Source organism: Sorex fumeus, unplaced genomic scaffold (assembly GCF_029834395.1).
Source record: "Sorex fumeus unplaced genomic scaffold, SorFum_2.1 ptg000010l, whole genome shotgun sequence".
Classification (NCBI taxonomy): Eukaryota; Metazoa; Chordata; class Mammalia; order Eulipotyphla; family Soricidae; genus Sorex; species Sorex fumeus.
In genome coordinates this window covers 4,448,862-4,737,219 of record NW_026606067.1, presented here as the reverse complement: position 1 = coordinate 4,737,219, position 288,358 = coordinate 4,448,862, and the positions used below count along the sequence as shown (strand labels likewise).

The 288,358-nt window shown below is 38.3% G+C and overlaps 1 protein-coding gene across 4 annotated transcripts; it reads left to right on the top strand.

The window, feature by feature from the left end:
• The first annotated feature begins 82,794 nt into the window (after nucleotides 1-82,794).
• PTPRC (protein tyrosine phosphatase receptor type C) lies at nucleotides 82,795-212,434 on the top strand. 4 transcript variants are annotated; one of them, XM_056110690.1, is made up of 30 exons: nucleotides 82,795-82,864; nucleotides 82,950-83,065; nucleotides 137,163-137,186; nucleotides 148,364-148,435; nucleotides 149,526-149,570; nucleotides 159,310-159,519; nucleotides 161,053-161,178; nucleotides 162,914-163,057; nucleotides 165,533-165,649; nucleotides 168,356-168,505; nucleotides 171,319-171,527; nucleotides 172,808-172,868; nucleotides 177,497-177,605; nucleotides 178,489-178,523; nucleotides 181,418-181,521; nucleotides 181,861-181,951; nucleotides 182,035-182,111; nucleotides 185,785-185,821; nucleotides 185,915-186,012; nucleotides 187,086-187,211; nucleotides 189,764-189,921; nucleotides 190,115-190,250; nucleotides 193,901-194,050; nucleotides 198,634-198,724; nucleotides 200,652-200,785; nucleotides 201,689-201,823; nucleotides 203,182-203,304; nucleotides 203,511-203,686; nucleotides 205,619-205,754; nucleotides 211,280-212,434. In XM_056110690.1, the coding sequence occupies exons 2-30, from the start codon at nucleotides 82,993-82,995 to the stop codon at nucleotides 211,553-211,555; spliced, it is 3,423 nt and encodes a 1,140-aa protein (XP_055966665.1). In that variant the 5' UTR covers nucleotides 82,795-82,864; nucleotides 82,950-82,992; the 3' UTR covers nucleotides 211,556-212,434. The 4 variants fall into 4 exon arrangements, 3 of the variants coding, with proteins under 3 accessions (XP_055966665.1, XP_055966662.1, XP_055966666.1); XM_056110687.1 differs by having other exon boundaries at nucleotides 203,508-203,686; XR_008791950.1 differs by lacking the exon at nucleotides 203,511-203,686 and having other exon boundaries at nucleotides 211,280-211,397.
• Nucleotides 212,435-288,358: the final 75,924 nt, after the last annotated feature.

Sequence of the window (288,358 nt, the reverse complement as noted above, 5' to 3'; positions counted from 1 at the left end):
CAGCAGCCGCCATACTCCAGGACGCTTTCCAGACCCGCGCGACCACTCCGGCCAAGACTCACACACGACTGAAGCCCCACAGAACAAGATAGAACAAGATAGTGGAACTCTCTGAGACCTTGGACTCAAGGCTCAACGGACCCAGGGACGGAGATTCTCTGCTTGCTCCCACCAACCACAGGTGAGGAAGGGATTATTATCAGGAACCCCAACCTACACTGCCCTGTCTGCTACCACCAACCACCAGAGACCCAGGGATTGGAATGCGCACAGAAAACACACCCTACCCCTACCAGGACAAGATAAATACCTCATTGGCAGACCTCCACTACTGACACTACCTCCACTACCCAGCCGCCGCCACACCCCAGGACATTTTCTATATCCACGCGGCCGCGAAGCGGCCATGTAACACATTATAAGACACTAAATATACATCTTCCGGAATTATCGTATGGTATTTGATGGAATTCAATTATGGTAACACCTACAAGGGTGATTAGAGGTCACCCCAAAAGCCTCTATCCCTCTCGGAAAGTCTGGCAAGCTACCGAAAGTATTCCACCCGCACGACAGAGCCTTGCAAGCTATCTGTTGTGTATTCGATATGCCAAAACCAGTAATTACAATGGGTCTTATTAACCTGACCCTGAAGGCTTCACCAATATGGCAGCATTGAGAAGGATGAGAAAGAAGAGACCGATAAAAATCTCAAGGCCGAACTAGGCTGCCACAATGAAGGAAGACAAAAATGATCATCTGGACTTTCAAAGCATGTACGCTAGCATCAGATGCATCCATCGAGGACCTGATGGTACAAGCGCGAATGACCAAGTATGACATCATTGGTCTAACCGAGACAAGAAGGCACCAATCTCACCATGCCGTTTTCGACACTGGAGAAGAATTGTTCCTCAGAATATGAGATAAAAGAGGTGTTGGAGGCGTCGGTGTCCTTGTTAACACAAACTTGGCCATGAGCGTTGATTCATTCAAATGCCTAACAATCCGAATTGGACGTTTACATTTGAATAGATGTGGCTCACTGCCTGCAGTTTCTATCTTCGTTCTCTACGCACCAACATCTAATTATGATAAAGTAGAAATCAAGAAGTTCTACATGGAGCTGGAGAAGTTCTATAAAGAAGACCACACCTTCTACAAGATCATTGTGGGTGATTTTAATGCCAAGATAGGACCGAGAAGATCAGCTGAAGAACTTCACATCGGGACCCATGGCCTAGAATGGAATGAACAGGGTGAGAGACTGTCTGAGTTCATCATGTCAACCAAGACCCTCCATGGTAACTCACAGTTCCAGAAGGACGAATCTAAACGTTGGACATGGGAGTCTCCCAGTGGACGATTCCACAACAAAATAGACCACATCATATTCAATAGATGGTTTTGCCTGACCGATGTCGTTGTTGTCCCAAAATTCCGAATGGGACTGGACCACCGTCTCCTTTGTGCAAAATTCTACTTCACAGTGCGGGGAGAAAGGGCTGCAAAGTTTAAAAAAGAGAACTCCCAGAATGACCACCAACTGGGAGCTCTTTGGTACTATTGCGGCAACATTGGAAGATGCCACTGTTGACAACATTGACGAGGAATACGATCGACTGGTTCAGCAACTCCATGATTGTGCGAGGAATGCCAAGAGAGAGATAGCCACAAAAAACCACCTGTCTTCGAAAACTCTTGAGCTAATTCGCCAGGTGGTTTGGCGCATGCCTCAGGCAACCAAAAGCTAACATCGGAGCTTGCAAAGCAGTGCAGAGATGCGATCAAGGAAGACCTCAAAGAGAGAAGAGCAGAAGTACTGGTAGATGCGGCAGAAGCTGGGAAAAGTATTCATAACGCCTGCCTGTCCTTCGCCAACTACAAGACCAAGATGACTGCCCTCCGACGTCCTGATGGATCCATCACATCCTCCAGAACGGCAATGGAGAAGATTATCCATGACTTCTACTCAAATCTCTTTGATAGCCATGTCCACTTGCCGACATGACAAATTCCACAGGATGGATATGTCGTTCCCAACGTTCTCCCTTCTGAAATCTGACATGCCATTTTGTCTGTAAAGAAACAAACAGCACCCGGCCCAGACAAGGTCAGACCTGAACACCTGAAGAATCTACCATCAGTACTCATAAGTACGCTGGCTCGGTTCTTCACACGCTACCTGTCTGAATGCAAGATTCCGTCCCAATGGAAAACCAGCAGGAATGTACTACTGTTCAAGAAGGGAGACATCCATGACATTGGTAACTATTGCCCGAACTGCCTATTGTCTGTCATCTAGAAGTTGTTCACTCGAGTCATCCTAAATAGGATTGTCAGAACACCAGATGAAGAACAACCATGCGAGCAAGCTGGGTTCCGCAAAGGATTCAGCACCACCGACCATATCCACACGATAACCAAGCTCATTGATGTTTCTTGGGAGTTCAAGATGCCACTCTGTCTAATGTTCATTTATTTAAAGAAGGCCTTTGATTCTCTTGAGACGGAGCGGTCATGAATGCCCTAGTCAATCAGGGCGTTCAAACTCAATACATCTGGATCCTCCATGAGTGTATTGCGGATTCACTACCAGGATCTCACCATTCTACAAAGAAGTGATCGTCAATGTCAAGAGAGGGGTTTGGCAGGGTGATACCATTTCATCGAAACTCTTCAGCGCCACCCTCGAGAACATCATGCGACGACTGGAATGGGAAGGAATGGGAGTGAAAATAGATGGTCGGCAACTACACCACCTCCGCTTTGCTGATGGCATTGTTTTAATAACACCAAACATCATCCAAGCGGCACAAATGCTGGCGACTTTGACCGTGAGTGTGGAAAGGTAGGACTATAGCTGAATCTTCTGAAGACAATGTTTATGAGAAACAGCCTCATTCCTGATGCCCCACTTGCTCTCAATGGAACGACCATCTCCAAATGCAACAGCTATGTGTACCTAGGTCAAGAAGTCAACGTGACAAATGAACTGGCACCCGAGCTGCGCAGGAGGAAGAGAACAGCTTGGAACGCCTTTATGAGCGTCGAAGATATAGCTAAGAGGATGAAGAACCTCCGGCTCCGGGCACATCTCTTTGATTCCACTGTTCTTCCTGCATTGAGATATGCCTCAGAGACCTGGGCCCTACGCAAACAGGATGAGAACGCTATTCAGGTCTCCCAAAGAAGAATAGAAAGAGCTATGCTTGGAATATCACATTTCACTCAAATGAGAGAAAGAATCCGGAGTTCTGACATCCATCGATGATCAAGAATCAGGGACACTGTCTCATTTACCAAGGTGTCAAAAATCAGATGGGCTGGTCACATAATGAGATTTAAATATGACCGCTGGACTAGAGCTGTTACTGACTGGATTCCATGGGATGTCAAAAGACCGCATGGCCACCCACCTATCTGATGGTCAGACTTCTTCATCAAGATCATGAACGAATGGTATGAGGCTCTTCGTGTTCCTAGAGTGAACAGATGCCATTGGGCTACACTAGCACGTGACAGGGACAAATGGTGATATTACTGGCACCCGCTTGAGCAAACCGACGATTAATGGGAAGTCAAGTGATCAAGTGATCAAGTGAACTATTCATTTTAAAGAATCTTAAAAATAAAAAGCAGATTAAATTCCCTAACAGTAAATAGTATGTTTAAAAAATCGGGGGAAAAGTACTAAAAAAAAGTTGAGTAAAAGTACTACAGAATAAATGTTATTTCTATAAGGCATATAAAATGGGTAAATTCATGTTGAATAAAAATTGAAAATATAAAAATAACATATTCCGACAGAAAAAGGAGTCTCACTACAGATATTTATTTCAGATATCCATTTATACTCAAAGGGTAGGATTAAATAACATATGAATGAAAATTCAAATAATAATATTGCACACCTATATTGAATATCTTGGATGCTTTTACAAGAGACAACAAATGAAACAAACTACCAAAGAAATCTTTTTCAGATGGATGAGCATCAGGTGCTAGAAATAAGGTCTTTAATTATAAATTTAAAACCAAATGAAATTTGCCTGTGAGAAAGAATTTGGATGATCCTGGAAAAGAGGCCTATGATCACAAAAAGAACATGGAAAATAAGGCGTCTCTTCATATATTCCTCTTGGGTATTTACTTATTACCTCTTTCTCTTTTTCTGCTTATTTCTTAGTTGGTTTTGGCAACCACAAACTTGGTGACAATTTGCAACTAACTCATATTTTAAATATAGCATGCCATAGAGTCTCACCATAAAATGAAACTGCACAAAGCCACAATGTCACTTGAGTATTCAGGTCCACGACCTGGGTACTTGCATAATCTTTCTTTGACTTAATCACACTTAATCACTTAACTTCCCATTAGTCGTCGATTTGCTCGAGCGGGTGCCAATAACATCTCTATTTGTCCCTGTCGCGTGCTAGTGTAGCCCAATGGCATCTGTTCGATCCGGGAACATGAAGGGCCTCAAACCGATTGTTCATGATCTTGACGAAGAAGTCTGACCATCTGGTAGGTGGGCGGCCACGTGGTCTTTTGACATCCCATGGAATCCAGTCAGTAACAGCTCTGGTCCAGCGGTCATCTTTAAATCTCATTACGTGACCAGCCCATCTGATTTTCAACACCTTGGCAAATGAGACAGCGTCCCTGATTCTTGATCGTCGACGGATGTCAGAACTCCGGATTCTTTCTCTCATTTGAGTGAAACGTGATATTCCAAGCATAGCTCTTTCTATTCTTCTTTGGGAGACCTGAATAGCGTTCTCATCCTGTTTGCGTAGGGCCCAGGTCTCTGAGGCATATCTCAATGCAGGAAGAACAGTGGAATCAAAGAGATGTGCCCGGAGCCGGAGGTTCTTCATCCTCTTAGCTATTTCTTCGACGTTCTTGAAGGCGTTCCAAGCCGCTCTCTTCCTCCTGCGAGGCTCGGGTGCCAGGTCATTTGTCATGTTGACCTCTCGACCTAGGTACACATAGCAGTTGCATTCGGAGTTGGTCGTTCCGTTGATAGCGAATGGGGCGTCAGGAATGAGGCTGTTTCTCATAAACATTGTCTTCGTAAAATTCAGCTATAGTCCTACCTTTCCACACTCACGGTCAAAGTCAGCCAGTATTTGTGCCGCTTGGCTGATGTTTGGTGTTATTAAAACAATGCCATCAGCAAAGCGAAGGTGGTGTAGTTGCCGACCATCTATTTTCACTCCCATTCCTTCCCATTCCAGTCGTCGCATGATGTTCTCGAGGGTGGCACTGAAGAGTTTCGGTGAAATGCTGCACCCCTCTCTTGACATCAACGATCACTTCTTTGTAGAATGGTGAGATCCTGGTAGTGAATCCGCAATACAGCTCACGGAGGATCCTGATGTATTGGGCTTGAATGCCCTGATTGGCTAGGGCTTCAATGACTGCTTCCATCTCAACAGAATCAAAGGCCTTCTTTAAATCAATGAACGTTAAACAGAGCGGCATCTTGAACTCCCGAGAAACCTCAATGAGCTTGGTTATCGTGTGGATATGGTCGATGTGCGGAACCTTTGCAGAACCCGGCTTGCTCGCATGGTTGTCCTTCATCTAGTGTTCTGCCAATCCTATTTAGGATGACTCGAGTGAACAACTTCTAGATGACAGACAACAGGCAGATCAGGCGATAGTTGCCAATGTCATGGATGTCTCCCTTCTTGAACAGTAGTACGGTCCTGCTGGTTTTCCATTGGGACGGAACCTTGCATTCAGACAGGTAGCGAGTGAAGAGCTGAGCCAGTGTATTGATGAGTACTGACGGCAGGTTCTTTAGGTGTTCAAGTCTGCCCTTGTCTGGGCCGGGTGCTGTTTGTTTCTTTACTGACGAAATGGCGTGTCGGATTTCAGAAGGGAGAACTTTGGGAACGACATATCCATCCTGTGGAATTTGGTATGTCGGCAAGTGGACATGGCTATTAAAGAGATTTGAGTAGAAGTCATGGATAATCTTCTCCATTGCCGTTCTGGAGGATGTGATGGCTCCATCAGGACGTCGGGGGGCAGTCATCTTGGTCTTGTAGTTGGCGAAGGACAGGTGGGCATTACGAATACTTTTCCCAGCTTCTGCCGCATCTACCAGTACTTCTGCTCTTCTCTCTTTGAGGTCTTCCTTGATCGCATCTCTGCACTGCTTTGCAAGCTCCGATGTTAGCTTTTGGTTGCCTGAGCATGCGCCAAACCACGCTGGTGAATTAGCTCAAGAGTTTTCAAAGATAGGTGATTTTTTGTGGCTATCTCTCTCTTGGTGTTCCTCGCCCATTCATGGAGGTGCTGAACCAGTCGATCGTATTCCTCGTCAATGTTGTCAACAATGGCATCTTCCCATGTTGCCGCAATAGTACCAAAGAGTTCCCAGTTGGTGGTCATTCTGGGAGTTCTCTTTTGAACTTTGTAGCCCTTTTTCCCCGCTCCGTGAAGTAGAATTTTGCACGAAGGAGACAGTGGTCCGATCCCGTTAGAAATTTTGGGACAACAGCGACATCAGTCAGGCAAAACCATCGATTGAATATGATGTGGTCTATTTTGTTGTGGAATCGTCCACTGGGAGACTCCCATGTCCATCATTTAGATTCTGCCTTCTGGAACTGTGAATTACCATGAATGGTCTTGGTTGACATGATGAACTCGACACTACTTCCACTACCCAGCCGTCGCCACACTCCAGGAAGCTTTCCGGACCCGCATGGCAGCTCTGACTGAGACTCACGCATGACTGAAGACCCACAAGAACAAGATAAGCAGAACTCTCTGAGACCTTGGACTCCAGGCTCGGCGGACCCAGGGACAGAGCTTCTCTGCTTGCTCCCACCAACCACAGGTGACAAAGGGATTCTAATCAGGAGCCCCACCCTACCCTGCCCTTTCTGCTTCCATCAACCACCCAGGGATCGAATTGCGCACAGGAGACCCACCCTACCCAGATAAATACCCCACTGGCAGACTTCCACTATCGACACTACTTCCATTACCCAGCCGTTGCCACACTCCAGGACACTTTCCGGACCCGCGCGGCCGATTTGCGGCTGCGCGACACATCATAAGACACTAAATACCCATCTTCCAGAATTGTCGTACCATATTTGATAGGATTCAAATATGGTAACACCTACAAGGGTGATTAGAGGTCACCCCAAAAGCCTCTATCCCTCTTGGAAAGACTGGCAAGCTACCGAGAGTATTCCGCCCGCACGGAAGAGCCTGGCAAGCTATTCGTTGTGTATTCGATATGCCAAAACCAGTAACTACAACTGGTCTCATTCACCTGACCCTGAAGGCTTCACCAACATGGCAGCACTGAGAAGGATGAGAAAGGAGAGGCCGACAAAATCTCAAGGCCGACCTAGGCTGCCACAACGAAGGAAGACAAAAATGATCGTCTGTACTTTCAATGCACGTACTCTAGGATCAGATGCATCCATCGAGGACCTGATGGTACAAGCGCGAATGATCAAGTACGACATCATTGGTCTAACCGAGACAAGAAGGCACCAATCTCACCATGCCGTTTTCGACACTGGAGAAGAATTGTTCCTCGGAACATGCGATAAAAGAGGTGTTGGAGGCGTCGGTGTCCTTGTCAACACAAACTTGGCCAAGAGCATTGATTCATTTGAATGCCTAACAATCCGAATCGGACGTTTACATTTGAATAGATGTGGCTCACTGCCTGCAGTTTCTATCTTCATTGTCTACGCACCAACATCTCATTATGATGAAAGAGAAATCGAGAAGTTCTACATGGAGCTGGAGAAGTTCTATAAAGAAGACCACACCTTCTACAAGATCATTGTGGGTGATTTTAATGCCAAGATAGGACCGAGAAGATCAGCTGAAGAACTTCACATCGGGACCCATGGCCTAGAATGGAACGAACAGGGTGAGAGACTTTCTTTCTTTGACATAAGTAATTATATGTGCTCTTTTAAAACTCTCCCTTTCTTCACTTAGCTAGGGACCTTTGTCAACCAAGCACTACAGTATTAATGATAGTAGCTGTTGTGAAAAAAGCTCCATTTTGTGTCAGGTTAAAAAAACAAGCAGGAGATGGAGCAATAGTACAGTGGGTAGGACGTTTGCCTTGCATATGGCTGAAATTGGGTTTGATTCCCAGCATCCATATGGTTCCCTGAGTACCACCAGGAGTAATTTCTGAGTGTAAAGCCAGGAATAACCTCTGTGCATCGCTGGGTGTGACCCAAAAAGAAAAAAAAAACGACAACAGCAATAACAACAAAAAAACAGTATATGAGTTTTGGTATGGATGTATAATTTCTACTGCATATCTCCTAGGTATAAAAATAGCTTCAAATGATAAATTTAAGTTATTAAATATCTTACTTACTCTTGATTGGCCTATACTTGTACCTGAGTGAAAATATTGGGGATATTTCTCACTTGTCACACCTTTGTTCATCTTTATCTTTCTGAGCTGAAAGACTTGTATATTTACTTATTTACACTACCTCTATTAATGGATGTCTCATTGATTCACATAGTTAATCTCCAGTATCATGTCACTTCTAATCCAATTTATTTTTTCGTAGGTGTTCAAGACTGCACAGATATGAAGGGAACTTAGTTATCCCTTTTTCATTTTGCACCATTTATGTTATTTCTAGTTAACTTTATTTTTATTTTTTAAAATTAAAAAAATTTTATTAGTGGAACACCATGAGGTACACTTGTAGATTTACAAATTTTTGTGCTTGAGTGTCGATTATACAAAGATCAAGTACCCATCCCTCCACCAGTGCCCATTTTCCACCACCATGGATACCAGTATCCCTCCCACACCCATCCCCCCATCCCACCCTGACTCTATGGCAGGACATTCCCTTTTGTTCTCTCTCTCCTTTTGGCTGTTGTGGTCTGCAAAAGAGGCATTGAGTGGCAATCATGTTCAGTCCATAGTCTACTTTCAATATGTATCTCCCCTCCTGGGAGGATCCTCCAAACACCCTTTATTTGGTGCTCCCTTCTCTATCTGAGCTGCCCTTTCCCCTAGAGTGCCCACCTGGCCTCTAAGCCATGGAGTAATCCTCCTGGTGCTGATCTCAGCTATTCTTGGGTATTAATCTCCTATTTTGTTACTTTATGTCCCCCAGATGAATGCAATATCTTTATGTCTCTTCCTCTCTTTCTGACTCATTTCGCTTAGCATGATACTTTCCATGTGGTACCACTTGTATGTAAAATTCATGACTTCATCTTTTCTAACAGCTACATAGTACTCCATTATGTAGACGTACCAAAGTTTCTCCAACCAGTCATATGTTCTTTGGCACTCAGGTTTTTTCCAGATTCTGGCTATTGTAAAGAGTGCTGCAATGAAAAAACAAGTTCAGATGTCACTTCGACCATACATCTTTGCCTCTCTGGGATATATTCCCAAGAGTGGTATTGCTGGGCCAAATGGGAGCTCAATTTCTAATTTCTTGAGAACGGTCCGTACTGTTTTCCAAAAGGGCTGAACCAGTTGGCATTCCCACCAACAGTGGAGTGTCTCTTTCTCATCACATTCGCGCCAGCATGGTTGCTTTTGTTCTTTTGGATGTGGGCCAGTCTCTGAGGTGTGAGATGCTATCTCATTGTGGTTTTGATCTGCATCTCCCTGATAATTAATGATGTAGAGCATTTTCTCATGTGCTTTTTTGCCATTCAGATTTCTTCTTTGAGAAAGTTTCTGTTCATTTCGTTGCCCCATTTTTATGGGGTTGGATGTTTTCTTGTGGGGTTCAACCAGTACTTTATATATCCTTGATATCAACCCTTTGTCGGATGTGTATTTGGAGAATACCCTTTCCCATTCTGTAGACTGTCTTTGTATTTTGGTCACTGTTTCTTTGGAGTTGGGGGACGTAGCGGCCAACATGGCCGACCCGAGTTCGATTCCTCCGCCCCTCTCGGAGAGCCCGGCAAGCTACCGAGAGTATTGGATATGCCAGACACAGTAACAACAAAGTCTCCAATGGTGACGTTACTGGGCCCGCTCGAGCTAATCGACGATCAACGGGAGGGCCTTTACTTTACTTTACTTTTCTTTGGAGGTGCAGAAGCTTCTTAGTTTAAGATAGTCACATTTATCTCTGTTTTCACTTGCTCGGCCAGTGGCGTGACATCTTTGAAGATACCATTAGCTTCAACGTCATGGAGGGTTTTGCCAACTTTGTATTCAATGTACCTTATGGTTTCTGGTCTGATGTTGAGGTCTTTAATCCATTTTGATCTTACTTTTGTACATGGTGTTAGGTAGAGTTCTGAGCCCATTTTTTTGCATGTAGCCGCCCAGTTTTACCAGCACCATTTGTTAAAGAGGATTTCGTTACTCCACTTCACATTTCTTGCAACTTTATCAAAGATTAGATGATCATATAATTGAGGGGAGATGTCAGTGTATTCAACCCTGTTCCATTGGCCTGCAACTCTGCCTTTGTTCCAGTACCATGCTGTTTTTTTTCCCCTTTATTTTATTTTATTTTATTTTTTTTTACAGTTGTAAATTTATAATTTTTTGTGCTTTGGTTTCAATTATACAATGATCAGATAGCCGTCCCTCCACCAGTGCCCATTTTCCACCACCATGGATAATATCCCTCCCACCCCCATCCCCCCATCCCCCCTGTCTCTGTGGCAGGGCAATCCCCTGTGTTCTCTCTCTCCTTTTGGGTGTTGTGGTCTGCAAAAGAGGCATTGACTGGCAAACATGTTCAGTCCATAGTCTACTTTCGACATGCATCTCCCCTTCTGGGAGGATCCTCCAAACACCCTTTATTTGGTGCTCCCTTCTTTATCTGAACTGCCCTTTCCTCTAGGATACCCGGCTGGCCTCTAAGTTATGGAGTAATCCTCCTGGTGCTGATCTCAGCTATTCTTGGGTATTAATCTCATACTTTGTTACTTTATATCCTCCAGATGAATGCAATCTTTCTATGTCTATCCCTCTCTTTCTGACTCATTTCGCTTAGCATGATACTTTCCATATTGTACCACTTGTATGTAAATTTCATGACTTCATCTTTTCTAACAGCTACATAGTACTCCATTGTGTAGATGTACCAAAGTTTCTTTAACCAGTCATCTGTTCTTGGGCATTCAGGTTTCTTCCAGTTTCTGGCTATTGTAAAGAGTGCTGCAATGAACAAACAAGTGCAGATGTCACTTCGACTATACATTTTTGCCTCTCTGGGATATATTCCCAGGAGTGGTATTGCTGGGTCAAATGGGAGCTCAATTTCTAATTTTTTGAGAATCGTCCATACTGTTTTCCAGAAGGGCTGAACCAGTGGACATTCCCACTAACAGTGAAGGAGTGTCCTTTTCTCGCCACATCCACGCCAGCATCGGTTGCTTTTGTTCTTTTGAATGTGGGCCAGTCTCTGAGGTGTGAGATGGTATCTCATTGTGGTTTTGATCTGCATCTCCCTGATGATTAATGATGTAGAGCATTTTCTCATGTGCTTTTTTGCCATTCGGATTTCTTCTTTGAGAAAATTTCTGTTCATTTCATTGCCCCATTTTTGGATGGGGTTGGATGTTTTCTTCTTGTGGAGTTTAACCAGTATTTTGTATATCCTGGATATCAACCCCTTGTCAGATGTGTATTCGGTGAATATCCTTTCCCATTCTGTAGACTGTCTTTGTATTTTGGTCACTGTTTCTTTGGAGGTGCAGAAGCTTCTTAGTTTAAGATAGTCCCATTTATCTATCTCTGTTTTCACTTGCTCAGTCAGTGGCGTGGCATCTTTGAAGATACCATTAGCTTCAATGTCATGGAGGGTTTTGCCAACTTTGTCTTCAATGTACCTTATGGTTTCTGGTCTGATGTTGAGGTCTTTAATCCATTTTGATCTTACTTTTGTACATGGTGTTAGGCAGAGTTCTGAGCCTATTTTTTTGCATGTAGCCGTCCAGTGATGCCAACACAATTTATTAAAGAGGCTTTCCTTACTCCACTTCACATTACTTGCACCTTTATCAAAGATTAGATGAGCATATGATTGAGGGGAGATGTCAGTGTATTCAACCCTGTTCCATTGGTCTGCAGTTCTGCCTTTGTTCCAGTACCATGCTATTTTAATTATTACTGCTTTGTAGTACAGTTTGAAGTTCGGGAGGTTGATTCCTCCCATTTTCTTTTTCCCAAGAATTGCTTTAGCTGTTCGTAGGGGCTTATTGTTCCATATGAATTTCAGAAGTGTTTGCTCCATTTCTTTGAAGAATGTCATGGGTATCCTTATAGGGATTGCATTGAATTTGTACAATGCTTTGGGATGTATTGCCATTTTGACAATGTTAAGTCCCCCCAACCCCTGAACAGGGGATATCTTTCCATTTCCTCATGTCATCTTTTATTTCCTGAAGTAGCATTTTGTATTTTTCTGTGTATAGGTCCTTTACTTCCTTAGTTAAACTGATTCCTAGGTACTTGATTTTCTGGGGAACAATTGTGAATGGGATTTTTTTTTCATGTCATTTTCTTCTCTCTCACTGTTCGCGTATAGAAAAGCCATGGAATTTTGGGTATTGATTTTATAGCTAGCAACTTTACTATACAAGTCTATTGTTTCTAGGAATTTCTTGGTGGAGGTTATAGGATTCTCTAAGTATGGTATCATATCATCTGTGAATAGTGAGAGCTTGATTTCTTCCTTTCCTACCTGAATGCCCTTAATATCTTTTTCTTGCCTAATCGCTATTGCAAGTACTTACAGTACTATATTGAACAGCAGTGGAGAGAGTGAACATCCTTGTCTCATCCATGATCTTAGAGGGAAGGCTCTCAGTTTTTCCCCATTGAGGATGATGCTTGCTGTAGGGTTGTGGTAGATTGCTTTAACTATGTTGAGGAAATTCCCCTCTATGCCCATTTTGGCTAGGGTTTTCATCATAAATGGATATTGCATCTTGTCAAATGCTTTCTCTGCATCTGTTGATATGATCATATGGTTTTTATCTTCTCTTTTGTTGATATGATGGATTATGTTGATTGATTTCCGAACGTTAAACCATCCTTGCATCCCTGGGATGAATCCTACTTGGTCATGGTGTATGATCTTTTTCATGAGTACTTGGATTCTATTTGCTAGTATTTTGTTGAGAATCTTTGCATCTGTGTTCATCAGGGATATCGGCCTGTAATTCTCTTTCTTTGTGGTATCTCTGTCTGCTTTTGGTATCAGGGTAATATTTGCTTCGTAGAAACTTTTTGGAAGTGTTTTTGATATTTCAATTTCATGGAAAAGCTTAAAGAGGATTGGGAGTAAGTCCTCTTTAAAGATTTAGAAGAAGTCACTGGTGAATCCATCCGGGCCAGGACTTTTGTGCTTGGGGAGACTTTTTATTACCATTTCAATTTCCTTGATGGTGATAGGTCTGTTCAGGTATTCCAGTTCTTCTTGGTTCAGCCTTGGGAGTCTGTAGTCATCTAGAAATTTATCCATTTCCTTGAGGTTTTGATGTTCCGTGGCATAAAGTTTCTCAAAGTACTCCCTGAGGATCCTTTGAATTTCTGTAATTTCTGTTGTAATGACCCCATTTTCATTTCTGATTCTGTTTATTAAGGTTTTCTCTCTCCCTTTCTTTGTGAGTTTTGCTAGAAGCTTATCAATCTTGTTAATTTTTTTGATGAACCAGCTCTTGGTTTCATTGATTTTCTGGATTGTTTTTTGGGTTTCCATCTCTTTAATTTCTGCTCTGAGTTTTATTATTTCCTTCCTCCTGTTCGGGTTGTGCTCCTTTTGTTGGTCCTTCTCCAAGCTCTTAAGCTATGAGGTTATGTTATTTAAGTGTGCTCGCTCCTCCTTCCTGAGGAATGCTTGTAGAGCTATAAACGTTCCCTGTAACACAGCTTTCGCTGTGTCCCATAAGTTTTGGTAACTCGTGTCCTCAGTTTCATTCGTTTCTAGGAATCTTTTGATTTCCTCTTTGATTTCCTTTCTAAGCCAGTTGTTGTGCAGTAGTGCACTGTTTAATTTCCAGGTGTTTGATTTAGTTTTCTGTTTTTGCGTGTGATTTACTTCTAATTTCAGTGCAGTGTGGTCTGAGAAGATTGTTGATACAATCTCTAACTTCTTAATTTTATGGAGATATGTTTTGTGGCTCAGCATGTGGTCTATCTTAGAAAATGTTCCGTGTATGCTTGAGAAGAATGTGTATTCAGCTTTTTCAGGATGAAGTGTCCTGTATATATCTACTAAGTCCCTTTCTTTCATTGTTTCCCTAAGATGAAGTATGTCCTTATTTATCTTGAGTCTGGTTGATCTATCAAGAAGTGATAAAGCGGTGTTGAAGTCTCCCACTAGTATTGTGTTGCTATTGATGTCTTTCTCCAAATCTATGAGTAGTTGTTTTAAGTACTTTGCTGGTCCCTCATTAGGTACATATACATTTAGTATTTTAACTTCTTCCTGTTGTACAGAACATTTGATCAGTAAGAAATGGCCTTCACTGTCTCTTGTGACCTTCTTCACTCTGAAATCGATGTGATCTGATATTAGGATGGCTACCCCAGCTTTTTTATGGGAGCTGTTTATCTGTAGAATTGTTTTCCAGCCTTTGACTCTGAGTCTGTGTTTACTTTGACTATTGATATGTGTTTCTTGCAGGCAGCAGAATGTTGGGTTCAATTTTCTAATCCATTGTGCCACTCTGTGTCTTTTAATTGGTGCATTTAGCCCATTGACATTGAGAGATTATTGTTATGGGGTTTTGTCCCATTGTTCTGTTGAAATTTGGTGTATTTGAGGGGCCTGTCTTGTCTTAAAGTAGCCCATTTAGTTGTTCTTGTAAGCATATTTTTGAGTCTATGAAGTTCTTGAGCTGTTGTTTGTCTGTGAAACTGTGTGTTGTTCCTTCTGTTATGAAGGAGAGTCTCGCTGGGTGAAGTATTTTTGGGGAGGCATTTATTTCATTGAGTTTTTTCACTATATCTCACCACTGTTTTCGGGCCATGAGGGTTTCATCAGAAAAATCAGCTGTGAATTTTAAGGATGCTCCTTTGTAAGAGATTTCTTTCTTCGATCTTGCTGCTTTTAGAATTTTGTCTCTATCTAAGGTTTTGGTCATTTTAATCAGGATGTGTCTTGGGGTATTTTTAGTCGGATTTCTTCTAGCTGCTACCCTTCCCGCCTCCTGAATGTGGTCACAAGTTTTCTTCCAGCAGTACCTTGAAACGTTTTAGCAATGATGTCTTTGACAGTTTCTTCTTCATCAAGGTTTTCTTCCTGTCCCTCTGGGACTCCAGTAATTCTTATGTTACCCCTCTTGTCTTCATCACGATCTTCTCTTGCCATCTGTTCTCGAATTGTGAGTCTCTTTTCCATTTTCTGCTCTTTTCTGGAGAGTCTCTGAACTTCATCTTTGAACTCATTGATTCTGTTCTCGGTAGTTGTTATTCTGCTGCTGAGGCCTTCCATTGAGTTTTTCAATTTGCCTACCTGGTTTTTCAGGTCTGACATTTTCGTTTGCATTTTCCTCATTTCTGCCTTCAAATTCTCTTGTCTTTTATTGGCTTTGCTTTCCATTGTTTCTTTTAGTTCCCTAAGCATCCTAAGTAGCTCCCTTCTGAATTCCTTGTCAGAGAGGTTGCCTAACATTACAGTACTGTTGGTTTCTTCTGGGCTAGCCTCTTCAATAAGAAAGTTTGGTGGGCTTTTGCGTTGCTTTACCATTGTGACCAGTATGCTTGTGACCAGTGTGGTTTTGTCCTTCACGTTCACTGTTATATTCTGCTTAATATGCAGAGTGAGTTGAGATTGGATTAACGAGTTATTGGCTAATGTGTAGTTAACCTAGGGAAGGTTCCATCTAAGAGGGTAACTTATGGTTCCTATGGGATATGTCGTGGAAGAATAATTCGCGGCTGCTAATGCGACTGCAGCTCCGGAAAGGGCCCCTGGCTCTGGGCACCGGGCAGTACCTGTTTGAATGAGGAGAGTGCCCGGAGCTGTACAGTTTTGTTTCCATGAGATGGGCCTCGATTCCCCGTCCCGCGCAGAACCAGGGGGGAAAAACGACTGTTCTAGGGGATCATGCTAGCTGCGCATGCCGAGAATGAGTCCCTGGCGCTGGGCTCCAGCAGTACCTGTTCAAATGAGGAGAGTGTCTGGAGCCATTCAGCTTCGTTTCCCCGAGATGCGCCTCGGTTCCCCATCCCGCACAGATCCAGGGGGAAAATCCGCTGTTCTAGGGGATCAAGATAGCTGTGCATGCCCAGAAAGAGTCCCTGGCGCTGGGCACCAGCAGTACCTGTTGGAATGAGCAGAGTGCCCAGAGCCGTTCAGCTTTGTTTCCGCGAGATGGGCCTCGGTTCCCCATCCCGCACAGATCCAGGGGGAAAATCTTTTAACTTTATTTTTAGATGTAAACTAATACTAATATTTTATTTGATTGCATTAAAAATTAAGTTTCCCCTTCTTTTGCTTTTACTATTGTTAATTTGAAAGACCAAGAGTTGTGCACAGTTGTTTGCAATGCTCACACACTTGATTGTTGTACATTGACCATTGCACCCTTTTGTCATGGAGCTGGATTTCACAAAGAGCAAATAGGATCACACTTGGCAGATGTTTTGGTGCTGGAATTGAACTCAGGGCATCCCTCATGTCTGCCAAGAGAAGAGCTCTACCACTGAGCCACAGTGGAGGTGGGGGCGGGGAGAGGGAGGAACTTCACTTTTTTAAAATTTTTATTTATTTATTATTTTCTTTAGACTTACAATTTGTTTTCAGTCATTTTATTTATTTATTTTTTCATTTATTTTTAATTTTTTAATTTTTTTAAATTTTTATTAGTTAGACATCATGAGGTACAGTTGCAGACTTACACGTTTTTGTGCTTGGGTTTCAATTACACAATGATCAAATACCCATCCCTCCACCAGTGCCCATTTCCCACCACCACGGATCCCAGTATCCCTCCTACCGCCCACCGCCACCCCCATCCCTCTATGCCTCTGTGGCAGGGCATTCCCTTTTATTCTCTCTCTCTTATTGGGTGTTGTGGTTTGCAAAAGAGGCAATGGGTGACAATCATGTTTGGTCTATAGTCTACTTTCAGCATGCTTCTCCCATCCTGGAAGGATCCTCCCGACACCTTTATTTGGAGTTCCCTTCTGTATCTGAGCTCTCTTTTCCCCTAGCATGTGTGGTTGGCCTCCAAGCCATGAAGTAAAATTCCTGGTACTAGTCCCGGCCATTCGTGGGTGTTAGTCTCCTATTTTGTTACTTTATGTTCCCCCAGATGAATGCAATCTTTCTATGTCTATCCCTTTCTTTCTGAATCATTTCGCTTAACATGATATTTTCCATGTAGTACCACTTTTATGTAAATTTCATGACATCATCTTTTCTAATAGCTACATAGTACTCCATTGCGTAAATGTACCAAAGTTTCTTTAACCAGTCATCTGTTCTCGGGCACTCAGGTTTTTTCCAGATTCTAGCTATTGTGAAGAGTGCTGCAAAGAACAAACAATTGCAGATGTCACTTCGACTATACTTTATTGCCTTGCTGGGATATATTCCCAGGAGTGTTATTGCTGGATTAAATGGGAGCTCAATTTCTAATTTTTGGAGAATCGTCCATACTGTTTTCTATAAGGGCTGAACCAGTCGGCATTCCCACCAGCAGTGAAGGAGGGTTCCTTTCTCACCACATCTGCGCCAGCACTGGTTGCTTTTGTTCTTGTGGATATGGAACAGTCTCTGTGGTGTGAAGTGATATCTCATTGTGGTTTTGATCTGCATCTCCCTGATGATTAATGATGTGGAGCATTTTCTCATGTGCCTTTTAGCCATTCTGATTTCTTCTTTGTCAAAGTTTCTATTCATTTCATCTCCCCATTTTTGATGGGGTTGGATGTTTTCTTTTTGTGGAGTTCAACCATTACTTTGTATATCCTTGATATCAACCCCTTATTGGATTTGTATTTGGCGAATATCCTTTTCCATTCTGTAGACTGTCTTTGTATTTTGGTAACTGTTTCTTTTGAGGGTCAGAAGCTTCTTAGTTTAAGATAGTTCCATTTGTCAATCTCTGTTTTCACTTGCTTGGCCAGCAGTGTGACATCTTTGAAGACACTATTAGCTTCTATGTCATGGAGGGTTTTGCCAACTTTTCCCTCAATGTACCTTATGGATTCCAGTCTGATGTTGAGGTCTTTAATCCATTTTGATCTTACTTTTGTACATGGAGTTAGGCAGAGATCTGAGCCCACTTTTTAACATGTAGCCATCCAGTTTTGCCAGCCCAATTTGTTAAAGAGGCTTTCCCTGCTACACTTCACTTTTCTTGCCCCCTTATCGAAGATTAGATGCTCATATGCTTGGGGGGAGATGTCAGTATATTCAACCCTGTTCCATTGGGCTACAGCTCTGTCTTTGTTCCAGTACCATGCTGTTTTAATTATTACTGCTTTGTAGTTTGATGTTAGGGAGGTTGATTCCTCCTATTTTCTCTTTCTCCAGAATTGCTTTAGCTATTCTTGGGGGCTTATTGTTCCGTATAAGTTTCAGGAGTGTTTGCTCCATTTATTTGAAGAATGTCATGGGTATTCTAATAGGGATCGTGTTGAATTTGTACAGTGCTTTGTGAAGTATTGCCATTTTGACAATGTGAATTCTCCCAATCCATGAACAGGGGATATTTTTCCATTTCCTCGTATCCTCTTTTATTTCCTGAAGTAGCGTTTTGTACTTTTCTTTGTACAGGTTCTTTACTTCCTTAGTTAAGGTGATTCCTAGGTACTTGATTTTCTGGGGCACAATTGTAAACGGGATTGTTTTCTTCATATTACTTTCTTCTCTTTCACTATTGGCATATAGGAAAGCCATGGACTTTTGGGTCTTGATTTTATAGCCTTCAACTTTACTATACAAGCCTATTGTTTCTAGGTAGAGGTTTTACGGTTCTGAAAGTATAGTATCATATTATCTGCGAATAGTGAGATATTGATTTCTTTCTTTCCTACCTGGATGCCCTTAATATCTTTTTCTTGCTAATCGCTATTGCAAGTACTTCCAGTACTATATTGAACAGCAGTGGAGAGAGTGGACATCCTTGTCTCGTCCCTGATCTTAGAGGAAAGGCTCTCAGTGTTTCCCGATTGAGGCTGATGCTTGCTGTAGGCTTGCGGTAGATTGCTTTAACTATATTGAGGAAAGTCCCCTCTATCCCCATTTTGGCTAGGCTTTTCATCATAAATGGGTGCTGGATCTTGTCAAATGCTTTCTCTGTATCTACTGATATGATCATATGATTTTTATCTTTTCTTTTGTTGATATGGTGAATTATGTTGATTGATTTCCGAGTGTTAAACCAGCCTTGCATCCCCGGGATGAATACTACTTGGTCATGGTGTATGATCTTTTTGATGAGTAGTTGAATTCTATTTGCTAGTATTTTGTTGAGAATCTTTGCATCCGTGTCATCAGGGATATCGGCCTGTAGTTTTCTTTTTTCCTGGTGTCTTTGTTTCCTTTAGGTATTAGAGAGATATGCGCTTCACAGAAACTGTTTGGGAGAGTTTCCGTTTTTTCAATTTCCTGGAAAAGCTTGAGAAGGACTGGCAGTAGGTCCTCTTTAAATGTTTGGAAAAATTCGCTAGTGAATCCATCTGGACCTGGACTTTTGTTTTTGAGAAGACTTTTGATTACAGTTTCGATTTCCTTTTCTATTCAGATACTCCAGATCTTCTTGATTCAGCTTTGGCACATTATAGGAGTCCAGAAATTTATCCATTTCTTCTAGGTTCTCTTGTTTCGTGGCATACAGACTTTCAAAGTAGTCTCTGATGATCTTTTGGATTTCTTCGGTTTCTGTTTTGATATCCCCCTTCTCATTTCTGATTTGTTTAATTAGGGTTCTCACTCTCTCTCTGTTTCTTTGTGAGTGTTACTAGTGGTTTATCTATCTTGTTTATTTTCTCGAAGAACCAACTCTTGGTTTCATTGATCTTTCGGATTGTTTCTTTGGTTTCCATGTTATTGATTTCTGGTCTAAGTTTTATGATCTCTTTCCTACTGCCTGATTTAGGCTCTTTCTGTAGATCTTTTTCTAAGGTCTTGAGCTGTGAGGTTAAGTTGTTTATGTGCAACCGTTATACAGGCCTAAGATATGCTTGCAGAGCTATAAATTTTCCCCTTAATACGGCTTTAGCTGCATCCCATAGGTTCCAGTAGCTCATGTCTTCATTCTCATTCGTTTCCAGCTATCTTTTGATTTCGTCCTTGACTTCGTTCCTGACTCACTCTTTGTTCAGCATTGAGTTGTTTAATTTCCAGGTGTTTGTTTTGGTTCTCCGTATCTGTGTGTGATTCACTTCTATCCTCAGTGCATCATGGTCTGAAAAGATGGTTGATACTATTTCTATCTTCCTGATTCTCTTGAGGTATATTTTGTGTCCTAGCACATGGTCTATTTTGGAAAATGTTCCGTGTGCACTTGAGAAGAATGTGTATCCTTTCTTTTGGGGGTGTAAAGCCCTGTATAGGTCTATAAGCCCTCTCTCTTCTACTTCTTCTTTCAAAGCCAATGACTCCTTGCTGGGTTTTGTTCTTGTTGATTTATCCAGAGGTGATAAGGCGATGTTGAAGTCTCCAAGTACTATTGTGTTGCTAGCAATGTCCTCCTAAAAATCTGTTAGCAGTTGTTTTATATATTTAGCTGTTCCTTCATTAGGTGCGTATACATTTAAGAGTCTGATTTCTTCCTGTTTTACGTATCCCTTGGTGAAGACAAAATAGCCTTCACTGTCCCTTCTAATCCTTTATAACGTGAAATTAATGTTGTAGCATACTAGTATGGCCACCCCAGCTTTTTTGAAGGAGTTGTTTGCTTGCAGGATTGTGACTTTGAGTCTGTGTTTGCTCTGACTGTTGAGATGAGTTTCTTGTAGGCAGTAAAATGCTGGGTTCTATCTCTGTATCCATTTTGCCACACTGTGTCTCTTCAATGGTGAATTTAGACCGTTGACATTGAGAGAGATTATTGTTATGGGGTTTTGTGTCATCTTTCTGTAAGGGTTTGTTGTGGTTGTATGGTTTGCTTGTTTTATAGTAGCCCCTTTGGCTCTTGTTTTAGGTTTGGTTTTGAGTCTATGTAGTTCCTGAGCTGCTGTTTCTCTAGAAAATAGTGTACCGTTCCTTCGATTTTGAGTGAGAGTTTAGCTGGATAGAGTGTTCTTGGTGAAGTATTCATTTTAGTGAGTTTTTTCACTATATCTCGCCACTGCCTTCAGGCTTGGAGGGTTTCCTCTGACAGATCTGCTGTGAATCCAATCGGTGCTCCTTTGTATGTGATTTCCTTCTTTGTCCTTGCTGCTTGAAGGATTGTGTCTCAATCGGCAGCATTGATCATTCTAATTATTATATGTCTTGGAGTGTTTTTGTTTGGGTCTCTTTTAGCTGGCACCTTTCGGGCTTCTTGAATCTGAATGGCTGCATTGTGGAGCTCTGGGAATTTTTCGGCGATGATTTGTTTAACCATGCGTTTTTCATTGGGATTGTTTCCCTGAGCTTCTGGTAGTCCAATGATTCTAATGTTGTTTCTTTTGGAATCGTCTCCTAGGACTCTGATTCTCTGTAGAGCTATTTTGAGATCCTTTGCCACTGTTTGTTGTTGTGTGTTGGCTTGGTGCAGCTGATCTTCCAGCTCACTGATTCTTTCCTCAGCTGTGGTCATTCTATTTTTGAGGGCACAGAGTGAGTTTTTGATTTCATCTATGGAATCTTTGATCCATGCCATTTCTGTGCGAAGCTTTCCAATTTCTGCTCTCATTTCTTCCTGTATTTTGTCGATTGTGCGATCAATTGTTTCTTTCATGTCCTCTTTCAATTTACTGTATATCTGTCTGACTGTTTCATTGAGTTGATTAAACATCTTGATTACTTCATATCTGAATTCTTTGTCAGAGAGGTCCCTTAGGTGTCTAGCACCTACTGAGGCTTCTGAACTTGTTTCCTCGTCCTCTCCCTGTGGCAGGGATTTGTGTTGTTTCTTCATGTTGGCATGTAGGTGTATGGCTTAGATTTCTTGGTATGAGTAAACTACTTGTGGCTGCATGATCGGCCACCCACTAAAAATTAGGCCACGCCCACTTTTTAAAAAAACCACGCCCATTTCTAAAGTGGTCACACCAGCACGGGTACCTGGTGTGTGCCGGGTGAGTAAAGACTGGGTGGGGAGAAGAGACCAGCTCAGCTTGAGAGACAAAAAGGGAGAGGCAGAGATGCTCAGAGCTGCTTTGTCTCCTGGCATCTGGAAGATGCCTGGGAGCTTGCAGGGTGAAATCCAAATCCTGGGTTCGAGAAGCAGCGGAAAAACTGACCTGGGTGAGGAGTAGAGACCAGCTCAGCTTGGGCGACAGAAAGGGTGGACCTTCACTTTTAGAAAGTGGACAGATCAGTAAATTATAAGGGAATGGACCTTGGAGGGTATGTCCCTTTAATGAATTAAAAATAACAGGCTTTTAAAAAGATAACTAGTCAAGCGTTCACAAGGTCAGAGTTACCGTTATTTTAGATAATTACAATAGGAGAAAACTGGTTTAACGTGTAGTAGAAACTATTAGGTTATATGTCTTGATAAGCACTGCTGAAGTGCATCCTACAGAAAAAAAGATGATGGGCACATTCCAGTTTTTAAAGAGTTAAACAATAGTTTCAGCCTAGATCTCCAAATAAACATGTTTTCTTTTCCAGATAGAGGGTTCACACCTCTCCATAAGAAAGAGAAGTCTTACCTGGGTAATAAAGAACTTGGGGGCTGGGGCTTGAGGAAAGGTCAAGGGGCGGACAACATCCTGAGGTGCTCAGAGGCTATTCCTGGCTTTTTGCTCAGGAGTGACCCCTACAAGTGATCAGCCACATGAGCTGAACTGGGGGGTGGGGGGATTCTTGGCTGACAGAGTTGCATGAAAGACAGTTAAGTGCCTTACTGCCTGTAGCACAGTAGCACTGTCCTCCTCTTGTTCAATCGATCTGCTCGAGCAGGCAACAGTAACATCTCCATTGTGAGACTTGTTGTTACTGTTTTTGGCATATGTAATATGCCACAGGGTGCTTGCCAGGCTCTGCTGTGTGGGCGCGATACTCTCCTTAGCTGGCTGGGCTCTCTGAGAGGGGCAGAGGAATCAAACCGTGTCGGCTGCATGCAAGGCAAAAGCCCTACTTGCTGTGCTATCATTCCTATTACAAAAATTTTTTTTATTTTGCTTTTTGGGTCACACCCAGTGGTTCTCGGGGTTTACTCCTGACTCTGTGCTCAGGGATTCCTGGAGGAGCTCAGAGGGGTGAGGTGGGGGTGGTGGTGCTGGGGATTGAACCTGGGATGACTGCATGCAAAGCAAGCTATCTACCCACCCACCAGTCCCCTACTGGTTTTCTTTGTTTGTTTGTCTGCTTTTTTTTAGCAAACATTTTTTATTCATTTAAATAGATAAGTGAAATAGTAAAGAAAATGTATATGGGTTTCTCTAGTTACCCTGTATTTTGTGAAACTGCCACCTTCTCCTCAGAATACCACCAACTCCTGAAAGAAACAAAAGGTCTGGGTCAATTTTTTTCATTAAGTAGGAATAAAATATTGCTTTTATGTTTAAAAATGGAGGAGATGGGGGGGGGTGTTGTTTCTTGGTGGAAGAGGGCCTGTACCAAATAGGTGAGATCCTGAAATCAGTCCTCAAAACCAGTAAATAATAAACATTCTCATTCGAAGTTATGACCCCAGTTAAAATTTCTCATGGTTGTGGGCATGATAAAACAAATCCACAACAGGAAAGTATTCTCGAAAACTAGTATATAAGAGGAGTATGACTATGGATTCAATCTTGTCACAGTAGCAGGCATATGGGATTACAGAAGATAATTCCAATAGCCTGTTATTCACTAGCCTCTTTGCTTTGCCAATGCCTTCTTTGCCTGTTTCATTTGTAAATTTCTAAGATTTTGCATTCCTGCTGTATATAATATTGTAATACAGTGCATTTCCTCTTTCTTGCTGAATAGTATTTCACTGTATGGTGATATTAAGATATATTTGGGGGCAAGGGTGGTGCTCAGAACCTACTCCTAACCTTGTGCTCAAGTGTCACTCTTGTCCATGCTTGGGAAACATGTTGTATATTGGGGATTAAAATTGGGTTGGAATAACACAAGGCAAGTGCCTGAATCCTTGTCCTATCTCTCTGGCTTCAAGATGTATTTATCTATCAACCTGTCATAAGCATTTGCATTGTTTCCAGTTGGAACTCTCATTAAAATAGTTTCTATGAGTTTCAAGTTTTGGTATAAAATAGACTGATTAGAACACATAATAAATATTTTTTATTATTTTATTGGGTGGGGAGTCACAACTGGTTAAGTCCAGAGCTTACTTCTGATTCCATGCTCAGGGATCTCTTCTGGTGGAGTTTGAGGAGCCACAGATTGAACTGGGCATGCAAGACAAATGCCCTACCCACTGTACTATTGCTCTGCTCCTTTAACATTTAAATTTATTGATCACGATCACGATCATCCTGTTGTTCATCGATTTCCTCAAGCAGGCACCAGTAACATCTCCTTCTTCCTAGCCCTGTGATTTTAAAAGAGTCATTTCAATGCCCTTTCAGGATTAGGAGAATGAGACCCATCATTGTTACTTGTATTTGGCATATTGACGGGAAGTTTGCCATATTCTGTCGTGTGGGCAGGATACTTATGGTAGCCTACCAGGTTCTCCAAAGAAAAAATAAGATAATAAGATGTCGCGCATGCGGCCGCACGCTTCCAGAAGCTTGGTTTTATAGTCTCTGCGTCTTGGCCGTTGATGGGACCAACCTGGCGCTGGTGGCAGCTGGTGGGTGTGACACCTACCTACTGGAAAATGGAGGGTCTAGGTGGAGAAGGCCCAGTCCCAATCCAAGTAGGCTTGGAGACAGCCCCAGGACCCGCATGCCTGGGTTCCTCTGCCAGTTCTTTCATCATAAGGCCCATCTGGGCGTGTGGAGAGTGGTCCCAGCATGGCCATGGCTGGCTCCAGAGGTCCTCAGCTGCTGGGGCTCTGCTCCAGGGAGGTGGGGGAGAGAAACTCAACCCTTCCCCCTCCAAGGGGCCCCAGTGAGGACAGCCAGGCATGGGAGCAGGAGACTCTGATTTATTGATAATATTTTGAAATATAGTTTTCTTGTACACAAACACATGAAGAAATGTTTGATCTGTTGTTTTTGTATAGATCAATTTGGTTGACAATATAGTACCAAGTTTTCTATATAACAATTTCTATTTGTTCTAGCAGTATTTATGGAGAAGCACTGAAATGTTTCATTATAACTAGATTTGTCTTATTATTGCAATTTTGCCTTATTTTTTCTGTACTGAAACTCTATAATCAGATGCATGAATATTTAAAATTGCTATGTTCCTTTGTATAATTTACCCCTTAAGAATTACAAAATGATCATTTTTAGCTTCTGAAATAAATTTATCCGATCTTACTAATCATTCATCTTTCTTTCAATAAGAATTATTATATATTTTTCAATTCATTAGTGTAATTATAATGTGTCTTTTACCATTCCATTACTTTAAGAATGTGTCTATTTGCATAGAATTTTTGCACTCATTTGTGGGGCATAAAAAAACTTAGTATGAGACTAATAACCAAATACAGTAGAAACACAGGTTAGGAGGATTGGTCCATAATTGGAAGCCTGTCTCAGGTGCTGGAGGAGAAGGCAGTTGGGATAGAGAAGGAATCACTATGGCAACTATGGCAATGATCACACTGGATAAGAACTGCCTGCTGAAGTAGGTAAAGGAACAAATATGATAACTTCTCAGTATCTGCTCAGGATCTGTATGGCAATCCATATGCCTAAATGGGAGAAGGGATGAGAGAGAGAGAGAGAGAGAGAGAGAGAGAGAGAGAGAGAGAGAGAGAGAGAGAAGTGCCTGAAGTGCCTGACACAGATGACACAGAGGCAGACTGGGGTGGGGTGTGGTGGGAGGAAAGCTAGAGACATTGGTGGTGGAAAATGTGCACTGGTGAAAGGATGGGTGTTGGAACATTGTATGACTGAAACCCAATCATGAACATCTTTGTAGCTGTGTATCTCACAGCAATTAAATCTTTAAAAATAAATAAATCATGTATTCTAAATAAAAAAGAATGTGTCTATTTGTTTTCTTATAGGCAGTTTATAGTTAGGTCTTATTTTTATAGCCATGATAACAGTCTTTGCCCATTAAATGGTGTGTTTCAATCTCTTACAGTTGCTAATATGGTTGTTAAATTCATAAGATTCAAATGTTTGACTTTGGTTCTTTCTGTCTGGGTCATGGATTCTTTGTGCGTTCTCATTCTTCTGCCTTTCTTCTTTCAGAGTAATTGAGTATCATTTTGTTTTGTTATATTTTCTTTTTTAGACTATTAACTATTATACTTTTATTATGTGTTTCTTAGGTTTTATAATATATTCATTTAATTATTCAATTAACTTTCAAATAATATAATCTAATATGCAGTATAAGAGTCCTATATAATGTAAGACTCATATATTTTAAGACTCTAAACTTTATTGTTTTGAGATCACATTTGGTGGTACTCCTGGATTACTCCTGGCTCAGTGCTCTAGGGTTTTTGCTGGTGGAGCTTGGAGGACCACAAAGTGCCAAAGATGGAAATTGAGTTTCATACATGCAAAGCACATTGCTTTTTGTTCAGGTAGTCAATTATATTCTATATAAATTAAGACCACTCTCCACATGCTCGGACGAGACTCACACATGAAGGAACGGCAGAGGAACCCAGTTGTGCGGGACCGGGGGCTGAAATCTCCAAGGCTGCTCAGATCAGGACTGGGCCTCCTCTCAACCCAGATCCCCCATCTTCCAGTAGCTAGACAGTTACACCTCCCAACTGCCTCCGCGCCAGGTAATCCCATCAACGGCCAAGATCCAGAGACTATAAAACCAAGCTCCCGGAAGAGAATAACGCAGAGTCTCCTGTCTCTGTGCCTGACCTCTTATTGTATAGTCCTTGCTCTCAGAGAACCCAGCAGGCTACTGGGAGTATCCTGCCTGCTTAGCAGAGTCTGGCAAGCTCTCTGTGGAGTTTTCGATATGTCAAAACCCAGTAACAATGATGGGTCTCATTCCACTGACTCTATATAATGAAAAAACCTCCAATGAGGCACTTGCTAAAATCTCAGGGGTAGGACGAAAGGAGATGATACTGGCGCCTGCTCGAGGAAATTGATGAACAACAGGATGACAGAGATACAGTGAAACAGTGATAAATTACAGTGCAGATGGAAAAACTGATACATTTAACCACATATTTTCCGTTGTTTGGGATATTTATTCCTTTGTGAAGATAATTTATTTTATGAATTATATTGTTTTTCTCTCCGCCTGAACGATTTCCTTTAAAAATCTTTTTAGGAGTACTTGCATAAGAAATGAATGCAGGTGATAAATTCCTTAGCTTTCAATTTCTGAAAAAAAATTATCTCTACTTTTGAACATTATTTTCACTAAGGAGTATATTCTATATTTCCCCCCTTATTTTCAATTTCAGCACCTCAACGTTGTTTTTTCCTATTATTTCCCATGAGAAATGCATTGTAATCCATAATAAACTTTCTGTTCATGAAGGTATTTTTCTCACTTCTGATTGTTTTCATTCCTTTCAAAATTAGTTGCATTGAGTGATTTGAATACGACAAACATTGATACAGTTTTCTGCATGTGTGATGTTGGGGGTGCTGATGTTGGGGGTGGGGGGTATGAGGCTGGGGTACTAGACAAGTGCTCTAACACTTGAGCTTTATCCCTTTCTCCTGAGTGTCTAACCCCTGTACTCTTCCCACACTCTGAACTTCATGTATGTTTATAATTTTCATTACATTTAGTATGCTTTACTAGAGTTTCTTCAAATCCACTCTTCTCCCCTTTCTGGGGCTATAATTAAAAGCACATTTCAGAGTGAAATCACCCAAATGGCAGAGTAGGAGGCCCCCCCTCCGCCCCCCGAACAAAGATCAACAGTTAGTTACCCATGAAAAACCTAAACAAAACAAAACCTTTCAAAGCCCAGGAGTCCATTTAAGAAACTTCGCCAACACCGTGAAACAAAAAGTTTGGGAATACCCATGCAAAAAGGGAAGGAAGAAAATGTTTATCTCACTTGTATTAAATGTTTTCCCCTGGGATAAAACTGTTTTGTGCAGAAGAGGGAACACCCAGTCTCAGAAGAGTTCCCCTTGCCAGGGAGAGGAGAGAAGCTGAATCATCAGCTAACCTAGTCTTTGGAATCACTGCATAAAGAGTCCACTTTGGTTTCACCCAATCAAGAGGCCAGTAAAGCTGAGATGCAAAGCTTGAACCAAGGCAAATGCATGGGACAACCAGTATTACTGTGGCATCTCATGGTCTGGTCACAGAGTAGGAATGACCATGACTCTTAGTCGTCTTCTCTAATAAGAATCCCAGCAATTTTGGTAGCAGAATAAACCAAAGGCAACAAAGCCACTATGAGCATCATGCAGGTTTCACCACTGCTGTTGTGGATCTACTCCTGTATCTTTTCACTTTTGAAATGTGAGCAGTCGACTCCCTTCCTACTCCCATTCTTTCATCCCCATAAGAACTCAACATCTGTATTTGGGCCCCTGCCTCAAGCTCTACAACTCTCCGAGTTCAAGGTGCCAGACTAGAACATTGTGCCTGACCACACCTACTGGCCACTTCCTTCTAGCTAACACATCTTTCAGTGCTCCCTGCTTACTGGACTTCCTACCTTGCCCTCCATGGTTACTCGTCTGTGCACTTGTGGCAAAATTCCGTAGCTGTAATAGTTCATGCCCATAGACAAGGTCCCCATAACTGTTTGTGATTCTAGTTTCAGCCCTTGATGCTGTCCCCACATCACTACAACTAGACTATCAAACTGTGCTTGAATACCCCTGACCTGATGCTGTTACTGATTTCATTGTTTTGTTTTTGTTTTGTGGGGGTCACACCCAGCATTGCAGGTGCCAAAATTTTTTTCCTGTCTCCAGACTCAGGGATCTCTCCTGGAAGACTTGGGGAACTCTAAGGGATATTGGGTATCAAACCTGGGTTGACTGCATGCAAGTCAAGGGCATTTCCTCCTGTGCTATCTCTCTGGCCCAGACAGCATTGCCTTGTGTTCATGGCACTGCTCTTGCCCGTGTCCTGACAGGTTCCTCACATCTTGGTGAGTACAGAGTTGCCCATGGTTTTTGATGTTGGCTGAGGTCCCTGTTACTATGTGTATGTGTAACCAGCTCCCACTGCTACACAAACAGCTGCACCCAGACTATTGAGTGTCCACACAGCTCAACGTGAGCCACTGCCACTGCCTGTCCTGATCCCTAGTTAATGGACACATTGATCATTATTTCCTATGACTTGGCAGGTCGCTATAGTCCTTCCAATTGCCATTTTCTTCCTTTCTGTAAACTCTAGCTGTTGAGTTAGAGTTTATTGGGTAAGAGCTGTTGAGTTAGTATGTACCTGTGCGTACATACTTTGCTGCAACTCTTGAATTTAAGAAATTCTCCAGACTCCACTTGACTTCCTTCTCTCTGATCCATCCACTCAATAAACAGACAGTTGCAGAGTTGACCTTAGTTATTTCTGGTCTCTCAGAAAATAGTCATATTTCTGCAGACTATCCATAAACTTAAAGAACATAAACTGAGATAGTATTCAAGAACACTTAATTTCTGCTAATTATGTAGAAATATACAGTGGAGGAGAGAGATTAGAGTAGAATAGAGTATAGACTGAAACAGGTTGCTCAGGACCTTCTGTGAGGGACTGATTTGAAGAGAAATGGAAAAAATGAAAGAAATGAGCCACAAATACTCTTTGGAAAGACCACTTGATGCAAAAAATGTCAGTAAATCTTAGAAATAGTTATGTCTTGCTGAAGACACTGCATGCAAGTCAAGGGCATTTCCTCCTGTGCTATCTCTCTGGCCCAGACTGCATTGCCTTGTGTTCATGGCACTGCTCTTGCCCGTGTCCTGACAGGTTCCTCACATCGTGGTGAGTACAGAGTTGCCCATGGTTTTTGATGTTGGCTTTCAACAGTTTCAACAGTTACTGTGTTGGGATGATACAGAAGAGACTCAGGTCCTCAAGTGATACAGGCCTTTGGGTAAGAAGGACTTTGTACTTTATTCTAAGTGTAAAAGGATTGTCATAATTTTAAGCAAAGGTTGTATATGAAAAAGATATAGGTTTAGCACTGGAAAGGTTAAAGCTTGCTGCTTTGTAGGAATATTTACTCTAAGGGATCAGGAGTGAAATCTAACTTGGATAAAGGTGGTAACATTTGAAATGAAAATAAATAAATTATCCAAATATGATATATTTAAAAGATTTGATAAGAACTGATGGATTGAATGTGGAGTATGAGAAAAAGAAGTGGTATACATAAATTCTTGAGTATTAGGTCTAAGTAGCAGTCTCATTTATTAACATGGACAGGAGAATTTTGGATGGAAAATTTGCTTAATATATATAAATATATATTTAAATTTTATTAGTGAAACACCATGAGGTACAGTTGTAGACTTACAAATTTTTGTGCTTGGGTTTCAGTTATACAATGATCGAGTACCCATCCCTCCACCAGTGCCCATTCTCCACCACCATGAATCCCAGTATCCCTCCTATCCCCATCCCACATCCCACCCTGCCTCTGTGACAGGGCACTGACTTTTGTACCCTCTCTCCTTTTGGGTGCTGTGGTTTGCAAAAGAGAAATTGAGTGGCAATCATGTTCGGTCTATAGACTACTTCAGCATGCATCTCCCATTCTGGGCGGATCTTCCCAACACCCTTTATTCGGTGCTTCCTTCTTTATCAAAGCTGCCTTTACCCCTAGAGTGTGTGGCTGGCTTCCAAGCCATGTAGTAAACCTCCTGGTATTTATCTCGGCTATTCTTGGGTGTTAGTCTCCTATTTTGTAACTTTATGTTCCCCAGATAAATGCAATCATTCTATGTCTGTCTCTCTCTTTCTGACTCATTTTGCTTAGCATGATACTTTCCATGTACTACCACTTGCATGTAAATTTTATGACTTCATCCTTTCTGACAGCTACATAGTACTCCATTGTGTAGATGTGCCAAAGTTTCTTTAACCAGTCATCTGTTCTCGGGCACTAAGGTTTTTTCCAGATTCTAGCTATTGTGAAGAGTGCTGCAATGAACAAACAGGTGCAGACGTCACTTCGACTATACTTTTTTGCCTCGCTGGGATATATTCCCAGGAGTGTTATTGCTGGGTCAAATGAGAGCTCAATTTCTAATTTTTGGAGAATCATCCATACTGTTTTCCAAAAGGGCTGAACCAGTCGGAATTCCCACTAGCAGTGAAGGAGGGTCCCTTTCTCGCCACATCTGCGCCAGCACCAGTTGCTTCTGTTCTTTTGGATGTGGGCCAGTGTCTGTGGTGTGAAATGATAACTCATTGTTTTGATCTGCATTTCCTTGATTATTAATAATGTAGAGCATTTTCTCATCTGCCTTTTAGCCATTCGGATTTCTTCTTTGAGAAAGTTTCTGTTCATTTCTTTGGCCCATTTTTTGATGGGGTTGGATGTTTTCTTCTTGTGGAGTTCAACCAGTACTTTGTATATCCTTGATATCAACACCTTGTTGGATGTGTATTTGGAGAATATCCTTTCCCATTCTGTAGACTGTCTTTGTATTTGGTCACTGTTTCTTTGGAAGTGCAGAAGCTTCTTAGTTTAATATAGTTCCATTTGCCTATCTGTTTTCACTTGCTTGGCCAGTCTCGCCAGAAACTCTTAACTACTCCCATTGTTTTTAAATTTTATTCACACTTTTACAATTTTTGGTGGGAAGCACATCCTGAGATTCTCAGAGTTTATTTCTGGCTCTTCCCTCGGGGATCTCTCCTGGCAGGCTCTGGGAACCAAATCTGAAGCTTGATTCTCTTTTCATATTTGAATACAGTTTTCACTTTGAAATCAATCCCCACTGTGCTGACAAATGCAGATGTAAAGGAGTCATCTGTATAACGGAACAGAAAGGATGTTTCCCCACTCTGCTATTGCCGATGATGAGCAATTTGAACATGTAGTCAAATTTCTGATCAGAGGAGTCTTTCTGGCCATACCTGGCATCTTGAGAAGAAGCCATCTGCATGGGAGCTTCGTGTCTCATTGTCGGTAAAATGTTCTTTTTCGCTGGCTAGGACAATGCTGACCCGGGCGCCCAGTCAAGCATGCACAGTCTGAGTGCTCCATGCTCAGCACACTTGGGGCTCGCTCAAATTTTCTTAATATTAAGTTTAACATATTTTAGCCTGTATTTGACAGAATCATTAAGACATACTCTAAAGTCACCACACATACATGTGATGATTTATAAAGATCACTAGGAAGTATGAGGTTTCAACAAGTCAAAAGACTGAATTCTACTGGATTTTAAATTTTAGAGGCAGGATATATCATGCCAAATGATTAGGAAACGGATGAAAAGCAGCCAGTGACCTGTCAGTTTGAAAAACAGTCAATATCTAGTATTCTTTTATGCACAAGCATAAAATGTGAACCTTACAAAGTTATCAAGATATGTCACAAGATGAATAGTGAGAACTGACATGAGCTATTCAATGAACAGAACATTAGAGATTTTAGATAATGTTCATATCCTACAAGGTCTCAGATATTGACAGTATTGCATTTATTATGTAAATTCAGTTGAAAGCTGAGATGCAGGTGTTGCTAACATCTTTTATCTTGGAGTTGGAATACAAATTTTGCTTTTTTTTCTTTGCGCATTTTTCAATCAAGAGACTGATACGTAGAACGGTAATAATATATAAATAATAAAATAAATATAAATATAATAATAATAGTAATAATAATAAGTAGAGTGATAAGTAGAGTAGAATCAACCCAGACCTTGTTTCTCTGGTTATGCTTGGATGTTAGCATACTGTATATGTTCTCCAAATATACCAAGACACGATAAAAACTCAGTAAAGGTAAAGGTAAAGGGCCTCCCGTTGATCGTCGATTTGCTCGAGCGGGCCCAGTAACGTCTCCATTGGAGATTTTGTTGTTACTGTGTCTGGCATATCGAATACTCTCGGTAGCTTGCCGGGCTCTCCGAGAGGGGCGGAGGAATCGAACTCGGGGTCGGCCATGTTGGCCGCTTGTAAGGCGAACGCCCTACCGCTGTGAAAACTCAGTATCATGAAAAAATTTTCACTTTTCAACTTATTGGAATCATTTGTTTCATCTGTACTTTACAAAAAGTAATGGACAATTTCAAACTTAATAACTAACTATAAAACAAATTATGTCTTGTTTTAGTATTTTATTTAAATTTTATTTTTAAATTTTTAAACCTTGCACAAAGGGCTAGATATAGGACTCAGTGAGAGAGCCTTGCATGCATGAGACTAGGTTCAATTCCCAGCACCATATACACAAGAAATAATACACACACGCACACTCACAAATACATACACAACTTTTAAAAGTATTAAGAGGTTCATTAATCTTCCCACTATATTATGTGCAAAAATTAACATGCTGGTTTAATTTGAACCTCACGAATGCTGCTGAGTTGTAACTAGTATGTTTCTTGAATTTGCTTTACACAAAACATATCACATACTTCTTTATCTAGATGCCAAGAATAATGCAATTTGAAAGTAGTACACTCCATTAGACATGGTGATAGCCTTGGAGAGAAAGCACTGAGAGTTGTCATGATTTTGAAGATCTAGAAGAGGAAGTAGGTGTAAATGTGCACTCTACCTACCTACAGCAACAAGGGCGGCGGGTGCAGTCTCCACCCAGGAAAGCAGATGCTCTTTCCTGAGCAAAATTCTCTCTGTCTGCAGCATCTACTTAGTCCCTTTATGGCCCTTTCCTCACCTGGACGGATGAAACTCTCCATTTTCTTCCTGCAGAGTGATTAAAGGAAGAAAATGAAGATAAAAATATCTGTCTCTTTTCAAGCATACAGTTTCAGACATTTGAAGACCAGAGTACTGAATGTGATTTGACCCAGTGTTTTAAAACTGTGGTTTCCAGCTGCCATTCAAAGGACTGGTTGGTCAGTCCATGGAAATGCATAGCTTGGTCTTGCAAAGTTATTGGTGCTTAATATGTGGTACACCTGGATCACACACCTTTATCAATATGAGTATATAAATATTCTTATAATAATAATTTTTAATTTCTTTCTTAGACAGCTGTGAAATATTTTTCCTGTTACTACTGGTTTTGAAAGATAGTTACACAGTTTATCCTACATAAGGGAGAAGGGAGTAATTCTTATTCTCTCCCCTAATTTGTCAGTATCCTGATTCTCAGAATTTTTTACTATTACTCTTTTAGTGTTTAATAAAAATGTGTTAAACTCAGAGAGAGTCTCCAGATAAAGATTATATCTGAGTGTATCTGTGAAGGTAATTCCAACTAGGATTAGTATTTGAACTGGTGGATTTTGTAAAGCAGCTAATTTTCTCAGCAATGCATGTTCTAATCAATGAACATTATGGACAGACCAGGAATTCATCCCCTTTAGCTTCACTGAGGAACAGGATCATTTGACCTCGTCTTCTGTCTTCAAAGTGGGATTTTCATGATTCAATTCCTTTATTTTCAGGCCTTCAGACTCAATCTGAATTATACCACCTCTTTTCTGAAACTGTAGGCTGCAGGCAACAAAAGTTTGGAATTTTCAGTCTCCTCGCTGTTTGAGTCAGGTCCTCATGAAATCAAATAATATGAAAAATACCTCATGAAAAATCTCTGCCTGCCTACTTTTATCTATGACTATATTTTAATCTCCGTATTGGTTATATCTTATTTGTATATAACATTACAGTTCTTATTTAACTTTAGAGATTTAAAATTCCCTTCATGTTTTCTTTAACCTTAATATCAAATAATAAAACTAAAACACAGCTCCAACTTTTGAGTCTTCAAAAACATGCTTTGCTATTAGACATCTTGTGTCAAGTAGGGAATTTTTAGAAACACTCTCAAGACAGCTCAGTTTGTCCTGGTGTAGAATTGAGTTCTTTACTTTTGAGGAAAGAACTGTCTCTAATGAAGGTGTTGTTAGAGTAGGTAGTACAGAGAAACCAACATCCTTAGTACCTCAAGCACTTACAAGAAAGTTTTATTTGTGCACACCCAAGTGGAGTGGCAGGAAATCTTCTCTTTGTGTTCATTGTAGTCACTCAGTCAACTCAGCAGTCAGCTAGAGACCTGTCTCCCAGATCACATGACAGGGAGAAGGCAACTTGGTGACTCATAGCTGGCTCTGAATGCTGCCACCCAGAAGTCACACATCATTTCCAATCACATTTTATTGGACTAAGCAAGTATGATGGTGGAAGTAGTCAGCTTTGAGCACAACAAAACCACATCTTTAAAGCAAATGGTGGTTCTCAGGGATCATGGCTGCGTCACAGGCCACACTTAGAAATACAGCTGCCAAGATTTGGGGCTATAACAGCTGTAGATTTAATGACTCAAGACCAGAAACCCATTTTCTTAAAATTTTTATTAGTGAGACACCATGAGGTACAGTTGTAGACTTACAAATTTTTGTGCTTGGGTTTCAATTATACAATGATCAAATACCCATCCCTCCACCAGTGCCCATTTCCCACCACCACAGATCCCAGTATCCCTCCCACTCCCCACCCCCTCATCCCACTTTGCCTCTGTGGCAGGGCACTCCCTTTTATTCTCTCTCTCCTATTGGGTGTTGTGGTTTGCAAAAGAGGCAATGGGTGGCAATCATGTTTGGTCTATAGTCTACTTTCAGCATGCTTCTCTCATCCTGGGAGGATCCTCCCAACACCATTTATTTGGTGCTCCCTTCTCTATCTAAGCTCCCTTTTCCCCTAGCATGTGTGGCTGGCCTCCGAGCCAACTGAATCTTCCCTGGGATAAGGTTAAACTTCCAAGCTGTAACTAGACAAAAGAAGTCAGGAGCAGAGCTTCTCCAGAGTATCTAGAATAAATATCTGCAAGCTAGTTTTGCTCATCTTTCTCCTGATCCTTATTCAAATAACATAAAGAATACCTGATTCTTTATACTTTCTTTATATATAGGTTGATTTTCTGACCTCAAAGAACTGAAAGCTAAGTAGAATCTGACACTTTGCAAATATTTCAGTATATTGTAAAAATGGGTATTTTCTTTAATTTTGTTCTTTATCACCACCAGAATCTATGAAAACCCATGCTTTCTAAGCACCTAATAAATATTCTGTGGTTATTATTCTGGATGTGAAGTGATAAACATTTGAGTTCTCTCTGCTAGACTTTTGATTGCATTTGATTCTCTCATCAAGTCTGTGAATTTGTTATAAAGAAAGAATTTGATGCTCAGAGACTGTTTCCCAACTGTTTACCATTTCCTGGCCCTGAGTATCACATAGTTCGGATGCAGGAGAGCATTTAATTCTCACAGCCTTAGCTAGCTAGCTGACTTCTCACAGATAAGAAAATAGAGACACAAAAAGGCTGGATGACTTTACCTAAAGACACAAAGAGATAAAATGGAAAAGTGAAATTTTGGATTGTTTGTCCACTTCATCAAGCTGCCTTGTTTATTGAGAACATATTCTAAATGAAAAAAAAATCCAACCTATCCCATTTCATGAAAAACAACTTTCAATTTAGTTGCTTCCAAAATCATATCCCTAACTTACCTGCTCATGCCTTACTTTTCTGCCCTAGTTTTCACTCGAATATCCTCTATCAGCAAGAATTAATTTATAATAGACAATTATTAGTTTCTAAATTTTAGTGTTTTTGGTACCCAGCCATAGCCATGCTCGGGACCACTCTCCACATCCTGGAAGAGCCTCACACATGAAGGAACTGACAGAGAAAGTCAGGTGCGTAATCCCCAGGGCTGAGATCTCCAAGTCTGCTTGGGTCTCCTCCACCCAGATCCCCCATTTTCTCCCATTTTCAAGTAGCTAGGAAGTTACACCCACAAACTGCCCCGGGCACCATCAAATCCCATCAACAGCCAAGATCCAGAGACCATAAAACAAATCTCTCTGAAGCATGCAGCTGCATCCATGGCCTCACAACCTCTTATAGTCTAGTTCTCCTTCTTTGAGAACTCAGCAAGCTACCAGAGTTTCCTGCCCGCATGGCAGAACCTGGAAAGCTCTCGGGACATATTTGATGCGTCAAAAAACAGTAACAATGATGTGTCTCATTTTTCTGACCCTGAAAGAGCCTCCAATGGGACACTATTGGGAAAAATGAGTAAGGAGAGGCTGCTAAAATCTTAGGTCTAGGACAAATGCAGATATTACTAGTGCCTGCTCGAGCAAATCGATAAATAACGGGATGACAGTGATACAGTTACAGTGATTTTGGAGGGTCTCCCAAGCAGACCTAGCGTTTAGTGTGAGGGCCTACAGATGCAGTACTACTCTAGTATGTAATAGGGGCAAACTCAGAGGTGTCCAGGAGCCTGCATGTGCGCAGAATCTCCCAGAGCTGCCCTGGTGATGTTTGGATAATTAATCAAGTGTCATAACCCCCTCCCTCTCTTTCTCTCTTTCTCTCTCTCTCTCCCTCTGGCCCCAGATCATGATTGTTTTTGGAATAAGTCTGAAGTTGCTTCATGTTGAACCATAAAAATCTTAGGTAGGTGTTCTGTGGCAACCTAGAAATGGTACTTTTTGACTTGCATTTTGCTAATCTGACTTGTTTTTTGTTAATCCAAGCAAGGAGAATACTTTGGGTCAAAACAATCAAAGCATGTTTTAAACCAGATGAGTGACTCATAGTTAGAAGGCACAAAGAAAGCAAAAAGATATCTGGGCAAGAACAAAGAAAAGAGGAAGGGAGTGAAAATGGGAAGAAAGTTTTTCTGTTCATACATTGAAGCATTGCCGTTTCTCATTTTATGTATTATATTAACATTCAAGTAGATTGTTTTCCACTTAGAGCATTTTTTTCCTATAGTACATTCTCTGTAGAGTAGTTGAGTAAGTCAGATTATGTCACTCCTGGTTTAAAACTCTTAATGACCTTCCCATTGTGCAATTCTGAAATTCTTTAACATGAAACATCCCCCTTGGCCAAGAACTTCTTGAGAAGAGGGACTGTAGATAAATGTTTCTCACTTCCTATTTTTAGCAAATAGGACAGTGCTAATTATATATGCATGTGTATTGGTATGCACATTAGATAAAACAACAGATTATATGTTACTAGCAATTAAATATTTATAGTAGGGATTTTTTTTGGAGGGTTGTTGGGCCACACACAGCAATGCTCAGGGGCTACTCCTGCTCTATGTTCAAGGGTCACACCTATCTTTGCTCAGATGGCACCAGGGACCAACCTGGGTTCAGTTGGATGAAAATAAAACCAAGCTTCTTAGCCCCTGCACTCTCTCTTTATCTCTTATAATAGGAATCTTTCTTTACGTAATTTATACCCTTTCATAGAAATGATATTGCACAGGTTCCTTTGAGTTGCCGTTTGAATAACGGGGTCATAGAGATGTTAGGACACAAAAGAAATCTTCTGGACCCCTGTGGGTTTGTCAGAAGTTGTACAAAGAAATAATCAAAGAAGCATGAGACAGAGAAGAGAAAACAAAAATATAAATTTATGCATAGTATGTATAATAGACCTCCTGTATACATGGAAATAACTGAACAAAGCTGAGAAGTCATTCACATGATCTTAGATGCAATTTTAAAATTTGAGCCAATGCAAAGATCATTAGGAGGAAGAAAGGGAAGGTTATCAAAAATAGACATAATAAAACAGTTGAAATTATAGAGTTTGGGGAAAGGAGAGATCTTAAGAAAGTTATTTATGTGTTACATATGTTTAAAGATAAATGACATTCTGCTTTCCAAGAAATTAACAAGCATTTACCAAAGACATATTTTGGGGAATGGGAAATTTTTGCTCACCTGTATAGACCATCAGACAAAATAGTAGTGACTGACATACCACATTAACTCTAAGATAAAGCATATTGAAACAGGCATTTTCAAATATTGTACAGTATCTTTTTACTCTAAACATCAAAATTTCATCTAAAATATTAATTTGGTACAACATTTTATCATATAAATTGATATTTTAGAGACTATGAGTTGCCCCCTTTTGAGCAGCTCTCTGGCATGGCTATGGCACCAGAGGCACATGGAACTAATCCAGAGCCCAGCAGCTTGCGGCAGAAATGTGAATGGACTATGTGTTAAACTCCTGTGCCATGCGCCCCTGGGAGGGAAAGGCTGTCTGTGTTTTCCGCCTTCCCCCACCTCCCCCGCAGCAGCACGGTGGCTGGAGCTCAGAGCTCAGAGCCACTGCCTCAGAGCTTATTTGAAAGCCAGGTATGAGCCAGCAGTGACGGAGCAACTGCAGCCTCATGAGAAGGGGGGCAGGACTGGCTTGTCCTTCATGCCCAACTGAGGCCATGAGTTGCCCCCCACTAGTGGTTCTCTGGCAAGGCCATGGCACCAGACACACAGAAACCAATCTCTTAATTATCCGGCTCTTGGCAGAAATCCCTCCAGACTTAATTAATAAAGTATCAGAAATCCAAAATCTACATTATATGGTTTTTATAACCAGCAATAGAAAACAAATTATTTCACAATGCCTTTTTAGCAGTTCTAATTGTTGGGGAGAAATTCCAAACAATAATGGTGCATCTTTTGTTGAAATAATGAATGTATTCAAAGTAGAGAGAGAGAGATAAGTAGAAATCATCTGCCTCACAGGCATTGAGAGGGCTGGGAGGGGGGGTATATTGGGTTCTTGGTGGTTAAAAATAATTACTGGGGAGGGGAGGGGTGTTTTATCATTGTATGACTGAGACTTAAACCTGAAATCTTCGTAAGTTTTCCCACCGTGATTCAATAAATAAATTTTTTAAATGATATTTTAGAATTCAATTCCATATAAAATTAATAAAATAGAAATAAACATCCATTGTGAAATATCACATTGAGTTTATGAAGTGGTTTAGATGAATCATAAAACTATTCACTATCTATAAAGTAAATTTCAAAAAGAAAAGAGGGTGCAGTGGGCCCATGCAGGTGGAACACTTGAGCATTCGATGACCAAGAGTCACCTTCTCAGGCTGGTCCACCGTGGCAGCAGATAATGGGAGGACCAGAGGAATGGAGAAACAGAAACCGGAATGGAGAATGGTCGGTAGTCGGTTTCTTTCTCTCTCCTCCCTGGCATAGTCCAATCTCTCCCCTAAAAACACAACTGTAGTCATCGTTTTGGTCATTGTCATGATCATCATACTTCCATCATTCTAGTCTCCTCGTAGACATCAAAGTCCTCTCCTTCATTATACCTTCTTCCTCATCTCCTCGTAGTCTCATAGTCCTCTACTTCTAGTCATCATTGTCATCTGGTTCTCCTTCCAGTCCTCGCAGACTTCAAAGTCCCAAATCTCACTTCTCCTCCTTGTCTTCAACATCCCATCATCAACGTTCTAGTCCCCAACGTTTAGTCTTCAGCACAAGTCTTTAGCATCTAGTTCCCAACATCTTGTCTTGACTTTCTTGTCCCCAACATCTAGTCTTCAACATCTTCAACAACTCCTTCCCTCTTACCCCTTGCAACATAGTTATATAGAAATCATGAAGAGTGCAGATATAAAGGTGATGTTGGACATAACAAGGAAGACTTGTAAAACCTCTCCTTCAGGATATTATCTAATCTGAGGATTCAGCACTCCAGATTACTAGGAGATATGCTCAAGCGCAGGATTCCATCCAGGGTTTGTTGTATTCTCCTTTCCTCAGCTTGTATTCCATTTAAACAGTTATAGTAAATTCACTTCTTATAATATTTCTAGCAATATCATTTTGTATGAACACAGTAAGAGATATTAAGCTTAAAGTTTGGCTCTTCCTGGGGACATCTTACTATATAGTCCAGACCATAGTCCCCAGATCAGTTTAGTTTCTCCTAATCCCAGAGGGAAGCTTATTCACTTACTTTTGTCTGGGTCATGGCATGATTTATCTATGGCTGTGTTCTTAACTTAAAGTTAAATATTATGATGCTTTGTCTGGCCCATTTCAATGCCAGGGCAGGTCACAATTTTCCTAGGTCAATCCAGTCCCTCAACAGGACCCTGCTCTTGGAGTGCTAGGAACTAAGGGCAACTGAGGCTTAAGTCAAGTAAATATGGATGCCCAGGAGTAAATATTATTTTGGAGTCAATTAACTCCCATGTTACATAGTATAGCATCAACTGTCTTCCTGTGTCTATACAAAAAGGACCTTTTTAAATAAAATGACATAAAGGAAATGCAAATGACATAAAGGAAAGAGAAAAGCAGTATAGGATTATTAGTGTCCGATGGAATTGGCTGTGCCTCAGTTGCACTGTTGTGGGAGTGGCTCAATAAACCTTAAGCTTTCTTCAGGAGGAGCAAGAACAACCCAAAGTTATCCAGCACTATAGTTACTATAAAAAAATTGGCAGAAGAGTTTTCTGTTCTGTTTTCCATTTAGTCTCATTAGAATATTAATGGGAATCTGTCAGAAGCAAACAATGCCATTTTTCTGTTCCCACTATATGATGTTTTTCTTCTTTTGATATCTCTTTTTATCTTTTGTGCTTGTTCTAATCTACGTTCAAAATAAGCTAAAGCAATTCGCAGAAATAACAATTTATCTTAGAGTCAATATACTAATTAAAGAAGATCTTTTGTTTCTCTTTATTTACTCCCATGACAGTAATTTTTTAAAAAACGACATCTTACTATGGCTTCTGTGCATGTTTATTATCTCACAGATCAGTGCTGGGATTCCTAACATTGCTGCTGCCAGTTACATAATGCCCATATGTAAGACTGCTTCCTCTTTTAAATCAGTATAGTAAGAGGGTTTTTTAGAGGCTAATTTCATTTATAATACAAACTGGAAGAACTTTTCCTCTATTATTCAGAAGTCCCATTTCAATTCCATATCACTTGATCACTTGACATCCTGTTACTCATCAATTTGCTCAAGCTGGCACCTGTAACATCTCTATTCATCCCTGTTGTGTGCTAATGTAGCCCACTGGCATCTGTTTGTTCTAGGAACATGAAGAGCCTCAAACCGATCGTTCAGGGTCTTGATGAAGAAGTCTGACCAACTAGTAGGTGGGCAGCCATGCAGTAATTTGATGTCCCATGCAGTCCAGTCGGTAATGGCTCTAGTCCAGCAGTCATCTTCAAATCTCATTATGTGTCCAGCCCATCTGATTTTTGATGCCTTGGCAAACGAGACAGGGTCCCTAATTCTTGACCATCGACAGAGGTCGGAACTCCAGATTCTTTCTCTCATTTGAGGGAAATATGATGCTCCAAGCATAGCTCTTTTGATTCCTCTTTGGGAAAACAGAATAGAGTTTCGGGTCCGAATAGAGTTCTCATCCTGTTTTCGTAGGTCCAGGTCTCTGAGGCATATGTTAATGCAGGAATAACAGTGGAATCGAAGAGATATGCCTGGAGTCGGAGGTTCTTCATGCTCTTAACTATTTCATCAATGCTCTTGACGGCGTTCCAAGCTGCTCTCTTCTTCCTGCGCAACTCAGGTGCTAGGTCATTTGCCATGTTGACTTCTCAACCTAGGTACACATAACTGTTACATTCGGAGATGGTCATTCCATTGAGAGCGAATGGAACGTCAGGAATGAGACCATTTCTCATAAACATTGTCTTCGTGAGATTCAGCCCTAGTCAACCTTTCCACACTCACGGTTGAAGTCGGCCAGCATTTGTGCCTCTTGGCTAATGTTTGGTGTTATTAGAATAATATCATCAGCAAAGCAGAGGTTGTGTAGTTGTCAACCATCTATCTTCACTCCCATTCCTTCCCATTCCAGTTGCCACATGACGTTCTCGAGGGTGGCACTGAAGAGTTTCGATGAAATGGTATCACCCTGCTGAACCCCTCTCTTGACATCGATGATCACTTCTTTGTAGAATGGTGAGATCCCGGTATTGAATCCGTAATACACTCATGGAGGATCCTGATGTATTGAGTTTGAACGCCCTGATTGGCTAGGGCTTTCATGACCTCCTCCGTCTCAACAGAATCAAAGGCCTTCTTTAAATCAATGAACGTTAGACAAAGCGTCATCTTGAACTCCCAAGAAACCTCAGTGAGCTTGGGTATCATGTGGATATGGTCGATGGTGCTGATCCTTTGCGGAACCCGCCTTGCTCGCATGGTTGTCCTTCATCTAGTGTTCTGCCAATACTATTCAGGATGACTCGAGTGAACAGCTTGTAGACGACAGACAACAGGCAGATCGGGCAATAGTTGCCAATGTTGTGCATGTCTCCCTTCTTGTACAGTAGTACAGTCTTGCTGGTTTTCCATTGGGACGGAACCTTGCATTCAGACAGGTAGCATGTGAAGAGCCGAGCCAGTGTACTGATGAGTACTGATAGCGAGTTCTTCAGGTGTTCAAATCTGACCTTGTCTGGGCCAGGTGCTGTTTGTTTCTTTACCAACAAAATGGCATGTTGGATTTCAGAAGTGAGAACGTTGCGAAAGACATATCCATCCTGCAGAATTCCACATTTCAATTCCATATCAAAATGTGTATTCTAGTCCCCAACTCTGTTCCTAAGAATAGGAACAATCATAAAATCTTTTTGCTTCTTTTGTTTATTGGATCTTACTTTTTATACTTTATTGTTTAATAACAAAAGAAACTCTAAAATGCAAAACTCTTGAATGGGAAACATTCTTGTGTTTTTCAGTGTGAATTCTTCAGCTTCTTTTCACCTGTGTTAGGAAAATAATTATTTCACTTTCATAATTTCTATTCTCTCCACTATACTTTTTCTTTTAAGGTAAAAGACAAAGTTTAAAATATTATTTTAAAAAGCTTCATTTATTTCAGTATTTTATCCAAGGATAATATGCAGCAAGTGATAACTATTTTATTTTTGTCTGGTGAGGTCAAAAATGACTCACTTGCACTGACAGTGACACCATTTTGTAAAAAATCTTAGCTAAAATATGTATTTATTCGTGAACCTTTTTGCATTGCACTTTCACATTTTTAAATTGTAGTTTAGATAAGAGGGTTAGAATACTGTTAACTTTTACAGTTTTGATGTACAAAATTATTCCACCTTCATCTCTTCTGAAATGACAAAGTGCTCCAATGCTTATATTGCTCTCAGTTTGCTTAAAAGATGTTTTCAAATGTACATGCTATATTAGTGATATAGAGAATATTAATTTATTTTATTAAAAATAATCTTATTTAGCATGTATAATTTGTCAGCTGCTGTCTTCCTTATTAAAATCCTAAAGTCCTAAGTTTCCCATAGTTTAATTACAAATGAAACAGGTTCACCATATCTCATGGCTCAACTTTCCTTGAACACTGCCACACAAAGCTTCTGAACCAGACTAAATTCATAGTAGGGAGGGCTAAGGAGCATCAATTTCTAACAGTTCAGAAGACTTAGCCTCGTCCCTTTCACTGGGACAAAGCCTACTTACTGTCTTCCTCAGACCACTCGCAAATGTGGCAACCCAAGGCAAATTTTAAAAGATTATTTTAAAAAAGCTTCATTTATTTCAGTATTTGTTTCAAGGATAATGTTTTTTACTGCAGTAACTGATAACTATTTTAGTTTTCTCTGGTGAGGTCAAAAATCACTCACTTGCATTGACAGTGACACCATTTAGTAAAAATTGAAGTACACTTAGTTAAAATATGTATTTACTCTTGAGCTTTTTTGCAAGACGATTTTCTCAGCATTTTATATCTATCACAATTGGTTAAAAAATTAATTGTCTTAGAAATAAAAGCAAGTCCCAGCAAGATTTTATTCCTCATCCTGTTGTGATTTCAGTCTCTCCCCAAAGTGGAAAGTGCATCCAATCGTCTGGACTTTCTAGGTTAGCATCAGTAAGGTGATCTGTGTGACAGGAGCTCCCAACCTTCTCCCAGCAGACAACAGTTTTTTCCTGATGCCTCCTTCTTTCCTTTCTCAGAGGCAGTGCCCCACTCTCTTTCTGACTGTGAGAATGTCAACAGTCCATGCACCTACTCCCAGAGCCTTTCCACTTGCTGGATGGCATGCTGCCCAAATCCTGGGTCGAGTCGATTAAGAAAGTCAATTATATCTTTCAATTCAACTCAGTAAGATTATGAAATGTTTAAAAAATTTAATAAACCTATAAGAGTTTTCTTCTGAGACATAAGAAAGACCTTCTGATTTTGTTTCTATAATTGTTTCTAGTAGTAATCATATAACAACCTGAAAATCCCAACACATCATTAAATGGCTAGTACTTGGTGCTTCATTAGAAGAAATATTCCCCTCTGGGACTATTTCACAAATCTGGAAATGCTTTTCATTGTCATGATAGGGCTGATAGGAGTGGAGTGCTACTGAGGAATGAAAGGCCCTGTAAGACTCTTGTTGATTGGTAGAAACTTACTAAGAGGGTATGGAAACACCTCATATTCTTGCAGTGACAAGATACTAATAGTAAGGGGGTTCAGAGAAACTCATTCCAATCAATTAAGCTACATCTCCAACTATGAAAACTCTGACCAAATCAAGTAATAACTCCCCTACTTCTCATGGAATAATAAGATGCTAATGATAGTATATGAATAAACAGGTAATCCCACCTCAGAGTTCCTAGCCCCACCTAACTTTCATGAATATTTCACACCTTAGTTAAAACCCAGCAGGGGCTGAGGAGTTTACTTGATTAATGCTTTTATTGTCTCATAGTTGAATTCTTTCTTGCACAAAGACAAAGAACTTGATGACAGTTTGGGTTGCTTTTCTTGCTCACCTTTAACCCCAAGAAGTCAAATCTTGTTCCAACTCCAGGATTCCCCTGCATCCAAAACTTCCAGGGTGGTAAGAACAGAACAGAGCAAGGGACTTGGGTGGATCTTGGCAGAGTAGTTATCGGAGCCCATCTTTCCTAGGGGCTCTTTAGTTCCAGTGGCTAGACACTACCTGTCAGCTGCACTCCTGACATCTATTGACAATGGCCAGAGGTACTGCCTAGCCTCTCTCATGCCCAGAAAAGACCCAAGAAAACATTAAATTCAATGGTATGTAAGAGCTAATCTTTTAGGACCTTGAACAAAACCTGCCATTTTTAGTTACCAGAATGTGACATTCTGTGGAAAAAGTTAATAATCATAATTATTAACATAATATTTTGTTATTATATATCATAAAATAATCATAACACAACACAAAAATAACAATAACATAATAATAACATAACATAATAACTTAATTAACATAACATAATAACATAATTCACTGTATCACTGTCATCCCGTTGTTCGTCAATTCACTTGAGCAGGCACCAGTAATGTCTCTATTTATCCCAGCCTGAGATTTTAGCAGCCTCTCCTTACTCATCTTTCCCAATGATTGGAGGCTCTTTCAGGGTCAGCGGAATGAGACCCATTATAGTTACTGGTTTTGGCATATTGAATACGCCACAGGGAGCTTGCCTGGCTCTGCCTGTGTGGGCGGGATACTTTCGGTAGCTAATCAGGCACTCAAGGAGGCATATAATATTGATATAATATGATCTGTTGCCTACTGTCTGAACTCCATCAAACATGATATGGTAATTATGGACAATGGGTAGGAAGTGTCCCATGATGTGTTGCAAAGCAGCCGCACCATCTGGAAAGTGGCCTGGAGTATGGCAGCAGTTGGGTAGTGGAGGTTGACCGCCAGGGCTGTGTCCCTTGGGGTGGAGAGGGCTCTTGCCCGCCCCCCCCCCCCCCAGGACTCCGCGAGTGGAAACAGCCTGGTGTGGAGTCCCAACATAACATAACTATTAACTTTTTCTCTTTTTTATGTAGGAGTAGCACTGTAGTAGCACTGTCCTTCCGTTGTCCTTCGATTTGCTTGAGCAGGCCTAGTAAGGTCTCCATTGCAGGGCTTGTTGTTACTGTGTTTGGCATATTGAATTCGTCATGGGTAGCTTGCCATGCTTTGCCGTGCGGGCGAGTTATTCTCAGTAGCTTGCCAGGCACTTCGAGAGGGGTCAGTGGTAGAATTCACTATGTAGGAGTATTGCTATTTATTCAGCCATTGATTAGGCTGATTGAATTGGGCATGAACTACACCTTACTTTTTTTTTTCTCTTTTATAATTTTATTTATTGAATCACTGTGAAAGCAGTTACAATGCTTTCGGTTTTAAGTCTTGGTCATACCATGAAATACACATCCCTTCACCAGTGCCCATTTTCCACCACCAAAATCCCCAGTATATCCGCCATCCCACACCCTCCCCCTACCTGTGGGGCAGATGTTTTCCACATTACTCTCTACTTTGATTACATTCAATATTTTGACATCAGACCACCATTATTATTTGGGATTTTACCCCAACACTGAGATCTGCCAAAAAGCCAACAGTAGACAATTTGTTTTCTATTGCTGGTTATGAATAACATATGATGTCACGCAGCCTCAGTAGTGGCTGCACGATTTTGGAATTCGAAATTTTAACAATTAAATCTGGAGGGATTTCTATCAAAACCTGCTGGGTCCCGAGATTTGTTCCTGAGTCTCTTGGATCATGGCCGTTAAGCAGCTTGATCAGGAGCCAGAGAGGCCGTTCGTGGGTGGTGACTTGGGATCTCGTTGGGGTGAGGAGGAAAAGGCCTGCTCCACCCCCATCCCGCGAGGCCCAGTGTGTCTCATCACTGCGGGCCCAATCCTGACTGTCCAATGACCTCTGGAGGATGGTGACCACTGAGTCATCAAGGGGAACAGGTGGAGGAACAGCACCCTTCCCCCATTAGGGTGTCCTGGCGCCGGTAACTTATTGCTGGGACCAGATGCATCTCTGCCAAAAGCCACTGGGTTCTGAGATTTGTTTCTGAGTCTCTTGAATCATGGTCATTAGGCAGCTTGATCAGGAGCCAGAGAGGCCGTTTGTGGGCGGTGACTCAGGATCTCATTGGGGTGGGGAGGAAAGGCTGGCTGCATCACCATCCCATGAGGCCCTGTGTGTCTCGTCACTACAGGCCCAAACCTGACTGTCCAATGGCCTCTGGAGGATGGTGGCCATTGAGCCACCACAGGGAACACGCCAAGGCATGAAACCTATTCCCACCTGGGGTGGCCCAGAGCTGGTAACCTACTGCAGGGACTGGACGTATCTCTGCCAAAAGCTGCTGAGTTCCGAGATTTGTCTCAGTCTCTGGGATCATGGCCATTAAGCAGTTTGATCAGGAACCAGAGAGGCCTTGCCTCCAATTATATAGCTGGCCTGGATGTGGTTTGTTGGTGTGTCTCCCACATACCTAACTTTTGGCCATTTACTTTCTTTGTAAACTTTGCCCCAATTTTTTGGGGTCTGGCCAAAGGCACAGCAGCAATTTTGGGATATCTGAAAGTCTGAAGGCGCTATCTGGCTGCTGATGCACTCGACTCACAGATACAGATTGACCTGCTGGCAGCACCATACCCCCTATTAACATAATATCAACAAAAATAAAACATCTAAGTCATAATCTTTTTTTGTTTGTTTTTTCAGTCAGTGGCATCAAACATTCTCATGGTCAAAATCCAGATTCCAATGATTCGAGTGACCAACTTTGAGAAAGAGGAAATATAGAGGGCCAGAAGCTGGTGAGGACTCAGGGTGCACATAAACACAAAGCAGCCCCACCATGGTATCTCAAGCAGAGTGGAGCTCATTAGCTACCTAACCGGACTCCTTTCTGTTCTTTACAAGAAGCACTTCCTTTGGGGGTAAGGACAGGGGTGAGGGGGCTCTCTAAGAAACAGTGGGGGAGGACAGTCTGCAAGTCTAAGGAATACCAATAAATGAGAAACATGCTATGGAGCTATAAACTCGCCCTAATCTCTGGCCTCTGGTCATTCTCCCTGTAGGAGCTCTGGTTCTTTAAGACCTTGGCTTGTTAACATTTTCTGGAAGGAGCAGCCCAGGGCTAAATCAGCTCCAAGCAAGAATCTGCAAGCCCACATCAAGAATGACAATAGATGGGCCTGTGTGGGGAGACAGAGGAGGGAAGCTCACCCTTCTCCCTCATATCACACCCCAGAACAGGGGCAGGGGCAAAGGAAAATGTTCAGTTTTATTGAAAATGGCTTTGAATTCTGTGAAGCCTATTCTTTTCCATTGAAAAGCGACCCATTTCTGCATTCATACATGTGAGCGATTGTCAATGGACTATGAAACAATCCAGTGACAATTCCTGCCGTGTTTTCTCCACACAATTCTGTTACTGGGGTGCATTTCCCTTGCCCCTGACCATCAGGCACCTTCCTTTCCCTTGGGACTATACTTCAAAGCTATGGAAAGGAAAGGGAGTAGGAAATACCATAATCACCCAGTGCTCTTTGAATTTAATTTTAAACCAATGCATCATGGTGAAAGATATTGCCCTGGTTCTGCTTATTTTATTTATTTGTAAAAATTCCTGATGTCCCCAGTTCAGTATTTTCAAACAGGGATCATTTTAATCTCTCATTCCTTCGGAGCTTTTGACAGTATCTGTAGACATTTGGGGAGCTATTGCCCTGGGAAGTCCCAGGTCAGAGGAGGCCAGAATGGAGAAAAATATGCTAGAATACTCAGCATATGCTCCCGACAAAAAATAATTTGCACAGTTTGAGCTGCTGCCAAATTCAATTATATATTGAACTTCTGAAAAAGTCTGGTAAGCATTTAATCAACTTTAGGAATCTGTTGATAACACTGAGAGTCAAGAGTCTTCCTATCAAAAACTTTTAATGATAGAAATCTTGTTTATAAACTCAAACAGTATTTCTGACTCACACTTACCAGATACAGCATTTTAGAAACACATGTCTCAAAAATGGAAATTTAGTTTGATTATATAATATTTTACACATATAAGTCATACGAAGCCATTATTAATTCTCACAAAAGATTGATTTGGCTTCTATTAGGTGGATATTGGTTCTTGTCTGTGTCACCTTACCACCACCAAACTGTCCAAGACCCTTCACCTTCACCAAGGTCCTTATGATTCTCCCAGTGCACTTTATCACCACCACCCCCGCCACCAACACACACATAAACACACACACACACACACACACACACACACACACACACACACACACATACAGACTTCCCTCCTTGCTTGGTATTTTAAGTTCTGTGATACAGGTCCAAGAACTTATCATTTAACACTGTTCCCTTGTTTAGTTTCTCTGTCTTTCACAGATGAATAAAACCATCACTTACTTTTTCTTTTCCCCCTCTGATTTACTCATGTCACCTGATACCCTTCAGTTCCATCTAAGTTGCAGCAAACTACAAGGTTTTATCTAAAAGTTCCAAATATTATAAACAAATTAGAGCATTATAATTCACTATAATGAACTTGAATCTTAAGAGAATACATGCAAATGTGAAAAACAAAGTGAGTTGGGACCAGAGAGAATACAGAAGGTATTCTCTATATTCCTTGCATGCAACTGACCACAATTGGATCCCTATCATTACACATGCTTCCCTTAAAACTGCCAGTAGTGAATCCTGATCACAGAGTCAGGAGTAAACCCTGAGCACTGTTGGGTGTGGGCCCCTCCTCCAAAGAGATGTTTCATTTTAGTTGTATTCCTTAGCATTTCCTTTTAAAATTATCTGTCTAGATTTTCATTTTGTAAAATTGAGTATAGGAAAACAAGTGGCTTGAAATAAAAGTAATTATATGGGAAAATAGATAACCATAAATAATTGTAAGCTAAGGTTTGTGGACTTTTTTTTCTAACATGTGGATCTTCATCCTATAAAATACCAAAGCTTTCATTCATGGCTGGGTTCATTATAAACTATGTAAAGCACTAAGTTGCTGCTCTCATGTGGGTGATGTGGGAGGTCACTATATTTACTTGATGTAGTGGTCAAAATGTGCAATGGCATTTTCTTATCCTTAAATGCTGGCATTGTTTTTATACCTAAATAGTAAAATAAAGACATGCTATTTTGGTCATATTTAGAAAGTTTCCAAATATATATGCTTTTACATTATGTAAATGAAGTTTTAATAATGAAAAATGTACTGGACACTTTTATTTTTTATGTTTCTATACACAGTGTACATTGATTTTTTTAAAAATAAGAACTTTTGATTTCATAAATATATATCTATCTCAAACAAGCCAAACTATGTTGGTATTCTCTTTTGTTTTATTCTTAATTGTTGTGTCTCATGTTTCTGAAACCATTATGAATATTGTTGAAATTATTGATATTTATTCCTTTCACCTTCATTTCTGGAACCTAGCCTGCATACATACATTGATTTTTTGATATGTAAGATCCTCACATCTATTGAAGCAATGTGAGCCATGCCATGTAAAATACCTACAACAATTGCTGTGAAAATTGAATGATTATTTTAGATTTTATTCTTACTAGTAGATGTTGTTTTAAAAGACTTTGAAGCTCCACTGCTGTATAAGAAAGAATTTTTTTGAGCAGCCAATGAGCTGTGATAATCAACTGTCTCTGTCAGATATCTGTGTCAGATATCTGTCTCCATTTGACTGCTAAGTCAAAACTGTAACACTACCACATGCTCTTATCATTACTGAAGGGAGATGGCCCACCAGGTACACTTGCTTAGAATTACATTTTAAAAAATCTAATATTTTATTCTATATAATTTCTGGAAATGATAATCAGAAATGTCATTCATGGTTTGGATCTTGTGAAAAAGAAGAGCCCTGAGTCGACATGCTTCGAGGCAAGACCTTCATCAACTTAAGGAAAGGGTTGCCCGCCTTTGTTACTTGTCTCCAAAAGTAAAGCACTGTCTTCCTGTTGTTCATCGATTTGCTTGAGGGGGCACCAGTAACATTTCCATTGTGAGACTTGTTATTGTTTTTGGCATATCAATATGCCACCAAGAGCTTTCTAGGCTCTGCCGTGCAGGTGGGATACTCTTGGTAGCTTGCCAGGCTCTCTGAGAGGGGTGGGGAAATTGAACCCAGGTTGGCTGCATGCAAGGCAAATGCCCTACCCACTGTGCTATCACTATATTCCTCAAAGTTTTTGCCCTCTGAAACTGAGCTTGATAATCAACTACTGAACTAGGAGTGGTCTTTGAATATTACAGACTGGTCCAAATATTAAAAACTGAACAAAACAAAATGATTTGAGTATTTGAGAGAGTTTTTTTTAAATGTGCAATTGTCATTAGTGTCTAATGGATAAACACAAGACTTAAGGCTCTTCAAATGGTCTGATAATTTTTAAAACAATACCACGATTTAATATTTTAGAGTTCTTCAGATTCTTTAAAGATGAATGATGTTATTTTTAGATGCATCATGTAAACATTATTTGCACTCACTTTTGAAAGAAGAATTGCATTGATTTCATTACTCATAAAATGTAAGCAACTGATTTGTGAGTCCTTGATATTCAAACTTGGACTGTGCAGAATGACTTATTAATTGTGAGCAGTGTGAAAACTTTCTCTCTGTGTTATCAAACCATTGTCATTGTGATTAGTGTCATATAGTTCTTTGTTTATAATGAATTGCCAGTATTAATTATCAAATGCAGCTTGGGCATCCTGGCTGCTATAATAAAGAGAGAACAAGAACAATGCCCCCCCACCACTCCCCCACACACACAAAAAGGAAAGGCTTTAACATCTGGTTGGGAAGTGTTCCTATAACATAAATAATTGAATTTGTTTAATCATATAGTTTTTACTTATAGAAGGGTATAAAATTCAATCACATTATTTATTGAGGTCTTTTTCTCAGTCACCTATTGTCCTGAACCTGTCTCCATCAAACATGTGCTCTAGGAGAAGAGTTGGCAAATCTGTTTACTGTTCACTTACACACATCCTGAACACAGCCTGTTCCTGCCAGGACAGCCAGGCTCTTACTGCAGAAATCACCACTAACCAACATTATAGGCAGAGGGGGAAACCAAAGCTTTTAAACCAGAGTTTGAAAGGAGAGTTGAAAGAGATCTTCCTTCTCCTTTTGTTTTTCTTTTTCTTGAGGAGGGCAGATTTTGGGCCATATCTGGGGGTGCTGAGGACTCACTTTTGGCTCTCTTTGGGAATGATTCTTAGCTGGGGCATGTGGAACCACATGCAGTACCAGGGATAGAACCAGGGTGCAAGGCAAGCTTCTTAATCCCTGTAATACTTTCTGGGCTTCTGTATTTTATTTGGTTTTCTATCTCAGTTTCTATAACACATTTAGTCAGTGAAAAACTAGGAAAATCTCAGAGGGAAATCCATGAAGGAATGACAGAAGTTCCAGTTCTAGCCAACTTGAGAAATTTCTTTAGTCTCATAGTAAGTCTTTGAAAAGCTGAATTACTGCAGAAAGGCAAGAAGCCTTAGAAAGTGAGCCCAGGTCACTCTTCTCTTCATGTCTGTGCACCCCAACCTTAATGATTTTGTAGCTTCTGAATGTAAGTGCCACTCATTCTTTCAACTTCACTCAAGTCTTCTTCCTTCACAAAAGAAAGAATCCTTTGTTGCTTGTATCTTCACTGGAAGCTTGAGCATATTACAAAGAATCTCATTTAGCTTAAAGCAGGTAAGCAGGCTGCTTTTTTTTTTTTTGCTTTTTGGGTCACACCCAGTGATGCTCAGGGGTTACTCCTGACTCTGCACTCAAGAATTACTCCTGGAGGTGCTGGGGGACCATATCAGATGCTGAGAATGGAACCTGGGTCGACCACATGCAAGGCAAACACCCTACCTGCTCTACTATTGCTCCGTCCCAAGCAGGCTGCTCTTTCCTAAGTCCTCATCTGGACCCACTTGGGCTATGTTCTGTGAATATTGTCATTGCATTAATTCACAGTCTTTAAGAAATAAAGCTGTTTGGGGAGAATGCTGTTTCTGCTGAAACATAGTCAGATAGATTTATAATAGATGAAATCATTGTAAGTAGTTCTTTGACTCTTCTTTTCTGAAATGTTTTAAATATGAAAGCAATAAGAATATTGAAGTGTATTTTCATAATTTTAGCTCCTAAATTCTGAAACTTAGCCATTTGGAAAACATTATGTTTAGAACTATCATAGTATATACTAATCTTACTGTTTTCCTTTTACCTGGCTCAATTTAAATGTGTGAAGTAAATTATGTGGAAGAAAAGTATTGGGGAATTACTTTTTTGACTGTTCAGTTGGATGTCAACAATTCGCATAATTTAGGTAACTGAATTTCCTTTTACTTGTTAAGACAGAATATATTTTTTTTCTCCAAGAAAATGTCTAGCTTTATTTTTTGGAAGCTTTCTAGAACATGCATAAACACTCCCACCTTTTGTTGCTCCCTTACTATTTCCTGTTTTCCATTTATAAAAGAAACATACAACTTTTATGACTTGGTGGGTCCTTCCTCCCTTTAAAAAAAAATTAAGCCAGAGAGATCTTACTTTTGCAAATTTTACAAAAGCACGTGGCTATGCAAACACTATTCTAGGGCTATGAAATAGATTCTATGAAATGGAGTATGTACTATCCGCTGTATGCACTGTCCTTCCACTGTTCATCGATTTGTTCGCGCGGGCCCAGTAATGTCTTCATTGTGAGACTTGTTATTACTGTGTTTGGCATATTGAATACATAACGGGTAGCTTGCCAGGCTTTGTCGTGGGGGTGAGATAGTCTCGGTAGCTTGCCAGGTTCTCAGAGAGGGGTGGAGGAATCAAAGCCGGGTGGGCCGGGCTGGCTGCATGCAAGGCAAACACCCTACTACTGTGCTATGGAGTATGAAATGAATAAATTGGAGGTTCCACAACTTCCACTTCTGCCCTTAAGATTTATTTCTAAACTCTCAAACAATGAAACTGAATACTTGAAATTTTCCTTCCTTTGGAGAGAATGCTCATGTTTAGGACAGTTGCCCAGCTCTACAAAGTTGCTAAGAGAAAGAGAAAATGATTCTGATGTAGAGAACTCTCTGGTGCCCTCCTGTAGATCTGATTTCTCCCTGCTACCTCTCCCTCCCTGCAATATCACCCTATATCAGCGCCATTTTGATTTATTGTGAACAGAAATTTAAGGAGTCTAGCTGAATGTGAAGTGTTTTTCCCTTGGGATATACTCTCAAGTCTCAGGTGATTTAGTTTTGAAATAAATCTTGAGATGTTTGGAAAATAAGTAATAAAGTATATATTGTCACCAAGCCCAGCAACTTCTCCACAGGGAATGTTCTAAGACATTAGAAAGCCAGAAAAAAATGAAATCTCCATTGACAGTAAAATAGAGGCGTACCTGTTGTGAAGTTAAAGAATAATTAAACCTCAAGAATGAGAAACTGACAGTCACATATATAGTTTATCTTAACTTTTTTATGATGATAGGAGTTACCAGAGAAAAAAATTTCTTATATATGACATAGTATATACATATATTTATACATACATGTGTAAATATATATTATTTTGGTGTAACAAGATAGTTTTTATTGAAGCGGTCATGGTCACGGTCCTCCCATTGTTTATCGATTTGCTCGAGTGGGCCCAGTAACTTCTCCATCATGAGACTTGTTGTTACTGTGTTTGGCATATTGAATATGTCATAGGTAGCTTGCCAGGCTCTGCAAGGCGAATACTCTTGGTAGCTTGCCAGGCTTTCTGAGAGGGGCGGAGGAATCGAACTCGGGTTGGCCATGTTGGCTGCTTGTAAGGAGAATGCCCTACCGCTGTGCTATCACTCCAGCCCAAATGTTATTGAAACATTTAGAAGAATGTGAGAAGAGAGAAAGAGAGAAGTACTTGTTTAAGAAAGGCTTCTCCATAAGTACCAGGGGGTTTCTCCATGGCTTGGAGGCCAACCGCACATGCTGAGGAAAAATAAAGCTCAGATAGAGAAGGGAACACCAAGTAAAGGGTGTTGGGAGGACCCGCCCAGGATGGGAGATGCATACTGAAAGTAGACTATAGACCGAACATGATTGCCACTCAGTACCTCTATTGCAAACCACAACACCCAAAAGGAGAGAGAGAGAAAAAACGGGAATGCCCTGCCATGGAGGCGAAGGGGGAGGGGGTTAGGGGAGAGGTGGGAGAGGGTGGGAGGACTACTGGGATCATTGATGGTGGAGAATGGGCACTGGTGGAGGGATGGGTACTCGATCATTATATAACTGAAACCCAAGCACAAAATTTTGTATGTCTACAACTGTACCTCATGGTGTTTCACTAATAAAAATTTTCAAAAAGTAAATAAAAAAAGAAGCTGTTGGCAGTGGCATAAAAAAAATAAAGGCTTCTCCAGAGTGGGAACAAGCAAGTATAGAAACGGGACAAGCCAGCGGGATATGTGTTCAAGGGAGAACACGGGCTTGAAGGGTAAGACTAATTTCTAATGCTTCATGACGAAGAAAGAGTTTTGTAATTTGGAGAAAGACACCCTTTGAAATTGCCTCCTCTCCCTTCAACCTCCCACAACCTTCACCCCAACATTGACAAGGAGTTGAGGTAGATGCTCCCTGATGCTTCATTTTCAAAAGGAAGACTACAATGTTTTTGAGAAAGTCCATCCTGGATCATAAAGTTGACAATAAGTATTTCTAATTTTTCAATGGATTGTCCCCACATTTTAAAGACAGAAGGGTGGGTAAAGTATTCGAAAGTATGTTGCCTAAGTTAGATAATTAAGTAAAGAGACAACTCCTTTTTTCCTCCAGGAGATTGAGGACTTTAAGGCTTGTACCTATAAATTGTGTTTTTCCTCACAAAGTTGTAAGTAGTTGGAAATTGTAGGTAAATGAGAGGATTTTGTCTCATCTGTCTCATGAACTATCTTTCTGTAAGAACTTATCCTATTAACCCATGTCTTATCTGAATTTTATATTGTTTAATATATTCTTTAAAAATCCTTGCCAGGTACTTTTTAGATGTAAAACCAAATTAATTTTTTTCTCTGTCTCTATCTCTTTCTCCCTCACTCATTATTTTTGATGTCAGATTTATTGATCTTTATTGATCTTAACTTGGGCTTATAGCTCGGTAGTGCTATAATGATGAAAAATGGCACTCGGGAAACTAAGTATATCACTGACAAATGTTCAGGGTTCCTATTCTTCCCATAACTTCCATCCACAGTGCAATGCTGTTGGTAAAGTTATGGCACACAAATCACTGTATCTACTCGACAATGGCATATAACTTTTAAATTGGTGATTGGAAGAATTATGGAGTCATGATAGCACAACATTATGAGTGTGAGTTGGACCTGGGCTTAATTCCTAGCACCACATGGTTCCTGCAGCATCCCCAGGTGAAATTCTGGAGCCCCCATTCCCTTTCATCCTAAGCACCACTGGGTGTAGCCCTGTAGTGCTCAGCACTGCTGGCGTGTTCCTGGTAATATCCAGCACCACAGGGGCAGGACACAGCCTTGCATGCTGGCATCCTGACCTTGAACATGGGTTTGGTAAACCCAGAATCACTGAGACACAGCATGGAACCCTTCCACAATAGAAACTTTTTATTATAAAAATGCTACAATTTGACTCCTTCCTTTAGCAGTGTCATGATTATTTGACTAAAATATATATTGCTCTTTTCTAAAACTGAATTTGGTTTTAGAACACATTTTGACTCTATAAAATAATAGAAGGAGCCTGGCAGTAATATTTTTATTTCTCTATATTCTTGAATATTATTAATCAAAGAGGAAATTCCCTCTTTGAAACTGTGCTGTTATCATGGGGACAAATGTTCAAATAATTAGCGCATGTTTCTTAGGTTACAGCTAAAGAAACAGAAATGCAGATTTATGCAAGGTCACACAGAAAACACCTAGAGACAATTCTTTTGGTTCTTCTCCCATTTCTCTATCTCCCTTCAATCTCTTTTTCTCTTGCCAAGAAGGGTATGCTAATCAATATTCACTCCTCTTACATAATCTTCCCTTTATCACTTACTTTGGGCTTATTCCCCACAGTCTTACATTATCCACTTCTATGATACACAAAATAAATCGTCATATATTTTATGACAGTAGTTCAAGATGCCGCTCTGTCTAACATTCATTGATTTAAAGAAGGCCTTTGATTCTGTTGAGACTGAAGTGGTCATCGAAACCCTAGCCAATCAGGGCATTCAAACTCAATACATCAGGATCCTTTATGAGCTGTATTACGGATTCACTACCAGGATATCACCATTCTACACGGAAGTGATCTTCCATGTCAAGAGAGGGGTTCTGCAGGGTGATACCATTTGACCCAAACTCTTCAGTGCCACACTCGAGAACATCATGTGACAACTGGAATGGGAAGGAATGGGTGTGAAGATAGACGGTCGGCAACTACACAGTCTCTGCTTTGCTGATGACATCGTTCTAAGAACACCAAATATTAGCCAAGAGGCACAAATACTGGCCGACTTTGACGGTGAATGTGGAAAGGTCGGACTATAGCTGAATTTAATGAAGACAATGTTTATGTTTATGAGAAAGGGTCTCATTCCTGATGTTCTATTCACTCTCAATGGAACGAACATTGACAAATGCAACAGTAATATGTACCTAGGTCGAGAAGTCAATATGACAAATGACCTGGCACCTGAGTTGTGCAGGAAGAAGACTGTAGCTTGGAACACCTTCAAGAGCAACAAAGGAATAGAGAAGAACATGAAGAACCTCTGGCTCTGGGCACATCCCTTTGATTACTCTGTTTCCCTGCATTAACACATGCCTCAGAGACCTGGACCCTACAAAACCAGAATGAGAATGCTATTCGGGTCTCCCAAAGAGGAATCGAAAGAGCTATGCTTGGAGTATCATGCTTCCCTCAAATGAGGAAAGAATCTGGAGTTCCAATCTCTATAGATGATTAAGAATCAGGGACTCTGTCTCATTTGCCAAGGCATCGAAAAAAAAAATGGGCTGTATACATGATGTGATTTGGAGAGGACCGCTGGACTGGAGCTATTACCGACTGGATTCCATGAGACTTCAAAAGATCGCATGGCTGCTCACCTACAAGATGGTCAGACTTCTTCATCAAGACCCTGAACGATCGGTTTGAGGGTCTTCATGTTCCTAGAATGAGCAGATGCCATTGGGTTACACTAGCACGTGACAGGGTCTAATGGAGACATTACTGGGGCCTGCTCGAGCAAATTGATAAGTAACAGGATGTCAAGTGATCACGTGATTTTATGCAAAATTCAAAACTAGCTGAAAATAACCTAGTGTGATAGAGTCAAGAAAGTGTTTTACGGGGGGCTGGAGCAATAGCACAGCGGGTAGGGCGTTTGCCTTGCACGCAGCCGACCTAGGTTCGATTCCCAGCATCCCATATGGTCCCCCAAGAACCACCAGGAGTAATTCCTGAGTGCATGAACCAGGAATAACTCCTGTGCATCGCCGGGTGTGACCCAAAAAGCAAAAAAAAAAAAAAAAAAAAAAAGAGAGTGTTTTACGTTGGGGAAATTATTTTATTATTTTTTTGTTTTTGTATTTTTCGGTTACACCCAGCATTGCACAGGGGTTACTCCTGGCTCTGCACTCAGTACATACACCTGGCAGTGTTCAGGGCACCATACGGGATGCTGGGAATCAAACCTGTGTTGGCTGCATGCATGGAAACGCCCTATCCACTGTACTATTGCTTCAGCTCCAGGGGAGTTATTAATGTAAGCAAGCCCTGGGAAACTTATATTGCTTGGGAATGGGTCTATTTCTTGATTTGGAAAGTATAACATTTATGAACATTAATTTTATATGAATTTTGTGAAAATGTATCAAAATTTATATGTAGTTTTTTCTTTATTTTAACTTTCAAAAAACTTTTTTTAAAAAAAATTTTTATTAGTGAAACACCATGAGGTACAGTTGTAGACATACAAATTTTTGTGCTTGGGTTTCAATTATACAATGATCAAGTACCCATCCTCCACCAGTGCCCATTTTTCACCACCACGGATCCCAGTACCCCTCTCCCACTCCCCCCCTCCCACCCTGCCTCTGTGGCAGGGCATTCCCTTTTGTTCTCTCTTTCCTTTTGGGTGTTGTAGTTTGCAAAAGAGGCATTGAGTGGCAATCATGTTTGGTCTATATTCTACTTTCAGCATGCTTCGCCCATCCTGGGAGGATCCTTCCGACACCCTTTATTTGGTGCTCCCTTCTCTACCTGAGCTGCCTTTACCTCTAGCATGTGTGGCTGGCCTCCAAGCCATGGAGTAAACCTGCTGGTACTTATCTCGGCTATTCTTGGGTTTTAGTCAGTCACCTATTTTGTTACTTTATGTTCCCCAGATAAATGCAATCTTTCTATGTCTGTCCCTCTCTCTGACTCATTTCGCTTAGCATGATACTTTTTATGTAGTACCACTTGTATGTAAATTTCATGACTTCATCTTTCCTAACAACTACATACTACTCCATTTTGTAGATGTACCAAAGTTTCTTTAACCATAATCTGTTCTAGGACACTCAGAGTTTTCACAGATTCTGGCTATTGTAAAGAGTGCTTCAATGAACAAACAAGTACAGATGTCACTTTGACTATACTTTTTGCCTCTCTGGGATATATTCCCAAGAGTGGTATTGTTGGCCAAATGGAACCTCAATTTCTAATTTTTGGAGAGTCGTCTATACTGTTTTCCAAAAGGGCTGAACCATTTGGAATTCCCACTAGCAGTGAAGGAGGGTCCCTTTCTTGCCACATCTGTGCCAGCACTGGTTGCTTCTGTTCTTTTGAATGTGGGCCAGTCTCTGTGGTGTGAGATGATATCTATTGTTGTTTTTATCTGCATCACCCTGATGATTAATGATGTAGAGCATTTTCTCCTGTGCCTTTTTGCCATTAAGATTTCTTCTTTGAGAAAATTTCTGTTCATTTCATTGCCCCATTTTTTGATGGGGTTGGATGTTTTCTTCTTGTGGAGTTCAACCAGTACTTTATATATCCTTGATATCAACCCCTTGTCAGATGTGTATTCGGTGAATATCCTTTCCCATTCTGTAGACTGTCTTTGTATTTTGGTCACTGTTTCTTTTGAGGTGCAGAAGCTTCTTAGTTTAAGAAAGTCCCATTAATCTATCTCTGTTTATACTTGCTCGGCCAGTGGTGTGACATCTTTGAAGATACCATTAGCTTCAATGTCATGGAGGGTTTTGCCAACTTTGTCTTCAGTTTACCTTATATATTCCAATCTGATGTTGAGGTCTTTAATCCATTTTGAACTTACTTTTGTACATGGTGTTAGGCAGAGATCTGAGCCCATTTTTTTGCGTGTTGCTGCCCAATTTTGCGAGCACAATTTGTTAAAGAGGCTTTCCTTACTCCACTGCACATTTCTTGCACCTTTATCAAAGATTAGATGATCATATGTTTGAGGGGAGATGTCAGTATATTCAACCCTGTTCCATTGGTCTGCAGTTCTGCCTTTGTTCCAGTACCATGCTGTTTTAATTATTACTGCTTTGTAGTAGAGTTTGAAGTTAGGGAGGTTGCTTCTTTTTTCTTTTTTCCCAAGAATTGCTCTAGCTATTCGTGGGTTCTTATTGTCCCATATAAATTTCAGGAGTATTTTCTCCATTTCTTTGAAGAATGTCATGGGTATCGTTATAGGGATCACATTGAATTTGTACAATGCTTTTGGAAGTATTGCATTTTCACAATGTGAATTTTCCCCATCCATAATTAGGGGATATCTTTCCATTTTCTCGTGTCCTCTTTTATTTCCTGAACTAGCCTTTTGTAGTTTTTTTTGTACACGTATTTTACTTCCTTAGTTAAACTGATTCCTAGGTACTTGATTTTCTGGGGCACAATTGTGAATGGGATTGTTTTCTTCATGTCCTTTTCTTCTCTCTCTCACTGTTTGTGTATAGGAAAGCCATGGACTTTTGGGTATAGACTGTGTAGCCTGCAACTTTCCTATAGAAGTCTACTGTTTCTAGGAGGTTCTTGGTTGAGGTTATAGGGTTCTCTAAGTATAGTATCATATCATCTGAGAATAGTGAGAGCTTGATTTCTTCCTTTCCTACCTGAATGCCCTTAATATCCTTAATATCTTTTTCTTGCCTAACCGCTATTACAAGAACTTCCAGTACTATATTGACCAGCAGTGGAGAGAGTAGGCATCATTGTCTCATCCCTGATCTTAGAGGGAAGGCTCTCAGTTTTTCCCCATTGAGGATGATGCTTGCTGTATGCTTGTGGTAGATGGCTTTAACAATGTTGAGGAAAGTCCCCTTTATCCCCATTTTGGCTAGGGTTTTCATCATAAATGGGTGCTGGATCTTGTCAAATGCTTTCTCTGCATCTATTGATATGATCATATCATTTTTATCTTTTCTTTTGTTGATAAAAGTAAAAAAGTAAAGGCCCCCCCGTTGATCATCGATTTGCTCGAGCGGACCCAGTAATGTCTCCATTGGAGACTTTGTTGTTACTGTGTTTGGCATTTCAATGCACGTACGCTAGCATCAGATGCATCCATCGAGGACCTGATGGTACAAGCGCGAATGATCAAGTACGACATCATTGGTCTGACCGAGACAAGAAGGCAAGAATCTCACCATGCCGTTTTCGTCACTGGAGAGGAATTGTTCCTCGGAACATGTGATAAAATTGGTGTCGGAGGCGTCGGTGTCCTTGTCAACACAAACTTGGCCATGAGCATTGATTCATTCGAATGCCTAACCACCCGAATCGGATGTTTACATTTGAATAGATGTGGCTAACTGCCTGCAGTTTCTATCTTCGTTGTATACGCACCAACATCTCATTATGATGAAAGAGAAATCAAGAAGTTATACATGGAGCTGGAGAAATTCTATAAAGAAGACCACACCTTCTACAAGATCATCGTGGTTGATTTTAATGCCAAGATAGGACCGAGAAGATCAGCTGAAGAACTTCACATCGGGACCCATGGCCTAGAATGGAACGAACAGGGTGAGAGACTGTCTGAGTTCATCAGGTCGACCAGGACCATCCATGGTAACTCACAGTTCCAGAAGGCAGAATTTAAACGTTGGACATGGGAGTCTCCTGGGGGACGATTCCAAAATGAAATAGACCACATCATATTCAATCGATGGTTTTGCCTGACCGATGTCGTTGTTGTCCCAAAATTTCGAACAGGATCGGAACACTGTCTCCTTTGTGCAAAATTCTACTTCACAGAGCGGGGAGAAAGGGCTGCAAAGTTTAAAAAGAGAACTCCCAGAATGACCACCAACTGGGAGCTCTTTGGTACTATTGCGGCAACATGGGAAGATGCCACTGTTGACAACATTGACGAGGAATACGATCGACTGGTTCAGCAACTCCATGATTGTGCGAGGAACGCCAAGAGAGAGATAGCCACAAAAAGTCGCCTATCTTCGAAAACTCTTGAGCTAATTCGCCAGCGTGGTTTGGCGCATGCCTCAGGCAACCGCAAGCTAACGTCCGAGCTTGCAAAGCAGTGCAGAGATGCGATCAAGGAAGACCTCAAAGAGAGAAGAGCAGAAGTACTGGTAGATGCGGCAGAAGCCGGGAAAAGTATTCGTAACGCCCGCCTGTCCTTCGCCAACTACAAGACCAAGATGACTGCCCCCCGACGTCCTGATGGATCCATCACATCCTCCAGAGCAGCAATGGAGAAGATTATCCATGACTTCTACTCAAATCTCTTCGATAGCCATGTCCACTTGCCAACATACCAAATTCCACAGGATGGATATGTCGTTCCCAACATTCTCCTTTCCGAAATCCGACACGCCATTTAGTCGGTAAAGAAACAGCACCTGACCCAAACAAGGTCAGACCTGAACACCTGAAGAACCTGCAGTCCATGAGTCAGTACTCGATGAGTCAGTACTCATCAATACAGTGGATCGACTCTTCACTCGCTACCTCTCTGAATGCAAGGTTCCGTCCCAATGGAAAACCAGCAGGACCGTACTACTGTTCAAGAAAGGAGACATCTGTGACATTGGCAACTATCGCCCGATCTGCCTGTCATCTAGAAGTTGTTCACTCGAGTCATCCTAAATAGGATTGGCAGAACACTAGATGAAGGACAACCATGCGAGCAAGCCGGGTTCCGCAAGGGATTCAGCACCATCGACCATATCCACACGATAACCAAGCTCATTGAGGTTTCTCGGGAGTTCAAGATGCCACTCTGTTTAATGTTCATTGATTTAAAGAAGGCCTTTGATTCTGTTGAGACGGAGGAGGTCATGAAAGCCCTAGCCAATCAGGGCATTCAAGCCCAATACATCAAGATCCTCCGTGAGCTGTATTGTGGATTCACTACCAGGATCTCACCATTCTACAAAGAAGTGATCGTTGATGTCAAGAGAGGGGTTCGGCAGGGTGATACCATTTCACCGAAACTCTTCAGTGCCACCCTCGAGAACATCATGCGACGACTGGAATGGGAAGGAATGGGAGTGAAGATAGATGGTCGGCAACTATACCACCTCCGCTTTGCTGATGACATTGTTTTAATAACACCAAACATCAGCCAAGCGGCACAAATGCTGGCCGACTTTGACCGTGAGTTTGGAAAAGTAGGACTACAGCTGAATCTTACGAAGACAATGTTTATGAGAAACAGCCTCGTTCCTGACGCCCTATTCGCTCTCAATGGAACGACCATCTCCAAATGCAACAGCTATGTGTACCTAGGTTGAGAATTTAACATGACAAATGACCTGGCACCCGAGCTGCGCAGGAGGAAGAGAGCAGCTTGGAAAGCCTTCAAGAACGTCGAAGAAATAGCTAAGAGGAGGAAGAATCTCCGGCTCCGGGCACATCTCTTTGATTCCACTCTTCTTCCTGCATTAACATATGCCTCAGAGACCTGGGCCCTACGCAAACAGGATGAGAACGCTATTCAGGTCTCCCAAAGAAGAATAGAAAGAGCTATGCTTGGAATATCACGTTTCACTCAAATGAGAGAAAAAATCCGGAGTTCCAACATCCGTCAACGATCAAGAATCAGGGACGCTGTCTCATTTGCCAAGGTGTCAAAAATCAGATGGGCTGGTCACGTAATGAGATTTAAAGATGACCACTGGACTAGAGCTGTTACTGACTGGATTCCACGGGATGTCAAAAGACCGCGTGGCCGCCATCCTAACAGATGGTCAGACTTCTTCGTGAACTTCATGAATGATCGGTTTGAGGCTCTTCATGTTCCCAGAGCGAACAGATGTTATTGGGCTACACTAGCACGCGACAGGGACAAATGGAGACGTTACTGGCGCACGCTTGAGCAAATCGACGACTAACAGGAAGTTAAGTGATTAAGTGATTAAGTGAGTGTTTGGCATATTGAATACGTCACAGGACGCTTGCCAGGCTCTGACGTGCGGGCAAGATACTCTCAGTAGCTTGCCGAGCTCTCCGAGAGGGGCGGAGGAATCGAACTCAGGTCGGCCATGTTGGCTGCATGCAAGGCAAATGCCCTACCCGCTGTGCTATCGCTCCAGCTCCTTTTGTTGATATGATGGGTTATGTTGATTGATTTCCGAATGTTAAACCATCTTTGCACCCCTGGGATAAATCATACTTGGTCATGGGGTATGATCTTTTGGATGATTCATTGGATTCTATTTGCTTATAGTTTGTTAAGGATCTTTGCGTCTGTGTTCATCAGGGATATCGGCCTGTAATTTTCTTTCTGTGTGGTATCTCTATCTGCTTTTGATATCAGGGTGATATTTGCTTCGTAGAAACTGTTCAGAAGTGTTTTTGATGCTTCAATTTCATGAAAAAACATAAAGAGTATTGGGAGTAAGTCATCTTTAAAGATTTGGAAGAATTCACTAGTGAATCCATCTGGACCAGGACTTTTATGCTTGGGGAGGCTTTTTATTACTGTTTCAATTTCCTTGATGGTGATAGGTCTGCTCAGGTATTCCAGGTCTTCTTGGTTCAGCCTTGGGAGTCTATAGTAGTCTAGAAATTTATCAATTTCTTCAGGTTTTCATGTTCCGTGGCATAAAGCTTCTCAAAGTATTCCCTGAGGATCTTTTGAATTTCTGTAGTTTCTGTTGTAATGAACCGCCTTTTCTTTTCTGATTCAGTTTATTAGGGTTTTCTCTCTTCTTTTCTTTGTGAGTTTTTCTAGAGGCTTATCGATCTTGTTTATTTTCTCGAAGAAACAGCTCTTGGTTTCATTGATCTTTCGGATTGTTTTTTTTTGGGGGGGTTTCCATCTCTTTAATCTCTGCTCTGAGTTTTATTATTTCCTTCCTTCTGTTCCTATTGGGCTCCTTTTGTTGGTCTTTCTCCAAGCTCTTAAGCTCTGAGGTTATGTTACTTATGTGGACTCGCTCCTCCTTCCTGAGGAATGCTTGTAGAGCTATAAACGTTCCCCTTAACAAAGCTTTTGCTGTGTCCCATAAGTTTTGGTAACTCGTGGTCTCATTTTCATTCGTTTCCAGGAGTCTTTTGATTTCCTCTTTGATTTCCTTTCTAAACCACTCATTGTCCAATAGTACACTGTTTAACTTCCAAGTCTTTGATTTAGTTTTCTGTTTTTTTTTGTGTGATTTACTTCTAATTTCAGCGCAGTGTGGTCTGAGAAGATTGTTGATACAATCTCTATCTTCTTAATTTTATGGAGATATGTTTTGTGGCTCAGCATGTGGTCTATCCTGGAGAATGTTCCATGCACACTTGAGAAGAATGTGTATTCAGCTTTTCAAGGATGAAGTGTCCTGTATATATTGACTAAGTCCCTTTCTTCCATTGTTTCCCTCAGATTAAGTATGTCCTTGGTATGCTTGAGTCTGGTTGATCTATCAAGGAGAGATAAAGCAGTGTGGAAGTCTCCCACTAGTATTGTGTTGCTATCAATGTCTTTCTCCAAGTTTATGAGTAGTTGTTTTAAGTATTTTGCTGGCCCTTCATTAGGTGCATATACATTTAGTATTGTAAGTTCTTCCTCCTATATAGATCCCTTGATCAATACAAAATGACCTTCACTGTCTCTTTTGACCTTCTTCAGTTTTAAATCAATGTGGTCTGATACTAGGATGGCTACCCCAGCTTTTTTATGGGAGCTGTTTGCCTGTAGGATTGTTTTCCAGTCTTTGATTCTGAACCTGTGTTTTCTTTGACTATTGAGATGCTTTTCTTGCAGGCAGCAGAATGTTGGGTTCAATTTTTCTAATCCATCCTGCCACTCTGTGTCTTTTAATTGGTGCATTTAGCCCATTGACATTGAGAGAGAGTATTGTTATGGGGATTTGTCCCATTTTTCTGTTGAAATTTGATGTATTTGAGGGGTCTGTCTCATCTTAAAGTAGCCCATTTAGTTGTTCTTGTAATCATGATTTTGAGTCTATGAAGTTCCTGAGCTGTTATTTGTCTGTGAAACTGTGTGTTGTTCCTTCTGTTATGAATGAGAGTCTCGCTGGGTATTTTTGAAGAGGCATTTATTTCATTGAGTTTTTTTTTTACTATATCCCACCACTGTTTTCGGGTCATCAGGGTTTCATCAGACAAATCAGCTGTGAATCTTAGGGATGCTCCTTTATAGGAAATTTCTTTCTTTGATCTTGCTCTTTCGGAATTTTGTCTCTATCTAAGGTTTTAGTCATTTTGATCAGGATGTGTTCTGGGGTGTTTTTATTCGGATTTCTTCTAGCTGGTACCCTTCGGGCCTCCTGAATGTAGTCACATGTTTTCTTCAGCTCTGGAAACATTTTAGCAATGATGTCTTTCACAGTTTCTTCTTCATCAAGGTTTTCTTCCTGTCCCTCGGGGACTCCAATAATTCTTATGTTACCCCTCTTGGCTTCATCACGGTCTTCTCTTGCCATCTGTTCCCGAATTGTGAGTCTCTATTCCATTTTCTGCTCTTTTCCGGAGAGTCTCTGGATTTCATCTTCGAGCTCACTGATTCTGTTCTCAGCAGCTGTTACTCTGCTGCTGAGGACTTCCACTGAGTTTTTCAATTTGCCTATCAGGTTTTTCAGGTCTGACATTTTCGTTTGTAATTTTGTTTGCATTTTCCTCATTTCTACCTTCAAATCCTCTTGTATTTTATTGGCATTGCTTTCCATTGCTTCTTTTAGCTCCCTAAGCATCCTCAGTAGCTCCCTTCTAAAGTCCTTGTCAGAGAGGTGGTCTAGCACTTCATTACTGTTGGTGTCTTTTGGACTAGCTTCTTCAATAAAAAAGCTTGGTGGGCTTTTGCATTGCTTTACCAATGTGACCAGTGTGGTTTAGACTTTCATGTTCACTGTTACTATTCTGCTTGAGATGCAGAATGAATTGAGATGGGCTTAATGAATTATTGGCTAATATGTTTCTGGTGGTTAAGCTAACCTGGTGAAAGTTCCATCTAAGAGGGTAACTTATGGTTCCTATGGGATATGTAATGGGAGATATGTAGGGGAAGAATAGCGTTCTCTCTAAGAACTCTTAGAGTTTCGTCTAAGACGGTAACTTATGGTTTCTATGGGATATGTAGGGGAGAGCTAATGCGGCCACGTCTCTGGTAAGGGGCCCTGCCGCCGGGCGGGTACCTGGGTGAATGAGGAGAGAGTGCTCGAAGCAGTTCAGGTTTGCTTTCAAGGTGTGCCTCAATTCCCATCCCCCGCAAACCAAGGGTGAAAACCGGCTATTCTCAGGGGATCTAGTTAGTTGCCCAGGCTGGGGAAGGGGTCCTGCCACTGGGTAGGTACCTGGGTGAATCTAAAAAACTTTTAAAATTATGTTGGCCAGTGATTGAAGGTCTTGCTTAGAGTGGCACCATCTTCAGTGAGAGCATATTACTACCACACAAGAATGTGGCATTAAGGTAGCAAAATCTAGCTTCTCAATAAAAAATCAAACTGCATTTTTAAAAACACATCTTTCAGGGCTGGAGTGATAATACAGCTACTGGGGAGTTTGCTTTGCACGTGGCCGAAATGGGTTTAATCCTCAGCATCCCATATGGTCCCCCGATTACCACCGGAGTAATTCCTGAGAGCAGAGCCAGGAGCAACCCCTGTGGATCACCAGGTGTGACCCCTGAAGCCCCCCCAAAATACAAATACATCAAAATAGCCTTCTTAAAGGCCAACAACTAACTTATACTAAAACAAGTATTAAAAAGGGAACCCAGGCACCCAAATAATAGATACAAGTTTATGATCTTCACTTTAAATCCATCTTCCCAGCTCTATAGCAGAAATAATGCTATTGTTAATAATAATTATTAATCAATAATAATATTTATTATATAATAATAATAACAACTGATTAATATCAGTTTCCACACTTAGATGAAGAAATATATTGGAACAAACTCTTAAGGAACTTTGTGCAGTGAAAACAGTAAGAAGGAAAAAGACAAGTATTTGCTCATTTTACTTTTGTCTGCAATGTAAGCATATAACATTTATGAGCAGACAAAAAACAAAAATACAAGTGGACATTGATAACAATACTAAGGCTAATTAGGAAAAGAAGAGAAGTGAGAGTTAGGAGAGAGTAAGGTGAAGGAATATTTTAAAAACAAAATAAAAAAATATAATAAATACTATAAAAACACACATACAAAGCTTATGAAGTTGTTTTATAGCAAGTGATTGGTCACTATTTACAGCATCTGATCAAACAAAGAAAAGTGATCCTTGAATAAGAGCTCTGGAGGGTAATTCTATTGAACTGTGAGAGAAGAGACATGACATCATCTAAGAAACTTGATTTATTTAACAAAGATGGTACACAGCTCTAGAACCTGCCTGCTTTGACATTATCCTCCTGAGTCACTTTCCTCAATTCGGGAAAAGTCAGCCCATGCTTGAGACATGCTTTCTAAATTCAAACATAAGCACATAAGAACTTAAGAGATGCCCCCATCCAAATCATTTGTCAATTGCAAAATTGAGACTTGCTCAGAGAAGTTTTAAGATTAGAGTTTAGGCCATTGATTTTTAGTTAAGGAGTCTATCTCCTTATAATTATTATAAGCTTTGATCCTCTCAAGAGTATACTTACTTTGAAAAATGAATGGCAAATCCAGAAAGGCTCTACTTATGTTATCATGCTATATTTTTCATGAACTACCAAAGTACATTCAAATAAACAATATCAATCATCTCAAATCTTCTAGGATAGAGGTAAAGGGCTCTATCACTGTTCTCTTCAAGCAACAGTTCCTATCTTTTCTATTTGGCGCATAATGATTTTTTTTTAACATTGGAATATACTACTCAGTAAAGGAAGTGGAAGACTAGCCATAAAAAAACAACTAAGTTTACAAGTGTTAAATAGTAAGATTAAACTTCACCACTTTAATAAACACAACAAGACAAAGCATGAGACACAGTGTGACTTTGAGTTTGTTTCATTTCATAAACATCTATACTTCTAATCCATTTATAGTAATTCACACTTATGGGACTGGTGAGATAGTAAAGTGGGTAAGGTGCTTCCCTTGCAAGTGGTTGACCTTAGATTAATATCTGACAACCCATATGATACTCCAAACCTTAATAGAAGTGATCCCTGAGCAAATGGTCATGGATAAGCCCTGAAAGCAATACCCCCCCCCCAAAAAAAAGGAAAAAAAATAGAATCCACCCTTATACAATGACACTGAAAGTCAAAGCCAGTGCTCTGGTAAAGTAACTATCCTCTTATCTTAGTTAATAGAGTTTTTAAATGTGTAAGAAGGTTTTCATTAAAATGTGATAGTTAAATTGACTTGCTTTTCTTATAATTTACCTCCCTACTGGTATAAATATTTATTTTCTTCGCTATGGGAAGAATTCAGAGTTGAAAGAAGTTATTTATTTAGAATTTTAATTTCTCTGAAATAAAAACACATATAACCTTAAGTGGAACCTTAAGGAGAAGAAATGAGTATCAACACAATCTAGAACCATTTTGTTCCACTGCATAGTTCTTGAGAAAGTCAATATCATGCAAACACAAAGAGTACACAGAATATGTTACTGGTCAAGAAGTTTATGTGTTTCTCAAAAAGGACAGGATCAAGTTAAGTGCTAATGTATGTGCATTATTAAACTTTTATTATTTAAAATAGTATAAAATATAAATAAAGACTCCAAGGTACAAAGAGGAGAATGACGCATGATAATCTAATGCTCAGTGATAGTCACTGTTGACCTCAGGGCAAACATACTTCAGGATATCTCTCAACTCACACACATGTGTCCCCACAAGTGTAAATATACACACAGGCACTGTTACACAGATGAAGTCTTACACAATGTGCTCTACATTTTTCAGCTATCAATAAGCTTGCTCATTTTTTAGAAAAAAATAACTAAGTTTATTTGTGAATATTCATCTAGAAGGGTCTTCTTCCTGAATTTGACTTCATTTGTACATGCTCCTAACACAGTAGCAAAGTGAAAAAATACTGCATAATGTACTGCTGAGTAATCCTACTCAGGGGGTGACTATCAAGTGGCTTCAATGAGATAACATTACCGGGAAGCCTGACCTATGAGACAAGTTTGTATGTTTGTTACACATGTTTGTATTGACAAAATTGAAACAAAAATAGGAAGACAAAGAATTGTTGGACTGGAGAGGTACCTCAAGCAGAAGCACATATGCCTTGCTTACTGGAGACCTTAGTTAGATGACAGTACTGAATGATACCCAGAAGTGCTCTTGAGAGACCCTGATACCAGATGGAAAGGAAGAGCAAACTGTTAGGCTGTGCTACACATGTGCAGTTAGATTTTCCCAATTTTTAGCAATTTTGCACTATTTTATTTTTAAATCCCTCAATCTTGGGGCGAGAGCCAATGGTGCAAAGGATAGGGCACTTGCTTTGTATGTGGCTGTTCCAGATTCTATTCTGACTACTCCATATGACCCCCTGAGCACTGCCAGGTGTGTACATAGAGCACGGACTCAGGATAATCCTTGAGCATCACTGAATACACAAAGAGACAAACATTTAGATTTCACAATCTCTTGATTCCATCTCTCTCTTTTTTTTCTATAGCATTCTAGAACTATTATAACATTTTTATCCTATCTTCAGGCTCACCACACATACAATTATGCATAATTTCTTACATTCCCTTAATATCAGTATAATTTCATTACTGTATTTCTAACAAAAGTACAATTTCCCTAATTGTATTTAATATTGAGAATTGATTTATTCTAATTTGCATCATCAGGAAAAATGTTCATTTTTATGAAAATTTGCAGTTCAATACAATTGAAAATTATTTCAATACAAATAATTATTTAAAATTAATTATTAATATAAGATTGTACCTTACAGGCGTGCTATGTAATTTCCATAAACAGATAAAAATATGAGAACAAAAACAGTGTGTAGGCATGTAAAATGTTGAAAGCATATTTTCACTTCCTGATAAGAATTTTTTTAAGTGAATATTTAGTAGTGTAAATTTGTCCATTCAATTTTTTGTGCATTGTGTGTGTGTGTGTGCATGCACGCACACACACGCACACATGCTACTCATAATGTGGGAGTCTGCAGGATTCAAGACAAAAGAAGATAAGTCAAATTACATCGACGCATTACTTCTTTGCAAGGTTAGCCTCTTTTCCTTTTAGAGATCCTAGTTCCACTCATATTCCTTTCAAACCATCACTGCAGACTACCAGATTCTCTGATCCCAAATCAGTGAAATACATCTTGGTTCTTATATTTCAAAGGAACAAAGATCAAAGTAAGCAAAAGAGGCGACTTCTAAGAACCTTCTCTGAATCAGCTGGGAACATGGGAAGAAATCAATCTAATAGAATGAATTGAAGGCCCACAGCCATCTTTAATCAGGAGACTAGGATGTACTTTTCTTTAAAATATGCTCAGGAAGATAAAGTCAATTTTGTCCTCCAAACAGTCTGTTTGGCCTCCTTCCCTGTAGTCTTGCTTTCCCTTGTTGAGAAGCTCAGAGTCATGGGAACAAGGAAAGAACTCGCCCCTTACTCAGTCTCTCCAGGCAGACATTTCTTCCCTCCAGGGGCTTCTGAAATCAAACCTTTACTTAAGCAAACAGGGATCCTGAGTTCAGACATTTCTTCGTCAGGAGCAGAGATGCGTGTGTGCCTTGAGGTGTGGGAAAGGGTGAGGCCTGCCTGATGTAGGGGAGCCGCTGTCACAATGTGCATTTTATGGGCATGTGAACAAGGCTGTGGGTTTGTAGAAGGAAGCATGAACCTCAGCAGCTTAGCTCAGCAGCAAACACAGTGAGCTTTGGACCCAGACCTTAAGCTCAGCCCCTGGGAGCTAGGAGCTCATGGGCTGTGCTGGGATACCAGCCTGCCCACATCCTCTGGACACTGCCAGGAGACAGATGTTCCACACAAGTGCAGTCCAAGGCAGCTGCCCATCCCTTCCTGCATCTAGTATGGAGAAGTTGGTGATATCATCAGAGAAGCCTCACTGCCAGCAGGTATTGTTACGAAGGAAACCACTGCCTTCCTGTGAGCCCTGTCACACTGCGCAGCTGAGGGGAGGCTGTTCTTCACAGGACGGTTTCACTTGACTCTGAAGGTGCTGTTCCAAGGAGCTTGGCACTGGAGATCAGGGAGGACAAAGGCCACACACGTTACAGTTGCCACACTGCCTCTGCAGGCTCCTTAATGGTTGCCCTTCGTCATGGGTCTGTGGCTCTCAAATGTGGCGCCCAAGGTTCACAGCACACAGTTTGCACCTGCACTGCCCAGCTGATGGGAGGGGTGAAGCCAGCAGAGCATTGTCGGCTGAGCTCATTTCCGCCCACATCAGAAACAACAGAGGTGTCTGTGGAGAGCTGCATTTGAGCCCTCCATTAGCTGCTTTGCATCTTGCAGACCAAGATGCCACTTCCTGTAGCATGCATTTGCAGAGACCATATGGACATTATGTTATAGCTCTCACACTGCCTGGGCCTTTAAATTTGAGAATTGTTTCCATGTTCATCCTCACTTTCTAGTGGCACTCCTTGACACACATTGACTCCCTCCAGAATGACATATAATTGCGATAACTTGCTTAGCTGATTGAAACAAATAAAGGTGAGTAATGTTGTGATGGTTTCTGTTTTATGGCTTTATTTTCTTTTATGTGAAGCAGAATAGTTTTTATTGAAAGAAATTTACTTAGGGGGAGAAAAGGAGGAATACATGTTCAAGAGAAAACACGGGCTTCTCCAGAATAGAAAAAGCAGAGGAGAGAAGAGAGAAGTACATGTATAAGAGAGATCACAATTTTGAAAAAAAAAAACTTTATGGTTTTATTTCATCCCTCCCTAATTAAACCTCTGAAAGTATTGGTGAGACATCTTCAATATGCTCTGCTTTGGGTTCCTACTACCAACCTCATGTTTTTTTCTTTGGTATTCACCACAATATGGTAACACAACTCTAGTCCACTCAGTCAAGTTCGCTCTATGCTATTGACAGAATCATTTGAGTAAAAGTGTGTGGTGGTGTTGGGGTGGGGGGAGTCACCCATCTTCCTGGCTTATGAAAAAATAAACATCACTGTGATCTTCTGATTTTTCTGAGATTGCAGTTGTCACAGCTCTGCAAATCAGGAGTACTGATGGAACTCTCCCAATAGTTCATGTGTTCCTGTGGTCCCTCCCCTGCAGCCGCTCAATGATCTCCTCTTTTCACCTTCTATTTTCTACTCAAGCATAGTTGATCACTTCCTCCTTTAGGCCACAATTTTGTTATCCTTTTATCACACTGCATTTTTAATCATTTGTCTGTTTTCACTACTAGATTATGAGTTTCTGGAGGGTGATATTTGCTATTTCTTCTATTGGGTTTTTTGGCTTTTATCATCTATCCTGGAATATTCTAGACATAAATCCAAAAATATTTGTTAAATTAGAATTTCAATGTGAGAAAGTGTTTTCCCCTATAGTGGCTAGGGGAACTTTCGGTACCCACAAAATCTGACCTAATCTAATTGAAGTTTTAGTTAGCAGAATATTTAAGAGCACTGGATTAGCCCCAATATTTGGTAATACAGTTACAGATTTTGCTAGATTATATGTAAGTAGATTGAACATATAGACACTTTTCTGTTTTCCCGCATACATTAATTCCCCTTTCTTGATTTCATGTAAGCTATTGTGGCTTTAGATTTGGAATTGGTACAATAGCAAGAAAAGTCTGAAGGTCAATGTTTTCTATATTTCCAATTTTCAATATTTCAGAAAAAAAGGGAGGGAAAAAGTGAGTCCTTTTTTTTTCAGAAAATCCAGTTATAACTACCTGAGCAAAACAAGCCATGACTGGGTTATATACCCACTGTGGAACCAGCCTCTTTGGACCTGAGAATGCTCTATCTCAGTGAATTAGATCATATGTCCATCTGTGCCAACAACTTTTCAGGAGACACAGGGACAAGAGAGAAAAAGAAAGATGCACTCAACAGGCCACCACAAGGAGGAGAATCAAATCTGGGTAGCAAAAATGATAGTTCCCCTGGGGGTCGTAGTCCAGCTATAGGAAGCCCTTAGTTCCTGAAAACGTCAAGTTTCAGTATTTCATTTGTTACTCAAATTTTATCAGTATAATAAGAAAACTCAATTATGATTTGGTTAGTGTAAATAAATATCCCTTTCATTGTGGAATTATAAGGGACTTTGCTCCTTTTGATGATGGAGTAATTTCTATGGTCCCAAGAAAACCAGTTATTTATGTCTACAAAGTCCAAATTGCAAACTCAGATGTTGTAATGGGAAAGGGCATTTCTAAGTAATAGGATGAGTGACATAGTAAAAGAGTTTTCCTAAAACTAAAAAGTCTTACTTGTTGTTATTAGCTGTTGTGGTGATCTACTACTCCTTAACAAACTTGTTTAGGTTTTCAAACAATTTATAATGTTCATATATTATGTTTCTAGGACCAGGACTTTAGATAGGGCCCACTTCAAATAAGCCTTACCCTTATATCTGGGTTCTCTAGTTGGCATAACACACAAAAAAATGAGGACCTAAAAAATATTTCCCTCTAAGATTGGTTGCCTTGTACTTTGAACCCCAGCAAATGTGGTGCGGTACTCTTGGACTATGGGTAGGGTATGAGGTCGTGCGGTCCAGGAATAGGTTTACTCATTTGTAATGGGAGACTTCTCTTTTCTTTTAATTTTTGTCAAGACATTGTGATTTACAAAGTTGTTCATAATGTTCTGACACCAATCTCAACACCAGTGTCACCTTCTTTCCACCAATGTCCCAGGAGCCCTCCCACCCTTCCTCCTGCCCCCTTAGAGGGCGTTAGCAAATTTATTATTTGCTTCAACATAAATTAAAGAAATGGCAAATGGAATTATAAAATTAATTAACAAAAGTTAATTTGTGATGATTGATTGCTTTATGATTTTAACCAACATAAAGAAATTTGAATCATTTATACAATATATTATACTGCCTATTCTCATTTGCATAACTGAGGTTTCAACTTTGGCATCTAAATTATTTTGCATTAAATTTTATCTTATTCTTGGATCTTATTGTGGAAATTATCTTGTCTTCTCTGCCATAAAGTATTTTAAATTAATTTTGTACTAATATTATTTTATAGTTGCCTTGAATAGGCAAAACTTAAAAAGTAAAATTTGGTATGAGTAAAGAGAATAAAGAAAATTTAAGTGAGAAAATGTGAATAGACTTATAAAAGTAAAAAGTGTTTTATTCAAGTTAGAAAATATTTTTATCAGACAATATTGTATTATAGATACTGCTTAAGTGTTTGCATTATTAAGTTAAATATTGTAATATAGATCTCCACATGTAAAAATACAGATTAGACATAGATCAATATAAATAAAATGTTAATTTATTATTAAAAATGATAAAATCCCAGTAGTGAGAGACTGTTTTAAGATGGGATTGTGTGATACTACCACTGTCCTCCCATTATTTATGATTTGCTCGAGTGGGCCCAGTAACGTCTCCATCGTGAGACTTGTTGTTACTGTGTTTGGCATATCGAATATGTCATGGGTAGCTTGCCAGGCTCTCCTGTGCAGGCGAGATACTCTTGGTAGCTTGCCAGGTTCTCTGAGAGGGGCAGAGGAATCGAACCCAGGTCAGCCAGGTCGTCCACTTGCAAGGCAAATGCCCTACCCGCTGTGCTATCGCTCCAGCCCTTACTCATAAGACACAATTTTTTTTAATCTTGACTTTTTGGGGGCACACTTAGAGGGGATACTCAGGGGTTCCCTCTTTCTCTATACTCAGGAATTATACCTGGTAATGCTTAGAGGACCATATAGGATGCTGGGGATCAAACCAAAGTCGACCTACTATACAATGGCTCCTGTCCACAAGACACAATTTCTGTTGTTTTGTTTTGGCATCGTGCCTGGAGCCATTCCCAGCTCTGTGCTCAGGGATCACTTTCCTCTTAGGGGTTCTCAGGAGACCAGGTGGTACTGGGAGCCTAACCCAAGCCTCTTGCATGGAAAACCTGTGTTCCAGCCCCCAAACAACTTTGAACCTATTTTATTTTTTTAATTTTTGGTGCATGTAGGAGGCCTCCCAGCAGGTGCTCAAAAGGCCTAGAGGCCTCTCCCAGCAGTTCTCAATCAGTCCTGTGAGTTCAGTGTGTAGGTTAAAGGGCATGATGCTCCTCAAGCCCTAAAGTGTTGAGAATTTTCCATGTCACCTTGATGGTACTGGAGGTCTCCAGAACCGCACCTGAGGTGCTCAAGGTGTCCAAGAATACATCCAGTGATACTCAGAGGACCATGTGGTGCTGGAATCTCACCTAGGTTGGTGCCTTAGCCCTGACACTATGTCTCTGACCTTCACAAGAGCCAATTTTACTTAAAAAATCAACCTCTATAAATGGTATGGTGAAAATTGGATCACCAGTGAGAAACAATATCAAAACATATAGAGGCAGACATTTCAGTTGTCTATTCAATAAATGTTCATAACTTGGACTAAAAGTGGGGTGGATGGTGTAGATGAAGAGAAACCAATCCACTTATATGATAATTTGGAAGTTTGATGGAGGGAAATGATGTATTTGGAAGAAGTAAGTTTCAAGAATGTTTCTGAGGTTTCTGTTTTCACAACAGGATGGCTGGTGGTATCACAAACTGAGGCTACTAAGAAACACCGAAAAAGGTGACAAAAGAATGAACTGTTTTCTTCTCCCGTTTCCCACTGGTTTCCCCAACGTGTCAACTGTTTCATTTTCTAAACCTTTAAGTTCTCTTAAATTCTAGTTTTCTACTCGAGCCCTAATTATTTTACTGAAAGCCCTCATGTGAATTTTGAAAGTGTGCACTTCATTTTCTTTAGCCTAGACAGAATAAAGCAGAATAAAAGTTGGAGTAAGAAGGACTCACAAAGACCAGATTGTAGGACAAACTGAAGGTGAGTTCTCTAACACATATGATTCATAAACTCATAAACTGATCTTTTGCTACTTGTCAAAGAAATATGGCTCTTCAGAAATGATATAAGCACAAAAAATGCTTTTGTACAACTTGGAGCTACCAGAAGCAGGTGTTCTCTCCTCCAGACTCTTGTGAGAAGCTGTCCTGATGCTTAGAGCTAGGCAGAGTTTGCTAATCATTTCAATTCTCTATACATCAGTCCTTATAACAACTTGAGGAACTTAGACATCCACAGCATTTTTCATGAATCATAATGAAACTCACAGAATATATGATAAGAAGCACTTTATTCTAGCCTGGGCACAGGCGGACTATGATGAAAATACTCCAAGTAGGACTAGAGGGAGAAGGGGAGAATAATAGACTCTTCAATTAAGTGTGTCATTAGGTATGTCATTAGCCTATTTACATACAGGCTTATTAATGTCAACAAAATGTGTAACAATTTTTTTTTCAAATTGTATTTTTTAGTAATGCAAGGTCCCTTCGCCCAAGTAAACCCAAGATTATAATATCCCATTTGCCAATCCAAAGACAGAATCTAGATCTAACTAAAGCAAACCTAGACTGAGTTCACATATTGAAAACATGGAAACAGCAGAGGATTGTTTAAAACAAAATTCAGTGCCATGATTAACCTTATGGTTAATGATAAGATTTTAAGGGGAAAGACAAAATCATTCAGGTTTTTGGCACATGCATGGAACTGGAGAGGATCGTGTTGAGTGCAGTTAGACAGAAGGGACAGACAGATACACAATGATCTTTCTCCTATGTGGGATAGAAAAAGACAGAATAAGAATGAAATTGCTCACCCAGAAAGACAGAAATGGGCTCCCGACTGCATTTTTAATACATCACAGTATTTAGAAGTCAGGGGGAGGCAGAAAGTATCCAATATGGTGGCTGCTAAGGATAATCTAATGTATATTAGGGGAAGTTAGTAGATAGTAGTGTTTGGAAAATTGACAAAAATTAATGACTAGAGGAGAGGCTAATTATGTTTTAATGATACTGCGTGGTCACATAAATGACAACAGAAATAAGTGTTGGTATAAAATCTGACAGTATGGATGTCAATGACAATCATAACAACAGTGCTTAATACAACCCCTCCCAAGTATCTTAAATGACAAAATCAGTTTCTTAGAACCTGTAAGACCTCTGAAGCTTTCTTCTTTATCCAGGTTCTGCTTCTGTCTGTGCCAACTATATATTCTTCTCCTTGGATACATTTTCATCTTTAAATTTGTGATTCTCTCTTACAGAATGGTCAGACATTCTCCTGGGGCTCATTTAAATTCTTTGATTTTTTTTCCAGGTCTACCTTCATTGCTTATTATTTTAGCCACACGTCCTGGATCTCCCAACCAGACTAAATAGCCTCTCACATGCTGAAATCAGAATTTCAACTACATCCTGTGTGCTGAACTTGTTACAGAAATTAGTTAACTAATTGCTGTCACTTTCACTGATGTATAGATTCTATCAAACAGGGAAAGTGTCTGTATGAGCCCACTATTTTTCTTTACGTCCAAAACTATGTGCTGTATTAGGAGATAACAATTTATTTATTAAATGAATAAATAATATCTGCTTCTGCAGTTAAAATCATGTAGTCTGTTGCTATCTTTATATAACTGTTACTTATATAGAACTGAAATCAGGGAAATTATGATTAAATGAAATTAAATAAAATATTATTTTAAAATATTATAGCTTCTAAAATCTACTTTAATCAATTATCTCTGATTACTTTGGATATTTTCTTCATCAAACCTTGGGACTATTTAGCATAGAATCTGCTTCAAATCCTCAGGAAGCATCATGTTATTTAGTACACATAAACTTTCTTACTCCTGCCTCTTTTTCCTGTCTCAGCAGTTCTTTCAAAAGTTCAGATGGTTCTGGACAAGACCTTGCAAGCCATAGTGCCCAGCAGCAAAAAGAAAGAGTGAAAGAGAAAGAAAAAAGAAAAGTGCCTGCCATAGAAGCAGGCTGGGGGCAACGAGGGGGAAAGGTGGGAAGAGAAAACAGGTGGGGAGGTTGGCAGGAGGAAAACTGACAACGTCGGTGGTTGGAAATGTACCCTGGTGAAGGGATGGGTATTAGAACTTTGTATGACTGAAACCCAGTCACAAAAACCCTTGTAACTGGGTGTCTCATGGTGATTCAATTTAAAAAGATTGAAAATTTTAAAAAAAAGTTCAGTTGGTAGCAGCTTGTCTGCTGTCCCTGACAGAATCAGTGAGAGTGGACCTCCTGTGCCTACGAGAGCTCTTAGCTGCTGCATGCCTTGGGCCTCGGTGCGAGGCCCACAGACGACAAAACAGAGAAGCAGAGGAGATTTCCTTAGATGCCACACAAAGACTGCAACTGCCATAACTCCTGCCCAGAATTCCAGGCATTCAGTACTGCCCATGAATAGAGGGGAGCTATTTTCTGCTTCCTGGCAAGTTGCTAGACCCTTCCTCAGAACAGATTCCTTTTTCTTTTTCTTTTTCTATTTTTTGGCCTTTTTGGGTCACAACTGGCTGTTCTCAGGGGTTATTCCTGGCTCTGCACTCAGGAATTACTCTTGTCAGTAATTGGGGGAAAGTATGGGATGCTGAGGATTGAAGCTGGGTTGTCCTGCATGCAAGGCAAAGGACCTACCCGCAGTACTATCACTTGGGCTGAATAGAATGAAATGAATAGAATGAAACAAAACTGTTTCATTCTTTCCTCCATTCTGAAAGCTTCTGAGTTGAGCATATATTTACTGATATTTCTCTGTCTTTTTTTGTTGTTATTGTTGTTGTTTTGGGTCACACCCGGCAATGCACCGGGTTTACTCCTGGCTCTGCACTCAGGAATTACCCATGGCAGTGCTCAGGGGACCATACGGGATGCTGGGAATCAAACCTGGGTTGGCCGCGTGCAAGGAAAATGCCCTACCTGCTATGCTATTGCTCCAGACCCCTCTCTGTCTTATTTAAAAGAGCCTAAATAAAGGCTCTATTTTAGAAGACAAGGAAAGTTAGAAGACAATTTGAAATGGGTTCAAAATATCATTTGTCTACTTTCTAGCTGAGAGAGCTTATGCGAAGCATCTACTTCTCTGAACATCAGAGATAAAACAGAAAATATTATCTATCTTGTGTTGTCAGACAATTAGATTTTTTTAAGTTAAAAGCCTCTATGAATTTCTGCATGTGAAAAGAGTCCAATAAGTTTGCCCTGTATCAGAGATACAGGTAAGAATAAAAGGCTTATCATCACATTATTCATCCAGATTTTGAGATGCAGGATTCTCTTTGCACAGCCAAAGTAATTGTAAAGAAAGACTTAAAAACATGAAAAGGCATGGTTGCATAATATAGGAACTCTATAACAGAGCTTCCTAATTGGGGTTTACAGTTTCTCTATAAATTCCCCAAGCATTATCTCTACTTTAAATGATAATGCCCTGAGTATATTTTCCTAATTACTTTTAAATTCAGATAGACATTATGATGGTAACACCAGTTGCATTGATTAATTCATAATAGCTCTTTGCCATTCTAGATTTTCCTAATTAATAGATTTACCAAGAACACCAACAGAATCAAAGGACTATTTCCTGTATCAATTGGCTATCTTTTTTATCAAAAGTATTAGGATAGCATTGCTGAGACAAAACAGGTTAGCTGGAGTTAAAGATAGTTCTTGTTTTCCGTGTCTTTCCTTCACCAACACCTCCAAGATATTGCAAGACCTAGATGATTTTTGACACAGGATTTGCTGTTTAAAAAAAAAAAAGGGACATTCAGATTCCATTTCTAGGCCTTGAAGGATATCTGTCAAAGATTTGGGGCAAACCTGTTAAGATCTGTGAGAGCGCGTTTGCATATGAAATGCATTTGACTGCTAAACTTTCTTGTCAAATGGTTTTGAATGTCCTAAAGGTTACTGATGCAGGTTGCCAAAAATAACCCCTAAAATAGTGCTTTGCTCTCTGGTCATTTAACAGCAAAAGTCTTTGCTCCAATTCAATTAGTTCATCCTCTACTATGCCCTTTAGTTATGCCCATGCTTCGTAAACTTTGCCATCTCACAGGTAAGAAAATTATTGGTTATTTTAAGGGAATTTGAATTCTTTTTTTTTTTTTTACAGTAGTATTGCCTACTGTAAGGGAGTGTCATTTGGACCTTCACCAAGCATCTTCCTGGAAGGGAAAATGTTTTCAAAATGCCTGCAAATTTGATCTCCTTACTTGAATTAAGGAAGTAAGATGCCTTTTCTCTGCATTTGAACAACTTTCTTGACTTCCTGCAAAGAGGGCCCTTCACTGTATTTTTGGAGAAGTTAGTAAAACCGAATCTGACATCACTACCTAGCAGTTCTTGTAGCTAGCCAGTGGTTTGTTCTTAGGGTTACAGAGGAGGAAATTGCCCCGACTGATAAGACAACAGGGAAGAGTATGCATTTATTTCTTTTATTTTGGATTCGGTTTCACAGAGAAAAAAATTTTTTTGCCCTGATAAACATTATTTTACCTTTCAGACGGACGCATGCTGTTTCATAGGAATACGGCTGATCTCCAGATATGACCATGTATTTGTGGCTTAAACTGTTGGCATTCGGTTTTGCCTTTCTGGACACAGTTGAGTTTGTGACTGGTAAGTACACGGATATTAATCTATCCTTATTTTGTTCCCGAGTGGAGGCACACTGGTTTGAAATAGATGTCCAAGTAAGCAGCGGTATTCCCAAATGAGAAAACCACTGGAATGTAATCAAAGCTGTTTGTAGCTCAGATAATTTGTTATGTTGCAATAAAATGCATTGTTTCTGTGCTAAAAGACAGGAATGTTTGGGAGGGGGGTGTTACAATTTAAAAGGAAAAGAGTTGTCTATCTGGGTCTTGGTTTGTGAACTTTTCAAGGAACTGGATAAAGCAACATTGCTGAACTCTCAAAGTACAGGAACATGTCTTTATGTAAGGCTGAGGAATTTTCAATGATAAAATAAATGGATTTGTAGGACTTTAACCAAAAGTGAACATGGTTGAAGTTATAATCCGTCTTTGCTTGCATGTAAACTTCTCCCTCTTTCAAACCCGTCTCTCACTTCCTCAAATTACCAGTACTGCTACAACTTTCTTGTAGAATATGTAATTATATGAGGTTTAACAGAATACATTTGGGTATTTTATAAAATATTAGCTTTGTGCATATATTTAGAATATATTTTGAATCAAGTTTTTATTCTGCTGCTAGTTTTAAGGATTTTTTTTCTTTGCTTGGAAAATTCTTTTGGGGCCACCGCCCTTCTTGGGTGATGGGTAAAGTCTTGAGCTGCTGAAATATTTTAGCTCCTGAGAATCATGCAAATGTTGCGTTCTATAGGAAAATATAACCGATTGGACCCGTTTGACTTTGAGATCTTTGTACATGGATGGCTTGTTTAACGGACATTTTCTCAACAATTTCACTCAGGGTTATGAAAACATGTCTGTTGATTATTCAGTGTAGCTAATAGAATTACATTTAGTAGTATTTCTTGAAATGTAGCCTTTCAAAGCTGTCTTCTTTTAGATTAATCAAAGACCATTGATCTAGTATCTTTGTATTAGTTCTAAATGCGTTAGAAAGGGGAAATTTATGAGTAAGGACACCAAAGTTCAATTTATCTGCTAGATGAATAAAGAAAATAGAGATACCCTTGCCAAAAAAGAAAAAGAAAAAAAGAAAAAAAAGAAAGGTGAAAGTTGCTTTTAAAATAATTCTGCCTTCTGAAATTCATTTTGAAATATTTGTTTTGACTAGTCACTGCTTCCTTTCCTCTAAATGACAATATATCAAATGAATCCAGAACACTCTACCTGTCAGTTTACATTTTGAACAGCTAAGTGCGAAATAGTGTAATGTTTTAATTTAAAAATTGGAGCTGAAAAATTACCATTGTTATATCATTTGTTTCAGTACAGAAAATCCTTACCAAATTACCAAACTGATTAAGTTAGTTATCAAAAAGAAAATTATACAGATTAATAATTTCAGGAGGATGATAAATGTTATTACAAATCAGAGTGCCATTCCATAAGTAAATCATAAAATAGTTTGTAGGTCCCAGAGAAAACCCTTGTAAATTTCCAATCCTGTTTTATGTAGTCCTTTTTATCACAAGAAATATATATCAATTAATAGCTAAAGAATAAAAAGTGATCTACAAACCTTTGAATCAATTTTGCTGAATACCAATACTATAAATAAATAGAAATATAGTTATTTAAGTTTAACTTTAATATTATTAAATTAGTATTAAGTTTAATATTTTTGAATTATTTACTATTATATTATTTAATATTATTAATGTTAAGTTTAACTTTATTGAACACATAAACATTAGTTCAAACAATTTCTAAAATACATAGGTAGTCTTTTAAGAAATATGCTTAGTGACAAAAGATATAGAGATAATCATTTTTATCTATGAATCTTGCTTATACAGAAAATTCTTAAAAACTATCTTGCATAGCACAGCGGGTAGGGCGTTTGCCTTGCACGCGGCCAACCCGGGTTCGATTCCCAGCATCCCATATGGTCCCCTGAGCACCGCCAGGGGTGATTCCTGAGCGTAGAGTCAGGAGTAACCCCTGTGCATTGCCGGTTGTGACCCAAAAAGCAAAAAAAAAAAAACCTATCTTGCAATCAACATATGATTTGAACTGTAACTAGTCTTTTAAATTATATTATTTTTATTAGAAAAAATTAATTAAATTATATGTTTCATGTTTACATGTTAGAATTTTTAGGGTTTATTAGCTATGTTATATTTTAGAGAAATAAATTTGCATTGTATACTCAAGAGACCTAAAATAGAATCAAACATAGAGAGACATTAATGATAGATATGTTCACAATTCAGATGTTTATTTAATCTTTAAAATATAAGTAAGGACAAAAATCAGCACTAGACTTTACAAATGAACAGTAAAGCTGCATTGCATTTTGCACAAAAGTTTACAATCTTTTTATTGTGTACCTCTTTACCTTGATAAAGTGGAAACCAAAACCATAAAGTTTCTAAATAATTCTGAGGAAGTATTGATGGGCCTGAGAATTTTAGATTGAGAATGTTCTCTGGCTTTTACGAAGGTGTAAGGACAGGCAAAGCTATTGCTCCAGAGCATAACACTCAATTTATTTGGTTTCATGAGTCATAACAGTTAAGATTCACTTCCTGGATACCGTTCTTCATTTTTTCCATCTACCTTATAAAGAAAGATCTTGTGTTAGAATAATGCTCTATAACAATCTCTGTCCTGTACCCATCCCCACCCAAATTAGTAAAAAGTATTTTTCTAACAAAACCCCTGCCTGTGTAATCTTTTCATTGCGAAAAATTTGAAATGTATATAGTTAGAAGTAATGTGGACTTAGGACTCTCTCTCTCTCTCTCTCTCTCTCTCTCTCTCTCTCTCTCTCTCTCTCTGTCTTCTTTTGCTCTTTGTAACTAAGCACAGGATCAGAGTGGTTAGCTAGAGGTTGGTCTCTTCTCAAACCACGTGATAATGATAATCTCAGTAGCAACAATTTACTAGTGTAGGAATAGAGTGATTTCTACCCTATTTCTACACTATTCTATGCATATACACACACGTTGTATCTCTGTATTATGTATACTAATTATTAGTATACACAGATACATAAATATATATTGATCCATAGCGCCTCTATTGATTCTTCATATTTTGTCTGATTCGTAATTTTGAGGTTAATGGAGCTTCAATTCTTGTGACTGTTTTATCCTTTTTTATTTTTGGAGCTCCTTATTCTTTTTTGCTATCAGGCTATGATGGTTATTACCTGAGGATTTTCAGTCTTTAACTTCAGACTCATCCCTCAGAAATGCAGAAATTTGATTTTATTTCTCAATTTAAACATCCAATATATGTTTAATTATATTTTATATTTTTTTAAGAATTGAAAGAAAATTACAAATATACTTTGATATATGACATATATTGACATATATGTTTCCCAAGTTCCATAGTTCTACTTTTTGATAATTTAAAATAATCCATATCCATTGCTACCACCTTAACTCAAACCTTTATCACCTTTTACCTGGAGTACTATAATATTTATTTAATCATCATGAAGCATCACTCTTTTCTTACACTATACCTAGAAAATATAAAATAAGAAGGTTCAAATCAATCTGGTGTCTTCGTATTGCCTTTAGAATAAATTCTAAACTTCTAGCTGGACCATCTGAGTTCACCAACAAACTGAACTGGGCTGGAGTTGGATACGGACTTTGTCCTTTGTTTTATGATTGATTAAAATTGAACAAGTAGGAGGCAGTTTCAACACCCTTCCATGACACTTCCTCAAGACCTCTAAGGCTGTAGAAATTGCAGTTCCTCTCTGATCTTCTCTTTCATCACTCTTGCCACAAAAATATTTCAACCAGGGGCCTGGGAGACAGTACATGGGCTAAGGCACTTACCTTGCATGTGGCCAACCCCAGATTGATTCCTGACACCACATACGTACGGTTTCAGAAGAATGGGCAGGAGTGACCCCTGATCACAGTGCCAGAAGCCAGTAATGAGCCCTGAGCACTGCAAAATCAACAACAAAAAATCTTTTGGAAGTTTTATATTTTCTGCATGTTTTCCTTGTCATTTTTCAGTCCTTTTCATTATTTCAAGTTATCTTTGTTGGGGATATTACTAGAATTATTTGACCACTGAGGGCGTTTACCTCCAGTGCAACTTATACACAAACAGAAATGATTCCTGCCTTTCTAATGATAAGGGTTTTTATTAGTCACTGAATAAAGGATTTTTAAAATCAGAAGTACAAAGTATAAGTGTAGGAAAGAAGGAGGAAGAAGGTAAGAAAATGTCAACGAGTGCAAAAAATGAGAGAGAACACCTGTTGTAGTGTCGTAGAGGGAGACTGGGGGGTGGTGGGGTGGAAGAAGGGAAACTGAGGACATTATGGTAATGCGAAATGTACAATGGTGAAGGAATGTGTGTTGGAACATTGTATGGCTGAAAATCAATCATGAACAATTTTATAACTGTGTATATCATGGTGATTTAATAGAGTGAGAGAGAAAGAGGGCTAACGTGCTATCTATTTCTACATTATATTGACATAGGCAGAAATTTAAAAAAATCCTTGGAATAATTATAATATTGTGTGAGTATGGCTCCAACCAATATGTGTATTAGATGATATCTAAATATTACCTAAAATCTTTAATATGCCCAACATATTTTCTTTGTCATTTTTCTACTTCAATTTCTGTCTGTCAAGAAATTGGAAGCAGAATGCTCAGGAATTCTGTTCAAGAATCTTACCAAAAACAAGAAAAAAAAGCAAAAATAGAATATTTCTGCTCTATGAAACAAGACAGATGTAAATATGCATGAAGTCAATGTTAGCAAAATTCAAAGTGCCTTCTAGGTCTATTCACAGCATTTGTGTAGAAAAGATAATATATCTAAAAAATCATCAGCAAGATTATTAGAACTTCCATTGCATTTTTACTTATGGCCTAAACTCAAAAATTTTCATCTTCATTGTTACTTAGCCATACAGTATTTAAGGATAAAAATTTTATTTTTAGCTAAAATTAAACAGCAATATCTGCATCAGGAAAGCTATTTATAAATTTTCACGTTTTGCTGTTGTTGCTTTTTTGCCACATGTGGCTATGCTCAGGCTTACTTCTGGCTATGTCATGGGGTATCACTCCTGGTTAACATGGGGGACCATATGGCATACCAGGGATCAAATATGGGTCAGTCGTTCTTGAGGCAACCATCCTACTCGCTGGGCTATCACTTTGGCCTCTTAAATTTCTCTCTATATGACATTTGGATGAAATTATAACTACAAGCAATATATTTAAGTGAAAATGGTTGTGATTCATATGTTTAAAAAGTTATTTCTAATCAAAATGAGAACAACTGGAGGGATTTTTATCAAGATTCCAAAACAATGACCTAATAAAATAGGGCAGAAGTAAAGATCTTGGAATAGTTTAGCATTTCTTGTATGTGTTAGGATATAAAAAGCTGGTAAAGTGAACTCAATATAAATCATTGATAGGTGAAAAGAGACACTCTGCATTGTGCACTATAAAAATGTCCCGGATATTCATGAAACTATATTACATAAATCTATTTAAATATTTACAGCATTAAAAGATGATATCATTCATGGTAAAAAGTATGGTCATTGTATTTCAAGTATTTTCATTAAAGTTGAAAATCAATATTTTGTTTACCAATAAAAATTCAAGTTGGAATATGCTATTACATTCTGAATAAGAAATATTTCTGTAATCAAGTTATATGAATTGTCAGATACTGATTCAAATGATTTTCCATACTTGAGACAGAATCCTCACCAATAGTGTTGAAATCTTTAATAATCTAAAATATTAGACTGTTTTTTACTTTAAACACTAAAGATTTAGAATATGTAAAAGTGAAAAAAAGTAAAATTCTTTAAAAATGTTGAAATAGGGGCTGGAGATATAGCACAGCGGGTAGGGCGTTTGCCTTGCATGCGGCCAACCCGGGTTCGATTGCCAGCATCCCATATGGTCCCCTGAGCACTGCCAGGGGTAACTCCTGAGTACAGAGCCAGGAGTAACCCCTGTGCATCGCCGGGTGTGACCCAAAAAGCAAAATAAATAAATAAATAAATAAATAAAAAGAAATAAAAATGTTGAAATGTTCTGCAAAGTTATAAATTTTATTTATGTGATCCTATGTCCAAGCAATCATTCTTTATCACTGAAACAGGATTCCAAATCAATAGATTTTCTTTGACACACTTTTAGTAGCTAGAATTGAAGGCTAGGTGACAGAGTAATAATCTTGGAGTCTTTTAATTCTTTTAACTTTAAATCTCTTGTCTTAGTTATTTTCAGGCTACTGTGGATTTTCTTCTTAAGTGATTGTAAATCCATCTTTTTAAAAAACTTTACTAGAAAGTCTTATGATTTGTCATTGTAACAAGACTACCAAATCTCACCTTCTTTCAATCCTTGCTATACTCATACTTATTCTCATAAGAATAATCTTTGTAAAAGTATGATATATACCTTGATATGTACCACTTCTTCAGTGGCTCCCCCTAGAAGACAGAATATGCTGATTCCATGGATTTTCGGATTCAACTTTAATCCAACTTTTAGTTAGAATTCCCCAGTATTTATGAGTTTTCCTTTTGGACGATTTTTACAGGTTGTACGTCAAAATAATATCCTGAATATTTATTTGGCTATTATGTTATTACTAGTTTTTCCTTTTTATTTTTGTTTTACTAAACAAAGCATAAATTTTCACTTAAGTTTTACTATTATTATTAATTTCAAAAATCTTTTTTTTTTCACTTTTTGGGTCACACCTGGTGATGCACAGGGGTTATTCCTGGCTCTGTACTCAGGAGTTACTCCTGGCAGTGCTCAGGGGATCATATGGGATGCTGGGATTCGAACCCGGGTTGGCCGTATGCAAGGCAAATGCCCTACCCGCTGTGCTATCTCTCCAGCCCCTCAAAAGTCATTTTAATCCACATACAAGCTTACTGACTATGACTTTTGCCTCTGATAATTTTCTTCTATAGCTGGTATTTTTCTAAGTGTAATTTACTTTGTTAAATAATATAAATATAAATTTTCCCATAACTTTTAAAGTTCTTAATTACTTTATTTAGAAAGAAATAACATTTCCTTTGTAGAGTTTTAGTCACTGTTAGGGGTTTTATTTGTTTTGTGTTTTAATGTACATAAAGTGTCATTTTCTACTTGGTCTAATTTTAGATTATGTGGTACTAACCATGTTCACATTTATACAGTGGTGATTTTTCTATCAGTGTGACATTCCTTTAGTGAATTTAAATCTCTCTTAAAGATTCACTTTGAGATTTTTAGAAAGTTGATTATTTCCTATGTACCTAATTAATTTTGAAAATACATAAAACTGCAACATTGAATTGTTATATGTTATATTGTAATTCTCTTTCATCTCTCTCACACACTTATATACGTTGAACCTACTTATTTCCAGTTAGTTGAGAAAACAGAAAAATAGGCATCATAAGAAATCATAGGTGCGTCAAAATGAAGCATTAAATAATACTATTTTGGCTTCTGTATGTTTAGAAAATTAAAAGATGCCAGCATGGCACATAATGGTCTAATTTAATCTGTTCAAGTTTCTATTCAAACTATGATGTACACTATGTACTCATTCTAAGTTGTATTTTCCTAATATAATGTTTTCTTCTTTCTAAACTTATTACTGTTGTTTTTATGCCATTGTTCTTCACTCCACATTCTCTTTTTAAGTGAAAAAATTATCAGGACCATTTTAAAAGTTCAAAGGTCACTTATTTGGTGCAGCCCTCTTGCATAGCCCCTATTTTTCCATACCTTTTCCATCTGTATAGTGTTCTTCAGCTGCCAAGAACCTTCTTGCAGTTTCTTCACTTGACCTTCTCTCATAGTAGCTTGTGAGTTCATGGAGGTTATCACTCTTTACTGGTGAATTTCTTCTGGACTTTGTTTGTTGAATGAATAAATGATGGTCTGTCCTTGCAATCCAACCTTACCTGTACAAAATTCCAACAAAAATCATTTTAATTCTGTTCTTGGGTGATGTTTCTACTTGAGTGAACCATTCATGATAAAAATTGTATGTGATAGAAAATTTCAGGAAATAAAGAAGAAAAGTACTTAAAGTCCTTGCTTTCATTTTCTTTTTCCTTTGTCTTTTGCCTTTTTCTCATTTTTTTTTCAATCACAGGCAGTGTGTGAAGTTGCAATCTCATTTTTTTCAAAGTAAAACATGATTAGTCTAAGCAATTTGAGAAATACAGAATGAATAAATCGGTGAATAAAAATATCACAGATGCCCAATACTCACCATCCGAACACTTTCTGAATATTTCACTTCAGAAAGAGGTATTTAGGTATATTTACTGATTCTTTAGTTTATTTTGTGAACAAATACTTTTGAACAAGTACTTCCCTTGTTCTACTCTCTGGGAGCACCATAGCCTTTTCTATCCTTGTGAGTTTCACATTGTCATTGTATTGACTACTTGAAGGTGCTGTATTAAAGCTTCAAAATTATCCATAAAATTCTTCCAGAAAGCAATAATATCCCTTGACACACAGATATATTGATATTCTTTTAATTTTTTTCTAATTAAACCTTTAGTTAAAATCTATAATATGTACTATGTAATTAAAACATATATATTGTTTCAAGACTGTCAGACCTCCATTCTAACTAAATTCTGTAGGTTATCAGTTTTAGAAATTCTGAAGCTGCCACTAAATTGTATAGATAATTATTAGATGCTTAATAAATGACTGGTAAGATTCAAAGAGGAATATAACAAATAGTCCCGATCCTTTTAGGCTTATTGGATTTGTGGTTTAAAATTAGGAAAAGAAAACTGAAGAGAATGTTAAAATAGTCACATTTACACAGCACACAAAATTCTTAACTTTGGATAATCTTTCAGAGCAACTTTTCTAGATCACTATCTAATTATCTAATGAGAAATGGGAGCTATGCTCATATCATATCATCCTGTTTCTATGACTCAAGTTCTATTCTTTTCTCCACTGGATTATTCAGCCTTCTTTCCTTTCTCCTTTCCTTTCCTTTCCTTTCCTTTCCTTTCCTTTCCTTTCCTTTCCTTTCCTTTCCTTTCCTTTCCTTTCCTTTCCTTCCCTTCCCTTCCCTTCCCTTCCCTTCCCTTCCCTTCCCTTTCCTTTTGCCTTCCCTTCCCTTCCCTTCCCTTCCCTTCCCTTCCCTTCCCTTCCCTTCCCTTCCCTTCCCTTCCCTTCCCTTCCCTTCCCTTCCCTTCCCTTCCCTTCCCTTTCCATCACACCCGGAAATGCACAGGGGTTACTCCTGGCTTTGCATTCAGGAATTACTCCTGACGGTGCTCGGGGGACTGTACGGGATGCTGGAACTCAAACCAAGGTTGGCCGCTTGCAAGGCAAACACCCTACCTGCTGTGCTATTGCTCCAGCCCCTATTCAGCCCTCTTAATAGATTAATGAGCAGTTAGTTAAGGACTGAGTTATAGTATGATGGACGAATAGCAACCAGGACGAGTGCAGTTAGTAGTTCCTCTAAGCATGTTTGTTTGAAACTTAGCTGAACCATTAAGCATTGAGCCATATCTTTAGTGAGATCTAAGTCAGATAAAATGATATGCCTCTTATAGAATGCAAAAACACCTTTGATTGATTTGTCTTTACTCTGAATGCTGATGCTACTTTCTTGAAAAAGAGGTTAACCAAATACTGGGCTGAGTTAGTCTGAGGTGAGTGATTAGATGGAAAGAAAGGATTTTCCCCCACTTAATTTGTTTCTGGTATTACATAAAGTGAAAGGTACTGAATAATTTACCAAAGTATCTAGATTTTATTGTTTCTGAAGTGTAAGGGAAGTAACTTGACCTTTGCTAAACACTTTGAAGATGGAAAACACATGAGGTTCTCATCTTATTCCAGGAAGTGCAGATACTAGATAATTCGTTCAAGTCATCCAAGAGCTATAAAAAATGAATCAGGTGGAACTTCCTTGCAGCTTTCTACTCCAAGGACAAGTTGGATATAACTTAACGGAAAGTGAAAAAATGTTCATTGTTTAGTTATTCCACCTCAACTTCTTTAGTCTTAGGTTTCCAAATACTTTTTGGTTTTTAAAATAAGATTTGAACTTACACCCAAGTCTTTTAACTTTTCCTTTAAAAGGTGTTTTTCAATATGATCATCAATGTTTCAGGTATAATCAAGATGTATAACAACTAAGAAAAAATGAGAAAGATATTGGTTCAGAATTCTGCCATTGAGAAGGAAGGATGAGAAAAGGGAAGCAGATAAGGCAAAGAAAAGAGTCAGGGAAAGTAATTGAAAGAAATAACTATAAATGTTGAATCCTGGTGAACTTTACTTTTAAGAAAGGCTGAGGAAGCCAGTCTTTGAAACTTTGCCCAGTCCTCATTGTGAGCATGCAATTATGAAACATTAAGGAAATCACCTTTCAAGACCTTCACTTCCTTTTCTGTAAACTAGGGTAATAGCTGTGGCTGTTAAATGAGATGATTTATTCATTAAGTGACGAGTTTCTCTTAGACTTCCCAATATATGCAGAGATTCCGCCAGGTGCTGATAATGGTAAATAAAACAAACCATAGTGCATTCTTGAAGTTTACATCTTAGCAAGGATAGCAAATACAACACAGTTAAATAATTGAGAACATTTCGGGTACTGATAAAAACATTTTAAAATGAAATTCTTATATCCTAAAATAGTCAGTTTGGGAGTTGAATGTCCCTATGAAATTGTCACTAAGCTACTTGTTGGGTGATCCAGAAGAGGAACTGGCAGAGGTGATAGTCATTTAGAGAAAGGAAAAAAACAAAGTTGGAGTTAAAACCAGAAAGGAGGGCAGTTGCTTCCACAATGGGAACAAAAGCTGAGAGGCATTATTGTTTACATATTCTAACTTGACTTTTTTAGACTTTAGGTTTCCAAATATCATTTGGCTTTTATTTTTGTTTTTTGTTTGTTTGTTTTTGGGTTACACCGCTAGTACTCAGAAATTTCTCTGGGCTTTGCACTCAGAAAGAACTCCTGACAGTGTTTGGGGGACCATTTGGAATGCTGGGGATCAAACTCAGGTTATCCTTATGCAAGACAGACACTCTACCCACCATTCTATTGCTCCGGTTCCATCTTTTGGTTTTTAAAATAAGATTTAAACTTACCACTTCTGAGCAACTCTAAGTATTCCAACCTTTTATGTTATATATATAATATATATGTATATGTATATATATATATATATGTTGGAGAGATAAGCAAGGAGAGAGGGTAGATGATGTGGGGTCTTATTGGCAATGGAAAAGATTTGGATTTGGTCTTTAATATAATGGAAAATATAATTAAAAATTATAAAGCAGAGGAAAACCTGATTTTCTTTCCACGTGTATCCACTCCTCTGGCCTCTGAGAAGAGAATATGTCAGAATTCTGTCAAATCCTGGAAATGAGTTAGGAGCCAGTTGAGTTGTTGAAAGGAAGAAGGGTGGTGATGTGGACACAGTACTGGCTGAGTAGTCAGAAAGAAATAAAAAACATCCAAAATCAAAAAGTTACTGTATGTGTACAGCTGGTAGGGTGCTTGATTTGTACATGACTGATTCAGTTTCGATCCCTGGCACCCTATATCATCCCCTGAGCACTGCCAGGAGTAATTCCGGCATGCAGAGAGAGGAGTACTCCCTAAGAATTGCCAGAAATGGTCTAAACAACAAAGAAAAATAATATTTGAATAACAAGTGTAGGGAATGTATTAGGTCTTGATTAGAGTGATACATTTGGGAGTTGGTTTGTACTGATAGAATTTAAAGGCAAGGACTAAATTGATAGAGTTCAAGAAAGTTGAGATGGAGGGCAGAAGCCATAGTTTTGAATAATGGAGTACTTTGCATTTGGAGGAATAAAGAGGAAAGGATTAGGTATAAAATGAGGAATCCTAACTAGTGTGAAGCAGAAGAAATAATTTTGCTTTGGATACCGAACACAAAGACTTGATCATATAAAACTTAGCATGCTTGCCAGCATATAATGGGAATTCAAAATCGTGTATTCTCTCGAATGATTGGTAGAATAGGTTATGAGCATCCTTTTCAAATTTAATATCATCACAAAGGTAAGATAGAATTTTTACAATATTGGAAATAATTAGATCACTTCAGCATATATATACATATATATACTTGGCTAGTTTATTTTAAAATGGTACAGAATAAAATTTATTTTAATAAAGGCTATCAAGTACCTTGAGAGATCAATAAGCTAGAAACTTAATTAGAAATGTCCTGTTAAGGTAATGGTCTGTTGATTCCTTTGTAGTGTGTATTTTGTTTTGAAACATGTTGGTATAAACATTTTAAGACACCAGAGAAGACAATAGTTGGCCTAGTTGGAAGTGTGATGAGAGTAAATTGGTTACTTAAAAGGTTTGTTTCAAATAAAATTTTTGATAGTTTAGTTCTTTGAGATTGGAAAAACCGGTCATCATTTAGGACTTAATAACTAGTCAGCATACACCAGGAGAAACTTGTCTTTCAATATATGTGTTTATGGAATTTAATTTTAGACCAGTGCTCTTTCTTAAAAGAGATGTCTTTAGAATAAACTTATTTTTGTGAAAACTGGGTACTAATTAGAAAAAACGCTCCAGTAGAAAAGGTATCAGATACCAGTCTCAAGAGTTTATTAAAAATGATGTTATTTAACTTGAAGTACACAATTCATATGAACATTAATCTATCTTGTACTTAGCATCAGCAAATTTTTCAATTGACATTTCCTGATATTTATCATAAAATATGCTGGTTACCATATTCTCAAAAGAATAGCTAAACTGAATGTTTCTTCCTCTAATTGTGAGTTTAGAGTGAAAAAAGAACGTGGAGCTTTTTGCCTGTTTAGATATGTACCAAGCTGCTTTAACCTTGTTTTTCCACTATTTTTTTCCCTGATTCTTCAGAAAACCCTGCTCCCTGGTCTTCAGCTAGAAAACAATAATTTTTGAATCCAGGAAATAAATAATAGAATTACTACTGATAACCTATTTTTGTATTAGAGCACCTTATATTAAACAGACATGTAAGATGAGTTGGTGGTTTACTGAGATGTTAATAAAGAAATCACACTGAAAAGATAACATAGAAGAAAGCTTGAGTAGATTTGGGTAGTTTTGGTACAGTTGTAAAACAGTAGTTTAAACACATCTGCCTCAAGGGGCAAGGGTGAGAGAGAAAAAGAAAGAGGGGAGGAAAGTGCACAGTTGAGAGAGAGGAAAAGAAAGATGTGGATGTGTGGCAAGGGATGGAGAGACCAAGAGAATGTGGGTGGAATAATTTATTGCAATCAGTATCTTCATGTGTGGAAAGAGTCAACCATGCAGTTACCATCAGTGTGTCAGATTGCATCATTTTTTTATAGTGCAGAAAAATCTTTTATGTAAAAAGGAGTGAGATAAACCTAGGTATATTCTGTTTTCAGATAGATGTGTTAGCTCAAATATACAAACAAGGGTCACTTATTTTTTAAACATTGTTTGAGGTTGAAAGGAGAGAAACAAATAATTTTCCACCTAATTTATAAAATGATTGACACCATTTATATGAAAAGAGTAGCTATAACTCTTCGTTACAAGATAACTTTAGAATAAATGGAACCCACAAGTCTATCTGTGGGCTCAGGAAATAGAGGTGTTCACAAGAGAAAGATTAAAGATATTTTCAGAATTACCTGCAGCAGAAAATCACCAAAGTCTTTGAAATGAAAGATTATCCCTTTTCTAAGAACAGAAGGTGGTACAGCACCAAGGGCAGTGCAAAGTCAGGGATAAAAGAACTGTTAAGAATGGCGAGTAGGAGATCAAGGGCGAGGAGAAGCACAAAATTCTGGAAGTGGAACAAGTCAGGTGAAGGAGTATACTTCAAAGGCAGGGAAATAAGAATAATAAAAATGCCTTTAGTTGTCAAATATAACATTTGTGCCAGTTTTGCCACATTCTACTTTTCAGTTACACTGCAAAACTAAAGATAGCTCCTACTAACATTAATTTAATTATATGTATATATATATATATTGTTTTTTTCCTCATCTACTTTAGTAAACTTTTAAAAAGAAAAAGTGCATATGCATAAAGAATTACCGACTATTCTTGTTAGGCTTTATATGAAATGTATCTCAAGATAAATCTTAATATAAAGAAGTACATATACATATCAAGTATTAAATAGTTGTAGAAAACGGTTATGAGAGCACTTTAGAAGATGTAATGAGATAAGATAAGGTAAGGGATTATTATACTAGCTAAGCATTTGTCAAAAGAGTTCATGAGTTTTGTGATTACTATAATAACTAGTTTATATTTTGTTTTTCAATGTGTGTTGGAATAAATATTGAAATCTCACATTAAAAACAAGAAGTGGTTCTTGAAACAAAATATAGAAATATGGGATATTCAATAGGGCTGGAGTGATAGCACAGCAGTGGGGCGTTTGCCTTGCACGCAGTCAACATGGCCAACGGGAGATCGATTCCTCCGCCCCTCTCCGAGAGCCTGGCAAGCTTCCGAGAGTATCTGGCCCATACGGCAGAGCCTGGCAAACTACCTGTGATGTATTCGATATGCCAAACACAGTAACAACAGTCTCCAATGGAGATGTTACTGGGCCCGCTCGAGCAAATCGATGAACAACAGGAGGACAGTGATGGTGACGGGATGTTCAATCATTGTCAATGTGGAGTCCTATAATTATTCTACAGATGTCTGTAGTTGCTAAATAGCCGTACATAGATGAAAATTCAATCAGTGCTATTATAAATTATGATTTGTGAAATTTCTGTCCTGTTTTATGTTTTACCTGCTTGTGAAAAAAAAGACTTATGATGGTAAATACCAAACATCATTATTATTTAGTAAAAATTAAATTTTATATTTTCAAAACATTTATATAATTATGTTTCTTAAAGAAATGAGCTTTTATTTTAATTCATTAAATATCCCACTTCCTATTTAATATGAAACATTACTACAATTTAAAAGGCACATATAAGGCACAAATCAGTAATCCATGTTGGCTTTCCTTGACCATGAAGTTTCTCAGAAGAAATACTCTTAAGAATATCAAATATTGCAACCTGCTCTTTTCTCTCCACTCCCATTTTATGGGCTGAACATCTAGATTTGATGGGCAAGAAAACATTTCTTTCCCTGACTTTTCCAATACCGCCTCTGACAGATACATAGATTTTAATATCTACTGTGTTAACACACAATGAATTATGGAATTTTTAATGACTTTTTGAATTAAGCAAATTTAAAATTCCATATAAAGGCAATATTAGAAGCCACTCTAAAAAATAGCAGGGACACAGATGTTTTTCCTTTATAGTGTTAATTGATTTAAGATCCATCAAATGTTGTTAAAGGATCCAGAGGTTAACAATAATGATGGCGCGTGGGTCAGATTAAAATTCCTCTTGTGAAAAATAATAATAAAATGAAATGATTGCTAATTTTTCTGCATAAAATTTAGCTAGTGGAATGAAACAATAATCTAAGATCTAAATTTTTATTTCTTGTTTCATAATGAAAGGAAATTTAAAATATGGATTTAGGGGTTACATGGTATGAGCAAAATCTGTGCATGTAGTTTTCAGTCTTAGTTTTGGTTTTGGTGAAGAAATGGCAGCTAAACATTTTCTTTTATGCTATTGTTCTATTCAGCAGTTGTAGCAATTAACCTCCTATATTCATCAGGCTGCAAAGCACAGTACAAAATAAGCAACTTCGATCCTTCCTACTAAATCAAAATTTTGAAATGAGAAAGAATTTAAGTACCAATTTTTTATTTTTAAAATTCTTACGGATTAATTTCAAATCAATAAGTATTTTGGAAAATTTCTACTTTAGAAAGTAAATCCATAAGTTACATCTTTCCCAATTCAGTGAATTCACTAACAAATCCTTTTGTTTCACATTTCTGATTTTATTCTATTTTTTAGTTTTTATACACACTTATGTAGTCAAAATAAATTAATTTTTACACAGGCTATAAAATAACCAGAAAACCTTATCTTCTGGTTAAAATAATAGAAATTCAGGATGCTTTTTATTTCATGTCACATTAGTTTTGGATAACACATTTGGATTTTTTACTCTTCATTGTCAAGTGTTGTTCAAGACAACATACTTTTGCTTTTCTTTTGTTTCTTTTCTTTTTTTTTTTGCTTTTTTGGGGGGAGAGGTCACACCTGGAGATGCGCAGGGGTTACTCCTGGCTCTACACTCAGGAGTTATTCCTGGCGGTGCTCAGGGGACCATATGGGATGCTGGGAATCGAAACCGGGTAGGCCACGTGCAAGGCAAATGCCCTACCCGCTGTGCTATCTCTCCAGCCCCTATTTCATTTTTTTTAATTAAAAAAACTAGTTACTGCCTTTATTTGATTGGGATTCCTTTGGAAAGTGGTAATTATGGAGCACTAGGCATAAGACAACCATATGATTTGAGAGATCACAGATTAAAAAACTTACTTCAGTTTGTCTCAATTTTTTTCAAATGGGAAATAATTAACTAAAATTTTTAATGTTCTATTTACACCAAAAATGAAGGACCTCGGACCACAGGTACTATTCCCATGAATACTGAATTAAATGTGCAGGGTCAAGTGTCTATCATAACTCTGATGCCCATTTCCACTTCACTAGACATTGAAAAAATGACTTGACTTCTTTAATTCAAAATTTGTTCATTTGGGGTGGGAGGAACCACATGCAGTGGGGTGTAGGGACCACACCTGGCTCTGTGTTCTGGGACCATGTTTAGAGGTATCTTAGGGATCATAGGTGGTGCTGAGATTTGAACCAGGAATGTGGCCATAGTCACATGATAGGCAGATATCTTAACCTTTGTATTATCTTTCTGACCTGACCTCTGTTCATTTTCCAGTGGAATGTGCTTTTTAGTTCAGTTCCCCATATTTGGCTGATTGACAGATGGGACTAAGTAATTGGATCCCCTCATACATTGTAGATAGTAGTTTCCCAGGCCTTTACAAACTAGATGTAGCATGTAGGATGTCCTCCTGCTATGCCCAACTCAAACAAAACATGTCTCCTAATTTAGTTGATATCATTTCTTTATTACTCACCCAGCAGAAATACTGTGAAATTACAAACTATGCAGTTAACTCTTGGGTGCTTCATTAGAAACCATTCACTAAGCACTATTCACTATGAAGTAGTTGGGTACTCTTTATATGGCTCTTAGGTATCTCATATAATTTTAAAAATACTTTAAAAAAAACATAGCATTTTGGATGAGAATTTATATTACCCATGAGTTTATGATTAGAGAAGCTTAAGAAAACTTAAGAAAAAAAATTTATTTACTGTGACATAAATTTTTTCTTGTAAGAATTGCCTACCTATTTAGTAGTTGTACCAAAGAGTTTAACAATTTGATCACAACTTTGTAGATTAATAGGCAATATTAATTCACTTAAATGCAATAGGTATTCCCTATAACATCTTCCTAAGACCAATTCAACTGTGTAGAAAATTTGCTAGAGAATTCAAAGGTCATAGATATATCCCATGCTCCCTTCATCCCTCCTCCTCCTCCCCTCCTTCTCTCCCTTCCCTCCCTCCCTCCCTCCTCCCTATCTTCCTTCTTCAGTCCCTTCTTCCCTGCTTCCTTTCCTTCCTCCCTCCCTCCCTCTCTCCCTCCCTCCCTTCCTTCCTTCCCACATGGAAGAAGTAGATAACTATTATCATCAGTTTTTAAATTAAAGATACTGTTGCTTTCTTTGATTTCAAGACAATAGGTGTTCCCCGTGTGGTATAGGTGTTACCTATACCACACAGGCCAGTAGAGGGTGAGGCATAATATAAGAATGGGAGAAAACAGACATGACAAAGAGGTGCCAGAAACTTTGGTCTGTCCATTGAAGACAGACCAGAGAGTGTAGGGGATCAACTCTACTACATACCACAGAGTTACTTTGTCATGCATTGCTATAAGTTCTCTGAGGAAGTTTAAGCACTGGTGGTTTTTATAAGAAATGCTTGTCAGCCAGGTTGGGGGCAGGGCGAAGCACTAGGAAAATTCAATTGCTATAAAGTGGGAGGCCAGAGTCCAAATAGGTTGGTATGTTCTGCCAGACGGAGATAAAAACTAAAGCAGTCACATCCTGTGACTAGAAATTAACTGCTCAAGTCCCTAAGCAATTCGCATAGAGTAATACAAAAGAGTTCTAGATAAGGAAATTAAGTAAAAGGGGAGAAAAAATTGTATAAAATAAAAGCCCTATTTATTTTGTATCCCTTTGTATAGAAGAGCAATAATATCTAGAATAAATACTTTGATTTATCTTCTGCCAGTAATGCAAAGTTTGGACTGATCCAAACATTTGGCTAACAGAGCAGAGAAAAAGCACTGGATTAGTAAATAATATTTTAGAAACATTTGTTTTTTCCAACTTAGTTGATAAAAATGGTAATGGAGAAAAGAACCTTTAAAGCTACTGTATACTGTCACCTGATTACTGATGCTTAATTTATTTTATGAAAGAAATCCAACTATTATGAGCTATTAATTTCTGTTTTTATTTGAGTCAAACAATGGAGGTTTTCTTTCTCCCAAAGCTAAGACAAAGAATGTCAAGAACAAGCACTTTTAAATTTAAATTAAATTTATTTTAAGCAGTCACCTAAAATCTCAAACATACCTGAAGAAAGTACATTTGTTTTGTGTAGAAATATCAATACTCATTTTAAGACATAAACAATGTATTTGTTTTTACATTGGGTTTGGAGTTCAAAAATCTTCATATTTCTGGGTTCTCACTGTGCCCTGAAATAGATGTTGTAAAAACACTGTGAGAAATATTTTGCTCTTTTTAATTTTATTCTTTTAATCTCCACCCAAATGGAAATACCAGAAGCCTGACAGGAAACTCCATCCTTGCTATATGTCTAAATACACGCATTTCTACAGCAGTCTTCTTACAGCTGTCCCACTGCTTCTCATTATTTATCATCCCTGTCCCCTGTTCAGTGAATTCTCTTCTGAACTGGTGGCATAGGGGATCCCATGAAGTTTTCAGGAGGCCTGGGGGCCATTTCTAGTGACACTCAGCAGTATGTCCTGATAGTCAAGCTATAGCCCAGTGAGGTGACTCTGATCAAGCTCTGCAGTGTCAAGAACTACCATGGCCACCCTCATGGTATTTCAGGGCCTCCAGTATTATACTGAACAGTGAGTGTTATTCTTAACAGGGTTGGGGTTCAAACAGGGGTGATACTGGACTTCAAATAGGGGTCTCATGCATATGCCTCTCACCTTGTGCTATCTCCCCATCTCCTGTTCTCCCAATCATAAATTCTTCTCAAATTCTAGATACCATAACCTTACACGATACCCCACAGAAATAGGTGTTGGCAACATCTTTTAATAACAGAAATAGTCTAACTATGTGCAGACAGTAAGAGAATGTGATGCTGACTGGAACCTAATGCACCAGATTAGTGACAGAGACCATGGTTTTTGCTTTCCTTGGAGAAGGTATGAAAGAGCATAGATGGAGGGAATGGTCACTCACAGTCCCAGGGGGCATCCTTCTCATCCTTGTAGTACCTGAATGCCTATTTGTATGTAGTTTTAGTCTCTGTAGTAGAGGGATGTTTCCAAGTTTGCTTTTGTATGCTCAGTAAAGCTTATCTATAAACATAATAATTGTTGAATTAATGAAATAAAGGGAGGGCAGGTAGTATAGTGGGTATGATACATGCAGTCAATACCAGTTCAATACTGAGTACCACACAGAGTCCCACAAGCACTGCTAGGTGTGACCTAAAAGTAAAAACTAAGAATACAGTAAGATGACATGAGGGCTGATGTTATGGCTCAGAGGCAAAACCTCAATCTTTCATGTGTGAGGCCCTCAGTTTCATTTCTAATATGACATATTCTCGCTTGTCCAGAACAATCAGGAGTAGCCCCTGGACAGTACCCTTCTGTATCTAATAGTGACAAGCAGAAACAATAACAAAACAATTGAACTCTTAAAAATAACAAAAATGATTGAACTCTTAAAAACTCTTTGAGATAACTTGGTACCTGAGAATAGTTCACATGGTTTTACACTGCAAGACTGATGGCTTATATTGTTCCTGGGAAAAAATAGCAAATTACTGAGTTTAAACACCATTTCACTATGTCTATGCAATGTTTTATTATAAGGGGGGGGTGGATAAGTCAAGTCTATGTGCACTGCAAAAATACCTGTACTCATGAAAAAATCAAATCACAGTATTAAATGCTTCAATTCCTGAATAAGAAGAGAGAATCACATGGTTAGCAGAGAATGTTTACCACAAATTTAAAATCTACTCTTATAGAAAAGAGTTTTCTGAAAATGCACAGTGGGACATTTTATTTGACATTTTATGAAAGTAACAAGTTTTTCATTCTTTCCTGTCACAGTCACCCTCAAAAAATGTGGTTTGCATTTTGGTGTTTGTGACTTGGGAATGCTAAGGGGAACCTATTGCATGGGAACCTTCTGCATACACTTATGCACATGCACATGCATACACACACACACACACACACACACACAAAACCCCTCCCCCATATACAGAAATACTTGATAGAATCACTCTTGTATTCTTGTACACATTTCTTGAAAAAATAAAATTCAGGTTTCTTTAAAAGATTTTAGAGAAATGCATAATATTTCTATTTGTTTTTTATAATAAATAAAAAATAAATCCAGTTCTCATCCACTTTGGAGTAAAAGTCTTTAGAAGAAAAAGAATTAAAAAATTTCAACCAGGAAAGAATGTAAAACTAAATAGATGACAGGGCATTACCTACAGAAATATGCAGTAAATATTTATACAGGAACATATTATTCTGACTTGGTAAATAAGAACGTTTTATTTCCAGACAAGGTTTTTCAAAATAATAATGTCTAAATGATTAACTTAAAAATTATTTCAAAAGGGCAATTTTTAGAAAGATTTGTTAATATTTCCATATGGCTAGGAGCCTAGATTTTGGTTAATAGTGATCAATGCAGACATCTGAACCCATGTGAAATGTAGGACCCAAAATAGCGCCATGAATCTTTAGAAGCAGCCCACTTCTTTGTATTTCAGATCCTGTCTTCTTGCTTTTCACCACAAAATAGCTTATAAAATACTTATAAAATGCCTTTTTAAAAAATAAATATTGAACAATGAATGTCTTTCTCTATGACAGGGACCAATGAGAAGATATTTATGGTACGCCTCACATGGGATTTTATTTGTGGCAAAGCCTCCTGACAGTCTGTGGGGATGCTCCACCACAGGACTATAGGGTAGACCAGTTGGAGGAATTAGATGATGAGCATTTGATTATCAAAGTTTGGTCTTGAATATTTTGCTTATTCTTTTCTCTTAAACTAGTTTATTTTTTCTATCAAAACATTTTAGCAGTTGTTCTTTTGAACAACTATAGACCATCCCATAGAAATTATTGACTGCAGATTTATGATCAATTTTTAAAATCAAATTTGGGGTTCAGTCATATAATGTTCCAACACCTTTTCCTTCACCAGTGTATGTGTCCCACCACCAATGTCCCCAGTTACCCTCCTGCTACTCCCACCTCTATGGCAGGCACTTCTCTCTCTCTCTCTCTCTCTCTCTCTCTGTCTCCCCCACCCTTCTCTGATCCATTTTTTAAGACAGAGACCAAGACCTGGAATTTATGTGTCAAAAACTCAGAGGTTGAAGGTCTCTCCATGCATAATAATAGCCAGCCTTTAAAAAAAGTTATATTTTCTAGGCCCTACCTGGATAAGGTTAACAGTTTTCTCATATATTTGAATTTCATCATTTAAAAATATATTAGTTTTCTATGTAATCCTTGTGTTAAGGCTTCTATCTTGAGTTTAATTTGATTTTTTTTTGTGGTTTTATATGGTCATTATTATTTGCCTTCTGTTAATTGTGTTCATATAGTTTACACATTTATCTTTTATGTAATTATGATTTGATCTTGGTATGAATTTATGTGGAAAGGAAATATTATGAACTGATGTAAAGGATAGAACCAGGACATTGAGGAGACTACTAACTGTGACATAGTCTAGTTGTGCTACTATCAGTTTTCCTCATAAAATTAATAATGATGATTTATGATATACCTGAGGAAGACTCATGAGGGAGGCCATCATGGAGGACAATCTCCATCTTTCTGAGAGGCATATCTTAAAGCAATGAAGGTGGCTTTGAGCCTCATTCTCACCTTCATCACCAGCAATGTGGTTCACATCATAGTGAATATAAAAATTCTTTAACTTTTGTTCACCACAAGACTTCCACCCATAACCAGATGCTTATATACCTTATGGGACTAATATTCTCAGGACACTCCCCTTTCAATCCCTTTAACAAGAGGATTATGCAACACATAATTTCAAGTGAAAGAAATCTTAGGGCCACTAAGGTCAATATATTTCCCTCTTACCACACTCCCTCACTGTTTGAATATTTTCTTAAGTCTTCTTTTTAAAAAGAAATACCTAGTTTAGTGGTAAACCACTCAGATTATTTGAAATTTGTGGTTTCAAAGTTTCCTACACCATAACTGAAACTAGTGGTTCTTAAACATTTTCATCTCAGGACCCCTTCTTAAGCAAATCCCATTGTGTACCTTATTAATATTTCATTATTTTATTCTCATAAAACGTTTATAATCACTGTATCATTGTATCACTGTCATCCTGTTGTTCATTGATTTACTCGAGAGGGTGCCAGTAACGTTTCCATTCGTCCCAGCCCTGAGATTTTAGCAGCCTCTCCTTACTCGTCTTTCCCAATGCTGCTGTATTAGAGGCTCTCTTAGGGTCAGCGGAATGACACCCGTTATTGTTACTGCTTTTCGCATATCGAATACGCCATGGGTAAAGTGTATCTCCAGGCTCTGCCAAGAAAACATTTGAAATATGATGCAATATATTTGTTATCACCATTTGAAAGACAAAAGAATGTGAGGTGCAAAAAATAAGGTTACTCATTTGTGATTTCAGTCATAGCTAATGGAAGTTAGAACCAATACCTTATTATTAAAATTTATTTTGTTTTTGCTTTGGGGTTACACCCGGCAATTCTCAGGACTTCTCCAGACTCTCTGCCTATCCTGTGGGGATGGTATGGGGTGCTCGGACTGAATCTTGGTCTGCAGTGTGCAAGACAAGTGTTCTCCCCAGTGTACAATGTCTCCAAACCCTTGAGCCAAAGCTTTAACCGAAACAATTCAATTTCAGGGTCATGCTGATAAATGGTCTCTTGAAGTTGTGTTTAGATAAATGCATAAACCTACATAAATATGGACATGAATGTTAGTATATTTTAAACTAGAAGGTTTTAATAGGAGTAATTTGGTACCAATAAAAAAATTGGACAAGGATAAAAAGAGTAAAAAGTGAAAGAAAAGAAATGAAATGGTAACTAAGATGGGGAAATATTTGAACAATATTTCACTCCTCATTCTTTTTAGTTGAAATCAACCTTTTCACATGCTGACTAGTTTCATTCTATCCCTGTTCAGAACAGCCTACCGATGTCCTTAGATATTTGATAATAATCTTTCTGTTCTCTGAACATACCTCTGTACCTGATGCTTCATAAAATTATGAAAATACTGGATTCTCCTTGAATTTTGAGGATTTCCTCTCCAGCACCTTCCTTTTTGAACTAGATATTCTTTTTATACAGAGGCTATAATTGTACCCAATGTTCAGTGCACAAATAATGGAGGCCTGTCTCACCTTCCGGGCCATCCCACCAGAGCAAGACACAGAGGTGTTCCACTGCTATGGAGATATAGAGCATCCATGCCCCAATTTCCGGGTCTCCCAACCTTGGAAGTGCAACAGCTCTCCTAAGCCTCCAATCTCTTCACTAGTGAATAAAGACATTCTCCCAACACAATTGCACCGCAGGCAGACTGAACTTACGACCATGTCTATGTAATTCTGAATTCTCCAGACCCTAGCCCTGCTGAGTACACCTGCTCCCCTCTACACCTTGCTGAATTTCATTCTTTTCAGTCCATTAATAGAGCCCAGGCAAGCTGCCTAGTGGATAATTAGAATAATAATGGCCTTTAACTTTTTTTTATCTTTCTTTAAAAAAAAATAAAATAAAACTCAGAGGAGCACTTTTAGCTCTGAGCGTGCTTTATCTAATTAAATAAGCTTAAACTTCCTATGAAGTGGAAAAGGGCACAGGTGGGTTTGGGGAAGTAAAAGAAAGCAAATCTGTGTCAGAATAATTGGAGGTGCTGGCAAGCTTCCTGAAGTAGTTGAAGAAGACTTCAGTTAGAAGCATGGACTAACAAATAATGCCCTGACCCAGCAAGAGATACTTAGCACCTCCCTCTGAATTCAGAGCTCATTTGATGACCTTGATATATGACAACAATTCCACAGTAGTTTTGTGGAAGTTCAGAATGCAGACTTTGAATAATGAGGCTTTCTGATTTAAACCCAGATCAATTACTTTCTTTATTTACTCATCTCCATATGTTTCAGATTCCTCTTAGGCAAATGATGATCATTTGAGCATTGTTTGCTCAGGTTCTGAAGTACAAATGATTAACAATGGAAAATACTGAATACATGTTATTAGCTATTATCATTGCTATGGTGTTATTCTTTTTATTGCTGTTTCTTTGCAACAAATGTCATGTTACTTGTCTACCAAGAAAATAAATGTGAACAAAATCCATGTTTCATAAGAATTTTGAACTATTCTTTTGTTTGCTGCACATATCTTTAGATCATCCAGGAAGGGGTCTATCAGAAGGTAACTATAGATACAAGTGAATAGAAAGGGACACATCAATGAAGGAGGTGGATACCATACTTTTTACATATAACAGAAGTGTGCATGTTCTAAGAAAATTGGTCTGTGGCATTTGAGATGGGAGAGTTTAGGTCTTAATTTTGTTTCCTTTAGACACTACGCCTGATCTGCTATGGGAAATCGGGAACAGATTATCTTCCCACATTTGAAAGGGAACTCTTGAGAAAATATTCTTTCAACATAGCTATTTGTCATGAGTTTTGAATAATTGGGCGGAGTTTTGACAGCACAGGAAGTTATTTGTTAGGCAAGAAGAGTTTTAAAGCTGCTCTGTGTGTTAAAGCCAGATTGACTTCCTAGGGGGCTGAGACTAGTTTACAGGACATGATAATTGCCATTACCTGTGTTTCTATCTCATTGCGGCCCAAATTTGCTTTTTCCTCCAGCAAACAGGTTTTCTTCATTGACAAATAATTTTCAATTATAAGGTTATTTGATGACAAAGCCAAGTGGTCTTTCACAGTATTTGGTAAGAGTTTTTGGATAAGTTGGAAAATTGTGTGTCAGTAGCAACCATGCTGTTTCCATGATCATCTTGATGCTTATTGGAGGCTTGTGTATAGGAGAGATCATAGCAGGTTGTTTGGAAGGAACACAGAACCCTACTCTGAGGCCACTTCTGACCCTGACAGCTGTCATATTCTAAGTACAGGGCTTGTTTTCCCACTACCTGGCCTTCCTGCATCCTTACTCATTCACACACATGAAGCAATGCTTCGACAGCACTTCCCTTAGGATTTGTGATCCTCACACATCAACAGGGATTTCTGGTAAGAAGAGGGAGAAAGTACTCAATTTATTTTCTCAACATTGATGTTGAAAACTGCTGATTTTCTTCAAATCAATATTCACATTTGCAGGGTTCGATCCCTAACATTACATATCAAGGTCAGGAGTGATTCCTGAGTGCAGAGCCAAGATTAAGTCCTAAGTACTGCTGGGTGTGGCCTCCCACCACAGAAAATAATGAAATAAATAAAATAAAGGTGTGGAGAAATTTTTAAACATTTACTACTGGAGAATTAGATGACAGAATTAGACAAAAATGTGTGCAGGAGAGATTAGTGATAAGATTGAGCAAAAGATTCTTCACATTTAATACATATTTTCTGAGTCAAAAATTTGAGAAATTACTTATAACTCATCAAATTAAAAAATAGTTAAACTATTTGCTAAACATGTCTAGTTGCTGAAGTAAAGATAAAGCTTCTCTGTTCATCTTCTCACTGCATTGAAGAAATGATAATAAGAATGGCCTTTGACACAGAGAGCATTAACGATGATCGTGATCAGATTTTATCTAGTCTTAGTAGCTGGTGAATCGATGCATAAGTTATAAGTATAAAATACTCCACAAGCAAAGTGATCTTAGTACTATTTTTGATGAAAATAGACTCTGAATGCTTTTAACATAGCACCGTAGCACTTTCCTCCAGTTGTTCATCGATTTGTTCAAGTGGGCACCAGTAACATCTTCAACATGAGACTTCTTGTTACTGTTTTGGGCATATCGAATACATCACGAGTAGCTTGCCAGACTTTGCCGTGAGGGAGAGATACTCTCGATATCATGCCAGGCTCTCCAAGAGGGGCGGAGGAATTGAACCCAGGACAGCTGCGTGCAAGACAAACGCCCTATCTGCTGTGCTATCGCTCCAGCCTGCTTTTTACATAGAAGTTTTAAATAGTAGATTTATTTTTCTTTGATTTTAGAAGTTAAAAACTGTTTTGAAAGATAGTATAGAAATGATTATAAGTTGCAGCTCTGTATTGTATTCAGCTACCCTATATATATGCATATATATGTGCATGTAAAAATATATATGCCATACATACATAAAATCACTAATGGTCCAAATAAATAGAAGCAATACAGTTAGAGGAATTTAATCCTTGACTGGTATGAGGCTCATGGTTACCATGCAACCCAAACTTTTTTAATGCTTCACTGTTTTCCTCCTATCTATGGAATTTCCCCCCTCATTCTTGAATCTCACACTTCTTGAGGATGACCGTACCTTCATACTCTTCATCTGCAATCCAGGCAAGAAGAAAAGGAAGGGAAAAGAAGCATGAAAAGAGTAGAGAAGCATCAAGTCTTATTAAGACTTGCCTTTTAAATTTCAGGATAAAAACATTTCCCAAAGTGTCTGCTATACTTCCTTATCTGGAATACATTATATGGTCAGCCATTGCTATAAGAAATGAGAAGGATGCAATGAAAAAGAAATTATTTTAGCTTCACAGTTTTTATTCTAGACTTAGACAAAGATGAAGGAAATTATTGCGTAATGTTTTCAACATTAGTTATGATAAATTGATCTGTGGACAGAATTAAGTTAATGATCTAGGAGGTAGACAAGGAATGTGATGGAATTGTGAATAACTTTAAATCATTGTGTCTTCTGGTTCTCATAGCTTGTAGTCACTGTGATTGAATCTTTATTAGGCTATTTTAGTTAAAACTACATTAGATTATTTTATCTGACAGTCTTCACAGTGTACAAAAAGATCAAAGGAAAATTATAAGCTTGCCTTAGAAGGGAATAATTTCATCTTACAATGAGTGGTACTATAAGATGCCTGTTGTTTGGCCAAATGAATTTGGAAAGCCAAAGATTTTGCCTCACTTGCATTATTGGTTAACAATAAAAGGGAGTGGCCATTTATTCACCCTTTCACTTCTCTAACTCTGGAATTGAAAACATCATTGCTGCAGAGCGGTGAGCTTGACAGTTGAGAAAGCACAGCAAGGAAATAAGTTTACAAATAATGCACCGTGTGCTGGAAACATGCTTCAGCTGTTTGTGCAATGAGTCACATATTCATGTATACAAACCAGCAAGATTCAGTATGCCATAGATATACAGGGAAAAGATGCATGAGAGCTAAAATATTCAAAGAAATATTTATGTGACTAATAGAATTTTAACCCCACAAATTGTGTTAATGGTGCTGCACCATTGACAGTCTAGCCAATGCAATGTAGGGTGAGAAAAAATGTTCATGAAAGTAAACCTAGGGAAAAGAAAACAATCTACTATGTTACATGCAGGTTATGTCAGGCATGCTAGAGAAAATTATTCGGGGATTTAGTTCATAGCTAACCCTGATTGTCCAAGTCAAAGTCCACATTTGATCCCACAACTGTGTAGTATTGATGATATGGCTGGGGCAGCTTTACATATAGAAATGTTTAATGGAGAGCAGAGAATAAGCACTAGTCATGATGTTTAAGGGGCTCAAATCACAGATGAAAATACAAGTGTGATGAGTTTTCTGTCAATATATAAATAGAATAAAATGGTAGCAAGAAGCAAATGTCATGCAATGTAAGGTTTTGAAGGTTATATAGAAATTGTATAAAGAAGTGAGAGTACGGCATACAGTGAAGAAGAGCTGTTATTGAAAGTCCATACATCTGGTATAGATTTGAATACAAATCGGATGCTTGAATATGGTTCTATACCTTTACTGATAATATGTGGTATTTGGAGGCAGGGGAGAGTATGAATACCTGAGGATTTGCAAAAATCACTTGACTTTGTCAGGTAAACATAAAGATAGTAATTTCAATTGCATGGTATAGACAAAAGACCAAAGATGAAAGTTGAGAATGTATGGTTGGGTATTAGGTAGGTTCCATTACAAGGAAAAGATACTTTCTTTTTTCTTTCTTTCTTTCTTTCTTTCTTTCTTTCTTTCTTTCTTTCTTTCTTTCTTTCTTCTTCCTTTCTTTCCTTTCTTGCCATACCTGGTGGTGCTCATGGATTACTCCTGACTCTGCACTCAGGAATCATTTCCAGGAAAGGCGATTTTAAAAAGGGAAGAGAGAAACATGGTAGTGACTAAATGCACTCTAGAAAAATACAAAGACCATTTTTTCAGATTAGGTGAGAAGAGTACATGATTGGTAATAAAAGTAAAGGATCAGGGTCCACGTCCACTGAGACAGGAAGAAATGAACAGGGAACTTCCAAACCTATAGCATAGATAGATATTTCAGTCTTTCAGAACTGAGAGTTTTATTTCTTCCTAAGGATGAGTTGGAGGCCTTTAGTGAGTAGATATATAGTGAGGGGAAATTAAAAGATTTACAAAAGTCTATGATCATATAAACTTTATCCGATACATATAAAGCAAGCAACAGCAAGACTAACAGAGGGCAATGATAAATATGTTAGCGATATTTCCATATATCCACCAATGACACATAAAATATAAGTTGCAATATGTAAAACCAATGATATTTCATCCCTGTTGATCTACCAAAAAAATCATTTTAGGGCACTCAGACTTAACAGCAGTAACTCCAAATGAGGAACAGCAAAATAATGCAAAAACATTAAGCAGAGAGCACACATATCTGACTAACTGGTCACACAACAACTTTTAAAAAAAATTTAGCACACTTAATTTCAAAATTCAGATCATGGTAGATTTTAGAGTATGTTTGGATATAACTAATTTGCAGTGTTGTTTTTTTCTGCCACCAGATTTCTCTGTTGATTCCTTATCTCTGATCTGTCATGCTCCCATTGGTTTTCTGCCCATTTTTTTCTGATGTTTTCATTCACCCACCTGCACCCAGCAGTCTGTGCTCCTTGGACTCTTTCTGGCCTCCTTGTTTTGAGCATGGACCTTCCTGCTACCCAATTTTCTAGAAAGTCATAAAACTTGATTTTCTTCTATACTCTGAGACTCTCCCTTCTTTAGCTTCCAGCTTCCATTTTCTTTTCATTTGTGTTTTGTTTAACTTATTGAATTTGCTGTTTAGTGGTTTAAGACTGATTACTTGTGGATGTGTGCAAAAATAGAACATTAGTTACTAACCAGAAGTCATTATATGTTTAGAAAACAATGAACTCCTTTCCCTGCCCTTTATTTAACCTGGAATTTACAAAGTTGTTCAAGATTATTTGTTATAGGCATAAAATGAGCTACTTTGATTCACTAAGCAATAATTTGATGGCTTAGGAAATCCTCCTATCAAGCTTAATTTATTCAAAGAACTAGAAAATCTTCACTTATTGATAAAAATGTTTTTCAGATTTTAAAGTATGAAACAAAATATATTTTGAAATAAGTAATATAACTATATCTTAAGAGAATATAATTATTTTTAATATTTATAAACAGTTAAATTTATTTCCCCCTCAATTTTAAAGTTTTTACATTTTTAAAATTTTTTTTAATAATTTTTATTAGTGAAACACCATGAGGTACAGTTGTAGATTTACAATTTTTTGTGCTTGGGTTTTGATTATACAATGATCAAATACCTATCCCTCCACCAGTGTCCATTTTCCACCACCATGGATAATATCCCTCCCACCCCCATCCCCCCCATCCCACCCTGCCTCTGTGGCAGGGCAATCCCTTTAAAGTTTTTACATTATTTTTATGCCATGTTTTAACCTTCTCTAAATGTCCCACTGATTAATCCTAGATTTGGAAACCCAGGGTTTCTTGAAATTCTCTTTTGGTTAAAAGCAGACCCAGAGACTAATGCCATACTTGCATCAGCCATTCCATGGCCCTTTTTTTCCCCCAAGCAAATGAAGAATTATTTCTTGTTTCAAATCAGAGATTTTTAAATCTGATTTAGTTATTTATTAAGACTTTTTTGGTCACACCCAGCGATGTTCAAGGGTTACTCCTGGTTCTGTACTCAGGAATTACTCCTGGCAGTGTTCCTTTGAGATGCTGAGGATTGAACCTGGTCACATGCGTGGCAAATGCCGTTCCTGTTGTAATATCACTCTGGCCCCAAATTTACTTTATTTTAACTCAAGTAATATCACCTGTCTTTAAGCTGTCAATTCCAGTAAATTATGGTCTTTCTTTGTTGTTTGTTTTGGGGGTCACACTTGGCAGTGCTCAGAGATGATTACTGGATCTGCCCTTATGGCTTACTCCTAGCTAGGCTGGAGGAGGTGGGTTAGAGGGACATATAGGGTGCTCTGGATTGAACCCAGGCAAGGCAAGCACCATACCTGCTGTACTATTTCTCTTAGTCTGATTTGGTCCATTTTTTCCTTTTTAACCAAACTACAGTCTCGACTCCACAAGCTCTTTCCTCTGAAAATTGCATTTGTAAAGGAAATATATTTTAATCACATACTCTCTGGCACTCCTCAAAGACTTGTATTTTCCTCTTAAACATATATTTTCCTCTTCTAATACTTTCTGTTGTGAGTATCCTAATTCAGAACGATAAAAAAATGCAATTTTTATGCTACGTGGAGCTTAAAAATATTTTTAGCCTCAACTTTGAATTAATTTTTATTCTCTTCTCAGGAGTTTTGATAGTAATATAGATATTTCATAAATTAAGTTGCAAGTGAAATACACGCTGGCATTGAGTGCCTTGGGCCCACATTAAATATTTTTAAGATTCTGAATATTAATGTTCCATTCCTTTTGCTGATCTTTTCTTTTGTAACAAAAGACACTGTGAGTTAAAAATATCCATGATAAATTATTTATTTGCACACCTGTTTATGTGATGTGTGTATGCCAAGGACTAAAATTCAGGGTCTCAGATAGAAGAAGCATGTGGTCTGTCACTAGATTTTATATTTTGTTACCATAATGCATTTAAAATAAACTATTATTATCATGTTCCCCTGTGGGTATGAAGTCTTATTCAACTTACTAAATATGAAAACTTCTCAGTTTGAGGATCAAAGACTGGTAATAAAGAGAAACACCATTGAAAAAAATCTAGCATGAAGGAATACAACATGGTGCTAGTCGTATTCAGTATTTTAATATTAAAGATAAAGAAATCATAGCTTTTGCTAAAACCTCTTAATTGATTTAGTGCAGAACATACTCTAGAAATTTTAATATTATGTTTTTAAATCTAAAGCTTTCTTGCACAGTCTTTCTTAAAACAATTTACAAATATTTACATCAGAAAACAATCTTGAGAGAGTAATTATAGTGACAATATAAATTGTGAATAACTAAATGTAATCTCTCTAAGTCTGTAATTACTCTTATCTACCTCTTTCTTCTCCTTCACAAACTTCTGTTTTGTGGAGTGTCTCTTAAGCAGTACATGGTGTTGGTCAACCCGGTTGAATGGTTCCATTCTCAGCCTGGATATGCAATGAGCTCTCAGGGTACAATACTGGGGGTCACCAGGCCACCATTGGTAGTGCTGGGGGCCATGTGGTGCGGGAAATCATGCCAGCCATGTGCCCCTTGCTACTAGAGCCATCTCTCTGGTCTCTTCTTCAGGTTTTTGATATGCATATTTTTTAGCTTCACACTTAGCACTCTCAACTTCCTATTCACTTGTCCTCCTGCCAATTTCTGGCTTCTTCTCTCAGCACCCCACTTTAGCTATTTAAATTGGTACTGCAAGATCATTGCTTCATGCCTCTCTCCCCCTTGGCTCAAACATGTTATCTAATCCACTGAGTCAAAGTTGGCAATTCTTCACCTCTCAGACCACTGACATGGTAAACAATCTCCTTCTCTGTGGAACTGTTCTTCCGTAGTTCCATGCTCCACAATCTCTTTCTATTTCTTGAATCCTCTGGCTTTCCTGGGGCAGCTCTGTCACTGTGGCCATGGTATCATTCCCAGTGACAACCCTCACTCCCATTGCTCACTGTGTCTTATAGGTTGGTGGCTTTTCCATCCTAGGTCCTGCCTCACTGTTTCTCTTGTGTTAGGGAACCATTTCTCCAGATGACATCAATCATCTGTATCCTACTTGCACCTCAAATGCATTATCACAGTTTTTTTTCTCATTAAGGTTTGTTTGATCTCAGTTTTTCTAAAACTAGATGATTATACATACCTCTGTTCATCTGTGGTCCCACCATTTGAATCTTACCACCTACTCAAGATTTCCCTTTTCACTTAATTTCAGTGGAGAATAGTAGTGTGTTTATATTCATTATAGCTCTTAACAAATTCTCAGCTCTGCTTCCACTGTCACAACTTTGATTCAGACCATGTGACTTCCTAGAGTAGGCTCTGAGCTTCTCATCTCCCCACACCTGTGTTTTCTTGCTGATGAAACCATTTTTTTCAAAGAAATGTCATTTTTCCATTTAGAATTTATTTAACTACCCATGCCTTTCTACTCAACTTAATATTCAATTAGATACTGCTGATTTTCTGTGATCTAAACTGTAGTGCCTATTGGTCAATGTCAACCTTTCCTTCCACAATAATGAAATTTGGACCAAAAAAGGAAAAAAGAAAAGGACAACATGAAAGAAGTTAGGGAAATATTTTGCCCTCAAACTTAGAAGGAAATGAAAGAAAGAAAGAAAGAAAGAAAGAAAGAAAGAAAGAAAGAAAGAGAGAGAAAGAAAGAGAGAAAGAAAGACAATACTCATTTCCTGTCACCGATATTCTGAGTCATTTGGAAACCTTCAGTATAGTTAGGCTTCTGACTGGTGTATGTTAGAGAAACAAGTAGGAAGGAACATGGACTGTTTCCATCAACCAACCACACTGAATTAACCTGCTTCTGTGAAACAATCAACTGTCTTCTATTTGAGTCTCCTTTTTTTTCTCTTTTATGTACAACTAAAAGCATTATGTTCACTTGGTTTGAACAACATTGAAAAAGATACAGTTAAAACCTCTTAGACGTTATTGTAGTCTTGCACTCCTAAAACTCTGCTCTGCACTCCACAAATAAGACTGTTTCCTTGCTTATAGAAAGTTCTAGAAGTTCTCATTTCCTCAGGATAGTGTTCAAATTTAGTAACTAGAAAGTCTGTTATATGCAGACCATGTTTCTCTCCCAGAACCACCACTTTAGCCCCTGTTCATCATCCACTTGCTTTCCAGTCAAGAAGGAAATTTTTGACTTTCTAAAATCTACTAGATGCTCGGGGCCATGCAGTACTTCTTTCAGAAACACTTGTCTTCCTGACTGTCTAATTAACACTTTGTGCCCTTCTTAGCTTAGACAATGTTTTCTAGGAAGTTGTCTGTTCCCTCAAGAATGGGTGACTTATCTCTCTCTCTCTCTCTCTCTCTCTCTCTCTCTCTCTCTCTCTCTCTCTCTCTCAGCACACTATGCGGAGCTCCATGATGACATTTGGTGCACTGTAACGTGCATGTAGTCAATGTGAACAGAGTTGGCATGAGCCATGATGCCTGCATCTCTGTCTCTGACACTCACAAGCCTGGGCACATTGAATTAACCTGCTTATTTCAAGTCATGTGCATTGCTGTAGCACTGTTGCACTGTCCTCCCGTTGTTCTTCGATTTGCTCAAGTGGGCACCAGTAAAGTCTCCATAGTGAGACTTGTTGTTACGGTTCTTGGCATATCAAATACACCATGGGGAACTTGCCAGTCTCTGCTGTGCAGGCAGGATACTCTTGGTAACTTGTTGGGCTCTCCGAGATGGATGGAGGAATCAAACCCGGGTCGGCTGCGTGCAAGGCAAACGCCCTACCTGCTGTGCTATCGCTTTGTTATACTGCCTCTGAAATCAGGGTAATATGGCATTGCACTATATTTATATGCTTTATATGATTAAGTAAGTGAGAAAGCTAACATTTATGATAGGCAGATGAGTAATCTATGTAATCTAGAATAGTCCTTGATAGTTAATTACCAGGGACATGTCAGATTTTGTTGGTGGTGGTGGGTTCCTTATTTAAAGGAAGGGGAAGGAAGGCAGGGAGGTTCCCTGAAGCAAGATTTCAGAGAAAGGCAGATTCCCATTTTATACTTTTTAGCAAAGGTAGGTGGGTCAGCATTTCTTTAGTATGTTCCAAAAAGTTTGGTTGTTGAAATGGGGAAGAAGCTGCTGAGATGGTTATGATTATCTTCTGGTGTCTGGAGGCAATGGGGCCTCGGTCTCCCAGATTACTGGGTACCACCAAGACCACACTCAGGACATTACACACCAGATGTCAGGTTGTTTATTTATTTTTTCATAATTGTGACTTTTAAAATGGTCTTCTTTTTAGGCTAGAAGTTGCTTGAAGTTAAGGACTGAGTAATCATAGATAATTCTATAATCATACATAATTATGTATGTATTATCATACATAAGAGGGACTAAAATATTTATAACACAAAAAGTGAAATATTTGCTCTAAATAAATTAAAAGACATTATTTTGGTTGTTTGATACAAGGCAGAGCTGTCCTTTCTGTCACTCTTGCTTGGTGTTCAGAAAAATATGAGAATTTATTAAGTATCATTTCTTTTCTTATATGAAGGGAAAATAGTCTGTTAAGAAAATGAAGTATGATAAAGAGGATACAGAATAATACTCTTTTAGAATGAGACATAGTTTCTTCAGAAATATAGCAGAACATTATTTTTGATTTGTGACTTTTGTTTACATAGATAGTGTTTTATTTCTGTTTTTGTTTGTTTTTTTATTAGTGAAACACCGTGAGGTACAGTTGTAGACTTACAAACTTTCATGCTTGGGTTTCAGTTATACAATGATCGAGTATCCATCCCTCCACCAGTGCCCATTCTCTACCACCAATGAACCCAGTAGCCCTCCCACTCCCCACCCCGTGTTTTTTTAACAAGAAAATTTAAATGTAGTCGAGGGCTGGAGCGATAGCACAGCGGGTAGGGTGACTGCTTTGCACACAGCCAACATGGCCGACCTGAGTTCGATTCCTCCGCCCCTCTCGGAGAGCCCGGCAAGCTACCGAGAGTATTTGATATGCCAGACACAATAACAACAAAGTCTCCAATGGAGACGTTACTGGGCCCGCTCAAGCAAATCGATGATCAACGGGAGGGCCTTTACTTTACTTTACATTTTGAGGGCATGTGATAACCAATATTTGAAGAGATGTATATATTTTCTTTCTTTCTCTCTTTCTTTCTTTCTTTCTTTCTTTCTTTCTTTCTTTCTTTCTTTCTTTCATGAGTTAATAATAGAGAAATACATATAGGACTAAAAGTGAAATATTTACCCTAAATAAATTAAATCAGGTAGTTCATATGGGCTTCAGTCATATAATGTGGCAGCACCTGTCCCTTCCACAGTGTACATTTTCTACCACCAAGGAGACATACTTCTCTTCAAACTGTTTTAATGAAATGAGTTTTACTTGGCAGGTGAATTATCAATATATCTGGAACTTAAAACCCCCTAAGCATAAGCTTCTTTAATTATCAATAGGCTTTGGTGTATTCATTCAGTTTGCCACAAAATAACAATCAAGACCTTCTGATGGGCCTCTGATGGGCCAAAGGTATAGCTTAGGTGATAGAGCATTTATTTCAAATGGGTGCTCCTGGATTCCATTGTGGCATGACGTGCTCCCCCCAAACACCCGAGATCTGAACATTGCCAGAGTGACCCCAGGTCCCTGATTATACTGGTAGTGTCCCTAGTATTTGGAAAGAGGCTTATGTTGATTCACTTTTCTTTTTCTCTTCTCTTCCTCCTTCTTTCTCCTCTTATCTTCCTAGCCTCATTCTCTGTTCTCCTTTTATTCTTTTTTAATTTAAAAAAATTTTTTAGCTTTTTGGGTGAAACCCAGCAATGCTCAAGGGTTCTTCCTGGCTCTGTACTCAGGAATCACTCCTGGCAGTGCTCAGAGGACCATATGGGATCTTAGGGATCAAACCCCGCTCAGCCACTTGCAAGGCAAACGCCTTGCCAGCTGTATTATCACTCCTGCACTCTCCTTCTTACTTACTTGTGATGGCCCATCAGGGTATGGCCATGAGGTACGCAGATCAGAATCGAGACTCTGCAAGACATACATTCTACTTCTATAAGCCAGATCTCTCATCTCCCAGATTTTTCTTCTTGAACCAAAGAATTCCATTTTCTGTATTTTTATTCCTTATACATAGGGAAAATGGCACTACTCCTTTAAGCTAAAGACCATGCCCTTCCATCTCTGTTCCTGTAACAGCATTCATGCTCACTTTAACTCCTGCTAGAGAGTTCTTTTAGACATACAAAACTGTGAGTGTGTTTCTAATAAATGCAGCAAAGAATAAACTCATACACATTGAGAAGGAATTTTAGAAATTTTTTTGTATTAGTTAAGGTTAATTATGTTTTTGTATTTTTTATTTATTATTTGTTTATACATAAAATGTAAAATGTGCAAGACTGTCTTTTTTGTAAAGTTAATCACATTCATGATCCCCATATACAAGGCATCATGACTTCAAATATTTATCAAATATGCAATGAAAATTCCCCAGTATAATAGACATTTTACTTAAAAATGAGAAAACTTTTCTTATCTTTCTCTGAACTATGTAAACAAAGCATTTAAAAATAACCTTGAATAGGAGAATACGTTCAAGTTTACAAGACAGTTGTAAAGATAGTGTCAAGAATTCCTATTCAATTTTTGCTCTCTCTAAAAATGTTTATACAACCATGAAATACTAATTCAAACTAAGAAATAATCATTCACAGTTTCCACCCACATCCTTTTTCACTTATAGCGTTCACTCCAGGACATGTGAAAATCCATCACGTCTCTTTAGACTTCTCTGATTTGTGATTCTTTTGCCACTTTTCCTTTTACCCTCTGTGATCTTTAAAAGGGAAGTTATTCGTCGGATATTTTGTAAAAGGTGGTTTTGATGGCAGACAAATTGTAACATGGATTCACACTCTTGAACCAAAAATAATGCAGGTCATATGTAATTTTCAAGAGAGTTTTAGTATTAAAACCATCTCTTTTAGGGATGAGTAATTTGCACTGTTATCTCTTATCATTTAACTGAAGAAACATTAAAACTCAGAGACTGTTGACTTCTACCTAGTAGCATGGCTTCTACTCAACTATACTGACAGCAGAGTGATTTTTTCTTATCCACGTTACATTTATTCCTCTTCCCAAAAATTCATCTAATTAAACATTCATCATGGTTTCCTTCCAAAATATTAGTGAGAAAAGGTTTTCTTAAGAGAAACTTCCAAAATGCTCTTGCAAGTAGCTTCTCTGTAGTTGGCCATTTCCTATTTTAAATATGCATCTCTGACAATGAAATAGCTTCCCAGCTGTCAGATAAAAAGGGAGAACTCACTGTTGGGGCTGAATTCAAGTAGTAGTAAGAAGCAGAATTTCTTATGATATGACCTATGACTTTTGCTTGGGTTGTTCTTTGGTCATGGTAATTTTAATATTTTTTGTTTTTAATCTTTAACAGGACTTGTAAGGTTACTGGCTTGAAAAAGATGGTGCAGAGCAATATGGAAGGAATATTAGCAATATTAATCAAAGACTGTTCTGAGAGTGGTATGATGCTACAAAAAGCGAGACTTACTTCTCTAAGCATCTCAGCTCAATAGTGAAAAATTAAACTAATGTCATCCTCCTCATTATTATTAAGGTAAAGGTAAAGGCCCTCCCGTTGATCGTCGATTTGCTCGAGCGGGCCCAGTAACGTCTCCATTGGAGACTTTGTTGTTACTGTGTCTGGCATATCCAATACTCTCGGTAGCTTGCCGGGCTCTCCGAGAGGGGCGGAGGAATCGAACTCGGGTCGGCCATGTTGGCCGCGTGCAAGGCAAACGCCCTACCCGCTGTGCTATCGCTCCAGCCCTTCTCATGGCTGAAGCGATAGCACAGCGGTAGGGCGTTTGCCTTGCATGCAGCCAACATGGCCGACCTCATTATTATTACTGCTACTATTTCTATGGAGGAAAATTCCTAGTTATTTTAAGTTCCTAAAAAAAAATTTCTCATTCTTATTTCTTGTGTTCAATTTGAAAGTTGATGTTAGTCTTCCCAGTATGTTCTAAGATTTCCTATTGGGTCAGTTCTGATATATGGGATAGTGTATTACTTAAGCATTCACAATCTGAGGATATTGTGCAAGATTTTCCTTACCTTTTATGGACATGTCAAAGACTTTACATTTCTCTCAATCATTGTCAACCATTTAGCAGAAAATACATTGACAAAACTGATTTTAAACTAAATTTTCACAGATATATTAATTTTAATTATAAATGTAACAGAAATTTATAACAATGTATATACCACAGTAATATGTTCAACTGAGAACAATGTTAATAGTTAATTTTTAATGTGAACATTAATATAATAATACCTATGCTTCTAGACTTTCCCCATTGCATTTACCTAAGTGTATTTATTCACAAAAATAATGAATCATATCACCAGCTATGAAATTATTCTACTAGAAATCCTGATACACGTTGAAAACTCATTCCTATTCCCATTTATTTGTATGGTTCTATAGAAAGTTATTAGCAGTTACATAGAACATAAACAGCATGTTACTATATATCTCATCCAAGTTTTGATTTCAGGGATTTGATATCAAGAATAACTGTAACAAATTTACAGTTACTCTTAGTTTTTTAAAAAAATATATCCCAATTCTACTCTTTTAAAAAATATTAATTATAGTTTTTTGACATGTGGTTATTTTTGTAAGAAACATTCACATTTAAAAAAGTATAAATTGGGGACCAGAGCAATAGTACAGAAGAAAGGGAATTTACTTTGACATGGCTGACCCTGATGTGAACCCTGACATCCCATATAGTCCCCTGGGACCATATTACCCAAGCACCACCAAGAGTAATTCCCAAGTACAGAACCAGGAGTAATTCCTGAGTATTACCGGGTTGGGTTCCCCCCCCAAAAAAAAAGAAAGCAAAAAACCAAATACAAAATATAATTTTGTTGAGGTAGTGATAGGTTATGAAACAAGCATTTACTATAGGAAGACACCAAAACTTTTTCACTGGATGTGAGAAATTTTACCCTTATTTTATTCTCAAAAATACCTTACTCTCGGCTGGAATAATAGTACAATGGGTAGGACATTTGACTGACAGCCAGAGAGGGCATGCATAGGGCCCCCTGAACTCTACCAGGAGTGAGTGCAGAGCTAGAAGTAAGCCTTGAGCATTGCCAGGTGTGACCCCCCAAAAAGATAGGTCTGTGTAATCTTAAAAGTTTATTTCATTGATAATTATTCAATTAATAACAGCCTTCCTAACTTTAACCATACCCCCCCCCCCAATCCAATAAAATAAACTGGAATCACGGTTCAGGGGAGCTAAACTAACACTTTATAAAAAGATGGAAACCAATCAATGAGCTTATCATAAGTATTATCTCAGTCCAAATTTTGACCTTATATTTGTTAGTTTTTCGTCATAGAATAGCATACTGAACATCTCTTGCCACAGAGCAAGTATGCCAACTATTTTCTCTCTTTAATTAGGTATTAAGTTTGAAAGGATGTGAATTCAGGCCACTTCTTCTGGAAGTTGTTTATCACAACAAACAGATTTTTCAACCAATGACTACATTCCTGGAAGTAACATGGATAGAGAAATTCTGTTTTTAATTCTGATTCATGTCTATCCTAACTAGAGAATATCAAAAGCATTGTTACAGAACTGAGTCAACAAAATGACAGCATTCTCACTGGGACTCACTTACAAAATTGAGGCTGCAGATTAAAATATGTATTTTAAGATTAAAACCAAAGGAAAGATAAAATAAGAAATTAAATCATAGTGAGTACTCTTACTTAGGCCTTGAGATGTCCACTCTCGAAATATTGCTGAAGCAATATTCTAAAATGTGGGCCTAATTTTTTTTCCAAATCATCTGGGAAAACTGATCTGAATTCAATACACAGTGTGTTGAACTCTGGCTATATGAGAGCTCAAACAGGTACAGAACTTTGAGAGGAATCTGGCTTCTAGAACTTTTCATTTAAGCCCAGGTTTAACAAAAGAATAATCAAAAAGTTTTTTTTTTTAACCTTGGGAATACCTCAGCCAATCAACAGTAGACTGAATAGGAAGTTGAAACTAGGCCGTATCTTTTTCCATTCAGCTGTGAAAACTTTGGGGGGTACATTTTTTTTTCAAACTTAAGAAACAGATGGTAGATCTTTATCAACCAGTGAGGGGACTCTGAGGTAGTTTTCTGGATGATGGCCAGGAAGCCAGGTTTCCAACACCACCTGGCTCTGGCATGGTCTGAAAACCTTTGTGAAGATGCTCACGGATTTGGAGCACACTGGAGGAAGCCTTTTTTTTTTTTTTTTTTTTGCCATTCACAGGGAGAGAACCAAAAATGATAGGCTTGATGAATATTATGTATGTTTGAGGTTTGGTATCTTCGTTGCCATTAGCAGTTTTGCTTTTGAAAAGAATTTTTTTAATTCCTCCCAGGGATTACTTGAAGTACAAAAGGAATATTGTAACATACAGCCTTGAAAGTTATTTGCACATTCCAACAAAGATGCACACTGACTACCACCAACTGGGAATGTAATCCAGATTCTTTCCTGCCTGGGATAAGTTATATAATCACAGGACAGATATGTATAAACCCAAAACTCAACACAATAGTCACATATGGATTCTTCCCCTTACCTAGCTCAGAATTAACAATACGATGCAATTGCGTGTGTTCCATGTATATGACTAGATGGCTCAGCTCTGACTGCCTCTAAAAATCGTTTTAACTATTACTAAGATCCTGAATCTCATTTGAAAATTATAATCACTGATGACTACCAAATGGAAAAGGCAGAGAGATTGATCCTTACTTCTTGAACAAAGTCCCCCTCAAGCATCACTCCACTTAATATACTCCTCTGCATACGTCGGTGTAATGATTCTGTCTTGCACAGAAGGTGAATGATGCTCAGAAATGTCTCATGTATACCAATTTGTGACTGAGCTACGATTCAAAAGTAGGCCAGTTTGAATAAAATGCAAAGTTCAGCTCTTTTTTTTCTACAAGCAATTTTTATATTTCTGGATATAGTTTTTGTTTTGTTTTTCCTTGAATTATATAATTATAGATACAAATAAACATTAAAAGACATGTGCAAATTCCAAGGGGAAATGCAATCCCATCCTATACAAATGTGCTATTATACATGGCAAATTTTAAAAAAGTTATATCCCTCAATGTTTTGTTACTCTGAGTTTTGTTACAAATGGACCATAGTTACATACAAACTTTATTAAAATTAAAATGAGTAAAGATTATTAAGATTAAGATAAAAAATATTTATTATCATTACAAACTAACCATTATGTAAAATCAAAAGGACTTTAATTTCATCAGTGTCTTTAATAATAAAAATAAATAGACAGAGAGGTAGTCCAGCAGATAGGGCTCTTGCTTTGTATGCAGCTAGCCCAGGTTCAGTCTGTAGCTCTGTATATAATTCCTTAAAATAAGTCAGGACTGATCCTTGAGAGAAGAACAAGGAGTAAGCCCTGAACATAGCCAGTGTTAAGCCTCCAGATACAAAAAGAAAAAAGAAAAGATAGCTTAACAAGTCAAATACCAAAGCGTAGTAATCATGATAGTGGAATACTAGTAATCATATACTGAGCTCCTAAATAAGTACCAAAACTCTTATTTTACTTAATAGTGTTATGTCCTGGGAAGGGAGTTTCACTTGATCACTGACCAGACCAGACACAAGGATGCAAATGCTAAGCACTCTTTATTGCTAGCTCGAGCTAGGGTCCGAGTATCGTCCAATGCAGTAGACTCTTGACAAGGACCCTGACCCAAGTTGCAGGAAACATTATATGGCATATGGTTACATAAGCAATGTTTGGCAATTTTCCCAAGAATTGCAGCAAAGCAGCCACAAGTCTGTGTACTAATTATTCATGCCCACCCACTGTGCTCAGAGATCAGAGATATCCTATTTATCCTAGAACTAGTTAGAGGCATCTAGGGGATTTCCAGCTTAGGCTATGGACAACCTCAGGGAATTCTTTGGGGAGGAGAAAGGGGGAAACAAAAATTTATTTTGCTGAAGAGCAGCCTATCATGGCCCATTGAGGTTCTTTCTCGGCCTCACAATAGTAATGACAACCCTGTGAGTAAATATATTTATCCCACTGAAGAGCCAATATTCAGAGAACTAGTTTCACTTTCTTCAAGTCACACAGCTAGAGAGTGTCAATGATAAAATGCACTGACTTGCATGCCTCTTCCAAGTCTGTGATGTGAATTGGTAGCCTTTACATTAATAATACAACTAAAGAGATTGGTCAACTTATGCACCCCTAGGAGTACTATCTCTGATTATTATTCTAAGTGTTAGCAGACCTCAGTGGTTTGTAGATATCAAGAATATTATAAGGATGAAAGCTAAATCAAGTAAAATAGATATGCTTCAGGGTCATTAAAAGAAATAACAGCATTTCTGGCAAGGATACCATCATTTTGTGTGTGTGTGGAGGAGGAAGGGCGTGCGCTACAAACATTGAATACACGCTGAATTTGAACTGAATCTTAAATGAAATACCTCACTTTATTTAAGTATATTGGTGAAGGTATTGTCAAGGCAGGATGGAGACAGTTTATGAAGGACTTTCAGGAACTATAGAAAAAAATTTACAGTCTCTGCCTAAAATATTTTTACAAGACAAAAATATATGAGAACCTTTGAAAGTATAGATAGAAGGCAGTACCTAGAATGTATGATGATTAGAAGAGGAAAACTGTCCATTTAGGAACTGAGTCTAAAAACTGGTATACTTCGACATGATATGTTCTTGGACTGGGATAAAGTGAAGGGAAAGGAAGTGGAAAGTTTCAGTACCAGATAGAAGAGACTCAAGAGCTTTGTACTAAAGGTAAGGAAATTATAGGAGACAAATTATCTGAATCCTTTGCTCCCGGGAGGTTCATTAGTAGGAAATATGGGAACTCTGCATCTGGTTGACCAGGGATTGGGTTTTTATTGAGTTTTCGTTCTGTTACTCAGTTTCAGAGCAACACACTTATGCAATCAGCATCTTCATTTCCCCACTCCTAAAAAGAGAATACTAACAAACAGAGTTTAGAAATATTATGTGTAGGTGATAAAAATATAATGTGTTTTAAAATTCAGACTAGATAAAAATCAGGAATACTATCATTACCACGCAAATCTTTCCCAAAGATGGTAAATCAAGGAAGCTACTTATCACCTTTTTCAGGGTTTGCAATTTAAGGATGTTACTATATTACCTCCATATTTTCTAGATCATGTAAAAATTATTTTTGGTGAGAACAGAAGACAGTAGAAGTGCTGACCATGGGGGATGCTTTCAGCTCAGTACTTACAGTGTCAGTGAAAGGGCTAAGGTGAGAAATGCTCCTATACCTTCTGAATTTTCAGTTATTACCTTCATGAGACTTCAAGCGTGGAATTGAAGAGGTCACCGAACTTAGCCAAGTACATTTGTTTGCAAAGGATGTAGTGTGGCATGTCATTGTGGGAAGGAAACAATCATACCTGAACTCAAAGCCACTGCACATACGTGAAATGTCATTGTTTTGACCCCGTTTGGTCATTTCCTAAGCTGGAAGTAGAGGGAACATGATAGGATTGCATTCACATATCTAAGTACTGCTATGTGACTTTTTCTTTTGTAATCTACTTTCTCCAAATGTTGTTAGGTAGTAATAATACATAATTCCTAGCCAAAGAGAGTGTGGATTTATCACGCTACTAAAGCTGAGATGAGATTTCTCTGTTTTTCTCATCTAAGTCCCTTTGTAAAAGGTTTTCAAAATGAAGTGCTTCTGAAATATAACAAATCATCATTGTCCTACTCAGCTTTAAGGTTGAAAGACATCTCCATTGGAACAGAAACAGACCGACCTGAAACGCTGTACTTTGTAGCAGTTAAATTTTAATCAAACAGCTTCCACCTAAAGTGGAGAAGTTGTGGTTTAACCCCGAGATAGGGCTGATTATGCCGGTGCTATGGTAACCCGTTGCAGCATTTGGAAGCTCTGTGTGCTTAACCGCTGAGCTGCACCTCTTCCTTTCCTATAAAGACACAGAATACGAAAAACAGAAGTATGCCAGAGAGGAGAAACCACAAGAGCAGTAGACACTGCTGTTTGCTCTTGGCTGCGCACACAGCAGCCTGTGAGAACAGCACACTGAAACCCTCTTCTCTGTCAAAGCTTAGCTTTTCCCATTATGCCCGGCTTATTTTAATTGATTTTGAAAGCGAATCAAGTGTTTATGTTGAGAGTTTCATTAAGGGGAAGCAAGATGAGAGTTGTGTGTTTATCAGCCTTTGCTTCTGTGACCTCTTTGCTTTGGGGGAGAAGCTTTGGTGCAGATATGGGGAACTTCTGGTCCTTGTTTATGAAACAGGAGATGATTTTGCTAGGCAGACTCCCTCTGAACTTATTTTTGGTTATTTATTATGATCTAATATTTTGATTTACAAACACATGCATACAGAGAAAAATTTAGATTTTTCTTTTGGAAACTCCTGTGCAGGGTGCCCTAAGTGACTCAGAACTTGACTGGAGGCCCAGCTGAAACCTTCCTTTGGCAGGTCACCGACCCCCCCCCCCCACTCCCATCCCCACTTTAGGAGACACAGGGGCCATCAGTAGATACATTTGTTTCGTTCAGTTTTAAAGAACAGATGTATTAAGAATAAACCACTTCAAGTCTGCTCTGTTTTTCCTTCCTTAAGCATTTGGGTAGAAATACGGAAGTCCCATGTGGTTTTAGTTTATTTCCGGCTTATTCATATGCCAGTGTCCTTTCCCCCTTTCCTCTAAACAATAATTTACCTCCTTTATAACAATGATTATAACAATATATTTGTTGTAAACAATAATCATGGCAGAAGTAATTATGAAAATTAATAATCTGTGTTTCGTATGGCCACTGTTCTCTTATAGCGTCTTTGAAAATTCCATGTTAACATATGGCTTACTTTGAACCCCATTTCACTCCTTCTCACTGGGTATCTGACAGCTCTCTAGCATAATTACTAGATTTAGTATTAAATATTGTCTCATATTAACAAAAGTATAGTTTAACAAGTTCACGGCTCTTGTGCAACTCAGACCTGCAATTATAATCAATTTGGGGGGACTATACCCTCTTTAGCCTTGCACAAATTGATTTATTTTTTGAGCCCTCAAAGGCCAAAAAGATAATCTAGCTACTTTTTAGGTTTATTTTTAATGTGTAAAATTGTTTAGTATGGAATCATCCATATAATAGCTTATCGATGTTATTAATTGTACTTAAGACACCAATGCAACAAGTTGCACTTTTATTTGGTCATCTGTTTGTATTTGTTGATAATTGCTATTCTGAGGAAGCAAAGAGCTACAATATCATAGCTTTTCTTTTTTCTTTTTTCTTTTTTTCTTTCTTTCTTTTTTTTTTTTTTGCTTCTTTGGGTCATACCTGGCGGTGTTCAGGGGCTTACTCCTGGCTCTGGTATCAGAAACTACTGGTGGTGTTCAGGAACCACATGGGGTGTTGGGGATCAAACTTGGGTTGACCCTGTTTAAGGCAAATGTCCTACCCTCTGTGCTATCTGCCAGCACCCAAAATCGTACTTGCTAAGGTAATAACTCAACCAACTTGTTTTTGCTTTGTGAAGCATATCCTATAAATTAGGACCTGTGGAATTAGACCAATGAAGGCTGACATTTTCACAAAATAGAACATTAAATATGAGGAGAAACTTATTCTGGATATGTTTTAAGAGGATACCTGCATTGGGTGGAATCTTCACTAGTTATTCTCAGCCCTGTTTCTTAGAACTTTGAGAGAATACAGTGCACAGAGCACTCCACACCTCAATTCTACCTCATGAGAAATTGCAGAGGTGGTGCAAAAAATTTTAAATAAGATTCGATCAGTATTTTATATCTGCTGTATGGTTAGCATTAATACAAACCTGGGTTTGATTTCATGAGTAAGATAATGCTCTTTGTACTTTGTTTATTCATCCATATGACATTATTCATAATCTGTATTCTCAGAAACTATGGGCTTTAATAATGCTCATAATAGGAGTTTATTCTCAGTATGTCCATGTGTATATCAGCTTATGGCATACACTCTCTGAATATTTTAAGTTTTAAAAAGCTATAGCAATTTTTCTTTATTTTTAATGCGTTAAAAACTTCAGAAGCTTTCTCCAAAGGCATGTAGCTTGAAATACTTCTCAAAGAAATTTAGCTATATGACATTTGAAGTCTTAAGATTTGAAGACCTGAGGTTGGACATTATTTTACAGGAAGTCACAATCTGCTTTCTTTTTCTGCATGACTTACAGAGAAATAGTTTAAAAGAGAACATATAGGAAAGTAAGAAAAACATGTATATTGATGGTGATTTTATACTTACTTAATTTTTTTGTTGCTTAATTAATGTGCTGAAACTGAAAATATGATGTTTTAATCCAAACGGGAAAGACATTAATTCATATCTGCTTTAAAGCTGAACGTGTTTGTACAATTGTGTACTCACATGTGAACAAAAGTATTTGTAAGAGTTGTACATGAACTAACTTAGGGAGACAGTAATATAAATTCCTTAATAAATTCCTCAATTCCATTCCGTCATGTACATCACCTTATTTATCTTCAACTCAGTTTTGCATGTTGATACCTTTAATTCTTACTTGTATTTTTTATGCAATGGTTTGCAAATTGTTGCTCAACATCAACCCTTTAAAATACCTTGTTTTTTCTTAAGTAAAATTTTCAGTTGTACTGCTTTTCCGTTATTTCTTTTCCAAAGATTTTAGACAGTGTCTCATCCTTGCTCAATTAAAAAGTGTTGCTTAGAATCAAGCCTGTCGGTTAATCATGGATGAAATGGTATACTTTTCTAAGAAGGTAAATTACGGTTGGTTTTGGGATTTCTTTGTCTCTGTTTCTTTTAAACCTCACTTTTATCTTCTATTTATTTCATATTAGACGTTTTGATCTAGTTTTGATCTGCAACCATTTTGCCTTTTAGAGTGAGACACTTGAAAGGAATATTGAATTTCTATGATAATTGTGAGGCTTATCATTCATGAGCCTTACTACATTGGATAACACTAAAAAGTCACTTAAACTCACTGATTCATAGTTTTCTCATCTATCAAACACACTCCATGTTAGATATTCAAATTCTGTGTTTCTATATCAATAGTCATCTCTGAGATTATTTTCAATTGGTAAAAGGATTTTTTATTTATTAGGTTCCAGAAATAATAATATGTTTAGATATTCAGATGTATGTTCCATAAATTAATTCAATAAAATTTTAATAAATAATAAGAATATTATTATTGGACAAATACCACTTCAAACCTGATACTTAACTAGGTATCAGTGAGCAATTTACTAAAATCCCCGAAATCTCAGCTTTATTTATTATTTATTCTAAATTAGGAAAATAATTGCTACTTACTGACTATTAGGGACGATTCAATGCAAAATATTTTAGTAAATTATTGCTGTCATTATTACATTTACTGATAAGCCAGTGGTGGGAAAGATTCCCCATGATTCTCTGAAATATTGATATTATCTTGTCACTTCCACAGAGTATCTATTATTCCGTAGGTAGATACTCATTAATTAAATGTGAACTTTGAACTTGTCTGTGAAACCTTGTGGAAGGTTTACATAAGAAATAAAACTGGAATCCTTTTTATTTATACTTAAGAGCTTCGTTATTGTCACCCTTATGTGTTTTAGTCATCTCACTGCTTTAGCTTGATTCCCTCCCCCCCTAGTTTTATGTGATCCTTATGGTTAAGGACACCAGAGATTACTCTCAATTTTTAAAGCATGTTACCATTTAGAGCAAATGTTGATTATAACTATTTCACTTATTCAGTTTTGCCATATGTCTTTAAAATTTTCTTAAATTTGACATTCCATTTCTTTTGGTGAGCTGCAGTGTATGAATGGGTGATATTTAAAATCAAAAATGGCTTTTGAGTTGTCATCATTATCAGTCGATTCCCAATTTTGCTAAGCTCTCTGAGGGGGATGAGTTGTGACTTCAAGGTAACTTTGATTTGCTATCACCTCAATATTTTGAGTTGCAACAAGACATATTGGTAAAAGTAAATTCAGTAATAATACATGTGTTAAAATTGTACAGCTTTGAAGATCAAGTGTTCTCATCACATTTTCATCTGTTTAATGTACCTACTCAGTTCCATTGGTGATTCACAATCTTTGTACCAACTGTGCTGATTTAAATGATTTACAGATTTTTGGTACTATGGTGCCACCTACTGGAATTTCACTATAAAACTTCTGTCTATGAAACTTAAAAAAGTCTCCATTGGGTAAATTCAAAGTTAATATAAATAGAAACTTTTTTTTCTCCCCCAAATATGTTTTAGCCCACTAACAAACAGTGTATGGTTGTTCTAGTAATACATGAAATAGAGTCTATGTAGTATAATTTTATGTGTATATATATCAAACAATTGAGAGAACTACATTTGTTCTTTTGCTTTACACCTGCTAACCATCTTTGACTATAGATTATAGGTCAATAAGTATGTCATAAATAAGTAAACGCCTTCTATAACCAATCTTGTTACATTCTCATTTTTGGTTTTGGTAGATGTTACTGTAGTTTAATTGATTTTTCTGCCAAAATAATTCTGTGCATTCAAATAAATTCACACAAATCTGAATTTTCTCTAATATGTGTCTCATTCAGGGAGCATTCACTCAGTACAGTAAATTTGAATCTGAATATCTATTTTCAGGGTTAAGTTGATTTTCATATTCGTAGCACTATTAGTCATTTACTCTGTAGTTTAATCATGATTTTATGACTCAAGGGGCTCGATTTTTTATTTTATTTATTCTTTAACTTAGTCTATGAGTTTTGAGTGAACACCAATCCCTCTGGCACTAGCAGAATTTTCATGCTGCACATTAAGGAGAGGAAAGTCTTAGGATAAGTTAATAAGGAAAGTGGATGCCTGGGGAGAAAGAGGAACAACTCCAGGAATCCAGATCCAGGTCCGACCTGAGTGAACCAATTCTAGCCTGGAGGGATCAGCCAAGTCCTCCAACATCTCTAAGCTTCTTAGGGCTGTTGTGCAGCTTAAGAGAAAAAAAATAGAGCCAAGGACTTTGCATAGTACCTGGCACCTAGCAAACAATATGTATTAGCAACTGATAACAATAAGACACCATCTCTGGATTGTCCTTTCCAACTCTCACAATTGTCTTCTCCATTTCAGACACATGTCTTACCCTCCTTTCCTAAAGTTCAGATGGAAATATGACATATATCACATATTCTCTTACCATTTAGAATATAAAACTTGTTATGGATTTGCCTTCATTTAAACTTGTTTTGGAATAAGAATTGCATACAAGTGTATTTGTGTGGTTATATTATAACACGGTAAAATTTATAGGATACACACACACACACACACACACAAACACACACACACACACGGGATGGAGCGGTAGCACAGCGGGTAAGGCATTTGCCTTCCACGAAGCCGACCCAGCCAACCTGAGTTTGAGATTCCTCCGCCCCTCTCGGAGAGCCTGGCAAGCTACTGTGAGAGTATCTCACTCACAGGGTAAAGCCTGGCAAGTTACCCGTGACGTATTCGATGTGCCAAACACCGTAACAACAAGTCTCACAATGGAGGCGTTACTGGGCCCGCTTGAGAAAAATGGATGAACAACAGGAGGACAGTGCTACAGTGCTACAGTGGTGCTTTGGGAACCATATGGGATGCCAGGCATTGAACCTGGGTCAGCAGCGTGAAAGACAAAGGCCCTACTCTCTGTTCTATCTCTCTAGTCCCAATTCTTTACTCTTGCTGAACTTCAGATTCTCACCACTGAATCTTAGTTCACTTTTGCTGGTTCTTTTCTTAATTTCATTTTTTTTTTTTTTTAAACTTTTTTTTTTTTTTTATTAGTGAAAAACCATGAGGTACAGTTATAGGCTTACAAATTTTGTGCTTGGGTTTCAGTTATACAATGATCAAGTCCCCATACCTCCACCAGTGCCCGTCATCCATCCCCATGGGTCCCAGCATCCCCCCCCTCATCCCCCCCCCCCCCGTCCCATCCTGCCTCTGTGGCAGGGTATTCCCCCTTGTTCTCTCTCTCTTCTTTTGGGTACTGTGTTTTGCAAGAGAGGCTTTGAGTGGCAATCATGTTTGGTCTATCGACTACTTTTAGCATGCTTCTCCCACCCTGGGAGGGCCCTCACAACACCCTTCATTTGGTAATCTCTTCTCTATCTGAGCTTCCTTTTCACCTAGAGCCTGTGGCTGGCCTTCCATTCATGGGGCAAAATTCCTGGTACTAATCTCAGCCATTCCTGTGTGTCACTCTCACTTTTTGTTGCTTTATGTTCCCCAGATGAATGCAATCTTTCTGTGTCTATCCCGCTCTTTCTGACTCATTTCGCTTAACATGATACTTTCCATGTAGTACCACTTGTATGTAAATTTCATAACTTCATCTTTTCTAACAGCTACATAGTACTCCATTGTGTAAATGTACCAAAGTTTCTTTAACCAGTCATCTGTTCTTGGGCACTCAGGTTTTTTCCAGATTCTGGCTATTGTAAAGAGTGCTGCAATGAACAAACAATTGCAGATGTCACTTTGACTATACCTTTTTGCCTCTCTGGGATATATTCCCAGGAGTGCTATAGCTGGGTCAAATGGCAGATCAAATTCTAATTTTTTGAGAGTCGTCCATACTGTTTTCCAAAAGGGTTGGACCAGCCGGCATTCCCACCAGCAGTGAAGGAGGGTCCCTTTCTCGCCACATCCGCGCCAGCACCGGTTGCTTTTGTTCTTGTGGATGTGGGCCAGTCTCTGTGGTGTGAAATGATATCTCATTGTGGTTTTGATCTGCATCTCTCTGATGATTAGTGATGTAGAGCATTTTCTCATGTGCCTTTTTGCCATTCGAATTTCTTCTTTGCGAAAGTTTCTGTTCATTTCCTCACCCCATTTTTTGATGGGGTTGGGTGATTTCTTCTTGTGGAGTTTAACCAGTACCTTGTATATCCTTGATATCAACCCCTTGTCGGATGTGTACTTGGTGAATATCCTTTCCCATTCTGTAGGCTGTCTTTGTATTTTGGTCACTGTTTCTTTGGAGGTGCAGAAGCTTCTTAGTTTAAGATAGTCCCATTTGTCTATCTCTGTTTTCACTTGCTCAGCCAGTGGCGTGACATCTTTGAAGATACCATTAGCTTCTCTCTGGGGAACATAAGGTAACAATAGGAGACTAACACCCAAGAATGGTTGTAAGAGATTAGTACTAGGAATTTTACTCCATGACTTGGAGGCCAGCCACACATGCTAGGGGAAAAGGGAGCTCAGATAGAGAAGGGAACACCAAATAAAGGTGTTGGGAGGATCCTCCCAGTATGGGAGAAGCATGCTGAAAGTAGACTATAGACCAAACATGATTGTCACCCATTGCCTCTTTTGCAAACCACAACACCCAATAAGAGAGAGAGAACAAAAGGGAATGCCCTGCCACAGAGGCAGGGTGGGATGTGGGGGATGGGGGATGGGAGGGATATTGGGATCCGTGGTGGTGGGAAATGGGCACTGGTGAAGGGATGGGTATTTGATCATTATATAATTGAAACCCAAGCACAAAAATTTGTAAGTCTACAACTGTACCTCATGGTGTTTCACTAATAAAAATTTTAAAAAATAAAAAAATAGATAAATAAATTTCAGCTAAAAATAAATAAATAAATAAACTCTTGATTCTCTCCTGGATGCTCTTTTGTTCTTTTCTTTCTTTTTTTTTTTTTAAATTTAACTTGGGGCCAACTCCTTTGGCCCCAGAGATGAAAACCCATCTGTGGGCTGATCAACAGCCAAAGCCTGATGTAGAACCTGAACTGCCAACTTCTAGAGCCAAAAGTTACCACTCACTTCTGCATGCAAGTATCCAGCATATCGTATTCTCCACTTGCTTTTATTTTTTTTTTTTTAGTCGAGGAAAGCGTTCATAGCCTACCTACTGCAGTTCATTAGAGTACTAAGCTGTCAGCCAAAATATGTTCCTTGTTGTTATTTCTTTGCTTTACTTATTTTTGAAAGCATAAATTGTCTTGACCACTATTTCCTAAGCATTTCAGGGACTATTTATTGATTTATTGACTAATGGGCCACTCTTGCCCATGCTCAGGACTTACTCCTAACTTCTGCACTCAAGGCTCACTTCTAGCATGCTTGGAGGACTAGATGGGGGTGGGGGGCAGGGATCAAACCCAGGGTGACCACATGCAAGGCAAACACCCTGACCATTGTCCTCTCTCTCCAATCCAAGAAACTTTTTTTTCTTTGTCTCATTTTTTAATAAACTATTTTGTTCACATAGAACACTTTTTTTCATGTTTCTTTTAGTCTCCTGATTTACCTGTCTCTGATTACACCTTCTGATCATCTATTTCCTATTTACAATAGCTGTAGCACTGTCCTCCCGTTGTTCATCGATTTGCTCTAGTGGGCACCAGTAATGGCTCCATTGTGAGACTTGTTGTAACTGTTTTTGGCATATTGAATACGCCACAGGGAGCTAGCCAGGCTCTGCTGTGCAGGCGGGATACTCTTGGTAACTTGCCAGGCTCTTCGAGATGGACGGAGGAATCAAACCTGGGCTGGACCATGTGCAAGGCAAACACCCTACCTGCTGTTCTATCACTCCAGCCCATCTACAATAGGGCTATTTTAAATGATGGAAATATTTCCTTATTCGACATGTCTTTAAACACTTCTTTCCGATGGCTATCTGCAGTCTATAAGATAAATCCCAACTTTTATCCCCATAGTACTAAACAAGCTGTCTAGAATCCTTTCAGCAAGAACTTCACTGTAACCAAGAAACCCAGTCTAAACCTCCAGCCCAGAGATCTGGCTTCCATAACGCATAGACTCATTTCTCATTGCTCTGTTCTGCTTTTCTGATTTCCCCTTTTTTCACAGTGAATTTAGCTGTTTAATAAGAGGGAATTTCTACCTCTTCTTCACATTATAGCTTAGAAAAATTGGTATAGCTAACATATTGTTCATGTCAAATAGCCATAAAGTATTAACACATAGTAGGGAAAAATATTAGCATATAGTAGGCACTTAGTTTATAATCATTATGTGAATAAATAAATGCACTTAATAAATGCTTTTCAAATATCTTCTCAAAGTCATTTGACAAATTTAATGGTTGGCTTTTGTACTTTCAGTTTTCTTATTTTACTCTAGAGTTCAAAAAGTAATAGCATTGCAAGGACTTAATACAAGCATAGCATTAAGAAGGGGAATAGAGTTTTGTTGAAGGTGGGGGTGAGAGTGCGTGAAAAGTACTGAAAGTTGTAATACTAATATCTATGATATATAAAATTTAGTACTATCTAATATATATTTCTATTTTCTCTTTATAGGACAAACCCCTACTCCTAATACTGGTAAGAATTACCATTTGTATTCTGCTTATCTTTTTTTTTTTTGCAAGGCTATGTATTTAATGTTGATTAAATTTTCTATTCTCTAGCAAAATGATTTTTAAGGACAACTTTATAATTGTGAATAGTTCTTAATATTATCTTGTTCATAAATATTTCAAACCACCAAACATATAATCATTTATATGCGCATGATTATGTATAGATTATAGCTTTCCTTGATACTTTATCAAAAGGAGGGTTTTAATTTCTTATAATTTTATTTTTTAATTTTTTGTTTTGGGCCACACCCAAAGTTGCTCAGGACCTATCTTTGTGTCAGGAGTCACTCCTGGTAGTAGTGGAGAGACTATGATGTGCTGGATATCAAACCCAGGCCTCCTGCATGCACAGTATGCACTCTTCCCTCTTAGTTATCTCTCTAGCCCAATCACAAAACTTCATAGTTCAAAACTGGGTTGTAAATTTTTTAAAAAACTATTTTTAGTTTTTAAATTATAATTTAGGTAGCTTATTATAATAGTACTAGTTAATGTTTAAGCTATTGATGTACAAAATTACTGTATCCTATCAGCACCAAAAATGGATTAGGATATTATCTAAAAAAATTAGAAAATTGCAAACTTAAATAGAAATGTTTTTAATGCCTTGTGAGAAAAACTTTGAAAAAAATTAAGATGTTTTATATTAGTCATTTCCAAATTCTATGCTTATAACAAAATAGTCTTTAATTTTGCATGTGAGAAAAATTAACTTTAAACAATAAAGGTGTTGAAAATCATATATATTACAGGAAAAATCATATATATTACAGGAAAAATAAGAGATTACATTAGATTGCATCTGGTTAACAATAAATTGCATAATTTAAATGTTATTGTTATTTAAAATATTTAATATATTTCCCAATTAATCCTATGGTTAACAGTTTGCCTTTAGAAGGTAAGTAAATCATTAAGAGATCCTGATTTGAAAATTATAATGCACATTTCTAATAAGGCACATTCTGTATTCTGAGAACTGAGTTATTAAAAGTTGTCTTTGTTATTTAATTAAAAATCATTCTGAGCTACAGAAACAAAGAAGTATGCAAATAGTAATATGATGTTCCTAAATTACATAAGAAGTATATCTTCTTATAGTTTTGAAAGATCTCATGTTAAAATTTTAGAATTTTTTGGCATGAAAAAAGATTTTATAAAATTATGAAGATCATGTTTACAGTTTGTGATTGGTTTATTCCACCAACTTCCATGTACTTTAGCATTTTCATATTTTACAGAAGATAATTCCAGCTAAGTCAAATTAATTGGTTATTTCTATGGGAGATAAATTAAGTAGAATGGCAAGTTAATGTTTAAAATGATAGATGGCTCATTGTATTATCTCTTTGCTGACTACATACTGTCTCCAAATGATGAAGGGAACTAAGCTGAGTTCTGACCCCAATTCAAATGAGAATGACCTCTCCCAAACTTTGCCCCCAAAGAACACATTTGGTGGAAACGAATAGAATATCTATACTTCTTCATATACCTAAACTGAATATACTTGATTGAAAATAATCTTTCGAAAAGCAATGCTTCCTTGTAGGATAGAACTGCTATGTATTTGAAGTGATTTTCTTTCTAGTTTTCATGTAATTTAAATCTAGCAAAAGAAAAGCAGATGGCAATGAAGATGGAAAATTTTAACATTTCTCTCAGAGTACAATAGTTCTTTGGGATCTATGAAACAAGCTAGTAACTGATCACGCCTAGAAAGATGACAAGGACTTAATGTTAGTGGATTCAATTTCAAACTCATTCTTACTTCCCTTTTTTTTTCACTCTTTCTCTCATCCCTCTTTCCATGCTTCCTTTCTTTTCATTGAACATACACCAGCTGAGTGAATATTAAAATTAGACATGTGGATTTACACTGAATACAGGAAGTAACTAGCAACTAATTCACAACTTCCTACTGCTCTGAAATGTTTTATTATGAGTAAAAGTTTGTTAGTAAATATTGTGCATGATAAGGCTATAAAGTTCTAAAGATGTAAATTTTTAATGTGAAAAATGATACAGTGAAGGTTTATACTATCAGTTTGTATTTATGTAATCACAGAAGAGAGCTGCAATATTTTGTGTGCTCAAACCCATTACTTAGCACAGAGTTTTGTAATTTCTGAGTGTTAAAAAATCATGGCAGAACTTTTGTAAAGAAAAACCTGTTGAGATGTTCAAGTACCTGATGTCTTTCCCCTCCTACTAATTTGTAAAAACAGTATGTGTGTTCCCATTAAATTTTTTTTTGCTGTATTTTAAAAGAGCAGATGTGTTTTGTCCTGTATTTAGTAAACAGGTTTCACTTTACTTTCAACATTTAGTGAACAGAGCTAGCTGTTCTTTGTTATCTATGTTCTCATTTCCTATAGTCCGTCCAGCAGTCTTTTTTCATTTTAATTATTCATTTCCTTCTACCACTTCTATTTCTTTTCTATTTTCTCTATTCTCTCACTATTCCCACATTTGACCAGCCTTCTTAACCAGTCCTGTTTAACTAAATTAAGTCAAATACTTGTATAATACAATTAAACCTTTTATTTACTATCTTAAAGTACAAAGTGGTTTGGAGCAATCTTAAAGTACAAAGTGGTTTGAAGCAAAAACCACTTCAGTGGCTATGAAGAAAAACCATGACAAACATGGAAAATGGGGGATGGGAATCTCATATTTCTATTAGCCTACTCTCCAAAGAGCACAATAAAAAATCAGTCTTGTTATGTTTCCCACATTTTAATGAAAACAACATTCTTTGTGATTTAGACTCCTAGTAGCCACTTTTTGTTTATGTATATGGGGGCAATACAACTCAAACACTGCTCAGTATTTACTCCCAGCTATGTGCTCAAGGATCACCTCTGACAGGCTTTGGGGGAACCATATGGGATGCAAGAGATAGAACCTGGGTTGGCCATGTGCATGGAGAACACCCTACTCACTTACTGTTTCTCCGGACCCCAGGAAACTGCTTTTGTTTGGTGTGGTTTGGTTTGCTTTGGTTGTTTTTGTTTGTTTGTTTGCCCATACCTAGCCTTAACCAAGTTAATTCCTGACTCTGGGAGTATTCTGGGATTACTCCTAGAGAGCTTGGAGGATCATATATGTTTCTGGCAATTGAACCTGGGTCAGCTGTGTGCAAGGCAACCACCCTACCCATTGTACAATTTATCCTCGTCCAAAAACCACTTTTATGTGCCTTGCACACAGCTGAGCCGGGTTCAATTACAATTCCCAGCACTACATCTGGTCCCCTGAATATGGTCATGAGTGACACCTGAGCACAGAGCCAAGAGTATACCTCCTGACCACTACTGCGTGTAGCCTACCCCGCCCCCTGCCCCAAAGATACCAAAAGACCTTTAACACATGGTGCTAACCCTTCGTATAGGAAGCTTTCCATGTGCACAGTCTTATCAGATTTGCATGCACCTGTTTCCTTACCTTTCCTTTTATTGTTTTTCCCTTTCTGAAGTAAACCAAGACTATAGAAAATGTTATTTTTATAATTTACTTTGAGTTTTCTGTTACCATAAAATTAAAGATATGTTTATAGATTTAAATCATTTGTATATATGTATATGAATTATTTTGTTTTCCCTTCATTTACTCAGTCTTGGCATTGTTTGTGACTCTCATGCGTAGAAAAGTGTACTAGAACTTTTGTCCTTTGTGTTTTTCTCCTGGCTTTCTAGCCCTCCTAATGACCCCTTTCCAATTTTATCTTTCTCAACTTTTTCTTCATTAGTAAGTTTTTTAATCATTTCTTTTAATTATCTGTATATATTTTATCCTTCTAGACCCAGTGATTTTTGTAAAGTTGAAAATCCATCAACTCATTTTAAAAGAGAGGAGTGCTTTCAATGTCATTCCACATTTTATCCTATATAGTTTGTTTTAGTCTATAAATTTTAATATGTATTTGTACATATACAAACATATATTTTGATATTTGCTTTCAAATATGAACATGAGCCACATACATGTACATACATAATATCTATGGTGTTATGTGGGTGAGTATAGATATTTGTGTGTATATATACTTATGGACATTGTAACAGACTAGAGGTTAGTAAACTAGGATGCACTTTCATTTCAGGATATGATTCTCATATTTCTTTTCCCCCCTCATCTCCCATGGATACAGCAGGATCGAACACAACTGAAAAGTCCCTGGCTCTGACTCCAAGTGGCCCCTTACCTGCCTCCACCATTGCACTCTCACCCGCAAGCATCTCTGACAAAGAAAACTCAGAGCTCAACCTTCCCCAGAGTCTTCCCCAGGTTACTTCAGCAGAAGTAACCCCACATTCTTTGGGTAATGCTTTGGGTAATCTCTTCAAATCCCAGGTTGGCCCAGGAGTTTCTCTGACAAGGGATTGGGGAAGTCATCATTTTTCATTCTGTTTGAATCCTAAAGTTGGCCCAGCACTTTTCTAGATGATATATGCGGTTTCCATGGGCATGATTTTTATTAAAATCTATAAAAGGCATAGCGTCCATATTTTGTGAAACTTTAGCTGATAAAAGAAATGAATGCTTGTTTTTGGGGAATGGAGGGGAGTAGAGCATAGGGGGAGCTTTCAGGGTAACATCAGAGGAAACTCTGTATCTCTTCCTGCAGCTCCAGTGGGCCAAGACTCCCTCACTTCAGGGCCTTATTACTACTGTTCTCCCTAACTGTTACTCCAAAGTAGAATCTTTGTTCAACTCCAGATTCCCAAAGTCTGGAAATCATTGGAGATAAATTATTGTTCCAAGCCTTCATTGAAGATGAATAAGCCAGTTTGTTACTTGCAGAGAGATTTGCATTATTTAAAAAATATAGTTAAGGTTATAAATCTTAATGGCAGAATTTAAGTTAACATGGTCATATTCATAGAAAATCATGAGTGATGTGCAGGTATTTTCCATTGATGAGCACTACTGATGCTCCTTGGATTTCACAAACATCATCAACATTGCTTATTCTTTGTCTTAGAATTTCAAGTGTATTTAGTATATAAATCAATTGTTGTGAGAACTGTTAGTGTCTTATCTGAGGTGCCATTTTCTGAAGCAATCAGGTTTACACACAGACTCTAACAAGAGGTTAAGCTCTCTTGGAAATGTCATTAATCTTGATCTGAGAGACAAGGCTGTATGGGAGCTTCACAGAAATTTTGGGTTAGGGTACATTGTAGTGTTTTGGATACCATAGTGATAAAACTTATTGGCTGTTTAAATAGTTAAGTAGATCTTCAAAATCTTATATCAATCGCAATATTTTCTATTTACTTAACATCCCTGATGCTATAGCATTGTATGTTCTTGGACTTGTCTATGAATCACAGATATTCAAATTCTTTGTCCAAAGTTTTGACTAAAGAAATGTGTGGATTAGAGAATGCTGATGGCCGTGTAAAACATTAATATTAAACTTGCTTATTAACTAAGTAATGTTACTCAGTTTTCCCTTTCGAAGTTTCATTTTACTTACAAAAACATATTCAATACTCCTACCAGTTTATTCCCTCAAAATCTTCCTCTGAAAACCATAAAGTCACATAAAGTAAGTTATATGAAAAATCATTTAACATGGAATGAATTGCAAGTAAGGGTAAATAATTTTAAAATGCTAATTTGTTTGACACAGTAATTCTGAGGGTAAAATTAGCAAATTTCGCTTTCAAGTAAAAGAACATGATTTCTTTCATAGAAACTAGTTTTTCTATCTGATTATCTACTAGAATAAAATCTTATTTAATTTATGATTTATGACTTACTTTATAGCATGCAATAAAATTTTCTTGTTTACTGGGTATGAAGGGAAAATCATTTAATTTATTTTCAACAATGTGACAGATACCACTTTTCATTCTGTTTGAATCCTAAAGTTGGCCCAGCACTTTTCTAGATGAAATCTATAAAAGGCATGGCGTCTATATTTTGTGAAACTTTAGCTGATAAAAGAAATGAATGCTTGTTTTGGGGGAGTGGAGAAGAGTAGAGAGTAGGGGGAGCTTTCAGGGTAACATCAGAGGAAATTTTCTATATTTCTTCCTGCAGCCCCAGTGGGTTGCACTTTTAAAAATTATTACATTAAGTGTCTTCACACATAACATTATTTTAATTATGTATCAATTCTTTTATAGTGGTAGTCTATGCATATTTTATAAGACATCATAATAGAATTATATCTATGCATACAATTAAAAGCAATTTATACACAAACAATGACACTATTATCTATTAGATGTCTGTTATATCACATGTTCATTTTTCTTTCTTTTCTTCTTTGTGTTTTTTTAGAGACATGCATTTTTTAGACAGTTCTTTTCTTCCTCTGAATAGAAAATTAGCCCATCTTTCAGTTTGCTGAGTCAGTAGAGACCTCAGAAATCTTGGGATGACACAGAAATCAAAATAACCCCCTGAGAACAGAAGTGTATTTTAATTTTTTTGTTTGTTGATTTATTTATTTTGCTTTGGAGGCCACACCTAGTAGTGCTAGGGATTGCTCTTGGCTCTGCACTTAGGGATCATGGCTGGTGGTGCTTGTGGACTACAGAGACAATGTGGGGTGCTGGGGAATCAAACCATGTGCAAACAAGCAAGTACCCTTCCTGCTGGACTATGGCTTAGGCATAGAAACAGAAGTTTTTCATGACTGCCAGAGTCAAACCTCAGAATATGGGAGTTGATTCCTGCCAGACAGACATATCGATAGATTGGGGCATCCTGGAGTTTGATCTATTAACAATTTGCTCTGTAGACTCTCCTTGTATGTAAACTTGTCTTGGGCAGCAGGAAATATTGATGCAATAATTTCCCTTTTGTACCTCAGGTCTTACAACAGCACAGTGGCCTCACTTCACGCACGCAAACTCTGCCGGATCTGACACGCAGACACTCAACAGCTCAGCTGTGCTTACCACACTCAGTCCTGTTCCAAGCGAGAATGACACAGCAGGTTTGGGTTCATTAGATTTGTGTGACTAAGAAGAATGCATACAACTCTCTCTATCTGAGAAGGGGTTGAGGAAGCCCACCCAAACTCATTCAATGTGGATCATTTGTTAGTTGATGAACTTGAAATTTCATGCTTTGTAGCTAATTTCATACTTTCTGCATTACTTGTAATCTTGAAGGCCATAGAACAGGGTCCTCAGGATAGAGATGAAATAATAAATAGTGAGCATTGTGAGGCTACATAAATACCTGATGAGGAGAAAATAATTTTCTGACTCTCTAGGTTTCTTTATATTTTGGGTAAGTATCATTGTCCAGAAAAAACTTGGTTTTCCTGGAATTAGAAAACATCTATAAAATTGTTGCAAGACCTCCTACTAACAAAACATTGAAGAGTGAAAAAGAAGCGTTATCAGTGGGCACCAAGAAACTGTAACTGCTATTAAATTGCATTTGTTTATTTATTTCGGTTCTCATGGGGCTGGAGCAATAGCACAGCGGTAAGGCGTTTGCCTTACAAGCGGCCAACATGGCCGACCCGAGTTTGATTCCTCCACCCCTCTCGGAGAGCCCGGCAAGCTACCGAGAGTATCTCGCCCGCACGGTAGAGCCTGGCAAGCTATCCGTGACGTACTCAATATGCCAAACACACTAACAACAAGTCTCATGATGGAGACGTTACTGGGCCAACTCGAGCAAATCGATTTATTTATTTAGTTTTGCTTTTTGGGTCACACCCAGCGATGCACAGGGGTTACTCCTGGCTCATGCACTCAGGAATTACTCCTGGCGGTTGTCGGGGAACCATATGGGATGCTGGGGATCGAACCCGGGTGGGCCGCATGCAAGGCCAATGCCCTACCTGCTGTACTATTGCTCCAGCCCCTTAAATTGCTTTTAAAGAATAAGAAAAGAGAAACCATAGTTTACATCTTCCATCCTAACATCAAGATACGTTCAGTAGTGTTGTTGCATTTATGAAAGCAATGCAAAATATCCCCTCTGTGATGGTTGCCTGAACAGGCTCTAAAACACATCATGATGCACTTTTTTTTTTGTCCTGAAAAACACATATGCTTTGCAGTTTACAAAACCATGTGGGCACACACATAGCTTCAGTGGTCCAAGTGTCTGAAAGTTAAAGGTATAAACAGGGGTGGGGGTAGAACATAAAACTGACACTAAAGTGGCCTTGTTTGAAGTGTGATCAGGGTAGAAGTTCAAACATATCAGATAGAAAGATTATTAAGCTTTCAATATTGAAATGATTTTGATTTTTTTGGGCCACATCCTGTAGTACTCTGGGCTAACTCTTGGCTCTGTGGTCAGGGACCTCTCCTGGCTGGCTCGGGGAACTATGTGGGGTATTGAGGATCCAATCCAGGTCAGCCATGTGCAAAACAAGCACCTTGCTGGCACATTGTTCCGTCTCTTTAGTTTCCAAATTTATTCTGATAAAATAAGAATCATTACAAGCAGTCTACAAACTTTAAACAGCTAGGGGTGGTGGGGAGAGCTGACTCCCTCCCTATCTCATCCCACCCACTCCAGCTGCCATGGAAACCAACCTGGAAAGATCTGGAGCTTTTAGCATATCTACAAACTCTGAAGCTGTGGATGGGAAGGAGCTGTAAATTAGCTGAAGAGGACTAGCCTCTGGGGACAGATTGTCATCCAATCTGCTTTGGTCTCCTTTGCTCTGATCAAGAAAATCTTCTGATGGTGGCTAATTCCACTCATTAAAACCTTTTTGGACTAATTTTAGCACTAATTAACCTAAAATGGAAAATGTGGGTCTGAAACCATCATTGTAAATAGTCACACAACAAAAGGAAAGCAGTTTCCTTACAAAAGGCAAAGTTAGAGAGTTTGGGGAGGGAAAAGAGAGCTTTCAGCACCACCAGAGGATAAGGGATTTGTGGGAGAGTAGAGGATGATAAGACACTAGAAAAGAATGGGGAAGAAGAAGAAACACAAATCTGGCTTTACATAGAGCTGCGCCTCCTTCAAAATTACTGGAAACAAAATCAGCCCTCCTGTTCTGCTCTGCGTATTGCTGTCTGCTTTGGAGGATCTAGAGTTGCTGCTGCCCAGCCAGAACTGAAGAAACGTTAATCATTCTATTTGATGCTTAAAATCTGGAGTTTAGTGGTTTTGGAAGACTGAGCTAAGCACTCAAACAAATTTGGAGAATTTGCATTTTCAATTCTAATTGTGTGTGTGTGTGTGTTTATTGTATCCTACTAGTAACTGGGGGATTGTGTGTTAACATGAAAGCATTTTAGAGAGTGGTTGCATGCATTGCTGATGAAACATGGACTCTATCTGCCAAAGAAAGACTAATCTTCTGTCATTGAATTGATGGTTCTAAAGATTTGGACAATAAAATAGCGAAATCAAATCAAATCAAATAGAAACTAGCTCTTGTTTATTCTGCTTTGGCAAAATAAGAAGCATAGTGCTTGGCATCTGCTAGACAACCCCTCTCCCCCCAAAAAGTATTGGTTTCCTGGGCTGTGATTCTGTGATTTTATCAATGTCTGAGAATAGGCATTGAAGCTTGAAAATGCAAAGTCCTAACTGAAGCCAATATGCATGCTCTTTGACTACAGGGCTTGATCCTATACCTATTAGTTCATGTGTAATTGAAAAACAAAGTAATTGTGTTAGCATAATGTGGGATTTCTTTGATTCCCAGCTAATTTTATTTTCTCTTAGAGAAATAGAGGAGCCCTATGCAATTTAAAACAGAATTGCTATCTTCATCTGGAAAGGAAAAAAAAAAACAAACCACAAGCTCCTAGCTTCCCATTCAAGTCTATTTTAAGAAAATTAGAAGCACCTGCACCCAGGGAGTTTTCCCCACAGAGATGCTCATCAGGGGAGGCTCTCACCATATGGAGTCACTTCACATGCCCTATGCACTCAGAACCCCACTTGCACCCCCACCTCCACCCCATCCCCAGGGGTCTTAGCATCTGCCAGTTTGAGAGTTACTCCTCTGCTACATTTGCAATCTTCTCTGAAAGAGTCTTTAATCTTGGAGAGTTGGCCTCCCTGGTCTGCCTAAGCTCTCTCTTGAGATCCAGACTCTTACAGTTCTTTGTTCTGATTACGGAGCAGCACAGGTTTTGAGTTGCTGGCACTTCCAATCCTGTCTGCCATAAAATTTGCTCTGCCTAAAATTTCATGCATCTCAGATGATGGTGTCATAGAAGGCTTGGCTTAGCTCTAGCAACCCAGTTCACAGGTACTGTCTGGCTGTTCCTGGCACTGCAGGAATGGCAGTATTAGCGGCCTTCCTTATTTCAGGAGGTCAGAAGGAAGGAAAGTATACCAAAGTTTCCCTGCAAACATGGCTTTCACAGCTGTTGGTCCCCTCAGCCCCACACACACAGCAGTTCTGCTGCCTGACCTGCTTGCATCTCCAACGTGCTCACCAAAGTCAGTGCTTCAGGTTTGATGGTGGGTCTCTAGGTGTCTTAGGTACTGGGTAATAACTTGAAACTACTGTAACTTTTAAATTTTACACCAAATACTGCTTGAAAGCTTTCTGTTTGGCACCATTTGAGGCATTTATTCTAAATTAATAAAAACATGCTTCCTAAAATAAGCTCCCCCCATATATTGTACATTATTGGTCATATTTTTAAGGCTAAATGTAAAAGATTCATCTAGCTCTGGGATCAGATCTAGCCAGTTTAACTTTCTAGCTGAGTTTTGCTCCAGGGACCAATGCTTTCTTGGTATCAGTTTTACCTTCTGGCAAATGGATATTCAGCTACTCATTTTGTGGGAGTACTGTGAGGCATGGTTATGCAAAAAAAAAAGTCTCATGTGCAATAAAATATTACACAACAGCAATTATATCCTTATGAGTAAAAGTCAATGGGGGAGAATAGCACTTCAGAAGGGATGGAGTTTGAGGAGGCATGCCTCCCAGGTAAGAATGACATCAAATCTTCTTGAGCCTTAGACTATGTCTAGCTTCAACTTATTTGAATGATGTGTTTTTCTGAACAGTGATTCCTAGATAAACTCTTTCTTAAAGACCAGTGTGCTTTCAAATGAGAACACCTATGATAAAGTTTCAGTTAGGAAATGATCTTTGTTCAGGAGTGTTTTCTTTTTGCCCTCCCAATGACCAGCTCAATAACTTTCATTCTGTTCATTTCCTTGCAGATAACTCCATTGCACCATCCACTCCAAGCCCTGCAGAAAGCATTGTCACTCCAAACGCTTCCACAACAATAGGTGACAACCTTACCCTCAGTCATGCAATCATACCACCAACACTGCCTGCTATGTGGTCACAGATGGATCTTCCCTTTGCTTTTCTCTTTGAGCCTTCTCAAAAAAGGAAAGGCTCCATTCTTTGAGAAATTCTACTGTGTGTTCAAATATAGAAAGTCACAGGATGGGGCCAATCAAAAATGCTTATCTGTGTTAGCAATATGATGGCTACTGGAGCCAGCCATAATGTTGCCAGCATGAGGAACCTATCATATTGTAGTGGCACTCCACTAAAGAGAGATGTTTGATGAAACTGCATAGAGAAATAATTAAATAGACCAGGACCTCTCGCTTGAAGAGTACGTTTAGATATTCGTATAAAAGAGAAGTGTTCTATCAAGGAACTGTCCATTACAAGTGTGAGCAGGAGAGGAGTGGATTAGCAGAGACTCGGCAAGCTGGGCCATGGCAGCAAAGGCAAAGTGCCATGAGAGAGAGAAAAAAATGACTCAGGCAATTGACCATATTTGTTAGTGGTTCAGCCCTTCAGGCCCTAATTTTTTCAATGCAAAGCAAAAGACTAGTAGACATCTCTTAGAAAGTACATTTCCAACCTGTTCTTTGGTTCTTCTGTGTTTCTCTAATGCATATCTTGATTTGTGGAAAGCATAAGTATCCAGGAGCCGAAACGGTTGCAAAGAATTTAAGTTGAATTAGAGAGTGACACAGTCCTTGCTTATTTTCTGAACATTTTAAAAGAAAATAATATGCTGAATTCTCTAAGGGGTTACAGTGATATGAATTGTTTTGATATGAGTTAAGGAATACAGAACACTTGGTACATTTTGGTTGTGTTGAGTCAACCATGTAGCCATGCCATAGTCAGACATGTGCCAGACAATCTTGGTGCTTTTTGGATAAATGCATGAATGAGTTTGAGAGCACTGGCTCATTAGGTCATTAGCTTTGAAGAACAAAACACAGCAGAGGAGGAACTGTGCTAGCTGCAAAAATGTAGCTGGATAAACGTCACTGTTTACGAAACTCAAACCTTGTGAACCACAGCAAAAATATTCCAAAATCAAATTTCAAGACTGATTTTTCTTTACAGCCTCTTCTGTACTTCCTTCTCCAACTCCGGAACAGTCCTGTGATGGTAAGTTTTTTTTACCTAGATTCCAATGTCTTTGGCTTTAGAATCATGTTTTCTTATTTGGTCTAATCTCCCAGGACCCACTAACATGTCAAACTTGCTAACTCTGATTTCGTACTGATGAGTAGCCAAGAATCTTAAGAGTTAGCATCCTCCAGGGGTCAAAACATTATATTCAGAACAAATTTAGAGTCCTGAGATTAATAATTAATAGTTCATCACCCTTAGTGAACCAATTGGTCTTCAGTTTAAATATCTAGAAACTAAAATGATAGCATTCTGTTTTTCCAGGGAGGGAAGTGAGGATTCAGAGTAATGACAGATGTAAAATGTGGATAAGATCTTCATCAAGGAGAAAGTCCCCTCCATCTCTATTCTTCCTTATTTTTTGGTAGTGCTAGGATGGACTCCAGGACCTCATGCATGGGGGGATGGGTTGAAGGAGATGAGCCCTACCACTGAGCCCAACCCTAGTTCCTCACTCTCTTGCTAGAGCTTGGCTAAAAACAGGTGTTTGCAGACCTTTGGAAACTATTTCATTTTCCCATTGTCTACCTCTTTCCTCCATGGAAGCTGAGTCCCTATTGTACAGGTTCATCCCTCTGTACTTTCTAAATCTCCCTGCCGAGGTCCTGTGTTCAGTAGCTCTCTAGACATATCTTCTTCCATATGTCGGTTTAGTTAATCTTTTCTGATCAGCTTTCCCTGACTGTTTTCTGTCTTGCTCTCTTTGCTTAATATGGAATGCCCTCTTTATTTTCCCTCTTTACTTAATATGGAATGATGTACTAACTTCAAAAGATATCACCACTCTTACTGTGTGATTTTTCTCTTCTCTTCTTCTGCTACTCTGGGAATTCTTCTCCACCCAATCCAGCACTCTTCCCACCCACTCCCACCCTACCATTGGGTTTTTAAGTCCTGATCATATTTTAATGTATTTTTCCCTTCTTTTGTGATCATCATTATTGTGATAAATAGTGGACACACACTTGGTTGCTGCAGTAATCTGAAGATCTCACACTTCTTTTTGTTATGGCATTTGGGTTCACAATAGCAGTACCACTGGCATGTCACTTAATGTGTGGGCCAGAGCAATGATCAAATTCAAATCCTTGCAACTAAACTGCATCTCCGGATCTATTGTCTATATTTGAAACACAAACTGCACAAATCCTTCGTACTCCAACTCTCGCCCCAATTCTGAAAAGATAATCTCTTTTTATTTCCATATCATTGTGTATAATCTTGTTTTCATTGTTTGCATATCTTCAACAATACATATCTGTTGAAATTTTTTTAAGCAGTCAACAAAATTTGTCTAAATATAGGCAAGAGTGTAAGATGGCAGTAAAAAAAAGTGCTTAGCAGAGTTTCATAAACTTTTGATATAGGTTAAGTAACCATAAAAACTGTGCTATCCAAATAGTAATTTTCCACATATTGGGTGTAAAAAACTAAGCACGCAGAAGGTTGTGTGTTTGCAGGCTCTCTGGACAGCTCTATCTCACCGCCCCCCACCCCCGTTCGGTGCCCTAGAGCCGCTGTGTGTGGCCTGGATCAGGATGGCTTGTTGTCCAAGGGCAGAAGAAGAAAGAGATGAGGGCCAGGCCAGTCGATCTTTGTAGCAGTTTATTACTAGGAAGTTTATCCCATAGAAGAAATGTTACGGAGGGCCTAGGTTCTCTCAAGCACATGTTCTCCTTGCTAGTCTCTCCGTGGTCCATCTTGCAGCCCTGCTCTCTCTTTCTCCAGCTCCCTTGTCTCTCCACCCTCTTGTCTCCAACTCAAATCAAGTCCTGGCTGACACTCTACCCAGTCAAATCAACATAAGAAAGCCCTTCCTGACTGCCCCAGGCAAAATACCTCCTTAAGGTGTTTTTCTCTTTTCCTCAGTCCAATAAACTATCAACTATCAACTATTCCTGAGGCTATGAAGGAAGAACAGAACAGTGTTATCCTACAATTGGGAAAAACAGAAAAATGAAAATTGCATTTTAGAATACATGCAAATCATTTATTGAAATGTGAAACTTTATTTAATGACAAAATTATTTTATTGTATTCAAAGTTACAAGGGTAAAAAGTGCTATCATTTATGTTGTTGGTATGCAGTTACTATACTTCACCACCAGCAAAGCACTGAAGACCTTCATCACTGTCCTTATGTCACTTCTGGTTCATCTCCTTCACCTCTCCAAGCCCTCTTCCACCATAATCACTTGGTAGCCTCAGTTTTTGTAGCAAAAGACCAAGTGTTTCTTATCATTAGATATCCCCTATTACCCTTCTTCCTTTCTTAAAACATATCAGTGAGATTATCTGCTATTTGTTCTTTATTTTCTGACTTATTTTACTTTACATGATATTCTGTGATTCCATTCACATTTAGCACAAGGCAAGATTTTATCTTTTGTATAGCTGCACAGAATTCCACTGTGTATATATGCTACAATTTCTTTTCTTTTTTTTTTTTTTTGAATGTAGGAGTACTGCTATTTATTCAGCCACTGGTTAGCTGAGTGAATTGGGCATGAATTCCACCTTACTTTTTTTTTCGTAATTTTATTTTTTTTTCTTCTTATATTTATTTATTGAATCACTGTGGAAAAAGTTACAAAGCTTTCAGGTTTAAGTCTCGGTCATACAATGATCAAACACCTTTCCCTTCACCAGTACTCATTTTTTACCACCAAGAACTCCAATATTCCCCCCTCCCACCCCTTCCAATGCCTGTGAGGAAGATGATTTCTACTTAACTCTTCTCTACATTGATTACATTCATTATTTTGACAAAAGATGCACCATTATTGTTTAGAATTTTCCCTTCAACAATCAGAATTGCTGAAAAGGCATTGTAAAATACTTCGTTTACTATAGCTGGTTATGAGAATCATATAATGTTATGGGGCTGCAATAGCAGCCGTGCGATTTTGGATTTCTGCAAAGAGCCAGATAATTATGGGATTGGTTTCTGTGCGTATGGTATTATGGCCATGCCGGAGAGCCACTCATGGAGGGCAACTCATGACCTCAGTAGGGCGTGAAGGATGAGCCAGTACTACCCCTCTTCCCATGAGACTACAGTTGCCCCGTCACTGCTTGCTCATACCTGACCTTCCAATAAGCTCTGAGGCGGCGACCACCTTGTCTGCGGTCCAGATACATTTCTGCCAAAAGCCACTGGGTTTTGAAATTTGTTTCTGAGTCTCTGGGATCATGGCCATTAATCAGCTTGATCAGGAGCCAGAGAGGCTGTTTGTAGGCATCGACTCAAGGTCTCATTGGGATGAGGAGGAAAGGGCTGGTTCCACCCCCATCTGGTGAGGCCCTGCGTGTCTTGTCACTGCAGGCCCAAACCTGACTGTCCAGTGGCCTCTGGAGGATGGCGGTTACCAGGCTGCCAAGGGGAACAGGCCAAGTCACGAAACCTATTCCCACCTGGCATGGCCCAGCCCCAGTAATCTACTGCAGGAACAGGACGCATTTCTGCCAAAAGCCTTTGGGTTCTGCAATTCATTTCTGAGTCTCTGCGATCATGGCCATTAAGCAGTTGGATCAGGAACCAGAGAGGCCATGCCTCCAGTTATATAGCTGAGCCGGAGGTGGTTTGTGGGTGTGTCTCCCACAAACCTAACTTTTGGCCGTTTACTTTCTTGGTACACTTTGCCCCAAGTTTTTGGGGTCTGGCCAAGGCACAGCAGCAATTTTGGGGTATCTAAAAGTCTGATGGTGCCATCAGGCTGCTGATGCACTCGCCTCACAGGTACAGATTGACCTGCTGGCGGCACCATACCCCGGCTACAATTTATTTATCTTTCTTTTGACATTTGGGTAGTTTCCATATATTAGCTATCATTTTTAGCACAGCCGTGAATATAGGTGTGCATATGTCTTCTCAAGTTAGTGATTTTCAGATTTTGAAAAAATGCCCAGAAGTAAAACTGCTAAGTCATATGGCAGATTTATTTTTAATAATTTCGGAAGTCTTTCCCATTTTACATAGAGGCTGAACCAGATGGCATTCCACCAATAGTGAAGGAAGGGTTCTTTTTGATCCTTTTTCTGATGACATTGGTTGTTTCAGTCTTTTTGATAAATGTTATTCTCATTGATGTGAGACTATATCTCATTGTCATTTTGATTTGTGTTTCTCTGGTAATAAATCATGATGTATACTCTTTTGTATTTCTTCTGGACATCTATACATCTCAAAGGAAATGTCTGTCATCTTCTCTCTCCATTTTTTTGACGGACCACTGTTCCTTTTATTGTTGAACTTTGTTCATGCTTTACATATACATAACCAAGGCTATTAGTACTTTATCTGATAAGTGGTGTCAAAGATTTTTATGCCATTCAATAAAGTATTTTTTAAAAAATAATCTGTATTTCTTTCACCCTGCAAAATCTTTAGTTGGAATAGTGTTATTTGTTTTTTTGTTATTGTTTTCTCTTTTGGAAGTCAAATCTTCGAAGACACCACTGAGGCCCCTATCCTGGCAATATTGTTCTCAATGTATTTTAGATATTCTGGCCTAATTCTGAGGTAATTAATCCACTTTGAATTAACTTTAGTGTGAAGTCTGAGATAGAGCTTTAGTTTCTTCTCTTTTCATGTGAATATCCAGTTTTCTTAACGCCATTTGTTGAAGAGGTGTTCCTTTAGCCACTTTATGCATCTTTTCTTTCGTTGGAGATTAAGTGCCCCCCTTTTTTTGACGTTTTATCTCTGTGCTCTCAATTCTATTCCACAAGTCTGAGAGACTACTGTTATTTTTAATGGGGATTATATTACATATTTATACTAGTTTGAGGGCTGGAGCAATAGCACAGAGGGTAGGGCCTTTGCCTTGCATACGGCCGACACGGCCAATCCGAAATCAACCCTAGTTTGAATCCTCCGCCCCTTTCGGAGAGCCTGGCAAGCTACTGAGAGTATCTCACCCACATGGCAAAGCCTGGCAAGCTACTCGTGACATATTTGATATGCCAAACACAGTAACAAGTCTCACAATGTTACTGGGCCCACTCAAGTAAATCGATGAATAATGGGAGGACAGTGACAGTGACAGTGATACTAGTTTGGAGAGTTTGGTCGTTTTGAAAATATTTTTCCAATACATGGACATGGAAGAGTTTTCCATTTCCTAATGTTATCATCACGCCGTTTTCGACACTGGAGAAGAACTGTTCCTTGGAACATGTGACAAAAGAGGCGTCAGGGGTGTCGGTATCCTTGTCAACACAAACTTAGCCATGAGCATTGATTCATTCAAATGCCTAACAACCCAAATCGGACGATTACACTTGAATAGATGTGGCTCACTGCCGGCAGTTTCTATCTTTGTTGTCTATGCACCAACATCCAATTATGGTGAAAGAGAAATTGCGAAGTTCTACATGGAGCTGGAGAAGTTCTATAAAGAAGATCACACCTTCTACAAGATCACTGTCGGTGATTTTAATGCCAAGATAGGACCAAGAAGATTAGCCGATGAACTCCACATCGGGACCCATGGCCTAGAATGGAATGAACAGGGTGACAGACTGTCTGAGTTCATCATGTCAACCAAGACCTTCCATGGTAACTCACAGTTCCAAAAGGCTGAATCTAAACATTGGACATGGGAGTCTCCCGGTGGACTGTTCCACAATGAAATAGACCACATCATATTCAATTGGTGATTTTGCCTAACTGATATTGCTGTTGTCCCAAAATTCCAAACGGGATTGGACCACCGTCTCCTTCGTGCAAAATTCTATCTCATAGAATGAGGAGAAAAGAATGCGACGTTTAAGAAGAGAACTCCCAGAATGACCACCAACTGGAGCTCTTTGGCTCTGTTGCAGCAACATGGGAAGATGCCGTCAATGACAACATTGATGAGGAATACGATCGAGTGATTCAACACCTCCATGATTGTGCAAGGAATGCCAAGAAAGAGATAACCACAGAAAACCGTCTTTCTTTGAACACTCTTGAACTTGTTCGCCAACGTGGCTTGGCACATGCCTCAGGCAACTGCAAGCGAATGTCCAAGCTGGCAAAACAATGCAGAGAAGCCATCAAGGATGACCTCAAAGACAGGAGAGCAGCAGTGCTGGTAGATGTGGCAGAAGCCGGGAAGAGCATTCGTAATGCCCACCTGTCCTTCACCAACTACAAGACCAAGATGACTGCCCTCGACAACCTGTTGGATCTGCCACATCTTCCAGAAGGACAATGGAGAAGATTATTCATGACTTCTACTCAGATCTCTTTAATAGCCATGTCCAGTTGCCCATATACCACATTCTGCATGATGGATATGTCGTTCCCAATGTTCTCCCTTCCAAAATCCAACATGCCATCTCGTCGGTAAAGAAACAAAGAGCACCTGGCCCAGAAAAGATCAGACTTGAACACCTGAAGAACCTACCATCAGTACTCACCAATACACTGGCTCGGCTCTTCACATGCTACCTGTCTGAATGCAAGGTTCTATCCCAATGGAAAACAAGCAGGACTGTACTACTATACAAGAAGGGAGACATCCACGACATTGGCTACTATCGCCCAATCTGTCTATTGTCTGTCATCTACACACTGTTCACTTGAGTCATCCTGAATAGGATTAGCAGAACACTAGACGAAGGACAACCATGTGAACAAGCCGGATTCCGAAAAGGATTCAGTACCATCGACCATATCCACAAGATTACTAAGCTCATTGAGGTTTCTTAGGAGTTCGAGATGCCGCTCTAACATTCATTGATTTAAAGAAGGCCTTTGATTCTGTTGAGACGGAAGCAGTCATAGAAGCCCTAGCTAATCAGGGTGTACAAACTCAATACATCAGGATCCTTCGTGAGTTCTATTACGGATTCACTACCAGGATCTCACCATTCTACAAAGAAGCAATCATCCATGTCAAGAGAGGGGTTCGGCAGAGTGATACCATTTCACCAAAACTCTTCAGTGCCACCCTCAAGAACATCATGCCACAACTGGAATGGGAAGGAATGAGAGTGAAGATAGATGATTGGCAACTACACCACCTCCGCTTTGCTGATGACATCATTCTAATAAAACCAAACATCAGCCAAGTGGCACAAATGCTGACCGACTTGGACCATGAGTGTGGAAAGGTCGGACTACAGCTGAATCTTACGAAGACAATGTTTATGAGAAACAGCCTTGTTCCTGACACTCCATTCACTCTCAATGGAACCACCATCTCCGAATGCAACAGTTATATATACCTAGGTCGGGAAATCAACATGATGAATGACCTGGCACCTGAGTTGCGCAGGAGGAAGAGAGCAGCTTGAAATGCCTTCAAGAGCATTGAAGAAATAACTAAGAGGACAAAGAACCTCCAGCTACGAGCACATCTCTTCGATTACACTGTTCTTCCTGCATTAACATATGCCTCAGAGACCTGGGCCCTACGAAAACAGGATGAGAACACTATTCAGGTCTCTCAAAGAGGAATCAAAAGAGTTATGCTTGGCATATCACGATTCACTCAAATGAGAGATAGAATCCGGAGTTCTGATCTCCGTCAACGCTCAAGAATCAGGGATGCTGTCTCATTTGCCAAGGCATCAAAAATCAGATGGGCTGGACACGTAATGAGGTTTACAGACAACCGCTGGACTAGAGCCATTACTGACTGGATTCCACGGGATGTCAAAAGATCACGTGGATGCCCACTTACAAGATGGTCAGACTTCTTTGTCAAGACCCTGAATGATCGGTTTGAGGCTCTGCATGTTCCTAGAACGAACAGATGCCACTGGGCTAGCTAGCACGCAACAGGGATGAATGGAGACGTTACTGGTACCCGCTCGCGTAAATCGATGAATAATGGAGGATCAAGTGATCAAGTGATCATGTGAATGCTATCATTTATTCTTTTAATAGTGACACCTTTTTGATGTATATCTTTCATATCTTTTGTGGATCCTTGGCATTTGATATTTAGGAGCTTTATTTTAACTGAGGTTATTTGCTTGGTTTTGTTCACTTCAATTATTTATTTGCACAGGGAAGTGCAACATATTTTTTGCATATTAATTTGTTTAGCCCTCTATTTTGTTAAAATTTTTTATTGTTACTAAAAAAATTTAGTGGATTCTTTAAGGTCTTCTGTGTATATTATGATGTCATCTGCATAGCTTTAACTTCTTTACTTCTTTTACAATTTGGATTCCTTTGATTTATTCTTCATAATTGTAATCAGGACTTCCATAACAATACTGAATAATAATGAAGAACATCCATACCGAATGCCTAATTTCAGAAGGTGTGACGGTTTTTTGTTTTGTTTTGTTTGCAATTGAGTATGATGTTCGCTGTTAGTTTGTTGTGTTCTGCCTTTATTACGATCCAGTTTTTTCCTTCTATGTCTTTTTTTGTTAAAATGTTTTTCATAAATAGTTATTCAATCTTGTCAAAAATCTTTCTCTGCATTTGTTTATGAAATAATATCAGTTATTTTATTCTTTTTAGATACAGTGTGATAATTCATTGATTTGTGTATAACAAACTATTCCCACAACCCTAGAATAAATTCCACTTGATCATTATATATAATATTTGTGGTATTTGTTGGATTAGTTCACTAAGATTTGGTTCTTAGAATCTTTGCATTCATGTTCATCAGGGATATCAGCCTGTTATTGTCTCTTTTAGTAATATCTTTCTCTGCTTTTGGTATTAAGTAGTGTTGGCTTCACAGAAGGATCCATTTTTTCAATATTTTGGAAGAGCTTAAGGAACATAAGTAACAAGTCTTATTTGAAAGATTGATATCAGTCACTAATGAACCCCTATATACCAGAACTACTTTCATTCTGGGGAGATATTTTCTCAATATATAAATTTCCTTTCTAAAAATAGATCTGTTCGTGTTTTCTACTTCTTCCTAATCTAGTCTCAGGAAGGTGTGTGATTCTTGAAAGTCATCTCTTTCTTCAAGGTTCTCCAACTTAGGGTCTTAAAGGTGTTCACAGTACCATCTTACGGCCTTTTATATTTCTGAGTCTGCTGTAATTTGTTCCCTTTCATCTCTGATCTGGTTTATTGCAGTTTTCTCTCTTTTTATTACTCATGAGTCTTGCTAAGGTTTTTGTCTATATGGTTTTCCTTTTTCTTTTTTTGCTTTTTGGGTCACAACCAGCGATGCTCCTGGCTCTGCACTTGAGAATTACTCCCCTGGTGGTGCTTGGGGGACCATATGGGATGCTGGGAATTGAACCAGGGTCGGCCGCGTGCAAGGCAAACAGCCTAACCACTATGATATTGCTCCAGCCCCTATGGTTTATTCTTACAAAAAACAAAATAAGGATCAAAGTTTGCTTACTCTTTGTATTTTTCATTGTACCTATATAATTTCTTTGAGCATTAACTCTGATAAGTAATTATTGATCTCTTATCAATAACTCTTAGTTGATTCTTGGTAATGACCAAATAGATTGAACTTTATTGTCATGTCATTGACACTCCACTTAAGAAGGCAAACTTTAATCCAATAATCATCTAACATTAAATTTGGAAACTGTAGCCATTTATACAGCAGTCGTTTAAAGAGAAGTAAGATTAGTATGTTACATATTCCTTCTATTTCCATGCCCTTGTGATTGTTGTTTAGAGATAGGATTCTTTTCAAGTTTTATGATTACATATTTTTAATCTAGTTTATTTATTATGAAAAAAATTTCAAAAGGTAAGCCTTACCCTTGTGTTTTATTTCAGATGACAAACTTGCAAATATCTCTGTGAACTACACATATGTTGATGGAAGTAAACCTTTTACTGCCAGACTACAAGTTAATGAAAACCTGACTTGTGACGGTACACCCTGTGAAAATTACACAATCCAAAATCTCATAGAATGCCAAAGATACAATATTACTATAACTAATGGGACATGTAATTATACCTTTCAATTATATGTACCACCAGGTAAATGTTCATTGATTTATTTATACAAAATGGGAGATTTCATATGCAGTGTTACTGGATTTGTCTAGTTAGTGAACAGGATTGAAGGAAGAGGTGAGCAAGACAGAACAAGGTGCTCTTTTTGCTCTTCTAACTATGGGGAATTATCTACTCATAAAAGCCTTCTATCCCATTTCCTTTCTTTTCATATCTTTGCCTGAGTAGTTCATGCAAATTCAAGTTATGCCACTCAATGATTTTTTTCCACAAGCTTTCTTTTTCGCTTCTCTGTGAAATTTATGTCCATAAGTAGATGTAGAAAGTATTGAGAAGAAATAGTAAAGAACTTGATGCCTGCGGAAAGAACAAAAATGCTTTCACCCCAAATAGGAAATCTATGATGCTGAAAGTTTAATGGGACCATCTTAGCTTCTGCAGAGAGAAGGCAGAAAGGAAGGCAGGAAGCAGGAAGGCAGGAAGGGAGGGAGGGAGGGAGGGAGGGAGGGAGGAAGAGGGGCAGGAAGGAAGAGAGGGAAACAGGAAGGAAGGGAGGCAGGAAGGAAGGAAGAAAGGAAGGAAGGATAGAAAAAAATAATAGCTTCTAAACAGTTTAGAAGACTTTGTTTTAGAGAGGTAAATTCAGGGCTCGTGAGTCTCTTGCATTATTGAATAAGTTCAAGATCATTGATTGATTTAGAAACATTTAAACAGATTAAAGTCTAGTGGTATTTTAAATGTCATTTGACATTCATTTTCTATAAATTTACTGATATAAGTTGCGAAGTAAAAAGAAAAATTGCAGTAAAAAAGCAGAATAATGAAAAACAGTATCAAGGGGCTGGCACGATAGTACAGCGGGTGGGTAGGGTGTTTGCCTTGCAGGCGGCCGGCCTAAATTCAATCCCTTGCATCCCATATGGTCCCCCAAGCACCGTCAGAAGTAATTCCTGAGTGCAGTGCCAGGAATAACCCCTGAATATCGCTGGGTGTAACCCAAAAATAAAAAATATAATATAAGGGACTCCCTTAATTATTATGTTGCAATAGTTTAATCATTAAATTAATAATTATTTAATTAAAAGAAATAAATTAAAATTAAAGATGTAAATAGGAAATCAAAATAGAGTGTTTTTAAATGTAAAATTGCAAACATTATAATATTTACCTAGGTGTTTTCTTGAGTCTCAATTTTTAATTTTGTAGAGTTTTCTTTCATAAATAATTTATTATACAGGGTTTCATTTTTAAAGGAAAATAAATTCTATGCTACTAAAATTTGTGATGTTAAAAAAAATCTAGAAACACAAGTACCTAAATTATTAGACCTTTTTTTTTTCAGAAGTAATCTACATGTTGCCTAACTCTATGGACTTTTAGTGTGAACCTAATGCAGTATAAACAAAAATTGACTTATAATTCACAAATGAAATTTAGGCAATCTTATAATACAAAGGTACTTCAATAAACTTATTTTAAAAGATACTTGTAATGACTATAGCAGTATATAGGATGAATTATGAAATGTTAATATCGATTTCTTTATTTTCTTGGCAGCTCCTAAAAAATTTTATTTGACTGACTGTACAAAGGATGAAAAAGCAAATAGTTCTATTTGTTTAAATATAAAGAGTGATAATTTTACTTGCAATAAAACGGAATTCTCATACATATTTCAATGTGGTAAGATTATAGCATTATCAGAGAACTTTTGTTTTAATGAATCATTCTAGATTTTACTAGTTATTCTTTCATTTCTTATCTTTCCCCTTTTTTTCTTTTTTCTTCTCTCTTTTCTTGCTGCTCCCTTTACACTCTATGGTATTTAGTCAAGTCATTTTTATAAACCATTAAAATGTGTAACACGGATGATTAATTCCTCTAATATATTTTAAAATAGTGAAAGTCAGTTTACCTACAAGAATTTTCTTGGCAACCATTACATGCACAGCATTGTTAAAGATTATGAGAGAAGTCTTTTATGAAAAGCATGATATACATACTAAAAATTAAAGGAAAAACAAGTGTAAAATGACACGATTCCAGTTTATTTAGTCAGTCTTCTGTCAATAAAATTCATAAATGGGGTTGAAAAGATAGTACAGGCGTTACAATGCTTGCCTTGCTTGTGGCCAACCCCAAATAAGTCCCTATATGACATAGCCCCTGAATTGAACCCCAATAACACAGCTGAGAATAGTCGCCAAGCACCACTGGGGAGTATTCATCAACCCCAAATAAAATTTATAAATAACTTAAAATAACATATACTTTAAAAAGTGGAAAAATACTTTTTTTTTGAGGGGTCAACTCAGCAGTGCTTAAAGCTTATTATTGTGCCTAGGGATCACTCTTGAGAGTGCTTGGTGAACCATATGGGGTGCTGGTGTTTGAATTCAGGTCAGCCAGCTGCATGCAAGGTAAACGCCTTACCTGCTCTACACTGTCCAGAAATAGAATTTTAAGTATTCTTAAGATTGTGAATTTGGGTTCATGATGTGTGTGTGGCAGGGGGAGATGGAGGTGGGTGGTAATAACCAGTATAGTGATTCATTGGGTTTTAAAAATCTTTAAAATTTTTTTTTAAATCACTGAAATGGTATTTCCCTTTCTGACATTATGTCATTCCTTAGACCATATTTGGCAAGTCATGTAGACTTACAGACACAAATGAGCATGCATACACATGCAAACAAGATGGAGTGTGACCCAATCACATGTTATGTAATCATTATATTATGTAGTAAATGCTTGACTGTGATATGAGCAGTAAGCAGAGATATGACAGACACGTGTTCATAACAAAATAATCATGTAGCAATATCCATATTAAACAGAGGTGAACTCATGTGCAATCTTAATTTCTAAACTTAGCAAAATAAATAATATGGCTCATACAACTGAATTTGAGACCATCTAAAATTCAGATAGGACTGTAGCACTGTGGCACTGTGCTCCAATTGTTCATCGATTTGCTTGAGCAGTAGCATCTCCATTGTGAGTTTTATTGTTACTGTGCTTGGCATATCGAATACGTCACTGGTAGCTTGCCAGGCTTTGCCATGTGGACGAGATACTTTTGGTAGCTTGCCAGTCTCTCCGAGAGGGACGGAGAAATCAAACCCGGGTCGCCAGGATCGACAGCGTCAGCCACGTGCAAGGCAAATGCCCTACCCACTGTGCTATCACCCCAGCCCAAAATTCATATATATATATATATATGTATATATATACTTCCTCTGAAATTTAGTGTTGCAAAAGAACTCATTATTATAAATAGTTTTATGATCTTGAATTTTTTATGATTTTATAAGATCCTCACTCCAATACATATTAAGTGATTAAGGATATGAAATAAAAAGAAATTTAAATGTGACATTGTATTAACATATTAATATGCAATACTCATTTTCTTTAGGTAATATGAAAGAAAATCCTACAAAGAACAGCACTAAAGAATTCAATGCTGTTCCAGACAAAAATTATATTTGTCATGCAGATATACTCTATAAAGAACAAAAGTTTGCCCATAAACAGATAAACGTTAAAACAGATGTTGGAGGTGAGTATACTTCTTACTATTATGTGTAAAATTTCTATTCTCTTTTGCACTCTTACGATTCTTCCAAAATTGTAGAAGTAAATGCTAGAGGTTTGGAGTAAAGATTTTAGAAAATGGATTTTCACTGTAGAGTTTCAAAATAAATGCCAGAAGATCAAACCTCTAATCATTTTCCTTTTCTGCAAATACTGAACTCTTCTAAGGTCTTGGAGGAAGTTTCAGTGTTCCCTCGCTTCCTACTTCCTTTCGCCTTTCTCCCCACACGAATTCCCTTCTTCCTGTGCCTGCTCCTTTATCTCTCCCCTTAAATCCTATTTCTATAGAAAAAAAGGGGAACATTCACTAATAAAATATAGTGAAAACAACTATTCTTCCAGCCTAAGTACAATTCTTAATCCACTGAAAGTTATTGCTGCCCAGCTAAAAAAAAAAAAAACAATCATAATAACATAACCGGAATCACACTGTTCCATACAGTTGCTTTCTGTAAGTTTTAAACAAGAAATTATAAATACTTTAAGTTTAGTCTCTTCAATATTACTTCGATATTCAGGATTTAATCAGATTCATAGATATATTTCTTGAAATTTTAGGATACACTTGTTAATTTCTATAAAGAAGCTGCTAAAATTCTGATTAAGTTCTAAAATTCTGATGTTTTTGGTTGATTCTAAGGGTCAGCTTGGGGAATATGTCAGTGCTAATCCTCCAGTCCATAAATTTATGGTGTTTTTTTCATTAATTTTGGTCATTATTTTATTTATACAATATTCAAATATTATTTTATTTGAAGATATTTTGTAATTTTCAGTGCACAAGTCTTGCACTTCATAAGCTAAACTTATTCCTATGTTTAACTTTATTTCTACATGTAATGGCATTTTATTAATTTTAACTTCAGATAATTTATTACTATTGCATAGTCATACAATCAATTTTCTTAGGTTGATCTTATAATGCTGTGCTGTTTACTAATTATATTTTTCAAGTATATGTACTCTCAAATGTAAATGAGTATATATATTTCATGTACATATAGAAGTAAAGCTTAAATCCCTGAAATTCATAATATTTTAAATCTGCATGTTGATAAAAATGTCTGCTTTAGACTTAAAATTTTAATTTATGGAAATAAATTAAGTACTAAAATTATTGTATTCTTTAAAAATTAGTGTTAAAATGATTTCCAGAAATATTATTTTTTCATAAAATATCAAAAGAAGTTCTCTGTCAGAAAAGAGAAGTTTTGCAACACATAATCCAGCTATGCCTATATAAATAACGGAGGGCATTACTCTCTACTTCTTCACAGCCTCAAAATGTATTGAAGACCTAAATTCTAGAACTAAGCTTATAGAATGCCTCGATGAATATATTATAGGAGACAATGATGACTTGAGCACTCATTGAGATAACAAAATTTAAAAGACTGACAAAATTATCCCAAAACTGTAACAAAATACCTTAGAAATTTAATTTCACTCAGTGTATTTTTCAAAAAGACTAACTAAAAGATGAATTAATCTTCTCCAAAGGCCTTGAAAAAACAAGTTTTGTCAACAGTCAAATAAATAGAAGATATTCGAGGCCAGAGAGACAGCAGAGTGGGTAGAGCCTTGTACATGGCCAAGCCACATTCGATTCCCCAGCATCCCATCTTGTCCTTCAAGCTCACCAAGAGTGATATCTGAGTGCAGAAACAGGAATAAGCCCTGAGAACTGCAGGTTATAGCTCCCTACCCCCTAAAACAACAACAACAACAACAAAGATATACACAGTATTATCTTGCAATCAAAAATTGCTCACAAAAACTATATGGAACACTATGAGTGAATCTATAGGGTATTATAGAGTAAAGTATTTTTGACATTACTTATTTCTCAGTTTCATCTATATGAAATACATGAAAAGACAATATTAAATCAATAGTAACCAAAAGAAGGTGTTGGGGTTGGGACAAGTTAACTGGGAAATAGCATAGAACTTTGGGAGAGGATAGAAATGTTCTGTATCTTGCTTGCTGTTGTAGCTGTGTACAACCATGTGTTCATTAACCTCATAAATTACACCTCAAATAAATGTGCTTTCATGTAAATTATATTTATAAATTTTATTCTGATGGCTAGTTTCTCAAAGCAATGAAAAGTGTCCTTCCAAATAATGATTATGAGTTTGATCGGTCTTACCAAGGCAGATTTTCAGCATGGTAAAATCTAGAAAGCCCCAAATCAATGGACAATAACACATTTGAGAAAAAGAGGAGACTGTCAGGTACTTCAAGTCAGGTGAACTTTCAAGTCCCTTAATATCACTCAAGTGCGTTTAATGACTATTTAGCAAGAAGTCATCTTCCTTTGAATTTTCTAATTAATAACCAATCAAAATGTGGCCACTAGGAATGTAAGCTTAGAATGTGAAGAAAAAAATTTTCATGCCTTCTTATTTATATTTTGTATTTTTACTCTTTTTAACAGTTCCCAAAAAGCCTTGGAATCTTTCTTGTAATGATACAACTAAAGAAAGCAGTGAGATTAAGTGGCAGTTCGAGAACAGCTCTTCTTATTATTTTGAACTTTTCATCAATAATTCAGGTAACTTACATCAAATATAATCCTATATTCAGAAAAGTAAATCATGAATTGGAAATTATGAGTAATGTGGATTTGAGTTAGTGCCACACACAGTTCTTTACACAGAGAGTGTGAGACATCCTTCTGCTTTGATTTTCAATTACTTGTACTCATGTCACATTTTTTAGCGCATTGCAATGACTAATGCCCAGAATATCTATCCCAATATTTGCTCATTTTTCATTCTCTATCTGATTTTATTTCTTGTACCCCAAAATCTTGTACAAGAAAATGTCTAGAAAATTATAGTTTCTACTGTCTTCCAAATATTATGTGAGTTGCAATAGTGTGAATTCCCCTAAGTTTGCATTAATTGATGAACACAAAATATTGGGTGAATAAAATGAACATGTATTCATTTAACCTTGGAGGCCTTTTAAATGGCAGGTGAAAAACAATAGAACAGTTCTAGGATCCAGAGATAATATAGTTGGCAGGGCACTTGCCTAGTACATGGCCAAGCTAGGCTTAATTTCCGGCACCCTATATGGTCCTTCTGAGTCCCAGTGCAGATCCAGGAGTAAGCTCTGAGCACTGTGAGGTGGGTCACCATCCCCCATAAAAAGAACAACAGTTGTACTTCGAATTTGGCCAGAAAGATAGAAAAGAGGTTCAGGCAGTTACCATATAGGCCACTAAGCGCTAGTCCAGTCTCTGATACTGCATATGTTTCGCCAGCTCTGCATAAGAGGCCAGCATAAGTCCTGAGTATGGCTGGGTTGTGGCCCAGCATCTCACACTTTCCCCTTCTCCCCACACCCCCCACCTGCCTCCCAAAAAAGAATTTGACTGCTATGAAAGCAAATAAAGATCAAAATCTGTGCTATGACATGCTTTAAACATGTGCCCTTCAAATAAGAGGTCATTTAAGAGATCAAGTTCTTCTGGAGAATTTAACATATACTAAATGCTCTGGGATAATTTAAGTCAATGAACTGTTCCAGCACAGCTTCAGACCCTGAGAGAGTCCACAGTCCAGTGTTTTGATACCTATTTGTTGGGAATACAAGTCTGTGGGGAGAATGGGCAGGAGAGAAGGCAAAGGGCTTTTCCCGGGTTTATTCTTGGCACCATGAAGTTGCTTAAGCTACCAGAAGAGACCCCTGCCAGGTATGCCCCCAACCCAACATTTTCTCCTCAATAAAAAAAAAGCAGAAGTGGCATCACTGTGTATGCAGAGAATCAGATACAAACTCCCAGTCTACAAAGTGAAAATAGGTCTTTAGTAAATTTTGATAGCATTCTTTTGGCTTATCCTTTTTGAATTGTAATCAAATCACTTAAAACAAAGTTAGATGTACATGCCATTTTTGAGCTACCATAAAATAAATCAAATAAAATGAAAAAAAATAAATGTCAGATATTCAAGGTTCCATATACAAACATACTCTGTGAATGGAAGCCAGCTTAAGTTTGAAAATGGAACTTTGACACTTGAATTGCAGTTGAGTATGATGTCGGACACTTTAGCAGATGTGAATAAGCAGGGGGAGAGAAGCTGTCCCATGGGTGCTCTTTGGCATACACCTTTTTTTGGCTCTTAGAATTTGCACTAGAAAAGGAAATAAGTGAGCTGGCAGATTTATCTTACTTAACACCAGTGCTTTCTGAGAAATAGTATCCTAACCAAGGTAGGACAGAAACTGCATGCCACTTACTATATTTAGCATCCCATGGTGAGGTACTGATACTGCTATAATTTCTATCTGAACAAAAGTTAACTGAGACAAGCATATTGCAGGTGTCTGATACTCATGTCCACTACAGCCATCCAGAAGTGTATTGAGCAAGACCAGAGATGTAAAGCTATCTCAGTGCAGCTGAAAATGATCCTTCATTTATATGTTGGCTTTTCTTTGAGCATATCATTCATTTCTCTCCCTATTAACCAGCAGTTCAGATGCCACCACCAACTTATTTTCCCTATTCTTGCTACTATGAGTTATTAGAGATTAAATAATAATTGGATAATAAATAAGATTTTCTAGTAAAATGAGTCAGTGGGATCAAATGCTTTCTGCATCTGAAGTTTGTAACAGTCAATATCAATGTTCAACATATAAGATTAATTATCAGATAAAGTCTGGAAAAATCAACGTTTCGTAGCAATAAGAATCAAGATTTTCAAATATCCACCATGGACTATGTTTTTTAAAAAAGCAGATTCCATCTTCCCAGCTATGCCTAAACTTACTAAATATTTTATGTACAAAGTTAATTTGCAAATAAAATGCAAGTATCTTTTAATTTTGGGTTCTTAAAATAATGTTAGAATTTGTTCAATATATTAACTAGTGTATATGTGCACTTCTCAGCTCTAGCACTGTAGTACTGTTCTCCCATTGTTCATTGATTTGCTCAAGAGGGCACCAGTAACGTCTCCATTATGAGTCTTGTTGTTACTGTTTTTGACATATTGAATAGGCCACAGGGAACTTGTCAGGCTCTGCCGTGCGGGTGGGATACTCTCAGTAGCTTGCCAGGCTCTCCGAGAGGGATGGAGGAATCGAACCTGGGTCGGCAGCATGCAAAGCAAACACCATTCTTTATTTTTTGACCATTCCAATCATAGTTTACGTGAAATGATTTCATATACAGAACTAATTAAATATGTGCTAGTCCTGGCTTTCAATGTCTGGATAAATGTTACTTTTTTTTTCTGGTAAGATAAATACTACAACGTGAGTCAGAGGAGTTACAAAGTGGAGAATCTGAGTCCTTACACACAGTATTCTGTCTCATTAATTGCCTCCATCTGGGGAAGAGTGCAACGCCGTGGACCTGCTGAAACATGTAGTTTTCGAACAAATGCCTCACGTAAGTGCTATTCCCTGATGCCCCAGGGATACCTAAGGTTGAACATTTCATAATGCAGAATATTTACCACTAGTCTTCATTTTGGGAATACATTGACCTGGCAAATCACATTGGCATGACATCTTTATGGACATTGAATTTATAATGATCTTAAATACTGCAATTTAGAAACTGTATTTTTGATTTTCTTCATTCAGATATCATCACCTTATTTTATGAATAAAGAACACAGGCAAATTTTTTCTTATTTCAGGCAATGTGCACTCAAAAAAGAATATGTACTCTATTGTTTTCTATTATCTGGGGGTTTGTTTTGTTTTGTTTTAGGACCACACTTGGTGATACTTAGAGCTACTTCCTGGATCTGTGCTCAGAGATCACTCATGCCAGGTTTTGGGTGACCATATGTGGTGCAGAGATTGATCCTGGGTCAGCAAAGTGCAAGGCAAATGTCTTTACCCTTGTACTATCTCTCTGGTCTGAAAAATCATGATTGCAGTAAGACAGCTGAGAATTTCTTCTTCCCCAAATACCTTCTTGTTCACACAACAGAATGCCTCATGCAACCTAATTTTTGGTTGGCATTTTTTATGCATTGTTATACTCAAATATCTGCTATTTTATGACACACTTCCCACCTGATGTGCACTTTCAATGGCATCTGTCTCTTGCCATCTGATTGAAGTCTTCGTGGTTTCCCCCAAAGTCCAAAGCTACATCTACCTCTCAACTGAATGCCCACACCAGTAAGGTCAGAGCAGGAGAAATACCTCTGTGTAAAGGAGCAACTACAGCTGGAGCCCTGACTACCAGAGGGTCATGAAGAAAAAAACGGTCCTATTCAGTATTGGACATAAAATGTTCTTTATGCCATTTAAGTCCTGTCCATAAAGTCCAGATCCTTGAATTTTGTGCTTTTGTTCCTTTCCTGAATTTGCTGATAGCATAGAGGACAAAGACAATGTATCGCTGGTCTTAAGAATACAGCCAGATAGGTACTTAGCAGGATAATATGAACTCCTCAGACATGATGACCTGGATTGTATGTAAGTCTTTAGAGTTTTCCAGTCATCCCAATCAATCCCTTCCTTCTGCCCTCCCTGCAACCCTTTCTTTTTTTCTCGGTTCCTTAGTTCTATATACTCTCCTTGGGGAATTGCACAAACACTCATGATTTCAAGTACTGAGACCAGGCCGATATTGATTGAAGAGGTGATTTATTTTTAGATGTTATTCTACAAGTTTTTCACATGTGGATTTTTGTAATGTTCTCATCTGAATTAAGTAATTCAATAAGCCCCCTAATTAGCATTTACAGCTTATATTCACTGTATCACTGTATCACTGTAGTCCTGCTGTTCATCGATTTACTCGAGTGGTCATCAGTAACATCTCCATTCTTTCCAGCCCTGAGAATTTAGCAGCCTCTCCTTATTCATTTTTCCAATGCTGCCATTTTGAGGCTCTTTCAGGGTCAGGGGAATGAGACCCATTATTAGTACTGTTTTTGGCATATTGAATATGCCACGGGTAGCTTGCCAGGCTCTGCCATGCAGGACAGCTTATATTATATATGTTTATTCTAAGCTACCGAAAGTATCTCACCCTCACGGCAAAGTCTGGTAAGCTACCGTGATGTATTCGAAATGCCAAACACAGTAACAAGTGTCACAATGAAGACATTACTGGGCCCGCTTGAGCAAATCAATGAACAACGGGAGGACAGTGACAGTGACAGTTTATTCTAAACTAATTCAAATATGTATTTTATAAATTATTAAAGAAATACATCTTAGTTTTTAAATATAGTGTTTTAAATTTCATATTAGTCACAGTGTTTTACAATTTTACAATACTGTCAGTGATACAGTTTCATGTTGACATGCAGATATACCAACAACTACCCCCTCCACCATTGTGTTTTCCTCCCATCTGCCCCCTCTGCCCACGTCTTGCTGCCATGATAAGCTCCATTCCATAGGTCAGATATTAGCTTCTAATAATTCTGGCACTTCATTATTACCTTATTATGTTTCTTCATATGCCACTTACAGGAGAAGCTATTTTGTGTCTGTCTTTCGCCTCTCTGACTTCACTTAGTATAATGTCCTCCAGTTCTAATCACATAGTCACAAATTGCATGGTTTTGTCTTTTCTTTTCTTTTCTTTTCTTATACCACATGATATTCCATTGTGTATTCCATGTATCTTTGCCCAGTCATCTGTTCTTAGACACTTAGGTTGTTTTCAGATTTTGGCTGTTTGTAACAGCGCTGCCATAAATATAGCACTGTAGCACTGTAGCATGGTCCTCTCGTTTTTCATCGATTTGCTTGAGCGGGCACCAGTAACATCTCCATTGTGTGACTTGTGCTGGGGCCATAGAAGCACAAAAATTTTTGTTTGTTTGTTTTAGTCACAGTGGTTTATAAAACTGTTATGGCATTCCAGCACCACACTATCGTCCTAGTGTCCATCCATCTCCCCCTCCCACCATGATCAAATTCCTACTGAAGATCAATCCTCAGCTTCCTTGCTATTGTGAATTTGTTATTCCCCTACTCTACTTCTTTATATTCTGAGTATGAGAGAGATCACTCTGTGTCCGTCCCTCTCCTTCTGACAATTTTCACTCAGCAGGATATTCTCCAGATATCTGAGTATTGTTTCTGGGGTAGATACCCAGAATTGGAGTTTCTGAGTAACACGGGAGCTTCCTTATGAAGTTTCAGATGGGTATCATTGAAAATCAACATGTCTATTCAATAAATTAAGTTCACTACTGAAAGTTCAATCTTCCTTGATTTTTATAGGTCCAGAAAAGGTCAGAAATTTGAAAGTTGCTTTTGTCGCAGACAATTCTGTGGATGTGACTTGTGTTCGTCCCATAAATCTTAATGGTCCTGAAGGAGAATATGTTTTAACTGTCGAGAAAAATAATGAACAGGTTAGAAAAGATAAGAAGAAGGACTGTAAGTTCTCAGTAAAAGATCTTCAGTATTCAACAAAATATATTTTTAAGGTAAGATAATAATTTCTATAACAAATATTATGATTATAAGTATTTGATACTTCAATAATTTCAGTGTGCACATGAACTCAAGTTATAAAGTTTAGTGGAATCACATTTTAAAGTCTGGTTTAACTCTAATCATTCTTACTAGAAACTGGCTTCTAGCAAATATTTTGTTAGAATGTTTTTGATTTTCAATATGATTTTCTTAGAAGTTGTTTGTTGCTTCTGTATCCATGCAACATTTATCAGTTACAGAATCTGGCTCTTTTTTTGAGGGTTAGGGGTTCCCAAGTGATGTTCAGGAAGTCTGGGGGCTCGCACAAGTGGTTCTGGATATGAGAGACAAGAGCTCTAACCACTGTACTATATTCTAGGTATCTCAACTTGACTTTTTATCTTTGACAATCTGATCTTTAAATTACATTTTTTAACAAGTCCATTGAGGTTATCAATAATAAATATTTGGAAACAGGAGTGAACATAGAAAATTTTTTCAAAACTTACTCTTAAGATAACTGTCACTTGATCATCGATGTTGTACATTGAAAGTGGAAGAAGTAATTTGAAGGTGGGGAAAGCCTTCATCATTCCTTTGGTTCTAGGGGAATCCCTGAGCTCAGTTCATCTTCTGTGTGTTTATTTCCTTTATGCCTCATTTATTTTATCTGTTCAGTTTTGCTTCTTCATGCTGCTGGTCATTATTTACTGCTACTGCTATATGAATTAAGATTTCTTTTTTGTAAATAGGGGCACACTTGTAGTAATCAGAGTTTACTCCTGGCTCTGTGCTCAGGGATCATGCATGGAAGAGCTTGGGAGTACATATGGTTATAGGGATCAAATTTGAATTGTCTCTGGCTGCATGCAAGGCAAAGACCTTATCCAATGTACTACCTCTTTGTCCACTAAGATTTCTTCATATCTTTTATTACTGTTACATATTTCCTTTAATAATGATAAAATAGGCAGTGTGAGGGTGGGAAATGTGGGGGTATACTGGGGATATTGGTGATAGGGATTATGCACTGGTGGAGGGATGGGTGTTTGATCATTGTGTGTTTGTAACTCAAACATGAAATCTTGTAACCATCTCATGGTGAATCAATAAAATTTTTAAAAAATCACAAAAAATGATAAAATATTCACTTAAGCGTAAACTCTCAACTTTAAGTTATAGTTCTCCAGTATGTTTTTAATGAAAATAGTTTATGAGTAATAACTTGTGTCACATTTTGATATATAAATGCACATTTGGAAACCATTTCTCTTTTATTATTGAAATTCAGGTCTTGTATAACAATAAACATCATGATGGAGAAACAGAGACTAAAACTGAAACAACATATTGTAAGTCTGGGATAGTTATTGTCTTAGATTAAGGTGTGCATTAACATTTTAAGTTTTTTGCTCTGTGGATAAAATGAGATATTTGGAAGTTTTTTGTGCTGCATTAGTAACAGAAAGTTTCTGATGCTATCATTGCTTTTCATTCTTTCTGTCTTACATCTGCTTGATCACTAAAGCTTTCTTCCCCAAAATGATTCCTGATAGGAAAGATATAAAAACAATTTATTCCCCCAAATGCTCGATTAACTCTCAAGTGCAATATTCTGAACAAACTCAGCCAAATATCTCTGATTTTATTTCAAAATCAATCCTTTTTTTCTAAAAAAAAACAAAACAAAACAAAACAAAAAAACAATACCTTATAATAATGACAGTTTCATGGAATCTTTTTCCTGGTTGCATAAAAAAATTTAGAATAGAGAGTCTACTCTTCAGGGTCAAAGACTCGGTTACATATCTGACTCTCACATTTTAATGGGCCAGACTTGGCACCCATCACAGAGATGCCCCCTGAACAGTATCCACAACACTGCAAGCGAGTAAATCCACTAAGTAAATCTTAGTAGAGTTGCATACAGGAACTGCAACCGCAACTGGAGATAAAGATAAAGAGACGACATATGTGTGTGTGTGAGTCGTCTGGCTTATAATGACAGAAAGGACTCGGGATATCCTACAATAGTTTCAGAGGCATAGATTCAACATGGTTGTCAACAAGGTTGTGCCCTAAATTCTTTTCTGCTCTCAGGAAGATCAAAGCTATGCAACTATGCCACAGGGAATGTATGATTCAATTATAGCCTTGAGAAAAGGTTAGGGGTCATTTTTACTTAACAGCATTGCCTGACCACTTTTATGTCATTGCCAGTTGACCGAGAGAGAGATATAGAGAGAGAGGTGGGTTGGGAGAGAGAGAGAGGGAAACACAGGGAAAGAGGGGGGGGAGGGAGGGAGGGAAGGGAAAACATATTATAAGAGCCAAGATACTAGATTCATCTCCATATTTGGTTGTTTTATTAGGGATAAGTGATTCAAATCAAATTTGAAACTGTTTACTGTTGCCATAGAACTAAACCTGTTGAGCTGCTCTGGATTATACAGTTTATACAACCGTCACTTATTATAGTCTCTTGTCAAGGCTCATCTTGAAAATGGATTTAAATATTTGCTTAGCAAAGGAGGTTGTATCCCAAAATTTTGAATAAATCAATTGATTATTGCATGTGTTACCCATTACTGGTATTGTTTTGGAATTTTAGTGAAAAGACCTTATGATAGAAATAGGACAGAGAATAGTTTGTGTACTTTTTGGAGTGTGTTGAAATAAGAACTTCTCTAAAACATTAAATATAATTCATTCATGCATTTATATTAATATATCTTTTCATTCTTACATATTTGCACATATAGATTGAACAAATAGTGCATATTTCATATGTACTGTTGTTTCTCAAAGCATGATAGATATGGAAAAATATATGGATAATAGGAATATATATTGCATGTTAGCAAGATAGACTTACTCTCTCCATTCATATATGTATGTATATGTGATATACTAGTTAGAATATGGAAAACTCACTTTTGACATGCCTATCTGTGACTTTCTATATTCCTCCTTTCATCTATTTCAATTTCAGCTACTTTGTTATGAGACATTATCTCTAGCATATATTTGTTGCCCTCAGTCAAGGCAGAAGGAATGTTATGTGAAGATTACCACTGATCGTATAGAAAATAGGCTGTTTCTTTATCCTTGTTGCTTATAAATTTATATTGTTTACAATCTAAAGAAACACATGATAATTTTGTTTCCTTATATGCCTAATGTTAATTATATCCAAGAATGAAAATTTTGGGGAACTTAAGCCTTTTTAATGCTCTATTTTTCAGATGTATGCTCAGTCATGATTACAATGTAAGGCTCCTAATACTTATCTAGTAAGTAGGGATTGAAGAAGCAATATCAATTAATTAAGGCAATCAATGACAGATGATAGCACAGATACACACCAGGTTCCATTCTTACAATTCTGTTAATCACATTTTTCTCCAGAAAACCATAAACTATCTTATAGGCATTTTTTTCATCTAAATTAAACTCCAATTTCTCCCTGTATTCATGAACTAGACCAAAGATAACCATAAACACTTATGCATGGCCCTTTATCCCTTTGATGTCCTTCCCTCCATCCATGTGCAGCAAAAGTTCATAATTATTCATTGTGGTCCCTTTTACAAGTGATTTATGAATCCTTTGATCCCAAAAGACCCAATGATACTGACCTAACAGCTTTCCTCTTCACTACATCATTCCCCTCTGCTAAATTGGTCTCATTAGATTTGTTAAAAACAATCATTAAACCACCACCACAATATCACTTTTGGTTTGGGTTCTATCCTCTTCCACTGCACCCTATTTATTTACCTCCCTCACAGTGAAACAGTGAAGCTCCTTGAAACAGGCGTTTTGGTTAACTCTAATGCTTCTCTTTTCTCTTGGGAATCATCACGCCATTAAAACTACTATGGTCAAATTCAACACCCTACCTAGTACCAAAATTAAGAGGCCACTTCTCAGTATCTATCAAATGATTTCAGCAGCATCTGCTTTTGTTGATTATCGCCTCTCTTTGAAATATTTACACTGAATTTAGTTTCTTCCTTTTCATGTGTAAGTAGCCTTTGTTCTTCCAGCCTTCCTTTGAATATGTGGGACTCTTGTGACTTTTGTTCTAGAAATAAAATTAGAAAATTTTAATCTCCTGGTAAATTATTCAGTCTCACAGTCTTATAAACAAACTATAGAGAGCTTTCAAACTGATGTCCATTTCCAAGACCTTTATGGAAATATTTTGTGCTATGAGAGTTTCATATTTGCATGCCCAATTGTCTCCATAACAACTTCACTTGGGCATCGAGTCTTTCAAACTCTCAGGCCCTTGACAATTCTTTCCCATAGCTTACTGCACCCACAGCCATCCTGATTTCCAGTAATTGTAGTGATTCCATCAAACTGTATCTTGTTACTCTTCAGCTACCAAATAAGTCTGAATCACTGTATTATTTTCCCTGGATTATGGCATTACCACAAAACTCATACAAATTTATAGAGTGCACAAGTCAGAGGACATTGCTCCTCCTCATAATCCTATTGACACTATATTTTTAACTGAAAACTCAAAATGGCTTTGGAAAGACTGAAGGCCCTGAAAGTTGCCTCCTCCTCACTCCTCACTCCTCTCAGGGGGGATCTCAGCACTGCTCACCTTCCCCACCCTCCACCCAGCCCAGCAGCCCTAGAACATATTCTGCAATTCCTCTATCTTCATGTTCTGGACAAACTCTGCCTCATCCTTGAATTGCAGCCAGAGCTCACAAATCATTTTCGAACCTACTTTTACCATTGGCTTTTTCATTAGGTCTACTGTCTTTCTTTCCTCCTTAGAAGTTCCATGAGAACAAAGATCTTTGCTTTGTCCTCCAAGACACCTGCATTACCTGCAGCAGTGTTTAACCCTAGTATGACTCCAAAATTTAAAAAAACAATTCTGTTTTTTTTTGGTGAATTATTAATATTTACACTATCCTCCTGTCCCTAGCACGGTGCTAAGTGTTTACTATCATTTCTTTCAAACTTGTTTTAGGAAGTAGAGAATTAAAGTTCTAATCACAAAAATAATTAGGATTCTGGACAAGGATAGCCTGAGTGCCCAGCCTAGAGTGGGGCCCTTAAGGCACATTATTTTGCTACACTTTGGTTGTATAGGAAATGTATTAATGAAAGAGACAGATCTAACACATACTATTTTACTCTGCCCATGTCCCCAGTAAATGACACATGTTACAGCAAACCTTGGTAAAATTGTTATCAGAGAAAATTAATACTAGCTTGCAGAATGAAATAATTTTTCCTCCTTGGTTAATTGATTTTTGTATGTCAATGAGCATTTATCTTGGGGGACAGGGCCTTTACTGATCCTCTTAGGAGATGACCAGCATCTGCCAATCATGTTAAACTGCTGACTTTCACTCTGAAAATTATAAGATTGTTTCTCTGATTTCCTTCAAGAAGTGCTAAAGGATTAAATTTAAGTGATAGTATCTAATAAAATGGGATAATATAATAAGGATTTTTTCTGTAATCTAAGTGCTATCTTGCTATCTTATAAAGTATTTTTTATTATTTTTAAATAATATGGGCTGGAGCAATAGCACAGTGGGTAGGGCATTTGCCTTGCATGTGCAGCCAGCCTGGCGGACAGGTGTTCGATTCCTCAGCCCCTCTCGGAGAGCCGGGCAACTGAGAGTATCCTGCCCACAGAGCAAAGCCTGGCAAGCTACCCGTGACATATTCAATATGCCAATAACAGTAACAACAGGTCTCATAATTTGTTGTGAAATGTTACTGGTTCCCACATTAGCAAATCGATGAACAACAGGAGGACAGTGCTACAGTGCTAAATAATATATTTATAAAGTTAGGAATTCATTTTACTTGGTCTCATCGAATATGTTCTGGAAACCTTGAAATGAATAAAGATACCAAAATATAAGTATTCTAAAGATTCTTTAAATAACATTATAAAATGTCTGACCTAACAAAAATTGTTCTTCTTAATTTCTAGATAATTCTAAAGCACTGATTATATTTTTGGTATTTCTGATTATTGTAACATCAATTGCCCTGCTTGTTGTTCTCTATAAAATCTATGATCTTCATAAGAAAAGGTCCAGGTAAGCATTGATTTTAAAATGAAAAGTAATAACAGTAAAAATGATGTTAGTACCCATCAAAGACATAGATAACGGCAAAAATGTAAATTCAGAGAAGGCAGCATAAAATGCAGCTTATCACAGAGCTTTTGATCAAAGGCTTTTAGTAACATCTTTTTAATGTGGTTTTATCAGTCTATATTAAATATTCAAAATTCATTGATTTTTTAGGATTATCTTTAATAATCAAACGAGTCTAGACCCGTTCAGGGTGGTATGGCCATAGTGATAGCACAGTGGATAGGGCATTTGCTTTGCACGTGTCTGACCCGGGTTCAATTCCTCCACCCCTCCTGGAGAGGCAAGCTACCAAGAGTATCCTGCCCGCACAGCAGAGCCTGGCAAGCTCCCCGTGGCATATTCGATTTGCCAAAACAGTAACAACAAGTCTTACAATTAAGACGTTACTGGTGCTCACTTGAGCAAATCGATGAACAGTGCTACAGTGACAGGGATCTACTGATAGAGGTAAAGAAAAGAGAATTTATTTAAGGAAGAATATATAATTTTAAATCAGGAACAACTACATTTTATGAAAAATAATAGACTTAAATCATTAATTCCCTTATCTGAATTCAGCAATGATTCATTGTTTCCTCCACTTTTCCTTGACTTCCCTCCTGTCTCTACTTCTCTTCTATCCTTTTCTCCTCTATTTCTTTTCTCTCCTTCCTATCTTTAGCCCCATCTCTACTTCCTGCTCCTCTTTTCTCATCTCTTTTTTTTATCCACACCACCTCCATTCCCTTCTTACACTAATTTGATACACTAATTAGATATAAATTAAATCCCAGGTAAAGCCTATCTCTTTAAAATAAACAAACTTCCTTTCTTGTTTCCACAGTGATTTAGGTGAAATAATTGGTCTTGTTGACAAGGGTAAGTATGCATACTTTTACTTATGAATAAAAATGTGGAGGGGTCACATTTGATTTGATTCATTAAATTCAAATTCAGAATTTAAAATTTTGTCTGAATTTCCTCTATTAATTGACTCAGAGATAATACTATTTTTTAAAATTATTTAGTCAGAAATTTTCTATTAATTTTTCAGGTATATGAAATAGTCCGAAAATACATCAGTAATAGGCCAGAGGCTCTCTTTGTAAGATGTTTGAAGCTAATGAAGGAAGAGAGAAATATTAACAATACTACTCTAATTTGATAAATCTTACCTGGATATAAATAGGCTTATAGAAAGAGAAAACAGGAAACTGCAAAGGGTCTTCTAAGATTTTAGAGGGACGTAAGGCAGTAATAAAAAGAGTGAGGAAAGGACAATTGGAAAGTTCCCAATGTGAAGAGGCAGTAAGCTTCATTCTCAGTATGGAAAAGATGCTGACTCATTTCTAAACAAGACCCAAAATAGCAATGTGACTTAGTGGAGTAAAACAAATTCTTTCCTACCACCCAACTTTTATATTACTTCTTTAAATTTTTTAAAAGTGTGACCTTTGAACCAATAAGAGAAGATGCAATTAATGAAGTAGAAGCATATTGATAATAAAGAAAATGATTTGTTCCTTTTTATTACAAGGCAAGAGAAATTTCAGAACTCTGTCTTGTTCTAACTTGCCTTGAAGGAATACTCTATGGCAAGAGCAGGCACTGGGCCTATATGTGAAAACGTGTGGAGTGTTCTTTGGAACTCATCTCCAAGCTTTGCTTTCCTTTCTAGAATCTATCAATTTCAAATATGTGATTATATGATATCTCTTACTTGTTTGATAATGCTCCTCTCCAAACTATAAGCTTAGTAAATACATTTGGTTTTCTCTTCTCACTCTGCTTTAACACCAGTTTTCTTGATGAGTATGTAAAATTCAATAAGTAGCAATGGAAAACAAAATGGATGAGGTTAAATGTCATATGGTTGGGTTTTTTATTGGATGAGGGCAGAATGAAGAATACAGGCATCAAATGCAGAGGAGGTATTTTGCTTCTCCATTTCCAGAAGTTACAGCACACACGATGGCCTCACAGAAACATTTTAATTTGAAGTTGATAACAGTTGTTCTTTGGAGTATATTACATCTTACCCAAGCTCCATAGAGTCCCAATGATAGCCGTGAGTTCAGAAAGAATGAATATCAGAAACCACCAGCCATACACAAAATCAATTGTGCATGACCAATTTTATCATTGTGGTTGGACTGAAATTTTCCATAGTTAATAAGATTACTGTGCAATATTCATGAACATTTTTCTTCATTTGATTACTAGATGTTTTTAATAATTAGGAAAAACTAACCAGAATACTAAAAGAAATACCATCAGACATAGAGAGAATAGTGGAAGAAACACAACTTAACATGTGTGTTAGACTATCTTTTCTTATTTTTTTAAATTATTGTTTGTCAGGGGCTGGAGTGATAGATAGCACAGCTAGTAGGGCGTTTGCCTTGCACACGGCCAAGCCAGGTTCAATTCCTCTGTCCCTCTCAGAGAGTCCGGCAGGCTACCAAAAGTATCCTACCTGCAAGGCAGAGCTTGGCAAGCTCCCTGGGGCATATTTGATATGCCAAAAACAATAGCAAGTCTCACAGTGGAGACACTACTGGTGCCTGCTTGAGCAAATCAATGAACAGCGAACAACAACGGGATGACAGTGCTACAGTGCTATTGTTTGTCAGGATCCATGTATAATGATAGCTATTTATGGTGATGGTGTATTTATGTTATTTAGAAAGATACTTCACAAATATCAAGAAGCCATAATGTGTTTTTTACTTTGGAGGCATGATAAATAAATATGACTTGTTCATATCCGAGCTGAACAGATGAAAAATTACTGAGTTATGGGTTTAAGAATATTAAATCATATTCCCTCACTTATACATTTTCAGTGTTTTAAAATTGCTAAAATTAAAAATAGAAAAATTATAATATATATTCAAAAGTATGCTAATTGCCATAAAATGTCTCTGTCAAAGCAATATAAGTGTCCTTACAAGAAGGTGTTTGTTCTGGGATATTTTCTCTGAACACAGAAAATGAAGAAGGGTATCACAGGTAGTAAGAACAAAGTGTACTGATTTATGGAAACATGAAATTATTTGATGCACTTGAGAACAGCCATGCATACCGTTTGAAGCATGAAAGTGGTGAATAGGGTGGCTTGAGTAGTCAAGATGCGATTTTTAAGGGCTAATATAATACCTTAAATTTCACTGAAACTTTCTCTTTGAGCAATACACACCAAAGTGTTAAAGTTTTTAAAGAAAGTAAATTATATGCTTGTATTTTGTTTCAGATGAATATATAACAACTTAAAAGATGAATCAATATAGGGAAAGAGTGAGGTCATTGAAAGTTAGGAAGATATATGATATGATGAAAAGGAACTCCTAATACTGGACTGTGGCAGAATAGATGGAAGTTCCTGTAACCCATTGGATATAGGGCAGAGGGGACAATACTAAATAATGTGTATGTTTCACATTGAAATTACTTTATGAATCTTGCTCTCATTTACTGATATTTAAAATGACTTTCACATCAAATATCTTGATGAACTTATGTCAAGTGCTTAGGGGCTAAGTGGGAGAAAACTTTGAGTAATTCAGAAAGATTACTATTAATCCCAAAAGAGGACTGAAACACAGAATTTTAAAATATTGAGTTTATAGTGAATGTTCAAATATGAATGAGGCTGTCCAGATGGCATTCATTTGGGAAAAAAAAGAAGCCAGTGATTGAATCCAACATACAAATTTAATTGACTACCTATGACTATTTGAAAGAGATACTAATACTAAATCTAATGTTTAAAGATGAAAAGCTGATGACTGTGGAGCCAATTCATTCAGATGTCCTGTTGGAAACTTACAAAAGAAAGATCGCTGATGAAGGAAGACTTTTTCTAGAAGAATTTCAGGTGTGGTCTCTTCTTGCTGTGTTATAGAATTTTACTGTTTTTAAGGTGATTCCATTTTAAATGTATCATGCAGGGACTTGAGAAATAGCACAGAGAGCAGAATGCTTGCCTTGCATGTGGTGACCCAGTCTTGATCCCCAGAACCCTATACAGTCCCCCAGAGCTGCCCAAAGTGATCCCTGAGTAGAGACTGAAGTAAGCCCTGAGCACTACCAGGTAGCCCCCCCCAAAAAATGAACAAATAAATAATTGTATCATGTGAACTTATAGTTTATGGTTAAAAGAAAATTCTATTTTCTTGCCTCTGTCCATGACCCAAAGGATTATTGTGTCTTTCAGAGCATCCCACGAGTGTTCATCAAGTATCCTTGCAAGGATGCCCGGAAGCCCATTAATCAGAATAAAAACCGCTATGTTGATATCCTTCCTTGTAAGTACTCATCAAGGATAGAATTTCTTGTATTTAAATGATTATTCATTATTTGCTTATTTATATTTCTTTTCTTTGAACAGATGACTATAACCGGGTTGAACTCTCTGACATAAATGGAGATGCAGGGTCAACCTATATAAATGCCAGCTATATTGATGTGAGTATAAATGTATATGTATATGTACCAAGTTATCTTATACATTACACTTATACATTTATCATTTTGTCATCATTTGTTTTCATTTTCTGCTGTGTGTATTCCTTTCAGTTTCTTTGTCATGACAAAGCTTAACAAATGGTATTTAGAAATAGTTGGAAGTAAGCCTAGAATACTGCTATACAAACAACCAGCCACTTATATCTATAAGAATACTTATTGCATTTATTGTCTATTTCCATAGGATGTAATATAGAATTTTTCTTAACAAACAAAATGATACTAAAGATCAAAAATTTCTGATACCTATTATTTGATGCATATTAGATTAGTTGATACATAAATGTGTGTCTTGTCAGAATCTTATACTTACTTTACCAACTGAAGAGGTTAAAAAAATTGACAAATATTTCCTGTAAGAATCTAGATAATAAATATATATTTCATTTATTTATCATAAAACATTAGATAGCTATATTGTGATTATTAAAATAAACTCCTGTATTATTATACCATCTCTTATATTAATGTACCAACTCCTGCATTCATGTACATTAAATGAGGTTTAATAACTTTAAAAATAATTGTTTAATGAGTAATCTTTGCTCATTATTTTACAACTGATTTTAGTATATCTATCAGATAAATACCTAAGAATTTTTAGGTCAGGGTGTATGCATTTGCAATATTAAAATATAAAATGTAAAATTATAATGTTAAAAAACATTTAAACGTTTAAAAGAAAATTTTCCAGTAGGGTTTCTTCAACTTAGCATTCTGCTAGTGGTGTAGAATGTTTCTGCTGCCCCTATACAGACTTGACAAAAATGTAGCAATTAAAAGAAATTTGACAGTAGTTGACAAAGTGATGTCATACTACTGTGCACATTGACTTATAAGGTCACCACCATTTTTTTTTCATTAAAGAAAACAAGTTGTTTTGAGCTATACGACTATAAATTTTTAGAGGCATAAGGGCAATAGACAAATCATAATGATAGAAATATTAACTTACATAGAGGATTAGTTTCTAAGTGGACATAAAGAAGTACCACAAATCAGGTGTGTAAAAAAAACATACAGAAATGTATTCTTTCTCAGATCTGGAAGTGACACGTTCAATCAGCAAGCTGTTCATGCCAAGCTCCCTCTGGTCACTCTGGGGAACACCTCCCTTTGCTTGTCTCTATGTTCTATGGCACCTGGTAATCCTTGGCATGCCTTTGCTTGTTGATTTTTTTTTCTCCAGTCCATGCCCCACCATCACAATGTCCCCTTCTCTGAATACCCCCATATCACTGTGTTTCGTTTTTCTTACAGGGACATAGGCCTTTGATTTTAGAGCCCAGACTCATTCAGTATGGCCACTTGTTAACAAATTATTGCTCTTATTTTCAGATAAGGTCATGTTCTCAGATTCTAAGTGATCATAAGATTCCAGGAGGAACACTAATCAATCCACTATATGCAATTGCTATAAAAGAGCAAAGTAATTTGCAAATATATTTCACTTGGATCATTCATGACACAATCATCCACGTCTATATCTTAATTATTCATAAAATTTTTGAGAGATATACAAATGAGTTTGGAGCAAAATTCCTAACATTCTTGATTATGATGTTGATCACATTTTTTTTTTTTAAAAAATTGACTCTGTTTTAATTTTTTAAAACAGGGTTTACTCCTGTCTCTGTGCTCAGGGATTACCTCTAGCAGTGTTCAGGGAACCATATGTGGTGGCAGTGCTCAAATTTGAGTCAGCCACATGCAAGGCAAGTGCCCTGCCAACTGTAATGTATCTCCAAATAAATAAGAATTCATTACATAGTTTCTATTTATCAGTCATATTGAAGTAATTTAAATATTTAAATTTAATTAAATCTCATATCTCAATGAGGTATCAACATTTTGTAGGAAGAAACAGTCAGGGTTTTGTTCTTTTTATCCCTCAAGCACTTTGACTCTAGAGCTGACGCTCTGACTTATGTAACATCTTCTCTACCATAAACTTTTTTGAGCTGCTTAATATGTCCTTGCTTAAGATTGCACCTGGAAATTCTATCCTAAGTAACAAATGTCTTCCCTGACATGAACCTTGATGCGTCTTCCTTTCCCTGTCCTTTTTCATATGGTTTTCAAAAGGCTGAGTTATAATGTTAGTACTGAGAGGTCACAGTTGTAAAACAGTGATGGGTGCCTTGTCCTAATTTTGACCTTTATTTTAACTGATTCTGCAGGTGACTTCTGTAGATATTCACAAATACATTGAGCAAGTATCATTAATTATTAATAATCATCAGGAATACATTTTATTTTTGTGTAGTGTATTTTCTAAAGGATAATTTATACTTCAAAAATAAAGCAAATGCACACACTTTATAAGATTATTTAAGCATCTTGAGAATTTCTAGAAAACAAATAACCTGTATTTTTTTCTTCAAACACAAATAATAATTGTAACCAAAAAGTACATCTCTATTTATTCAATAGAGTTGACAGTCTCAATTTGTGCCTTCAGCTTGGTTCTTGACATAGTGTAGCCTCTCAAGAAATACTTTTCGAATAAATAAGTTTATGAATAATTTCACATCATGATAGAGAAGTTTCAGGAAGTCGCTGAAATTAAACATGAATTCTTGTTGCCCATTTGAGTAAGATTGATCTCGCAGCACACGTTTTCTTTCTGTCTCTGTCTCTCTTTCTCAAGAAGTACACTAGGACAAATTTCAGGAACATAAAACAACATTAGAAAAAACAAGTGTAATATCTGTCTCTGCACTTGGTTCTGTTTCTTTATTGGGGTTGGGGTTGGGGAGAGTTGTTTGTTTTTGTTTCATTTGCTCTGGAGAAAGCAAATACTGTAAGCAATGGAAATTGTGCATCTCATTTAAAATGGAAGAAAAGGAGCTTGGGAGGGTTGGAGGGAGATAAAGAGCCTCTGGGCTGAGCAGCAATATTCAAGCCCTGGGTGGTGATGTGGTTTGGTGGTAGAGTATATGCTTTGCATGTGTTCAGTGTCCAGAACTGAGTCAGCAGTGGGGGAATGGTATTCTTGATTTAAGTTAAACAGGAGAAATGTGTGGATAATCTCAGAATGAACTATTGAAAGAAATTGAATAAAGATTCTCAAAGTAAATGACTGGAAAGGTTATTAAAACTGTGCAGGTGGTATTTTAAGGGTTGATGGGATAAAACAGAGAGGATTTCCTGGCTTACTCTTGAAGATAACTGTTCCATTCCAGTTAAGGAGTTTTAGCCTTTTTTTTAAAAAAATTATTTGGTGTTTATAACACTCAGAAAAGTTTTGTGTGGTATTTTCAAATACTAATATGACTGGCAGAATTTAATATTCCACTCAAGACTTAGTCTCTTATAATTTGAAAATGTCCAGGGGAAACCCATGATCAAGAAATTGAGATCTGGAACTGAAAAGATAGTAAAGGGTGAAGGTCTTATATGCAGCCGACCCTGGTTTGCTTCCTCTCACTGTATTTGGTTCACTGAGCACCACCAGGAGCAATCTGAGTACAGATCGAAGAGTAAGCTCCCAGCATACCAGAGTAGCCCAAAGGGAAAAACAAAAAAAGAAATAGAGAATCTAAATTAAATTCTCTGACTTCCAATTTCCTGTGTCTCTAACAAAGAGTATCTTTTTGTGTGTTTTGAATAGGGTTTCAAGGAACCACGGAAGTACATTGCTGCACAAGGTAACTTTGATTGTCCAATTTTCTTTTTGAAAGATTGTTCTATGCTACCTTAAGAACTTACTTCTTAGCAATTTATATTTGTTCACTTTCTAGGTCCCAGGGATGAAACTGTGGATGATTTCTGGAGGATGATCTGGGAGCAGAAAGCCACAGTGATTGTCATGGTCACTAGATGTGAAGAAGGAAATAGGGTATGCATTAAAAAATTCATAGGCTGAAGGCAAAGGGGGGTAGGTTGGGAAAAAGAGGGGTAAGTTATATTTTAAAAAGTCACGTATATATGCTTGATAATTAAAATTGGTAAATATCTATTAATACTCAATGCAATGCTTATGCAAATTTTTACACATGCAGGGAATGAAAATGTTTGTATATATAAATATATGTGTAAATTAATAAAATGTAAATGTTTCTGTTTAATTGGTACTTTTGAATCTCATTCCTTTTTTTGTGTTACTGGATTTTGGGCCCCACTGGCAGTGCTCAGGGCTTTCCACTCAGGAATCACTTCTGGTGAGCTCAGGGAACCATACTGGGTGCTTGGCATTGTACTCGGTTTGGCTATGTGCAAGGCAAGTGTCCTACCCACCGTACTATTGCTCCAGTCCTGAGTTTCATTTCTTTGAGGTATTATTTTCATTAGTATGTTTCTATGTATTCACTTCACAAGTAATTATGAAGTCATAAAACAAACTGACCTCAGGCAGGCAGGTGGCAACTTGTGGGATGTGACTTTAGGAACCCTAAAAGCATCCTCTCTACTCTTCAACCCAATTTGCTTCATGCAAACATATCATTTCTGCTAAGCACTGAGCACATGCTCCTTTACTATGAGCTAAGCATGAGACTGCCCGCCTCTACTAATGGCATGAAGGATATCCTTCAGATTGCCTTCACAGGACCTGAAATCTGTTTCAAGCATCACACCTTTAACTGAATAGGTACTTAGAAAAGAATATAGAAATTTTTCAGAAATTCGGGTGGATATTTTTTGTCTTTTGGCCTTTTTTATTGCTTTTTGTTTTGGAGCTGCAATTGGTATTTCTAAGGGCTTATTCCTGGCTTTGCACTCAGGGATCACTCTTGGCAGGACTTTGGAACCTTATGGGGTTGCCTGGGATAGTTGGATTCGAGGCATGTGCCCTTCAGCTCATGTTTTTTAAAAAGAATATACCATTCTGGTCACTTTTTTTAAAAAAAAAGAATATCTAATAAAGTAATTTAAGTGAAATCGAAATTCTTACATGATTTTTGAAAAATGCAGAATAAGTGTGCAGAATACTGGCCATCCATGGAAGAGGGAACCCGGAATTATGGAGATGTTGTTGTCAAGGTCCTCAATTGCAAGAGATGTCCAGATTACATCATACAGAAGATGAACATTACAAATGTGAGTTTACTTTATTACTTATTTTTTACTCGTATACTTTAAAAATCATTATAGATATTAAGTAGCACTGTAGCATTGTCCTTCCGTTGTTCATCCATTTGCTTGAGCAGGCACCAGTAATGTCTTCATTGTGAGACTTGTTGTTACTGTTTTTGGCATGTTGAATACGCCACAGGGAGCTCGCCAGGCTCTGTCGTGTGGGCAGGATGCTCTCTGTAGCTTGCTGGGCTCTGCAAGAGGGATGGAGGAATCGAACCTGGGTTGGCCATGTACAAGGCAAACACCTTAGCCGCTGTGCTATCTATCCAGTCCATAGATATTAAGTATCAAAAATTAATATTAAAAGTAGGTTTATTACTTGTGATCTGGAGAAGAAAAACATGGATTTGAACAACAAAGAAATTTGTTATGTCACTAGTGAAAACAGTTTATTACAAACAAATAACATTGAAAGTGTTTATAGTGTACTTACCATTATATGTAAATAAAAGAACTAATTAAAAGTGTTCAGAACTTAGGAGATAGTGCAGAGGATAGCAGTGCAGCATTAATAGAATCCCAGTCCTGAGCATGACATGATGTATCCCTGGAAGCCAGTTAGGGAAGCTTGGGTGGCCCAGGACCTTTCAGAACAGAGAAATGTTTGGGTCTTTGCATTGAAATGCTGATCCACATGGCCAAGATTCTTACGGTCATTTGCTCTGAACTCTGCTTAGGAGATCCAAAGGGAAAAGATATTTTCAATATTTCTTAATCTGTTGAATGAATGTCAAAAAGTTTCCATCCTCAATGAATGTATTACCATGATGAAAATAAGATGTACAGATGGCATAGTGACAGTGATAAGAAGTATAAAACTCTAAAGAAAACATGTTTAGTTAAGCCAAAATAAAATCGCTATGGTTAAAATGAAGAAGTTAATACATACAATTTCTTGCATGTAATGTGACCAGATTTGGCACGTTTATAAATACAGAAAGTTGGTTGAGATTGTTCAGAACCAATAAAGGTAGAGTGGTACTAAAGGTGACTATCCATATGAGTTAGGAACTTATTTACAATGCACTTTAATTAGGCGATGGTGATTATTTTACAATTAAGTGAGCACAATGAAATAATTTCCAAGATAAATGAAAATAATGAGTGGTATATGAAAGAAATCAATCTGTTAGGAAACAAATCTGTTTATAAATAGGTTTGGAATTCTCTCTGAATTTGGAGCAATAACACGTTGGTAGGGCATTTGCCTTGTGCATGGCCAGCCGGGCTGAGCTGGATTCGATTCCTCCACCCCTCTCGGAGAGCCTGGCAAGCTACCAAGAGTATCTTGCCTTCACGGCAAAGACTGGCAAGCTACCCGTGATGTATTTGATATGTGATATGCCAAACACAGTAACAAGTCTCACAACGGAGACGTTACTGGGCCCACTTGAGCAAATTGATGAACAACGGGAGGACAGTGGTACAGAACATTTTTCAGCAATCTAAATAGTATTTTCATGTATATGATCCAGATACTTTTTATGCAGGAAAAAAAAAACAGCAACCCCAACATCACCTATTCTACAATTTTTCCTAAACCATCTAAAGCTCCCACATTAATGTTGATTATTTGTTTTCCCAAAAAGGTCTGTAAAAAAATCACTTATAGCTCATAAAGTAGCAATAAACCGTAAAGAATCTGATTCCAGAGATAAGAGTGATAGGCAATGGTCACTCCTAATCTGGCCATATTGACCAGTCTGAGATAATTACAGCCAACCAAATTTTGTAGTTTCTTCTATTTTCTAAATGTAGGTAGAATTCTTTTATTTTTATTTACTTACTTATTTTAATGAAACAGGATATTTTTATTTACACTTATTTACATGTGAGGAGTGAGAAAGAGAGAAGGGAATGTTTATGAGAGAACACAGACCTTTCTAGAATGGAAATAAACCAGAAACCAGACAGAGAGACAAGTAAGCAAGTTATGTGTTCAAGGGAGCATGCAGACTTGAAGAGTAAGCCTGATTCTCTTAAAAAACAAGCCAAGGAATTTTGAATTATGCAGCGTCTGATGGTTATCTTCAGATCAGAACTAAATGAGCTTTAATCTCAAACTGACTTTGTTCAATTCTCTCTCAAGAGTTACAATCAACATTTTTCCTATAAGATAGCTTTGCAGGTATCCTGTCAATCAAATAAATCAGAATCACTTCCCATCACAAATAATTCTGTTTGCTCTCCTATCATTCAGAAGTATCTCAAACAATTGTGGAAACCCCCTCAACTTTCTCTCTTCTCACCTCTATGCATTGTCTCTGTGTGTTTGCTAGCTTGCTTGGTTTGGACCGGTAGCATGCAAGCTCAGAGCCATTGCAATCTCAATAGCCATGTTTGGCTTTTAACTCTGACCAATGCTTATTCACCAGTTATTGCAGGTAAATCCTGCGGAGCATCTCCATTGCTCATTATTAATTGGAAGGGGGAATTGCCATTGTGAATGAAATAACTTGAAGGAAGAATTTGGGGTATGAAAAATCTCAAAATAAATATGGTATCTTGACTAGAAAAAAGAAAAAACAAATGGAAGGGAGGTGACGCACATTCAGTTCACCAGCTGGCCGGACCATGGAGTGCCCGATGATCCTCACCTGCTCCTCAAACTGCGCCGGCGAGTTAATGCTTTCAGCAACTTCTTCAGCGGCCCCATCGTGGTACATTGCAGGTAAGTGAGCTTAAACAGGAAGTACTGAACTCATTCCTGCCCTGGATCCATGAGTTATGATACTCCTCCTCTCCTGGAAAGTTACTATTTGAGGAAGCAAACTATGAAGTGAATAGAATTTTTCCCCCCTTTCCCTGCTTTTCCATACATTCCTATGCCATTCATGCCTCCACTCTTTCATTTGTTTCTTCAGTGCTGGTGTTGGACGCACAGGGACCTATATTGGAATTGATGCCATGCTAGAAAAACTGGAGGCAGAGAATGAAGTGGATGTTTATGGCTATGTTGTTAAGCTGAGGCAGCAGAGATGTCTGATGGTTCAAGTGGAGGTATGTTCAAACCTTTAGTCACTGTGCAGTCTGATGAAGCTTTTTGGGGTGGGAGTAGTTATATTTCAAAGAAATTTGAAGTTTTCCATGCTTCAAACAGTATGCAAAATAACTGTCTTTTAGTTTTCTGAAAATAAAATTATGTGGAGAACAATAGGCATATAAGGAATGTTCACATCACTGATGATGAGAGAAATGCAAATCAAAATGGCAGTGAGTTATTATCTCACACCAGTGAGTGTCCTATTTAAAAATGCTGGTGCTGGTACAATGTGGTGAAAAAGGAACTCTTACTCACTGCTGGTGGGAGTGTTGCTTAGTTAAACCTCTCTGGGAAATGATTAGAACATTAGTCAACAATTAAGAATAGAGCATTCATATGACCCTATAATTTTATTCCTGGGTAACTATACCAAGAACACAAGATATTAATCCAAAAAGATATATGCACACCTAGGATCACCAATGCATTATTTATTAAAGACACAATCTGAAAACAGACTAGCTACTCAACAACAGAGAAGTGGATCAAGAAATTGTGGTATATATACCACATGGAATTCTATTCAGCTATAAGAAAAAATGAAATCTTAAAGTTTTTTATAACTTGAACACTAAGTGAAGTGAGTCAGAAAGAAAAAGACAAAAAGATGTTCTCACTCATATGTGTTGTACCAATAAACAAAGCAAAGGATTATGTGTTCAACATGGAGACACACCAAGATATGGCCAACAGAACTGGGACCCCTGGATGCCAAGGGATCAGGAGGGAGGGAAGGAATTTTGGCATTCTTACAGTGATCATGGTGTAGTAGTACTGCAAGTATAAAACAATGAAATCAATGTTACATGAATAAAGTAAGTAAATAAATAAGAAATATTTTTTAAAATTAATACTCTTTACACATATTAGAATGGAAGAGATATACAAATGCTGAAACCCAATTTGGTGACTTTTTATGAGATTAAAATTGGGTGGCTTCTTTAATTGTTTTCAGTGGGCCATGCCTGGCAGTGCTCAAGGCTTACTTCTGATTATGTGCTCAAGGATAAATCCGTGGTGGTAGGGGTCAAATCTAAGTCACCCATGTGCAAAGCAGATGCCCTACCACTGTACTATCTCTCTAGTCCCATATGATTAAAACTAGGGAGAATCTAGTTTAGTGGTCAAATCCTGTACTCATCTTTAATATTGGGAACAGTAGCAAGGTTTTCAGTTTTGCTTAAGTAATATGTAAAAATGGAGATAATGCATTACCCTGGATATAGACTTGTAAATGTGTACAATCAGAAACATACACAATAATGTTCACTGCACTCAGCATTGTCAGAATAAAAAAAAATTGGAAACACTAATTCATATCAGTAGAAAAATAGACAAACAAGACAGAGATGTATATGCTCTTTTTGCAACAGACACTGCTTAAAAGAATGATGTAGTCATGTATATCTAAGCAATTATATTCTCAGATAACAAAGAGTGAGTAAACTCTTCTTTCAGTTATATGTGGTGAATAAACTCACCAAATAAAACAGAATACTATTTGCATAATTTTTAAGAAATGGCTAAGGTATAGAATGTTTTAGATACATACAGTGTCAATGTATAAAAACAGATTTAAAATTTTTTAATTGAATCACTATGAAATACAGTTACAAAGCTTTCATGTTTGAGTTTCAGTCATACAATGATCTAACATACATCCCTCCACCAGTGCACATTTTCTGCCAGCAATGTCCCCAATATCTGCCCCCCTCTATCCCTCATCCAAACCCTCCCCGTGCCTCTATGGCAGACAGTTTCCTCCAAACTTTCTCTCTCTCTCTACTTGGGGACATAATGGTTTGTAATACAGATACTAAGAGGCTAAAACACATTTTTTAAAATAGAATTTTTGTTTTTTTAATTTTTTTCTTAAATTTTTATTAGCGAAACACCATGAGGTACAGTTGTAGACTTACAAATTTTTGTGCTTGGGTTTCAGTTATACAATAATCAAATACCCATCCCTCCACCAGTGCCCATTCTCCACCGCTACCAGTCCCAGTATACCTCCCACCCCCCATCCCCCCATCCCACCCTACCCCTGTGGCAGGGCATTCCCTTTTGTTATCTCTCTCCTTTTGAGTGCTGTGGTTTGCAAAAGAGACATTGAGTGGCAATCTTGTTCGGTCTATAGTCTACTCTCATCACTCATTTCCTATCCTGAGAGGAACCTCCCAACACCCTTTATTTGGTGCTCCCTTCTCTATCTGAGCTGCCTTAAAAAAGAATTTTTAATGATGATAATAAGCCCAAGCATGGTTATAACACTTTAAATAAAAGAAGATTAAATTCCCCACTCAAAATAATGTTACACAAAAGAGAGGAATTATCTTTTGTGAAAAAAAAATAGTGAAATTACATAGCCAAACTTAAGGGAACAGATATAGTAGTAAAAGATATTTTAACTTTATCAGAAATATGGCCTTTAATAGAGAGTGACACCAAATATGACTCAAAAACTAGGAGTCATTAAATGAATTTTTAAATACATTTTTTGAAAAGTCCTAGAAAACTTTTTAGAATTGAATTATTTGTAATATGTCCTTGTTTTGTAAATCCCAGAGCTTGTATGACATGTTTTGCAATTTAACACAGCGTTTCTCCACTTTTATCTGATCATAGTCCCCACTGACCTGTTTTCTTTCTTGAACTCCTTGTTTTACCCTTTGGTCCCTACTCTCATGTCATAGCTCCCTTTTTACATGGTTTTAAGTTGTGGCCCCCATGGAATAGACAAAAGGCCCACAGAGGTTCTGAAATACTAATTTTATAAAATTATTTTTAGTAAGCTAAGTTTTTAAAATTAAAGAGCCATGATTTATCAAGTTATGGATAGCTGTGTTTTAGGTGTACAATAATTCAACGTTAGTCCCCCCATCAGTGTCAGCTTCCCTCCATCAGATTTCCCCTACACTTCAACCCCAACTCCACCCCCGTCTGTCAATTTGACAGGCACATTACAAAGTTTCAGTGGTTGTCGCTTAGATTTCATGTTTTCAGAATTGTCGAATCAGATTTTTGGACATATGGCTATAGCCCTCACTCATATCAGTGGTGTTACTGAAGCCCTCATGTCTTCTTTCCACTTTGGTTTCTTTCCTTCTCTGTCAGTCTCCTCTCTAAACACTGGGGTCAAGGATTATCAACACATACCCCTTTTACTACAATACATTTCCTCATCCAGAGAAAAACTATTTTAATATGTTAGTAATTTTACTTATTGATCAAAAGAATCATTGAAAGGAGTTGTATTTTTTAAAAAATAGATAAAATATATAGTAATAATAAAAGTCATGTACTACCCAGTAGATACCTTGATTACTTACTTTGCTCTTTTGCTTTTCTGGAAAGATAATCTGAGATAGAATTTGCTCATATTCAAAAAAGTAAGAGAACCAAATTTCAGGATATTTAAATGTGATAGGTACTTTAATTTGCCACATACTGTCCTAAATATGAGCAAAATTAGGAAAATACATCATTATTTAAATGTTTTATACAACTATAGATTGTGCTAAAATATGTTTTATGTAATTTTACATAAATTGTGTCAAATATTTGTATTTACATTGTGTTAACTATATATTTTCCCTTGAAATTATAGGCACAGTATATCTTGATTCATCAGGCCTTGGTGGAGTACAATCAGTTTGGGGAAACGGAAGTGAGCTTGTCTGAATTGCATTCATATTTGTATAACACCAAGAAAAGAGACCCTCCCAGTGATCCATCTCCTCTGGAAGCTGAATTTCAGGTAACAGTCATGGTAGCAATAATAATTAGATTGTATTTAACTGAATCCTATCGATTTTAAATCACCATGCTATGCCCTTGACATTGTTCTACAAAGAGGCCTCACCATGGCCTATATAGCATAGATCAGGAAATCGAGACACTCAGAGTTCAAGAGAAATGCCTGAAATCATATAACAGCTATGAAGAAAATTTGTTTAATTCAGAGATTTCTGATCCTATACTCAATACTTCCAACCAGTCCTCATTAAGCTTATATAAAATAAAAGTGTCAAAATAATAGTACAGAGCCACAAAATTGGCCTGCCAAAGGCAATGTAGCATCACACCTTTAAGAACTACACCTGGTTTTGGTTTGTAAAGGAAATCATTAGAGGAGTTTATGATTATTTAGGAAGTTGAACTGGCTGGAGCTGGTAGACAGAAACTAAAGGATATATACACACATCTTAACGTATTTATTTGGCAATTACTCTGAAAGTTAACCTGAGACATAGTCCTCTGTGATTTCAGAGAGTTGGCATAGCCGCCTCAAAAAACTCAGTTGTCCAAAAAAGTGTTCTGCAACTTTTACTTATGGTTTCTGGTTTAGCAGGCTTTTATTTTTGTAAAGAAATTAATTGATTCAGGGAGTTTCACAAGGCTAGAAATGCGTTTTTAATCAGATAAGAAATTTTAGTGTTTGGGATCAAAGTGGGATTGGGGTGAGGAATGGAGGTAGAACATGCAATAATCTCCAAGTAACGTGTTCCACTTGAGGGTATGGAAAAGCTGTACTATAGTAGATAGTAGGTTCCAAGGTATTTCTTAAACAGAGAGGTTAAAATCCATTGTTCCTTTAGCTGATACTTTAATCATATACATTATACTAACCCTACTATACTTCATATACACACGCACTGTTTGAAAGTACTTATTTAACCATTGATATGTGTAAGACTAAAATAAAAGGTAAAGTCTTTGGTAAATGTGAATAAATTTCTACAGTGCAAATTACAAGTCCAGTTACAAGAGTGAATAGAGGTATAGATTGGTTGGCATATTTTCTGATGAGAATTTGTGTTGTACCCTAATTCCTTTTTTTCTAAAGAAATCACTGATGCACAATCATCAGAAAAGTATAGGCAAAGAAAAGTAGAAAAAAGAACTTTGGTAGAAGTAAGGGGAAAATATGAAACAGTTAAAAAAGAAAAAGAAAAAAGACAAATCTTCAGTAGGTAAAGCTAGTAGAATTACTAGAAATTGTTTTCTGGGTAATTTAAAATTTATTATGATGAATTTTGGGGGAAGCCAACCAGTTTGCTTTGTTTTCTCCATCAAGACTGAGCACTCCAGAGATACATGCTTTGCATGCAGATGGATGGGTTATACCCATCTATAACTTGTCACAATAGCTACTTGAAAGTCAGGAGGCATTCCTTTGAGAGTTGGTCAGATTTCAAATTTGTCAAATTGAGGGTATTTTCCATTCTTAAATGGATAAGAAAGAATGAATTGGTTGCAGAAAGACATGATTCCACAGAGATAGTAGAAATGATGAAATGCTTGGGTAGAATGATAGACCACCAGGTGGAAGATTGAAATCATTATAATGTCTGGAAAGAATAGAAGTATTTTTCAATATTAGGGGTTTGGTTACTTTTAAGATGGTAGAGAGTTTATAATGAAACCTACAAAGGTCAGATGATTAAAGTGTGTGGGGGGAGCTGAAAAGTGGGAGAAAAATTAGTAGGAGGTAAAGAAGCTAAGAAGTCAAAATGCTAGAGTGTTGGAGAAATCATGTCACCATATTTAAGTGCCCAAAAATGATGGCATGCCATGAAAAGAGCACAGAGTTAAATTCAAAAGCGAAATGAGATAGAGTGATCCAGAAATTGTTTCCCAACTGTCGAAGTTCTTCCTGTCACAGCTTCCTGCCTATCTTGGCTGCTGGGCTCCTGTGGGGAAAGAGGACCGACACCTGTAGTGTCTGTAAAGCTTGCTCTTCCACATCTGCACTAGCTGAGAGAAATCCTGTGACACCTTGTGACACTAGCCCATGTAACCAAAGAATTCACCTTCCTCTTTCCTATCTCCTGATTCTGATGTAATGCATCCCTTTCTGCCTCTATATATAACCATTATCCTCCCCAATAAAATTTGTCATATGACTATGAGTCTGTGGCCTGTCTTGAGTGACTTTGTCTCAGCTGTGGTGCATGCACAAACCTTTGAGTATTCAGTGCCTTAGGTGCCAGAAAACTGTTTCATGTTTCCAGGATTATTGGATGGAGACTGGATTATCAAAGTAGTTAGGGATCTTTGAAAGAGAAAAGAGGAATGGTTTGCTACTAGAAGAGAACTAGAAATAAAGTGAACACATACATTTTCTTTGAATTATGAGGTTCAAGGAGCATGAAAAGGGAAATCAGATTTGGGTTTTTTTGATTTTAAAGTTGTAGCATTTTTGGTGGGCTGGCGTGATAGCACAGCGGGTAGGGCCTTGCACATGACTGACCTGATTCAATTCCTCCTCCCCTCTCGGAGAGCCCGGTTAACTATTGAGAGTATCCTGCCCTCACAGCAGAGCCTGTCAAGCTACCCGTGACGTATTTGATATGCCAAAAACAGTAACAAGTCTCACAATGAAGATGTTACTGGTGCCCGCTCGAGCAAATCGATGAACAACAGGACAGTGCTACAGTGCTACAACATTTTTGGTGGTCCTACTTTGTGTTCCCTTCTTCAATCTACCCCACCCTTTCTAAAGTAATTGAGAGGATAATTGGGGAGAAATAATTAGGATGGATGAGATGTTGCTGACAACATTCTATAAGCATTAGACAAAGAGACGAGGGCACTGATTGAGCATATATAGAACTCTGGGGCATGTGGTTGAAGCGGAAGCCTTATATTTGACTTAGGCAGAAATAATCAGATTTCAGATGTAAAGAAAATTCTTTGTATTTTAGGTAGAGGTAAGATACTAGTTTCCTCTTAGTTCTAGGTACAAGATAGAGGGCAGTGACCACTTGGGGACCATTTTCATTAGAGCAAAGCATTTGGGGATGCTTTCCAAAAGTTGCTTATGCTGGTGTTCAAGTGACTTGATATTCAGTTAGAGGTTTGGTTTCATTATGTTACATGCAATAAAGGGGGGTTGACAAGATGCTATGTTGAATTTGAGAGAGGACACCGCCTTTTAAATGCACACATATACATGTGTATACAATAATAATGAAATATGCATGATACATTTTCTGAGTTTTGTTTATTCATGCACTTAGTATGCATAGCTTTAAGTTATTCATTGGAAAGCGAATAATTCAATGTGAGAGCTCTCTCAGAAGAAAATGGCATTAAGGCTGATACTTATAGGGCAAGTAGAAGTTACAAGAGTGAGACAAAGAAGGAAAGGTTAGGCCAGGCAGAGCATGCATGTGAGACTCCCATGAATCAAAGGGACCATTTGATTCCTTCTAATAACTGGAGAGGTTGGTTTGGCTCAAGTGCAGAGACCTCTGCATAAGATGAAATGGAAAGGACAATCAGCAGCACATTTTGTGGCTTGTACCATATGTGGAAGAAAGGGTAGATGCTTCTGAATAACATGGACATTGTTGAGGAGCCTCTGAGGAACAAACTGTTTTGTTTTAGCAGCAACAGAACGCATGAGTTGGCAGATAAAGATACTGGTTCAGATGCTGTTGATGTTTCTCATTGAAAAATAAATGTGGACTGGAACTAGTTGAAAAATAAAAAGTCAGGGGCTGGAGCAATAGCACAGTGGGTAGTTTGACTTGCACGCGGCTGACCCGGGTTCAATTCCCAGCATCCCATATGGTCCCCCAAGCACTGCCAGGAGTAATGCCTGAGTGCATGAGCCAGGAGTAACCCCTGTGCATTGCTGGGTGTGACCCAAAAAGAAAAAAAAGTCAAACATGGCAGGTTCTTGAGTAATTTTTTAAAAATTATTATGGCATGATAGTCATGAGAAATAAACAACCCCAAACAGTGCTGAAGGAAGCACAGCATTATTGGATGACTTGCTTTCATATGTCTTTTCACTAAAGACACAATGTCCAAGAACCCATTATTGATAAGTGAGAATTTGCTTGGAAAGAATTTGAGAATTTCCCCTATATGGAGTGCTCATTCCCTGTGAGCTACTGTGAAAGGAAAAGTTGCCTCCAAGGAGCAACATTTTGCCAGATCTCCTATTCACAATGTATTTGTAGAGTTTATTTCTGATTATTTAGAATAATGTATTTGTTATTTTTCAATATAAATAATGATCAATATCTGTTTAATGCTTTCATCTTATGTAAGGCCAGACTACACTATTTTTCTATCACCTCTGAAGTCAGAAGCATATTCTGTAGTACAGCTGTTTATGTTTAGTTCAAACCTAATACACCTAAGTATTAAGTAAAAGAACATTCTTAGAGGTAAATCTAAAAATTATAACTTCTATAAAATATACACAGATAGTATACAACTTGGTCCAATACTTTTATTTAAAGATTATCTTATGTAACAATGAGGAACAAAGCCAAAAATTATGTTTTGAACATATTTTTCCACTGTAATTTTTTTCTCCCTCAGAGACTTCCTACGTATAGGAACTGGAGGACGCAGCACACTGGGAATCAAGAAGAAAACAAAAATAAAAACAGAAATTCTTATGTCATTCCATGTATGTAATTTATTTAACTTTTTGTATTCAATAAAGTTAAGCTGCCTTGTGGATTTGTCTCATGTGAAGCACACAAATAAAAGATCTGTAAGCTTCTTTTCAACATATGGTTGACACTAGATAACAGCTAATACTGTTCTCTACTTATTAGTTATAACAAATATTTTGTGCCCCAAATGTGTACAATGGACTTTAGGAAGTAAACCAAATCCAGTATTTTCTTTCTACCAAATATTTCAGAAACAAGAAAACTTTGAAACTAGGTGGGAATAAACTGAGTCTTTTCTGATAGTTCTCTCTGTTAATTTTAGTTTATTCTGTTTGTTTCATCTTTAGTTTATTTAAGTTATTTACTCAAGGGAATTTGCCAAATAGCTAATTTTACATACTGTTGTTATTTGTTTTTTACTCTGAAATTTCTTGTATTTGGTAGTTGATATAACTGGAAAATATTCTGTAAAAACTGCCAAACAGATCTAGATCAAAATAGAAAACAGTTATGAGGCTTGAATTTTGTTACTTACGCATAGTTATAGGTCCACTCTAATTTTATTTGCTTGTATGCACTAAAATTAGCTTGGAGAAAATATAATTTGACTTAATAAACTAGATTTGCTCGAGCGGGCCCAGTAACGTCTCCATTGGAGACTTTGTTGTTACTGTGTCTGGCATATCGAATACTCTCGGTAGCTTGCCGGGCTCTCCGAGAGGGGCGGAGGAAATAAACTAGATAATAAAACAAATGAGATTTTGTTGGCTTAGTTAATTTCTGAAAAAGTCCATACAAATAAAGGTCAACATAGGGAATGTCTATGCAGCTAATCATCATGTTATTATAAATTTAAAAAGTTTATATATGGTGATAATTTATAGATTAAATATTTTATTGATTACATATTAGCCTAATATAATCCAAATTGGTTTGTTGTTATAAAATGCAAAACTTAGATTTTACTTAAGCACATTAATATTTAAACCTATGTATGTGTTTTAAATTATACGTTAATCAGAACAATTATATTCCATGGAAGATTAAATATAACAAGAATTGAATAATATATGGATTGCTATTGTCTTTATTTATTGTACACTATGGTCTAGTTTTTGAGGGGTGAATCCCTTTGGGGACTTTTTTCCTTATAAGTAATTTTTATAAATGTATTTCTCAATGACTGAATTTTATGTAGACCCGTGTTGCGCATATATCAATTTACATAATATAATCTATCATTTATAAACTATTTTATATTAACTATTATTATCTCATTCTTACTTTGGACAAACTGGCAGGCTACTGAATGTAACCTGTCCACACAGCAGAGTCTGGCAAACTCCCCGTGGTGTACCCAATATGCCAAATACCAGTAACAATGATGGGTCTCATTATCCTAACCCTGAAAGAGACTTGAATATGGCACTTTTTAAAAAATCTCAGGACTAGGATGAAGGAGACATTACTGGGGTCTGCTCGAGGCAATCAATGAACAACAGGATGGTCGTGATCTTGATAAACTATTTTTAATTTTGTGACAAAGAAGAAGATATTTTATTTCTTTTTGTTTTGAATTTTGTTTGTTTCTTATCTTGCTTTTTTTTTTTTGTCATTGAGCAATGCATGGCAGTGCTCAGGGATGACTTTGAGTTCGGTACACAGAGATCAGTCACTCCCTGATTTACTCAGAGAATCATATGGTAACAGGGATTGAACTTGGGCTTCTTTTATGCAAACAAGATTACCATCGCTTTGAGTTCTCTCCCCAGTCATAAGATTTGATTTTTTCAAGGAAGGCATGTATTTGGGCATATGATGTCAACAGTGTCAACTTGACAGATGATAACATGTAAAATTTGTCGTCTCAGATATACTAAATGCATACATATCCTGGTCACATGAGAAGGTAAAATTACTGTCAACTTATTTTAACAGATGACTTTAACAGAGTGCCTCTTAAGCATGAACTGGAAATGAGCAAAGAGAGTGAACAGGAGTCAGATGAGTCTTCTGATGATGACAGTGACTCAGAGGAAACCAGCAAGTACATCAATGCATCTTTTATAATGGTAGGTATTAAGTGTCCAAAGTACAAGGCCTAACTTTAACATCTATATAGTCACAAGCTTATACATATATACATATGTATCTTCCTTTATGTGAAGAAAAATAATTATCTGTTCCAACATATCTCAAAATCACAATTCTCTTCCATTTTGTTAATGTTTTACCTAATAGAACGGGGCTTTGACATCCTCTCCTAAAAATAAAGAGGTTGGTCAAACTGTTTTAATTGCTGTCACCAACATGAAAATAAATGAACAAGCCTCAGGGATTTTCTAAATTATATTTTGTACTTACTACAACGTCCAAATGCATGTATTTGAGAGTTTGTGGTCCACAAAATCAATTTAATGAATGATAACATGCAAAATCTCTCTCAGATATACTGAATGCATGCATACTCAAGCTACATGAAAAAGTAAAATTACTTTCCAACATATATTTTGAAAAAAGAAAAAAATGTTTTATGAGTATTCATTGATTTGACAAAAGAATGAAGATCTTGACTAAAGATATATGATAAAGATATATATAAAGATTTATTGACATGACAGCTTCAATTTCTTATGATATATTTTAACTTATATGAATATTTGAGCATATTAAAATCAAAGTCATAATTTATTACAAATTTGGTTATAATTATATTGATTTCTAAAATCATAAAATTTGAGCAAATATAAAAAGCAATGTATTTTTAGAAGGGGAGATCATAATTTTGCAAGATAATGATGTGATTTTATATCAGCTAAACATATTTATTAAAGTATTTTATATATAGACATTATTTCTTCAGCTAAGAGTCACAATAATTTGTCTAATAACACTGATTTCAAAGTAAATAACTATCTTCAAATGTTTAATAATTCAATCCTCAGTTGTAATAACAAAGTCCCATTATTTTTAAGAGCTATTGGAAACCTGAAATGATGATTGCTACTCAGGGACCTCTGAAAGACACCATTGGTGACTTTTGGGAGATGATATTCCAAAGAAAAGTCAAAATTATTGCTATGCTGACAGATTTGAAGAATGGAGACCAGGTTTGTATTCTCCCATCCACAAATTTTTACTGAGATATAATGATTTACAGTACTATTAACCATGGTTTCAGGCATACAGCCTTCTAATACCACACCCACCACCAGAGTGTCTATGTCTCTGCTAAAAAATACAACAGTGTTTCTTTTGATTTTTTTTCAAAAGAATTCTTTAGGCTCATATTTAAGTTTTAGTCATCAAACACAACATAATTGAAACACTGATAAGTAAAATGCTAACATACCCTTTTATTGTCATATTTTTATGTTTTCCAAACTTTCCTATTTTGAACAAGAATGTTTTCTGGTTAAATCATTGTAACATACCATTTGTATTTTAATCATTGAGTATTAATTTACTGAAATTTCCTTTATTTAAATGCACACCTTCTCCCCATTTTGGTCTTATTATTTTAGCAGAACAGAACTAAAATATTTACCTAAATCTTTAATTCTTAACAATTTTATGTTTGTTATCATGAAATTCTACAGCTGAAGGTAAAACTCATAAGTAATTTGGACTGCTTGATGCCTGTGATATACATTTTATCATTCCTTAATATCTTGAGTTACCCAATTTCCCCCGTAGTAAGTCTTACTTAGTTATACCATTTGATACCCAATATGACTAATGTTAAAGCTTGAAGCCATCCTTTGTATGCAGTTATACTGCAGGGCCTCTTTTTCTCTTCACCCTGTTCCTTACCCTTGTACATAGGAAGGTGGCTTTGTTTTGATGTTTGTTGATAATTATAATGATGATGGTATTTTAAGAACTCTATATTAGATTTCCAGCATGAAAATTATGAAAACCAGGAACTGGATCAGGAATATTGGCAGGATTGCCAACACTTAGGCAATAATAGTTTTTGCCAAACTTCCAGAGGGAGGAAATACTTGAGTAATTAACCTACTCTTTAATCTGACCTTTTATCTTTAACTTAAATTAGCTCTGAGATAAAGATGTTTATGATTTTGCTCATCAAGTTTAAAGACAAAGCTCCAAGAATGAAATCTCCGTTCCTCAAATACCACTTGAAGGACAATGCAATGTTGTAGCACTGTCCTTCCATTGTTCCTCGATTTGCTCGAGCTGGCACCAGGAACGTCTCCATTGTGAGACTTGTTGTTAATGTTATTGGAATATTGAATATGCCACGGGGAGCTTGCCAGGATCTGCCATGTGGGCGGGATACTCTCAGTAGCTTGCCAGGCTCTCCAAGAGGAATAACAGAATTGAACCCGGATCAACTGCGTGCAAGGCAAATGCCCTACCCATTGTGCTATCGAGCCCGAGTCCTTAGCAGACATCAGCTCAAAAACTATGTAGAAGTTTCTGATCCATGTGTTTTTGTATCTAGGAATACTGTGCTCAGTACTGGGTAGAAGGAAAGCAAACATATGGAGAAATAGAAGTCAATATGAAAGACACGAACAAGTATTCAGCTTACACCATCCGTGTCTTTGAACTTACACATTCCAAGGTATATAAACAATTTCGTATGTATAAATCTTTTATGTAATTTGTCCTATTCAAAAATATAACATCAATTACTATGAATGCAATGTAACTCTTACAAACAATGCTGTTTTAATGATTTAAGTGAAGTAACTGTGAAAAAAATGTGACTAGAAAATTTTGGGTTGAGCCTCCCTAAGTTTATGTATCCTTCACTTGCGGATTTAGAAGAAAGACTGCCGAACTGTGTACCAGTACCAATATAATAAGTGGAGTGCAGAAGAACTTCCCACAGAACCCAAAGACCTAATCTCTATGATACAGAATCTCAAGGAAAAACTTCCCAAAAATAGTTCCACCGAAGGGACTAGGAGTCACAAGAATGTGCCTCTCCTCGTTCATTGCAGGTAGGTAGGATTTCGTAGGAGACGCTCTAAAAAACATAAAAATTTGGTTTTGTTTGAAACATTCTGTTAGGTTCTATTTACCCTGATTTATTGAATATATAATTTGTTGTAAATACCTTGTGAAGTCACTCTCAGTTATGCACCCATAAAATAATTCTTACAGAAATATGAATGATATGTGCTATCATGTAATAATTTTAGATTGTGAATTTTTTAATGTAAACTCCATGTCATATTTATTTATTCATTTATTTATTTTGCTTTTTGGGTTACACCCAGTGATGCACAGGGGTTATCCTGGCTCTGCTCAGGAATTACCCCTGGCAGTGCTCAGGGGTACCATATGGTATGCTGCAAATCAAACCCAGCCGGCCGCATGCAAGGCAAACACTCTACCTGTGGTGCTATTGCTCCAGCCCCTCCATGTCATTCTTGACTCCACAGTACCTGTCTTTGAACCTCAGTATCTTATGCATAAACAAGTCAATGAATATCAGGCTGGATGCATAAATGTAGATATGACTATTATACTTCACTTGTGCCTCAGTCAACTCTATCAAGGATTATTAGAGTCCATAGAGCTAAAGGCTATGCCTACATACCTTAAATTATATATAAGCTAAACTATCAATGCTTAGCAACTTTGATTTGAAATATATTATACAACATTGTAAATAAAAATATTCTGAAATATATATATAGTAATACTTAATTTTATAGTTTCCTCTTTGTAGACCCTTAAATTTTATCTATAGCTGATGCCTACATGTCTTCCTTAAACAAAACTTAATAAAAAAGCAGTTAATAATACAAAATGTTTGAATAAAATATTAAATTAAAACAGTAAAACAAACCATAAACTTATTATTTACAAAACCTCATTATTTTTAATATAATTGCATACACTCACATCAAAGCCTTGAGTCCTAAGTTTTCAAAGGAAATTACCTATGGAAGTGAGATGTAGGCTTTTAAAACTATATGTTTTTGATAAAAAAAAAAAACTATATGTTTTTCATTATTTGATTGAATACCTACTCTATGTTCCTTAGTTATGTGCCGTAATAAGCCTATTTTAAAGACATAATTATTGTAACTCTAAACAGTTCAGTAAATCACTTAATGACTCTCTTTTTTACTGAATGATAATAAAGATAGTTTTATGTTGATGCTAATGCATAAGTATATGTAAAAGGCAGTGGCTAAGAGAAATAAAGAGAAAAATGTATGTTATCTAGAAATTTACAAAATGTCAGGCCCAGTATTGCTGGTTTCACCCATTTCTAGCCATGCTTTCATCTTTCTCTGATCTTGGAGCAAGATTATGTACCAAACTAGCATGCTGATGTCTGTCCTTACAATTCCAGTTCAAAACTTTAAAATGTGTTCAAATCTGCGAGTAGACAGAACAAAGCACATGTTTAAAACCTAAAACTAGTAATTTGTAGACCATAGAATTATTAGACATTCAAATTGAACAACTTTGCCTAAAGAATTCATTGGGTAGGAATTTTTTCTTGAAATAATGGAAGGATCTCTTATAGAAGGGCTTAATGGCTCCTTGGTGAAATACAAGAATCTTCCACACTCTTTCCTCTAAGGATACTTTTTGTAGCATTTTTAGTGGTTTTTCATAACAAACAATAAAAAATATATTATTTCAGTTCTGCTTCGGGGCAGGAATCAGAGTTAGGGATGGAAAAATCCTAAATATGGTGGTGTGAAGGTATAACGGTGGTGGGATTGGTCTTCCAATTGTAAATGTAATCAAATATTGTGAAATACTTTATCAAATAAAAAAGTTTTAAAAAAGAATCAAATGAAATACAATAGACATATATTGAAAAATATATCTTAACTCTTTAGTCTAATATCACTTTCTTTATATGATGTAGCATTCTTCTCTTTTTTAATCATTTTTTTCTTTTCTAGAGATGGATCTCAGCAAACAGGAGTATTTTGTGCTTTGTTTAATCTTTTGGATAGTGCAGAAACAGAAGAGGTAATCGATGTCTTTCAAGTAGTAAAATCTCTTCGCAAAGCTAGACCAGGAATGATTCCTTCATTTGTAAGTATCCCTCATCATTGTTTGCGTTTTATTATGATAATTTTATCTTCCTTTTATATTATCTTGCTTCCCTGTCTTTTCATTCACTCCTACTCACACATCTATCATGCTTACCTCCCACTTTTATGTGGTTTATCACATTTGAATATTATTAAATAAAAATGCAAGATCTAGTTAGAATTTGTCAGTGACTTCCTATGGCTGCCTATGAAAAACACAAATCTTCATGAACACTTTACTTCTTCCTCTTTGAACCTTTGATCTTCCTCCTTGAACCATGAACTTGTGTCAGTTTGTGTTCTTGTGTGACAAACCACCACAAAATTTCTCTGAAAAGCAAACCACAGGGGCAAGAGAGATAGCACAGTGGGTGGGGTGTTTGCCCTGCACATGACCCACCCGGGTTCGATTCCTAGCATCCCATATGGTCCCTGAGCACCACCAGGAGTAATTCCCGAGTGCATGAACCAGGATTAACCCCTGTGCATCTCCAAGTGTGACCCAAAAAGCCAAAAAAAAACCAGCAAACCACATAAATTATAGTTGAAGGGTATTTGCTTAGGCCCAGCCAGTGTAGACAAGCCTCACTCCACCTGCCAGTGTTGGTAATTTGTCTTCTGGGGCTTGGTGGTTCTAAAATGATCTTAACTGCCAATAATCAGGTGGTTGGTAGCTGTTGGCGGTGGCGACACCCAACTTCTATCTCTTCTATGTCTTCTATCTCTTCCTGGCATCACACACAGTGAGAGAGTTCCAAAAATAGAGGGGTCTGCAAGAACTCACAAGACACAGAGGTGGAACAGACATGTGTCTTCCCCTGCCTTTTAGTATTGAAACAATTCACATGACCAGGTCAAAGAGAAGGGGTGAGGAAATGGACTCTAACTCTTATAGAAAGAGCCTGCTAAGAGATTGGATACAGAGAGGAGAGTAAGAGTGGTATTTTCACAATCAAATATTTATCATCTGTACATGACTATAATAAACTTATTTTTCATAATCACTGTCACTGTTCTCCCGTTGTTCATTGATTTTCTTGAGCGGGCGCAGCAATGTCTCTGTTGTGAGGCTTTGTTGTTACTGTTTTGGGCATATCAAATATGCGGGGAAGATACTCTCAGTAGCTTGCTGGACTCTCCCAGAGGGGCGGAGGAATCGAACTCAGGTCTGCCAAGATGGTTGCGTGCAAGGCAACCGCCCTACCCGCTGTGCTATGGCTCCAGTCCATTTTTCATAATATGTAGCTTTACTTGTGTCTGGCTTTGGGATCATATATACTGACTTTTAAAAATCATTGAGGCTGAAGAGATAGTACAGGTGGTAAGACGCTTGCTTGTTAACAACAGTTTGATCCCAATCTTCCATATGGTGCCCAAGCATCACCAGGAATCAGAAGTCACCTCCAGCACTGTGAGGTATGACCCGCTCCGCAAAACAAAAATGAGCAAATATACATTGATCGTCCAAATATCTGGGTAGGGTGGGTCTCCTGTGCACAATTCGATCCCTGGGTGGTTGATGGAAGCAGACAGGGCAGGGTAGGGTGGGGCTCCTAATTAGAATCCCTTTGTCACCTGTGGTGGTGGGAGCAAGCAGAGAAGCTCTGTCCCTGGGTCCGCCGAGCCTGAAGTCCAAGGTCTCAGAGAGTTCCGCTTACCTTGTTCTGTGGGTCTTCAGTTGTGCGTGGGTCTCGGCCGGAGCTGGCAGACTTCCACTCTCGACACTACTTCCACTACCCAGCCGTCGCCACACTCCAGGACGCTTTCCGGACCCGCGCGGCCGCAAGCGGCCGCGCGACACATCATAAGACACTAAATACCCGTCTTCTGGAATTGTCGTACCATATTTGATAGGGTTCAAATATGGTAACACCTACAAGGGTGATTAGAGGTCACCCCAAAAGCCTCTATACCTCTCGGAAAGACTGGCAAGCTACCGAGAGTATTCCGCCCGCACGGAAGAGCCTGGCAAGCTATCCGCTGTGTATTCGATATGCCAAAACCAGTAACTACAACTGGTCTCATTCACCTGACCCTGAAGGCTTCACCGACATGGCAGCACTGAGAAGGATGAGAAAGGAGAGGCCGACAAAATCTCAAGGCCGACCTAGGCTGCCACAACGAAGGAAGACAAAAATGATCGTCTGTACTTTCAATGCACGTACGCTAGCATCAGATGCATCCATCGAGGACCTGATGGTACAAGCGCGAATGATCAAGTACGACATCATTGGTCTGACCGAGACAAGAAGACACGAATCTCACCATGCCGTTTTCGACACTGGAGAAGAATTGTTCCTCGGAACATGCGATAAAAGAGGTGTTGGAGGCGTCGGTGTCCTTGTCAACACAAACTTGGCCAAGAGCATTGATTCATTCGAATGCCTAACAACCCGAATCGGACGTTTACATTTGAATAGATGTGGCTCACTGCCTGCAGTTTCTATCTTCGTTGTCTACGCACCAACATCTCATTATGATGAAAGAGAAATCGAGAAGTTCTACATGGAGCTAGAGAAGTTCTATAAAGAAGACCACACCTTCTACAAGATCATTGTGGGTGATTTTAATGCCAAGATAGGACCGAGAAGATCAGCTGAAGAACTTCACATCGGGACCCATGGCCTAGAATGGAACGAACAGGGTGAGAGACTGTCTGAGTTCATCATGTCGACCAAGACCATTCATGGTAACTCACAGTTCCAGAAGGCAGAATCTAAACGATGGACATGGGAGTCTCCCGGTGGACGATTCCACAACGAAATAGACCACATCATATTCAATCGACGGTTTTGCCTGACTGATGTCGCTGTTGTCCCAAAATTTCGAACGGGATCGGACCACCGTCTCCTTCGTGCAAAATTCTACTTCACAGAGCGGGGAGAAAGGGCTGCAAAGTTCAAAAAGAGAACTCCCAGAACGACCACCAACTGGGAACTCTTTGGTACTATTGCGGCAACATGGGAAGATGCCATTGTTGACAACATTGACGAGGAATACGATCGACTGGTTCAGCACCTCCATGAATGTGCGAGGAACGCCAAGAGAGAGATAGCCACAAAAAGTCGCCTATCTTCGAAAACTCTTGAGCTAATTCGCCAGCGTGGTTTGGCGCATGCCTCAGGCAACCGCAAGCTAACGTCCGAGGTTGCAAAGCAGTGCAGAGATGCGATCAAGGAAGACCTCAAAGAGAGAAGAGCAGAAGTACTGGTAGATGCGGCAGAAGCCGGGAAAAGTATTCGTAACGCCCGCCTGTCCTTCGCCAACTATAAGACCAAGATGACTGCCCTCCGACGTCCTGATGGATCCATCACATCCTCCAGAACGGCAATGGAGAAGATTATCCATGACTTCTACTCAAATCTCTTCGATAGCCATGTCCACTTGCCGACATACCAAATTCCACAGGATGGGTATGTCGTTCCCAACGTTCTCCCTTCCGAAATCAGACACGCCATTTCGTCAGTAAAGAAGCAAACAGCACCCGGCCCAGACAAGGTCAGACCTGAACACCTGAAGAACCTGCCGTCAGTACTCATCAATACACTGGCTCGGCTCTTCACTCGCTACCTGTCTGAATGCAAGGTTCCATCTCAATGGAAAACCAGCAGGACCGTACTACTGTTCAAGAAGGGAGACATCCATGACATTGGCAACTATCGCCCGATCTGCCTATTGTCTGTCATCTACAAGTTGTTCACTCGAGTCATCCTGAATAGGATTGGCAGAACACTAGATGAAGGACAACCATGTGAGCAAGCAGGGTTCCGCAAAGGATTCAGCACCATCGACCATATCCACACGATAACCAAACTCATTGAGGTTTCTCGGGAGTTCAAGATGCCGCTCTGCTTAACGTTCATTGATTTAAAGAAGGCCTTTGATTCTGTTGAGACGGAAGCGGTCATTGAAGCTCTAGCCAATCAGGGCATTCAAGCCCAATACATCAGGATCCTCCTTGAGCTGTATTGCGGATTCACTACCAGGATCTCACCATTCTACAAAGAAGTGATCGTTGATGTCAAGAGAGGGGTGCGGCAGGGTGATACCATTTCACCAAAACTCTTCAGTGCCACCCTCGAGAACATCATGCGACGACTGGAATGGGAAGGAATGGGAGTGAAGATAGATGGTCGGCAACTACACCACCTCCGCTTTGCTGATGACATTGTTTTAATAACACCAAACATCAGCCAAGCGGCACAAATGCTGGCCGACTTTGACCGTGAGTGTGGAAAGGTAGGACTACAGCTGAATCTTACGAAGACAATGTTTATGAGAAACAGCCTTGTTCCTGACGCCCCATTCGCTCTCAATGGAACGACCATCTCCGAATGCAACAGCTATGTGTACCTAGGTCGAGAGGTCAACATGACAAATGACCTGGCACCCGAGCTGCGCAGGAGGAAGAGAGCGGCTTGGAACGCCTTCAAGAACGTCGAAGAAATAGCTAAGAGGACAAAGAACCTCCGGCTCCGGGCACATCTCTTTGATTCCACTGTTCTTCCTGCATTAACATATGCCTCAGAGACCTGGGCCCTACGCAAACAAGATGAGAACGCCATTCAGGTCTCCCAAAGAAGAATAGAAAGAGCTATGCTTGGAATATCACGTTTCACTCAAATGAGAGAACGAATCCGGAGTTCTGACATCCGTCGACGATCAAGGATCAGGGACGCTGTCTCATTTGCCAAGGTGTCGAAAATCAGATGGGCTGGTCACGTAATGAGATTTAAAGACGACCGTTGGACTAGAACTGTTACTGATTGGATTCCACGGGATGTCAAGAGACCGCGTGGCCGCCCACCTACCAGATGGTCAGACTTCTTTGTCAAGGTCATGAACGATCGGTTTGAGGCCCTCCATGTTCCCGGAGCGAAGAGATGCCATTGGGCTACACTAGCACGCGACAGGGACAAATGGAGACGTTACTGGCGCCCGCTCGAGCAAATCGACGACTAACGGGAAGTTAAGTGATTAAGTGTGATTAAGTCCAAATATGCTACCCTACTGGGAGACTCTGTTTAGTTTCAGGAAAAGGCAGGCATTCATGAAATTGTACAGGATTGAAAAGGACAAAAGAATGATAAGAAGAGTTCTTACTTGAACCTATAGGGATAAGGATAGGTTTCTTAAAGAAGGAAACTCCTATTCCTCTATTTATGATTTTTTATTGGTATTTTCTAAGAGAAGACTCATGTGAAATGGCATTCTGGGAAAATACATAGTAATGAAACATGCCATGACTTTGCATGGGAAAGCATGGCAGTGTGGTGTATGGTAAACTTTGAGGAGCACCCTTCACTCTTAGAATGTCAAGCTATGACAGCTTTGGAATTATAGAACCTTGGGACTGTAAAAAGTAGCAGCTATTTAAAATGCTATTTTTAGAAAAACAGGTAAGCATTGGGTTCTGTTATTTGGGATTCACACAGGAAATGATGAGTTCTTGATATTTATCCAACATAAAAATATAAATAATAAAACAAACTTTCCTTATGTCATTTTTTCCTTTTATTTTCATAGGAGCAATACCAATTTCTCTATGATGCTATGGCTAGTCTTTATCCTCCACAGAATGGACAAATAAAAGAAAACAATAATAAAGAAGATAAAATTCAGTTTGATAATGAAGTGGACAAAGTAAAGCAAGATGCTAATTGTGTCAGTCCACTCAGCAAGACAGAGAAGGACCATGAAGAAAAAAAGGAAGATGAAGTTTCCAAACCCACAAATGACACTGAGGGACCAGAACATTCTGCCAATGGCCCAGCCAGTCATACTTTTACCCAAAGTGCATAGGAAAAGCCAGAAAAAGAAAAACTTACGTTATGTGTTACTCTTAATTTTCTAGAAATAGGAAGACAAAATTGATAAGTGGTGATTGAAGGACATTGGATGAATATCTGTGCAAAAATTCTATTTTACTATAAAAAATATTTAAGTTTTGCTAAAACATGTTGTACAGTTATGCTTAGTTTTTTTTTTAATTTTATCTATCCTTCAGCAAAAATAAACTTCTTTGGAGTCTTTACATATGTGTGAGAGAGAAGAAAACGAGTAACAGAGAAAAAGAGAGTACCATTCAATAAATTGTTTCTGGGAAACTGCTTTTTGAAGCCAAAGATTATACTGGAATTACTGAATCTATTACTTAGTTTGCAGAATCTATTTTTTTAAATCAGAAGTTACTATGTGTCCTATAGGTAAGAATAGTATGTACATGTCCAGAATGACCTCAAGAAACCATTCATGTTCTGTTCATATAGAGCTTAGAGTATATTATTTTACCTTTAGAAATAGGAATAAGAGTAGTATGGTACATATAGTTAGTATAAGTTAACTAAATTAACAGTTGGAAACCAGATTTGATCTATAAACATTTAGTCCATCATCTTTTCAAGTTTATTTAATCTAATTTAAAAATCTTAAGCTGTACTATCTTATTTTATGTGATGTTTACAATTTTGCATGAATTATTCTATGCCCGATATGTGAAAGTCATCTCTAGTTGCTTTGACCAAAAAATGTATGTTTGTTTCAGTTGAATTTATATAAACATCCTTAATAAAGTGCAGAATATTTTAAGTTCATAGGAATGAATGTGGAATATATGTGAAATCTAATAAAACTACTTTTGTGGACCATAAATTGATCTGAGAAATATATTACACTTTTGTATGTTCCCTATTAAAGTTTCTCCTAGACCTTCATTGGTGTGGTTTGTTTTAGTTTTAATTTTTTAAAATACACTGCTTTGCCAGCAATTGCTTTCAGTGATCATAATAAAATTTAATCTTTATCTTTTATTGTGAAAATATATTTAAATATATTACATAAGCACCTTGGATTATATAAGCACCTTTTAAAATACGTATTAAATGCAATTAAGATTTGTAGTATTTTTTTTGTTTTTGTTTTTGAAGTCACACTGGTTGTTATGAGTATGACAACCTGAGTAAGTCCTCAGTAGGACTTACTTTTCGCTCTGCATTCAGGCAATATTTCAGGGATCATATGGTAGCTGTGAATTGAACCTGGCTCGGTGATATGCAAGCCAAGCACCCTCCCCCCGTACTATCTCTCTGGCCTGTAGAATGATTTGGAAAGTCTTATTTAGAAAATAGTAAAAAATTATGAAAATGCTCATTTTTAGAAAAATTAATAAAGGAAACTCCTTTGGTAAATTTTACATCAACTAAATGTTACATTAGCTACACATTAAGTTTAGGATAGAAGTTTTCTTTTTTTAATCTTCACTTTATGACTTATTTTAATACCGTAACTGCACATCATCAGTCATTCAATTCACATTTATCTTATGTCTCACCTTCAAATTTTTATTATTATAAACACAAAATTAGCAATTAATCATTGCATTTTTTGCATGGTAGTTTGTTAATGTTTTGAAAGAAGTGTATTTTAAAGTGAAGTGAAATTGCCAATTAATATTAAATTTACTTAGTGACCCTTTACCAATTTGGAAATACTAATTAGAAAAGGAGGATTGAGAAGCGCCAATTATGGGTACCAAAAAGATATCTTTTTTTTGCTTTCTCATTAGTCAGTCAAAATCCCTGTGCTTGATTTCACCAACTAAAACTTGATCAGTTTCATTTACTAATGCAAATAAAACTTAACAGCTCTTATGATGAATAGACAGGTATCTATCCAATAGACAAAATACCTAAAGTGTTTTGTATGACTATTTTATCTGTAAGCTACTTCAAAATATAACCTGAGTTCTAAATTTTAAATAACCTACAAATAAAGTTCATTTTCAGAGGTTTCAGCAAGTAAAACTCATCATAAAATATGTCTATGTGGGGCTGGAGTGACTTCACAGCTGGTAGAGCATTTGCCTCGCAGGTAGCCTGCCCCGGTTTGATTCCCAGCATCCCATTTGGCCCCCTGAACTCCGCCAGGAGTAATTCCTCAGTACGGAGCTAGGAGTAACCCCTGTGCATTGCTGGGTGTGACCCAAAATGCAAAAACAAATATGGCTATGTGATTGAGATGTTAAACTTCCACTGGAGTCTATGTTTTTGAGAAAATTCAAAAAATTAATACTTAGAAAATAGAGCCATGCTAATTTTTATTGTTTAAAGAAGAAAGCTGGATTTCCGGTACTGGACTCCCCCCCGCCTCGCACCCCAATTCCACTCTGTAAATGGACATTATGAATGGAGAGAAATAGAGGCAGGTCAGAAGCCCATGATTCTACAACTATGTACCCACCAGAGTGATACCCTCTGCTAAATTTAGGACATGGGATGTCATGCCTGTGATTTTTGTTCTCACCTAAAAATAGTAAGGAACTTCTAGACACAGTGTATGACTAGATTGCATTCCCAAGAAGAATGTCACAAGATAAGAAGAATACATTTTCTAAAGTTGGCGCTGCCTTTATCAATATGAAAACCTACTCAGAAAAATCAAGCAAAGAAGAAAAATCAACTCAATAAAACCTGGTCTATTTCTAGGGAAAAGTTTATAAATCCCACTGTACATTGCAATTGGCAGAAAAAGTACATAAAATATGTCTTTTGGAATTTTATTTCTTATACCTGGGCTTGAGTGATAGCATAGCGGTAGGGCGTTTGCCTTGCATGCAGCCAGCCCAGCTGAGCCCGGTTCTATTCTTCGGCCCCTCTCGGAGAGCCTGGCAAGTTACCGAGAGTAGCTCACCCGCACGGCAAAGCCTGGCGTATTCAGTATGCCAAACACAGTAACAACAAGTCTCACAATGGAGACGTTACTGGGCCTGCTCAAGCTAATCGATGAACAATCGAAGGACTGTGACTGTGACAATTTCTTATACCAAAATTTAATATGAACAAAATGTCATTCAGCATTTTAAAATATAACTCCCAGAGCTGAATGATAATACAGTAGGTAAGGTGGCTTGACTTGCGCGCCACTAATGGGGGTTCTATCCCAGCACCCCATATGGTCTCCCAGTTCCTACTAGGAAGGATCCCTGAGTGCAGAGCCAGGAGGAAGCCCTGATCAAAAATAAATAACTAATAGTAAATTAAAAATTTTTAGTAAAATTAAAATGTAATTCACGATTAATATTTTGCATAGTAAAAAACTACATATTGGCTGAAAAGAGGAACACCTTTTATTTATTTTACTTTAGGCACCATCATTTACAATTCTCTTAATGGCAGGGTTTTGTGCATAAAATATTGCAGCACCGCTGCCTCCATGCCTTCGACTCACCAGGGTATACCCTGCCCTACACCATTGACTGGGTGTCAGCCCCTTAACCTATCCTATGCACCCCCAACCTCCTGCTGTCTTATGCTTCTTACTGAAGAGCATTTTCAGTTTATGTTGCTTTTGATGGGGCTGGAGTGATAGCACAACAGGTAGGGTGTTTGCCTTGCACGTGGCCAACCCAGGTTCGAGTCCTCCACCCCTCTTGGAGAGCCTGGCAAGCTACCGAGAGTATCCCGCCTGCACGGCAAAGCCCGGCAAGCTCCTTGTGGCGTATTCGATATGCCAAAAACAGTAACAAGTCTCACAATTTGTTGTGAGATGTTACTGGTGCCCGCTTGAGCAAATCGATGAACAATGGGAGGGCAGTACAGTGCAGTGCAGTTGCCTTTGAGCATTTGTTATTTTCTTACTGTGTTTCCTTACATCCCACATGATAAGCAAGACCATTCTGTGCTGTCCTCATTTCTGGTTAACTTTACTCAGCATAGTACTCTCAGGATCCATTCACATAAGAGCAAATTTCATGATTTCATCTTTTCTTATACAGAGTAGTAGCACTGCACTGTCCTCCCATTGTTTGTTGATTTGCTTGAGTCAGTCCAGTAAAGTCTCCATTGTGAAACTTGTTACTGTATTTGGCATATTGAATATGCCTCAGGGAACTTGCCAGGCTCTGCTGTGCTGGCAGGATACTCTCAGTAGCTTGCTGGGCTCTCCAAGACAAACGGAGGAATCGAACCCGGATTGGCTGTGTGCAAGGCAAACACCCTACTGGCTGTGCTATTGCATGGAAGTTTCTTTAATCCCATCATCTGTCCTTGGATACTTGTTTTGTTTCCGGATTTGGGCTACTGTAAATAGTCCTGCTTTGAACATAGGAGAGCAAGAGGTTTTTTGCTGAATAGACTTTTTTTTTTTTTTTTGAGATTTTAGGGTAGATGTCAAGAAGTGGAATTGCTGGGTCATTTTGGAAATTCAATATTTAGTTTTGTGAGAGGGTTTGTATTGTTTTTCAAAATGGTTGGACCAGTCAATACCCACAAGTAATGTGTGAGGGTCTCTTTCTCCCCACATACATGCCAATACTGGTCTCTTTGTTCCTTTTTTAATACATGGCAATATAGCTAATGTGAGATGGTAACTCATTTTTATTTGGATTTCCTGATTATACATTACGTGCAGCATTTTTTATTTTCATATATGTTTTGGCCATCTGGATGTCTTCTTTGTTACATCTCTCCCCTCATTTTTTTTATAGGAGTACTGCTATTTATTCAGCCACTGATTAGCTGATTGAATTGGGCATGAACTCCACCTTAATTTTTATTTATTTATTTATTTATTTTTCTTTTTATATGTATTTATTGAATCACTGTGAGAAAAGTTACCAAGGTTTCAGGTTTCAGTTTCGGTCATACAATGATCAAACACCTTTCCCTTCACCAGTACTCATCTTTCACCACCAAGAACCCCAGTATACTCCCCCTCCCACCCCTCCAAATGCCTGTGAAGCAGATGATTCCGACTTAACTCTTCTCTACATTGATTACATTCATTATTTCAACAAAAGATGCACCATTATTGTTCAGAATTTCCCCCCAAACAATCAGAAATGCTGAAAAGGCATTGTGAAATACTTTGTTTTCTATAGCTGGTTATAAGAATCATATAATGTCACACAGCCACGATTTTGGATTTCTGCAAAGAGCCAGATAATTACGAGATTGGTTTCTGTATGTCTGGTGTTATGGCTGTGCTGGAGAGCCGCTCGTGGGGTGTAACTCGTGACCTCGGTAGGGCGTGAAGGATGTGCCGGTACCACCCGCCCTCCCATAAGACTGCAGTTGCCCCGTCACCACCGGCTCGTACCTGGCTTTCCTATAAGCTCTGAGGTGGCGGCCTCCTTGCTGCCAGGGGGGAAAAAGGCGGAAGGCAGCAACACCCTCTCCCTCCCGGGAAGGCATGGTGCTGTAGTTTAATGCACGGTGCATTCACTTTTCTTCTGCAAGCTGCTGGGCTCTAGACTAAGTCCTTTTGCCTCTGGAGCCATGACCGTGCCAGAGAGCCACTTGTGGGGGGCAACTCATGACCTCAGTAGGGCGTGAAGGACGAGCCGGTACTGCCCCCCTTCCCATGCGACTGCAGTTGCCCCGTCACCACAGGTTCATACCTGGCTTTCCAATAAGCTCTGAGGTGGCGGCCACCTTGTATGCAGTCCAGATGCATTTCTGCCAAAAGCCTCTGGGTTTCAAGATTTGTTTCTGAGTCTCCGGTATCATGGCTATTAATCAGCTTGATCAGGAGCCAGAGAGGCCAATTGTAGGCGACAACTCAGGGTCTCGTTGGGATGGGGAGAAAGAATTGGCTCCACCCCCATGTGGTAAGGCCCCGTGTGTCTTGTCACTGCAGGCCCAAACCTGACTGTCCAGTGGTCTCTGGAGGATGGTGGTCACCGGGCCGCCAGGGGAACAGGCCAAGGTGAGAAACCTATTCCCACCTGGAGTGGCCCAGCACCAGTAATCTACTGCAGGAACAGGATACATCTCTGTCAAAAGCCTTTGGGTTCCGAGATTCATTTCTGAGACTCTTGGATCATGGCCGTTAAGCAGTTTGATCAAGAACCAAAGAGGCCATGCCTCCAATTATATAGCTGAGCTGGAGGTGGTTTGTGGGTGTGTCTACCACATACCTAACTTTTGGCCATTTATTTTCTTGTAAACTTTGCCCCAAATTTTTGGGGTCTGGCCAAAGGCACAGCAGCAATTTTGGGGTATCTGAAAGTCTGACGCTGCCATCAGGCTGCTGATGCACTCACCTCACTGGTACAGATTGACCTGCTGGCGACACCATACCCCCCTCCCCTCATTTTTGATGGCATTTTTTTCTTATAAAGTTCTACCGATGCACTCAGCAGTCATGCCCATAAGCACCTCTGGCTGGAATCAGATAATGTTGTCATCGGATCACATTGTTCTTCTCTCCTGAAGGGAGCATAACATGATGCTCGCCATAACCATGTCTCCAAACCCCATGCCACGCTGTTTCACTCTGAGTGCCCCAGAGTGGAGTGGGTGAGAGCCCTCCCTGCCCCAAGGGATCCAGCCCTGGCAGCAAAAAACCTCCAGAAGTCAACCACTGCCACACTCACAGCTGCTCTCCAAATGCTCTGGGTCGAACCTCACCCACCAGTGAACCTATGCAACTCATACCTCACAGTGCCACCTGTACCCTAAGAGTAGTGCACCACATTTGATGGGGTTTAAAGTAGGAGGCAACCAATATTGGAAATATTTTTTACATATATATATGCATATATATATAAGCACACAAGATCCAATGTTTAATGATGTGTTAGTGATCTCTTATAGAAGGGCTTAATGGACTCTGGGTGAAATACAGCACTCTTCATACTATTTCTCACACACAATCTTCATAGTCTTTCCTCTAAGGAAACTCTTTTGTAGCATTTTCAGCAGTTTTTCATAACAAAAAATTCAAAATAAATTACTTCAGTTCTTCTTTGGGGCAGGAGTTAGAGTTCAGATGGAAACATCCAAAATATGATGGTGGGAAGGTGTAATGGTGGTGGCATTGATGTTCAAATATTAAATGTAATCAAACATTGTGAACTACTTTATAAAATAAATTTGTTTACAAAGAGTTCTACCAATGCATTATGCAGTTTTTATGTGAGATGGTCAAATATTTTCTTCCAGTCTGTGGGGTGTCTTTTTATTCTGTTTGTCATTTCTTTGGCCTTGAGAAATTTCTTAGTTTTATGTTGACCCATTTGTTCTTCTTTGTTTCAGTTTGCTTGACCAATGCCATTGGATCATCAAAGATAAGAGGTATGCATTTTAATATGCCCTGCAATAATAAAATTGAAGTAATTTACAGAATGTTTTTATAATTCATTCATTTCATTCATCATCCTGTTAATCGTCGATTGCCTCGAGCAGGCCCCAGTAACGTCTCTTTCATCCTAGCCCTGAGATTATATTCAAGGCTTTTTAGGAGAATGAGACCCATCATTGTTACTGGTATTTGGCATATTTGGTGCGCCATGGGGAGTTTGCCAGACTCTGCCCTGTGGGCAGGCTATATTCGATAGCCTGCAAGTTTGTCCAGAGTAGGAATGGGATAATGAGATATCATAAAAAGATGTTCTGATAAGATGTCGCGCGGCCGTGAATGCGGCTGCGCGGTTCCGGGAGCTGCATTTTGTAGTCTCTGAGTCTTGGCCGCTGATGGGATTACACGGCGCCAGGGGGCCAGGTGGTGGGTGTGACCCCCGCCTACTGGAATTTGGAGGATCTGGGTGGAGGATGCTCGACTCCAATCCGAGTAGGCTTGGAGATCTCGGCCCCGGAACCCGCGTGGATTTGTCCCTCTGCCAGTACCTTCATGTGTGCGGAGAGTGGTCTCAGCATGGTGGTGGCTGGTCCTGGAGGTCTTCGGCTGCCGGAGCCCTGGTCGGGGTGGGGAGGAAAGCTCAACCCGCTCCCCTCCAAGGGACCCCGGCGAGGAACAGCCAGGCGCATAATATTATTATAATATTAATTTTTAAAACAGAAAGCTTATACGCAGAACCCAGAAATTGTACAGTGAATTTCATATCTAGTTTTTCTCTTTTCATCTGAAAAATGTATTATATTTATTATTTCAACTAATTAGTACTAATCTTAATATCTAATTTTCTGAGAAATATATTATAAAATGTTCTCATAGCACAATTGGTCTAAATGAGTGGTAATTGCTCCTAGATAATTGCAGCATGCTTTTTGGTATGAAGCTTTTCATAAATACAACTTCAAAGGAAAATAATGTTAAAACTAGCAAAGAGGGCTTTGCCCTCATTATCTAATGCAAATTTTACAAGTGAAACAACCTGAATTTTTTAAAAAGAGACATTCAAAATTGGTTTCTTAGTTTCTTATTTTAGGCAAAAACATGATTTGATTAAGGATACTTTTATGTAATTATTCTTTTGTAAACCTCTCTGTGTCTGTTTATATTTTCTTGATTAAAATATCTTCCTGGTTCAATATAAACAAATCAAAGAATCTTCATCCTGTATCATTACTTGTAGTTAACATTTGGTATTATAATAGTGATAAACATTCTTTGGGATGTAGTGCATACCACATATTTTATTGTTTGTTTTACTTGCACTTGCCCTGCTTTAAAAAAATTATGCAAGGCACACTCATAAAAACTTTATTTCATGGATGAAGAACTGAAGCATAGAAAAATTAATCCAGTGGTCAGTTGTAATAGCTAGTGACAGGATTAAATCTAGTTCTTAGGTATCAATGACTGTATTCTTGACATTATTCTCTTTTACATCACTTAATATCAGCTTTGCTCATCTGTTTTTAAAAACTAATGAAGAAAACTATAGTATTTTATTTTTTCTTTTATTAATCCCATCATTAAATCAAAAGACAAAGACAAAGCTATTCTAGGTAACATTCTTTCTCTCTCAACAGAGATACACATCCCAATGAACTTATTTGGATTCATACATTGAAGTTATTATACAAAAAATAAACACACTCTTAAACATCTTCGGAAAGGATTGCTCTCATAATGCATATAAACAGAGATACCTCTTCACTGAAGTGAATGCCAGGAAATAAAATACAACAATAAATCACAAATGTCATTGTTCCATTGTCTCTCAGTTGGGCAATCAGGATAAGTTCTTACTGTTTGGATCACATTACAGTGCATTTGTCAAAGGACCCATCAATCAGTATTTGAAACAAGCTAACAGAGTACCATGAAATGGAAACCATACTGATGGAAAGTGACTCATTTATTGTCTCTGATGAGTGAGACCAGGGCTGGAGCGATAGCACAGCCAGTAGGGCGTTTGCCTTGCACACGGTTGACCAGACCAATCCAAGTTCAATTCCTCTGCCCCTCTCGGAGAGCCTGGCAAGATGCTGAGAGTATCTAGCCCACTCAGCAAAGCCTGGCAAGCTACCCATGACATATTTGATATGCCAAACACAGTAACAACAAGTCTCACAATGGGGATGTTACTGGGCCTGTTTGAGCAAATCTATGAACAACAGGAGGACAGTGCTACAGTTCTACAGTGATGAGTGAGGTCAAGAGAGCTTGGTTCTTGGGACCTAGCTGCCTTCAAACATAGGAATCCAGACAACTGGAAATGGATTTTTAATGTAAAATATTACATAAAATAATATGTACTTTCCTCTAGAAAACAGTTTTTCTTTAGTCATAGACACCCTTTAAAAGTATAATGTTTGTGGATGTGAAGATCCTCAACAAAATATTAGCATATAGAATCCAACAACTCATCAAAAAGATCATACACCACGACCAAGTGGGATTCATCCCAGGGATGCAAGGATGGTTTAACATTCGGAAATCAATCAACATAATCCATTATATCAACAAAAGTAAAGATAAAAGCTATATGATCATATCAATAGATGCAGAGAAAGCTTTTGACAAGATCCAGCACCCGTTTATGATGAAAACTCTCCCCAAAATGGGTTTGAAGGAACTTTCCTCAAGATAGTCAAAGTCATCTACGACAAGCGTTATCCTCAATGGGGAAAAACTAAGGGCCTTTCCTCTAAGATCAGGGACAAGACAAGGATGCTCACTATCACCTCTTCTGTCTAACACAGTACTGGAAGTTCTTACAATAGCAATTAGGAAGAAAAGAAAAAGACATTAAAGGTATCCAGATAGGAAAGGAAGAAATAAAGCTCTCACTATTCACAGATGATATGATAGTATATCTCAATAATCCTAAATCCTCTACCAAGAAACTCCTAGAAACAATAGACTTGTACAGGCTATAAAATCAATGCCCAAAAAATCCATGGCCTTCCTATCTGCAAATAATGAGAGAGGAAAGTGACATGAAAAAAAATAATGTCGTTCACAATTGTGCCCCAGAAAATCAAATACCTCGGAATTAGCCTAACAAAAGAGGTAAAGGACCTCTACAATGAAAACTACAAAACGCTACTCCATGAAATAAAAGAGGACACAAGCAAATGGAAAAATATCCCCTGCTCATGGATAGGAAGAATTAACATTATCAAAATGGCAATGCTCCCCAAAGCATTATACAGATTCAATGTGATCCCTATAAGGATACCCATAAAATTCTTTTTTTAAAAAATTTTATTAGTGAAGCACCATGAGGTACAGTTGTAGATTTACAAATCTTTGTGCTTAGATTTCGGTCATACAATGATCAAATACCCATCCCTCCACCGGTGCCCATTTTCCACCACCATGGATAATATCCCCCCCACCCCCCCCCCTCCCACCCTGCCTCTGTGGCAGGGCATTCCCCTTTGTTCTCTCTCTCCTTTTGGGTGTTGTGGTCTGCAAAAGAGGCATTGAGTGGCAAACATGTTCAGTCCATAGTCTACTTTCAACATGCATTTCCCCTCCTGGGAGGATCCTCCAAACACCCTTTATTTGGTGCTCCCTTCTCTATCTGAACTGCCCTTTCCCCTAGAATACCCGGCTGGCCTCTAAGCTATGGAGTAATCCTCCTGGTGTTGATCTCAGCTATTCTTGGGGGATACCAATAAAATTCTTAAAGAAATAGATCAAGCAATCCTGAAATTCATATGGAACAACAAAGGTCCACGAATAGCTAAAGCAGTTATTGGGGAAAAGACACGGGGAGGCATCATCCTCCCCAACCTCAAACTCTACTACAAAGTGGAAATAATTAAAACAGCATGGTACTGGAACAAAGGCAGGGCCACAGACCAACGGAATAGGGTGAAATATCCGTACACAAACCACAAATGTATGAACATCTAATCTTAGATAAGGGAGCAAGAAAAGTGAAATGGAGCAAGGAAAGACTCTTCAACAAATGGCGCTGGCATAACTGGACAACCACATGCAAAAATATGGGCTTAGACCTTGACTTAACACCATGCACAAAAGTCAGATCAAAATGGATTAAAGATCTCAACATCAGGTAAAAATCCATAAGATACATTGAAGACAAGTTCGGCAAAACCCTCCACGATAATGGTTTCTTCAAAGACGACACTCCACTGACCAACCAAGTAGAAACAGATATAAACAAATGGGACTATCATAAATCAAGAAACTTCTGCAGCTCAAAAGATAGTTACCAGAATACAAAGACAATCTACAGAATGGGAAAGATATGTACCCAATACCCATCTGATAAGGGGTTGATATCAAGGATATACAAAGCACTGGTTGAACTCTACAAGAAGAAAACATCTAACCTCATCAATCAAATGGGGTGATGAAATGAACAGAAACTTTTCAAAAGAAGAAATGCAAATGGCTAAAAGACACACAAGAAAATGCTCTACATCACTATTCATCAGGGAGATGCAGATCAAAACAACAATGAGATATTATCTCACATCACAGAGACTGGCCCACATCCAAAAGAACAAAAGTAACCTGTGTTGGTGTGGAAGTGGTGAGAAAGGGACTCCCCTTCACTACTGGTGGGAATGCCGACTGGTTTAGTCCTTTTGGAAAACAGTGTGGATGATTCTCAAAAAATTAGAAATTGAGCTCCCATTTGACCCACCAATACCACTCCTGGGAATATATCCCCCAGAGGCAAAAAAAAGTACAGTTGAAATGACATTTGCACTTCTATGTTCATTGCTGCACTATTTACAATTGCCAAAATCTGGGAAAAAAACCAAGTGCACGAGAACAGATGTCTGGTTAAAGAAACTTTGGTACATCTACACAATGGAGCACTATACAGCTGTTAGAAAATATGACGTCATAAAATTTACATACAAGTGGTATTACATGGAAAGTATCATGCTAAGTGAAATGAGTCAGAAAGAGAGAGACAGACAAAGAAAGATTGCATTCATATGGGGAAGATTTGCTCAAGCGGGCCCAGTAACGTCTCCATTGGAGACTTTGTTGTTACTGTGTTTGGCATATCAAATATGTCACGGGGAGCTTGCCAGGCTCTGCCGTGCGGGCGAGATACTCTTGGTAGCTTGCCAGGCTCTCCAAGAGGGGCGGAGGAATCGAACTCGGGTCGGCCATGTTGGCTGCATGCAAGGCAAATGCCCTACCGCTGTGACAAAATAGGAGACTAACACCCAAGAATAGCTGAGATAAGTACCAGGAGGTTCACTCCATGGCTTGGAGGCCAGCTGCACATGCTATGGGAAAAGGCAGGTCAGATAGAGAAGGGAGCACCAAATAAAGGGTGTTGGGAGGATCCTCCCAGGATGAGAGATGCATGCTGAAAATAGACTATAGACTGAACATGATTGCCACTCAATGCCCCTTTTGCAAATCACAGCACCTGAAAGGAGAGAGAAAACAAAAGAGAATACCCTACTACAGGGGTGGGGTGGAATGGAGGGAATAGGGGGGTGGGGAGGAGACTGGGAGCACTGGAGGTGGAGAATGGACACTGGTGGAGGGATGGGTACTGAATAATTGTATAACTGAAACCCAAGCACAAAAAATTTTAAGTCTACAACTGTACCTCATGGTGCTTCATTAATAAATTTTTTTTAAAAAAGTATCATGTTTGATGAACATATTTGGTTTCCCAGAAAAGGAGAATTTGTTGGAATCACACAATTCCTCATGTCCAGCAGAGAAATAACATATGTAAAGACTCTCTTTCAATATTTGAATAATGTTCTTTTATAATATTATGTTCAACATTCATGTGTTCTGTTACCTTCTGTGTTTTTTTAATGCACATTCTGAATGTGTGGATAGATTATGAGTCATGAGGAAGAAAAATAATTTGCTCATCTTTGATCCATGAGAGGAAAAATGGGCTATGGCAAGTCACCCACAGAACCTGACCCACTGACTAGTAAGATCAATGTAATGGTTTCCTCACAATGTAGTTAGGTAGATGGATACTAAAAAATTATTCTAATGATCAATTTTTCAATTTTTTGTTAATTTAGTATAAATCATCCCTCAGAAATAACATTTATGACTTTTTAACATGTTTAAATTAAAAAAAGAAAAATGAGAAAGAAGCAATTATTATTTTTGAAAGTACATGTAGTGTGTCCCATTATCTATGGACTTTTATTAATATTTAATTATTTGCTTGCATTTCATTGGTAACAACCTGAGAGAGGAATGGAAAACAAACAAACAAAAAAAACCCCAAAATTTCACAAGATCATAAAAACTGGATTTTGTTTTTCTATGATTTGATCTTGGTTTTGGTTTGAGGGCCACACATAGCTATGCTCAAGATTTTCTTCTGGTCTCCTGCTTCTGTGGGCTGGAGTGATCACAGCGGGTAGGACATTTGCCTTGCACGCAGTCAACATGACCCGAGTTCGATTCCTCCGCCCCTCTGGGAGAGCCCGGCATGCTACCGAGAATATCTCGCCCACTCAGCAAAGCATGGCAAGCTACCCGTGACATATTTGATGCCAAACACAGTAACAACAAGTCTCACAATTTGTTGTGAGATGTTGCTGGTGCCCGCTCGAGCAAATTGATGAACAATGGGAAGACAGTGCTCCTGCTTCTGTGCTTAGGCTTGGGATCCATATGTGATGCTGGGAATGAAAACTTGGTCAGTCATGGGTATAGCAAGAACCTTAATCACTGTTCTAACTTTCTGCCCCCAAAACTTAGCTTATTTTTTCCTTAATAAACAAAATTAATTTGTTGACTAATTCTTCAGTGACTTCTTTTTGTTATTATGAATATATGTGGTCAATTTGTCTCCCATCATTGATCAGAGATTGTGATAGATCTTCATAGACAGCAATAAAGAGTTAATTCTCTGTGAGAAATTTTAGCAGTGACTCTTTTGGCATCACCTTCTAAAAATATGTTTCTCCTCATCTATTCCCGGATGCACACTGATTAGTTTACCAGATTTTTAAAAATTCACTGGGCTTTGTCCTAGTATGCAACTTTTAACTTTTGTCCCTATACTACTTTGAATATATGGAAATCCTAAATAACTCTGTACCCCTCTAAAGGACACAGATAAATCATAAAGGATCACACTTAGTTCAACATTCAAGAAACATTATCTTCAAAAACTACAGATATGGGAGAACATATATGCCAATAATATAAATGGATTTTTTTGTATGTGTACAAAAATGTGTGGGTTTCCCATTTGATAGTTTAATGTTTTTCCTCTGGACACACAGTCAGTTTTAGTTTTATAAAATAACTTCTTAAATAAGACAAGTTACTTTTGTAAATGAAACATGCTCTGGGAGTTTTCTCTTCGTTTAAAGTAGTTTTAAATCATAGAAGACAAATTTCTCTTTGATGTGAGTTTATGGGAAATAAACTCTATTTGCTCTTTCAAGAGACATTAAAATATATGTTCACAATTTAAATGCAGAAAGTTTAAAAAGGTAAAAATCAGTCAAATCCATGACAAGTTTAGTCAAATCACTAAAATTTACTGTGTCTTGTGACAGATTTTTACAGTGCTTTAATTCAATGCTGTGTAGTTATTCAGAGAACATATGAATGCCAGATTTAAGGAAAACAGTCTATACAATGTTAAAGGAAAAGATTAATTTTATTTAGTGCTGCAAGATGATACACTCGGTAGGTTATTTATTATTTAACATAATCCAGTGGAAATTTGCATTGAGGTTCTTTCTAGAGCTTGCTCTGAGATTTATGTTTTGTGATTTTATGTGACAGCTAAAATTATTATAAGAATAGAACATGCTTTGATTTTTTTTACAAAAGAAAATAAATGAAAGGAACTAGATAATTTAGAATTTTTAGTTACTCTCCAGAAAACTGTCATTTTGGGGGGGGGGGCACACAGTACAGTGCTCAGGAATCACTCTTCTCTCTGCACTCAGGAATCACTGTAGTGGTTGTTGGGGGACCATTATGGGATGACAGAAATCAAACCTGGGTCAGTCATGTGCAAGGCAAGTGCCCTATCCTCTCTACCATCATTCCAGTCCTGTGTCTAGAAAACTTTTCTTCCTCCCCATCCTGATTCTTAGGCTCTTTCTGTGTCCTTTCTGTGAATGTCTAAATCTGGGTTTCTGCCACCACCTTTACCTACCCTAGTAATAGCTGAGCCTGTTATTCCTTAAATAATCCTTCCATTTGATCACTTGACATACCATTATTCATAGATTTGATCACTTGACATACCATTATTCATAGATTTGCTACTTTCACTCATGCAATTGCTGTGCTTGAACTTACTATTATCTTACATAAATAACAACAGCAAAAATTTAGCAGATCATATGAGTCCAGGGAATAGCTCAAAGGAGCAATGCATTGTGGCCTTCATGCCAGAGGCCCAAGTTCAACCTGCAACACTACTGGGTGTTGGCCCAGAGGTTCTGAGCCACCACAGTGCATCACCACGCCCAGCACAGAGCCAGCAGGTGGCATGACCAGGGTGAGTATCTCTGGAAGTACCCCTGGGGAGTGCATACCCCGATAGCAACTGGAGAGGACTTTATAAAAAATTATCTAATAACAATATCATGTTTAGATCCTTTGACACTTGGTTTAAAATCACCATGTAGTGAACGAATCATCCCTTGAAAATTTTATTTCTTTTAATTTTTTTTATTTTATAAAGTAGTTCACAATATTTGATTACATTTAATACTCAAATACCAAATCCCACCACCATTACACCTTCCCACCATGATATTTCAGGTATTTCCATCCCAAACTCCAGTTTCTGCCCCAAAGCAAAACCAAAATAATATAATATTTCCCTCTAAGGTTGGCTGCCTCCTACTTTGAATCCCATCAAATGTGGTGCAGTACTCTTGGAGTATGGGTAGGGTATGTTCAATGAAGTTTCACATGGCCACATTCTTGTCCAGGAAAAGGTTCATTCGTGGGTGAGGTTTAGCCTAGGTGTGTGGAGAGCAGCTGTGAGTGTGGTGGTGGTTGAGTTCTGGAGATTTTCGGCTGCTGGGGCTGGGTCCCTTGGGGCAGGGAGGGTTCTCACCAACCCCTCTAGGGCACCCTGAGTGAAACAGCCTGGCATGAGTTCTTCCGGGAGAGAAAGACATGCAATCTGGATGGTGGCTGATGACGAGATTATCTGGCACGAGTCTACCCTTGGCTATTGATCTCCTTTGCCCTCCTTCTTAGTGATCTTCCAAACTGGAGTCATATGCATGGTGCTTGGTTTAGTCACATGCCCTGGATTTCACTGTATGGAAAACAAAACAAAGCAAACAAACAAAAACCTACCCTGAATTTCTTCCTGTGCTTATTAAAATATATGCCTAAGGTATACAGCTAACCTAGGTTGAATCTGTAGCACACGTGGTCTCTTTCTTGAGCTTCACCATATGTAGTTATGGAGACTTCTTATCCAGCAACACTGGAAATGGTCCTGAAGGTCCCTAAATACCTCTGGGGTGACCAGGAGGTCCCTGGCACTGTAGGACCTGAGAACTATCACAACCTTGGGTCTTGCACAAGGAATAAAATGCTGACCTGGTTAACTGAAAATTACCAGGAGTCCCACTGGCCCTGAAGAAACAGTATCACTTCACTTGATCACTTGACATACCATTATTCATAGATTTGCTCACGAGGGCGCCACTAATATCTCCATTAGTCCTTGTCACGTGCTAGTGTAGCCCAAGGGCGTCTGCTCATTCTAGTAATATGAAAAGCCTCAAACCGATCAGTCAGGGTCTTGATGAAGAAGTCTGATCATCTCGTAGGTGGATGGCCATGGGGTCTTTTAACGTCACGTGGAATCCAGTCAGTAACAGCTCTAGTCCAGCAGTCATCTCTAAATCTTATTACATGTCCAGCCCATCTGATGTTCGATGCCTTGGCAAATGAGACAGCGTCCCTGATTCTCGACTGTCGACAGAAGTTGGAACTCCAGATTTTTTCTCTTATTTGAGTGAAACGTGATACTTCAAGCATAGTTCTTTCAATTCCTCTTTGGGAGATCCGAATAGCGTTCTCATCCTGTTTTCTTAAGGCTCAGGTCTCTGGGGTGTATGTTAATGGAGAAAGAACAGTGGAATCGAAGAGATGTGCCCAGAACCGGAGGTTCTTCGTCCTCTTAGCTATTTCTTCAAAGCTCTTTAACGCATTCCAAGCCGCTCTCTTCATCCTGTGCAACTCAGGTGTCAGATCATTCATCATATTGACTTCTCGACCTAGTTACACACAACTGTTGCATTCGGAGATGTTCTTTCCATTGAGAGTTAATGGAACATCAAGAATGAGACTGTTTCTCATAAACATTGTCTTTGTGAGATTCAGCTGGAGTCCAACCTTTCCACACTATGGTCAAAGTTGGCCAGCATTTGTGCCACTTGGCTAATGTTTGGTGTTATTAGAACGATCATCAGCAAAACAGAGGTGGTGTAGCTGCCAACCGTCTATCTTCACTCCCATTCCTTCCCATTCTAGTTGTCGCATGACGTTCTTGAGGGTGGCACTGAAGAGTTTCGGTGAAATGGTATCACCCTGCCGAACCCCTCTGTTGACATCGATGATCACTTCTATGTAGAATGGTGAGACCCTGGTAGTGAATCCGTAATACAGCTCACAAAGGATCCTGATTTATTGAGTTTAAATGCCCTGATTGGCTAGGGCTTCAATGACCACTTCTGTCTAAACAGAATCAAAGGCCTTCTTTAAATCAATGAACGTTAGACAGAGCGGCATCTTGAACTCCCAAGAAACCTCAATGAGCTTGATTATCGTGTGGATATGGTCAATCCATTATGCTGAATCCTTTGCAGTATCCAGCTTGCTCTCATGGTAGTCCTTCATATAGTGTTCTGCCAAGAAGAAAAGGTAAATAAATAAAAATCCTGACCTTGTCGTACTCACTTTTCAGCTATTATTTGAGGTTTACCTACTGCACTTTATTAGGATAACATTTGTATCTATGTTGTTTTGATTTTGTTTTTTAGAATAAAAACTGTCTTATGAAACTGATATATCCTTACTCAATAAAGCCATCAATCAGAAGAGTAGAAACTGTAGGCACTGCCCTCCTGTTTTTCATTGATTTGCTCAAGCGGGCACCAGTAATGTCTCCATTGTGAGACTTGTTATGGTTTTTGGCATATCAAATATGCCATGGGGAGCTTGCCAGCTTCTCCCATGTGGGCGGAATACTCTGGGTAGCTTGTTGGGCTCTCCTAGAGAGATAGAGGAATTGGACCTGGGTCAGCCATGTACAAGGCAAACGCCCCACCCGCTGTGCTATCGCTCCAACCCTTGCACAGTGGGTAGGGCCTTGCACGCGGCCAACCCGTGTTCAATTCCTCCAATCAGAAGAGTAGCAGTAAGAATTTAAAAGTTGCCTGACCTTCTGCTTGTGCTTCCCCAGCACAGGTGAGGCTCATTCTGGATGAGAGGCAGTGCTCCAGTAGGAGGAAGGGCCCCTCCTTTGTGGGGTATCTCAGCACCCTCCATGCCAGAACTCTGCTAGATTTAGAAAGGATAAAAACGTATAAGAGCTAATCATCACAAATTGACTCTTATTGATGTGTTTTCATTTATGACTAACAGATATGATGATTGCCAAGAGGAGGTTTAACTACAAAATAAAATTTAGTGCAGTATGTTTTAGATTCCAGAGTTGAAGACTTAGCTATGTAAATGAGAACAGACAATATCCTCTGTTGTATATTAAATGACTTGAGTTTCCTCATTTTCAGAGGGTAAAAACATATGGTAATCAAACACTACAAATTGACTTTTGTGGAGTTTTTCTTCTGATAATTCCAATTGCCATTTAAGTTTTGTTGGAGGAAGCAATGTGAAATAAATTTTCTAAATGCCTGCCAAGGGGACTGGTTTGGGGATGGCAGGGCTCTCAGTGACGGGATTGGTTTTGAAATGCTGTAAGCCCGAAACAATTCTGTTATGAGCAGCTTTGTAAACCATGGTATCTTAATTAAAAATAAATAAATAAATTTCTTTAAGAAAAGAAGTAAAATATCATCCCATTAGAATTTATAGAACAAGAGTAGGAAAGACCCTAAACAATCGATAAAGAAACAAATTAATACTACATTGAAATAGCGTTTTCCTCGCCTAATTACTATTAAAGCAAATAGACAAAAGAGTGTTCCCGAACAGGAGTATAGGGAATGAAATTATTATGATTTTACCTGTGCAATATAGACAATATACCAATAGCTATCAAATTTACAGATGCATTTCACATTTTACCTAAAATATCACATACTTCATTTCCTCTCGACCAATAATTCTATAGGTTGAAAATGTCACAGGCAAGACTGAATTGTGACATCTTTCTTCAAAATCATAAATTATTGGAGCAATACAATTGTCTCTACAAACATATGGATAAATGAAGTTAAGTGACTCGATTCAAAGGGATATTACACACCTGCCTACAATATGGGGAATAGGGACATAGGTGGAAGCTTTATTAGCGTACTCTTCCGGAATCATCAATTTTGAACATATTGTTACCTAGTCCAAAAATCAGGCCTGAGAGATGGTTCATAGACACAGCACTTGTCTCTCACATAGAGGGCCTTCTGAGTTCAATCCCTGGTACCACATACATCCTCTGAGCCCGACCAGAAGTGATCCCAGAGAACAAAGCCAGGAGTAAACCCTGAGTGCCCAAATCCCAGGCCCCAGTAATAAAATAAAACAAATTACATTTGAACAATTCTCAGATCATTTCAGTCAGAAAAATCATTCCATTCAGGGCACTATTATTATATTCATTTCTCCATATGTAGAAGTTAGGAAGAGAGGAAGAAAAGTGGAAGAGAGAAAATATTAACTTCTTTTAGATTAAAAATATGTGAGATTTGGGAATTTGGTGCTGCCAGCAGGTCAATCTGCACCTGTGAGGCGAGTGCATCAGCAGCCTCATGGCGCCTTCAGACTTCCAGATACCCCAAAATTGCTGCTTTGCCTTTGGCCAGACCCCCAAAACTTGGGGCAAAGTTTACCAAGAAAGTAAACGGCCAAAAGTTAGGAATGTGGGAAACACACCCACAAACCATCTCCGGCTCAGCTATATAATTAGAGGCATGGCCTCTATGGTTCCTGATTGAACTGTTTAATGGCCATGATCCCAGAGACTCAGAAACAAATCTCGAAACCCAGCAGCTTTTGGCAGAAATGTGTCCGGTTCCTGCAGTAGGTTACTGGTGCTGGGCCAACCCAGGTGGGAATAGGTTTCATGCCTTGGCCTGTTCCCCCGGGCGGCCCAGTGGCCGCCATCCTTCAGAAGTCACTGGACAGTCAGGTTTGGCCCCCAGTGACGAGACATGCAGGGCCTCATGGGATGTGGGGGGAGCCGGGTCTGTCCTCCCCACCCCAACGAGACCCCAAGTCATCGCCCACAAACGGCCTGTCTGGCTCCTGATCAAGCTGCTTAATGGCCATGATCCCAGAGACTCAGAAACAAATCTCAAATCCCAGTGCCTTTTGGCAGAAATGCGTCTGGACCCCAGAGTAGGTTACTGTTGCCAGGCCACCCCAGGGAGGAAAGGTTGTTGTCACTCCGCCTGCTCCCCCTTGGTGGCTCAGTGGCCGACATCCTCCAGAGGCTATTGGACAGTCAGGCTCGGGCCTGCAGTGACGAAACGTGTTGGGCCTCATGGGATGGGGTGGGGGGGAGCCAGGCCTGTCCTCCCCACCCCAACGAGATCCCAACTCATCACCCACGAATGGCCTCTCTGGCTTCTGAACAAGCTGCTTAACGGCCATGATCCCAGAGACTCAGAAACAAATCTTGAAACCCAAAAACCCAGGCTTTTGGCAGAAATGTGTCTGGACCCCGCAGTAGGTTACTGTTGCCGGGCCACCCCAGGGGGAAAAGTGTGCTATCCCTCCACCTGCTTCCCCGTGGCAGCTCGGTGGGTGTCATCCTCCAGAGGCCATTGGACAGTCAGGCTTGGGCCTGCAGTAATGAAACTTGTTGGGCCTCACATGATGGGGGTGGAACCGGGCCTGTCCTCCCCACCCCAACGAGACCCCAAGTCATCGCCCACGAATGGCCTCTCTGACTTCTGATCAAGCTGCTTAACGGCCTTGATCCCAGAGACTCAGAAACAAATCTCAAAACCCAGTGGCTTTTGGCAGAAATGCGTCTGGACCCCGCAGCAGATTACCGTCGCTGGGCCACCCCAGAGGGGAAAGGGTGTTGTCCCTCCATGTGTTCCCCCTTGGCGGCTCGGTGGCCATCATCCTCCAGAGGCCATTGGACAGTCAGGTCTGGGCCCGCAGTGATGAAACTTGTTGGGCCTCACAGGATGGGGGTGGAGCCAGTCCTGGTCTCCCCGTCCCAACAAGACCCCAAGTCATCGCCCATGAACGGCCTTTCTGGCTCCTGATCAAGCTGCTCAATGGTCATGATCCCAGAGACTCAGGAGCAAATCTCAAAACCCAGTGGCTTTTGGCAGAAATCCCTCCAGATTTAAGTGTTAAAATTTCGAATTTCAAAATCACATGGCTCTACTGCAGCCACGCGACATCATATGTTATTCATAACCAGCAATAGAAAACAAATTGTCTACTGTTGCCTTTTCAGCAGATCTGAGTGTTGGGGTAAAATCTCAAATAATAATGGTGGGTCTGGTGTTGAAATATTGAATGTGATCAAAGTAGAGAGAGAGTAATGTGGAAACCATCTGCCACACGGGTAGGGGGAGGGTGTGGGATGGGTGTATACTGGGGTGTTTGGTGGTGGAGAATGGGCACTGGTGAAGGTATGGGTGTTTCATTGTATGACCAAGACTTAGACCCAAACTGCTCTCACGGTGATTCAATAAATAAAATTATAAACAATAAAAAAGTAAGGTGGAGTTCATGCACATTTCAATCAGCTAATCATGGCTGAATAAATAGCAGTACTCCTACATAAATATATATATATATATATATTTATATATATAGTGTTCTTTTTGCATATAGTAAAAAATATGTGAGATGGCATAAAAGTTGAAGACATGTACTAAGATCATTTTTATTTTATTGGGAGGCTCCTTAACATTGCTGGGAGGTCACCAGGGCTACACTTTAGGCTCAGGGACAATCCCAAGACCCACACCTGTGCTATGAGTTTTTGAGCTAACTCCCCAGCCTCTAAAATAGATTATGTTAACACAGCTAGGATTATTGAGGAAAAGAGACTTTTAGCATGCTAGAATAAAAAATAAAATGTTTTAGCAATTTTTACTGGAGTACTAGGATTTACAATATTGTTATTTATAGTTTTGTGGGTGCATCATTCTAACACCACACCCACCACCAGGCAGCCCTCTCCCTTCCACAAGTATCCTAAGCATGATTCCCAGACCTGTGAAGCTCAATTCTATAGACAAAATCTTCAGTTCTAATCATATTTTTGTTTCTATGTGTGTCAGGTAGGGTAAAGTGTTTTCTTATAAAACCTTCAAATTCCCTAGTTCTTTTCCACTTACTTGATTTTTTAAAAACTGTAGGATTTGAGAACTTTCAACTAAATTTTGTGTCACATTGATTTACTCCTTCTGAAATACAAATGCGGTTGTAACAATACTTATTCATTTATTCTCAGCATCTTCCTTTTTAGTCCCTTATAATTTTTTATGAGATTATCACTTGAGCATATACTTTCAATATATAAAATTAGTATTTCCTATGTTATTTATTGTCTATTTGCATCTATTATTTATTTCCCCACTCTAAACTTTTGTTTCTGTCTAATGAGATCATTGGAATTTTTTCCATGATCAATAAAAACATAAACATCTAATTCACATCTTAACCATGTCTAAAGCTGCAAGTTTTTTTAAAATTACCTCAGTAGAGTTTATCCAGTCCTTTGTTTTACTCTCACAGAACAGAGATGATAAATCAACCACAACATATATCAATTCTATGATAATTTTTTTCAAGTGTCTTTCTCAGCAGACTCAGTTCCTCAAAAATCAGAAACCATATTGGACTTATCTATGTGTGCTTTGAATGTAGCAACTTGGAGTTATAAGAACATTGGCACAACCAAGTAAGCAAATGCTACAAGAATAAGTCATCTATTATTTTGGGCACGACCATAATTCTTTCTTTTGTTGGTTTATGTTCAGGGGATTCACTTGGCAGTTAGGGTTGCTCCAGGCTATACTCAGGGAACTATGTGGTGGCTGGGATTGAGCCCAGATCTCCTGAATGCAAAGCAGGTGCTCCAGGCCATTGAGCTTTCTCCCTAGCAGAGCATAACTTTTTTCAAGTACCAATTTTTATAAATCTCAACTAAGGTATTTACTGTAGATGATCTCCAACTTCTGTGCCATCTCAACCAGGTTTTCTCAGAAAAGCAGTCTCACTGAAGTTGTGTGTGTGTGTGTGTGTGTGTGTGTGTGTTTATTCTGTTTTTAATTTATTATTTATTAACTTTTTTGGGTGGGCTAGAATGATACCACAGCGGGTAGGGCATTTACCTTGCACATGGCCCACCAAGTTCAATTCCTCCATCCCTCTCAGAGAGCCTGGCAAGCTATCGATGATGTATGTGATATGCTAAAAATAATAACAACAAGTCTCACAATGGAGACATTACTGGTGTCTGCTCAAGCAAATCAATGAACAATGGGAGGACAGTGCAGTGCTCAGTGATGCTTTGAGAGTTACTCCTGGGTTCAGCACTCAGGAGTTACTCCTAGTGGTGCTTCTTGGATGACAACATGGGATGCCAAGGATTGAATGTGTGTTAACCGTGAGCAAAGCAAATGTCCTACCTGCTGTAATATATCTCTGGCCATGAAGTTCTGTTTTATAAAGAAAGTTGTGTCATTCTTCCAGGCTTCAAGAATTCTTGTTGATTGACTTTTTTCTGCGTACTTTTACCCTGAGTATTTTCCCCCCTCCCCCCCCCCTTTTTGTGATTTACTTAACGGAGCTCATGGCTTAATGAGCTTATCAATTGTAAGTTAAGTTTTAAGTAGTAGAAAGCAGGTTTGGGGCCCATAACTCTACTGTCTGCCATAAACTCAATCCAGAGAGCAAAATTAAGTTTACTTGCAGGGTGGAAGTGGGGGTGGAGAAAGCTTCCTGACATTAGAGAGGAAGGGAAGGGGGCCAGAGTGATTAGATGGTGGGTAGGGCATTTGTCATAATTGGCCTACTTGGGTTTGATTCCAGTCAACCCACATGATCCCTGAGCACACCAGGGGAAATTATTCAATGAAGGACCAGGTGTAACCCCTGAGCATGGCCAGGTGTGGCCCCCAAACAAAAACAAAAAAAAGGGGGGGAGGGGAATGAAGGGGATTCACAAAGGGAATTCAGAGAGAACTATAGAGGAAAGACTCCATAAAGTTAAGTTAAATATGCTTCACATTGCTATTCTCAGGCCTATCTCTGCTGGCTAGGGCTTAATCTTCGAGGGAGTTATCTAGTTTCTCCCTCTTTTTGCATGATTTTCTTACCGCACCTAAAAGTAACTTTACATTTACATATCAAGTTTTAAGATTAGAAATGGTAAAAAAAAAAAACCCTGTAAAATGGCTAATAAATAAATACTTCCAAACCCACAAAGAATTTCTTTTCCATTTATTATGTGCAAAATGAAAGTGACTAATTTTCATTTAAGAGACAATTTTCAGTTCCACTACACCTTTTTTGACAAATATTTTAACATCTAGTGAATATTATAGGGTTCTGTGAAGTGACTTAATTAAGAAATGATTTATAGTTGTGAAATACCTCACTTTTATTAAGATAAGCTTCCAAATAAGCTTCTCTTTATTTTTTCTTTGTTTTTGTGCCACACCTAGTAGTGCTCAGGGCTTACTCCTGGCTCTGTATTCAGGGATCACTTTTGGGAAGGGGTAATCAGGGGGACCATATGTGGTGCAGAGGATTGAACTGGGGACCTGGGGCTTATCTATGAAATGCAGGGACTTTCAGGTAACTTTTAGGGTAACTTTTACTCTCTCTCTTTCTCTCTCTCTCTGATCCACCAAAGAAGTAGTTTCATCAGGGACAAAGTATAATTTCTTTGTAGTGTTGTTTTTAAAGAAGATTTTAATTTTCTATTGGTCCTAAGTGATCAGTCCACTGGGAAGAGAAAAAAATATATATTTAATTCCAATTTTAGGTGAATAATTATCTTTCTAAAGATCAAGATAGCCATGTTTCAAAAGTAATCTTAATAGATTAAAAAAAAAGATCATCCTTAAAGACAGTTGAACGGTGACCAGAGAGGTATGGCGATGAGTTCATAAATAATCCAAAGTGGAAACCTTGGGCTATACTTCTGTTTTGCTTGATAAAACTTTCCTCAGAGACTATAGAGCAATTTTGGAAAAAGATTCAATACTTTCAGACTTAATCAGTTCTAACCTCAATAATTTGTAATCCAGGAAGTCAGAGAAAATAATTCTCTGTTTCCTGAAAAAGTTAATCTTCCCTGTGTTGGCAGTTCAGCTGAATCAACTATTCTGTCCCTCACCTTATGAGAATTTTTAAAAAGACAGCGAACACATTTTGTTCAACTTTGTATGCAAAGTAATAAATTTTGTAGGGTTTGTACGTGAGGGTGAGAAAATGAAAATGTGCTTAATGAGTACTTAAAATTTTTTATTGTTCAAAATAGAATATGCAGTTATTATTGAAACAATACATGTTCAGAATTTATATGCAACGTATCATTGACTTTTCTTTCTTAAACTACAGCTTTTTCCCTTTGACTCTGACCAAATTGACAACTTTAAAATATTTTTTAAAAAAATAATTTCATGGAAATAACTCTGGGAGCAAAATAAAACAAAAGTCTGTACTGACCAGATTTTCAGTCCAGGGTAGGATTTTATCCAAACGATATGCTTCCTTTCTGAATACATGCTGAATAAAAACAAATTTCAGAAGACACGTTTCATTTTATTATATTTAAGTTTTTATTTTTAGTTAACACAAGAATAGCATATTTTTAGGAAATGAGAGCACATACTCTGGTATAATTCTGCTATACTGAAGCGTTTTTATATAGATAGTATGAATGCTTATAATCACCCTGTTGTATAATGTAGAATGGCCACCAGGTTGCGCTAAAGCCTTTGCAATGGTTTAATACAGACGCAGGGGAGGGGACTTTGAAATACTAGGTCTTATCTGAGTTAATAAGCAAATAGGTCTATTCACATATGCTTGTGTTACAGAATTTTGATGTGCATGCTTATATTTTATGTCATTGTGCTGACTTACACTTGTTGGAGAATGGTACAACAAAGATAAATCATTTTTTGGTAGAAGATTCCTTTTCATTGTTAAAAGTAAAGTAAGTAAGTAAAGGCACTCCCGTTGATCTTCGATTTGCTCGAGCGGGCCCAGTAACGTCTCCATTGGAGACTTTGTTGTTACTGTGTTTGGCATATCGAATATATCACGGGTAGCTTACCAGGCTCTGCCCTGCGGGCGAGATACTCTCGGTAGCTTGCTGGGCTCTCCGAGAGGGGCGGAGGAATCGAACTCGGGTCGGCCATGCTGGCTGCGTGCAAGGCAAACGCGCTAGCGCTGTGCTATTTCATTGTTAAAGATGATTTTTCTCTAGACCATATTCTTGCATAATCTTCTTCCTAAAGTGTTCAAAGCTGCTCTTTCCATTTATCCACAGAAATCTGACCTTGCAGAACCTCTGAGAAGTGTTGCCTTTAGGTGCTGGTCTTTTATACGTAGATTTCTTACTGGTGATCTTCACAAGCACATCCTATTATCCACCTTTCTCACATAATCTAGCTCTTTTGTGTGCAAAAGAAAACAAAACTTTTAAAGAGCTCCTGCTTGAATATATCTTCTTTTATCCCAAATCAAAACAGAACTGCAATGCTGACTCTCACAGATCCAGGAACCATCCTTTGAAGACCATTTGTGTAATGCATTTTGTTGCTTGGAAGACTCCCTCTATCTTTTCTGCAAAAGTACTTAGATATGTAGCAGTGGTGGACTGGATCTTGTTTAAGTAAGTGCTTTGACTTCAGCTTCTCCTTTTGATAGTTGTGCCTTTAGAAACTGCCATGGTAAGTCCTAATGACAGTCTCTTCTTACTAGAAATCATTTCTATCTTCAAGCCACTTGTTTTGTGTTTGTACATTCTCTTTAGGGTGTTCCAAGCTTATCTGTGCTAGACCGGTGATTTTTAGAGATGCCTCTTCCAAACACTCTGGCTGCAAGGTCTTCCCAGAACTGGGAGTTGCAAACTCAAATGTCTTCAGAGGTCAGGAAAATAATTAATGTGGATGAAAAAGATGGATAACATATTAAATAGTAACAACATCACAAATACAGAAAACATATGTTGCAACTATGAAAAAATACTCAAATTCAATTATTTCAAGAACATGGCTCTGTCCTGACAAAATATCCCAACATTTTCCCTCTCTGTACTATTTTTAACCAGACCTGTTTCCACTCTGAAGCTCTTGCTGTTGGTCTTCTGGGTCACTTGAAGCTCTTGGTTGACTGAAATCATCTCTGGTGTGGAGACAATGCAATTGAGTAGATGAAAGTTTATTGAAGAGTTTATTTAGAGCCATGCAGAAGTACCTACAGTTGGAAGACAGCATGAAATTTCTTTGAAAGATTGGCCTCCACCTTGGGAGTTTGGGCCCTGGTTTTTTATAGGTAAGTTCCTTGCACAAAATAACACACAATTGTTCTTTACATCAAGGCAATTTCTGACATTTTCCATTAACTGAAAGATCATGTCTTCTGTCAGACCTGGTTGCTGAAAAAGAAACATTATTCAGAACTTCAACAGAATCCTTTGATCCTGAAAAGTTAATTTAGGCAAAGCTTTCTGAGTTTGGGAAGATATGGGGAGGTTATTTGAATGCCTTATTCTAAGAAGTGTGAGTCCTTTAGGCCCTTCTGTGACTTGGCCGGTGCTTTTGGCAAATTGTAAACATAGCAGGGCAGGCTTGGACTGTAGATCGCAAACTTCAAGAACATTTTGCCACAGGAAAAAAATGCCATTGTCTTCATGTCAGCATCCTCTGGAGGTCTGCAGAGGGAGATGTTTCCCATGAGTACAAAATGTAGAATTTTCTCATCTGGGGTCAAGATCTTCCTAAGTGGTTGTTTCTTTGTATTTAGAGAAGTTGCATGTGTTGGAAAGAAAAAAATGAGGAGAAGTGGTGGTTGGAAAAAGAAATAAGGTGGAGAGAAAAGGTGAAGGAAGTGGAAGAGAAGGAGGAAGAGGAAGGGGTTTTTCTTTCCACTGAATTAAACAACTTCTTTGTACTATACTTTGCCCTTGAAATATCACTTCTATTCATAACAGGCTGTTTCTAGAGCTTTCTATTTAGCTTTGATGTCTGCTTGTAATCACTGCTTTAGTGTGTAGCCATATTCTTTTTATTTTTTGCAGATATATCAAAGCATCCTTTATCGTACAACCACTACCCACCATAGTCTCTAAGCCTGGCATGGGTCTCTGAAGCTCGACGGACCTTGAGCCTTATCTTCTAGAAGAGTCGTCATTTTCTCCAGCTTACTCTTCCCTTCCCTGCAACACCTGCTACTTCTGTTTGCTCTGCTTTCACTGGACAAACTTGTGTAGCAACCATCACCTTATGCGAGCATGTAGTTCCTTAGCTCCACAGTCCAAAGTGATAATCACTTTGGTCAAGTATTTGTGGTCTACAGAGCATCTTAACAGGATCAATCCATCTGTCTTATGACCTGTATTGACTTCAGATGCAGTGCATTTCTGTGTGCTTTGTTATTTATAAGTCCCAATGACTCAGATTCTGTGCTGTAGAGCCTCTGGCCTCTCACTTAGATAGATGATGAGAAGTCTATTGATGCTCTCCTCCATCCTAAGGGGCAGGAAAGTGACATTACGAGGAATGTGCTCCCAAGAAGGAGACCAGTTTAGTTAAGGTCGTTTTCTTTTCTTCTTTAAGGAGCGTTCTCCCTTTTTCCACAGCTTTATGCCAAAAGGCAAAATGACCTTGCTTTTTATACAAATGTATTTTCTCTTTTTCAAACCACTGCTGGAAATTCTTTTTATCAAATGTAAGTACTTTAAGTTTTCCTGGTTACACTATTCATCATTGGCACTTTGAACCAAGTGATTTTCCAGCTTGGATTTTAGACTTTTCACTGCTTTTGTGTTTTTAACTATTCAGCCCTTAATTTAGGGTTTTATTTGCTTTTCTGACCCCTTTCCCTGTTGCCTTACCCAGTAAACTCTCCACGATTTTGCACTTGACTATTTACACTAATATCTTATTGTTTAGATATTCAACTTTCTATTCTTTTGTGCAATATCAAATCTTGTTTGGCTTCTGTGGCATCTCCTTTTGACCCTTCTCTATCAAACAACGTCTTACAATGTTTTGGGTTTTCTAGAAAATATTGTCACCTACCTTGAACCCAGTTAGATTCCTGCAAATATTTCTACAGAATTTAAATGAGCAAATATGGAGGAGTTCTGCTCTAGCTTCCTTGTAGTTTTTCTGCTGAGAAAAAGAACTTTTCTTAAAAGTAAGATGTCAGGATTGTTATCTGTTACTTGCAGGGAAACTCTTCCCATGTTAGGGGTAGGAACTGGAGCTGTCTAGCTCTTATTCATTTTTTCTCTTCAAATGAGACCTAGGGTGGGGTTCATCTGCCTTCATTTCAGTGACTTAGTGAAAGTCATTTATATTGAATCACCTTCTAATGGTGAACTCAGCCAGGTGACTGGAATTGCATTAAGTCATATAAAACATAAGAGGTTTTATTTTTTAAAGGAGGGTAAAAATAGTTGACTTCCTTTAGCAGGTATTATACAAAGACAATAAGCTATTGCTGTTTTTTTAAATGTAAACAAAACATATTAAGCATATAATCATATTTTTAATATTGTATTGAATTTTTTCCTCTTCTGTGTTCAAGTCTTCCTTTCTATCTATATTACTGCCACTAATTCTTAAGAAAATTGCTTAATTTTACTTCTCCTTTGGCAAAAATATAAATTAAAACTTTCTTAACTCTTTACATGGATTTATTTTTAATCCTAAAAGGAGTATTATTTTTGTTTTCTCACCCAAACAGGAAATAGGATAGGTAGGAGGGGGGTTAAAAAAAAAGCCTATTGTTTTTGTGTGCTTTTAAAACAGAAGTGAATTAGATGAAATCAAGTTTTATGTTTTAATGTAACAAACTAAGTATACTGCTACAGAATCGCCTTAGTCGTCTTCCCTCCACCAAGTTTATTTAAGGTTCTTTGGCAGGAACTTATGTTGGACTAGGCAGCTTCTTGGATGCCTTTCTACTTGCAATTTGACACCTAATGGTTTTCCTCTTGGCTGAGAACCTCCATAAACAGAAGTGAGGGAGGGACCATGTGACTGCAGCAGTGTAGTCAGATTGATCTATGGGAAGGAGTAGTCAGCAGGATGGTAACTGCTCTTGGCAGCCAAGTTTAAGATGCATCAAACAACTCAGATACACCCTCTCTGAGAAAGACAAAGACAAGTTCTGAAGAATTCGGGCATTTCTTGTTTGAGAGCTGGTTGAACACTGTTACTCAATCTTGAATGTTGTGGCTGCTTGTTGATTCTCTGACCTCCTTTTGGTGCGTGGTCAAATTCAGGGGCAGACAGAGCCCATGGAGTTGAAAGATTATACTTGGGCTACCAATAAAATAATACAGGTCAAGGAGAAGGGAATTGCTTCTTAAATTCAGCTTTTTCAACTCTGAAATTGGAATTATAGTTGAAAATCACCATTTATTCAAAGCAAATGATCCAAGGACCGGTTTAAATATTTTGGATTGTTTTATTTAATCCTGGGCTGAAGCAATAGCACAGCGGGTAGGGCGTTTGCCTTGCATGCAGCTGACTCAGGTTAGATTCCTCCACCCCTCTCTGAGAGCTCAGCGAGCTACGGAGAGTATCCTTCCAGCACAGCAGAGCCGGGCAAGCTCCCCGTGGTGTAATCGATATGCCAAAAATAGTAACAAGTCTCACAGTCTCACATTGCTGGTGCCTGCTCGAACAAATCAATGAACAATGGGAGGACAGTGCTACAGTGCTTTGTTTAATCCTAAATTTAAAGCAAATTGAAGAGTATGGCTTCACGTTTAAATTATTTACTGACCTCTCCAAACCCCAGTTTACTCATCTGTAACCTGGAAATCACACAAATTCTGGAAATCACACAAATTCTACTGCCCAGAATTGTGAAGAAAATTGTGTGTTATAACTTGCCAAAATATTTACAAGAGTGATGGACACACAATGGGAACTTGGTGAATGAAGAATACTGTCTACAGTTCTCAGGTGATTGATATTATTCCCACCTTAAGATGTAGAAATTGGTACTGAGGAGTAAATCCAGTTTTAAATTTAGGTCCATTGGCTAATAAAATTTACTCCAAACACCCCGCATAATAAAAGTTCCTGTTGCAAGAACTCTCATATATCTTTGCCTCGCCCACTCCCTCATCCTGTCACCCCCACACCCCACAATTTGCCTAGGATGAGAGCACTGATATTAATGAATCATCTGTACATTTATTTCTACTCTTCTGGTTCCCAGATCAATCCTAAATCACCGGAGGAAGTTCCAAAACAGGCTCAGCCTCTCTGTCCTTTGAGGCTGGGTGTTGAGTCATACTTCCTGTTACTGTGAATTTCTGGACAAAGAGATCCAGTGCTTACCCCAGAGTCCTGTCTTGTTCTTAAGGCAACTCTCCACAGTGGTCTCACAAAGAGAGGAAGGCCTTGGAGGCTGAATACAGTGTGTTAGTCATACCCTTCCGTACCTACTCTACTTTTTCCTCTGAACTTTGTCCCTGCAGTTCACAGAGGCAGGTCCAGATTGCTGCTTGCAATAGTGATGACACTGTTGACACAAAGACTGGCACTTTTTAGGCATCCCTTCTCATGTTCGTTATATCCCTCACGGCTACTATTAGTATCTCAAATTAACACCGAGGAAATAAGCTTAGAATGATTCAATAAAGTGTCCCAAGTCACATGATCATCAACATTGATAATAATTGTGTGTTTGTGGTCTACTAATATATAGAAATCAACTAGAAGTTTTCTCAACCTCTAGCTAAATGCAGGTGGGAATTTGAAAGAGAGGAAAGTGTGCCACTGCCTTTTAATGGGATGATATAGAAATAGCACAGAATGAAATATTCCCACATCTTATTACTCTTTTTCCATTGATTTGGATCAGGTATACAGACAAAGCTAGAATAGATGCTCCTTTATTGTGTACCTGTATAAAAATCAGATGTTATAATCGATAATTTTATGTTAGTGTGACTAGATTAACAGATTCCCAGAGAAGTAGTAAGAATTATTTCTTGAGTTGTATGTGAGAGTGTTTCTGAAAGAGATTAGCATTTTACTCAGTAGAGAAATAAAAGAAATCCACCATCACTAGTGTGTATGGACATTATTCAGTCAGTCCATTGGTGACTAAAACAGAAGTAAAAGGCAGAAAAAAAGCACACTGTCCTATCCCCCTTCTCCTCTTGACTTGGAGCACCCAGACATGAGAATTCTCAGTTCTCATGTCTTCAGATTCAGACTGAATTTCACCACTGATTTTCCCAATTCTCTAAGACTGCAGATGGCAGAATACAGAATTTCTTTGCCTCCTTAGTGCTATGAATCCATTCTTACAGTGTATGTGTTTATTTCTATATAATAACTATAATTTATCTAAAATATTACATATATATAATTCTTATTTAGCTAGTTACTCAGGAGAGCCCTTACTGATACAAAAATTATATAGCTATAGAAGAAGAAAATAGAAATTGGGAACAGCTAGTAATGTCTACCACAGCAGTTCACAGTATCCTCCTGAGTATCAAGTACATGGTAAATATCAGAGAGCGTTGCAAAAGCACGGCACTGACCTGAGTTGCAGATTCCTTCTCAAGAAATCCTTACACCACCAATGTTGAGATTTTACGTACTCATAAATATGAGTAAGATGTAGCAACAATCACATAAAAGTTTCCCCAGGAGCATTAAGCTTCATTTCAGCTGGGAATTGCAGCTGAAGTCTGGGTTGATGCTGCTGAGCAAAGTGAAAAACGATCACAGGAATTCTGAATTGAGACAACTTTTGCCATTAGCTGTGATGTAAGTCATTTGATTTTCATGTATGTCATCTTCCCTAGATGGGGACTAAAAAAGTCTTTCATTTCCTGTTGTTCTGGCCAGACGAAGGAGGCTGCTGATTCTACAATTTATATCAAAGAGCCTTCAACTTGGGAATTGAGTTTGTCAGGGGTTGGGCTAAAATGCTTTATAAATGCAAACATATGGGTTGGATCTTCACTGTTCTTATCTGTGGATCTATTAGAGGATTTATTGATCTTGATGAAAAAAATATTTATTTTATTTTGGTTTACATTTGGTTTACTATACTAGATAAGTATCAGGATGATGCTTTACCCTTTCAAAAATGTAAACTCCAACTGCCTCGACCACCAAAATTCACTGCTATCAAACTGTCTCCTCTACCTGTTCCTTCCAAGACTCAGTGATCTTTAAATACTTGGGGAAAAAAATAGTGGTCTATACATCTTGGCTTCCAAGGCCACTGCATAAAAGTTGAGACCAAAAGAGTTGCAGGAGCACCAGCTCTCCCTTTTAGTGATTTGAGTAATCCCGTGTGAATCCCACACCAGTCATTGCCTGCCTGGTATTTTCGGTTCAGCTGAGGACCAGGCTAACAGGACAGCCAGCTGCCTCTGACCAAGGTGCATTGAAGGAGAGGAGACTGTGTTTACACAAGGCCTGTGAGCCTGGGCTGGGCTCATGCTAGGCTAAACCCTCACATCTCTGAGAACTGGAATTCCCCAAATTTTCCCCCAAATTAAAAGAACTAACAAACTGTATTACAAAAACAAACAGAATTTGTTTTTCTTTTAACAAATAAAAACTAATTTATGCTAAAGCTTTGTTGCCTTGAATCAAGCCAACCACACGATTCACTGCCAACACTTTTCTGTATTAACTTCTCAAGTTCGTCAAGCTCAGCCCTTGCTGGAAAAAGTATAGGGTTTGCAAGCCACTAATTGGCCTAAAATGCTCCTCTATTTTATATAAACACACAGCATAGTATCAAAAATAGAGTTGCATTCATTAGCCTAAAATCCAGCTTCCCATGTGAAACCTTTTTTTATACCTCTCAAGATTTAGGTTTGCCTCTAGAGTTAAAGGAAAACTTGTTTTTCCAACGTGTACTCTGTAATTTCACATAAAAAAAGAAATGGTTGAAAAGGCTTTGACTTCTATTTTTGCCCATTAACATATTTTCTAAGCAGTGAGGCAGAAAACTATAAAGTTTTCTTCTCAACTCTTCAGAACTAATAGTTTTAGAAAGTAAATTTGAAATGATCCCAAAATATATAACTACAATAGCAAATAACAGAATAGTAAATAACATAGAGAATAAACTAGAGAATAATAAAAGAGAAATGGATGTGTGTCTGTGAATTCTGCCTTAGATTGGTGATTAAATCTCTCTCTTGTTTTGGCAATGTTATCACTGTCACTGTCCTCCCGTTGTTCATTGATTTGCTCGAGCGGGCCCAGTAACTTCTCCATTGGAGACTCTGTTGTTACTGTGTTTGGCATATCGAATACATCACGAGTAGCTTGCCAGGCTCTGCTGTGCAGGCGAGATACTCTCGGTAGCTTGCCGGGCTCTCTGAGAGGGGCGGAGGAATCGAACTCGGGTTGAGAACTGCGTGCAAGGCAAATGCCCTACTGATGTGCTATCGCTCCAGCCCTTGGCAATGTTATTATTTGTAAATTTCTCTGATTCTCTGATCTTTCTCTGGTCTCCAATCTTCTTTGTCTTTCTCCATTGAAAGGAGAGATTTCTTTCTTCTGTTTCACATCCAGATAACTCTATCTCCTTATAAGCTATTTCTAAATTCAGATTTCCTTTCTACCTTCATTCCTTGGAGCCTCCTTCTGACTGGATACTTCTAAATATTTCTCCTCTTTCCGTGTTCGCTGGAGGTCATGTTTTTGATTCTTATCTTACTATGTCATTTTTATTTTTGCTTTTGAGGCCACACCCAACAGTGCTCAGGTTTTATTCTTAGTTCTGAGCTCAGGAATCACTCCTGATGGACTCAGGAGACCATACGAAATGCTGGAGATTGAACTCAGGTAAGTCACTTGCAAGGCAAGCACCCTATCTGCTGTACTATCTCTCCAGCCACTGTTCTTGATTTCTAAGCCTCATACTCTTCTCTGCCTTTACCTTTTCAAAGTAGTATGTATGTATAATGAAATACTGCACAATACTAACATGTAATCCTGAAGTTTACTCTCTAGAGATGGACCTGGGCATGTCAATTTGAGCAAAGTGAGTCAAAGGGAAGGACAAATACTGAATGAAGACTCTCATATGTGGAGTATAAAAAACATAGGAAGAGAATAGATAATAACTAAAAGCTCTTGAGAATCAGCCCATAAAACTGAGTTTGCTATATGAGGTTACTGAAGGGAGCAAGAAGAAACCTAGAGAAAGAGGTTGAAGGACGGTACAGCTCTAAAGTTGGGTGTGGAATAGCAATGTTTTGTTCCTAAAAAAACAGTAGTATTAACAGATCAGCATATCACTGGCCTAATTTTGAAAAATTGCTTTTTCTTCTTGATCTCTAGCCACAAGACTTCCCCGATTCTAAAAGAGATGTTCTGGTTTGCCGTTAATTCATCTGACCATAGTTTCTTTTTAATCATCTCCAAATTCTTAAAATAGTAGGGCCAATCAACTGTGAATTTCCTCATTCCATGCTCACTTTTCAAACCTTGAAGACCTAATATCTATCTTCAAACTCACTTCTGAATGTAGTATTTTCAAATTTAATGTGAGCTGAAGCCTTCTCCTAATTTTCCACAGACCTGAGCCTCTAGGATTCAGCAGTTCACTGTCCCCTCATTAGTCCTATAGAGACTGACACTGAGAAATAGACATTTAAAAAGGGTCACCAATTTCCTCAAGGATTATAGATCCTGACGGCTTATTCCTAACTGTAGAATTATGAGTCTAATTTTGATGATAGTCAATGAGGAGGGTGTATTATTTGTTGTTGTCTATTATATTTTTGCTCTTTTTTATTTTAATTTTCTTTTTATAAAGTAGTTCACAATATTTGAATACATTTAATATTCGAACACCAATCCTACCACCATTACACCTTCCCGCCATCATAGTTTGGATGTCCATTCTGAACCCCAACCTCTGCCCCAAAGCAGAACTGAAATAATTTATTTTGTACTGTTTGTAATGAATAAATCACTGAAAGTGCTCCAAAAAACTTTCCTTAGAGAAGAATGTGTGAAGATTGTTGTATTTCACCCAAGGGTCATTAAGCCCTTCTATAAGAGATTATTAATATGTTTTTAAGGGTTGAGTCTTGTCTTCTGCATAGATATATCTATATAGCTATCTATCTATCTACCGATCTATCTATATATATATATCTATATATCTGTAAAATATGTATTTTCCTCTAAGATTGATTGTCTTCTACTTTATTTTATTTTATTTTTTGGGTCACAGCCGGTGGTGCACAGGGGTTACTCCTGGCTCATGTACTCAGGAATTACTCCTGGCGGTGCTCAGGGGACCATATGGGATGCTGAGAATCAAACCTGGGTCAGCTGCATGCAAGGCAAACACTCTACCTGCTGTGTTATCGCTCCAGCCCCTGTCTTCTTCTTTAAACCCCATCAAGTGCGGTGCACTACTCTTGGAGTATGAGTGGTGTGAGGTATGAGATGTCCTGTGGTACAGGGTTAGGTTTACCTCCCATGAAACTTGACCTGAGTGTGTAAAGAGTGGTTGTGAGCATGGCAGAGTTTGAGTTTGGAGGTTTTCAGCTTCTGGGGCTGGGTCCCTTGGGGTGGGGAGGGACCTCACCTGCCCTCTTCTAGGGGTGCCCAAATTAAACAACCTGGCATGGAGTCCAGCTGCATGGCCATGGCAGTGTAGTTTTATGCTCTCTTCTGAGAGAGAAGGACACTGAGTCTCTGGATTGTGGCCATTGATGAGATTATATGACGCCAGCCAGAGTTAGCTTGTGAGTGTAACTGCCAAGTTGCTGGAAACAGAGGAACATGGGCTATAGTTTTACTCTTAACATAGTATATTTCAATGAACAGAAGTTCTTAACTCAATAGAATGGACTGCACGGTATTTATTTTTATGTGGGTGGTGTTTTTTGTTTGCATGCATCTTCATTTCAAATGTAATTACTAAACCAAGCGGCTCAGCATCAGGTACTCTTCTACAGGACTGGATTTGCCTTTAATTCACTACTCTGTATTTCCACATTTCTGATGTAAATGGAATTGATTGTCTCCCTGTGTCCCAGGAGCAGTGTTCTCTTTGATCTCTTTTCCCTCCCTGCCAGGATCTTCAAGACTGGTTGGTTTTTCTTTTGAAAGGGATCTGGCAGGTATCCATTGTTTTGATCCCCACTGCCAAGGCACAGTATAATCTCTTACTATCTTTTGCCTAGACTATTTTAATACCACCTATTTTCTAGACTCCTCTTTGATTTACTAACACATTGTCAAATAATTTCTGTAATTCTTCCCTTATCATAACATTATCTTTTTGTAGTTCACCAATGGCTCACAAAGAAATGTCCTGAAGAACCCTTCCCATCTGTATGTACAATCTAAACTGGTCTATTTACTACACACTTACTGTCATTTACTTTTTTTATGTTCCTATGGCTAAGTCTCTTTTCTTATGTCAAAGGTCTTGATGCTGGATATGTGCACTCTAAAAATCTAGTGACAATTTTGTCTTATATGCTCACTCTTTTTTTTAATTCCTTTATTTTATTTTTTATTTATTTATTTTTAAAAATTTTTATTAGTGAAACACCATGAGGTACAGTTGTAGATTTACAAATTTTTGTGCTTGGGTTTCAATTATACAATGATCAAACACCCATTCCTCCACCAGTGCCCATTTTCTACCACCACGGGTCCCAGTATCCCTCCCACCCCCCACCCCCCCCCCCACCCCACCCTGTCTCTGTGGCAGGGTATTCCCTTTTGTTCTCTCTCTCCTTTTGGGTGTTGTGGTTTGCAAAAGAGTTACATGCTCACTCTTAACTTAAATTTTATCTACTACAAGAATGGCTTCTGGATTCCCCTTGGGCTTTATCCATCTTGAAAACTACATCTCTTTGACTCAAATTCTACACATGCATTTGCTTCTTGTATTTAGTTTCAGAGTACTTAAAAAACAAGTGATTTTTTTATGCATTTGAAAAATGAATTAATGGTTCGGGAAGGTGGGAATAAAATAGAAAAAGAAATAGAAATGCAGATTGAAGAATGGGTATGGAGGAGAAGTGACATCAAAGAGGGGAAGAGATGAAAGAAGAATAAGTTGAGGAGGGAGGTTTGTAGAAAGACTATAAAATGGAGGAGTCAGATAAACAGTCTAAATATGGAAACAGGCCATCAGGGTGGGTCAATGGCTTATACCTCCTGCCTTGTCAGTGTGAGGACAAAGGTCTATCCCATAGGTACCACCACATGCATAGAGAATTGTTCTCAAAGTGAAGCTCTTTGGGGCCCCAAAAATGTCCCAACGGAGTCTCCTGTTTCTGACCTACTGCAGCCAAATGTGTGCGAGAACTGCAAATAAAACAATACAACCCAAACATTAGCACTGCAGTCAGAAAGTGCAACCACAGTACAGCCATGTGTGTGAGCACCACAGTAACCTCAACCATCACCATCACCATAATGTGTGTGAACACAGGATTAAAGAAGTGTGAGCCCTGCAAGGACATGTGCAAGCACCAGAGCTGGAAATATCAGACTCTGCAGCTAGCACCTTCCCCAAGCACAAGAGCACTGCAGCCATGTGAGCAGCCCTGGGTGTGCTAGCACCATAGCCTGGCATGTGTGTGATCACCAGTCAACACAGCAGTGAGCAATAACTAAGGAGAGGAATGAGGAAGAAGATTCTACAGAAAAGACAAAATATTTTATAAAATGATATAGACATATTTTAAGTATTTAATAAAATATGTTAATATACCTAAATAGATATGTGTATATAGTCACCAAAAATATGATGGGGACTTATATTCTATAAGTAAAACAAAATTATGCTACTCTTCAAGGGCAGAACTTATAATTGGCATCTTGGAGCCTGCTATTGATAAAAGCACACACAGTGGGGCTGGAGAGATAAAACAGTGCATGAGGCTCTTGCCTTCCACGGAGCAGACCAGAGTTTCATCTCTGAAGATCCTTATAGCCCCTCGAGCACTTCCAAGAGTAGTTCCTGAGTGCAGAAGAAGGAGCATCTCTGGGTGTAACCCAACTCCCCCAAAATAAATACTGTCACTGTCACTGTCCTCCCGTTGTTCATCAATTTGCTCGAGCGGGTCCAGTAACGTCTCCATTGTGACAATTGTTACTATGTTTGGCATATGGAATATGTCACAGGGTAGCTTGCCAGGCTTTGCTGTGTGGGCAAGATATTCTCGGTAGCTTCCTGGGCTCTCCGAGAGGGGTGGAGGAATCGAACTCAGGTCGGCCATGCTGACCGCTTGCAAGGAAAACACCCTACCCACTGTGCTATCTCTTATATATATATTATATATATTACATATATATTATATATATATTATAATATTATAATTATAATATATATTATATATATTACAGGCTGTCCCAAAGGCCCCCGTCCCTCTCTGAGAGTCCGACAAGCTAACGAGAGTATCCCACCCACACGGCAGAGCCTGGCAAGCTACCTGTGGCATACTCGATATGCCAAAAATAATAACAATGATGACCCTCATTCCCCTGACCCTGAAAAAGCCCCAATATACAATCCAGCTACACTAGCACATGACAGAGATGAATGGAGATGTTACTGGCGACCATTTGAACAAATCTATGAACAATGGAGTGATAGTGATAGCGATATAAGACTGTAAACCACTGTCCTCCCATTGTTCATGAATTTGCTCGATCAGCCCAGAAACATCTCCATTGTTGTTACTGTGTTTGGCATATCGAATACGTCACAGGGAGCTTGCCAGGCTTTACCGTGCAGGCGAGGTACTCTAGGTAGCTTGCTGGGCTCTCTTAGAGGGGTGGCCTGGTCCGCCGCGTGCAAGGCAAACACCCTACCTGCTGTGCTATATAATGATATAAGATATATTATACAAATATTATATAAATAGTATATAAATATAAGACATATTATATAAACATTGCATATTATATAAATATTATATGTGATATAAGACATATTATATAAATAGCATTATCACTTAATCACTTAATCCCCGTTATTCATCGATTTACTCGAGCGGGTGCCAGTAACGTCTCCATCCATCCCGGTTGCGTGCTAGCATAGCCCAATGGTATTTGTTCGTTCTAGGAACATGCAGAGCCTCAAACCGATCATTCAGGGTCTTGACGAAGAAGTCTGACCATCTTGTAGGTGGGCGTCCACGTGATCTTTTGATGTCCTGTGGAATCCAATCAGTAATGGCTCTAGTCCAGCGGTTGTCTGTAAACCTCATTACGTGTCCAGCCCATCTGATTTTTGATGTCTTGGCAAATGAGACAGTGTCCCTGATTCTTGAGCGTTGACAAAGATCAGAACTCCGGATTCTATCTCTCATTTGAGTGAATCGTGATATTCCAAGCATAGCTTTTTCGATTCCTCTTTGAGAGACCCGAATAGCGTTCTCATCCTGTTTTTGTAGGGTCCAGGTCTCTGAGGCATATGTTAATGCAGGAAGAACAGTGGATTCAAAGAGATGTGCTCGTAGCTGGAGGTTCTTTGTCCTTTTAGTTATTTCTTCAACGTTCTTGAAGGCATTCCAAGCCACTCTCTTCCTCCTGCACAACTCAGGCGCCAGGTCATTCATCATGTTGATTTCTCGACCTAGGTATATATAACTGTTGCATTCGGAGATGGTGGTTCCGTTAAGAGTGAATGGAGCGTCAGGAACAAGGCTGTTTCTCATAAACATTGTCTTCGTAAGATTCAGCTGTAGTCTGACCTTTCCACATTCACGGTCAAAGTCATTCAGCATTTGTGCCGCTTGGCTGATGTTTGGTGTTATTAGAATGATTTTAATTTTATTTAAAATTTAAAATTGATTTAAAATTATATATACATATATATGCAAATATAGCATAAATAAAAGCTTTAATGTACAAATATTAAAGAAGTAATTGGCACTTTTATACAAAATTGATATCACTGGATTATAAAAGACTTAATGTACATATGAAGAAAACCAGAAGTGAAGACACTGCAATAAGAGCACTTAGGAAATAAGTGGAAAGCCGTGAATTTTTCCAAGGCTTACATTCAGGAACAGCAACAACTGAGCATGTTGCTTGTGGAAAAAGCTTGAGGGTTAAGAAGGAAATGAGGGAGGAGGTGAGAAAAGAAGGAGAGGAGGGGTGGGGAAGAGGCACTAGAAATGAATGCATCCAGAAAGACCCATTGTCCACAAGGCATAAGAAACTTGTGAGGAGGTCTGTGGACATAGAGGCAGGAGGGCGTGTGTTTTAGAAACTCCTTGCAGTTGTTGATGTTTTTCAGCTGAAAACATAAGGAAAGTTTAAACAGATTCTCAGTCACATAAACATAAAACCTTGTTTTCTAGAACATTCTACTGATAGCAAAGAAAATTTCCTGATGTCCTGATTTTTCTCTGAAACTCTTTCACAAATGAATGGTGCATTCAAATATTCAGTAAAGAAATAACACAGGATGCTTGAATAAATATTATCCCCCCCAATAAAAAAAAAGTGGGAGGAATGAGAAAAGAAGTGGTCCCTGAAGAGCACAGAAGGGGAAATCATACCACTAAGAAACAGATGGACACTATATCCCAAGACCTTACCCAATAACAAAAAAATATATATTTTAAATGCCTACTAGAGCTACTGTGTAAAGTAGTTTAAAATAGGGCTCAAAACAGAAAGTGACATTTAAAACATAAAATTGACAGATGCCAAAAAGTGAATAATGGAAGGAAAAAAATATCACCAAGATCCATAATTGGCAAAGAAATTGAAAAGCTAAGAACATGGAAGAAAACTTTAAGAAATTCAATTAAATGTTAAAAATATATTTTAAGGTAATGCGATAGGGGGAAAATGACACTGAAAAACAAACAATATGTACAAAATGTGGCAAATAAAGTGATTCTGGACAGAGAGCAACGCTTTTTAGCCTGAAGTAAGGGGAGATGAACTTCTTTGTCTTCCTAATGCTGTTGGTGTGTATGTGTGGTGGCACAGTCAGACCTCTGCTTCTCTCCTATCCCTGCACACATTTCCTCTCTCACTTCCAGAAGCCAAGAGTTTTTCCTCTTTATTTGAAATGAGCTGTGTATTCTGATCCAGACCCTAAGATGCCTGCCAGCTTCGACCTTGGTTCCACTCTTTGGAAGACTTCCTTTGCTGACTGGTCAAGGAAGAGTGTCAACTTTCTAACAAACAGCAGCTATGGTGAATTGGGCATTTTTTTTAGAGTGTCAACTTTCTAACAAACAGCATCTATGGTGAATTGGGCATTTTTTTTTATTTTAAGAGTTATTCCATTGCATCAAATTCTTGCCAATTCTAAATAGTTATTTTAATGTGCTTGCAAAATAAGTGTATGAATTGATTGATAAGACAGTGGTCACTTCTGGAGAGAGTAACACAAGGTAATAAAAGTATGACAAGCATGAAGCATATGCTTTTAGATTTAAAAAATGGTCTCCAGAAGAGTATACTATGAAAGTCCACCCCTACAATGAACTAGATATTAGTTAGAGGCATAACTGGTTAATCTAATTTTTCCCCGTGAAAATTTTTAAAAATTTATTGAAATAACATAGAATTATAACTTTGCATAAGTTTCAGGTTTGAATCATTATGAGCCAACACCAAAGTCCTTACAACGGGGTCCAGTGGTGAGGTAGAGGGAACACAACAGACTCTAGACTGCCTAAATTAAATCTGATTTGTTGTTGATATTTTATACTTTTAATTTTTAATTAAAAAATTATTGAGTCACAGTGAGAAATAGTTACAGCTCATAATTGGATTTCACTCATAAAATGTTCCAACACTCATCTCTTCAATGGTGTACATTTCCCACCACCAATGTCCCCAGTTCCAGCCAAACTCTGTCTTTGTGGCAGACCCTGTCTCTCTCTGTCTCTCTCTGTGTCTCTGTCTGTCTTTCAATTTCTCTCTCTCTCTCTCTCTCTCTCGGACTTAAGGTTTGCAATATGGATACTGAAAGGTTATCATGTATGTCCCTTTACCTATTTTCAAATCCTCAGTTCTTGTCCAGTGATCATTCCTATTATCATGCTGGTCCCTTCTCTATTCTAACTGCCCTTTGCCCCCGCCCATATACTTGTGGCAAGCTTCCCACCATTGACCAGTCCTCCTGGCCCCTATTTTTCCTGGCCTTGGATATTAGTCTCATACTATTTTTTAACTCTTGTCATTGGATTCACCTGGTAGCACTCAGCCCATGCCTCATATGCCTCAGGTTAAAACAGCAATAATAAACATACTCAGTTTTATGCTCAATGAGAATTCGATGAATTAAAACATATGACATATCACTGTATATCAGCATATGCAGATCCCTGTGTATATATTTGGGAAATCAGAAATTCTCAATGCATGTTGCCTATTAATCTTATTTTTATTATTAGTTGCTGATAAAGAAATAAAGCATAACAACACAAGCAAAAAAAATTTGCCTTGATGACTGAAGATATAGCTTCCTTTCTGATACAATCAAGATTTCTCTTTGATCATGCAAGTTTTCTCTTGCACCCACACTGATCTGGATTTGAATGACAGTTCCTTAGTTTAGGGCTCTCATGAGTGCAGAGAATCGCCCATTCAGTTAACTTACTCTTTGTGTATAACTAAGTTACTTTCTTCCTGTAACTCTCCAAAGGATCTGGCACTGGCTACATCTTTCTTATCTGTCTGGTTCTGCCTATTGGCCCCCTCAGCCCCCTGGGAACCACTTATTGGCTGAAATGGGTTTAACCCACTCCTTCCTTCTCCCAGAACTCACAGATGCCTGCAGGGAGTAGAGACACAAAGATGTGAGGATACTCAATTTGCAATTCTATTAAGTAACTCTTTCCCCTATAGTGGCTTAAGGGGATAGTTTCCAGTTTGCAATTTGGAATAAAGCACAGCAGGAATATTGAGTGCAAAGAATTTTTCCTGGATCTGTCTGGGGGAATGAGCAGTCCAGACTTCAGGGAAAAAAAGCAACACTGGAAAGATGATCCGAATTTTCTCACAAGGCGAAGGAAGTGTTTTCTAGACAAAAGATCACTCAGATGCCCCTGCCCTTCTCAGTAACTGTGGACTGGCCTTCTGGTTGCCAGGGTAATGCATTGAAGACACACACCAGTCTGGCTCGAACTCTCTAAGGAAACTTGATCGACCTCGTAATATACACTGGCCACACCGAAGCGAGCAGAGAACAGCTCCAGCTCAGCACAAAGAAAACTACTTTTACAAAAGTTTGGAAGGGTTAAGGGCCCCTCCACACTGCAACAGCTGTCCCAATTCCCTCCCAGATTGGCAGCCCCCTAAAATAACCATGGCAACCAGAATCCACAGTAGGCAGTGTGGCTGTCTCCTGAGGAGAGAAGGGCAGAGCAAAGCTCCCCCCAACCCTAGCTCTCTTCTCTGGGGGAATTTCATCTGCTGATGTCATGGCAAATTAATAACAAAGTAGAAGGAGTTTTTGATCTCCATAGAATTCTTCTTCTCTTGTCTCAGTCGTTTTCTCTATGATACCTTCTAACAAAGGGAAAGGTATATCTTTCATACCTTATCACCTCTGAAAGTGCCACTCTTCCTTCATGTCTGAGAGGAGACCTGAGTGACGTTCAAATACAAATGTAATTTATTCAAATATAAGCATTCAATATGCAAGTGAACTGCATATTGAACTTCTTAGCTGATGAGGAAATAAATAAAGTATCTAAAGTGTATTTTTCAAGTCTGGGCATGTCTCTCTTCTTGTTTTCCTCCCTTGCTAAGTTGTTTTCAAGAGGGCTTTGCAAAGCTTTCTGGGTTTCTTGATTTGGGTTGAGGAAGAGAGATTGGGGAGCATACCGGCAGTGCTCAGGGTTTACTCCTGATTCCATGTTGAGCATTTACTCCTCGTGGTGCTCAGAGACCCTGTGTAGTGCCAGGGATCAAACTGGGGTGGGCTATACTCAGTAAGGCAAGTAGCATGCTGCCTTTACTATCTCTCTTGTCCCCCTCTAAGTTTCTTGAAGACCCTTCAAGGCTTATTGTTGGGAACTGAGAGAACTAGTGAGAAACCAGTAAATCAACAGTTCTGATAATTAAGTCTACAAAGAAAATGAAAATTATATGGAAATAAAACCCTGCATATCATATAAAAGTATTTTGGATTTTCTTCCATGATCACCACTATATTAAATCTTTTTAAAAGTAGACATAATGTTTTATTGATCATGGTTTCCAGTATTCATAATTAGGTCAACTGCAAAATGCAACTCTCAATACCCTTCTTCAATATAAATTGGAGTGATTTATACTTATCACGTACCTTTGGCATAAACTTCTTTTCCAGCCAACACGTTATTCTAACACCTTCCAAATCATCCATAATGCTAGCTATTGGTTACATGATTTTTTTAAAAAGTGAGATAATGTAAAAGAAAAATTCTGAGCACTTCTAGCAGAATCAAAACATAAATAATAATGACAGATGTTTCTCAAATAAAAATCATATCTATTCAAAAATGATACTTTTCTTGTTTGTTTGGTTGGGGGAAGGAGTAGTAGAAAGTCATTCAGTCATTTGGACACATCTTTCCATAAGAAAGAATTAAAGATTGGGTTTACTATGCTCAGGGCTTACTCCTGGCTCTGTGCTCAAGGATGACTCTTGGAGGACCAGATGAGCTAGAGATGAAACTCAGTCAGCTGCATGCAAGACACGTACTTTAGCAGCTGTGTTAACTGTCCAGCTTCATCAAATGTGTATTTATTTTAAGGCATTCACTTTTTATTAGTTTTGATTTTAGGCCACACCCAGCAGTAATCAGGGCTTACTCCTGGTTCTACACTCAGGGGACTATATGGGGTGTCTGGGATAGAACCCTGATTGGCCACATGCGAGGCAAATGTCCTACCTTATTTTACTATCTCTCCAGCCCTGTAACACAATCACTTCATAGGGTAAGAAAAGATACCTTAAAGACTGGGTATCATTCAATCTCAATAACCTGGAACAAATCCCCAGTTAAATTTGCTGTCAGACACGCCACTGACCTAGCAAGTGAAAACAGAGATAGACAAATGGGACTATCTTAAACTAAAAAGTTTCTGCACCTCAAAAGTGACCAAAATATAAAGACAGTCTACAGAATGGGAAAGGATATTCTCCCAATAACCAACTGACAAGGGGTTGATATCAAGGATATACAAAGCACTGGTTGAACTCCACAAGAAGAAAGCATCCAACCCCATCAAAAAATGGGGCAATGAAATGAACAGAAACTTTCTCAAAGAAGAAATCTGAATGGCAAAAAGGCACATGAGAAAATGCTCTACAGCACTAATTATCAGGGAGATGCAGATAAAACAATAATGAGATACCATCTCCCACCACAGAGATTGGCCCACATATGAAGGAACAAAAGCAACAGTGTTGGCGCAGATGTGGTGAGAAAGGGACCCTCCTTCACTGCTGGTGGGAATGCCGACTGGTTCAGCCCTTTTGGAAAACAGTATGGACGATTCTCAAAAAATTAGAAATTGAGCTCCCATTTGATCCAGCAATATCACTCCTGGGAACATATCACAGAGAGGCAAAAAAGTACAGTCGAAATGACATCTGCACTTCTATGTTCATTGCTGTACAGTTCACAATAGCCAAAATTTGGAAAAACCCGAGTGCCTGAAAACAAATGACTGGTTAAAGAAACTTTGGTATAGCTACACAATGGAATACTATGTAGCTGTTAGAAAAGATGAAGTCATGAAATTTACATACTAGTGGTACTTCATGGAAAGTATCATGTTAAGTGAAATGAGACAGAAAGAGAGGGACAGACATAGAAAGATTGCATTCATCTGTTGAATATAAAGTGACAAAATACGAGACTAATATCCAAGAATAGTCGAGATAAGTACCAGGAAGTTAACTTCATGGCTTGAACGCCAGCTGTACATGCTAGGGGAAAAGGCAGCACATATAGAGAAGGGAACATCTAGTAAAGGGTGTTGGGAGGATCCTACTAGAATGGGAAATGCATGCTGAAAGTTGACTATAGACCAAACATGATTGCCACTCAATGCCTCTTTTGCAAACCTCAGCACCCAAAAGGGGAGAGAACAAAAGGGAATGCCATGCCACAGAGGTGGGATGGGATGGGGGGAATGGAGGGATGGGAGGGATACTGGGATCATTGATGGTAGAGAATGGGAACTGCTGGAGGGAAGGGTAATTGATTGTTGATAACTGAAACCCAAGCACAAAAACTTGTAAGTCTACAACTGTACCTCATAGTGTTTCACTAATAAAAATTCAAAACAACAACAACAACAACAACAAAAACTTGCTGTCAGAAAAAAACTTGTGAACAATAACATGAACCTGATTATTATGGGCCCCTATTTTTCTGACTCTATAAGCTTGTTCTGAAGGTCTTATGCTCTTATTTTTAATAATTATGTATTTCTTTAGGGAACCAGTATATCAGTATATTTTACTGCATGCTTTGTTTCACTCACTGGCAAAATTCATGTTACAGGGGAAGTCTTGGCTTTTCCAGGGTCTCAGAAAGCACTCTGTGAAATTCTGATTTCCCAATTGCTGTTTTCCAGAGTGATCAATGTCTCATCAAAACTGTTTCCTGGAGTAACAGAACATGTAATTCCCTGTGAACTTGTAATTCTCTCTTATGGAAAGATATGACTGAATGACTGAATTTTCCCACCTGAGTGTGACTTACAAGTATGTTTATCAAACTGACTATCCAGTATCCTCTTCTGCAAGAGAGCAGGTCACAAGTCATCAGTGACATGGGTGAGACCAGTCCATGACTTGAGACCTACTAATCAAGAGTACATGGTCAAGCTAATACATAATTGAAAATAAATGCCTCCCAGTTAAGATGCTGAAATTTAAGGCTTTGTCTCTTGAAAAAACATAGACTACTGTAAAGAATAATCCATCACAATTTACTGTCTTGTTCTACTCACTTAAATATCTATCTTTATTTACCCCAAAGTGAAAAAAAAGATCAGAGTCTCTAAGTATCTTTTTATTTATATCACTGTCCACTCACCAATCTTAGTATTCTAATCATCCCCTTTCCTAGTGTCTCCACAACTTTGACATATATACAGATCATATATTGTGATTGTTATACCTGGTTTATACGTGGATAAAATTTTAATACTCCCGTTCCAAAAAGTCTAATTCAGAAAGCCTGGAGAGGTGACTGAGACTCTAACAGTGTTGATGCTGCTGATGCTGCTGATCCATTTTCCACACTGTAAGTAGCCCTGTGGTACCTCTCCATCACCAAACTACGTGCCTCCCAATTTGCTACAAGCCCAAAATGTTAAACTCTTATTTATTCCTAAACTGTGTCGATTTTTCTCTTCATGGTCCATTTTTTTGGCATTTATTATCTCTCTCATTTATAATATTGACTTCATAAGTGGTCAGAACACTAGATGAAGGACAACCATGCGAGAAAGTCAGGTTCTGCAAAGGATTCAGCACCATCGACCATATCCACACGATAGCCAAGCTCATTGAGGTTTCTCGGGAGTTCAAGATGCTGCTCTGTCTAACGTTCATTGATTTAAAGAAGGCCTTTGATTCTATTGAGATGGAAGCAGTCATTGAAGCCCTAGCCAATCAGGGCATTCAAACTCAATACATCAAGATCCTCCGTGAGCTGTTTTAGGATTCACTACCAGGATCTCACCATTCTACAAAAAAGTAATCATTGATGTCAAGAGAGGAGTTCGGCAGGGTAATACCATTTGACCGAAATTCTTCAGTGCCACCCTCAAGAACATCATGTGACGACTGAAATGGGAAGGAATGGGAGTGAAGATAAATGGTTGGCAACTACACCACCTCCGCTTTGCTGATGATCGTTCTAATAACACCAAACATTAGCCAAGCGGCACAAAAGCTGGCTGACTTTGACCGTGAGTGTGGAAAGGTAGAACTACAGCTGAATCTTACGAAGACAATGTTTATGAGAAACAGCCTCATTCCTGATACCCCATTTGCTCTCAAGAGAATGACCATCTCCGAATGCAACAGCTGTGTGTACCTAGGTCGAGAAGTCAACATGACAAATGACCTAGCACCTGAGCTGTGCAGGAGGAAGAGAGTGGCTTGAAATGCCTTCAAGAGCATTGAAGAAATAGCTAAGAGGACGAAGAACCTCTGCCTCCAGGCACATCTCTTTGATTCCACTGTTCTTCCTGCATTAACACATGCCTCAGAGACCTTGGCCCTACTCAAACAGAATGAGAACGCTATTCTGGTCTCCCAAAGAGGAATTGAAAGAGCTATGCTTGGAATATCACGTTTCACTCAAATGAGAGAAAAAATCCAGAGTTCTGATTTCGTCGACGATCTAGAATCAGGGACGCTGTCTGGTTTGCCAACGTGTCAAAAATCAGATGGGCTGGTCACGTAATGAGATTTAGAGACGACCGCTGGACTAGAGCTGTTACCAACTGGATTCCATGGGATGTCAAAAGACCGTGTGGCCGCCCACCTACCAGATGGTCAAACTTCTTCATCAAGATCATGAACAATCTGTTTGAGGCTCTCCGTGTTCCTAGAGCGAACAGATGCCATTGGGCTACACTAGCATGCAACAGGGACAAATGGAGACATTACCGGAGCCCGCTTGAGCAAATCGACGATTAACGGGAAGTCAAGTGATCAAGTGATCATAAGTGGTCTGTCTTGCTTCACCCCTTCTTCATATAACACTCAGAATAGTTTTTAAAATCAACGAATCAACACTCCAACCATCAACCAACAAGTCCAAATATCATATATCTGTGGCTCTCCCACTTCTAGATATTTAATATAGCCCTTATAAAGCTTTTTTCAATCATTTATTTCTTTTGTACACTCCCTAACATAACATTTAGTAGGGGGATACAGTGTCCATTGAAATAAAATGCAAATGGGATTTGGCACAGCAGAACTCTTTGCCCCCTCCTCTCACTCACATGGTGTCTCTCACGACTCTGCAGGTAAGTCCAAGGCCTTCTCAGATCAGTTTTTATATCATTTATTCATATGGAACTGCAATGCCAATGTAAAATATATTATGAGGGCATAGAAGTGATGAGCTCTTCTTCAGTTTTGGTGTTCAGTTTCATGTTGGTGGGTCCCTGCATGCTCTCGATAAGAGTACCATGCTGGAGTGATAATGTATACTCATACTTATCTACCTTGATTGGAGGCTATTCTTTCCCATCCTTAGCACATGTGTATACACACTTCAAATCACACATCTATCTTATCTCCAGGAAAGATCTTGTAAATTCTCATCCCTTTAGTTCTTCAGCACACTAAAATAGTTGTCATTATTTTCTCTTAATTTCTATTTGCATCCTAGTTAATTGTTCTATGACTTGACTCTAGAAAAGCCCACCCAACTTATATTTGTCACCTTTTTTGAAAGTAGAATATAGGCATTTTTGTCTCCAATAAAGTTTCTTAAACTCTAGGTCAGATATAGTGAAAAAAATTATGATTATCTTCATGAATCTTGTAAGATATAATTAAGAACCATTTTAAGAGATTACTTCTTGTTATAAAAAAGAAACTAAACGCCAAGAAATATTTGTGCATCTAATGATTCTCTACCTTAATGAATAAGGGAAAATATTTTGGTTTGGTTGATTTATTCCAGGGGAACTCCTTTTGGATAAAAATCTACGTCTTTAAGGGAACTTAGTTGCTAGTTGTTTTTATTATTAAATATAACTATTACCTCCACAGCAGTCTTAATGAATATGACTCCAGAGGAAAAGTCCCATTCTTCATATTTTTGGTGTGTTATACATAGTTATTTTTGTCAGAGAAAGTCATATGTAAATTTAATTCTCTTTGGCCTTATTGTACATAAGAAGTTTTTCTAGGACTAGCTCTAACAGAAAATAGTTAATAATTAAAAGATATATTGGGTTTGGAGAGATAGGTCACAGGACAGATTACAGACCTTCCATGGATAGGCTTCCAGTTTGATCTGCAGCAACACCTAGTTCCCTGAGCACAGCCTCATGTGGCTGCCTGCCCAGAGAACTATCTGAGCTAAGCTATCTGACCTGCTTGGCTTATAATCATCAGAGGGATATTAAGACTCTTGAAACATTACTTAAGAGGCTTGGTGGGGTAGGCAAATAAAATATGTTGAAAATAAGTAGAGCCTCCTTAATTTGGAACAACATGACTTACTTTAATGTTAGAAATTTTAGTGTGTGCCATTTCATTTAGCTTTAAAAGGTAAATGGCACAGTCCTGACAAGTTGTCTCCAAGAAAATCTGAAGCTAATTCAAAACAGGAGTAACCTCTTTCCCAATATATGTATAAAATTTGCAATCGCTTATATCTTTAGTCCTACGATATTCACTGATTTCCAACAGCCTCCATGGGAGCTAGACTTACTTAGCAAGGACTAGGGTCTCTGAACTTGGAGAAATAAATAATTATTTTCGTTAGTTATTGTGATTATAATGCTTGATGCTTTTGTGTTGTTTTTTTGCATTGTTGTGAATGTAAGAACCATGTGTGTGTTAGTATGTTTTCTATCATAGTAAATGTATCAGTTTGAATACATGGCACAACCTACATTGTTTTCTTCAGGCTTCTAAACATGTGGGATCATTTATACTGTTCCTAGAACAGTTCTTCACACAGGAATAGTGTTTACAGTACTGGGGTAAAGTTTTGTCTCTTTAAATTTTGAGTCTTTTGCCAGTACCAAGCTGGTGCATTCGAAGCAATAACTTTCCATCAACTGATCCAACGGCATTCTTTCTCCCTTTTGAAAATCATGGCTGATTAAAAGTCTAATGCAACAGCTGTTAGTGATCATGTGATTGATATGTTTTTAAAGACAGATGTTGATTATTAAAAGCAGAGCCCTCAGATTTCTCTGTAGTGCATAAATATTTCTGAAGGATTACTTTCTTTACTCCCTCCTCCACACACTTTTTCTTATATCCCTTTTCTTGTCTTTTTTTTCTTTTCAATATTGAACAAAAGAGTTTTAGTAAAATGAGTTTTTTTTAAAGACATATATACCCTACCCTTCATTTTTCAATGTAAGTAATGAAATAAAATATAATCTTCAATGGTGATAGGTTTTGGAAATTTTTATTTAAGAAGTCATGAAAAGAGTGAATTCAGGAATCATGTAATCCTTCAGTTAGGGTGTCTGTAGGTGGTCTAAACTGCTCTAGAACAAAATACATGTAAATTAGAAACAATATTTCTAAATAACTCCCGGTTTCATGGTTATCTTTTTCACAAAGTGTTCTTTAGCCTATTAGGTCTCACCTCAGAGAAATGTTAAAATCACCAAGTACATTATGAGGAACTCTTTCTGAACATTTGAAACTGTATACTCTCCTGATTTACATATTCCTTCTTCATTAAGTTGGATTCTGTAAACTCTGTACTGCAGTTCATGTGTTTGAATTTATGACAATAGGGTGATTTCTATTAGTGATGCTGATAAAGTGATATCTTAGGAAGCAATTCCTCTGCACTATCCTCTAGAAAGAAAAGAATAGTGTAAAAAAAACAGTATTATTGACAGATGCACAAAATTTTAGAACTGCAAACATCTTTTGAAATCATGTCAGAAGAATATTTAAAAACAATTTACAGGAAATACAAAGGTTTGGGAGTGGAAGATTATTATTCAATATTAGTCATAGGATCAACAGAAGGCTCCTAAAACAAGACATTTTGAATTATTCAAGTTTGGACTATTCAGGTTCAGCAAAAAAAATAATGTCTCCTGTATTATTTCTGGCCCCTACTAGTTACTCAGAAGAAAGGAAAAGTCATTACTTAAATCCAAATAAAATCAATATGAAGGTTATAATAGTCAGTCTCATGATAAACACTTTGCGTATCTATAGTTACTTTCCTGAATATTCCGGAAAAGCCATACAATTAATTTCAAATTATTTATAGAAAGCAAACCAGCTATTTTTCAAATGGAATAAATTAAGATATCTGAGTAAAACTCTGTTATTGAAAAGTAAAAAGGGCTTTGAGGAAATGTAAAAAAGTATGCTTTCAGACCAGGAGAAGTAAACCAGCCCGTTTGCTCTGTCCTGATCTACATTCACAAACAGTGTGTAATTTACATGAATTTCTAATCTCTGCTCATGTCATTGCTCCAGCCCCATGGGGCTGGAACAATAGCACAGCGGTAGGGCGTTTGCCTTGCACGCAGCCAACATGGCCGACCCGAGTTCGATTCCTTCGCCCCTCTCGGAGAGCCCGGCAAGCTACAGAGAGTATCTCGCCCGCAGGGCAGAGCCTGGTAAGCTACCCGTGATGTATTCGATATGCCAAACACAGTAACAACAAAGTCTCCAATGGAGATGTTACTGAGCCCGCTCGAGCAAAACGATGAACAACAGGAGGAGGACAGTGACAGTGACAGCTCATGTCATTACTTTCATGCTCAGTATCAAAAAGGTTTTTACTCAGTCTGCATGAATTTATGACTTTTAGAAAAATATATCCACAACCCTTTTGTGTCCATTGGCTTTGTTTTGATATGCATACTCTTTGGTTTAAAGCTAAAAATTTATTGTAGCTCTCAAGATACAAATGGTAGTAATTGTCAATAACGCCACATTCTCCAATAAACATTGATTTAGGAGAATGCTTCACCAAGGCTACTATCAGAGTTTTTGTCCACAGTGACATCACAGCAGATCCCCAATTTAGCTGAATCTTATTTCCAATCAGTGAGTATATGTTACTTCTAATACTGGTATCTATATTGATTTTTCTTTTTTGCCACTTTCTGGTGAGATTCTGGTCCTTTCAGCAAAGTTTTATGGAATGTTTAAGAATAATAATTGATAGGGATTATAATGGGCTGGAGCGATAGCACAGCAGTAGGGCATTTGCCTTGCATGTGGCTGGCCTGACCAAGCCAGGTTCGATTCCTCCGCTCCTCTTGGAGAGCCCGGCAAGCTACCAAGAGTATTTCACCTACACTGGAAAGCCTGATAAGCTACCTGTGTCGTATTCAATATGCCAAACACAGTAACAACAAGTCTCAAAATGGAGATGTTACTGGGCCTGCTTGAGCAAATCAATGAACAACGGGAGGACAGTGCTACAGACAGTGCTATATTTCAAAGAACATGAACTATTGATTTTTTCTGAAAATTTAAATAAAATTAATTTCAGTACAAAACAATTTGTAAGGCTTCACCACAGTAAATATTCTCACATTGTTCATATTCCAAAACTCCTTTAGGGTAGGAAAGATAGTACAACAGGTAGAATAAGGCACTTGTCTTGCAAGAGGCTGACTTAGGTTAGTTCCCCCAAAACCCCATATGGTCCTGAGTCCCTATTACAGCAACCAGGAGTGAGCCCTAAGTATTGCAAGGTGGGTCCAAAAACCAAAATAGAAGAGATACAAAAATAAGTCCCAAGCAAACCCCTCTCCCCCTACCTCAAAATCTCCTTTAATTTCAAATAAGAAAGATTCCCAAATACCTAATATCTTGTGCCATATGAGATCTGTTAGCATTTTGAATTACAGGCAATGAAGCCTTGGTAATTTCCACTCAAAAAACAACTTTATTTACATGCTAATAGGATCACTACTCTTCAAACTAGCTTATTTCATCATTTCAGAATTCATATACTATTGACATTTTGAGTTTTTTGAGGATGAGTGTGGGGATGGGGGCGCAAGCATACTTGCCAATGCTCCCAAGTTTTTCTGACTGTGTGCTCAGAAGAAACTCCTGGCAGTGCTCTGGAGATCATAAACTGTTTTGGGATCTAAGGAGGTTCAGTAACAACATGCAAAGCAAACACTTCCTGTACTGTTTTCTCTAGCATCCATATTAACATTTTGAGTAGATAATTTTTTTGGTAACCAAGGATTTCCCTGTACATAGGAAAATGTTTAGCAACATCTCTGACCTCTACAAAAGGCCAGAGACATTCCCAAGTAGTATCCTATCAAAGTATCTCCAAGGACTGCCAAATGTCCCCCACAGGCTGATTCTGCTCTCATCTAGGAGACAATGTTGGAATATGCACATTTCTGTTGTCAATCCTCCCTTGAAATAGAGACTTGCATACTTGCATTGCCAACTTGTTCCAAGATTACAGGGTACATGAATTTCCAAACAAAAGATGAATTTTAGTTTCCATCTCCCTATCAACTAATCCTACAAAGCAATTGTTTTTTTTTTCTTGATAGTTTGCTTCCAGAAAAAGCCCCTGATTTGGTTTTAGATTATGGAGATTTCTACCACAGGGATTTCCAGAAGTTAAGTTTCTTGTGATTAAATGCAACATTTACTAGATACCTTATAATCTACAAAATTTGATAAATGTAGGGAGTGTAAACTTTCTGTTATTTTTTTCTAGTAATAAGTGGACATTGTTTTGCTATACTACAGTTTTAGATGTATTCTTTTTTATTGAAACAGATGACTATATTTTACAGTTTTTTAATGGCTGTCTCCAGTCCAACTCTGGTCATTACATTAAACCAAAAATTAATATACATTACTAATTTTTAAGTATTTATCCCACAATATGGCAAAATCTACTTAACATGTTCTCCAGAATGAATCTTGTACACAAAGAGGCTTTTGCCATTTTGAAATTCTCCAACAACAGATGCATTTAAGACTTGAATGAAAAACATCTCTTTTGAAAAATCTAAATTCAGGCAGCTGCTTTGCTGGAAACCAGTGTACTCTAGGCATGATCTGAGAAGTCTGGATTTTTATTATTTACTGCAAAATCAATCTCAATATTTTCATCTGTAAAATGGCAAAATATCTGCTTTGAAAATGTTTCGAAAAATAATATGATCATTGTGATGTCTGAGCAATGCTTTTTCTCTTCTAAAGGAAAGCACTAGTCATTGTGTTCTTTTCATATATGTATACTTCCAGAGACTATGTTAAGTGGCTGTAAATTATAGAATTAATAGCTTAATATATTTCCTCAGGCTGGAACATGATTCAAATAAAATGGCAGTTTCAGGTACTTGGTCCTGAGATGAATCTCTGGTACCACAGAGAAACCCCTCACCACCACCCAAGGGCACTAGCATAAACCAACAAATAATTAAATGCCTTTCAGAAGAGCTGATAGGACTGCCTTAGAATGATGACTATAAGCATTTTTATCAATTAAAACTGTCACTATATCTATCCTTCCTACAATGTTGACATAGTGTTGAAATACAGCTTTATATTTCTCTGTTTATATTTTTAAACTGGATGGAAAAGATTCACTTTTTCATGATTACTGTTCTAGCCATAATAGTGGAAGTCTGTCTGGTTGTCTACAATCCTTATTTACTTAAAAATCACAATTTGGACTTATTTGAAGAATCTTTTCATCCTTTCCTGGTATGTACTTTAGTCTCATCTTCTTTTAAAATAAGAGTAAAGTTGGGACCATTGGGTCTTAGTAAGTGGCTAAGTTCTATCTTTCCTTTTTTCCAATTTATATAAGTAGAATTTCCTTGATTATTTAAAATATTGAGAATAACCTTTGTGCATAAAATATAGCAAGGACAAAACCTTAAAATAAATTTAAATTAGTGAAAGTGAAACTCTCATGAGAGGCTTGATTCTTTAAAAATAAAATTACATAAACTTTGCATAACCAATGGAGGCAGACATACAGTTGTTGAATAGTTCAAAGAAAATTCTGTTTTTTTCCCAAATTTACCTTCAGTCTGGCATATTTTTAGTGCCTGTGAAAGACAACAGATGGTATTAGAATGGTAAATTGCATTAAAAGATGTATATTGTAGTCCTTAAGCTACTTCATCACAAGCTTAGTTTAAAAATGAACTCAGCATGGCAGGTGTAGCTTAGCTATATATTCAGAAATTGTGGGGACATTTTAGATTTTAGGAAAGAAGATACCATATTAGGAATAATAGAACTAAAATGGCCCTCGATAAGTGTAATTTTTGTATTTCCCTTGATTCAAGAACCCCAGATTATGGGGTTGTTGGGGCATATCTCACACTGGGGATTAAGCTCAGGACCTCATGTTTGCCCTAGGCACTTTCTAAACCTCTGAGCTGTCCTCCAGGCCTTCTCTCAGTGGATTGGTAAGAGCAGAGCTGAAATAACTGCCTCAGCATGAAAGAGACACCAGATTTGAACTCATGGACTTGTCCTTGCAAAGCAAGTGTGTTGTCAGTAAACTAGCAATAATAACTATAGCATTTTTAGGACAAGCTGCTTCTGTGCAGCATTAATAATATCTTGTAGATCAGGAAATAAGAGAAAGCTACCAAGTTTTATTTAGTTGTACATACGTCTCTGTGTTTTCTAATGTTTACAGTAGAACAGAGTTGATTCATTCATGCTTGCACTTCAAAGAATCTTGATAACTTTAAGCATTTAACCTAAGGCCACAGAACACAAAGCTTATTGATTATTAATGTAATAAATATATTCCTCATGGCTGAAAAACTCAGTGCAGTTAGAAGCATGAAATAACCAGCTAAGATAACTAGCTAGTTAAAGAGAGGCATTGTAACTGGTTTCTGTTTGTATGAAAAAACTTTGGCGGCAGACATGAAACCTCCATAGAAGTTAGAACTAGTTTCAGAGTAGACTACTATGTCTTATTTCTTCTTTTTTCATTTTTTTGTTTTATTTTATTTAGGGGCCACATCCAGAGGTACTCAGGGCTAACTCCTGACTCTATGCTCAGAGACCACAGCTGGCAGAACTTGGCAGACCATATGTGGTGTCAGGGATGGAACTCAGTACATGCAAGGCAAGAGCCCTACTTGTTGTACTAGCTTTCTTGCCCTGAATATCCTATTTTAAGTAAATGTTACTTCCTAGATAATCTCTAGTAGATATGTATATATATGTAGATTGACATATAAATATGAAATTTCTCATTAGCAGTGAATTTAACACAAGACAATCTATTACAGTTTTTAGAAAATTAGAAAAAGTATTTTATGGTAGACTCAAGATTTAGGAAGAAGAGCATTGATTTGGAGCTCAGAGGTGACTGGGTTTATTTTAAAGTATATTTGTTACTTTGCAATTTTTGTCACCTGTCAATGTATGCCTCTTCATGCTGTTTGACTGTCTTTGAAAAGATGAAATGAGAAAGTTTTGAAAGTAGAAGGTTTGCTTGAAAGAAGACAAACACTACAGTGTTCTTTAGTACAGAGAGTGTAGGCTAAAGATAAGAGAAATTAAAAATATTGCTCAGTGTCTCATAGGTAGTGAGAGGTGGAGTTTCTAGTAAATTCTGTGCTTCCTTTATTTCTTATTTATCATTGTTTCAATGATCTGTGGAGTGTTCACAAAGGAAGTTCCCTAGCTGAACAATATCTGAGGTTATTTCTCCTCTGAAAACCAGTTGACTCCTTACAAGGTGTGTGTAAGTTGGCTCAATCAAGGCAATGAAACTTTCCATTTCAGTGATACATTTTAGGCCAGTCATCATTCACCAGAAGTATATGTCCAACAATGCTATATGTTATTGGAATTAATCATTCTTTGTTAATCCCCTAAATTCAACTTTGAGTTCTACCACACACTGAATGTGTGATCTTTGTAACATTTTTCAACTTCCTCCACTAGATTTAAATTGGTTTAACACTAATTCAAGGGTTATTTTATGTACTAAATTCGATAATTGGTATAAGTGGAACCTGTTGAAACAGAGCTTTAAAAAAATGACTAACCATTATCTCCTTGTATCAAGCACAAAATCATAAATATTTGTGACATATAAAAACAAAATGGGAAGTATCTTTCTTATTCAAAATATTTTTCTTAATGAAGCTTCTAAATATTACGACAACCAACCCATTTCCCGAGACCAAGTACGTACAGTACACGAAGGATGCTGTTCATGAGAAGAGGTAATTTTGCACATTAATATCTTTGGGATCAACTACCCTTGGTTAGTATATACCATTTCCTCATGTTTCTTATTATAACAGAGCTAAAACTTACAAACATACACTAGCAGAACCTAAAAAAATCAGATAAATGTATAGTTTATGTACGAGAAGCACTTACATACACTCACTCTTCTAGGCCACCTGACAGATTGATGACTCTTCTGATTAATTATTTTCCCTGGAAAATGTGTTTTCTGACTGATTCTCAAGACTGCAACCATGTCATAATACAAAGGACTGTGGTAATTTCAACACATAGTAATTCATTAGCCACATTCATTTTTAATATACTATATTCGCATTTTCATGTTCATGCAGAAAGAGTAACAATTTCTGATCACAGCCTGGAACACATGTCTTTAATAACGGCTTCTGCTGCGCCAATCTTTTTTTTTTTTTAAACATAAAGATACATGGGTTGTTGAGTAGCTTAGCTATTCTAAGATTAAACTGATGAGACACGGCAAGCCTGGCTGCTGTGTTTTCTAGAAGTCAAACAGACTGCAAATTTACAGGATATAAGCAGTTGAGTTAGACAGTGAGGCACCACTGACGAGACAAATGCTTATTAAGTTCAAGGATTAATGCAGAAGCAGCATGTAGAATCTCTTTTAGGGAAGAGTCTTTCAACTGCAGACTTGGACATCACAATGGTGGTTGTTGTGACAGTCTGTTGGCTGACTCACAGTGCCACTAATAAAAACCCTACTAATTTATTTTGTTTGTTTTGGGTTTTTTTCTTTTTCAGTTTTCTGTATAAACGATTTTAAAAAACAACTTTCATCAGTGCTTTCAGACCGCTGAAGATCTGCATAAAAGAAAAGAATGATTTTAATGGAATCCTAAAGGGAGACATGAGGTTTTGAATTCATCAGAGAGAGAAAGATTGCAAAAACATCTTGGCCAAACTTACCTTTATTTCCATAATTCTTAGATTTCTGACCTATATTAACCCTTTTTTGGATTAGTCTTGGACTTAGTTTTAGAAGAAAACACCCAAGAGAAACTATTTCTCTAGCTGGTTCCTTTTTTCCTGTCTCTGGTCCTTTCCTTTACCTTTTTAGTCTTTATTTTTCTTTCTAGATTTCTTTATTTTGATAGTAAATTCTTTGTATTTATTTCCTTGTGTTTCTCTTATTTTTAATAAAAAAGTATATAGGTTTTGTTAGGACTAATTGCATTAAATGTTTTCCCCATCCAGGTCCCATTCTATAAAAATAATATATATTTTGATAGAAAAGTAATGAACCAGATGACTATAGATAGAGATTCTGGTCCTATGCATGACTCTAACACAAGAGTCTGGCCTTTGGTTTGAAGAGTATCCCCTGCAGATTCCTATGTTGAAGTCTTACCCCTCTCCTACTCTCTCAAACGTGAATGTATTTGGATATAGAACTTTCTATGATGTGGTTAGGTTTTAAATGGGGTCTATAGGATGGACTCTAATTTAAGATGACTGGTGTACTTCAGAGACTCTGCGCTGTTTTCTTCCCGGAGCTGGGTTTTATAGTCTCTGGGTCTTGGACGTTGATGGGATTACACGGTGCCAGAGGGCCAGTTGGTGGGTGTGACCCCTGCCTACTGGAATATGGAGGATCTGGGTGGAAGATGCTCAGTCCCGATCCAAGCAGGCTTGGAGATCTCAGCCCTGGGACCCGCATGCCTTTGTTCCTCTGCCGGTACCTTCATGCGTGTGGAGAGTGGTCTCAGCATGCCCCCGCGCCTGGCTGTCCTCGTCGGGGCCCCTTGGAGGGGAGCGGGTTGAATTTCCCTCCCCACCCCGACCAGGGCTCCGGCAGCCGAAGACCTCCAGAACCAGCCACCACCATGCTGAGACCATTCTCCACACGCATGAAGGTACTGGTAGAGGAACAAAGGCATGCGGGTCCCGGGGCTGAGATCTCCAAGCCTGCTCGGATTGGGACTGAGCATCCTCCACCCAGATCCTCCATATTCCAGTAGGCAGGGGTCACACCCATCAACTGGCCCCTGGCACCGTGTAATCCCATCAATGGCCAAGACCCAGAGACTATAAAATCCAGCTCCCGGAAGCACGCGGCTGTGCATGTGTGGCCGCACGACATCTTATTATCTCATTCTTACTTTGGACAAAATGGCGGGCTACTGAATGTAACCTGCCCACATGGCAGAGTCTGGCAAACTCCCCGTGGTGTACCCAATACGCCAAATACCAGTAACAATGATGGGTCTCATTCTCCTAACCCTGAAAGAGCCTTGAATATGGCACTTTTTAAAAATCTCAGGGCTAGGATGAAGGAGACGTTACTGGGGCCTGCTCGAGACAATCGATGAACAACAGGATGGTCGTGATTGTGATCAGTGTACTTCAGAGACGAGATGATGAAGACACAGACATGCACCAAGGAAAGCTCTCAGGAAAACAGAGAAAGAATGTGGTTGTCTGGAAGCCAAGAAGAAAGGCATCCAAAGAAACTGAGAATACCTGACATCTTCAGCTGAGAATTTTTGCCTCCCTAATTATGAGAAGACAAATTACTCCTTTTAAAGTCACCTGCTCTATGTTATTTGTGAGACAGCCATACAAAACTAATAAAATGAGTTCAATATACCATAAAATTTTCACATGACTTGGTGTCACAGGGATGAAATGTTATCATTCTATTCACTCTAGTTAACAAACATATGTGAAGAAATAATCATTCCAGTAACAAAGCCAGAAATTCAGAGACCCCAATCTTCACAGAGCCTGCCAAAATACTTCATTCAAAAGTGCTCTCCACTGAGAATTTTTAATTAAGTTTATTTTCCTATTGGAAATTTTTATTTCCAAAAGCCATAATGGAAAGAGCTACAGTAACAGAACATTAGCTTCTTCCACTTGAGATTACACAAGTATACATCTCAATAGTAATAGCTAGTGATTATTGAACACTTACTTCTTGATAGAAACTATTTTAAGGGCTTCCTTAGCAATAGTTTATTTTCATAGCACAAATAGTTTGCTATTTATATTTCTTTTAATTGCAGAAGGAGAAACTGGGGTACAGGGAGTGTAAGAAACTAACCCAAGACCACACAGCTGAAATTAGTCACAAATAACAAACCAACAAGTAAAAAGTAAAACAAAATCACTACATAATAAATCCAGTTGGTAGTAAGAAATTGTTGGAAATCAAAGTTGCAAATATTTGGTTGAGGACCACATTTGACTTTTAATCATCAGTCTCCAAAGATGGTATCATGGGTAGTATATTGGAACTCCTGAAACCCTGGCAAACTAAAAAAATATGCTGACAGTAGGAGAGGGCAAATGTATTTTGTTTTATGATAACGTTTAAGGCATCTAAAGAATTGGTACGTCTAAAGGACGAAACAATGAGATCTGTGCACACATTGGGAAACCATCTTTTTCTTAATGTTTGAAACATTATTTAAATACCATTATTTACCACGTTGCTCATAATACAATTGTTTCAATTATTCAATGTTCCAACACCAATCCCACCACCAGTGTGACCTTCCCTCCACCAATGTTCCCAGTTTCTTACTTATCCCATAAACCTTCCCTTGTAGCTGTCACAGGATAATTTACTTTATAGTGGGGAATCCTCTTGATGAGATCGTAAAATACTAGGGACAGAGAAACATTCCTTGTGTTCTCTGATTGTGCCTCCTGTACAGGAAATTTTTAATTGGCTGAGTAAAAGTTCTTACACTTTGGTAAAGATATAGTAGAAGACATAAGCTCTGTAAATATAAATGAAACACTATTTTAAAATTCCATAAACAACATTAAAGTGTATGTGTGTGTGTGTGTGTGTGTATGTATGTGTTGAAAGTTCTTCTTTTTTTAAAATCAAACAACAAACACTGGAAGGCCATTATTGATAAGTTTTCTTTTTTTGTTTTTGTCCACCAATCTGCTTTTCACTAGGTCGTGGGCCTCATGCACAGGTTTCCACATGCACTCTGGCAAGAGGTACTAATGCCCTAAACCCCTGAATCCCACTGCTGCTAGGATTTCAGCATCTTCCCCATTGAGCCTGAGTGGCAGGCAAGAGTTTTCTTATACTTCATATTCTAGCACAGGTATTTCTTGCCTTCTAGAATGACTATGAGCTATTATTGTCATACTGGTATCTTCTCCATCTTACTTACCCTCAGCCACACACACACTTGTAGTTAGTTCCAACCACTGACCAGTCCTTCTAACCCCTGTTTTCCCTGGCCATGGATATTAGTCTTCTACTAAATATATAGTATATATAGTACTAAATATATATATATATAGTACTATATATAGTAAATATATAGTTGGAATACTAAGTGATTGAATTCAAATCATGTACAGATTTGTAAGGGTCTATCTCACAGTGATTCAATAAAAAAGTGTTTTAAAAAAGAATGAGTATGAGGTTGTCTTTTTGTGTAAGCTGATGAAAGAATGAACAAAGGCAACTGAATTGTGGAAACAAATTTGTTAAGTCTATAGCAAGAGGGGCACTTTGGTGCCACACAGAGTGAACTACAAATATTACAGCTTCTTCCCCTTTACAGGTCATGGGCCGTCTTGTCTGCGGACAGCATGTGGAAGACACCAACAATCCTATCCTCCTGACCTCTCCCCCTTTCTCCGTCCCCTCTCCCTCCCTCCTTCTGATATAGGCAGGCAGGCAGATAGGGAAGGCTCCCCACCACAAGGCGATGGTGGTAAATTTCCTGGGTAGTAATAGGCCTGAAGTTGCAAAGGCCAACCTTGCAGAAAACAGAAGACCTGATAAGATCCTCACCTGGTGCAAGCAACAGACCCAGAGGAGACTGGACTCCCACCTCCTGCAGAAGCTCCAGCAGGAACAAAAGGTCAGGAAAGGAATTTCAAAGACCACCACCACTCCCAATTCTACCCCCTTGACAACCTCCTTAGCAGTGAACTTTGACCTTGGTAGAAGCCCCACTTGGGAGCAGGTTGGAGAAACCCTTGAACAAAGAAAGCACACACGTATACTGCCAAGCCCATGTGCCACTTGCACCCATGTGGCTGAGCACATGTGGTGTCTGAACACATGTGTTGCCCGCATCTTCCCTTTTCAGATGTATACTTTCATGCTGTCATGTTTAATGCTGGGCTGTGTGTAGGGGCTCTCTCTGTCCTTGGAGAAGCCAGGGCTCTCTCTTGAGCACATTACTCTTCACTCTCTCCCACTTTCTCTTCCTCCTCCCCTTCAAAACCTCCAAATAAAATCTGTTTACTTCACTCTTTGTCTACTCCTGAAATTCTTTTCTGTGAGGTGGGACAAGAACCCAGTAACCCTGGGTCTCAGAGGCATATGGGGACAAAGTGGCCGCCTTTCTCTTCCCCACTCCCCATAAATCACTAGTGGAGCCCACCAACATCAGTTCCCTCCCGCCTTCCCTCCATCTGTCCCTCCCTTCCTTCCTTCCTTCCTTCCTTCCTTCCTTCCTTCCTTCCTTCCTGCCTGCCTGCCTGCCTGCCTTCCTTCCTGCCTTCCTTGCTGCCTTCCTGCCTTCCTCCTCCTTTTCAGGTTGTCCTTGAACAGTGCTCCGATTTAGGGGATGGTGATCTTGAGATGAAGGCAAATGAGGATAAGGATTTCTGAACATAAATTCTGGTGTGTAGCAAAACAATTAGGTCCATTTTTCTTTTACTCTAAAATTTCCTCCTTATTCAGCTAAATGGCTTGTATATCTGGGAAGCTATCCGGCCAAGTTCCCTAAAATATTCGAATGTTTGGGGGCCAGAGGGGAGTACAGCAGGTTAGGTGCTTTGCACAGAGTTAATGTGAGTTGGATCCCTAGCACCTAATATGTTCCCCCATGCACAGTCAAGAATGAATTCTGAACTCAGATCCAAGAGTAAGTCTTGACCACCACATATCTATATTTATATCTATATGTATATCTCTATCTCTATCTATCTATGTGTATGTGTATTAATATTTTAAATCTTGTAGGTAAAATATCAATGTTCAAGAAACAGCACTAAAATACTGTTGTGCAAATGAGTTATGTGCTTTTACATTGGAAAATTATTTACTTCACTTGCCTATGAGCACTGATTTGTTATTACGTTGTGTAATCAAACTTCATCCATATTGATTGAACAAATAAAGTGCTTTATAATCTGTTTAAACTCAAAGTTGTGAAACTCCAAGTTTAAAAAGCCATACAAACAATCCAAGTAGGTGAAAGAGATAACACCAGAGTGAAAAGAGAGTTGCTGGCTATGAAGAGAAAATGAGGAAGGGGCTGGGCAAGGGTTACTGAATAGTTGAAGACAATCCACTTGGTTACAAAAGGGTTTCGCTGCTTTGATTGGTGTACAACTTGGCCCCAGTTGGAAAGATAGCTGTACCGGAAATACACTTAATCTTATTTCCTTTGCCCTGAATAAACAGTCACTCAGTAATAATGATTGTGCAGGCCCTGATTTGACTGTGATATAAATGGTCTGTGGCCCTTATTTTCCATGTGAGAGCACTATTCATCCTATTTTCATGAACATATTATTCTAGTTGATTGTGCTTTTATTAATAATGGCTTGCAGCTTTTCCTGTAAAAATATGTTGCTTCTTCCTCCTCTGAATACAGATTTGACTCTGAGCTTCACTTTGACAAAAAATATAGGAGTGGGAGTAAAGAGAGCCACCTCTTGGCAGCAGTTTTCAGAGGCCTTTTGTGTTTTCATCTTTTGTTCTTTGCTTATGACTCAAGAACAGGGACCCTTAAGCATCTTTAAGGCCAGTCCTTAAACCTGGACCCAGGAAGAGAAAATCTGAAGTGGAGCCCAAAGCAAGCCAAAGTGAATATATAATATACATGCAACAGACAATAGTTGTGCACCATTGATAATTTGGGTGTCATTTATTACTTCAGCATAACCAGATTTATACTTATTTGTATAATATTGTCTATGCAGTTTCTTATTTCACTCAGTGTAATTAAAATACTAAAATGAGTCACATGGCTAGAAAGTAGTTTATAGCAGTTCGATCACTGTGATTGTTACTAGTCTATGCACCGATTTGATCTGTGCATTGTCCATTTTAAACCAGTGACCTAGAGTCCTGCATCTAAATCCCTTTCTTCTTTCCTCCAGCTCTTTTTTCCTTTCCATTTATTTCTGTGAACAGATCTGGGGGGATAACCACCATATGAGTATGTTTATAAGCCCTAAGCACATTTAGCAAAGTTAATAGGAAGCCTCACATAAACAGAAAATCAGAAAAACACAATTAGAGATCATCTAACTCAATGTCCTCATTTCACATAGGCCCCTAAGCTAAAGTCCAGAGATATGTGTCATCTTGTCCAAGTTCGTGTAACAAAGGAATGGCAAAGCGAACTGGAAAGCTAATATCAAGACTTTAGATCCAGGCAGTTTCCCTGCAAGGCTTTACTCTGTTGAAAATTTTAATTTCAAGATGCTACAATGGTCTCTGATAATATTTTTGTCTATTCAACATTTTTGAAAATAACATATAATACATATTTGAAATATATATGTGTTAAATGTCATATATATATTTTTCCAGGCTCATGAATCAACGAAACACTTAGGGAAAAAAATTATAACCTCTCAGTCTGTTTTCAAGAACTTAGAGGAGAAATGGAGAGGGAGTGAGACAAGAAATATTGGCTACTCACTAGATCAAACAATTGAGCTTCATCACAAACAAACTCTGTGGAGCCATGAACCTATGATGCTCCCTATACCGTCATTTCTCCACTGCAAAAGAAAAGGGAGGCAACCAAGGGCAATTTTCTGGTTTCACTTCACTTGGGAAAACTAAACTTCTGCAGATTGTTAAAATAAATGTGTTGGCACTATTATTTTTCAACCATTCTCTTCTCCCACATTTCCCATAAAATGACTAGACATTGCTGTTACATTTTGTAACTTCTTCCAGAGACTCAAAGTATGAGAATAGCCAGGACAGGTTTATGAAGGGTCCGTGGTCAGGACTTTCAAGTGGAGTCCGTGAAGAGGCTGCTCTGGATCATGCCAACGCCATTGCCTTCTTCTCCTGGGTTCTCAGGGGAAGGGAAGATAGAAATCACTGTCTTTTTCAGAGAGCGCCTGAGTCACCCAACTTCTGAGCAGTCCTGGCCCATATGCTGATCTCCCTTCATTCAGGAGACAACCCCAGATTTTACAAGTAACACAGTTTGAGGTTTATAAGCCCAGAGAAAGATCCCTTTTCTTGAAGTCTAGTGTGAGATGAGGTAGAGCATTATATTTCTGGCAAAAATATTTTTAAGTTAGAAAAACCTGAAACTCAACAGACTAATATTTAGGAAAGTGGCAAGCTGTGTGTTCTCTCCCTTTGTAAAGTGGGATTTCAGTCATGCCACTTTACATACCCCAAACTGCTGAGAACACCACCTGCCTGGGCTAAGAAGCATACCTTGTCTCATTCTGCCATCCTGGAATCTTATTTTTTTTTTTGCCTTTTGGGTCACACTCGGCGATGCACAGGGGTTACTACTGGTTCTGCAGTCAGAAATTACTCCTGGCAGTGCTCGGGGGACCATATGGGAAGCTGTGAATTGAACCCAGGTCAGCCGCATGCAAGGCAAACACCCTACCGGCTGTGTTACTGCTCCAGCCCCAGGAATCTCACTTCTTTTAATCTAATTCTTATATGACACAACTTTATCAACTTAGAATCTCTGTATTATTGGTCCCCCAAATCCATACTTATCCACAACACTAATCTCTCTGAAGACACTCAAAAACCTCCCCCCCACCCCCGACCCAAAGCCACTCCACTACAGTGGATTCACTTGTTTGGCACACATAACAGGGATCCCTTTTCCCTTACCTTCTGACCACCACAATTCCAAGTCATGCCTCATCCATACTCTCATCTTTGAATATGTAACTCCTACCATATTGTGCTGTACTCTGGAAAAGTCCCTCAATCTTCCCCTAGCCATTAAAGTTCTATAGGTGATGTCCAAATGCTGAAGCCAACTTTTGGCTTCAACTTCTATAACTCTTCTACATGGAATTTCTGTCACATGGAATTTCTCTCAGATCTTCACACAGGCTCTGTGTTTTCCTCATACCAGGGCATCGATACATTATTTTCTTTGGCTGTGATTTTTCTTTCATTGGCATTCCCCCTTATTTTCTTCCTTTTGGCTTCAACTTTGTCTAGGTATCTCTGAAAAAATTCTTTACTCCATAGAACCTTACATTTTTTCTTCACACTCATTGCATTTATATTAGCATTTAATATTATAGGAAAAATGTGCCTTGTTCATGAATACATCTATTGCAGTGAGCAAAATATCTACAATATAATAGCTTCTGGAAAGTACATTTTATGTGCAACTATTATCTAAAATGGTCACAGTCTGCCTAGGATTTCACTGTAAATATGCTTTTCCAGGAAACCTTTATGTACATATAAAAAGGATGATTAGTTTAGAGTGTAGTGAGGATGGGAAACAAAAATGAGAACTAGTGAATTTGTAGTGGCATGGATATAAAGGAGGAGGATAATTAAGTCCAATAAAAGAAGCTTTTAAAAAATAAAGCTTAAAGAAAGAAGGGAAATACACAAAAGGGATGCTGGCGAAAAACATAAAGTAGGAGAAGAAATCAAGAGAGCAGCAAAACTTTTTGGTAGGTAGTTAATTGATTTCTGTGGTTCTTTCTTTCTCTAAGAAATTTGAGCAATACCCAGAAATCAATCTAGAAAGAAACTCAGTGTTCCAGGCCACTAAGTAGAGGTTCCAGGGGTTTATGTGTCTGTTATTTCCCCATATACCAGACTGGAAAGACACAGTCAGAGAAGCATAGACTGCTGTACAGTTCATCAGGCATAAAATGCCTGACAGTTTTCTTGGGAATCTCTAAATCAACAAGCAAAACAACCCAGCCTGTCAGATATTATCATGCTTTGCTTGGTCAAGCAGTGTGGGTATCTTGACCCTGTGCTATTCCATGGGGCACTACATAGACCAGATGATGTAAGTTGCCATCATTTTTGGTTGAATTTCCATATTTTAGCTTCATGATCTCCAATACTTCATTAGAAATAGTCCTTATATGCTTCATTGGGAAACTGAAAATCCTATTATTTAAAATCTACGCACAGGGGCTGAAGCAATAGCACATCAGGTAGGGTGTTTTGCCTTGCACGCAGCCAACCCAGATTCAATTCCCAGAATCCCATATAGTCCCCCGAGCACCACCAGGAGTAATTCCTGAGTGCATGAGCCAGGAATAAACCCTGTGCAACGCCAGGTGTGATGCAAAAATAAAAAAATAAATAAATAAATAAATAAAATCTACACATAGAAAATACTGAATAGATGCCAAACTGTATGCTAAAGAATATTATTTTTAATGTTATAAGAAAATAAACTTAAGTGCGAATATATTATAAACATATAAACATAACAGTGATAAAAACTTTCATGTCTATAAAGTAACAAACTACATATATCCACTGCTAATTATATATTTAAACTGTATTTTGACTAGAATTAAATTTCGTTTTTTAAAAAATACTGTAGATAGCCAGGTGCCAAAGGGGAGCTGGGCGCCCCCCTGTGTGCCCCACCCTTCCCGCCCTGGATCCCCTCAGCGGGGCAACCAGAGGACGCTTTGGGGAACAGCTGCCCAAGTGAAGGCTGGACTTCCCATCCACCTCTCCAGGCCCCTCCCTTCCAGGTTCCTGGGTGGGAGTGTCCCTGGGACAGGCTGACAGCGTGGCCACTACTTAGGGGGTGTGGCCTCCTCCAAAGTGGGAGTGGCCTTCTCCAAGGTGGCCAGTTATATTTCCCACCCCCCAGCACTCTGGATTTTCATCCCAGCCTTTGTCACCTAAATCTGTGAAAAAAATTCTGGCCACCTCAACTACAATACAATAATCCACTGGCCTACTCCAATTCTAACAAAAGATCAGTACACAAGAAGCTGTTCAAGCCCAATATTAAAGAGCCCTCCTAGAAAGCTTCACTAGATACCCGTTATAAACCAAAGAATAATTCCTGAGAGGAAGTTCAGACTCTAGAAAGGGATAGGGGTGACTACCATCAACCTACTTTTCCCAGAATCCTTTCCCATGATAAGAGGGAATAGTGACAGGGTTCTACCTCTAGACAACCAAAACAACATGAAGAAAGAGCGCAAATCTCCACTACAAGGAGAGGATGAAGAAAAGAGTCCCGAATCCCCAATAGGGGTTATCCACAAATATGCTCTCTCTGACAAAGAATTCTGAGATGAAATGCAGAGGATGTTCAAGGAATTACTCAAAGAATCAATGGAGGAGATACCCAGAAAGCTAAAGGAAGAAATGAAAGAAAGAGTAGAATGGATAGTAGAGAAAATACAGGAAGAAATCAGAGCAGATATAAAAAAGCTACAAAAAGAAGTGTCATAAATAAAGGATTCAGTAGACGAAATTAAAAACTCAGTAGGTGCCCTCAGCATTAGGATGAATACAGCTGAAGACAGGATCAGTGAGCTTGAAGCTGAGCAACAGAAATCACACAGGGAATGACAAACAATGGGAAAAGACCTCAAAATAGCGCTAAGGAGAATCAGAAACCTAGGGGATGATTCCAAGAGAAACAACATTAGAATCATCGGAGTGCCAGAAGGACAGGGAGGAAACCCAATGAAAAAGCCACAGTCAAAGAAATCATTGATAAAAAGTTCCCAGAGTTAAGGAATGCATACATCCAGATCCAAGGAGCCAGAATGATACCAGCTAAAAGAGATCCCAGGAAAAACACTCCAAGGAATATCATAGTCAGAGTAATGGATGCTGTGGACAGAGACACAATATTACAAGCAGCAAGGTCTAAGAAGGAAGTTACATACAAAGGAGCACCCCTTAGATTCACAGCAGACCTATCAGAGGAAACCCTCCAAGCCCGAAGGCAATGATGGGATATAGTGAAAAAACTCAATGAAATCAACGCCTCATCAAGAATACTTTATCCAGCTAAACTCTCATTCAAACTCGATGGAACAATATATAAACAATAGCTCAGCAACTTTATAGACTCAAAACCAGTGAAGGCCATTTTCTATTCATCAAGGGATATGTACAACAGGAAGAAATCACACTCTTAAATGTATGCACACCTAATGAGAGACCAGCTAAGTACCTAAAACAACTGCTACCAGATTTTAAGGAGAACATTGTTAACAACACAATAATAGTTGGAGACTTCAACATCACCTTATCACTTCTGGATAGATCAACAAGAACAAAACTCAGCAAGGAAACATTGGCTTTGAAGGAAGAACTAGAAGAGAGAGGACTAATAGACCTATACAGGGCTTTACATTCTAAAAAAAAAGAATACACATTCTTCTCCAGTGCACATAGAACATTTTCCAAAATAGACCATGTGCTAGGCCACAAAACATACCTCAATAGAATCAGGAAGATAGAAGTAGTATCAACAATCTTTTCAGACCATGATGCACTGAAGATAGAAGCGAATCACACAGACACCAAGAAACAAATCAAACACCTGGAAATTAAACAACTCAATGTTGAACAATGAGTGGGTCAGGAAGGAAGTCAAAGACAAAATCAAAAGATACCTGGAAACAAATGAGAATGAATACATGAGCTTCCAGAAACTATGGGATGCAGCTAAAGACATGCTAAGAGAAAAATTTATAGCGTTACAAGCATTCCTAAGGAAAGAAGAAAGGGCCTACATAGATAAACTAACCACAGAGCTCAAGATCTTAGAAAAAGACCAACAAAAGGAACCCAAAATTGACTGAAGGAAAGAAGTAATAAAGCTCAGAGCAGAAATTAACGACAAATAAACCAAAAAAAAAAAATCCGAAAGGTCAATGAAAATAAGAGCTGGTTCTTTGAGAAAATAAATAAGATTTATAAATCACTAGCAAGACTCACAAAGAAAGAGAGAGAGAGAACCCTAATAAATCACATCAGAATTGGAAAAGGGGATATCACAACAGAAACCAATGAAATTCAGAAGATCATCAGAGACTATTTTGAGAGTCTGTGTGCCACAAAACAAGAGAACCTAGAAGAAATGGATAAATTCCTGGATTCCTATAATCTTCCAAGCCTGAACCAAGAAGACTTGGAATACCTGAATAGACCCTTTCATATCAAGGAAATTGAAGCAGTAATCAAGTCTTCCCAAAAACAAAAGCCCAGGCCAAGATGAATTCACTAGCCAATTCTTCTAAATATTTAAAGAAGACCTTTTGCCAGTTCTCCTCAAAATTTTCCAGGAAATTAAAAAAACAGGAACTCTCTCAAAAAGCTTCTATGAGGCACATATCTCCCTAATACCAAAAGAAAACAAAGACACCACCAACAAAGAAAACTACAGGCCAATATCCCTGATGAACATGAATGCGAGGATCTGCATAAAAATATTAGCAAATAGAATCCAACAACTCATCAAAAAAATCATACACCACAACCAAGTGGGATTCATCCCGGGGATGCAAGGGTGGTTTAACATTCAGAAATCAATCAACAAAATCCATCATATCAGCAAAAGTAAAGATAAAACCATATGATCATATCAATAGACGCAGAGAAAGCATTTGACAAGATAGAGCACCCATTTATGATGAAGACTCTCCCCAAAATGGGCTTTGAAGGAACTTTCCTCAATATAGTCAAAGCCATCTACGACAAAACCATGGCAAGTATTATTCTCAATGGGGAAAAACTAAGGGCCTTTCCTCTAAGATCAGGGACAAGACAAGGATGCCCACTATCACCACTTCTGTTTAACCTAGTACTGGAAGTACTTGCAATAGCGATTAGGCAAGAAAAAGACATTAAAGGTATCCAGATAGGAAAGGAAGAAATCAAGCTCCCACTATTCACAGATGATATGATACTATAACTCGAGAAGCCCAATTCCTTTACCAAGAAACTCCTAAAAACAATAGACTTGTACAGTAAAGTTGCAGGCTATAAAATCAATGCCCCCAAATCCATGGCTTTCCTATAGGCAAATAATGAAGGAGAGATAAGTGACATGAAAAAAATATTCCCCTTCACAACTGTGCCCCAGAAAATCAAATACCTCGGAATCAGTCTAACTAAAGAGGTAAAGGACCTCTACAATGAAAACTACAAAAAACGCTGCTCCATGAAATAAAAGAGGACACGGGGAAATGGAAACATATCTCCTGCTCATGGATAGGAAGAATTAACATTGTCAAAATGGCAATACTCCCCAAAGTATTATACAGATTTAATGCAATTCCTATAAGGATACCTATGAAATTCTTCAAAGAAATAGATCAAGCACTCCCAAAATTCATATGGAACAACAAATGCCCATAAAGAGCTAAAGCAATTATTGGGAAAAAGACATGGGGAGGCATTACCTCCCCAACCTAAAACTATACTACAAAGCGGTAATAATTAAAACAGCATGGCACTGGAACAAACCCAGGGCCACAGACCAATGGAATAGGGTGGAATATCCATACACACAACCACAAATGTAAGAACATCTAATCTTTTATAAGGAAGCAAGAATTGTGAAGTGGAGCAAGGAAAACCATTTCAACAAATGGTGCTGGCATAACTGGACAACCGCATGCAAAAAAAATGGGCTCAGACCTTGACCTAACACCATGCACAAAAGTCAGATCAAAATGGATTAAAGATATCAACATCAGGCTCAAATCCATAAAATAAATGAAGACAAGGTCGGCAAAACCATCCAGGATATTGAGGCTAATGGTATCTTCAAAGATGACACTCCACTGACCAAACAAGTGGAAAAAGAGATAAACAAATGGAACTATATTAAATTAAGAAGCTTCTGCACCTCAAAAAGATATAATAACCAGAATACAAAGACAATCTACAGAATGGGAAAGGATATTTACCCAATACCCACCTGATAAAGGGTTGATATCAAGGATATACAAAGCAGTGGTTGAACTCCACAAGAAGAAAACATCCAACCCCATCAAAAAATGGGGTAATAAAATGAATAGAAACTTTCTCAAAGAAGAAATCCGAATGGCTAAAAGGCACATGAGAAAATGCTCTACATCACTAATTATCAGGGAGATGCAGATCAAAAAAAAAATGTGATATCACCTCAAACCACAGAGACTGGCCCACATCCAAAAGAACAGGGGCAACTGATGTTGGTGTGGATGTGGCGAGAAAGGGACACTCCTTCACTGCTGGTGGGAATGCTGACTGGTCCAGCCCTTTTGGAAAACAGTATGGACAAATCTCAAATAATAAGCAATTAAGTTCCCGTTTGATCCAGCAATACCACTCCTGGGAATATATCCTGGAGAAGCAAAAGAGTATAGCTGAAGTGACATCTGCACTTCTATGTTCATTGCTGCACAGTTCACAATAGCCAAAATTTGAAAAAATCCGAGTGCCTGAGAACAGATTACTGGTTAAAGAATCTTTGGTACAGCACCGGTTGCTATTGTTCTGTTGTTAGAAAAGATGAAGTTATGAAATTTACATACAAGTGGTACTACATGGAAAGTATCATGTTAAGCGAAATGAGTCAGAAAGAGCGGGATAGACACAGAAAGATTGCATTCATCTGGGGAACATAAAGCAACAAAAAGGGAGATTAACAACCAGGAATGGCTGAGATTAGTACCAGGAATTTTGCTCCATGAATGGAAGGCCAGCCACACACTCTAGGTGAAAAGGAAGCTCAGATAGAGAAGAGAGTACCAAATGAAGGGTGTTGAGAGGACCCTCCCAGGGTGGGAGAAGCATGCTAAAAGTAGTCGATAGACCAAACATGATTGCCACTCAAAAAGCCTCTCTTGCAAAACACGGTACCCAAAATAAGAGAGAGAGAACAAGGGGGAATACCCTGCCACAGAGGCAGGATGGGACGGGGGGGGGGATAAGGGGTGGGTGGGGGTGCTGGGACCCGTGGTGATGGATGACGGGCACTGGTGGAGGGATGGGCACTTGATCATTGTATAACTGAAACCCAAGCACAAAATTTGTAAGCCTATAACTGGCCCTCATGGTGTTTCACTAATAAAAAAAGAAAATAAATAAATAAATAAAAAAGAATCTTTGGTACATCTATACAATGGTGTACTATGCAGCTGTTAGAAAAGATGAAGTCATGAAATTTACATTCAAATGATACTACATGGAAATTATCATGCTAAGTGAAATGAGTCAGAAAGAGAGGGACAGACATAGAACGATTGCATTCATCTAGGGAATATAAAATAACAAAATAGGAGATCAACATCCTAAAATACTCGAGATAATTTACAGGAGGTTGACTCCATGGATTGAAGGCCAGCCACCCATGCTATGGGAAACGGCAGCTCAAACAGAGAAGGGAACACCAAGCAAAGGGTGTTGGGAGGATTCTCCCAGCATGGGAGATTCATGCTGAAAGTAGACTATAGACCTGGAACATGTTTTCCAGTCAATGCCTCTTTTGCAAACCCTAGTATCCAAAAAGAGAGAAAGAACAAAAGGGAATGCCCTGTCACAGAGGTGGGATGGGATGGGGGTATGGGAGGAGTGGGAGTGTTAATGGGACCATTGGTGTTGGAGAATGGGCATTGGTAGAGGGATAGATTGTATTACCAAAACCCAAGTACAAAAACTTGTAAGGTTAACAACTGTACCAAACTGTGTTTCACTAATAAAAACAATTACTGTAGATACTATATGTACAAACTGTAATTCAACACTGAACATCCAAAGCAATCTTTAAAATTTACAAAATTGGAGGACTCACACTTCCTGGTTTCATAATTATTATAAAACAGTGATAGTGAAAACAGTATATCCTTGGTATAAAGTTAGATACATGCATTAATGTAAGTTTTAAATACCACGCCAGATTCAAGTGTTTTTAATAAAAGAGATTTATTGCAAAGGACTTGAATATACTGCAGGCTAAAGAACTGTGGACATTTTTGTCATTAATTTACTATATTCTATATTCTGCCATTGATATTCACATCTTCTCCACATACTAAATCTCTTTATCTCTTCTATATGTCCCCAAATTCTAATCTAATTCTAGCATAAGCATAAACATTAAGCATCTTGGGTTCTATATCAGATTCCAGTAAGACTCTTCTTATTTAAAAATTCAAAGACCCTTCAGCTCC

Bases quoted from the DNA above. Each gene is read 5' to 3' on its own strand.
- PTPRC (XM_056110687.1), top strand. From the start codon at position 82,993: ATGACCATGTATTTGTGGCTTAAACTGTTGGCATTCGGTTTTGCCTTT. The intron at 181,952-182,034 runs GTAAGTACTCAT...TTCTTTGAACAG, and splicing joins CTATGTTGATATCCTTCCTT to ATGACTATAACCGGGTTGAA. The intron at 198,725-200,651 runs GTATGTAATTTA...TTATTTTAACAG, and splicing joins AAATTCTTATGTCATTCCAT to ATGACTTTAACAGAGTGCCT.